A 288,358-nucleotide genomic window follows, 5' to 3' on the forward strand; every position below is an offset into this window, starting at 1 on the left:
CTATGGTGGATCGGGAAACTATGTTGAAAGGTATGGTGGTAGATGGCAATGGATAACGTTTAAAGAACTAACACATGGTTTACAACAAAAATACATTCCTTTAGTACACAAAAAACCAGCAAGGAAAGTGTGTTTAACAGAAAAAAATCAAGAATTGTATCAGTTGTCAAAAAAAAGGTAAGCCTGAGGGCTGGGAGCATTTCAGAATTCTTCAAAGGACAACAAGAAAAAGATTAAGGAAGGGAAAATACAATATGAGAGCAAACTAACGAGAAACATGAAAACGGACTATAAAAGCTTCAATAGGTATGTAAAAAAGGAAAAGATTAGTAAAAACAATTAAAAGCAGATTCAGGTGAATTTATAATGAGGAATGTGGAAATGGCAGAGAAACTAAATAAATACTTCATGTTTATCTTCATGAAGGAAAGTGCTAAAACCTCCAGAATTAAGGGAGAATCACGGGACTAGTTAAACAAGGAGCTGCAAGATATTAATATTAGGTAAAAAAAAATCTAGAAAAATTAATAATACTTAAAATAAATAAATCCTCTGGGCCTGATTATTCACATCTCAGAGTGTTGAAAGAGGTGGCTGTAGAGATAATAGATGCATTGGTGGTCATCTTTCAAAAGGAAGGATGGTATCCTTTCAAAAGGATGTAAGCAAGGATGTAAATGCATTGGAAGCAGTTCAGTGAAGGTTCACCAGACTAATACCTAGAATAGGTGCATTGTCTTATGAGGAAAGGTTGGACAGGCAAGAGTTGTATCTGCTGGGGTTTAGAAGAGTAAGAGGCAACTTGATTGAAACATATAAGGTCCTGAGGGGTCTTGACAGGGTGGATGTGGAGAGGATGTTTCCTCTTGTGGAAGAATCTAGAACTAGGGATCACTTTTTAAAAATATGGGTTGCCCATTTAAAACAGAGATAGGGCGAAATTTTTTTACTCAGAGGATAGTGAGTCTTTGGAACTCTCTTCCTGAAAAAATGGTGGAAGCAGAGCCTTTGAATGTTTTTAAGGCAGAGATGGATAGATTCTTGGTAAGCAAGGGATGATAGGTTATTGGGGGAAGTGGGATGTAGATTTCAGGTAACTATCAGATCATCCATGATCTTTTTAATGGCGGAGCAGGCTCGAGGGGCTGAACGGCCTACTACTGTTCCTTGTTGGTATGTTCGTATGCAAAATTCCATAGCCTCTTGAATGGTTCCTGCAGATTGGAAGGTGGCAAATGTAACCCCACAGTTTAAGGAAGGAGGAGAGAGAAAATGGGGAACTACATACCAGTTAGCCTGACATCAGTAGTAGGGAAAATGTAGAATCTATAATAAAAGATGTGATAACAAGATGCTTAGAAAACAATGATAGGATTGGACAGAGTCAACATGGATTTAAGGAAGGGAAATGATGTTTAACAAACTTGTTGGAGCTCTTTGAGAATGTAACTAATAGAATAGATAAGGGGGACCTGATGGATGCGGTATATTTAGATTTTCAGAAAGCTTTTGTTAAGGTCCAGAACAAGGTCCAGAATTAGGGATGGGCAATAAATGCTGGCCTAGCCAACAATGCCCACATCCCATGAATAAATAAAAAAAAATTAAAAAGCGTAACCACCTCTGAAGTAACTTAGTAAGAACTGGCACAGCAACGAATGGCTAAATGACCTCCTTCTGTGCTGTATCCATTCTATGATTCTAAGACACTTGGTTCTATCAGAACATCTGAAATGGGCAATAAGTGCCAGCCTTGCCAGTAATGCCCACATGAGAATTTAAAAAACATACCGCCGTGAGAAAAAGCATTTCCAGCAAATGAAATATTTATTAACATCTCTCTTGTAATGTGGAAAATTAATGAACAGCAAGATCTCACAAATAGCAGTGTGATGATAACCAGATAATCTCTGTGCTAGTGATTTCATTATTTGCAAATAAATATTGGCCAGGACACTGGGGAAAACTCTGCTGCTCTTCTTAGAAATACAGGCCAGGAGATCTTTTACCTGAGAAGGTGAATGAGGTTAGTTGGTTAAACATTTTACCCAACAAACTGGACTGCCAACAGTGCAGCATTCCCTCAGCACTGCACTCGACACCAGCCTAGATTTTCTGCTCAAGTCTTTGGAGTGGGACTCAAATCTACAACCTCAATGTTCCTCTGCTAATGAAGAGGAGAAAATCAGCTAAGAATCCCAGTCGTATGCACATATGGACATCAGATCTGATGTGCCCGCAGGTAAATATCCTGCCGCTACTTATTGTCCAAACTGTTCAGATGGCCATTGAGCTGAGAGACAGGAATGCTACAGAGACAATGGGTAAATTTACCAATTACATGTCTGCCCACAGACAGGGCAAAAGCCTTAAGTGTTACTATTGCAATCCATCTTTGAGAATGAATGACCTTAAAGTCACATCCAGCCTGAACCAGGAAAGAAGGGTAGATAATAAATGAAACATCAATCCTCCTTTTCACGAAAGAGTTAGATATCGCTCTTGGGGTGAAAGGGATCAAAGGATACGGGGAGAAAGCAGGAGCAGGCTATTAGTTGGATGATCAGCCATGATCATAATGAATAACGGAGCAGGCTCGAAGGGCCAAATGTTCTACTCCTGCTCCTAGTTTCTATATCATAGGAATCAGTTCCTACCCCAAGTACTTTGCAAAATCTAATGCAACATCCTGGGGGTTCCATTGACCAGAAACTGAACTGGACCAGACAAATAAGTACTGTGCAGAGAAAAACGGTTCCAAACTCAGTTCCGAAGAAGTCATATCGGAATCGAAATGTTAACTCTGTTTCTTTCTCCACAGATCCTGCCAGAACTGCTGAGTTTTTCCAGCATTTTCTGTTTTTATTTCAGCTCTCCGGCATCTGCAATATTTGGCTTTTGTCTAAATATTGTGGCTACAAGAGCAGGTCAGAAGCTGGGAATTCTGCAGAGAGTAACTCACCTCGTGACTACCCAAAGCCTGTCCACCACCTACAAGGCAAATGTCAGGAGTGTGATGGAATAATCTCCACTTGCCTGGATGAGTGCAGCAACAACACTCAAGAAGCTCGGCACCATCCAGGAGCCCACTTGATTGGCACCCCTTGCACAAACATTCACTCCCTCCACCACTGGACATGGCAGCACCAGATGCACAGTAGTAGCAGTGTGTGCCATCAGCAAATTGCCAAGCCTCCTTCGACAGAACCTTCCAAACCTGTGACCTCTACCAACTAGGAGGACCAGCACACAGACATATGGGAACACTCCCACTTGCAAGTACCCCTCCAGGCCACACACCATCCTGACTTGGAAATATATCACCATTCCTTTACTGTCGCTGGGTCAAAATCCTGGAACTCCCTCCTTAACAGCACTGTGGGTGTACCTACACCACAAGGACTGCAGCGGTTCAAGAAGGTAGCTCACCACCACCTTCTCAAGGACAACTAGGGATGGGCAATAAATGCTGGCCAAGCCAGCAAAGCCCACATCCCGTGAATGAATTTTTAACAATTGACAAAGTGAAGTGTTGCAATGTCTCCCCCAATCTTTATTCTTTCATGGGAACCACACTTTCAGTCAACTACATTATTGTGGGCCTGGAGTCACATGTAGGTCAGACCAGGTAAGGGGGTGTGTGCTTTGGGGAGGGGGGGGGCGCGCGTAGCTCTGGAGAATTTGGTGGCACTTTGATGCCTCTGTGTTGTTTGAGTAGGCAGATCAACCAGAAGCCCAAACCCAATCATAACAATGTGGCTGTGCCTGAACTGACTCATTTGCAGAGGAATGGTCACTTTCTACAGGTTTCCCGAATGTGTGGCCACTTCCCTCACCCACCTTACCCCCTACCCCGAATGCTTGTGCATTACATTCAATGGCAGGGCTGCCCTTGCACCTGTGCCTCCCCCACCCGCCACCAATAGCCTCAACGGCAAGGCTGCACTTGCTCCCTATCACCCTCAAAAGTCACCTCCGAGGCAGGGCAGCGCTTAACCCCGACCTCCCGGCACCCCTACAGCCTGAAAAGCAGCTGGCGACCCTGGCAAGCTCTGCAGAACGTTGCTGTGCGCTCACTATCAGCTCATCCAAAGTGCAGGCCGCCAAGTGCACGTCGCCTCTGTGCTGTGGACACCACGCATGATTGTCAGTAAATATTGATTCCCACTTTAAGGGAAATGAAACACATTGGTGGTGCTTTCCTGTTGACGTGGATGGGCGATCCAGCAGGGGATGCAAGAGCCTGGCAGGATGGCCTGATAATGATATGCCGATGTATTACAATGAGATTCCCCATGACCAGAAACGTGGCCCGCCATCCCTGGGTTGAGCAGACAATCGTGACCTGCCTTCCCACTGTCGTGAAATTGTTCACGCCATATTGTCATGCCACCTATCACGCCCACTGCCAGCAGGCACAGAAAATTCCACCCATAGTCTTTGATCCCATCCAGTTTTGGCACCATTACAATGGGTGAACTTCAATTAAAGAGACTGGGCTCTATGATGTCATTTTGAGACATAAATTCAATTTCTTTCCACACTTGAGCTAATTTTACTGGATTTAATCTATATGGGTGTTGCCTTATTGAATCTGAATTCCCCACATCAACATCATGTTTGGCTAAATCTGTTTTCCCCAATTTATTTCCACAAATTGCTTTGCAGTAGCTCTTTTAAATCACTCCAGCATTTTTCTGGAAGGTAACCTAACATCACATTTAATGCTTAAATACTTCCTCATTGTCCAATTTAAACAGGAAGGTCAATTTCAGAATCCTGACTTTCTACCCCTGTTTCTTACTTGCAACTTTCAGTACCTCCTCCTGTTTATCCTCTCTGTCAAAGTATTTTTTGAGTAGAATGACATAGCACACTCACTGACTCTTCCTTCTATCACTACATAGTTTACTCACTCTTTTCGAAGAGGTAAGGTCGACTAAATCTTGTCTTCAATACTAACAATTTGTCCCCAGCCACAAAACTACGAGCCTTTGCCATTTTGTGTACATTTGCCTTCACCACTTGTTGAGACATTTTTAAATATTTTCTAGCTAGCTCACATGCCTTACTTAATCTTTCTTTGAATTTTGTCATATAACCCAGGAGAATATTTTCAGAGCTTTGACTCACTAAGTTCTCCTGAATCAGTTTGAGTGGTCCCCTTACTTCATGATCATAAATTAATTTGAAAGGGCTGAACCCTGTTGACTCATTAGGGACGTCCCTAATGGCAAACAACTGGAATGGAATTCCTTGATCCCAATCATGTGGATAGTCTTGACTATATGCTCTAATCACAGCCTTTAAAGTCTGATGCCTCCTTTCTAAGGCACCTTGTGATTTGGGGTGTTGGGCTGATGATCTAAATTGCTTTATGCCTAAACTGTCCATTACTTCCTTAAACATCTATGACATAAAGTTCGATCCCTGATCCGACTGTATTTCTTTTGGTAATCCATACGTTTTAAAGAATTTGGTTAACTCCTCTACAATCGCCTTTGCTGTAATTTTCCTTAAAGATATTGTTTCTGGAAATCTTGTGGACACACACGATTGTCAGTAAATATTGATTCCCACTTTAAGGGTGGAATTTTGCGTGCCCGCTGGCAATGGGTGTGTTTGGCGACATGAGTGGACAATATGCTGAGAAGGCCAAAATTCGTTTCATTACATTGTGAAACCAGTTTGCAATCGTCCGCTCTGCCTGTCAATGTTGGGCCATGTTTCCCACCGTCGGACAGTGGGAACTAAATGGTAATACCATTTATATGTCATTTTATTTCATTTTAAGCCTATCCTGCTGGAATCATCCCCCCATGTTGGATCACCGGCCCACGTCGGTGGGAAAACACACTGGTGCAGAGCATGCCTTGACAAGCATGGCATGCAGGAGTTGGAACTTACTGTCAGGGCCTTGCTCACATCGCGGATATCTGAGGGGCAGAAGATGCCAGAGCCCAACAGCTCACAGGAGGTGGAAAGTCACTGTTGAGGGTCTGCTCACATCAGAGGGGGTGGAGAGGAAGATCCAGGATTGACTGGGAGAGGAAGGTATGTTGGGGTAGGGAGGGTGAGGTTGGGAGGTGGGGAACGAAGGTGTTGGGGGGGGTGAGGTGCGGAGGGAGAGGATGAAGGTGTTGGGGGGGAGGTTGGGAGCGGGGGAAGGACAGGGTATCAAGGGAGAAGACGGCAATTGGGGAGGTAGGTGTAAGGGAGTAGGAGGGCATAAGGGAAGGAATCCAGGGGGAGTCCGGGAAGGAGGGGAAGAAGGAGTCTGGGTGTGGGGGGAAGGGGTGGAAAGAGTAAGGGTAAGGGTTGCAGAAGAAGGGTGGAGGAAGGAGTCAGGAAGAGGGAAGGATTAAGGGGTGTTGGAGGGAAGTTCGGTGGTGGAAGGAGTTCCAATGGGGGGAGGAGTCTGGAGGAGGGGAAGTCCAGGTGAATGTGCAAGAGAGGGCTCTGTTGAGTCTGTGACTGTCTCCTGGGGAATGAACTAAGGGTGGTAAAAGGGAATGGTGAGAATGACCGAGGGCAGAGTGGGGCAGTAGGGTTGGTGGGTTATGGTGTGACAGTATCGATAGAAGGGACGGCTAGGGTGGCTGGTGGGGACTCAGAGGCAGATATGGGCCCTGGGTATGGGAGGGAGGAGGTCAGGGAGGTTAATGTGGATGCAGGTGGGATTTTTGGGAAGGAAGGGATCACGCATGTTCACCTGGACATCTACGAAAGAAGGGGTTGTGGCTGGTAGGTCACAGTGGGGAGATGGAAGGTGGTGCTGTGGGGGTTCGACAGTGATGGGAGAAAGGAAATGGGTGAATCAGGGAGGGGAGAGAATAGGGGAGCGCAAGGTTAACTAGCACTGCCATGCTTGTTAAATCAAAAGTGAAATGAGTGTTGTGGTAGGCAAGAACAGGTGTGACCAGTGGGTGGGTGGAGATGCAGCTCAGCTCAGATGGTCAACTGAAAGTGAACCCCAGAAGGCAGCAGTGAAAATGCTTAGGACGTTGAGATGAGTTTGAAAAGTGAAGCCTCCATGTATGTGGGAGAGGCTTGCACGAGGCTATGGAAGACCCTGCCCCACACACACACACACACACACACACACACACACCTCTCCAGAATCACTCGTAGACCGGCTATGTGTAGCTGAACTGTGTGGGGCGCGGGGGAGCAGGGGAATGCAGCGGGAGGACTTACGAAACCTGTCAATGAAGCTGAAAGACATCATTACACATTATTCAGTGAAACTGAATCTGTTTTCAGATTGTAGAGTGACAAAATGTATTCACCTGCGCAACCAACTGTGATCATAATTTCTTAACCTTTGAATTAGACTTCGAGGTGCTGCCCTGACATCCAGAGCAGGGGTGGAGACAGCCTGTACGTTGGGTGGCCCTGTTGCCTCTGATGACTTTGGCCTGCGTCCTCTGGAGACCTGGGTCCTTTGGCTGCCCTCCTGTAGGCCAGCTGCTCCCTCTGTAGTGACAGAGGATGAGGTTGAGGGGGTCTCAGACAAAGGGGTCTTGGGGACAGAGGACAGCTTCTGAGATTGCTGAGTGGGTGACCTGGGGGTGTCTAACTCCTTCTGAGTCTGCCTGAGGGCCCCGGCCTGACTCTTTGAGGGGAAGGAGCACCTGAGGGGTCATCGAGATGCTCCATTTCCCTCTTGCGTTGCCGCTGCAGGAACTCACACATGGCCACTGCGATGGAGTGCAGGTCTGTGTGCATCTCTGTGTTCTGCTGGACCAGGATCTTCATTCTCCTCATGAGACCTCCATATGCGCACATGTGGGCACCAATAGGGAGCAGGCGGACACACTCTTTTGACTTGCGGGCCACTCTGTTGAAGAGCTCTGTGTGATATTCCCCGCTTTCGCTGACTCTCCAGATGAGTTGGAAGACTGAATCCAGAGGCTCATCATTTGATTTAGGCAATCGCAGATGCCTGATCCCCAGAAGTCCTCCAAGTCCCAGGGAGCTCAGCCGAATCTGCCTCCTCCTGCAGCAGACATGTGTCCATGTGGTGACCACCAGATTGTGAACCTGAGCCTGCTCTAGACCTAGGCCCTACTGAGGTGTGTGCAGGATGTGGGTGAGCACTGTGAAGCGTCTTCCAGACTGCTTATTTCCAGCTCTTCAATAGAGGGGGTGACCTCTGGCTAGAGGTGAGGATGTGGCTGGAGCTGAGGGACTGGCTGTAAATTTCATAACCTACCCCTTGTTCCTTGTGGTTGCTTTTTTCACATTATCATACAGCTTTTATGATCCCTTTAATTGTATCAGTTTTAAATATTAATTTCTGCACACTTAAATTGTGTAAATATTCTTTTATTTAGCTAATCATGGAGATTTGCACGTTTTCATTTTCATTTATTTATTCATATGTTGGCCTTTTCTCTTTTAATTATTTACAAATATGCAGTAAAATAATTATGGGCAGTGAGAGGAGCCTTTAAACACTAACCATAGTTTCATAGTGCGCTACAGGGTTTGTTTTAGGCAGTTGCTCCCAAACAGTGTAATTTTGCTGTCTGGAATGGCATCATTTTATCTGCGAGTTGAGGAGATTCTTGTTTTTAATACATATTGCATATTCTTCCTATATCTGCCTGAATTGACTCATGGCTGTAAAAACTGTATTTTACTCAATCTTGGAATGAAGAATTTTCAATCCTAGAGCAGGTTTTAATCTTGATTGAGGTTAAAGGGTAAAGAGACCCTAGGTAGAGTTATAGTTTTGTAATCTCTCATTTTAAAAAAAAGTATGTAAAAATCATTTGTTCCTTTTCTGACTTCTGTGCAGCCCTGTCACATTGGGTCTGATGAAGTTCTGGACATTACCAGGAAGCTGTCTGCTGACTCCCAGAGGTGACATAGATATCATAATTTCAGACTTGGCCTAGAGCTGATCTGGGAGTTGGGCAGCACTGGGAAGCACCTGGTGAACCTTGTTTCAGTGAAACTGCTCTGGGACATGTGAAGCTGATTGCTGGTGGTGCTGGGGAAATTGACAGAGGGGGGACCTGACCCTGATGTATCTTGAGGCCAGAAATCAGGTTTTTTTAAATGAAGGTAATAATCTTAATGTATGACATTTGTCAGTTGATGTGTGTATTACAAATTAGGATGTAAAAATCTTCATTTGTCTCGAATTCCAAATTTTCTTACCATCCCATTCACAACTGCAGATAGTCACAAGAGCATTAAAAAAAAAGTTTGTAGTTGTAGTATACATAAATGATTTGGAGGTAAATGTAACTGGGCTAATTATAAGTTTGCAAATGACTCTAAGGTTGGAGGAGTTGCAGATAGTGAAGAGGATTGTCAAAGGATACAACGGGATATAGATCGGTTGGAGACTTAGGCAGATGGAGTTTAATCCGGACAAATGCGAGGTAATTCATTTTGGAAGGTCTAATACAGGCAGGAATTATACAGTAAATGGCAGAACCCTTAAGTGTATCGACGGGCAGAGGGATCTGGGTGTACAGGTCCACAGGTCACTGAAAGTGGCAATGCAGGTGGATAAGGTAGTCAGGAAGGCATATGGCATGCTTGCCTTCATTGGCAGGGATATTGAGTATAAAAGCTGGGAAGTTATGCTGCAGCTAGATAGAACATTGGTTAGGATAGTGGTGTTTAAGAGGCAGCTTAACAAATATATGAATAGGATGGGAATAGAAGGATACGGACCCCAGAAGTGCAAAATGTTTTAGTTGATGGGCAATATGATCGGCACAGGCTTGGAGGGCCGAAAGGCCTGTTCCTGTGCTGTACTTTTCTTTGTTCCTTGTTCTTTGACTGGCTGGCTGACGGTGTTGGTCGCTTGGCAGAGGTCCCTGTGAACTAAAGTAGAGATAATTAGTCCATGTCAGCAGAGTCAAAAGCAGGAGAGAGAGCACTCACAGTTGCATTGAGAGAGGTGCTGGATCCTCATGAGGGTGTTTGCTGCCGACCTCACCATTACCACAGGCAGGGTCCACATCCTCACCAGTCAGCGTGATGGCATGCTGCTCTAAGTGAGTGAGGGGCCTAATGTGGGCCACTCCACCCCCAGTCTGGGTACTTACCCTGCTGTTGTGAGCCAGCTTCTCCTGAATGAAAACAGATGGAGAGAGTGTGAGCAGGACACATGGCAATGCGTGGAATGTTTGTGTGGCAAGTGGAACCATGGACGGGATGAGGACACGAGCTCCAGAGGATATGAGTCTGATGGAGATGTGAGGGTGTGTGTGAGAGTCAGTGGTGTTGTCCCTTGAGGTGTGAGATCCCTGTGGGTGTGTGATGGGTTTGTGAGTGTGTGAGTTGAGAGTGATGAGAAGAGTGACTTACCCTGGCGGAACAGATGAGACCATTCATCCTGTTGCAGCACTAGGTGGCTGTCCTCTTTCGCAGCACATTTGGTGCTGACCACCACTGCCTCCGCCTCCCAAGCTGGATTGGTGACCTTGCTTGCTGGTCTTCGCCCAGAGCTGGGGTAGAGGACATCATGGCGGGCCTCGACTTCATCAAAAGGTGCTTGAGGGATGCGTCATTGAACTGGGATGGAGAGGTAGCTGCAGTCTTCTTGCTTTTTGGGGCTAGTCATGGGCTAGAAGCACTGAGAGCTGTGCATGCGGCTACACTTTAAATATAGTGCCCAGAGTAATGAAACAGCGAGTTGATGGCGTAGCAGGCAAATGAGAGCTTGCTCGCCATCAAAACGGCATGTTTCCTGGGAATGCTTAATTAATGAAGTGGGATTGGGGCATTACAGTGTGAAAAGCCGCCATTGCAGCTAGCAAGTAAAACACCCTTTTTCCTACCCGCTACAGCACTTAGTGCAAATCTGGAACAATATCGCCCAGGTCTTAGGGAGGCATCCTACACAATCAATCAGGACCTTGTTAAAAGGTTCTGCAAATGCTGGAATTGGAACTAAAGGTCCTGGTTTAAGGTCCAGTTCCAGTTCTGAAGAAGAGTCATATGGACTGGAAACGTTAACTCTGTTTCTCTCTCAACAGACGCTGCCAGTCCTGCTGAGTTTTTCCAGCAAATTTGTTTTTGTTTCAGATTTCTAGCATCTGCAGTATTTTGCTTTTATCCTGGTTTAATTACTGCTTGAGGTTTTCCAATCACCTGACATGTGTGACATTTTTGACAGAATTTGACTATATCTTTATGTAGTCCAGGCCAATAGAACTGTTTTTGTATCTTAGCTTGACTTTTCCTAATTCCCAAACGTCCAGCCATTGGAATTTCATGAGGCACTCTCAAATTTTCATTCCAGTACCCAGGTGGTATCACTACTTGGCACACTATTGCCCACTTTTCATCTGCCAGAACATGAGGTGGTCTCCATTTCCACATTAAGACATTGTTCTTAATGTAATAATGTATTCTGCTTCTGTTTCAGAATAAACTGTATTGTATAATTGTTTCAAGTCTAGATCCTGCTGCTGTAACTCCACTAACTTCAATGAACTAAACACCTCAACCTCATCTATTCTCCTGAGTAATTTTCCCAAAAATAGATCCAGCCAACTGAATTTCAGTTTTCCCCCCTGAATTTCAGATTCTTCCTCTTCCTGTTTAAACTTGTGCATCTGTGACCTCGTCACCACACAATCTGGAAACAATCTAGGAAGTTGTTTCTATAAAACCTCCGTTGATTGTGTCTCAACAGGCTGCTCTACTACAATAGGCATAGTCAATATCTGTGATCCAGCTATATCATTCCCTAGAATAAATTGAACCCCTGCAATGGGCAATTTCTCTACTACCTTAACATTTTGACATCCTTTCCTGCTCTTCCCTATGAGCATGGATATACTCTTCCTTTGCTTATAAAATCTTTAAACATCTCTGTAACCTGCCCTTCAGGGCTCCCTTGGGTAGGTTGTGAACACATTCCCACTTCTCTAGCCACTGCTGATTCTTCCTGCTCCACCTGTACAAAAACCACTGTTTTTTCTTGTCTCTGGATCTCAAAGCCCACAGTACTCTTACTTACAGAACTCTTCTGAGTTCTTACCACAGCAATCAGTCTCCCATTTAATGTCCAATAATTTGACCTCATATGTCTAGCCTTATTACAATGGTAACATATCAGTTTCCTTCTTTCAACTCTACTTTCCACCCTTCCATCTTTAACAGATTGGCATCCTTAAACTTGGCCCATATTACTAACATTTTAACTATCACCAGGTTTTCTAAATCTCCAATTTCCCCTGCTGATTTCCATGTGATCCTTTTCCTACACTTAACTGTTTGTGTGAAATTTCATATATATTGGATAAAACACCAGCTTCCCTGATCTTTTTGCTTTGCCTTTCATCTAAGTATGCCTTGATGGAATGCTATTTCTAAATTCCTCTCTTACATTTTCAAAAGTTTTATCTAATTTTAATGCCCTGAACCATTGATCCCAGATAATTTATTTTTCTCTTGCAAAATGTACAAAGTCTGCTTATGTCTCTTTCTTACTGTCCTAAACTTCAACTGATAAGCTTCAGGGGCAAGCTCATAAGCATTTAATGTTGCCTAATTTACTATCTCGTAATCTGCAGACTGTTCCTCTGCTAAGCTAGCAGGCGCATTCATTGCTGTACCTGAAAAAAACACTCTGCAACATTATAGTCCAAGCATCTCTTGGCCAATTCAATTTCATAGCTATCTTTTCAAATGAAGTGTAATAGTTTTCAACTCCATCCTCTGTAAATTTGAGCACTAACTGAGGGTTTTTTTATTAAATCAAATTCCTCAAAGGAATCAAAGTCACCATCTGAATCACTATCTCTCCTTTCTTCCATTATTCTAAGTTTCACTTTAGACAATTCATACTGTCTGGCTTCTTTCTCTCCCTATTTCTTTCCTCCTCTCTTTCCTCAATTACTAATTTCTCTCTCTGAAGCTGAAGTTTAAGCTTTTGCATTTCTATCTCTTGTAATCTTTTCTTTTCCTGGTCCTTTCTTTCCCACTGAAGCTTTATTATTTCTGTTTCTTTTAGTCCGTCCTTTACTTCTTTCAGGTTTTGTCATTTCTCATTTTTTCTTCTTTCTTTCGAACTCGGGTTTTTCTTTTTATTTCTCTTTCTTTTTTTCTTTCTTCCAATTCAAGCTTTTGCCTTTCTCTAACTATTTCTATTTCAAGCTGCTTCAATTGCAACTGAAGCCTTATAACCTCCAGCTGTGGCACACTAGTTTCAGGTATCCCTTATGCAACTTTAAATGCTGGGTAAGTACTTAGCCCATATCAGCCTTACAAAATTCTGTTTTTACTCTACCTACACTTCATCTGCTAACTCTCTCAACTGAGATTCAGTCAGAGATTTCAAATACTCCAGAGTCACATTTTCCACTCCCAGAAAAGTCATAGCAATTGCCAAAGCCATTTTGCAGTCCAACCATTTTAAAATCCTTCAACACAAAATTCCTGAGTCTAGCGTTCTGCTCGTACTCATATCCCTTGGATTCACAAACTCCAACCCAATCAAGGAATTCTAATAATCCTGTAAAGAGCCCCCAAATTTGTTATGACCACAGCAAGTATTAATTGCTGTGCAAACAAATCCCAGAGGGAAACTTACGGGTCATATCCTTTTTTTGTATTCTGAAAATGAGAAGAAAATGTACTGATCTCAGCAAAAAGCAGTCTAGTGATACCTTTGGGATTTTAAAATTAAAAGTCAAAGTTTTATTATCAAGGATAAAAGGAAATTTAAGCACACAAGATTGCAGTTACAGTTAAAATTAGTCTTATAAAACGTTCCCCCAAAAGACTCTCTACTTGGTCAGACCCACAAATGAACACCTCCAGGCAACACTCCATTATACATGTTTAACTATAAAAATTCAGTAATATTACCCAAGGCAAACCGCTGCAGCTTTAATAAAGGAATGCTACATGACCTCTTAAACTCTCTCCCACTCTGCTGTGGAAATCAAAGACTTTAGAGCAAGACTGCTGTTTGCAGCCCAAGACTTCTCGCTTGACTGGATGACTGATTCAAACTGTATCTTTTCCAAGCCTAGAGCTACAGCCAACAGTTCACCAGCTACCAGCTCCAGCTCCAAGTAACAGCTACCCCTAAGTTCTCTACAGTAACTCAAACATACCCTTTTCCCCTTTCATCTCAGGTTCCATTGTTCTCTTTGAAACTCAAATCCTTCCAAATATAAAATCTTTCATGTTTCTATTTGTCTCTGCTTTCGGATCAATAAAATGTAGCATACTCTTTTCTGTTTACATATGGAACTCATGCAAGATGCAAACATGTTTCTTTCTACCTCTGACTTCCCTTTGATATTTAAACAAACTCTCAACTTATCTAAAAATGTAAATGTTAGATCCACCCTGTTCACTTGTACCCCCAAACCTAACACCTTTATCTGTTCATGTTTTAAACCTCCCAGGCAACCTGTCTTCTAGTAAACTTCCCCCAGCTTAATTAAATCACTTACACACAGACACACACACAGACACACACACGCTCTGTTATGGCACAGTGTATGGTAAATGCTGAGCTGCTCAATTCCCAGCGGGAAACTTGAAACAGCTGCCACAACTGTTTTGCAATTTGAATTTTATTTAGAGATGCATGCCTTGAGTTTAGTAGTAATGAGTCCACCGAAACTTAGAGCTTTTCTTACAAAACTAAATTAAACATTTATTAATAAAAGAAAATGTTTTATGCACATACATAGGTCTACAAATTACTACTATAATAACTCCTAAATCCCCTTATTAATCTGGCTCCCAGTTACACCTCCATTAAAGCAACAGTAAAAACAAAGACATTTCACCAGATCCAGGCAAAGCAGCACAATACCCTGGACGGTGATATTCAAAGTGAGTTTTCTTAGCTGTAGACAGCAACTGGATACACAGCGGCTGGAGGTTTTTCACACTTGTGTTAAATCTTAGAATGCCTTCCCCCTTACACATAACCTCATCTCCTTTATACATGTTTCTCCCTTTTTAATGTAAATTCCATTGTTCCAATATGTATTGGCAACTTTACTTTTCTCATAATATAAATCTTTCATAATACTTATGTTATCAGAAACCTTTGGGAAAAATAAACACACTGTTTGGCTTAGCTTCTTATGGCTAGGTGTAACATCTTAGCATCTCTTTGAAATTAAAACTAACCTAATTTATCTAAAAATGCAAATGTTCCTCACACCTCACATTCTATATCTTCAGCCATGTTTACGTATTTAGCATTTCAAACCTAGTTTCTCTTTCGATAGCTCAAAAGCTCCAGACCAGCTGTCTCTAATTCAATTAAATCCCCCATGATTAAACTACTGTTACAATAAATCACAATAATATTAGGAAAATTATTATATTTTCATCACACACACACATGGCCTTTTTTTTTACAGTGTCATGAAGCTAATAATGTATATAATATTTTGGAAAATATTTTTCCTTTAAAATAGAGGTTTAGTCTGTGCGTATGTCTTAAGTGGATTAAAGTCAGCGAGTCTGGGTGCTTTGATGTGTACTAGTTTTGATATGTAAGAGAGATAGTGTGCATTTGCATTTTTTGAATAGAGTATTCAAGAAATGGGGTGAAAAATGATACCTATATAGCAGATACCAAGCCATATGTTTATATTACTAATAAAATTGGTACTATGAAAGGGATTTCATTATTGAAAAGTGGAGTTCAAAGAGGCTGGTGATACAATGAGAATTTACATTCAATCAGTAGTGATAGGTATAACTTCAGCATTTTTTGGGTGTGCAGAGTAGAGGCAATGTGAGATCAAAAAGCAGCTGTAAGCCTCCAAATGGCTTCACAGCAACCAAAGTGAAAAGGACCTCATTTTGAATTTGTAAGGTGAAAATGCTTTGCCTGGTGTTTTGGTTAAGTCTATGGGTTGCTATTGCCTTAATGGAGAATTGTTTGGGAATTTGTTAAAAGTTATGATAGAAGTAATTTGTAGCCATGTATATATATATATGTATATATATATATATATATATATATTAACCTGTGTAAATGAATAAAATGTTTCATTTAGTTTAATGTAAAACCTCGAGAACTGATGGTCTGATTCCTGAATTTAGAGTTGCATCACAAACATAACACTTAAAATTATAGGCTATGGCAGTTGTTTAAAGATTCCCTCTGGGGTTTTTAACTAACTCAGCTGTATCATTGGCATCGGTCATAACAACTGGGTACTCGTTTGGGATAAATTAAAAATCTAATTCCTCAATTGGTTGGAATTGGTGAACCTTAAGCTTACGAGTATGTGAAGCACTTTGAATTCAGGATTTGGTGACGTATTTTAGAAGTAGTGAGACGACAAGATGGCTTTGGCAATTGCTAAGACTTGTCTGGGAGTAGAAGAGATAACTCTGATTGGGTTGGAGAGAATACCCAAAAGTAAGCCAGCAGGGTTAGCAGATAAAGTTAAAATTGGGCTTACCTGAGAGGGCTAGGAAATCAGACATAGCTAAAATTATAGCACAGCATCAAGAGTTGGAAGTGAAACCTGGCACTAGTGAGTCACCAGCTGGAGGTAGAGAGACTTCAGTTGCAAATGAAAAAACTTGAATTAGAAGCAAAGGACAGAGAAATGGTTTTTAAAAGGGAGTTATAAATTGTGAAGATGGAGAAGGAGACAAGAGAAGGGAGAGAGAAAGAGAATTCCAACTGAAAATATTGGCAGTTAGAATAGAGACGTCAGTAGGTAGGAAGGATTTGTCTCCAGAGTAGGACCTAGTGGAGATATGTTTAAATTATGTACAAGCTCCTTCAAAGCTTGAGGAAAAAGATATTAAAGCATTCTTTATTTCATTTAAGAAGCTAGCTAAACAGATGAAATGGCCACAGGAAAACTGGACATTATTATTATAGTCTAAGTTGTTAGGTAGGGCACACGAGGTATATGCTTTGCTTTCAGAGAAATGTCAGTGAATTATGATATGGTGAAAAAAGCTATTCTGAGTGCATATGAATTGGTTCCTGAAGCATATGGGCAGAAATTTAGATATATGAGAAAAATGCCCAGGCAAACTTATATTGAGTTTGAAAGAGTAAAACAATGTAATTTTGATCAGTGGATACGGGTGTTAAAAATAGTGACAACTATGCAGCTCTTAGGAAAATAATTTTTTTGTAAGAATTTAAAGATTCAATCCCTTCGGTAGTGAGAACTCATGTGGAGGAACAGAAAGTTGATTGTGTAAGCCAAGCAGCAGAGATAGCTGATGATTATGGGCAGAATTTAGCCCTTGGCTGTCGGGCGGGCCCCACCGGCTCAGCGGCGGGGGGGCAGCCGAACCTCGCCACCATTTTGAGTGGATGGGCCGATTAAGGCCTGCCCAGCGGCCTGCCCGACAGGAAGCGCTATGCGCTTCCTGTTCCGGGGTGGGGGAGGGAATCCCCAGCTGTCAAAGTGCACTCTTTCGCGAAAGAGCATACTGCTCCCCGAGGCAAAGTCTTGTCTCAGGGAGTTTAGTGAAAGGTAAGTAAAGTTAAAAAATAGAGACATTTTAAAATTATTAACATGTCCCCCTCATGTGACAATGTCACATGAGGTGGGACATGTTGATAACAAACTCATAAAATTTATTACGTTTTTACAAAACAGTAATGAAGCTTCATCCCGCAAGTGGATGAAGTTTCATTAATAATCTACAGGCCACTGGGTTCCTGGCCTGCCCGCCAGCCTTAAGGTTGGCCAGGCAACTATGCAGCTCTTAGGAAAATAATTTAACTATCTTAATGAGCCTGTCAATGGCCTTAATTGGCCATTGACAGGTCGGCCGGCGGACAGCTGATTTTGCTGTCTGCCCACCCGCCTTCCTTAAGATTTAAATGGCCCGGGATGACATCGGGGATTCCTCCCGATGTCATCCCGCATCAATTTCCCCTCGGCGAGTGGACCCCGCCCCCAAATTGCCAAGGGGAAAATCCTGGCCTATGAGTTAGTTCATAGAGCTAAACCTTTTTTCTGTCACCCTGCAAATTGGAAAAGGATAAAAAAGTGGGAAGGTGAAAGGAAGGTAGTCAGGGAAAAGAAGGAGTAGCTGTAAGTTCCTAGGAAGTTTTTTCTTGGAATAAAATGGAAGGTGCTGAAGGTAGAAGTGACGTTCAAAAATTGAGATGTTTTCATTGTAATAAAATGGGGCACACGAAGTCAGTGTGGTGGAGGTTGCAGGAAAAAAACTGTAGGCATTATTAGGTTATAGAAAAGCTTTGGAAGTAAAAGTACTGTGTTCTGAGGTTCAGGAACAGGAGAAACCAGTGGTTTGTGTACAGGTGAAACAGGGAGAATCAGTGACTGGTAAAGAAGTGGGAATATGTTCACAGTTTACTCAAGAGAATTCTGGGAGCAGGTTGCAGAAGTGTTAAAAAAATTGGTATTTGAAGGAAAGGTTTTTCCATGTGTACAGGCTGGAGTAGGCAAAGATGTTAAAATTTTAAGAGACACATGGGCTAGTCAATCCTTAATGTTGTGGGATAGTGATATTTGTTGTTCAGAGGGAGTGCTGCAGGAGAAGGCAATAATAAATGGGGTTCATGGAGATGCTAAATCTATTCCATTGTTGAAGGTAAATTTAAAGAGCAAATGGAAAATGGGTGAAGTTGTAGTTGGAGTGATGGAAAAATTGCCCATTTCAGGGGTTCAATTTATTCTGGGTAATGATATAGCTGGATTGCAAATGTGGGTGATGCCTATGGTAGTTGAACAACATGTAGAAGGTGTTTTTCAACAGAGGTGTTGCAGAAGGAACATCCTGGATTGTTTCCTGATTGCATTATAAGGAGATCAAAGGCTCATAGAGAAGAACAAATTAAACAAGGTAAGCAGGCAATTCAAAGGCAAGAAGAAGCTGTCGAAATCCAATTAGCTGGCACAGTTTTTGATAACATTGTTCAGGAGGAAGGAATGCAGGACAGTTCCATTGAAGTGTTTAACTCAAATATGTTAGTGGAGTTACAGAAAAATGATTTGCATTTAAAACAGTAATATCAGAAAGCTTATTCAGAAACTGAAGCAAAATGTATTCTGGTATGATATTATTTACGGCAAGATATTCTGATGAGAAAGTGGTGGTCAGATCATGTCTCAGCAAATGAAAGCTGGAAGGAGATGCATCAGATTGTTATCCCACTAGGCTATAGAAATTAGATTCTGAGGATTGCTCATGATATTCCAATGAGGGGTCATTTAGGAATTCGGAAAACACAGGAAAAGATACAGAGGTATTTTTTTTTTTGGCCAGGATTGCATAGGAGGGATGCAGTCAAATTTAGTAGAAGCTGTTATACATGCCAAGTAACAGGAAAACCACAAGCAATAATTAAACTGGCGCCTTTAATTCTAATACCAGCATTTGAAGAATCTTTTACCAGGGTCATGATTGATCGTATAGGACACCTCCCTAAGACTAAAAGTGGAAATCAGTACTTACTCACAATGATGAATGTGACTACCAGGCTTCCTGAAGTAATACCTTTGAGAAACATTATAACTAAAAATATTGTGGAGGAGTTAATTAAATATTTTACAAGATATAGTTTGCCTAAGGAAATACAATCAGGCCAGGAATCAAATTTCATGACACAGCTGTTTAATGAAGTAATGAACAGATTGGGGATAAAACAGTTTCAGTCAACAGCTTATCATCCAGAGTCACAAGGAGCTTTGGAATGATGGCAGCAAACTTTAAAAAATATGATGACAGCATACTGTCAGGATTATGGTTTAAGCCCTTTTGAACTAATTTATGGTCATGAGGTAAGGGGACCACTGTAACCGAGAAATTTGTGGCGAAATTGGTGGAAAATTCAGAAACCGCTCTCCTCGATTACATATCAAATCTCAGGGAAAGATTGGACAGAGCATGTGAGCTGGCTGGGGACCATTCAAAGATATCACAGCAAGTAATGAAGGTGAAGGCAGATACGAAGGTTAAAATTCACAGTTATGTTTCTGGAGAGAAAGTATTAGTTTTGTTACCAGTACTAGGGGATTCATGAAATGCAAGATTTAGTGGGCTTTACAGGATTGAAAAGAAAATGAGTGAAGTAAATTATTTAATAAACACTCCAGATAGAATAAAGGAGAGGATATAAATATGCTCAAAAAGTACTTCAACAGGGAAGAGGAACAAAAAAAAATATTAGTGATGGTGGATGATGAGAAAGAATTGAAGTGCGGGACACTAATTGGATAATGAGGTGGTGCTTGAAAATTTAAATGAAATATTGAGTTACCTTCCAAGCAAGTGTCAAAGTGATTTGGAAAAGCTATTGCAGTCACACAAACCTATTTGTGGAACGAAGTTGAGAAAGACACATTTAGTTTTACATGATGTATGTATAGAAATATGTTATTCAATAAGGCAACAACCTTACAGATAAAATCTGGCAAGTACAAAAAGATATTGATTTCATGCTTCAAAATGATATCATTGAGTCTATTTGCGGTCACTGCAATTCACCTATTGTACTGATACCGAAAACGGATGGAACACAAAGACTGTGTGTGGACTATCGAAAGGTAAATGTAGTGACAAAAGCAGATTCATATCCACACCACGGTTGGAGGATTGTATTGAGAAAATGGGACAATCGAAATTTATCACAAAGATTGACTTGCAAAAAGGATATTGGCAAGTACCATTGTTGGAAAGAGCAAAGGAGATATCAGCTTTTGTTATTCCAAGTGGACTATATCAGTTTAAAGTCATGCCATTTGGTATAAAGAATGCAACTGCAACATTTCAAAGACTGACAAACAAAGTAATTGTGGGTCTAAGCAATTGTGCTGTTTATATTGATGATCTAATCGGTTTCAGTCAGACATGGGAGGAACATTTACAGCATCTGGAAGAATTACTTACTCGGCTACAATAAGCTAATTTGGAGATGAACTTGGCTAAAAGTGAATTTGCAAAAGCACAAGTTATGTATCTAGGCCATACCATTGGACATGGTAAGGTGGCTCTGAAAGATGCGAAAGTCAAGGCTATCGTGGATTTCCCAGCGCCTACAATAAAACGAGAAGTTTTGAGATTTCTGGGCATGAGTGGGTTTTATTGGAAAATTTGTACCAAATTCTAGCCAAGTGGTTGCTCCACTGACTGAACGTTTAAAAAAGAACAAGAAGTTTCAATGGACACTGGAGTGTTGGAAGTCATTCGATAGTTTGAAAACTGTATTAACTATGACACCAGTGTTGGCAGTACCCAATTATGCCAAGCAGTTCAAGTTGGCCGTTGACGCAGGTGATATAGGCATTGAGGCTGTATTGTTACAAGAAGATGGCACGAATTGAAAAACCAATCGGGTATTTTTCACGGAAACTGAATGTGCAACAGAAACGATATTCAACGATCGGAAAAGACACTTTGAGTTTGTTTTTAGCAATGCAGCATTTTAAAATTTATGTTGCAAACAATTAATTGGAAACAATCGTTTATACAGACCAGACCATAATCCTTTGAAGTTTTTGGACAAATTTCGAGACAAAAGTGCAAAACCTTTCAGATGGATTCTATTATTACATCCATTTAATCCACTTATTATACATATTGCTAGAAGAGAAAAGCTGTTTGCAGATGCGTTATCAAGACTTTGAAGCTTAAAGGAAAATGGGACATTTTAAAAAAAACCTGGGGGAGAATTTTCCCCATGCCATGCGGAAGCAGGTGTGGGCGGGCGCAGACCCAATTGCCACCCACGATCGGGTATGCGCCGCCATTTTATGCAGGTGGGCCAATTAAGGCCTGCCCAGCGCAGATCATGACTCCCGAGGATAGCAGGAGTGGGAGGGAGGCGGCAGGCATTCACGACCGCCAAGTTCAATGGTGACCCAGCGGCCTGTTTAAATGAAGGCCTGGCAGCATCTGCAAGGCTGCTCACAATGGCTGGGAGAAGAGCACATCAGGGGGGCAATGTGCCTGATGCCAGTCCGGAGGGTAGGCCAGCGGGGCAGATTAGTCCAGAGGGTAGGCCAGCGGAGCAGATCAGTCCGGAGGGTAGGCCAGTGGGGCAAGCCTGGCTGGAGGGTAGGCCAGTGGGGCAGGCCTGGCTGGAGGGTAGGCCAGCGGGTCAGTGTGCCCCTCGCTTCTCTGACAAGTGCCTAGCTGCCCTCCTGGAGGAGGTGGCAGCGCGGTGGGAGGTTCTTCTTCCGAGGGACGGGAGGCAGAGGCCCCCCCGACCTGACCAAACATGCGTGGAAGGAGGTGGCCGAGAGTGTTAGCTCCCATGATGTGGTGCAGCGCACATGGCTCCAGTGCCGCAAAAGTTCAATGATCTCCTGCGCTCGGGAAGGGTGAGTACCATGTTGCCTCAGGTCACTTAATGCAGCCGTCACCCTTTCCCACCGCCACCCCCACCCAGGCAACTCTGAGTACAGTAACGTCATTGAATCCCTCACGGCATGGATCCCTCGCTGGGTGTGACAGCAGAGATTGCCCATGTCTAGTTCACCCTGAGAGGGTTGAGCTAGGATGTGTTCTGCATCCGCAGCATGTGTGACACTGACACCCAGAGTATAGGATGGGTTTGAAAGTCAAGGGTCTGCACCTAGGCAGAGTGCTGGAACTGGGAAGCCTGTCGAAGTCAGGATGCTAAAATGCTGGGAGGGCAGCTTCCAGGTGGCGGGGTAGCAATCCATCTGCTGGCTTTTGCGCTCTATGTGCTTGTGCCTCCTTTCTTAGCAAAGTAACAGCTTGTGGTGCCACAAGGCACCACAAGAAGGAGGCAGCATTTGGGCAAGGGCAGAGGGGGCGCAGGGGGGGCAGCCCTGGCTTGTTTGGGTGAGTGTGCGGTGCTGCGGGGTGACAAAGAACTGGAGTCCTGCAATGTCCCACTCTGGCTGGGTTGGCAGGGATGTGATGGGAATTCAGGTGCAGGCTGGACTAATCAATGCTCCTCCCTCCTTTTCAGGACAAGACTGCACACAATTCCACGGAATTGATGCGGATTGGTGGAGGCTTAACGCCTTACGAGCAACAGGCCATGGACCTTGTGAAGCATCATGCCCCCAGGTCCACCAGTGGCAGTGAGGCTGGGGTGCCACGGGGAGGTGTGTTTGGTGAGCAGTCAGGTCACCAAATGTGTCACAGAAGCCATGGCACTGCTGAATGATCCGTGATTGAAATTTGCAACATGGGTTGACCACTGATTATGGAAGGATGAGCGCATTATGATCTGGGGGAGTGACATGTACATTGACATTGTCTGCACTGTAACTAATCATATGTCTTTTATTCTTCCTTTCTGCATCACCAGAGCAAGGCCGGGAGGAGGAGACAGAGGGCCCACTTCTCATTCCTGAGGCCCCAGAGCAATTCCACTCACTAGCGGATCATCATCTCAGCCAGGCAGGCACCAGCGCAGATACTAGCACATCGGTGGGAATTAAATCTTCGGCTAGTGTCCCGGGGCACGGCGGTGAGGGCACTTCACGTTGAGGTGTGGGCAGAGACAGAGAATGCCCAGGGCGCAGGCAGTCAGAGGACTGTTCGGGACGAGGTACTTGCTCGGTTGGTGGCTGATGATGTGCCTCTGGAGTCGTCCGTGTGGCAGTGAACACTGGAAGTGCAGCAGGGTATGCGGGACAATCTGGCAGAGATACATTGGTCTATGCATGGCATGATGCCCCTGCTGGAGGAGTCCTCGTGGGGCGCCATGCTTCGTCCATGGAGAGAGAGTGGCGACTCTCTTTGGAAAGGCACCTCTAGGAGATCAATCGGGGCCTCCTGGGGTTGTGCTTGGACCTGCAAGCTCTCACAGCGGCATTGACCTCACTGGTCTGTGCTAGTGTTGGAGATGTTTTGGGCACCAGATATCCCAATTCGGTGCCCATCCATCTACAGTGAGCATGGAGGTCCGAAGCAACCTCACATGGGTGGACCAGCTGCCTGTCGTCTCTGTGGGCTCCTCTCAGGGCACTCCTGATGAGGGCAGCAGCTCCTCTGCCCCTCTGCCAGTGACCGTGGCATCTGATGAGGCTGTGGTGACTGGGGCTGCAGTGACTGTGGAACTGGCCACTCCCTCCCAGCCTCCTGGGTGTCCCTGCCTCCCTGGAGTATGCCCAGATCAGCGTCTACCCCCTCAGCATTCTCCTGTGCGTGCTCATCCTCGGACTCACTGCTGGACTCATCTTGTGCATCCAGAGCAACTGTGCCCACATCTTCCTCGTCCACTGCGTCACCCCTTTCCAACGCCAGATTGTGAAGAACGCAGCATGCAATCACTATCAGCAACACAAGATCTGGGGGGTACTGGAGTGTGCCCCCAAGCGGTCCAGGCATTGGAAGCACATCTTGAGAAAACCGATGGTTCTCTCCACCACAGCCCCTGTGGAAGCGTGGCTCAAATTTTACAGCGGCTCAGCCTCTGTTCTTGGATAGTAGAGAGTCGTCATGAACCACCTTTTGAGGGGATAGCCCTTGTCACCCAGCAGCCATCCATCCAGCTCAGCCAGAGCACTGAAGAGCCCCGGCACCTGTGAGTGTCTGAGTATGTAAACGTTGTGGGAGCTGCGTGGGTACCTTGCACAGACTTGCAGAATCTGCATCCTGTGGTCACACACTATCTGCACGTTCATGGAGTGGAAGCCATTCCTGTTGACCAAGGCACCGGGCTCACCTGCTGGTGCCTTGATGGCCACATGTGTACAGTCTATTGCACCCTGGACGCGGGGGAAGCCAGCAATGGCTGCGAAACCTCTGGCTCGCTGTGTCTGGCTGGCCTCGTCCCAGCGGTAGTGGATGAAAGTCAACGCACACCTGAACAGAGCTTCTGTCACCTACTTGATGCAATTGTGGACAGCTGATTGGGAGACTCCGCAGAGATCACCCACCGACCCCTGGAAACAGCCGGAGGCATAGAAGTTGAGGGCGGCTGTGACCTTTAGAGCCACTGGCATGGGGTGTCCACCCACACAGTTTGTGGAGATCTCAGGGCCTATCATCTGACAGATGGAGGTGACTGTCTCCCTTGAGAGATGGAGCCTCCTACGGCACAGCATCCCAGGCATATTGAGGTAGCTACTTCGCTGCCTGTATACCCTGGCAGCAGGATAGTGGCATCTTCTGTGGCTCCTTCCTCCTTGGGCTACCTCTCGGCCCTGCACCTCTCCTCCCAAATGGAGGCTGAATGTGGACCTGGCCTTCTCCCTCCTCTGGCCCTCCCTTCCTCCTCAGAGGTGGTGCCTCCAGTGGAGAGCACAACTCTCATTCCCAGGCAAAGGGAAGGCTTCCTAAAAGTTGCGGGCCCCAAAAATGATCTTTACTGTAGAGTCCTGACCATGGCTTTTACTCCTGTCCAAGCAGCTGGTATGAGTTTTGAAGTATTTCTGCTCACACAGGCAAGTATAAATAGCTTTCACACTTAAATATCTGAAAGATCACATCGTGACCCCACTCACCCCTCATATCTTGCCCGTGGATGAAGTTTATACAATTGTCTCCTACCCGCCTGCCCGTTGCGCCCATGTGATGTCCTGAAGGTCACACGGGCTGTGAAAAGCCATATTCAATTGTTTCAAGGGCCTTAACTGGTTTGTTAATTATTGGCGGGCACGCCTCCGAACTCGTAGCATGCCTGTCTTTTGAAATATCGCGATGGTGCGTCGGCTTGTGGGGCCTGTCCCCACACACCAACGGGAAGATTCTGTCCCTGGGCACTGAACTGGAGTGATTTCTGTTGATACCAAGGAGCTGTGTATATATATATTGTTACGTTAATGCGTGCATCTGGTAATGTAATAGTGTAATAAGTATAGGAGATAGCGTGTGATGGGTTATTAAAATGAAGCTGTCTTTTAGAATTATGATGGTTCATGTTCTGATAAGGAGGGGGATGTCATGAAGCTATTAATGTATATGATATTTTGGAAAATATTTTTCTTTTAAAATGGAGGTTTAGTCTGTGGGTGTGTCTTAATTGAATTAAAGCCAGCTAGTCCGGGTGCTTTGATGTGTACTAGTTTTGATCAATAAGAGAGATAGTGTGCATTTGCATTTTTTGAATAGAGCACTCAAGAAATGGGGTGAAAATTATACCTATCTAGCAGCTACCAAGCCATATGTTTATATTACTATGAAATTGGTACTATGAAAGGGATTTCATTGTTAAAAGCTGGAGTTCAAGGAGGTTGTTGAGACAATGAAAATTAACATTCAATCAGTCGTGATAAGTATAATTTCAGCAGTTTTTGGGTGTGCAGAGCAGAGGCAATGTGAGATCAAAAGGCAACTGGAAGCCTCCAACTGGCTGCGCAGCAACCAAAGTGAAAGGAGTCTCAGTTTGAATTCGTAAGGTGAAAATGCTTTGCCTGGTGTCTGGTTAAGTTTATGGGTTGCTGTTGCCTTAATGGAGATTACTTTGGGATATTGTTAAAAGTTATGATTGTAGTAATTTGTAGCCATGTGTATATCTATTTTAACCTGTGTAAATTAATAAAAAAATTTCATTTAGTTTAATGTAAAACTTCAAGAACTAGTGATCTGATTCCTGAATTTAGAGTCGCACCTCAAACTTAACACTTAAAATTTGGTTGTGACAGTTGTTCAAAGTTTCCCTCTGGGAGTTTTAAATAACTCAGCTGGACTAACTGCATCGGTCATAACGACAGAATAACACAATATTCCCCAAAAATGTTTTATAAAACATTCATTCTCACAATTGGGAAAGATGATGCTAAGTACTCCTTTAGTACTTCAGTTATGCCTCCTGCCTTCATCCGCAAATCCCCTTCAAGTCACTAATTGGCCACAGTGATTCTGTTACCACCTTTTACTATTTACATGACGACAGAAAACTTTTGTATTCCCATTTATGTTAGCTGATAGTTCTCATACTCTCTTTCCTTTCCTTAGTTGTTTTCTCACTCCTCTTCTGAACCTTCTATATTCAGGCTGGTTCTCAATCATATTACCTACATGATATCTGTCATATGCACCTGTTTTCTGCTTCACCTCACTCTCTATATCTTTCGTTATCCATGCATCTCTGGATTTTTTGCCCTACCTTTTGCCCCTCATAGGAATGGACCTTGACTGTATCCAAATTAAACCTATTAGGGAATATTGAACAGACTGAGACATTTTTCTCTAGAAAAGAGAAGGTTGAGTGGTGATATGATCAAAGTTTTTAAGATAATGGAAGTGTTTGATACGGTAGATGTTTCCACTTGTGCGGGAGATCAGGATTAGGGGCCAAATGATAAGATAGTTACTAATGAAGCTAATAGGGAATTCAGGAGAGCGGAGAGAATGTGGAACTCACGACCTCAAGGAGTAATGACGTGAACAGCATAGATGCATTTCAGAGTAAGTTGGATAAAGACATGCTGAAGAATGGAACAGAAGTGCATGTTGATGAGGCTAGATGAATCCATCATGTTAACCATGTGCTTCCTCTACAACCAGCACACAACAAATCACCTAGGCTTCTTCAACAAACCTGCAACCTCTATCCCCAAGAAGGACAAGGGCAGGAGTTAGATGGGAACACCACCACCTGCAAGTTCCCCTCCAAGTCACTCACCATCCTGACTTGGAAACATATCGCTGTTCCTTCACTGTCGCTGGGTCAGAATCCTGGAACTCCCTCCCTAACAGCACTGTGAGTGTGCCTACACCACATGGACTGCAGCAGTTCAAGAAGGCAGCTCACCACTTCAAGGGCAATTAGGGATGGGCAATAAATGTTGGCCCAGCCAGCGGCAATGCTCACATTTTAAGAACGAATAAATAAAAGTAGGTTTGTGTGCAACATAAACCCTGGCATAGGCCTTTTGGGCAGAATGACCTATTTCAGTGGTGTAAATACTAGAAGTACAATAAATACTGCACGTAATACAATATAATAAATAGGATAGGTGGCTGAAGGACAAAAGGGTTGAGGGGACATAGGAACAAGGCAGGAAAATTTGTTTAGGGCTATATGCAGACATGAATGCTAAATGCCAACACAGATCAGTTGGCTCGACTGATCTGTTTCCAAGCTATAACCTCATTGTATTTCTTTGTTTCTGACAGACTCTGGCCCCATCTTCCAAATAATCTGAAAATGGATGATTTTTCCTGTGAAACACTGACGTGTCTGGAAATGCTGTTGGTCCACTTGGAATGGAGATGGCTGGGATTCATTAGATGGGACAAACTCCATCCTGTGTTGAGTGATGAAATCCTCTTTAAAATATTGGCAATAAGCTAAACTTGCTTCCTGAACCCAATTTAGCAATTGTGTGTAAAATGTGATGCAAGATCAATGCTGCTCAATCCAACACATAAACAGTCAGTGATTAACTCAGTAACAAAGAATTGTTCGCCTGTTATTTTCACACTATAATTATTGGAGTTTTCCCAGAGGGGAAATTTTAGCATAAGGATGTGAGTCTAAGTGGGTTGTAATGGTCAGTTTGGATCAACAATAATTTGCATTTATATAGTGCCTTTAATAAAACTCCCAAGGAGCTTCACAGGAGTATCAAACAAAATTTAACACAAGTCACGTAAGAAGATATAAGGACAGATGATCAAAAGCTTGGCGGAAAAGTAGTTTACTTGAACATAAAATGTTTCATGAGGGATGTCAGAATTCTTATAAAGGTGTTCAATGGCAGCTTAAAAAAAATTCTCCAGACATGGGTGTGATTGGTTGGTCTGGCATTTATTGTCCATCTTGCCTTTGAGAAGGTGATGGTGTCACATTGGAATTTGAACTCACTGCATTGTGTAATGGCAAGGTGTGGACTTGAATGGAAATTTCTTGTTCTCAGTCCCAGAATCCTGATAAGGTCTCTCAACTGGGACATTTTAATCAGAATGCTGCAATTTTTTATTCATTCTCAAAATCTAGGTGTGGCTGGAAATGGTTTTAATTGCTGGAGTCTAGTCACTTCAGAAGACGCTACAGAGACAAATATTTTTGTGGGACTGAAGTCACATGTAGACCAGAAGGACATCAAATGTTCTTCCATAAAGGGCATATTGGACCATTTGGTTTTTACAACAATCCAAAAGCTTTTTTTAACAGGTACCAGAGATGTATTTACAGTTTTTTAAAAATTGTCAAACTGGCATGGTGAGTTTTAAACTCAAATGGATTTTAATTTAATGCGAATGCATTTTGAGTGAATTAAAATTGTGCCCCATGCTCTGCATTATTTGTCCAGGCTTCAGGATTGCTCCCACCAACATAACCCATACACTACTGTCCCCAAATGGCATTCCCTGTGAAAGGGAGCAGTGCTATACAAGATTCACAAGTTGCAAAATCAGCTGATTTGTCAATTTTGCAGAAAACTACATTCAGAATTAATCACCGCTCCCCCCCCCACACCCCATCCCATCCCCCATCCCCCAACCGAGTTCAACAAACAAGTTGCAGGATGACAGGAACAACATTAATTGTGTCATAAAACAAAAACAGAATTACCTGGAAAAACTCAGCAGGTCTGGCAGCATCGGCGGAGAAGAAAAGATTTGACGTTTCGAGTCCTCAAGACCCTTCGAAAGAACTAGGTGAAAGCACCTAGTTCTGTCGAAGGGTCATGAGGACTCGAAACGTCAACTCTTTTCTTCTCCGCCGATGCTGCCAGACCTGCTGAGTTTTTCCAGGTAATTCTGTTTTTGTTTTGGATTTCCAGCATCTGCAGTTTTTTGTTTTTGTTTTTGTTTTAATTAATTGTGTCATTTCTGGTCACAACCCGACTTTGTTGGTATGGTGTGCAATGTTTTCTCATGACTTACAGCAATCTGTGGGATTTTCCCCAGCGTGCTTGAATCAATTCTCATACGGATTCTGCATTTCTTCTTTAAATTTCTTAATGCCTTGCAACACCTTTCCCCTTTTACAGAACGTACATTGCTCTTTGCCAGGACATAAGCTGAGCAGCCTTTTCTGTACTTCACGTCACCAAACATCGTAGAACCCTATGAGTTGTCCTCCTGCTTGTGTCTGGCATGTTAGGTGGTGAAGAAAATCATTTTATCAACTTACAGACAGGAAGGGAACATCAATCACCCTTTGAGAAGGTATGTAGATTTTAATTAGCTATTCAATTAAATTATTTACAGGAATTTTCTGTATTATTTGCACAATATATGGTATTGAGTTCCTGTGAATATTTATCATGGATGGTTTTCTGATATTAATCATTCTAAGATTAGAGTTGGTCGGCAGATCATTAAAAATAAACAGACTGAAATAAATTTTGGGAAGAGAAACAAGAGAAGAGAGAGGATTTTATTTGCTCATTAGTTGTCTGACACTGCACAAAGACCCTGAGAATAAATTTTTCTTTAAAATGTCTGATTTATGATGGGAATATTAAAAGGATAAACTTACATTTATATGTTTTTTGACATTATCAGGTCCTCCCAGTCAGCCTTCCAGGAAGGGTATCACATTGTGAGAAAGCAAATATTACAGATGCTTGAAACCTAAAATAAAAACAGAAAATGCTGTTGATACTCAGTTGGTCAAGAAGCATCTGTGGAAAGAGAAACACAGATAACGGCTGAGATTTTTCCGGCCCCAACTTTTGGCTGCTTTCTAAATTTTCCTGTCCCACCCACAACAGTGCCTGCTGCTGGTGTGGTTGGAAAATCCTGACCAACGTTTCTGGTCTGTGACCTTTAGTCACTGTTTGGGGAACAACAGCTATTTGTGCACAGTGCACAAATGACCAGTTCAATTAAGATTAAATCAGTCAGATTGCTGGAATGCGTAACATACTAACTTTTGTTCAAAAGGAGGTGTAAGGACAAGCTCAAAAACTACACGGCAGTTTAATTTAACCTTGGTGCTGGGAAAGCTTCCCAAATCCATAATTCGGAACAAAATTAACAGTCACTTGGACAAATGTGGGTTGCTTAAGGAAAACCAACACCGGGTATGTGAAGGGCAAATAATGTTTAACTGACTTGCTTCAGTTTTTTGATAAGGTAACAGAGAGAGTTGATGAGGGTAAAGTAGTTGATCTGAAATTTGGACTTGGACTTGACTTGGACTTCCAAAAGGCATTTGTTAAAGTGCCACATAATAGGTTTGTCAGGAAAGTTAGAGCCCACAGGATTAAAGGGACAGTGGCAGCATGGATATGAAACTGGCTCCATGACAGTGACAGTGACAGAGAGTAGTTATGAATTCTAATTTTTCAAACTGGAAGAAGGTATATAGTGGAATAAAAACAAAGTGCTAGTAAAACTCAGCAGTTCTGGCAGCATCTGTGAAGAGTGAATCAGCCTTTCTTGCTTTTGTAACTGCTTTAGCCCAGAACTGCATGAGCTTGTCCCCCAAGGCGTTCTGCAGTGTCCTCCACTGAAAATCAGCTGCCTTTCACCAGCCATGTTGTGTTGGAACACAAAAACAGGCAAAAGGCACACGGATAGCAGGCACTAAGTGATTACACAAAGTTGATTACGTTGGACTGCATTATGGCAAAAATTTCATTTATAAATTTGGTTTGGATTGTTTAGTTTGTGGAAGTTTTTATTTTGCTTTGTGACCAAACGGCTGCTTGACAGACGCTGAGGGACAGACGGAAGGTAAAGAGCGGGACTGTTCGGGTTGTGGTTACTGTTATGATCCGGTTAGCGACCACTAACATTTAAAGAGAAATCTGAACACCTCATTTTAAGCAACAGAACTATGCCATAAGATATCATGTTTATGAAGAAAAATAAACTTTGCTGTATGTAAAAGATTTAAACAAAACAAGCGCTATTAACTTAACCACATGGTTTCTAACCACTTGTGCTGTGCACTCAGTTTTACTTCTTACTTCCTCCAAAAGTTCTCTTAAACTTTATATCTTAGAGTTATTTACTTCTGTCAGGACTACCTAAATGTTTGCCAAACTCCCTTGGAACTATTTTAATTCTCCTCAGTTCCAGCTATTCTCAGAAGTAAGACTTTCATTTGCTACTTATTGACTGTGGACCCCTCAGTTCCTTGTCTTGGCTGACTTTGCAATACTTCCAAGCTAATCTGCTGGGTTCTTTCTTTTGCTACAGGCTCTGTGAGGACCACTGTAGATTTTTCCACTAGCTTCAAACTAGGCATCTTCCAGCCTTTTTCCCCCTGTGAAATTCAAATTGAGATTAAGCCTCACCTGCATTCTTCGAATAGACCTTTAGGTTAAGTATCCCTCATGGGTGGCCTTCCGAATTCTGGGTCTGGTATTGAAATGTGCCCGATAAAGTGCAATTTTGGACCAATTGAGGTCAGAGGCAGGTTTGAGGCCTACACGAAGTGAGCATCCCGCCCAATCAGTGTTGGAAGGCGGGATGTTCAGCATCCGAGGTCGTTGGCCGTGACCCAGAACTAAGGTCACAGCCAGTAATTTAAAGTGCCCTCTGGCACCGCGCAGTGTCAGGGGACCCAGCAAATGTCGGGACTCATCAGAGTTGGCAGCTCTTTGGAACTTCAGAGATTTGCAGGCTTTTAAGGTGAGTGTGCATTTTTGTGATATCTGATGTGTCTAAACTTTGCCAATGAGCAGAGGTGGCATTCTTTTTGCGCTTGAACACACTTTCCACATCTTTGCGTAAAGTAGTGGTCTAGTTGTTGCATGTCTCGCTCCAGAGATGTCAGAGACATTAGAGCAAGGGAAGAGGCATGGGGAGACAGGCCAAATCAGCCCCTCAATTTAACAATGATGCCCTGAGAACCCTCCTCCGTGCAGTCTCGAATCAACGTGAGCAGCTCACAGCATCCAGTAGGAAGAGGAGAATCCTGACCAAAACACGTGCTGCATGGGAGGAGCTAGCTGCTGATGTCAGCAGCGTTGGGCTAATGAAGCGAACCCGGTCTCAATGCCGGAAGAAGCTCAATGACTTCATGAGGATGGCCAGGGTGAGTAAGTCCTCAGCATGTGTTATTTTGTGCCAGTATGCTGCAGGGCGCAGTCATAAATGCAGGAGGAATGTGAAGTTGGCTGGAGCTCCAAAGCAGCACGATGCAGCAAAGGAATTGCTGTCAGAGCAGGTGTAAGAATGCACTTATAGCTGAGGTCCAGTTGGAGGGCTGGGGTTTGGCAGGCTGTGCAGATGAGGGATGTGCACAGCATCTAGGCTGCCAAGCACTCTACTAGTAATGCATTGGCAGCATGCCATCAACATGCAATATCATACATTTTTCAGAAGAAGCGTGCCCACAATGTCCGAGAGTGAGGCCAGGCTGGCGGGGGTGCTGATACCATTTGAGGAGGAGGTTTTGATGCTTTCTGAATCAGAGTCATCCAGGTCCACTGGCAGAAGCTAGATTGGAGGAAGCCTGGGTCAGGTGAGATGGTAAATGGCAGAAACTGATAGGAAAGAGGAGAGGGTGGGTATGAGGTGGGTGGAGGTTTGGCATGATGTAATGAAACTCATAAATTTAGTTCTGGTGCCAAAACCCAGGAAAACTTCATAATTGGAAATTTCAGATGTTGGAACAAGTATGTATTGTGTCTGCATTGTCTCATCTCTCATGTTGGACATGAGTAACGTTATAATGGGACCACACCAGGAGTACTGTGCACAGTTTTGGTCCCATTACTTGATGAAGGTTGTAGTTACACTGGAGGCGGTTCAGAGGAGGTTCACTAGATTGATTCCAGAGATGTGGGGCTTGAATTATGAGGAGAGATTGAGCAGTTTAGGCCTATACTCGCTAGAGTTTAGAAGGATGAGAGGAGATCTAATTGAGGTATATAAGGTGCTAAAGGGGGTAGACAAAGTAGACATGGAGTGGATGTTTCCCCTTGTGGGGCATTCTTGAACGAGAGGGAGTGTTTTTAGACTAAGGGGTGATAGATTTAAATCAGAGACAAGGAGGAATTACTTTTCTCAAAGGATCGTGAGTCTGTGGAATTCACTACCTCAGAGTGCAGTGGATGCCGGGACGCTGAATAAATTTAAGGAGGAGATAGACAGATTTTTAATTAGTAATGGGTTGAAACGTTATGGGGAGAGGGCGGGAAATTGGAGTTGAGGCTGAAATGAGATCAGCCGTGATCGTAATGAATGGCGGGGCAGGCTCGAGGGGTTGAATTGCCTACTCCTGCTCCTAGTTCTTATGTTCTTATGTGCTTATGTACAGAGCTTAGTGACTTAGCGCAGATGTGGAAAGATTTGTGATGACCACTAATCTGCTTACTTCTGTCTCACTGCCACAGGTAAAGCCTCTTCCATGGACCCTTGTCTGGATGCCAGACTGCCACTCCCCTGAGAGGAGGAGCAAGAACCCTTGGAGGATGCAATATCACATCCGCATTCTGTCCCAAGCACCAGCGCAGATACTGGCATCTTGGCAGTGGTTTGTGCTCCAAAATGGGGGCATGCACAGACCAGCGAGGGGACTTCACAGTTGCACATTCAGCTGCCAGAGAGTGTGGTTGAGCAAGGCTTGGGCAGTCAGAGGAGTGTCTGGGGTGATCCAGAGACTGATTCTGATTTGGATGATGAGCTTCTGGAGTCGTCCATGATCGTAATGAATGGCGGGGCAGGCTCAAGGGGCTGAATTGCCTACTCCTGCTCCTAGTACTTATGTTCTTATGTGCTTATGTACAGAGCTTAGTGACTTAGCGCAGATGTGGAAAGTTTTGTGATGACCACTAATCGCTCGATGCTGGATGTCCAGTGTGAGGTCTGTGAAGATTTGGCGGATATACCAGAGTGTTCTCACTTGGACTGCAGAGGTGTTCACCCATGCCATGTTCACTGTGATCAATCGCTCTTTGGAGTTCCAGGCTTCCTCCACAGACAGACTGACGGCTGTCCTGGAGCAGCAAACCGAGCATACTGCAGATGCAAACATTGGTATGCGCGTCTACCTGCGCATCATTGCCCTGGCTCTGATCTCAGGGGCCCAGAGCCAGGGCAACAGGGAGACTGGGAACATGGGCACAGACCCAGCTCCTAGGACCTTCTGGGAGGTAGGGAGAGCCAAACAGTCCTAGTGGTGGAAGTTGAACACCAGCAGCAGCCGAAGATCCTCCTGCTTCTCAGTAGGAGTCTTCTAACATGGCGAGCTGCTCAAGGTCACAGCTACACAGAGGATGCCCAGGGCAGGTGAGGTGGCAGATCAGCAGCCTCTCTCCTGTGCAGCTGCAAGTGAGGGAGGAGCACTGTGCTGGAGCACTCGTAAATGTGTGAAAGAAGCTCCACAGCCATCACCAATTAGGTCACATAGATGAGCGGCTTATGTTACAATCCCAGCTGATGTTACCACTGAACAAGTCAGATCCCAGGGTGGAACCTGGCTTGATAGATCCTAACTTTTATTTTTTGTTTAGATACGTGGAGAGAGTAGATACTGAACAGAGTCACAGGAATCAGCTGATGAACTTTTAACAAAAGAATAAAACAGTTATTCAACAAGAAAAGATGAACTGTATTACAAGACTCTTCACCCACAACTATACCTTTACAGATATGTACAGATTTGTAAGGATAACACAAGTTACAAAAGCTATCTTATACTCTAATGTTCACAATAAATACATAGTCTATGTAAACCATTAGGCGACCTGTGGTCAGATGCACAACACTCTGAAACCAAGTGACAGATGCCACCTCAATCAGATGCTATGAACCTCTCCTCAACTCCCCCAGACGCTTGTTGCACAGTGAGCCAAACAGTCTCACTGCACTCCGTCTTTCACACGAGGGTTTCCCATTTCCATTCTCCAAGAACTCGCCTTGGAATCTTCTCCCAAACTGACGCTTTCTCTCAGATGCCTTCTGCAAGGGTTCACCTCCAGGGTTTCAAACTCTCCTTCTGATGTTCCTCTTCCCTGGGTCATCACGTGCATTCAAGCTTCCTTGCATAAACTCTCTCTCACTGACTCAGCCATCAACAGTGCACCACTGCTTCACATGCCCATAGTAAAGAGTTATAAACCTTCAGCTGTCTCTTTGGACCTTTTGGCTTCTCACTCTTAACTTCACTTAACAGGACCTTTTCCAGCTTCCTGTCCTTTTCCCTTGACTAGACTGTCCTCTTGGGACCTTTCCTGTTGCACTCCCCGCAGCTTGGGGACTTTCTGTTTCTGGAACCTGCTTCTGCAGTTCCTTCTCCTGCCCAGCTTTCCTGGCAGCTGGCTTCAACATCAGTTTGGGACTTGCTATCTGACCCTCTGCAGTCGAGTCTCCCTCTGGCGGCTGCTTCCAACTGAACTCAAACTACTTATTCTCGTTTTTTCTCTGTATGTTTCTGTGCGTGTGTGTTTGCCCTCCCTCGTTGGACCCCTGTTGCTAGGCAACAGCAGTTTTTCTGCTCTTGTGATTGCTTCAACTACTCTTAAGGAGTCATAAAACTCATTAGAAGTGCAACTATACAAACAAAGCCTTAGAACTACAGATAACTCAGTCTCTGCCTGTATACTCAAGGGGCTGCCTAAGTTCTTTTATGCCTCTGCTGAGGATATATGATGGCCTCATCACCCTCTGGGACTGGGCAGCTCTGGCCTCTTCATGCACCACCAGTGCATCCTGGACCTCCCGATCTGCTCTTCTTACTCCCACTCTCCTCTTCCTCTCACTGGAGGTTGGGTCTCCGAATGAGACCACAATGCCCTTTGTTTTGGCTACTTTAAAGCCTGGTATGATGGACAAGGACTAAATGGAGCATTCAGCAGGAGGAAAAAGGCCTCTAATTAATATGTTTCAAATGGAAACTCTGCTTCTTGAATGAAGAACTTCCAACAGTAACAGAATCCTGAACTACTAAGATGAAACTCAGGGCTCAGCTGAACCTTTTAAACCCGCCCTAACAAAGGGGGGACCCTTGCATGGTGTCAGACAGATTCTGCTAGTGTATTATTGTAGACAGCACATATTATTCCAGTCAATTGGGTCGTTAACAAGCTTCAATACCAACTTTAATAAAATTTGAATAATGTGAGTGTTATTTTTAATTCTGCCTGCCTGTCGTATCATTTGAAACTGGAGTAATGACATCAGGAACACAGCCCGACATCAACGCGCTCAATAATAACACATTGTTATGGGCAAGGAAACACTCCCATTTTGGAGTGTATTATTCAGTCCATTGCATCTGCTACATGCTTTCCTGATCTCTGCACTTATACATTTCCCTCTTACAACATTACTGTCAGGAATATTCTAGACAATTTCCAAAGGAATCTTGCATTCTTTTCAATTCCTTAGTTCAGACTGTTTTCACTGCCTGTGTATCCTTAATCAAATACCTTCCTTCTGCTGCAGTAAATACATCTCCTATCTTGCTCCTTGTTCTATCCCAATTTCCCTATCATTCAAAAGATACCATAGCCTGGAATATTTAGTTTCCAATCATGTCCAATTTGTATTCTCTGTAATGACAACCTCATTACACCCGTTAAGCTGAATTTGCACAACCCAGGACGCTCATTGTGTAGGAGTGTGATGAACATGTGTCACAGTATTTTCAGCTAATGTCTAGTTGCCCTGAGGGAGGTAGGAGAGTCTGGAGTCACATGGAGACCAAGCAGGGTATGGGTAGCAGCTTCCTTCCCTGAAGGACATGAGTGAATCAGTTGGATTTTGATGACAATCCAGCAACATTCATTTCCAGCCTAACAATTACCAGGTTCATTGAATTCTGTTTCACAACTTGCCACAGTGAGATTTAAATTTACAACTGAATCAATCTGTATGTGTGAATTTGTGCATGTGTTTCTTTGAATAAATTAAAAGAAATTTTAATATCTGAGCATTTTCCTGTTGTGGTTGACAGTTTCCTGTCCCCTCAACGTATTTGACGTTCATGTCACACAAGTGCCAGGAAAAGACCATCTCCCTTTGACATGCTTCCCCCATCATCAGTATCCTGGGGGCTACCATTGACCAGAAACTTAACTGGACCCACATAAAATACTGTGGCTACAAGAGCAGGTTAGAGGTTAGGAATTCTCTGGTGAGTAACTCACCTCCTGACTCCCCAAAGCCTGTCCACCAGATGAGTGTGGCTCGAACAGCAACACTCAAGAAGCTTGATACCATCCAGGGCAAAGCAGCCCACTTGATCCACTGTCACATCTCAGGTTGAAAGGGCAAATCAAAGTCACAGGTTTAACTTTAACAAAGATTTAACAAAGCTTCCATGGAGACTTCTTGCTGCTCTTACATGTGCTATTTGATTTTGCAACCCTACCTCTCTCCCTGGTCAGGTGGTACAGTGTGTTACTTTCAGTTTCTCATCCAAGTACCAGAGTACCTAATACTCAAGCCCACACACAATCAGTTATCATGACATCCCTCCCTTATCAGACCAAAATCATGCCCATGATTTTTCTGCTGGGTTTATGTAGCTTAGACTCCATCCCTTGTGAAACATATGGAAATGAATTTTGCAAACAAACTTAACAAATCATTATTTTCCTAACTTGCAGTGGGTAACATTTCCCAGCCATCGGTGTGGGTGGGAGGGGGGTGCGAGTGTGGGAGCGGGCGTTGGTGGGTGACCCTCCGGTCAGCGCTCCTGGACTAGCATCTGGTATGACTTTTGTCAGTGCATTTGGATCATAGTATCGCAGAGTTTGAGCACTTGTCAAGGTGTCTTTCAAAGCTTTGAAAGCAGCTCTCCATTCTTCATCAAACCTGAACCATTCATTCCTTCTAGTCAACTTCCTCAGTGGATCAGCCAGGGTGGGGAAGTTTGGGATATACCTCGCACAATAGTTCACAAGTTCCAGAAAACGTCTCACTTTGCTAGCATTTTGTGGTTCACATGTTTCTGCTATTGCTTCTATCTCGTCTTTCGCTGGATTGATTCTGCTGCTCATGAGTTTGTGCCAATGAATGTTCACTCTATCATTTCCAGCAAGCACTTGCCTGCATTTACTGTAAGTCCTGCTGACTGCAATCTAGATAATACTAATCTCAGCCTCTCGTTATGTTCTGCTGCATAGGCTCCATGAATAATTATGTCATCTGATATATTGGCAGTTCCTGGGATCACTTGTATCACCGAATGGATTTCATGTTGGTAAATATTTGGTGTTACATTAATGCCAAATAGCTATCTCTGGTATCAGTAATGTCCACTTTGAGTGACAAAAGTCATCACCTTCCTTGAATCAGGATGAAGCTTCAGGTGGTGGTATTCCCACTTTTATGAAAAACCTTTCTTGTTGACAATTCTTGAAAGGCTTCATCCACAGTGGGACTTGGGTGACGCTCTCTTAGTACTGCTTCTTTCATTTGTGACAGATCAACACACAGTCTGATGTCACCATTTGGTCTTGGCATGACCAAAACAGGACTCACCCATGGTGTTGGTTGTTCAACTGGCTCTATTATGTGTTGATCGATTGGTTCCTTGATCTTTGCATCAACTTTCTTTTTCAGACCAGAAGGTGTTCTGCGTGCAGACTAAGCTACAGGCCTCACCTTATCGTCAATGGTTAATTTCACTTGGCAGTTGCGTAACATCCCAATTCATTGTAACACGTCCAAACCCCTCTCTACGTTTCACATAGGACATCACAGAATTCACTTTCAATCTGATGTGTAGCACCTCCAAGGCTTGGGCAGTTTTTCTGCTCAGATGATGCTCACTATCCTCCTCAATCACTACAAATTCTGCCTCTACATTCAGATCTCCAGCTCTCACATCCACAGTGAAGTATACAAAAGTTTGAAATGAGGTTTTAGATTTGTAAGGATAGAGCTTTTTGACACATTTCTGGGATGTCCACTTGATTCTCTTTATCTTCAGTTCCTCCCACAGTACCCTATTGATTACTGTCACTGCCCGAATCTACAATAAATATTACTAAAACACCACCAATAATCACTGGAGCTTTCTCGTGGTTGCTCCCGTTGACAGAAAACAAGTATCCACGATTGCTATTCATGTCCTCACTCTCTGCGTTTTCTTCAACTCGTCTCAGTTGTGCTACTTTCATCTCTCTTTCCTTTATGCCAGTCTTCACTCTCTGTTCAGCTTTGCTTCTTCATTTCTTGGGAAAATGGTCTTTCCGCATATCTTTTTCTTGGCAGGTATTTCATCATGTATTCGGGGTCTAGATGGGGTTCTTTGGGGTTTGTCTATTCTCTCAAAGAAAGCTATTTCAGACTGTAGTTTGTTAAAACCATTATTATTTGTTTACTGCTTTACGTTCTTAGGAACTCTGCACAAAGTTGGAACTTCTCCTCCCTTCTAATGTCTGTTACTCAGTCATGTGTTATTATACCATTAATACATCAGTATCAGGTGATTCTGATGTTAACCCTTTACTCCACTCAAGTCTTTATCTCAACTATGTACATCTTCCTATTGTTAATGGATGGCCTTTTGGTAATGCTGTGTTATTTAAAAATCTCAGAGGGAAACTTTAAACAACTGTCATAACCTCTATTTTTAAGTGGTATGTTTGAAATGCAACTCTAAATTCAGGAAGCAGACCACCAGTTCTCAAAAGGTTTTATAATAAACTAAATGAAACATTTTATTTATTTACACAAGTTAAATATATACACACGGCTACAAATTACTCCTATCACAAATTTTAACAAATTCCCAAACTAATCTCCATTAAGGCAACAGCAACCTATAGGCCTAACCAGACACTAGGCAAAGTATTTTCACCTTACGAATTAAAAATGAGATTCCTTTCACTTTGGTTCCTGTGGAGACAGTTGCAGGCTTACAGCTACTTTGATCTTACATTGCCTTTGCCCTGCACACACGAAAACTGCTGAAGTTATACCTTGCCCATTTCATTAAATGTAAATTCTCATTATATCAACAGCCTTTTTGAACTCCACCTCTTTCAACAATAAAACCCCTTTCATAGTACCAAGTTTATTAGTAATATAAGCATATTGCTTGGTCTTTGCTAGCTAGGTGCCAGATTTCATTCCACTTCTTGAATGCTCTATTTGAAAAATGCAAATGCACTCTACCTCTCTCAAAACTAGTACACATCAAAGCACCCAGACTAGCTGGCTTTAACACAATTAAGACACTCCCACAGACTAAACCTCTATTATAAAAGAAAAATATTTTCCAATAATATTACTTACATTAATAGCTTCATGACACTATATATCCCCCAAAAGTCTCAGACCTCACAGGCCTCTGAGATGCCTTGGCCAATCTCTCTGATCTTGTTGTGATAGCTTTGAGGTTGAGCATAATTTGCACTCTCTTCATTCGATGAGTGTCTTTCTCCCGGGTGGCTTTGTCTCATTTCTTGTTCTTTATCTCTATCAGGATCTGAATAGTAAGACCAAGTTTCTATTGTTTTTTTTTCAAGGATATTAAGGCACCACAGTTTCTCCTTTTAGTGCCTTGATCCATCTTGTTTCTTGTAAGATCTTGATCGTTGCGCTCTTTCGATTATTATGCCTTCGTTTTGTTGGTCTTGTACCTATCTCTCTCTCCAGGTTGCCGTTTTGATGGTAAAGTTGAAGGTGACAGTGTTTCTCTTTGCTCTTGGCTATTCACTAAACATGTAAGGCAATTCAAAACTAGTTATTCTATAGAACGAATAATATCCGTCCACCAGACTGATTGCTGAGCTCTTGCTCAACATTTTGCTATCCCCAAGTGACACTTACGAATTATTTGAAGAATATCAAGCCATGAACAAATGCTGTTTCGCTCTCTGAGCTCAGTTTGCCTCGTGAATTATACTGCCTTGATTAGAGTTAAATCTTCCCTTGTTTCCAATAGATCTGATAGAGCTTCATCTAGGAACCCAACTACTAAGCGATTGTGAATCAATACATCCCTCAATATTCCATAGTCACAGTTTCCTGCCAGCCTGTCTAGATCATTGATGAATGAATACATGCTTTTGGTTGGTCTTTGCCTTCGCTTGTTAAATTTTGCCCTTTCTAAGATTAAATTTTTGGAAAACAGAAATATGAATCAAATGCTTGAAAGACGTCCTTGTGAGGACTTGAGGTCTTATTGGCTCCCTACCTTGTTATTATGTCATTGGAAATAGCTCCAATTGCATAGAGTAATGTACTGACCTGATCCTTTGGTTCATTTTTGTGAAAACCAGAAGTGGTTCTATATCTGGAAACGCTCTTTCTCTAGTTGTCCAAGTGTGAGTCTGTTGAGAGCAGTCAGTGATCCGGAATGGTTCTGGGAGTGATGTACCATGCTTGTATGGCTTGTTGCTGCTTCACTGGTGTTTGCTGAGTTTTCAATCCATTCCTTTCATTGTTCTTCCAAGGTCTGTTAGCTTGTTAGGTCTGTAGTAATTTCTTGGAGTTTTTCCTCAGTCTTTTACTCTCTGTTTGCTGCCATCATGTTTAGGATGTAGGTTCTTTGCAGTTTGTCTATTCTCACAAAGAAAGCTGATTAAGACCATAGTTTGTTAAAATCATTATTATTTATTTAGAGCTCTATGTACATCTTAGGAACTCTGCACGAGGTTCGGGCCTTACATCAACATCAGCTTCTTCTGATGTTAACCCTTTACTCTTCAGCAGGCATCTCATCCAAAATGCCCCAAGTTGCCACATCTGAAACACTCTCCCTCAGACTTTTGCTGTTTACATTTACACGCACCTGGGTTCCATTGTACCACTCAGTTAACGTCAACTTTTGTTGTGCTAGTGGCAGAGATGGGAACAAGTTTCATGCTCTGAACTTGTCCATCCACTACTCCCAATGCAGCTGCTATTTTTAAAGTGTCATCCAACATTAAGTCACCTCCTCTTTCCAGCAGCTTACGCCTCAATTTATCCGACTTGCAATCTTGGACCACCTGATCCATTTTCTGGTTATTCAGTTCTGTTGTAACATAATTAAATCCATCAGCCCCAAATGGATCACAAACTGGGTGACTGCTTCCCTCTCTTTCTGTCTCATTCAATGGAAACCCTGCCTTTAGAATGTGACATTTTGCCTCACCACACTGTGCTCCTTTAAAGCTTTCACTGCATGTTCATAATCTGCCTTTTCTCATGTGTCAGGCAAAGTCTTGAAAGTCTCCCTCACCAAAGCACCCACATTGAAAAACAATAAGGCCCATCATTGGACTTTCTGTGCCACTGTCACCCTGTTCAAAAACAGACCTCGACTGTCAGCATCAGCTTCGAACCCCTCCAGCCGTGATTTTCATTTTACGCTGATGGTACTGGCATCACTCGTCAGGTCAAAGGGTTCAATTCCTTGAACGACAGACAATCAGCTCCAGTTTTCTTTTGCACATTGCCAATGTCACATCTCAAGCTGAATGGACAACTCGAAGTCATAGATTTAACAATGCTTTAATGGAGACTTCTTCTTGCTGTTCTTACATGTAGTATCTAACCCAGATCAGGTGGTACAGATTATACCTTTCAGTTTCTCATCCATGTAATCTTTGGAATTAATTATCTTGCGAATCTTTGGAATTCTCTACCCAGGAGGGCCATGGAAACTGAATCACTGAGTACGTTTAAGGTAGAGATTGATAGATTTCTGATTAACAATAACGTAAAGGGTTATGGGGATAGTGTGGGTAAAAGGTATTGAAGTGTTCAATCAGCCATGATTGTATTGAATGGTGGAGCAGGCTTGATGGGCTGAAAGGCCTTCTCCTGTTCCTATGTTCTCATGTACCGTTTAGTATCTAATACACAAGCCTACACACACAAACACGTGCACACACACACAGTAGCCGAATAATGGGCTACCTTAGACCATAAGACCATAAGACATAGGAGCAGAAATTAGGTCATTCAGCCCATCGAGTCTGCTTCACCATTCAATCATGGCTGACAGGTTTCTCAACCCCATTCTCCCGCCTTCTCCCTGTAACCTTTGATCCCCTTACCAATCAAGAACCTATGTATCTCGGTCTTAAATACAATCAATGACCTGGCCTTAACAGCCTTCTGTGGCAATGAATTCCATAGATTCACCACTCTCTGGCTAAAGAAGTTTCTCCTCATTTCTGTTCTAAAAGGTCTTCTCTGAGGCTGTGCCCTCGGGTCCTAGTCTCTCCTACTAATGGAAACATCTTCCCCACATCCACTCTATCCAGGCCTTTCAGTATTCTGTACGTTTCAATCAGATCCCCCCTCATCCTTCTAAATTCCATCGAGTATAGACCCAGAGTCCTCAAACATTCCTCATATGTGAAGCCTTTCATTCCTGGGATCATTCTCACGAACCTCCTCTGGACCCTCTCCAGAGCCAGCACATCCTCCCTGAGATACTGGACCCAAAATTGCTCACAATATTCTAAATGTGGTCTGACCAGAGCCTTATAAAGCCTCAGCAGCACATCCCTACTTTTATATTCTAGTCCTCTTGAAATAAATGCCAACATTGCATTTGCCTTCCTAAATACCGACTCAACCTGCAAGTTACCCTTAAGAGAATCCTGGACTAGGACTCCCAAGTCCCTTTGCACTCCAGATTTCTGAATTCTCTCCCCATTTAGAAAATAGCCTATGCCTCTATTCTTCTTACCAAAGTGCATGACCTCACACTTCCCCATGTTGTATTCCATCTGCCACTTCTTTGTCCATTCTCCTAACCTGTCTAAATCCTTCTGCAGCCTCCCCACCTCCTCAATACTACCTGTCCCTCCACTTATCTTTGTATCATCTGCAAACTTAGCCAAAATGCCCTCAGTTCCTTCATCTAGATCATTAATACATAAAGTGAAAAGTTGTGGTCCCAACACTGACCCTTGCGGAACTCCACTAGTCACCGGCCACCATCCTGAGAAGGACTCCCTTATCCCCACTCTCTGCCTCCTGCCAGACAGCCAATCTTCTATCCATGCTAGTACCTTGCCTCTAACACCATGGGCTCATATCTTACTGAGCAGCCTCCTGTGCGGCACCTTGTCAAAGGCCTTCTGGAAGTCCAAGTAGATAACATCCATTGGCTCTCCTTTGTCTAACCTGCTCATTACCTCCTCAAAGATTTCTAACAGATTTGTCAGGCATGACCTCCCCTTGATGAAACCATGCTGACTTTGCCCTATTTTATCATGCACCTCCAAGTATTCTGAAATCTCATCCTTAATAATGGACTTGAAAATCTTACCAATGACCGAGGTCAGGCTAATCGGCCTGTAATTTCCCGTCTTTTGTCTCACTCCCTTCTTAAACAAATAGGTTACATTAACGATTTTCCAGTCCTCTGGGACCTCCCTGACTCCAGTGATTCCTGAAAGATCACCACTAACGCCTCCACTATCTCTTCAGATATCTCCTTCAGAACTCTGGGGTGTAATCCATCTGGTCCAGATGATTTATCCACCTTCAGATCTTTCAGTTTTCCTAGCACCTTCTCCTTGGTAATGGCCACCATACTCACCTCTGCCCCCTGACTTTCTTGAACTTTAGGGATGTTGCTCGTGTCTTCCACCATGAAGACTGACACAAAGTACCTATTCAGTTCCTCCGCCATTTCTTTGTTCCCCACTACTACTTCTCCAGCGTCATTTTCCAGCGGCCCAATGTCCACTTTTGCCTCTCTCTTACCTTTTACATATCTAAAAAAACTCATGCAATCTTCTTTTATATTAATGGCTAGTATACCTTCATATTTAATCTTCTCCCTCCTTATTTCTTTTTTAGTTGTCCGCTGTTGGTCTTTGTAGGCTTCCCAATCCCCTGGTTTCCCACTGTTCTTTGCCGCATTGTATGCTTTCTCTTTAGCTTTTACGCTCTCCCTGACTTCCCTTGTCAGCCATGGTTGCCTCATCCTCCCTTTAGTATGCTCCTTCTTCCAAGGGATGAATTTTTGCTGTGTCTACCAAATTACTTCCAGAAACTCCTGCCATTGCTGTTTCACTGTCTTTCCTGCTAGGCTCATCTCCCAGTAAATTCTGGCCAGCTCCTCCCTCATGCCTCTGTAGTTGCCTTTATTCAGCTTTTTCCTCTCAAATTCCAGGGTAAATTCTATCATATTATGGTCACTTCCTCCTAAGGGTTCCTTCACTTTAAGCTCCCTTATCAAATCTGCCTCATTACACATCCCTAAATCTAGAATTGCCTGTTCCTTAGTGGATTCCACCACAATCTGCTCCAAAAAGCCATCTCGTAGACATTCCACAAATTCCTTTTCTTGGGACCCACTACCAACCTGATTTTCCCAGTCTACCTGCATATTGAAATCTCCCATGATCATTGTAACCTTGCCTTTCTTACAGACCTTTTCTATCTCCTGGTGTATCATGTGCCCCGCATCTTGACTACTGTTCGGAGGCCTGTACATAACTCCCATTATGGTTTTTTTACCTTTGCGGTTTCTCTACCCAGACAGGTTCTACATCATCTGACCCTGTGGCGTTTCTTGCTATTGATTTAATTTCATTTCTTACTAAAAAAACAACCCCACCCCCTCTGCCAACCTGCCTATCTTTTCGATAGGATGTATATCCTTGGATATTTAGCTCCCAGTCCTGATCCCCTTGCAGCCATGTCTCCGTGATGCCCACCACATCATACCTGCCAATTTCAATCTGCACCACAAGCTCATTTACCTTATTTTGTATACTGCGTGCATTCAGATACAACACCTTCAGTCCTGTATTTCCCGTCCCCCTTCTCATTGTCATCCATTTATCTGATGTGCTTGAAGTTAGATTCCTAGCCTTTTCCAAACTCTGTCCTATTTTGTGTTCTGGAGACTTTAATAGCCTCTCCTGGGCTTTCCTTTCTTTTCAACTTTTTCATAATTTTCCATGAAGTTGAATCCACACCACCACACGCTAACCTGTTGCTTTGTTTCCCATTAGTCATACTTCTTGGAGTTTTACCCTTCCCTTCCTCCCCCCACTTTCTAGTCTAAAGTCCTGTTGACCACTCTATTTGCCCTTTTGGCTGGAACATTGGTCTCAGGTTGGTTCAAGTGGAGACCGTCCCAATGGTACAGATCCCTCCTGTTCCAATACTGATGCCAGTGCCCCACGAAATGGAACCCCTCTTTCCCGCACCACTCCTTTAGCTACGTGTTTACTTCCCTTACTCTCGCGTCCCTATGCCAATTTGCACGTGGCTCGGGTAGTAATCCAGAGATTATAAGACTTGAAGACCAGTTCTTTAATTTAGTTCCTAGTTTCTGATAATCTCCAAACAGGTCCTCTTTCCTAGTCCTACCTATGTTATTTGTCGCAACGTGGACTACAACAACTGAATCCTCCCCCTCCCTCTCCAATATCCTTGCAAGCCGGTCAGAGATGTCCAGGCAGGCAACATACCATGCGGGACTCTCAATCCTGTTTACAAAGGATGCTATTAATTCCCCTAATTATAGAATCCCCTACAACTACCACTTGTCTTTTTGCTCCCCCCTTTTGAATGGCTTCCTGTGCCACGGTGCCGTGGTCAGCTGGCTCATCCTCCCTACAGCCCTGTTCCTCATCCAAACAGGGAGCAAGTACCTCATACCTGTTGGACAAGGTCAAGAGCTGAGGCTGCTCTGTTTCTGAACACAGGATCCCTCTACCTGCCTAACATGCAGTCACACCCTGCTGACCCTGAACACTGACCGAATTTGAGGTACTTAATCTACCGGGTGTGACTGCCTCCTGAAACAAAGCGTCCAGGTAACTCTCCCCCTGCTTGATGTGCTGCAGCGTCCGGAGCTCGGACTCCAGCTCATCAAGTCTGAGCCGGAGTTCCTCCAGCAACCAACACTTGCTGCAGATGTGGTCTCTGCGGCTCGCAATGGGATCTGCCAGCTCCCACATCATACAGCTACAGCACATCACCTGCCCAGCCAACTCTATTTATTTAATTAATTTATTAATTAGCTTGGCAGTGTTTTTGTTTTCAAATTTGGTGCAGATTTCCTACCAACCAATCAGGTCACAGCTTTCATGTGACATCACTTTTTCAGTTTTGGCTTCAGTTACTCTGTTCCCCGAAGTCCCCGCTCCGGTGCTCCTCCCTCCGAGTCTGCTCCCTGGAGACAAGGCGGTGAATCCCCGAGATAAGCTAGATTTATACTCACCGCTCCAGTGCTCCTCCCTCCAAGTCTGCTCCCTGGAGACAAGGCCGCGAATCCCCAAGGTAAGCTAGATTTATACTCACCGCTCCGGTGCTCCTCCCTCCTTCAAAGAGGAGTTGTTTGGGCACAGTCAAGGTATGTTCCCTCAAAAGGGAAGGGTTGGACAAACAAATCCAGAACTCCCTGGTTGACAAAAGAGAAAGATATTTAGTTAAAGAAGAAGTGTGCTTACGACTGGTGCTGGGTTGCAATACAATTGAGAACCAAGTTGTATACAGAAGGTTCAGAAGGGATGTGAAAAAGCAAATACCAGAAGCAAAGAGGGATTATGAAAAAAAATGAGCAACTAACACAAAAGGAATCCCAAAGTATTCTATAAGCACATCAATAGTAAAAGGCAGAATAGGGCCAATTATGGAAGAATAAGGGCAATAGGGCAATGACACATAAAGGCAAGAGGCATGGCTAAGGTGTTAAATTAATACTTTGCACCTGTCTTTACCTACGAGGCAGATGCTTCCCAAGCCATGGTGACAGAGGAGGAAATTCAGTCACTAGAAGCGTTTAAAGTTGATAAGGAGGAGATATTGGATAAACTGTCTGTGCTTAAAGCTACTAAGGCACTTGGACTGGATGAGATGCATCCAAGAGTATTGAAGGAAGTGAGAGTGGAAATTGCAGAAGCATTGGCTATAATCTTTCAATGTTCCCTGGGTTCAGGGGAGGTGCCAGAGGACTGAAGAATTGCAAACATTACGCTCTTGTTCAAAAAAGTTTGTAAAGATCTGCCCTGCAATTACAGAGCAGTCAGTTAAACTTTGGTTGTGGGGAAACTTCTAGAAACATTTATTTGGGATAGAATTATTATTCGCATGGAAAAATGTGGATCAATTCAGAAGAGTCAGCATGGATTTGTTAAAGGAAAATTGTGTTAAACTAACTTGCTGGAGTTTTTTGAAGAGGTAACAGAGATGGGTGATGTAGGCAAGGTTGTTGATGTGGCGCATATGGACTTCCAAAAGGCGTTTGATACAGTGCCATCCAAGAGATGTAAGGAAGGTTGTAGGTCATGGAAAAAAAGGGACAGTATATATGTGGATACAAAAGTGGCTGAGGGATAGGAAACAGAGAGTAATGGTTAGTGGGTATTTTTTCGGGCTGGAAGAAGGTTTGTAGTGGAGTTCCCCATGGGTCAGTATTGCGATCCTTGCTTTTCCTGATATATATAAATGATCTAGATCTTGGTGTGCAGGGCACAATTTCAATTTCAAAGTTTGCGGATGACACAAATCTTGGAAGAATTGTAAACTGTGAGAAGGACAGTGTAGAACTTCAAAAAGATAGAGGAGAATGTGAGAGGAGGACCCTGGGGCAGGCAATCAGTAGCACCTAGAGGAGAGTGTGAGAGGAGGACCCTGGGGCAGGCAGTCAGCAGCACCTAGAGGAGAGTGTGAGAGGAGTATGTAGCATCTAGTCTGTACTCAAGTAGGAGTAAGAGCAAAATAAAAGCAAGGAACCATATTCTATTTAGTTAATATATGTCTGGGGAGCTCAGTCCCGTGATTTGCACATCCTGCACTATATGGGAAATCCTAGACACTCCTGGCAATCTGGGTGACCATGTGTGCAGGAGGTACCTTCGACTGGAGTAACCCGAGATCCGGGTTTTGGAACTTGAGCAGCAGCTGGGGGCACTATGGTGCAGTCACAAGTCTGAGAGGTTTGTGAACAGCACGTTTCAGGGTGTGGTCACCCCGCAGCTTAAGGAAGTGCAAGCTGAGAGGGAATGGGTGACCACCAGACAGAAGAAGGGGACCAGCTAGGTAGTGAGGGAATCCCCGGAGTGCATCGCACTTGAAAACCATTTTTCAGTCTTTGAAAATGCTGAGAGTGATGGTTCCTCTGTGGCGGCCAAACACAGTCAAGGCCATGGCACTATGCGTGGTCCAGCTGCTCGGTGGGGGAGGAAATGTGGAAGGGCAATAGTGGGAGGGGATTTGTTAGTGAGGGGAATGGACAGGCGCTTATGCAGCCGCAGATGTGACTCCGGGATGGTATGTTGCCTCGCGGGTGCCAGAGTCAAGGACGTTGTGGAACATATTCTGAAGGGGGAGGATGAACAGCCAGAGGTCATGGTCCATGTTGGGGCCAATGACATAGGAAGAAAGAGAAATGAGGTCCTGCAAGCAGACTTTAGGGAATTAGGTGGGAAATTGAAAAGCAGGACTTCAAAGGTGGTAATTTCCGGATTACTCCCGGTGCCCGCAATAGTGATTATAGGAATAGAAGGATAGAGCAGATGAATGCTTGGCTGGAGAGATGGTGCAGGAGGGAGGGCTTTAGATTCCTGGGGCATTGGGACTGTTTCTGGGGGAGGTGGGACCTGTACAGGTTGGACGGGTTACATCAGAACAGGAACGGGACCAACGTCCTCGCGGGGAGGTTTGCTAATGCTGTTGGGGCGGATTTAAACTAAATTGGCAGGGGGATGGGATCCTGAAAAGTAGTTCAGAGGGGACAGAAGATGAGATGGAATTGAAGTTAAAATGCTAGTGAGTGAATGTGGAAAGCTGAGGAAACATAGGCTAGATAAGAAAGGAGTGAGCTTAGTGAGGCTAAATGGAATATATTTTAATGCAAGGAGCCTGAGGAATAAGACAGATGAGCTGAGGGCACAGATAGGCATGTGGGAATATGGTATCATATCTATGGTCGAGACTTGGCTTAAAGAAGGGCAGGATTGGCAGCTCAACATTCCTGGTTAAAGGGTATACAGATGAGATAGAGAGGGGGATAGAAGAGGAGGCAGAGTTGCAAAATTGATCAAGGAATCAATTTTAGCAGTGAGGAGGGATGATATCCTGGAAGGATCAAAAAATGAAGCCATAGGGATAGAAGTAAAAAACACAAAAGGGGCAAACATGCTTTTGGGTGTGTACTGTATGCCCCCAAACAGTCAGGGAGAGATAGAGGATCAAATATGTGATCAAATTTCAGAAAAGTGTAAGAATAATACAGCAGCAATAATAGGGGATTTTAACTGGGATAGTTTTAGTGTACAAGGTAGGCAGAGAGCAAACTTCTTAAGTTGCATCCAGGAGAACTTTTTTAGCCAGTATGTAGAAAGCCCAACAAGGGAGGGGGCAGTTCTGGACTAAATATTCAGAAATGAGCCCAGGCGGATGGAAGGTATATCAGTAGGAGAGCACATCGGAGTTAGATTTAGGATAGTTATGGAAAAGGATAAGGTTGGGCCGGGAATAAAAGTTCTCAAATGGGGAAAGGCTAATTTTACTAAGATGAGAAGCAATTTGACCCAAGTGAACTGGGAGCAGCTACTTGCAGATAAAAACAAAAAACTGCGGATGCTGGAAATCCAAAACAAAAACAGAAATACCTGGAAAAACTCAGCAGGTCTGGCAGCATCGGCGGAGAAGAACAAAGTTGACGTTTCGAATCCTCATGATCCTTCAACAGAACTAAGTAAAAAAAAATGTTTTTTGTGTTTTTCTTTACTTAGTTCTGTTGAAGGGTCATGAGGACTTGAAACGTCAACTTTGTTCTTCTCTGCCAATCCTGCTAGACCTGCTGAGTTTTTCCAGGTATTTCTGTTTTTGTACTTGCAGATCAAACTGTTTCAGAGCAGTGGGAGGCATTCAAGGGGGAAATAGCAAGAGTACAGGGCAAATATGTTCCCGTAAAGACAAAGTGGGGGTGGGGGGAGGGGGCAAGTCTGGAGAACCCTGGATGTCAAGGCACATAACGGTTAGGATTAAGAGAAAAAGAGAAGCTTATGGCAGATACCAAGGGCTCAATATGGCAGAGTCCTTAGAGCAGTATAAAAAATGCAGAGGGGAACTTAAAAAGGAGATTAGGAAAATGAAGAAAATGCATGAGAAAACATTGGTGGGTAGAATACAGGAAAACCCAAAGGGGTTTTTAAATTATATAAAGAGCAAGAGAATAACATGGGAAAGAATAGGGCCAGTTAGGGACCATAGAAGTAATCTGTGTGTGGACCCGGAAGATGTAGATGCAGTCCTCAATGAATACTTTGCGTTGGTCTTCACAATGGAAAAGGACAACGCAGGTATAAATATCAGGGTGGAGGACTGTGAAATATTAGTGGAAATGAACATAGAGAGAGGAGGTACTAGAAGGTTTAGTGGCCTTCAAAGTGGATAAATCCACAGACCTGGATGAGATGTATCCCAGGCTCTTGAGGGAGGCAAAGGTCCTGGCTGTATTTTTCAAATCCTCTCTGGTCACAGGTGAGGTGCCAGAGGACTGGAGGATTGCTAAAGTTGTCCCATTATTAAAAAGAGGGAGAAGGGATAGACCAGGAAATTACAGGCCAGTCAGTCTCACCTTGGTGGCGGGGAAATTACTAGAAAAAATTCCAAGGGACAGAATATATCTATACATGGAGAGACACAGATTAATCAGGGATAGACAGCCTGGATTTGTTAAGGGAAGTTTATGTTTGATAAATTTGATCAAATTTTTTGAGGAGGTAAACAGGCCTGTTGATGACGGTAAAGCATTTGATGTGGTCTACATGGACTTTAGCAAGGCTTTTGATAAGGTTCCTCATGGCAGACTGGTCAAGAAATTAAGAGCCCATGGGATCCAAGGCAAAGGGGCACATTGGATCCAAAATTGTCTGAGAGGCAGGAAGCAGAGGGTGATGGTAGAGGGATGTTTCTGTGACTGGAAGTCTGTTTCCAGTGAGGCTTCACAGGGCTCAGTGCTGCAGGCCCTTACTGTTCGTGGTGTACATAAGTGATTTGGACTTAAATGTAGGGGGTATGATCAAGAAATTCGCAGATGACACCAAAATTGGTAGGGAGGTAAATAGTGAGGAAGATAGCCATAAACTGCAGGAGGATATCAATGGACTGGTCAGGTGGGCAGAGCAGTGGCAAATGGAATTCAACCTGGAAAAGTGTGAGGTAATGCACTTGGGGGAGGCTAACAAGGCAAGGGATTACACTATGAATGGTAGGACCCTGGAAAGTACTGAAGATCAGAGGGACCTTGGTGTGCATATCAACAGATCCCTGAAGTAGCAGGGCATGTAGATAAGGTGGTTAAGAAGGCATATAGGATACTTGCCTTCATTAGCCAAGGCATAGAACACAAGAGCAGGGAGGTTATGCTGGAGCTGTTAAAAGTGCTAGTTAGGTCACAATTAGAGTACTGTGTGCAGTTCTGCTCACCACATTATAGGAACAATGTGACTGCATTGGAGAGGAGATTTACCAGGATGCTGCCTAGGCTGGAGGGTCTGAGCTATGAGGAAAGATTGGATAGACTGGGGTTGTTTTCCTTGGAGCAATGAAGGTTGAGAGGGGACCTGATAGAGATGTATAAGATAATGAGGGGCAAAGATAGGGTGGATAGGAAGGCACTTTTTCCATTAGTAGAGGGGTCAATAACCATGGGGCATAGATTTAAGGTAAGAGGTAGAAGGATAAGAGGGGAGTTGAGGAGAAATGTTTTCACCCAGAGGGTGGTGGGAGTCTGGAACTCACTGCCTGAAAGGGTGGTTGAGTCAGAAACTCTTGTAACATTTAAGAAATATTTAGATATTCACTTGCGTTGCCATAGCCTCAAGGGCTATGGGCCAAGCACGGGAAAATGGGATTAGTGTAGTCAGATCATTGTTGACTGGTGCAGACGCGATGGGCCGAATAGCCTCCTTCTGTGCTGTAGATGTCTATGTGTCCATGAGACATTGACACATTGGTGGAGTGGGCAGATAGGTGGCAGATGAAGTTCACTGTGGAGAAGGGTAAGGTGATGCACTTGGTTACAAAGAGTATGGAGAGACAGTATAAGACAAAGGGTACTATTCTAAAGGGCATGCAGGAGCAGAGAGACCTGGGTGTATATGTATATAAGTCATTAAAGGTGGCAGGACAGGTAGAGAGAGCTTTTACTAAAGCATACAGTATTCTAGTTTTCATTAATAGGGGCATACAGTACAAGAGCAAGGAGGTTATGATGAACTTATATGAGACACTGGTTAGACCTCAGCTGTAGTATTGTGTACAGTTTCTGGGCGTCACTCACAGGAAGGATGTGATGTATTGGAGAGAATGCAGAAGAGGTTTACGAGAATGGTGCCAAGGATGAGACACTTCAGTTATGAGGAAAGATTTGAGAAGTTGTTACTGTTTTTCTTGGAGAGGAGAAGGCTAAGGGGAGACTTGATAGAAGTTTTATAAATCATGAGGGGTCTGGACAGAGTAGATAGGGAGAAACTGTTCCCATTCGTAAACAGATTGAGAACCAGAGGGCACAGTTTTAAAGTGTTTTGCAAAAGAAGCAAATGTGAGGTGAGAAAAACTTTTTCACACAGCGAGTAGTTAGGATTTGGAATGCACTGCCTGGAAGTGTGGTGGAGGCAGGTTCAATTGAAGCATTCAAGAGGGCATTGAATGATTATTTAAATAGAAACAATGTGCAGGGTTACGGAGAAAAGGAAGGAGATTGGCACTAAGTTAAAATGCTCAAGGAGCCAGTGCAGACATGATGGACTGAATGGCCTCCTTCTGCACTGTAACAATTCTGTGATTCTGTGATTAGGGAGCATCAGTCTTCATTTTTATGATGTTATAGAAAAATAAAAAAAATTACTTTTCGGAATAGAAAGCTATCTTATGTTGAAGCATAACTACAGAACAAGGGGATGGAGTTAAAAATTGGAAATAGATAAGTTCATAAGTACTTCTTCACATTAAGCATAATCAATACCTGAAATCTGTTCTGAGTATAGCAGTGGAGCCAAAAACTTTGGAGTTATTAAGGGGCATTTAGATACTGTGGTGGGATTAGAGGGAAAATTGCAAGTGTCCAGGGAAGAAATAGTTAGATGGGCTGAATGATCTCCTCTGCTGTACTTATATCTTTATCAAGTTCCAACTTCAGTTCCAACTTCAACCCCATCAGCAAGAATTTATTAGCATGACAGTTAATACACAGAGCATTCCCTCACTGTCCAGTGTGCTTAAAGGATTGGTAAAGGATTCATTCTTTACCCCCAAAAGAGTTAGCAGCCAACCACCAGTTATCCCTGGGAGGCTGTTTGATACCAAGGTTTCCCACTGTGAAAACTCCTGGTGTAAGCATAGTACGGCGGCACTAGCACCCTTATCAGTAGGGTTGCCACACAACCATGCCAAAAGTGACAATCGTGGCATCAACCTCTCAGACTGATTTGATGCCTGTTCTGCCAATCTGCACCACGCGGATCCAGTTAACTCTTTCTCCTAAACACTCCCACCTGTACAGGCATTCAGCTGCGCAAGGAATCCTCCCACCTCCATCCACCATGAGCGACACTGAAAGGCCCAGCCATTCATCTTGCAGGTACTTGTGACTTGCTTTGGAAATAGTGCGATGTGTTCTTGGGGAAATATTGGCGACTTTGAGATGTTGCTGCATCCTGACAAGGAAGGTAGAGAGGTAGTAAAAACAGAAAATGCTGGAAAACTCAGGTCTGGCAGCATCTGTGGAGAGAGAAACTCTCCACAGCTGCTACCAGACCTGTTAAGTTTTGCCTGCATTTTCTGTTTTTATTTCAGATTTCCAGCATCCGCAGTGTTTTGCTTTTAGCTTAAGGTAGAGAGGTATTCTGCCCTGTAACTGGAAAGTCTGTGAGAGTCATTGGAGCTATAGCTGGAGCCCCACTGGCCTGAAACATGACAGGGACACAGGCTGAAGAGTGGGAAAGCTGTATGCAGAGGCGTTTACATTTAGAGTTCAAGTTATCTGTAACTTAACACCAGTCTGTTATTCTTGAGAACATGGACATCAGATAAGGATACATGTTATGAACTCAAGGAACTGCTTGAAAATGGGTGGTGCAAACTAGGGTAAAGATTGTCAAGATCATGTGAAATAATGTAATTAGAAAGATATTAAAAATATATATAATACCCTGAATTTTTCAGTCGGCGTGCAGGGGTGGGCCTGACACTCCGGCGCTTAATATGATGCGCGATGATGTCAGGCATGTGTCCCGACTTCATCGCACTGTCTCACAATGTTTTGTTCAGCGGGCGCGTGCCAGAGTCGGCTGCGCAGCCACTGATATTTAAACGGCCTATTAAGGCCTATTAAGGAAGTAATTGATGTCAACTTCACACTGCCCATCCAACCTTACCATTGGCGGGCAGGTGAAAAGGCCAAATGGCCTTTACATTTTTAGGAAACCTCATCCACAAACGGGATGAGATTTCCTAAAGCTTTTATTAATTCAATTTTAAAAATTTCTGAAATAGAAAAACACCGTCACATGAGGGGACATGTTTAATTAAATTTTGAGTCCATTTATTCATTTATTTCAAAAGCGCTTCTATCTCCCTGAGTCAGCTCCGTGCCTCATGGAGGTTGAAGCACTCTTTCTGCACAGGAGCGAAGGCCCTGAATCTCCCTCTTCCCCCCACCTGTGCAGGCAGTGCTGAGTGCTACCGCTCGCATCTTAGGCTGGGTGGGTCTTAATTGGCTCACCCGTTTAAAATGGCGGCGCGGAGCTGATCATGGGTGGCTGTCAGCATCGCGGGCACCCTCGCCTGCTCCTGCCAAGCCCGCCCACCGACTGAAAAATTCAGGCCAATGAGAAGAAAAGTGTGGCCAGCACTGATCCCTTGGGTACACTGTTTCCTGCTCCAACCAAAGATTGCACATATACCCTAACCTTTCTTTTCTGTCCATGAATCAACTTTTTACCATGTAGTTTTCCTTATATTCAATATGCTTGAATTTCGCAATGAGCCTCCCCTGCAACTCCATGGCTGAAGTTTTCCACTCCCATTGGCGGCGGGCATCATGGCGGGCAGTGGGGGGGGCCCGGACCTGGCAGGAGGGACAGAAACCAGTTTCATGTTGGCGTGAAATCACAGCAGGTTCATGAGATGGTGTCCACCATGGCGGATTGTGAATCCCACTTGAGGCCTACATGTACCTGACTTGTACCCGGCTAATGGGATGTAAAGTAACTGGAATCCCGCCCCCCCACCAATGCCCGATTTACATTAGACTGGCGGGAAAACATGCCGGCCCAGAATACATCTGGACAAGCATGATGTGTAGAAGTTGGGACTTATCTTTAGGGCCTTGCTCAAATCGCAGACGTCCGGGGAGAAGACCCTGGAGGAACACGTGCATCGTATGCATGGATCCTCATGCACGTGGCTCTGCCGCGAAGCAGCCCTCAGAAGATGGAAGGTCTCCATGCAGCAGCCTTGACTTCCCTTAGGCTTTGGAACTTCATGGGCTTTGCCATGGACTCATATGAATGATCAGCAATTGAGGGGGGGGTGGTGGGTGGAGAGGTAGATCTAGGTATCTAGGTGTGAGTGGGAGATGAAGGTGTACCGGTGTGGGTGGGACGGGATGGAGGGGGTCGACAGTGTCGGGGACTGAAGGCGCAAAGGTGTCCAGGGGTTTGAGGTGGGAGGGGGCAGAAAGGAGTCTTGGGGGAGGAGGGTGTAATGGAGAAGAATGGTGCAAGTGGGGTGGTAGGTGTAACAGAAGAGGAAGGTGTAAGGGAGGGAGTTCGGAGGAAGGAATGTGTCCAGGGGGAGCAGGGAGTCAAAAGGGATAAGGTATCTGGGGGAGGAGGGATTTCAGAGGGGGGAAGGAGTACATGGGGACGAGGGAGTATGTGCAAGGAGGGAGTGAGGGTGGAGGAGGGATTAGGGGTGAAGGAAGGAGGGAGGGGGATGAATGTGCAAGGGAGGGGTCTGTGGAGTCAATAACCGCCTTCTAGGAAGCGAACTTAGAGTGGGTGTGCTAGAATAGAATGGTAAATATGAGAGGGGGCAGGAGGAGCCGGTAGGGTGGGAGGGTGAGGATGCATCAAATACCAGTAGAAGTGGTGGCGAGGGTGGTTGGTGGGGACATGGAAGCAAACACAGACCCAGGGGGTGGGAAGGAGAAGGTCAATGTGGACAGGGGTGGGATTTTCAGGAAGGTAGGGAATGTGCATGTTCACCTGGACATCCTGGAATGTCATGATTTCAGGCTGCAGGGTAATGGTGGGGAGTGGAAGGTGATGCCAGGAGTGTGGACTGTGATGGGGGAAAGGACATGTAGGACTGGGGGAGGGGAAAGGATGGGGGAGCTAATCAAAAACTTAACGATTACCACGCTGCGCAAATCGAGAGTGAGCGGAGCCTCGTGTTGGGCAGGTACAGGTGCTGCATGGGAGTGCGATCAGTGGGTGGGTGGAGATGCAGGTCAGCTCAAATGGACAACTGAAAGAGAACCTCAGCAGGCAGCATTGAAAATGCTTGGGACAGTGAGATGAGTGTGACTGATGAAGGCTCTAAGTGTGTGGAAGAATTCTTGCATGAGGCTCTGAAAGGACCTGCCACACAAACACTTGTCCCTCCAGAATCACTCGTGCAGTTGAACTCTGGGGGGGATGAGTGGGAGGATTTGTGAAGCCTGTCAATGAAGCTGAAAGACACCATTATTCAGTAAAAGTGAATCTGTTATCAGATTATAAAGCGGCAAAATGTGTTCACCCATGCAACCACTTGTGATCAGAATTCTGTAACTTTTCTAGGACTAACACCATTTCTTCTAGGTGCTGCCCTGACATCCACAGCAGGGGTAGAGACAGCCTGTACATTGGTTGACCCTGTTGCCTCTGATGACTGATGCATGCGTCCTCTGGAGAGCGGAGACTTTGACGGTCTTGTCTTGCTTTGGCTGTCCTCCTGTGGGCCAGCTGCTCCCTCTGTGATGTCAGAGGACAACGTTGAGCGGATCACAGGCAAAGGGGACTCAGAGGGAAAGGACAGCCTCTGAGATTCCTAAGTGGGTGATCCCGGGGTGTCCAGCTGCTGCTCCTCCTCCCTTCAGGTGTCCAAGGGGCCCGGCCTGACTCTTTGAGGGGAAGGAGCACCTGGAGGGACATCGAGGACTCCCCCTCGTGTCGCCAATGCAGAAACTCACCCATGGCTACTGCGATGGAGTGCAGGTCTACATGCATCCCTGTGTTCTTCTGGACCAGGGTCTCCATGGTGCCCACCATCCTTCTAATGGAGACCTCCATGCACGCACACATGGGCACCACTAGATCAGAGAGCAGGTGGACACACGCCTCCGACTCACGTGTCACTCTGTTGAGGGCTTCCAAAATCTCTGCGTGATGTTCCCCTGCCTACTGATGACTCTCCACATAGGTGTTTGCCGCCGACCTCACCGTCCACGTACTCACCAGTCAGCATGATGGCACGCTGCTCAAAGTGAGTAAGGGGCCTAATGTGGGCAACTCCACCACACGCCCCCCACCCCACCCCCCCTCGCCCACCCCCCACCCCCCTCCTCCCGAACTGGGACCTCACCCTGCTGTTGTGAGCCAGCTTCTCCTGCATGGAAACAGGTGGAGAGAGTGTGAGCAGGATACATGGCACTGCGTGGAATGTTTGTGTGGTGAGCGGAAGCATGGCTGGGATGGGGACGTGACCTCCAGAGAATATGAGCCTGATGGAGGTGTGAGGGTGTGCGTGAAAGTTAGTGGTGTTGTCCCTTGAGGTGTGAGATTCCTGAGGATGTGTGATGGGTTTGGGAGTGTGCGAGTTGAGAGTAAGGGGGTAGTTGACTAACCCTGGCGGAAGAGATGAAATCATTCATCCTCTTCCTGAACTGAAAGGCTGACCTCCTCTGTGCTCTGTTGGCGCTGACCACTGCTGCCACCGCCTCCCAGGTCAGATTGGTGACTCTGGTGGTCCTCCTATGGCTAGTGCAGGAGTACAGGAGTTTGTGCCAGCCTTCCAGTGTCTAGAGGTGCCCCAGAGAGAGGGCTGCCGTCACCTTTGCTTTTGGGGCTATCTGTCGCCCGGAGCAGTCCTGGTCTGTAGACATGAAGTCGGCTGCACCCTGAAGTGCTTTAAATATGGTGCCCGGACAGAGGAAGCGCTAAGGTCACGGTGTGGCAGGCAAATCCAAACCCGTCCGCCAGCAATCCATTCCTGTGAATGCATTATTAATGAGGCTGGGAAGGGGATGATGTGGTGTGAAAATCCGCCATTGTGGCCAGCGGATAAAACATTGTTTTTCATGCCCACTACTGCACTTAGTGCAAACCTGAGATGATTCCGCCCCATAGAATACATTTTCGTTATCTAGCCAATCAGTCATTAACTCAAAAAACTCTATTTAATTTGTCAAGTAGGACAAGTTCAAATTATTATCCTTGATCAGCACATTCTTTTCCTATTGCTCAAAAACAATATTTAGAATGATGGATCTGACAAGTTTGCAATTACCCTGAATGACATATACTCTGTGATTTTCTTTAAACAATTCATATGTAGCTTAGCTTTATTCTCAATTCCTGATCTATTTTTTGTTTCTTTCAGAAATGGATGATGAGACAAGCATCACCTTTGATCCGTCGGATTTCTATGAAATGTTTGAAGACTACAGCAACGACAGTTATCCTTTGTATGATAGTGACATGACTCCCTGTAACCTTCTGATTAGTGGCAATTGGATCAACATGGCAATAGCTGTTGTCTATAGCCTGGTTTGTTTCCTCGCTGTGATAGGGAACATAGTCGTAATGGTTGTCATACTTTACAATCGACGCACAATATCATCCACAGATATCTACTTGCTTCTTCTGGCAGTAGCCGATCTGCTCTTTGCCGTGACTCTGCCTTTTTGGGCAGTGGATGCCATATCTGGCTGGGTGTTTGGTGATGCCATGTGTAAGATCATCAGCATGTTACAGGAAGTTAACTTTTACAGTGGGATCCTTTTATTGACTTGTATCAGCATCAATCGCTATCTATCCATTGTGTACTCTACACAAGCCCACAAACAAAATAAACCATTTACAATCAAGGTGGTTTGTATTACTGTTTGGGTGTTGGCCACTGCTTTGTCTTTACCCACTCTGTACAAGGGCGAATATACTCCACCCAAATCCAAAAGAACAATGTGCTATGAGACACTCGATGCTGAATCAGCTGAAACATGGAGAGTAACCACCAGGTTTTTGCGGCACATTATTGGGTTCCTCATTCCATTGGCTATTATGATCTTCTGCTACACCATGGTGATTCAGAAACTGTGTCAAACAAAGGGATTCCAGAAACAGAAAGCCATGAAGGTGATCATAGCGGTGGTGCTAGCTTTTCTCATTTGTTTGCTCCCACGTAATATTACCGTGTTCATCGACACACTGATGAGGGCTAGCCTCATTGCTGAGACTTGCAACATGCGGAATCATATCGACAGGGCACTATTTGGAACTCAAATCTTGGGATTCCTGCACTGCTGCATTAACCCAATCTTATACGCATTCATTGGGTTGAAATTCAGGAAGAACCTGCTCAAACTTTTGGCTACAAAAGGAATAATTAAGCAAGGTGGATGGCCATCTTTTAAGAGATCTGTATCTTCTTCCTCTGAATCTGGATTGATTTCAAGCACCATATAGAATCTTTGTAAAAAGATGGTACTTTGACCAATCAGTAAGAGGCTAAATAAAAATGAATGGAGTGAGCTGTGTAAGAGCCAAACCATTGAGGAACAGTGCTGTGTAATATTTAGATATGAACAGAATAAATTAGCTTTTCCCTGATGGTTCATTGTGTTGGTATCCAATATATAATGATCAGACATAAGACAGGAATTTTCCAATGTATGGGCTCTGCACTCAATGACACACCAATCTCCATTGCATTATCTGTTTAATCTTCTGATTATTTATCTTTAAATTGTGCATTATTCAATCACAGAGTGTCCATAAGGATCACTTGCTTAACAGCTTCTACCCTGAAACATAGAATCTTATAGTGTAAAAGGAGGCCATTTGGCCCATTGTGCCTGTGCTTCATCTTTGAAGGAACTGTCGAATTAGTGTCAGTTTCTGGTCTTTCATAATTGCCCTGAAGATATTTCCTCGTCAACAATTAACCAATTTACTTTTGAAATTTACTATTGAAAATGCTTCCACCACACTTTCAGGTAGTTTTTTTTTCCAGATCATAATAATAATGGCTTAAAAGGACTTCTTCTCATCTCCCTTCTGGCTCTTTTGCCAATTAACTTAAATCTGTCTCATATGGTTACTGACCCTCACAGGGTAGAAACAGTTTTTCTCTCTATCAAAACACCTCATGATTTTGAACAGCTCTATTAAATCTCCCTTTAAACATCTCTGCTCAAAGGATAACAGCACCAGCTTCCTTAGCCTCTCAAAACAACTGAAATTTCTCATCCCTGGGGCCATTCAAGCAAATCTCCTCTGCACCCTCTCCAAGGCCTTGACATCTTTCCTAAAGTGCGGAGTCCATAACTGGACACAATTCTCCAGCTGGGGCCTAATCAATGTTTTATAGAAAATATTTTGTACTTTATGCATCCATTAATAAAGCCAAGCTTTTCGTTTGCTTTTTTAACAAACCTCTGAACTCGTCTGCCCCATCTTCAAAGATATATATACGCAGGTCCAAGTCTCTGTTCCTGTAGCTACTTTTAAATTGTACTATTTAATTTATATTGCCACTCCTCATTCTTCCTTCCAAAATGCATCACCTGCCATTTCTCTGCATTAAATTTTACCCAATGTGTTTGTCCATTTCACCAGTCTGCACTACCCTCGTTAACCTTCACCATTAGTTAATGAAAGAACTCAATAAATTAGTCAGACATAATCAGCTTTTAGCAAACCCCTACTAGCTGTCATTTATTAACCCATATTTTTCCAATTGATATTTAATTTTGTTTAGGGTTATGGTCTCTGGAAGTTTCCGCATCACTGATGCGAGTCTGGCTAGCCAGTAATTACCAGATCGCCCCTCTTCTTGTTTTTTTAAATGGGTTCAGCCTTCAGTTCCACTTCACTACTCCTATACCTAAAGAAGATTGGAAATTTTTTTGGCCAAAGTCAGTACTAGCTCCACCCTTAGTTCCCTCAACCACCTAGCAATTCATCCCATGAGACTGGGTAATATTTTACCTCTGGTAGCTAGCAACCTTTTAAATACCTCCTCTTTATCTATTTTTATCCTATCCAATTTCCCTACCACTTCATCCTTTACTGTGACATTGCTTGGTCTGTTTATGGGGAATGAAGTGGGACAAATGGAACATGTTGCATTTAGGAAATAGTGATCACAACACCATCCTTTTGTGTTGTGAAGACTGACACAAAGTACTTATTTAGTACCTTGGCCGTGCCCTCTGTCCTCATAAAAATATTTACTTTTTAGTCCTTAATGAGCTACGTGCTACTTTTGACTATCCTTTTACTCTTATAGAGTCATAGAATTGTAGAGGTCTACAGCACAGAAAATGGCCCTTCGGCCCATCGAGTATGCGCCAGTCAAACAAGTACCTAACTATTCTAATCTATGTTTTAAACACACTTTAGTGTTGCCATTGTTACCTCCTAATTTATTCTCATGCATTCTCTCTGCCTCTCTTTTTTCAACTTTTAGTTCTCTACACTTTCTGCTTGATTCTCTATAAGTTTGATATTTAGCCAACAGCAAAGTAATGTGAATACTGGATATTGAAATTGAAACTGAAAATTCTGGAAATGCTCAGCAGGTCAGGCAATTGTGTTCTGAAGAAATGTCATTGACCTGAAATGTTAATTCTGTTACTCTCTCACAAATGCTGCCAGACTTCTGAGTATTTCCTGTTTTTATTCTCATAAGCCTTTTCAATTTAATCTATATGTATTTAATTATTCAGGGCACTCCACTTTGTATTCCTTTCTGTTCCGTCTCATAGGAATGTGTCTAGTTTGTACCAAAACGATCTTTTCTTTGAAGCCCTCCCATTGTTCATTTACTGTTTTACCTGTCATTTTTTGTTTTAAATCAACCCAAGCCAAATCTTTATTCACCTTACTACATTTAATCTTCTTCCAGTTGAGTATCTTTCTCTTTGATTACTCCTTGCCCCTTCCCATAACTATTTTATATCTAATGATATTGTGATCACTATTTCCTAAATGCAACATGCTCCACTTGTCCCACTTCATTCCCCATATACAGATCAATGTTGGAACATACTGGTCAAGAAAGATCTCCTGCAAACATTTCAGGAATTCCTCCCCCACTTTTCCCATTACACTGTTGTTCCCTTGTCTATTTTTGGATAATTGATGTGTCCCTTTATCAATACTCTGATGGCCTCATTCTGTGACATAAATCTTTCCATATTTCTCTGATTTTACACTCTGAAATTTCTTTGCAGTTTTGTTCCTTTATTTTGTTCCCAATATTGGCGCCTATATCATGGGAGAAGTGAGAAATGTGGGGGTGTGCAGGATAGATCTTGAAGATCTGCGAGATAGTTGCTGTGCACCAGAGAAGCTGTGATGGAGAAAAGGGTGTTGGAGGTGCCCTTAAGCAGATTTTAGAATTTTATGTGTAAGCAATTGATTTGAAGGAAACTGAAAGCCATAACACAAGTTGCTGAGTTAGAACCACACTTAAAGAAAAAGGGTTTTCTTAGAGGTCAAGTTTGAGAAATAGTTAGAAAAAATTTTTTATGCAAAAGCATCATTTATATTTACTTCCATTTTATGTTAGTTTTGTAGCCAAAGCTTATTTAGCAAATATAGCTGAGAATACAGCATAAGGCAAGCTTGTAAGGTGGTCACAAGCTGTGTGTTTTCTGGGTAAGCACACAAATTGTTGACATTTAGAGCTCAAGCTATCTGTAACTAACACCAGCCTGTGAGAACATGGATGGAACTTTGGCAACTTTTAGATAATGGGTGTGTGAACTGCGACAAGGTTATCAAGATCATGTGAAATATGTAATTCAAAAGATATAAAATACTCAATGTGAAGTGAAAAGAGACATTTGGAAGGTTGAGCTGTAACGTGTGTAACTTCTGTGGCAAAAAATCCTTTGTGATCTTGATCCTTGGCCGTGAGTATGTAATGTTTAACTTAATAAACTGTATGTCAACTCTGTGCATAAGAACTCATTTTTGGCACATAGACAATGCAATATTATAAAATACATTTAGCTGCGTAAGTGTTGCTTTAAGAGGGTGAAGAGTGTGGAGGTGCCCAGTGTGAACAAAAATAAAAGAGGAGTGTGTTAACTTGTCATCTGGGCTCAAGTTGTTGAACTTCTTTTGGCACCTTTCTGAGTGTTCATAGTGGACCACTTCCCTCGTTGAAGCATGATTGACATACTTGGCTGCTTGGGTGGATTGCAGACTGGAAAGTCTACAATTTCTGCCAGAAAAGGCTTGGTGCTTTTTAACAGAGAAGTTTTACACCTTTTGCCTGACTGCAGCTTCTGCTGCCCGCTGGCATGGTGTATGGCTTGGAGGGGAACTTCCAGGAGGTGGTGTTCCCACGTACCTGCTGCCCTTGTCCTTCTAGATGGTAGTGGTCGTGGGATTGGAAGGAGCTGTGTGAGGAGCCTTCTTGAGGTCCTGCAATGCATCTTGTAGATTATACACACTGCTGCTACTGTGCAACAGTGGTGGAAGGAGTGAATGCTGATGGAAAGGGTGCCAATGAAGTGGGCTGCTTTGTCCTGGATGGTGTCAAGTTACTTGGGTGTTGTTGGAGCTGCATTCATCCAGGCAAGCGGGCAGTATTCCATTACAATCTTCACTTGTGCCTTGTAGATGGTGGACAGGCTTTGGAGAGTCAGGAGGTGAGTTACTCGCCACAGGGCTCCTAGACTTGTTGCACGATTCCTAGCCTCTGACCTGCTCTTGTAGCCACAGTACTTATATGGTTAGTCCAGCTCTCTTTCTGGTCAATGGTAACCCCCAGGATGTTGATAGTGGGGTGTTTAGTGATGGCAATGCCATTGAATGAACACAATATTGTTAAAAAATAAACAAGATATTGGTGACACATGCATCCAAGTAATTTTAGAGGAAATGAAAGAGAGCAGCAGTTTTTGATTTAGTTGCTTATTTCTCAGGGTGTTGTTGAAGAATGCAGTGCAAAGAAACAGCACTGAAATTTTCTGGAGGCTCAGTTGCTTACACTTCTAGGAATCCTCCAGCGGTTAACTCACCTACTGACTCCTCAAAGTCTGTTCACAACCTATAAGGCACAAGTCAAGAGTCTGATGGAATACTCCCCACTTGCCTGGATGAGTGCAGCTCCAACAACATTCAAGAAGCTTCACACCATCCAGGACAAAGCAGCCAGCTTCATTGGCACCCCATCCACAAACATTCTCTCCCTCCACCACCGATGCACAGTAGCAGAAGTGTGTACCATCTAGAAAGTGCACTGCAGGAATTCATCAAGGCTCCTTAGACAGCACCTTCCAAACCCATGACCACTACCACCTTGAAGGACAAGGATAGCAGGTACATGGGAACACCACCACCTGGAAGTTCCCCTCCAAGTCACTCACCATCCTGACTTGGAACTGTAGCTGGGTCAAAATCCTGGAACTCCCTCACTAAGAGCACTGTGGGTGTACCTACACCACATGGAATGCAGTGGTTCAAGAAGGCAGCTCACCACCACCTTCTCAAGGGCAATTAGGGATAGACAATAAATGTTGGCCTAGCCAACGAAGCCTACATCCCTTGAATGAATTTAAAAAGAACACAAATTTTACACCAATGCACATACCAATAGGTGTAAATGAGCATACATAGGAAACTTCAGTGTGTCTTCCTCTGAAGGTGCAAAACTGTGCAAATCGTATTGAGGAAATTGTTGGGCAGACCGAAACCTACTATGAATGAGTAATCTCTTTTATTGATTGATGCTGACACACTTGCACCCTATTCTTTGAAATACTCGTTACTGTTTGGTTTTTTATCTTTGTGATCCATGACCTCAATTCCTTGGTATGTTCCCTTATCTCATATGAACATAAGAACATAAGGAATAGGAACAGGAGTAGACCATTCGGCCCCTCGAGCTTGCTCTGCCATTCAATAAAATCATGGCTAATCTTCTTGTGTTTCAATTTACACATTCCCATCTAACCACGATAACCTTTGATACCATTGCCTAACAAGAATCTATCTATCCCTGCCTTAAAAACATTCAATGACCCTGCCTCCACCACCTTCTGAGGCAGAGAATTCTAAAGTCGCACAACCCTTTGAGAGAAAAATTTTCTCCTCATCTCTGTCCTAAAAGGGCAACCCCGAATTTTAAAACAGTGCCCCTTAGTTCTGAACACAACCACAAGAGGAAATATCCTTTCAGCATCCACCTTGTCAAGACTGTTCAGGATCTTGTATACTTCAATCAAATCATCCCTCACTCTTCTAAACTCCATTGGAAACAAGCCCAGTCTGTCCAACCTTTCCTCATAAGTAAACCCACTCATTCCAGGTATCAATCTGGTAAACCTCCTTTGAACTGCCTCCAATGCATTTACATCCTTCCTTAAATAAGGAGACAAAAACTGCACACAGTATTCAAGCTGCGGTCTCACCAATACGCTGTAAGTCTGAAGCATAACATCCTTACTTTTATGTTTAATCCCTCTCGTAATAAAGGATAATATTCCATTAGCCTTCTTAATTACTTGCTGTACCTGCATACTAACTTTTTGTGACTCATGTACTAGAACACCAAGATCCCACTGCACCTCAGAATAATGCAGCCATTCTCCATTTAGGTTACATTGCATTTTTGTGCCAAAGTGAACAACTTTACATTTTCCCACTTTAAGCTCCATTTTCCAGATCTTTGCCCACTCACTCAACCTATCTATATCCATCTGCAACCTCCTCATGTCTTCTTCACAACATACTTTCCTACCTATTTTGTGTCATCTCCAAATTTAGCTACCATGTCTTCAATCCCCTCATTTAATTCATTGATGTAAATTGTAAAAAGATGAGGTCCCTGTACAAACCCCTGTGGGACTCCACACATCACATCCTGCCAATCAGAAAAAGACCCATTCTCTCTGCTTTCTGTCAGCCAGCCAATCTTCTAGCCATGGTAATATGTTACCCACTACACCATGCGCTTTTATTTTCAGAATAATCTTTGATGTGGCACTGTATCAAATGCCTCCTGGAAATCCAAGTACAGTACATCCGCAGGCTCCCCTTTATCCACTGTGTATGTTACTTCTTCAAAAAACTCCAATAAATTGGTTAAACACAGGTTAGAATCTTCAGGTTGGTGAGCAGGGGCAGGCCTGGCTTGCCAATGCGTAAAATGACGTATGGTGATGTCGGGCGTGCGTCCCCTTGTCACCACGCATCATTCAGATCTTCAGTTCGGCAGGCGCACAGCAGAATCACCTGAGTGACCGTCGAACTGTCAAAGGCCTATTAAGGCCATTTAAGTACTAATTAAAGTTATTAACTGAGCTGCCCGTCCAACCTTAAAGTTGGCGGGCAGGTGAAGAGCCCAGGTGGCCTTCGCATTTATCATGAAACCTCATGCATGGGCGGAATGAGGTTTCATGAAGATTTTAAAACATTAATAAAAATTTTCAGTAAAATTCATAGACCTGTCCCAGCTCACGTGGCACTGTCACATGAGGGGACATGTCTTAAAAAAATTTTTTCCTTTATTAAATTTTAAAAAGTGAACACAGAGCTGCCTCAGGGGGGTTTCTCTTTCGTGCGCATGCCCCGACTCAGCCTACTTGCCCCACCTGCAAAGGGAGCGCTCAGCACTTCCAGGTGCGCGTCACGCTGGGTGGGCCTTAATTTGCCCACCCACATAAAATGGCTGTGCGCCCGCCTGCACCCTCTCCCGCTCAGCCCCTCCCCCAATGGGGAGAAAATTCTCCCCATAACGTTCTTTCACAAAACTATGTTGACTCTTCCCTATTGCCTTGAGCTCTTCTAAACGCCCAGCTATAACCTTCCTAATGATGGATTCTAATAACTTCCCCATGACAGATGTCAAGCTAACTGGCCTATAATTTCCTGTTTCTGCCTCCCTCCCTTCTTGAATAGAGGGGTTATGTTTGCTACTTTCCAATCTGATGGAATCTTTCCAGAATCTTGCAAAGTTTGGAAAATTAACACCAGCCCATCAACGACCTCATTACAAACCTCTTTTAAGCCCCTAGGATGTAGTCCATCAGGACCCGGAGAGTTGCCAGTCTGCAGCTCCATTAATTTGCTCAGTACCATTTCCCTAGTGATTTCAATTTCATCAAGTTCCTTTCTCCCGCTCACCTCTTGATTTGCAGCTATTACTGGAATATTTTTTGTATCTTCTATAGTGAACACAGAAGCAAAATATTTGTACATTTCTTCCACCATTTTTTTATTAACTACTATTAACTCCCCACTTTCACTCTCTAGGGGACCAATGCTCATTTTACTATTCCCCTGATCAATTCCTCTGAATAGCCCTTGGCCTTTAGGTGTCCTACTTTTTCCTTGGTCTCCAGCTCCTTTGTATGTTCAATGGGCCCACCTCATTATTTCCTCCCAACTGTTGCCTCAGTTCACTCAGGAGATGTGAAATTGCCACCACCTCAAATAATTCTGCAATTTCCCTGGCCATTAAATGGTAGTCTGAGGTTACTGTGCTTCCTAAAGCCATGAAAGCAGCAGCACAATATAAAGTTTGTAACATTTAAGTCAAGTGGTGATTGTCTGCCATTAACTTGGATTTCAGTTACTCTATATTTCTAGACATTAAAGCTATCAAGGGACAAGGGAATGGTGCAGGAAAATAGCATTGAGGGAGAAGGTCAGCCATAATCTGGTTGAATGGTGGAGCAAGCTCAAGGGGTCGAATGGCCTACTCCTGCTCCTTTGTACCTATAAAGACAGTTTATTCACTCCCCTACCCTGCCCCTTTGAATTAAAGCAGCACTTAGGATATATCTGATACCACTTTTGAATGCCAGTTTGTACAACTATTGGAAGCTTAGAATTGACCTAATTGGATTCACAGGAGGAATATATGGGCATGATTCCACTCCTCATTGCAATCTAATAGTCAGCAAGGGATTATTTGAGCAAACATAGTATTCAATACTGAAACTGGACCCAACCATAGGTGGTACAGAGCAGTCCCAAAACTGAGTGCATGATAAACAAGAAGGCAAAATTTTGTTGTAAGTGGAATTCTTTGGTAAGCAATGCTGAGTGAATGCTGTCGAAGTGAAATTCATTTAAAATTTTAACTTTAGTGGAAAATTTTATATTTAAGTTAGAACTTAACACTGAAAAAAAATTAATCAGCAAGTACTGGGAACAGAAACTGCCAGTGGCAACTGACTGTCAATCAGCTAAAACTTCAGATCTTGAGCCCTCTTCTCCATTTTTACCCCTTTTAAATACATTTATTTATTTATTTCCCCAACAACACCCCCCTCCCCCGACCCCGTCCCTCCCGACCCCCCACCACCCCACAGTGCCATCTGCCATCTGTCACATGATCTTGTGGCCAGAATTTTCCCGCTGGCGTGTGGGGACGGGCCCCGCACGTCTGCATGTAAAATGACGCGTGGTGATGTCGGGTGAGCTTCCCAATGTCACTGAGCGCCATCGCGATGTTGTTGGGCGGGTGGGCATTGATCTCTGATGCACGCCCGCCATTAATTAACTTAAAGCGTTTGAAGCGCCAATTGACGGCGATTTTTCGGCACCCGCGCAATCCTCGGGCCAGTGCACAGGCGGATAGGACACATTTGTCTAAACCTCATCCACGGCTGGGATGAGACAGGCTGGATAAGAGGGCTCAGTGAGGTCGCGAGGGTGGTCTGTTACTGATAGTTGCCTGTGTGATCTGCAATGCTTCAGAACGCATATCAGCTACTTGGTCTGGACTCACGACCTTCAGGTCAGCACTCTGCAGTGAGGAATCTTTTTTGGGCCTGCAGGTTTCAGGAAGCCTTCCCTTAGCCTGGGAATGGGAGCTGAACTCTCCCAATGGAGGCACCTCCTCTGAGGAGGAAGAGAGGGCTAGAAGGAGGAGGAGGCCAGGAGTGCACATTCAGCCTCCAGGGGAGCCACCTTTGGGAGGACAGGCACTGGCACAAGGGGTGCAGGGCCAAGAGGTATCCAAGGAGGAATGGGCTGCAGAAGACACCACTATCCTGCTACGAGGGTTTACAGGCGGTGAAGCAGCTACCTCAATATGTCTGAGGTGCAGTGCCGAAGGAGGCTCCATCTCTCAAGGGAGACAGTCAACTATGTCTGTCAGATGATTGGGCCTGAGATCTCCGCCAACTGTGTGGCTGGACAACCCATGCCTGTGGCTTTAAAGGCCACAGCTGCCCTCAACCTCTATGCCACTGGCTCCTTCCTGGGATTGGTGGGTGATCTCTGCAGTGCCTCGCAATCAGTTGTCCACACTTGTGTCAACCAGGTGACAGATGCTCTGTTCAGGCGTGCGTTGACCTTCATCCACTACCGTTGGGACCAGGCAAGCCAGACACAGCGAGCCAGAGGCTTTGCAATGATTGCTGGCTTCCCTCGCATCCAGGGTGCTATAGACTGCACACATGTGGCCATCAAGGTGCCAACAGGTGAGCCCGGTGCCTTCATCAACAGGAAGAGCTTCCACTCCATGAACATGCAGATAGTGTGCGATCACAAGATGCAGATTCTGCAAGTCTGTGCAAGGTACCCAGGCAGCTCCCATGACACCTACATCCTCAGACACTCCCAGGTGCTGGGGCTCTTCAGTGCTCCAGCTCAGCTGGATGATTGGCTGCTGGGTGACAAGGGCTATCCCCAGAAGGTGTCTCATGACACGTCTCCGCCATCCAAGAACAGAAGCTGAACAGCGGTACAATAGGAGCGACAGCACCACAAGGGCTATGGTGGAGAGAACCATTGGTCTTCTCAAGATGTGCTTCCGATGCTTGGACCTCTCAGGGGGTGCACTCCAGTACCCCCAGATCGTGTGTCGCTGATAGTGGTTGCATGCTGCGCTCTCCACAGTCTTGAGCTGGAAAAGGGGGACGCTGTGGACGATGCAGTTGTAAATGCAGTGGCTGCGGCTGCACATGATGAGTCCAGCAGTGAGCCTGAGGATAAGCATGCACAGGGAAATTCTGAGGGGGTAGACGCTGGCCCGGGCATACTCCAGGGAGGCAGGGAACCTGGGAGGCTTTAATCCAAAGAACCTTCAGCTAGCACACCACATATGGACCTCCAGGACAAGCCTGGGCTGCAGGCCCCATACTCGATACCTACATGCAAAATCTGTCTGGATAGGAATATTAACTAAGGGCCTTGTTAATAAAGCTGAATGTCCCACAAATCACTCATTACATTATTGGAAAGCATCCACCTGCAGAAGAAAAGAGGCACCCTCAGCCATAGTGACATGTATGAATTTAATATTACAACCAAAGGAATTTCAGAAAACAAAATTACAAAGGTGTTTAAAATCACACCAACTCATAAAGACCTCATTGTGAGCCTACACAAAAGCACCTGTGATAAACCCATGGTGCGCCTAAGGTGCCTTATGTTTATGTTTTTGGGTGCAATGTCTTGGTGCTGCCCCCTCGCTGGGAGTGGTATCTGAGAAAGCCTGCTCACTCTGCTGTCCCGTTGGCCTCGATGACCTTGGCGGACGTCCTCTGGCCCATGGAGCCTGTGCTGGCCCCGCCTGGGAGGGAGCTGCCAGCTCCACAGTGGCATCTCACCAGTCGTCGCAGCCTCACCGGATGCAATGGTCACTGGCAGAGGGGCGGAGGATCTGCTGCTCTCACCCAGAGCGCCCTGAGAGGAGCCCGCAGAGACGACAGGCAGCTGCTGCGCCGATGTGACATCGCTTCAGACCTCCCTGCTCACCATGGATGGATGGACACCAAGCTGGGAAACTTGGTGCTCAGACCATCTCCCACACTGACACTGACCAGCTGAGGTCAATGCCGATGTGAGGGCTTACTCATCCGAGTGCTTCCCCAGGAAGCCCTGATTGGTCGCCTGGAGGAGCCTCTCCATGAGAGTCACCACTCTCCGTGGAGGAGGCATGGTGCTCGGACATGAGGCTCATTGCTTCGGCAATGGTCCGCATAGACTCCTCCACCACAGACACCAAGCCAAGCATAGCTTCATGTATCTCCACCAGATGCTCCCGTGTACCCGGCCGCATTTCCTGCTGCTGCTGCGTCACAGACGACTCCAGAGGCACATCATCAGGCACCGACTCAGCATGTACCTGGTCCCCTGCAGTCCTCCGACTGCTGGCGCCATGGGCACTCTGTCTCTGCCACCTCCTCCAGCGACTGTGAAGTGCCCTCACCGCTGTGCCCCGGGACACTAGCTGGTGTTCTAATTTCCACCAAGGTGCTAGTATCTGTGCTGGTGCCTGCCTGGTAGAGATGGTGTGATGCTGGTGAGTGCGTGACTTCAGGGCCCTCAGGTGTGAGAGGGGGGCCTCTGCTGCTCCTTTTCCCTACCCTGCTCCGCCGATGCTGAAAGGAAGAACAAGGACATTGGATCAGTTAACGTGGAGACAATGTCAATGTGCATCCCTGGATCATTATGCGCTCAGCCTTCCATAAGCAATGGTCAAGCCATGTTGCAAACTTCAATCACTGAACATTCAGCACTGCCATGGCTGTTGGGAGAACAATGGTGACCTCACTGCTGGGCAAACATACCTGCCCGTGGCACCCCAGACTCACCGACACAGTGGACCTGGGCGCATGGCGCCTCTCCAAATCTAGGGCCTCCTGCTCGAAGTAGCTGAGAATCGCCAACTGTGCCTGCCCTCTGCCAGTCCTCACCCGCTCGGCTGCATTATCTGCATTCTCCTCCTGAAAAGGAGTGAAGAGCTTTGATTAGTGCTAATTGTACCTGAACTCTCTTCACAGATGGCCTACCCCAACAGAGTGGGACATTGCAGGGCTCCAGTGCCTCCTCACCCCGCTGCTGCTGAACACTCACACAAAGATGCTTGGTCTGTCCCGCTTTCCCTCCCCCATCTTCCCAACCCCTTAGCCAAATCTGCCTACATCAGCTTAGGCACCACATGGTCTAACCTTCCACAAGCACGTGCAGCGCGGAGGAGAGCAGGTCGATCGGTGCCACTTCACCTTGAAGCTCCCCTCCCTGCATGTCACCACCCTGACTTTGACATGTTCTGGAGTTCCAGCACTGACCACCACTGCCACCGCCTCCCAGGCCAGATTGGTGATTCTGGTGGACCTCCTGTGGCCAGTGTGAGAGTACAGGAGTTCATGCCAGCCTTCCACTGTGTCCAGAGGTGCCCCAGAGAGAGGGTTGCTGTCACCTTTGCTTTTGGGGCTATCCGTCGCCTGGAGCAGTCCTGGTCTGTAGACATGAAGTTGGCTGCACCCTGATGTTCTTTAAATATGGTGCCTGGACAGAGGAAGTGCTAAGGTCACGGTGTGGCAGGAAAATCCAAACCCGTCCGCCAGCAATCCATTCCTGTGAATGCATTATTAATGAGGCTGGGAAGGGGATGATGTGGTGTGAAAATCCGCCAGTGCGGCCAGCGGGTAAAACATTGTTTTTCATGCCCACTACTGCACTTAGTGCAAACCTGAGATGATTCCGCCCCATAGAATACATTTTTGTTATCTAGCCAATCAGTCATTAACTCAAAAAACTCTATTTAATTTGTCAAATAGGACAAGTTCAAATTATTATCCTTGATCAGCACATTCTTTTCCTATTGCTCAAAAACAATATTTAGAATGATGGATCTGACAAGTTTGCAATCACCTTCAATGACATATACTCTGTGATTTTCTTTAAAACAATTCAAACAGTTTGGCTTTATTCTCAATTCCTGATCTATTTTTTGTTTTTTTCAGAAATGGATAAGACCAGCATCACCTTTAATGCGTCGGAATTCTATGAAATGTTTGAAGACTACAGCAATGAGAGTTATCCTTTGTTTGATATTGACGTGATTCCCTGTAGCCTTGTGATTAGTGGCAATTGGATCAACCCGGCAACTGCAATTGTCTATACCCTGGTTTGTATCCTCGCTGTGATAGGGAACATAGTCGTAATGGTTGTCATACTTTACAATCGACGCACAATATCATCCACAGGTATCTACCTGTTTCTTCTGGCAGTGGCCGATTTGCTCTTTGCCGTGACCCTGCCTTTTTGGGCAGTGGATGCCATGTCTGGTTGGGTGTTTGGTGATGCCATGTGTAAGATCATCAGCATGTTACAGGAAGTTAACTTGTACAGCGGGAGTCTGTTATTGGCTTGTATCAGTATCGATCGCTATCTATCCATTGTCTACTCTACACAGACTTGCAGCTGGAAGAGACCATTTTTTACTAAGCTGGCCTGTGCTGCTGTTTGGGTGCTGGCCATTTTTCTGTCCTTACCAGTCCACAAGGGCAAATATATACCACCCGGTTCCAGCATAACAATGTGTTATGAGCTATTAGACGGTGAATCGACCAAAACATTGGGACTAATCACCAGGTTTTGGTGGCAGTTTATTGGATTTCTCATTCCACTGGCTGTCATGATCTCCTGCTACAGTGTGACGATCTGGAAACTGTGTCAAATGAAGGAAATCCGGAAACAGAAAGCCATGAAGATCATCATAGCTGTGGTGCTGGCTTTTCTCATTTGTTGGCTGCCGTACAATATTACTCTGTTCATTGACACACTGATGAGGAGCAAACTCATTGGTGAGACTTGTGACATGCGCAATCATATCGATAGGGCTCTATCTGGAACCCAAATTTTGGGATTTCTGCACTGCTGCCTTAATCCAATCTTATATGTATTCATTGGGGTTAAATTCAAGAGTAATGTGATCAATCTCTTGGCTACAAAAGGAAAACTAAGTGAAGAGTCCAAGTTCAGGAGATCTGTATCCTCTTCCTCTGAACCTGGACTGACTTCAACTAACAGTAAGATGCTAAATAATTGATAAAGGGGGGTGGGTGGATGTGGTATACTTGGATTTTCAGAAAGCTTTTAATAAAGACCCTCACAGGAGGTTGTTTAGCAAAATTAAAGCACATAGGATAGGAGGTAATACACTCGCATGGATTAAGGATTGGCTAACAGACATAAAACAGAAAGTGTGATTTTTCAGTCACCCCACTGCCATGATCATCTGGTCCCGCTGAATGTCAATAGACTTTTGGTTGGGCCGCTGCATCCCCCATGGCTGGTCCCACCCTGATGGGGCTGGAAAATCCCAGCCAGAGAGTAGGAATAAACGGGTAATTCTTGTGTTGGCAGGCTATGACTAGTGAGATACCACAAGGGTCAATACTTGAGCGTCAGTTGTTCATAATATGGATCAATGATTTGGATGTGGGCACCAAATCTAGCATTTCCAAGTTCACGGATGACATAAATCTAGGTGGGAATATGTGTTGTGAGGAAGATGCAAAGTGGCTTCAAGAGGCTTTGGGAAGACTTAATAAGTGGACAATAACATGGCAGATGGAATATAATGTGGAAAAATGTGAGGTTATCTACTTTAGTAGGAGGAACAGATGTGCAGAGTATCTCTTAAATGGTTAGGGATTAGAAAGTGTAGATGTACAAAGGGACCTGGGTGTCCTTGTCCGTAAGTCAGTGAAAGCTAACATGCAGGTGCAGCAATCAATTAGGAAGGCTAATGGAATGTTAGCCTTTATCACATGAAGATTTGAGTGCAAGAGTAGTGAAGTCTTGGTTCAATTGTATAGGATCTTGGTTAGACCACACCTGGAGTACTGTGTGCAGTTTTAGTTCCCTTACCTTAGGAAAGATATTATTGCCATAGAGACAGTGCAACAAAGGTTCACCAGACTTGTTTCCTAGATGGTGGGACTGACCTATGAACAGATTGGGGAAACTGAGCCTGTATTCTCTAGGGTTTTGACAAATGAGAGGTGATCTCATTGAAACCTACAAAATACTTAAAGAAATAGACAGGGTAGATGCAGGTACGATGTTTCCCCTGTTTGGGGAGTCTAGAACCAGGGGACACAATTTCAAAATAAGGGGGAAGCCACTTACAACTGAGATCAGCAGAAGTTTTTACTCAGAGGATTGTGAATCTTTGGAATTCTCTACTCAGGTTGCGGGAGCTCAATCATTGAGTATGTTTAAAGCAGAGATTGACAGGTTTCTAAATACCATTGACATAAAGGGATATGGGGATAGTGTGGGGGGCGGGGGGTGGTTTGGGGGCGGGGGGGGGTGTTGGTGGGGGGAAGGCATTGAAGTGGATGATCAGCCATGACCGCATTGAATGGCAGAGCAGGCTCGATGGGTTGAATGGCCTACTTCTGCTCCTATGTTCCGATGTTCCTATATAAAAAAAGAAACTAATGGCCTGAGCAATTTAAAAATTAAATCATTGAATAACAGTTCTGTGTTGTATTCAGGTATGAACAGAATAACTTAGCTTTTCCTGGGTGGCTCATTGTGTTGGTATCCAATGCACAATGGTCAGAAATAAGCCACGAGTTTTTCCAATGTAGGGGCTCTACACCCCAATGATACACCAATCTCCACTATATTATCTGCTTAACCTTCTGCTTACTTACCTATGATGTGTGTTTTATTCAGCTTCAGACTGTCCACAAGGAACACTTGCTTCATACTTTTTACCCTGATCGTAGAATCATACAGCACAGATGTAGGTCATTCAGCCTATCGTGCCTGTGCCAGCTCTTTGAAAGAGCTATTCAGTTTGACCCACCCCTTGCATTTTAACCTTTTTTATGCACATTTTTCCTCTTTGTTTCAATTCATCTTTGAAATTTACTATTGAATCAGCTGACCTTCAGGCAAAGCGTGCCAGAGCATAGCTAACTATGTAAAAACATTCTTCTCATATCCTCTTTGATTCTTTTGCCAATTAACTTAAGCCTGTCTCCTCTGTTTACTGATCCTCCTGAGATAGAAATAGTTTCTGCTCTCCAAACCTCTCAAAATTTTGAAAATCTCTATTAAATATATCTTTAAACTTCTCTGCTCAAAGGAGAACAATGCCAGCTTACATGTTTCTAGATTTCTAACCTCTGGCACCATTCTAATAAATCTCCTCTTCAGCCTCTCCAAGGCCTTGACACCCTTCCTAAAGTATGCTCCTTAAAATTGGACACAATTCTGTAATGTGTAAAATAATGTATTGAATTAGATACAATTATGAAACTGTGGGCCATTTCTTTATTCATATCTGTCACAAGTAGGATGGGTTAAGAAAATGAAGCCTTCTTTTTAAGCTATGATGGTTCATTTTCTCATAAGGAGGAGGGTATTGCAGAAGCATAATAATTCTCGTAATATTATTGTGATTCATTATAAAAGTAAGTTAATAGTGGGGTTTGGATAGTTTCTGTGTGTGTGTGTGTGTGTGTGTGTGTGTGTGGAATTTAATTGAATTGGAGACAGCTGGCCTGGAGGCTTTGATTCATCAAAAGAAGCGAGGTTTGAAATGCTAAATATTTAAACATGGCTGAAGCCTTAGAATGTAAGGTGAGGGGAATTTGCATTTTTTAGATAAATCGGGGCAGTTTGAATTTCAAAGAGATGGTAGGATGTTACACCAAGCCAGAGAAGCTAGGCCAAGCAGTGAGTTTATTTTTCCCAAAGTTTACTGACGATATTAGCACCATGAAAATAATATTATGAAAAAGGTAAAGTTACAAATAATTATGGGAACAATGGAATTTACAATAAAAGGGAGAAACATATATAAAGGAGAATAAGGCTATGTGTTAGGGAAGGCATTGTAAGATCTATCAGAAGTGCGAAAAGCCTCCAGTATTTGTGCATTAAGCCTGCTGTCTACAGAAACTGAAGCTGGGAAAAGCCATTTTGAATTCTACTGTCCAGGGTTGTGTTAACTTGCCGGCATCTGTTTAAAATCTATGTCTTTTACCGTTGCCTTAACGGGGGTATAACTGGAAGCCAGATTAATTAGGGGTTTTAGGAGTTATTATAGTAGCAATTTGTAGACCTATGCATGTGCTTACAATCTTTTCTTTAGTTAATAAATGTTTAATTTAGTTTTCTAAAATATCTCTGAAGTCTTGGTGGACTTATTACTTCTGAATTCAGGGCATGAATCTCAAAATAAATACAAATTGCAAAACCAATGTGATAATGGGATTAAGTTTCCTTCGTGGATTTGATCTGCCTGGCATGCATCATTTGCCGCGTCATAACACATCATTTTTCGAACTGATCTTACTCCACCTTTATCTTGGTGACAGTGTGTTCCCAGTACTCCAAGTTATTCTCAATTATTCAGACTGAAACCCTCCAGCAACAGTACTGTCACAATGAGTGCTACCTCTAATTGTGTTTTCTCTTGATTTAATTTTACTTAAACAGGGCTGACCCTGAATTGAGTTTTTTTTTTAAACTTTTTGGTCAAACTAAAGCCCTTCAGTTTGTATTACTCACTTCTCACAGATACTATTCATCACCTTTCTTATCTTGAAGTCAATCTGAATTATGACATCTGCTTTATTTCCAAAATAGGACAGTGCTCTATTCTGGAGCCATAACAGGGTAACTGAATATGATTTAGTTCTGATGGTTGTTTGTAGCATTATGGGTCTTGTCTATTCATATGTCTGGAGACCATCATTGTACCATTTGGTGACATAATTACAATGCCAGCTTGAAGCTGTTAAACTATCAGCCTTTAAAAAATATTGGTATTAACAGCATATACTCCTGTATAAAGGCTTTGTTTGCTTTGTCTTAATTCTGATCAGAATTAGCAATTGTACAGCTGTCCCAACAATGGTGAGTACACCATTGGTGATTACTGAGCCCAAATATCAGGGAGTTACAGCTTCTAATTCCAGCTGGTCTTGGTGCTTCTAGCCAGGGTAATATTTACAATTCCCATTTTCTCCTTATTCTCTTTTTCATGTTTAAGGTGAAATATATTTTCCATAAGCAGCCTAGTTTATGAACCAAAAGCATTAGGGTCAATTTTAACCCTTCACCTGGGGTTAACGGTTTGATAAAGCCTCAAACGGGGTTGGTAGCCTTATCCATTTCCAAAGCGCCCTCCTGTTTTCGATGATTGGTCCCTTTTAATATGGAAATCAGGGAATGCTTAAATAGGATTCTAATTGGGATTTTAGGAATGAACTTGTTGGAACCTGCGCAGCTGAAATGTAAAAAGTTGGAAGTGAGGTGGAGTTGTACTCTGTCACAATAGCATCAGTGACACTACAATGGCCCCAATGTCCCTTGGCATGAAGAAACGTCGCTAAAGATGGTGCTCTGGTTGTCAGCTGATTATGTGCACTGGACGGTGTGCATAAGATGTCAGGCGAGAATAACTTTGGGTTTGTGAGTTGTCCATGTTCATGACTGACAGTCAAATGTTTGTCAACGCTTACACACTCAAGTATTCAGAGTGTGCCACTGAAGGATGGTGCAACTTTACCCCATGGCGAATTAACCCGTTGAGGAGATGGGGGGAGTAAAGGAAAGTTAAAAGAACATTAAATGACAAACACCAATCAGAGTCGGTTCCAGCTATGTTTGGATGGCAAACAGAGTCTAACTGAGGAAAACTTCATTTTGAACAAATACTGGTAACTATTCAAAAACTGCTGATAAGTTTCAAAAACTGACCAACTGAGTATTTTTGTGATACATATTTATACTAATGGACTGTCTTTATCAAATAAAATAAACGTTATGAAAATTGTGTTTTCTCAGCTACAGTCTTTATCATTAAGCATACACTTTGGGACTGCTGTGATAAGCCGCAAGTTAGGAGTTAAGAGATCTTCGGGTTAATACCCAGGTGGTTAAATACAACAACTTGCATTTACATAACTTAGACACTTTCCTATGCCTAGTGATGCATGAGGCAGATAAAGCATTTGCTTATGTATGTTTTCATAGCTAGTTTCTCCTGGGTCATTCTGTTTGCCTGTATATGCTATAGCAGCCTAGTTTAGGAAACAAAAGCATTAGAGTCAATTTTAACCCTTCACCTGGGGTTAACAGGATGATAAAGCCTCAAACAGGGTTGGTAGCCTTATCCATTTCCAAAGCACCCTACTGTTTTCGATGATTAGTCCCTTTTAATATGGAAATCAGGGAATGCATAAATAGGATCCTAATTGGGATTTTAGGAATGAACTTGTTGGAACCTGTGCAGCTGAAATGTAAAAAATTGGAAGTGAGGTGGAGTTGTACTCTGTCATAATAGCATTAGTGACACTACAATGGCCTCAATGTCCCTAGGCGTGGATACCACTCTATATCAAGCATGGCTGACCAGGAGACTCTTACACTCTTACCACCTGCCATAGGCATATTGGAAGGATTTACAGATTGATAATCCAACTGTTTGGCCATGGGCGCACTTTTCGAGGCTATCAAGTACTGACGTGGAACTTGAAACCAGAGCTTCTGACTCAGAGGCAGGGTTAGCACCCACTGAGCCACAAGATCTCCCCTGCATTTAGGTAGCACTTTCAATGTATGAAGTGTCCTATGGTAATTCACAGAAGTATAAAAAGAAAACTGGATCCAGAGTCAGAGAAGAACATGTGAGGAGGGGTGAATTTAAAACCTACTCAAAAAGGGTACATTGTAAGGAAGGTCTTAAAGATGGAGATGGTGAGGGTCGGGTGGGGGTGTGGGTGTGGGGGGTTGGTGGAGAGATAGATAATTCAGCAGGAAATTCCTGAGCTTATCGCATAAACTGCTTAATTATGGTGTGAAGGGAGGGGGTATGCCCATGAGGCCAGAACTGGAGAAGTGCAGAGACCTTGGAGGATTCTTTGGCTGGAGAACATTACAGAAGAAGGAAGGATGAGGCCATGTAATTTCAAGGATAAAAATTTTAAATTTGAGGCCTTGGGGGAGCAGAAGCCAGTGTAGGTCAATGAGAACAGGGTGATTGGTGATTAGGAATTGATGTGGGATACATATGCAGCCAGCAAAGTTTTCAATGAGCTTGGCCGGGATTTTCCAGCCCTGCCATGGCGGGACCTGCCAAGGGAGATTTGGCAGCCCAGCCAAAAGTCCACTGACTTTTGGCGGGACCAGGTGATCCTGGTAGTGCGTGGTGCCCGAAAATCTCATCCCTTATGTTTGCAACGTACATCTGGGAATCTGTAGCAAAATTGAGAGAGCTATGTCGCAGATTTGACAAATAACAGCCTGACATAGTCACAATCACTGAATCATACCTTACAACTAATGTCCCAAACTCCTCCATCATTACCCCAGAGGGGGTGGCACAGTGGTATATAGTCGGGATGGAGTGCCACTGCGAGCATTCAACTGACTCCAGACCCCATGAAGTCTGATGGCATCAGATCAAACATGGACAAGGAAACTTAATGCCAATTACTATCTATCACCCTCCTTCAGCTGATGAGTCATTGCTCCTCCATGTTGAACGCCAATTGGAAGAAGCACTGAGAATAGTAAGGGCACAGAATGCACCTGGGGTGGGCGACTTCAATGTCCATCACCAAGAGTGGCTCGGTAGCACTATTACTGACTGAGTTGCTTGAATCCTGAAGGACGTATCTGCGAGATGGGAACTGCAGCAAGTGGCGAGAGAATCAATGAAAGGGTAAAACCTACTTTGTCTCATCCTCACCAATCTACCTGTTGCAGATATATCTGTCCATGACAGTATTGATAAAGGCAAAATGCTGCGGGTGCTGGAAATCTGAAACAAAAACAAAAAGTCAGTATGTACTGACCTCTACTTTGCAGAGGCTGAGCGCCAACTCGCAGACACTTCCTCCTACCTCCCCCTGGGCCATGACCCCACAACTGAATATCAAGCCATTGTTTCCAGGACTGTCACTGACCTCATCTCCTCTGGAGGTCTTCCCTCCACAGCTTCCAACCTCATAATCTCCCAACCTTGGACAGCCCGCTTCTAACGCCTCCCCAAAATCCACAATCACGACTGTCCCGGCAAACCGATCGTGTCAGCCTGTTCCTGCCCCATGGAACTCATTTCTTGCTATCTTTACTCCGTTCTTTCTCCCCTTGTCCAGTCTCTTCCCACCTACATCTGCGATTCCTATGATGCATCATATCAACAATTTCCAGTTCCCTGGCGCCAACCACCTCCTCTTCACCATGAACGTCCAATACCTCTACACCTCCATCCCTCAACAGGATGGTTTGAGGGCTCTCCACTTCTTCCTTGAACAGAGACCTGAGCAACCCCCATCCACCATCACTCTCCTCTGTCTGGCTGAATTTGTTATCTCACTGAATCGTTTCTCCTTAAACTTGTCTCACTTCCTCCAAATAAAAGGTGTGGCTATGGGTACCCGCATGGGCCCTAGTTATGCCTGTCTCTTTATGGGGTATGTGGAACATTCCTTGTTCCAGTCCCACACAGGCCCCCTCCCACAACTCTTTCTCCAATATATCAAATGACTGTTTCGGTGCTGCTTCATGCTCTTGTCTGGACCTGGAAAGATGTATTAATTTGCTTCCAATTTCCACCCTTCCATCAATTTCCCACGGTCCATCACTGACACTTTCCTTCCCTTCCTTGACCTCTCTGTCTCAATTTCTGGTGATAGACTGCCCACCAATATTCACCACAAGCCCACCGACTCCCACAGCTACCTCGACGACAACTCCTTCTTGTAAGGACTCCATCCCATTCTCTCAGTTCCTTCGCCCCCGTCACATCTGTTCCGATGATTCCTCTGTCCAAAGGAATGCTTCTGACATGTCTTCCTTCTTCCTTAACCGAGGTTTCCCACCCACGGTAGTGGACAGGGCCCTCAACCACATCTGACCCATCTCCTGTGCCTCTGCCCTCAACCTTCCTCTCCCTCCCAGAACCATGATAGAGTCCCCCTTGTCCTCACTTTTCACCCCACAAGCCTCCGCATTCAAAGCATCATCCTCTGCTGTTTCCGCCAACTCCAGCATGATGTCACCACTAAACACATCTTCCCTTCACCACCTCGTCGGCATTCCATAGGGACTGTTCCCTCTGGGACACCCTGGTCCACTCCTCCATCACCCCCAATGCCTCAACCCCCTCCCACGGCACCTTCCCATGCAATCGCAGAAGGTGCAATCCCTGCCCCTTTACTTCCCCCCTCCACACCTTCCAAGGGCCCAAACACTCCTTTCAGGTGAAGCAGCATTTCACTTGCACCTCCTTCCATTTGGCCTACTGCATTCGCTGCTCCCAATGTGGTTTCCTCTACATTGGAGAGACCAAACGCAGACTGGGTGACTGCTTTGTGGAACACCTTCGGTCTGAACACAAGCATGATCCTGTCGCTTGCCATTTCAACACCCCACCCTGCTCTTGTGCCCACATGTCCGTCCTTGGCCTGTTGCAATGTTCCAGTGAAACTCAACGCAAACTGGAGGAACAGCACCTCATCTTCCGACTAGGCACTTTACAGTCTTCTGGACTTAACACTGAGTTCAACAACATCAGATCATGAACTCTCTCCTCCATCCCCGCCCCTTTTTGATCCCCTTTTTTTCAAATTATTTTTTAATTTTTATATAAATATTTTTTCCCACCTATTTTTATTATTATTGTTGCTTTTTAAATTTATTTCCATTTTTATTCATTGTTTAATCCCCACCTTTTAACCTATTAAGATCTTTTTTTCTACACCTTCCCCTCTCCCCACCCCACCCCCACCAGGGCCATCTGTGACTTGTTCATCCTGCTTTCTACTCCCCATCAGGGGGAAGTTCAGGAGCGGGTGCATGCGAGTGCGACTCCAATTGGCGCCCCCAATTAGGGGGCGCGCCACCATTTTACGTGGGCGGGCCAATTAAGGCCCGTCCAGCATGACGTCCGCCAGGAAGCGCTATGCACTCCCTGTGTGGGCAGGGGGGATTTCCTAAGCTGAGAGTGCGCTCTTTCACACACTCATTTCCCTACGGCTAAGTGCTGCTTCAGGGAGATCGTCGCCAAATTCAAAAATGGTAAGTATAGAAAAATAAAATTTCCCTGACATGTCCCCTCTTGTGACACTGTCACATGAGTCTGGACATGTCCATCACTTTTAATTAAACTTTTATTAAATTTTTAAAAACTTACATGAAACCTCACCCCGCCCGTGGATAAGGTTTCATGCTTTTTCTGAAGCCTGCCAGGGATCCCTGCCTGCCCACCAACCTTAAGATTGGACGAGCAGGTCCTTTAATGAGTTCAATTATTTTTTAAATGGCCTCGATTGGCCGTCGACAGGTCGGTGGGTGCACAGCTGATTTGGCTGCGCCCCCGCTGACCTGAAAATTGAAATGATGCAGGGTGATGTCGGGAGTTCTGCCCAACTTCATCCCGCGTCATTTTACGCGTTGTCGAGCAGGCCCTGCCCCCCCGCTCGCCGACCTCAATATCCTGCCCTTAATATCACCATTAGCACATCCTTTAGCCAGTATCACCAACACCACCCCTTCGACCTTTTGTTTATGACATCTTTCGCAATCTCTCCTTTGCCTCCGCTTATCACTGGCCTTCTATCCAGCTTTACCTGTCCCACCCCCTTAAACAGTATATATTTCACCATATTTTTACTTCTCTTTAGTTCTAAAGAAGAGTCATACGGACTCGTAAAGTTAACTCTGTCTTTCCCTCCACAGATGCTGTCAGACCTGCTGAGTTTTTCCAGCACTTTTTGTTTTCATGACAGTATTGATATTGGCAGTAATTACTAATGAATGGAAATGTAACTGGATCAGCCACAAAATGGCTACAAGAGCAGGTCAGAGCCTGGGAATTCTACAGCGAGTAACTCACCTCCTGACAAAGCCTGTCTACAAGACACAAATCAGGAGTGTGATGGAATACTCTTCATGTGCCTGGATGAGTGCAGCTCCAACAAAACTCAATGATCTTGTCATCTTCCAGGACAAAGCAGCCCGCTTGATCCACCTTAAATATTCACTTCCTCAACAACTGATGCACAAGGCAATAGCGTGTACCATCTAGAAGGTGCACTGCAGAAACTCACCAAGGCTCTCCTTAGACAGCACTTTCCAAACCTGTGACCTCTGCCACCTAGAAGGACAAGGGTGGTAGACACATCGGAACACCACCACCTCCAAGTCACTCACCATCCTGACCTGAAACTATGTCGCCGTTCCTTCACTGTCACTGGAACTCCTTTCCTAACAGTACTGTGGGTGTATCTACACCACATGAGCTGTAGTGGTTCAAGATGCTCATCATTGATTTCTCAAGGGAAATTAGGCAGGGGCAACAAATATTGGCCTTGCTCGCAATCCAAGAATGAATTGAAAAAGATTATACATTGTACTCTGGGTTTAAGACAACATAGTACAACCCATTAACTATCACACCCACACACCCAAGTTCCCAAATAATTGGTCACTGACCCTTCGTAATGCATTTAATTAAACTGAAAAATAACAGAAAAATAATTATTTCTTATTATTGAGCTTAATTTTCCACATTGGCTTGAGCAATAATGATGTAACATCACATCTAAAACATAATTGCCAAATCTGAAACAGGAAGCAAGTGCTGTGTCAGTGGTTGTGTTATAAATGGGTATTCTTAAGAATGTGTGTTTACAATTAATTTGAAGTAATGTGTTTAGCGTGCATATTAAAACAATACAAATAACATGAATTTAAGAACAACATTCTAAGCCTGTGTGAAATGTGCCTCCTCTAGTTTGTCAGCATACTTCCCCGCCACATCCATCTTATCAGTGTATGTCCCTCTCCATCTCTGATGTTTCAGTGTGTTAATCCCTCCACCTCAGCAGCTGTAGCATTTCTTTTCCTACAACTCCAATCGTACAGCTTCATTTATTCAGTTTATCTATTAAACTGAATCTATAAAGATTAATATATATTTTTTATTTTTATATTTTTTCTTTTCCCTCCTATTTCTCTTATTTTAAAATTTATTTCCATCCATTGTTTTATCTCCACCTTTTAGCCTATTTCGATCCCTTCCCCCCACCCCACCCCCACTAGGGCCATCTGTCACTTGCTTATCCTGCTTTCTACCCTTAAGGTCACCATTAGCACATTCCTTAGCTAATATCACCATTGTCAACACCTCTTTGTCCTTTTATCTACGACATCTTTGGCAATCTCTTCTTTGCCTCCACCTATCACTGGCCCTCTATCCAGCTCTACCTGTTCCACCCCCCTCAACCAGCTTATATTTCACCTCATTTCTATTTAACCTTAGTTCTGATGAGTCGTATGGACTCGGAAACGTTAACCATGTTTCTCTCCACAGATGCTGTTGGACCTGCTGAGTTTTTCCAGCTATTTTTGTTTTTGTTTCAGATTTCCAGCATCCGCAGTATTTTGCTTTTATCTTATGGCAATCTGCGAGTTTAGTTCAGGCCACTTTGATCGCTTCTTATAAGGATTCTGCATTTTTTTTTAAGTTACTCAATGTATTACACCACACTTATCAGTTTGCAGAACAGCCCCTTGTTTTGTTAGTGGACTGGTTAGTCCTCTCACTCTGCTGAAATATTAACCTGTGTTCATGTCACCAAACATTGTACAAGCCTCTGAGTTGTCCTCCTGCTTGTGTCAGGCATGTTAGATGGTCAAGAAAATCATTTTATCAACTAACAGACAGGAAACATCGATCACCCTTTGAGAAGGTATGTAATTTAATTGAATTGATTTTGTAAAACATTTTTTTTGCTCAGCAAAGTGAGGTATATTGGCATTGAATATCAGATAACTTTCTGAAGCATATGAGGATAGATGTCAACTCCCTGAGCTGGTAAACTGCATCCACAAGATGGGGAGAAATCAGTGGATGGATGGGTTCCAGCAGGTCAAAATTGCAGGTGGGGCTGGCCGCCTACACCAGGGTACGTTGTGGAGAGGCTGGGGCAGGCAGGCAGAGAATTAGAGCCATTTTGAGTGTTACAAATAGGTACTTGAGCAGTAGAAGGCAGTACAACAGTTGGAATTTCATTGAGAGAAGTGTGAGGTGATGCATTTTGTTATAAAGGATAAGGAAAGGCAATATAGACTGATTGGCACTGTTCTAAAGAGTGTGCAGGTACAGAGGAACCTGGGGGCGCATGTGTATCGATCTTTGAAACTGGGGGGACATATTGAGAGAGTGGTTAGCAAAGCGTATGGGGCCTTGGGCTTCTTAAATAGATGCATTGAGTACACAATCAGGGGATTAATACTGAACCCTCGTAAAAATCTGGTTAGGCCCCAACTGGAGTACTACGCCAGTTCTGGTCACCACACTTTAGGAAGGATGTGAGGGCCCTTGATAGGGTTCAGAGGAGAAAGATTCCAGAGGTGGGGGATTTTAGTTACAAGATTAGCTTGAGGAAGCTAGATTTTATCTCTTTGGAGCAAATGAGGTTGGGGAAGATTTGATAAAGGTATAAAAGATTCAAAGTCATTGCCATTGCTGAATTCCCCCCACACCCACCCCAGCATCAACATCCTGGGGGGGTTACCATTGACCAGAAACTTAACAGGGCTAACCACATAAATACTGTGGCTACAAGAACAAGTCAGGGGCTAGGAACCCTGTGGTGAGTAATTCATCTCATGACTCTCCAATCCAGTCCACCATATACAAGGCACAAGTCAGGAGTGTGATGGAGTATTCCTCACTTGCCTGGATGAGTGCAGCTCCAACAACACCCAAGAAGTTTGATACCATCAACGACAAAGCAACCAATTTACTTGGTGCCCTGTTCACCATATTAAATATTCACTCCCTTTGCCACATAGTGGCTGCTGTATGTACTGTTAGAACCATAGAACACTACAGCACAGAAAACAGGCCATTCGGCCCTTCTAGTCTGTGCCAAAATATTATTCCACTAGTCCCACTGACCTGCACCCAGTCCATAACCCTCCAGACCTCTCCCATCCATGTATCTATCCAATTTATTCTTAAAACTTAAGAGTGAGCCCACATTCACCACGTCAGATGGTAGCTCGTTCCACACTCTCACCACTCTCTGAGTGAAGAAGTTCCCCCTAATGCTCCCCCTAAACCTTTCCCCTTTCACCCTAAAGCCATGTCCTCTTGTGTTTATCTCTCCTAATCTAAGTGGAAAGAGCCTACTCGCATTTACTCTGTCTATACCCCTCAAAATTTTGGAAACTTCTATCAAATCTCCCCTCATTCTTTTACGCTCCAAGGAATAAAGTCCTAACCTATTTAATCTTTCCCTGTAACTCAACTCCTTAAGACCCGGCAACATCCTAGTAAATCTTCTCTGCACTCTCTCAATCTTACTGATATCCTTCCTGTAGTTAGGTGACCAGAACTACACACAATACTCCAAAGTTGGCCTCACCAATGTCTTATATAACCTCACCATAACATCCCAACTCCTATACTCAATACTTTGATTTATGAAGGCCAGTATGCCAAAAGCTTTCTTTACAACCTTGTCTACCTGTGACGCCACTTTCAGGGAATTATGTATCTGAACTCCCAGATCCCTTTGTTCCTCCGCACTCCTCAGTGCCCTACCATTTACTGTGTATGTCCTACCTTGGTTTGACCTTCCAAAATGTAACACCTCACACTTTTCCGCATTAAATTCCATCTGCCATTTTCTGGCCCATTTTTCCAGTTGGTCCAGATCTCTCTGCAAGCTTTGAAAGACTTCCTCACTGTCCACAATGCCTCCAATCTTAGTGTCATCAGCAAACTTGCTGATCCAATTCACCACATTATCATCCAAGTCATTGATATAGACAACAAACAACAATGGTCTCAGCACAGACCCCTGAGGCACACCACTAGTCACAGACCTCCAATCTGAGAAGCAATCATCCACTACCACTCTCTGTCTTCTCCCACACAGCCAATTTCAAATCCAGTTTACAACCTCTCCATGGATACCAAGTGTTTGAACCTTCTGAACTAACCTCCCATGTGGGACCTTGTCAAAGGCCTTACTAAAGTCTTTCCTTCATCTACATTCTTGGTAACCTCCTCGAAAACTCTACAAGGTTCGTTAAACACGACCTACCACGCACAAAGCCATGCTGACTATCCTTAATCAGCCCTTGGCTGTCCAAATAATTATATATCTGAACTCTCAGAACACCTTCCAATAATTTACCTACTACTGTCGTCAGGCTCGCTGGCCTGTAATTACCTGCTTTACTTTTGGAGCCTTTTAAAACAACGGAACGACATGAGCTACCCTCCAATCCTCCGGCACCTCACCCATGGCTAAAGACATTTTAAATATTTCTGCCAGGGCCCCTGCAATTTCTACGCTAGTCTTCCTCAAGATCCGAGGGAATATCATGTCAGGCCCGGGGGATTTATCTACCTTTATTCGCTGTAAGGCAGCAAACACTTCCTCCTCTTTAATCTCTATATGTTCCATGACACTTTTGCTTATTTGTCTTCCTTCCTTAAGCACTATGCCAGTTTCCTGAGTAAATACTGATGCAAAAAAACTGTTTAAGATCTCCCCCATCTCGTGAGGCTCCACACATAGACGACCACTCTGATCTTCAAGGGGACCAACTGTGTCCTTTACTATCCTTTTACTCTTAATATACTTGTAGAAATCCTTCGGGTTTACCTTCACATTATCTGCCAAAGCAACCTCATGTCCTCTTTTTGTCTTCCTGATTTCCTTTTTTAGTATTTTCTTACATTTTCTATACTCTACAAGTTCCTCATTTGCTCCTTGTTGCCTATAACTGCTATACACCTCTCTCTTCTTCTTAACCAAATTGCTAATATCCCTTGAAAACCAAGGTTCCCTATGCCTGTTAACTTTGCCTTTAATCCTGACAGGAACATACAAACTCTGCACTCTCAAAATTTCACCTTTGAATGCCTTCCACTTACTGAACACATCCTTGCCAGAAAACAACTTATCCCAATCCATTCTTCCTAGATCTTTTCTCATTTCCACAAAATTGGCCTTTCTCCAATTTAGAATCTCAACTCGAGGACCAGACCTATCCTTATCCATAATTAGCTTAAAACTAATGACGTTGTGGTCACTGGACCCAAAATGTTCGCCTACACATACTTCTGTCACCTAACCTGTCTGGTTCCCTAATAGAAGATCAAGTATTGCATCCTCTCTCATTGGTACCTCTATATATTGATTTAGAAAACTTTCCTGAACACATTTGACAAACTCCAAGCCATCCAGCCCTTTTACAGTATGGGAGTCCCAGTCAATAGGTGAAAAGTTAAAATCTCCTACTATCACAACTTTCTGTTTCTCACGTCGGTCTGCTATCTCTCTACAGATTTGCTCCTCCAATTCTCTCTGACTATTGGGCGGTCTACAATACACCCCTATTAGTGTGGTCACACCTTTCCCATTCCTCAGCTTCACCCAAATGGCCTCTGTAGACGAGCCCTCCTGGCTGTCCTGCTTATGCACAGCTGTAATATTTTCGCTGACTAGTAATGCCACCCCTCCCCCTTTCATCCCACCCCCTCTTATCACGTCTGAAACAACGGAACCCCGGAACATTGAGCTGCCAGTCCTGCCCCTCCTGCAACCATGTCTCACTAATAGCAATAATGTCGTAATCCCACGTGCCAATCCACGCCCTAAGCTCATCTGCCTTTCCAGCAATACTCCTTGCATTGAAATAGATGCACCTGAGAACATTTCTATCATGTACAGACCTTTGATTTCTGTCTATACATGCATTCCTCTCTTGACCTTTATCCTCCTCCACCTCACTATCTGCTCTAACACTCTGGTTCCCCTCCCTGCAAATCTAGTTTAAATGCCCTGCAGCAGCACTAGCAAACCTACCCGCAAGGATGTTAGTCCCCCTCCAGTTCAGGTGTAAACCGTCCCATCGGAACAGGTCCCACCTTCCCTGGAACAGAGTCCAATTGTCCAGAAACATGAAGCCCTCCCTCCTGCACCATCTCCTTAGCCACATATTTAGCTGTATTATCCTCCTATTTCTAGCCTCACTAGCACGTGGCACGGGTAGCATTCCTGAGATTGTAACCCTGGAGGTCCTGTCCTTCAACTTTGCACCTAACTCCCTAAACTCTCTTTGCAGGAGCTCTTGCTCCTTCCTATCCACGTCATTAGTCCCTACATGGACCACAACATCTGGCTGCTCACCCTCCCTCCTGAGAATACTGAGAACTCGATCCAAGATATCGTAGACCCTGGCATCAGGGAGGCAACAGACCATCCGGGATTCTCGATCTCTCCCACAGAACCTCTTATCTGTCCACCTAACTATTGAATCCCCTATCACTACTGCTCTCCTCTTTTCCCTCCCTCCTTTTTGAGCTGAGGGTCCAGCCTCGGTGCCAGAGATGCGACCTCTACAACTTGTCCCTGGTAGGTCGTCCCCACCAACAGTATCCAAAACGGTATACCTATTATTGATGGGAACGGCCACAGGGGTACTCTGCTGTTTCTGTCTATTCCCCTTCCCTCTCCTGACATTCACCCAGCTGCCTGCCTCCTGACTTTTAGGGGTGACTGTCTCCCTGAAACTCCTGTCTATTACTGCCTCTGCCTCCCGAATGATCCAAAGTTCATCCAGCTCCAGCTCCAGTTCCCTAACTCGGCTTCTCAGGAGCTGCAGCTGGATGCACTTCTTGCAGGTGTAGACATCAGGGACAATTGTGCTGTCCATGACTTCCCACATGCTGCATTCGGAGCACTTGACTGCCCCAACTGCTGCCTCCATTACCTACTCTTAATTTACTTAAAGGACTTTACCCGGCCCTACCCCACTGGGACCAAGCTTGTCCTCAGCCTCTACTCGCCTAAGCCTCTCGAGCCAAAGCCTCAAAGCTCCACTCCTTCACTGGGCCACTCACACACTGGCCATTCACACGCTGGCCGCTCCTCTTCAGCTTCCCCTCCTTTTATTTTCGCGCTCCGCACTCTTTTTCATTTGACCTGCCTTCAAGATCCCCGCTCTTTTTCAAATGACCTCCCCCACGCTCTCCGCGCTCTTTTTCAAATGACCTCCCCCATGCTCTCTGCGCTCTTTTTCAAATGACCTGCCTTCAAGATCCGCGCTCTTTTTCAAATGATCTCCCCACGCTCTCTGCGCTCTTTTTCAAATGACCTCCCCCACGCTCTCCGCTCTCTTTTTCAAATGACCTCCCCTACGCTCTCCGCGCTCTTTTTCAAATGACCTCCCCCATGCTCTCCGCGTTCTTTTTCAAATGACCTCCCCCATGCTCTCCGCGCTCTTTTTCAAATGACCTCCCCCACGCTCTCTGCGCTCTTTTTCAAATGACCTGCCTTCAAGATCCGCGCTCTTTTTCAAAAAAAAGGAAGAAAGTAAGAATTTATGGTAAGGGAGAATTTATTGAAAGAGAATGAATTACTTAAAATCTCTTAGCAGCCAGTGTTACCAAGCGCATTAATATTGAAAGATTACCAGATGAACCTTGCACAGCCTTAGGGCCTGCAAGCAACAGAAAGACCTTGGGAACCGGACTGGAGTCAGAGGATGGCAATAACATAGATTAAGTGTGCTCTTCAACAGATAGGGGAAGGACAGATGGTCCCAGCTTAGATAGGAGGGAAGGTCTCTGCCTTGGTGAAAAATAGGGACATACGATGCGTGTACCTGTTACCAGAGATGTCTGTTTAATGTAAACCTATATGTTGACGAGATCGGAATCTGGAAACTGTTCTTGTACGTGACCAATAATGTATAAATATGCTGAACACTTGTAATTTAGCAGAGTGCTGTCTCAAGCTGCATTGAGATGGTTCTCTCCTTGCAATTGCTTGAATAAACAGTCGTGACCTGTACCTGAGACTCCTGTGGTCCGTTTGTCCAAGTGACCACAACAGTACCATCTAGAAGATGGACTGCAGCAACTCACTAAGCCTCCTTCGATAGCACATTCCAAACCCAAGGCCTCCACCACTTAGAAGAACAAGGGCAGTAGATGCTTGGGGCACCACCAACAGCAAGTTCCTCTCCAAGACATACACCATCCTGACTTGGAACTATAATGCCTTAGTAAAGTAAGTTGGGAAGAAGACATAAGGAGTCTGCAAAGGGACATAAGTTAAGTGAATGGGCAAAAATTTGGCAGATGGAGTATAAAATGGGAAAATGTGAACTTGTCCACTTTGGCAGAAAGAATACAAAAGCAGCATATTATTTAAATGGAGAGTGTTTGCAGGGATCTGGGTGTCCTGGTACATGAATCAGGAAAAGTTAGTATGCAGGTACAGCAAGTTATTAGGAAGGCAAATGAAATATTGTTGTTTATTGCAAGGCAAATGGAATATAAAAGCAGGGATATTTTGCTACAGTTTTGCAGGGTGTTGTTGAGACTGTGGCTGGGATTTTCCGGCCATGTTGTGGTGGGACTCTCCATGGGAGAGTCGGCGGCCCAGCCAAAAGTCTACTGACTTTTGGCAAGACTGGGCGATCCTGGCGGTGAGCAGGGCTGGAAAATCCCACCCAACATCTGGGGTACTATGTACAGTTTTGGTCTCCATATTTAAGAAAGGATATAAATGCGTTAGAAGCAGTTCAGGAGAGGTTCACTCGATTGGGATGGGGGTGGCTATCTTACGAGGAAAGGTTAGACGGCTGGGCCTGTATCCACTGGAGTTTAGAAGATTGAGGGGCAATCTTATTGAAACATATAAGATGCTGAGGTGACTTGACAGGATGGATGCTGAAAGATGTTTCCCCGTGTGGGAGAGACTAGAACTTGAGGATTCAGTTTAAAAATAAGGGATGTCCCATTTAAGATGAAGATGAGAAGAACTTTTCTTCGGCTTTTTTCGAGGTGGTGTAGGATGTATGTGTTCTGTTATCTTCTCTGTGGAAGGCAAACATATTGGTGGAGTGGGATAGCAGCTGCACACTACAGCTGGCTCTGGGGCTCTGACTCTTATGATGGCCTAATGTAAAGGCACTGAAGGGCAATCAAGAAAAAACTGATTCAAGAGAGAAACTGTCAGGACTCGAACAATCACACCATTTGAAATAGAAGACAACAAACTGACATTCTCTGAGTAATTTTCTTCTGTGTTGAACACTGGGGAAAGGTGAAAGCATCAGCTTGAGAAAATTAAGCACTTTCAGCTCCCATAAAGAACTTTGCAGCTGTATCATTCACTTCTGCTATGATGGCAAGAGAAATATTCAATACCTGAGGCATGAGTGAATCAGGTAGACAAAAAGAAGAATGAAGAACATTCTGAAGATACTGCAGGATACAAGGAAAGGAAGGCTTCCCTACTATTCTTAGGGTAGAAATTTCAATTTCTGTAAGTAGTGGTATCATTTCCACACTTGCTTCAGCGTGAGGCTGCTCCATTGTAGACAATGGGATCGCGGGGTTCACATGAGACAGTTGGATTGAACCATCATCAACAATGGAATAAATCTTTGGACCTGGGTCTATATGAAGTTCCTGCGTAGTACTCTTCAGCTGTAGAAGCTCTGCAGTTTGGGCCACTGCTTCTTTACTGAAAGAAGAGTTGAGTGCATTCATGACATGCTGGTGAGATCCAAGTGGGAGCTGCAGCTTACATTCATACAATGGGCATAGATAAGGTGGATAGGAAGAAACTTTTCCCCTTAGCGGAGGTGACAATAACCAGGGGGCATAGATTTAAAGTAAGAGGCAGGAGGTTTAGGATGGGATTTGAGGAGGGATTTTATCACCCAGAGGATGGTTGGAATCTGGAACACACTGCCTGAGGGGGTGGTAGAGGTAGGAACCCTCACAACATTTACGAAGTATTTAGATGAGCACTTGAAACACCATAGCATTGAGGCCTATTCGCCAAGTGCTGGAAAATGGGATTAGAATAGATGGGTGCTTCTAACACAGACACAATGGGCTGAAGGGCCTGTTTCTGTGCTGTATAACTCTATGACTCTATAAATTAATAAGCTCTGAACTTCCACTATTGACTTGATCCAACTTGGGGCTAAGCATCTCATTATCCCTGGAAAGCTTTCTGCTGGGTGCATGCAATTGTTGATGCATGGTGGGGTCAGAGGAATAAGTAAACAAATTCACCTTTTTATTATCTTCTTCAGCAAAAGGATGATTCTCCTCAAAAAAGACAACAAAGATTTCAAAGGCATTGGCAGTGGAGTCAAAGTGTAGTAAGATCTAGAATCTACCTCTTCGTCCAAAAGATCATCTGCTTTTCAATAGCTTCATTCACTTGAAGACTGGAAAGAGCCAACCCAGGTCTAGAAGCTCCTCTAGTGAATGGTCACTGTCATTGGTAGTGCATCCTCTTTCCACCTCTTCCAGCTTGACTGCAAAGAGAAGTGAGATATCTGCAATCTCCTCATGTGGTCCAGTGGATGGTGTTTCTGCAGTAAAAACTGGTTCACTGCACAATGAGTCAACTTCAATTTCTGCTACAGCTTTGAGCTTTCCCAGTACCTGAGACAATCTTGGAAATTCATCCCTGAGTATTGCTCCACTGTCCTCTATTGTTACCTCATTGACGTTTTGGTAGAAGACCAAGTCCTAAACACGCTGACTGCTAAGCAGAGAAATTTGCTCGTTTTGAAAGATATAAAGAGTTTCTTTAATTTCTTTATCTCTATGTCTAAGGGTTGTAGTGATCTGACCCTTCACTTTGAGGTCTGTGTCTCCTGGCTGCTGTCGCTTTATTTTTAATGGCTGGATCCCAACATCATTAAGCCAGTCCCATTTATCTGATAAAAACAAAAAAACTGCGGATGCTGGAAATCCAAAACAAAAACAGAATTACCTGGAAAAACTCAGCAGGTCTGGCAGCATCGGCGGAGAAGAAAAGAGTTGACGTTTCGAGTCCTCATGACCCTTCGACAGAACTTGCAAGTTCTGTCGAAGGGTCATGAGGACTCGAAACGTCAACTCTTTTCTTCTCCCCCATTTATCTGATATGACTGTGACCCAAGACCAATGTCCAGTTTAAATTCAGTTCTGTAATCTTGACTTCCAGCTCTACAGACCAGAACTACTTATTGAGATCTTTTATTTCCTGCAGGAAATCTCCATCCTGAATGTCCTTGATTTCAATTTGCTGTACTTTAGAATGGTGAGAAGCTTGCTCCCGCTCTCCTCCCTTCAACTGTGCTTTAGATATGCAGAATCATTTAAAATATCCAGTTTTGCACGGACAAGGCAATAGGCTTGCTCTGCTGGTCATTCTCTACAGTGCTGCTGCCTTTTGGCACCGCATCAGGAACATTTTAACACAGGTTGAAGGGCTCTTCCTGCCCCCTTCAGTGGTTTTGGTGAGCATTTTTGCTGGGTTTTTGATGGGCAGGGCCTACATACTGGAACGACCCCTCCTAAGCCTTGATATCTCCCTAAAGGATGTCCCAATTCTGCTGTCCTAGCGCCACTTGCTTTGCAAACTGTTTGGCCTTCTCTAACGTTAAATCCTCTTTGGTTTGCAAAAAGTCTGAAAGCATTCCAACTTTGATGTCAATGAGAATTAACTCATGCCTTAAAGCTTCTTAGCTGCAACAGCTGGCCAGTCAATACAAATCATTAATAAATACATCAATGGATTCACTGGGCCTTTGGCTCCTTTGGTTGAATATCATCTGTTCAATGACCTGCATCGCCTTAGGGCTGAAGTAACTATTGAAGGCCCTCATAACCTCTTCATTGGATGCTGAGGTCACCTTGACTCCCTGTCTTGCCAGAGCATCATCAGCTATGTCCCTAATCATGTACAGAAGTGTACTGACCTGGTGTTTTTCTGCCTTTTCTTATAAGCCCAATGTTGTTTGGTATCTTTGAAACTGTCACTTCCAGAGCTTCTATAATTGTGCTTGCTGTGGACCCTTGGTGTGTTGGAAGGGCTGAGGAAGGGATAGTGGCTGTTCAATGGCTGCCGACATTGTGTGTGGTTAACTGCCCCCTGCCAAAGTATGTTTTATTTTTATCCTTCTTCGTTGTGAAGTTGAGCTTTTCCAAGGTGGTCATCTGTGGTCTCAGTTTCTTAAACCGCAGCCTCCAGCGCTGCCACCATGTTTTAACATCCCATGAAAGAATAAAAGAAAAGGTGAGAGAGGTAGAGAGGTTCCGGCGGTTTAGTGAGGAGATTTCAAAACCTAGAGCTCAGGCATCTAAAGGTGTAGCTGCCAATGTAGAGTGAATGAATTGGGGATGCACAGCAGGCCAGAATTGGAGGAGTGCAGATACCTCAGATGGTCATAGGTCTGGAGAAGATTACAGGAATAGGGAAGGTTAAGGCCCTGGAGGGATTCAAACACAAGGAAAAGATTGTTAAAATTGAAGAATTGCTAGACTGGGAGCAGGGACAGGTTGATGGGTGAATGGAATTTGTTTTTTAAATTCATTCACAAGAGATTTGTTCTCATTTACTGATCTACTTTTCTTTTGTTTCTGAAAATGTTTTCAATAAAGATAAACACTGACAATATTGAAGGTCTTTTTGAAAATTACAGCCACATTGATGGCTACACCATTGGTCCAGATGTATCCCCGTGTAGTCAATTAACTAATAATCATTCGATCAACAGTGTTATTGTTATTGTCTATAGCCTGGTTTGTTTCCTTGCTATGGCAGGGAACATAGTTGTAATAATTGTCTTACTTTACCATTACTGCACAAAATCATCCACAGATATCTGCCTGCTTCATCTGGCTGTGGCTGATCTGCTCTTTGCTGTGACCCTGCCTTTTTGGACAGTGGATGCCATATCTGGCTGGGTGTTTGGTGATGCCATGTGTAAAATTATCAGCATGTTACAGGAAGTTAACTTTTACAGTGGGATTCTGTTGCTGGCTTGTATCAGTATCAATCGCTATCTGTCCATTGTCTACTCTATACAGGTCCACAAGCAGAAGAGCCCATTTCTAATCAAGCTGGTCTGTGCTGCTGTTTGGGTGGTGGCTATTGTTCTGTCTTTACCAATTCTGTACAAGGGCAAATACAACCCAGATGGTTTCACTAGAACAATGTGTTATGAGGTACTCAATGCTGAATTGGCTGAAACATGGAGAGTAACCACCAGGTTTTTGCGACACTTTATTGGGTTCCTCATCCCACTGGCTGTCATGATCTTCTGTTACTGTGTGACGATCTGGAAACTGTGTCAAATGAAGGGATTCCAGAAACAGAAAGCCATGAAGGTCATCATAGCGGTGGTGCTGGCTTTTCTCATTTGTTGACTCCCATACAATATTACCGTGTTCATCGACGCACTGATGAGGGGCAGACTCATTGATGAGACTTGCAACATCTGGAATGTTATCGACAGGGCTCTATTTGGAGCCCAAACCTTGGGTTTCCTGCATAGTTGCATTAACCCAATTTTATATGCATTCATTGGGGTCAAATTCAGGAGGAACTTGGTCAAACCTTTGGCTACAAAAGCAGCCTTTAAACAAAGTGAAGAGTCACAGCTTAAGAGATCTGCAACCACCTCTGGATTTGGACTAACTTCAATCATTATATAGACTCCTTCTGATAGAGATGCTTCAACAAATCAATAAGATAGCTTCAATGGAAAATAAAGTTGGATGGAGAATAATAACTGGCTGAACCGAATGCAAGGTTTCTGGTGGGGGATTAAATCCTTGAAGAGCATTCCAGTTAGATATAGACAACAAGCTCTGTTTAGATTAGGAAAACAGACTCTTGTACAAATCTAATATTTCCACAAAATCCACCAGCTTTATAAAATGTTCTAGTTTTGAATCCTTTTATGATATTGTTTGTACCAATGGGTTATCTTGAGCAAACTAAACAATCTTACGAAAGTGTCATTGTCTCAATTACAGGCTGTAACCTTCACAATTACTGCATGTTCCGGGACTGCTACGATAAGTTACAGGTTGGGAGACATCATAGAATCATACAGCAGAGAAGGAGGCCTTTTGGCTATTGTGCCTGTGCTGGTTCTTTGAAAGAGCTATCCAATTAATTCCACTCTCCCCTACCTTTTACCCCAGAACTCCAAATTGTCTTTTTCAGGTATGAATTTGCAATTCCTTTTGGAAATTACTATTAAATCTATTTCTGCCACCCTTTCAGGCAGCATATTTCAAACACAACTCACTGCATAAAAAAATTCTCATTGTCCACACTGGTTCTTTTGCCAATCACCTCAAATCTTTGTCCTCTGATTACTGACTCTCTTGCCACTGGAAACAGTTTCTCCTTATTTACTCTATTGAAACCCTTCATGATTTTGAACACTTATGTTAAATCTCCTCTTAGCCTTCTCTGCTCCAAGGAGAATAATCTCAGCTTCTCCAATTTCTCCACATAACTGAAGTCCGTCATTTCTGGAAACATTCCAAAAAATGTCTCTATACCTCCTCTGAAGCTTTCATGCCCTTCCAAAAGTGTGATGTCCAGAATTGGAAACAATACTCCAGCTGGGGCCTAACCAGTGTTTTATAAATGTTTAATATAATTTCCTTGCTTTTGTATTTTGTGCCCTGGTTTTAAGTCAAGGATCCTACATGCTGTTTTAACAGCCTTCACAAGTTGTATCACAGAATCACAGTGCAGAAGAGGCCCTTCGGCCCATCGAGTATGCACCGACACATGAGAAACACCTGACATACCTACCTAATCCCATTTACCAGCACTTGGCCCATTGCCTTGAATGTTATGACATGCCAATTTTCATCCAGGTACTTTTTAAAGGATGTGAGGCAACCCGCCTCCACCATCCTCCCAGGAAGTACATTCCAAACCGTCACCACCCTCTGGGTAAAAAAGCTTTTCCTCACAGCCCCCTAAACCTCCTGCCCCTCACCTTGAACTTATGACCCCTTGTGACTGACCCTTCAACTAAGAGGGACAGCTGCTCCCTATCCACCCTGTCCATGCCCCTCATAATCTTGTACACCTCGATCAGGTCGTCCCTCAGTCTTTTCTGCTCCAACGAAAACAACACAAGTCTATCCAACTCTCTTCATAACTTAAATGTTTCATCCCAAGCAACATCCTGATGAATCTCCTCTGCACCCCCTCCAGTGCAATCGCATCTTTCCTATAATGTGGTGACCAGAACTCCAGCTCTGGCCTCACCAAGGTTCTACACAACTCCAACATGACCTCCCTATTTTTGTAATCTATGTCTTGATTGATAAAGGCAAGTGTCCCATATGCCTTTTTCACCACCCCACTAACATGTCCCTCTGCCTTCAGAGATCTATGGACATACACGCCAATGTCCCTTTGTTCCTCAGAACTCCCTGGTGCCATGCTGTTCATTGAATACTTCCTTGCCAAATTACTCATTCCAAAGTGTATTACCTTACACTTTTCAGGATTAAATTCCATCAGCCACTTATCTGCCCATTTGACCATCCCGTCTATATCTTCCTGTAGCCCAAGACACTCAACCTCACTGTTAACCATCTTTGTGTCGTAAATGACAAATAATAGGGGAACCAGCACAGATCCTTGTGGTACGCCACTGGATACTGGCTTCCAGTCACTAAAGCATCCTTCTGTCATCACCCTCTGTCTCCTACAACTAAGCCAATTTTGAATCCACCTTATCAAATTACCCTGTATCCCATGTGCATTTGCCTTCTTTATAAGTCTCCCATGTGGGACCTTGTCAAAGGCTTTGCTGAAATCCATATAAACTACATCAACTGCACTACCCTCATCTACACACCTGGTCACCTCTGCTTTAAAAGATCTGTGGCCTATTGTATACCCTATTGTTCCCAAACTCTAAACAATTAAATTCTGCCTTTGAATGCTCATGTACACCATTCTTTTCACAGTGCTGTAACAGTATCTTTGACCAATACAACCTTGCCCACTCCTTCTCTGTCTTTCCTGAATATCAAAAAGGCAGGAAGGACAATAAGATAAAAACAGAAAATGCTGGAAAAACTCATCAGGTTTGACAGCATCTGAGGTGAGAAAAACAGAGTTAATGATTCGAGTCCGCACAACTCTTCAGGCTTCTTTTGGTCAACAGCCAGTTGGTTAAATAATAAGTTCAATTAATTTATTCGGGCAAAAGGAAAAACTGGTTAAAGCAAGGGAAAGAATTAGCAAGCGAGAAATGGGATGAATGTTTCCCCTTGCGGGGGAATCTAGAACTGGGGACACAGTTTAAAAATTAGGTATCTCCCATTTAAGACAGGAATGAGGAAACTATTTTTCTCTTACAGTCTCATTAGTCTGTGGAATCCTCTTCCCCATGTCTGGGGAAGTGGATTCCACAGACTAATGAGCTTTTATTTTGCTTTTATTTTGCTTTCCAGCAGTGGAGGCTGGGTCATGGAATATAATCAAAATTGAATTAGATAGATTTTTGATTGACAAGGGAGTCAAGGGTTATGGGGGTGGACAGGAAGGTGCAGAGGCCATGATCAGATGAGCCATAATCTTATAGAATAGCAGAGCAAGCTTGAGGGGCTGAATGGCCTACATTTGCCCCTAATATTTGAATTCTTGTAAATGTGAAAGAGCTATGAAAGACATTAAATCCAAAGTAGAGATTGAAGCAGAAACCTTGAAAAGGAGTTTCTGACCCTCATTAAGGGCAGAATTTAATGAGGCCACCCATAATGGGAAATGTGGCAGGCAGGGTGGCTTAATCTGATGGGAGCCGAAATCTCAGCTTCCCGATGGCAAGTTGAGTTTAAGGGATGAAGTTGGCAGCGTTTCAGAGTTTCATCTGGCTGTAGCTGATCTGCTCTGCGTTATCATCTTGCCTTTTTGGGCAGTGGATGCCATATCTGGCTGGGTGTTTGGTGATGCCATGTGTAAGATTATCAGCATGTTACATGAAGTTAACTTTTACAGTGGGATTCTGTTACTGGCTTGTATCAGTATCGATCGCTATCTGTCCATTGTCCACTTTACACAGACCCACAAGCAGAAGAGACCATTTCTAATCTCTTTTCCATACACTATCATCACATGAATACTCATTAAATTCCCAACTTTTCCAAATTAAGGACTGCCTTCAAGATTAAATTAGTGGTGAATGGGAAACTTGTACCACAGCACAAAAGCAAAATACTGCAGATGCTGTAAATCTAAAATAGAGACAGAAAATGCTTGAAATACTCAGCAGGTCAGACAGCATCCATGGAGGGGAACAGAATTACCATTTCAGGTCAAGATGATCTTTCATCGGAACTCATGCCACTTAATTTACGACTGTTTAAAGATGGTTTGCACCAGGTGAGGTGGTCCATTTGGATCAGACATAGGCGATTGTTTTTGTTGAACTCTATGACAAAGGGGAATTTTTGCGGACCTGGACTGTTGGTAGCATCAAGGGCGGAGCGGGGTGGGTGGGTGGTTCTTGCAGGTAGAGTTGGGGAACGGAAGGGTGCAACAGTGGGGCTTGCAGGCACAGAAGGTTGGATCAGGACATGAAGAGGTGCTACAGAAAGGCACTGGAGTATTGGGCGAGTCGGGGAGGTAAACAGTCTCAACAGAGCAATTGCTTGGCCTAGAGGGCATGTTCCGTCCTGTCAGATGTTGGGTTCTGGGTGTCTAAGGAAGGCAGCTCTACTACTGCGCAGAGTTCCACATTCAGAGAGGGGAGTTGAAACTTCGCCAGGAAGATCAAGGCACCTTTCCAAGATGCGAAGGCTAGGGAAAGACATGCCAGGAATGCCAGAGGCAACTTGATTTTGACTCATTTTGTGCAAGTGTGAGGCACCGAACTGACCAGCATCCCATCGTCTACAAACCATTGCCACCTTGGGATGGTCACCCACCTCCACCAACCTTTCCTCGGAACAAGCTTTAAACTTGAGCCCTATGCCATCTAGAAGGCAAGAAGAGTGGATCATTGTCACACAATTGCGAGTGAAGACTGCTCCTAAGGGCAACTGTTGCACACTTGGATATGAGTCAGTAAAGCTACCATGACCAAGACATTAGATTCTGGTCCATTGTGGCAGAGTTATGAGTGCCCATACAGTGTTTCATTTGTGTTAGTAGCAAGTACCTTCAGCAAATCTCCTTGCCACTGCATATAAGGGAGGACCTTGTCCCCTGGAGTTTTTTTTATTCTTTCATGGGTCAAGGGCGTTGCTGGCTAGGCCAGCATTTATTGCTCATCCATAATTGCCCTTGAGAAGGTGCTGGTGGCCTTCTTGAGCCACTGCAGTCCATGTGGTGTAGATACACCCAAAGTGCTGTTAGGGAGGGAGTTCCAGGAATTTGACTGAGCGACAGTGAAGAACGGCGATATATTTCCAAGTCAGGATGGTGAGTGACTTGGAGAGGAACTTGCAGGTGTTGGTGTTCCCATCTATCTGCTGCCCTTGTCCTTCTAGGTGGTAGAGGTCATGGGTTTGGAAGGTGACGTGGAAGGAGCCTTGGTGAGTTGCTGCAGTGCATCTTGTAGATAGTACACACTGCTGTCACTGTGCATGGGTGGTAGAGGGAGTGCATACTGGATGTGGTGGATGGGGTGCCATTCAAGTGGGCTGCTTTGGCCTGGATGATGTTGAGCTTCTTGAATGTTGTTGGAGCTGCACTCATTCAGGCAAGTTGAGATTACAAATCTTGCCACACACATGAACACCCCATAAAGACTGAGCGCAAACTCACAGCTTGACAAGAGCAGCTCAGTTCTACAGTCAAAAGAATTAGCATTTACATAGTGTGAAGCAGAGAATACAGATAACCAAGAGCAACTTGTTGTTAACAACCTGCGTGCTAACCGCCGCGTGAAAACCCAAGACCCTTTAGACAATACTTATTCGAGACTTGAAGAGGCACTGAGCTCTGAAATCAATGTCTTCACTCATGCCTGACTCCAAAAGAGAAAAAAAACATTCAGAACTCTAATCTTGAATAGTTTTTCCACAGCAAAAACAGGTTTTGAATGTAACCAGGTCACCAAAAAATTATCCTCGTGGCAAAGGGCAATATCATTGCTGATGTCCTACCTTGAGTTTAAACCTTAGAAATGCATCAGGGAAGTGACAATGCACCTGCTAGCTATGTGCTTGTCTTACCAGTATGAATGAGAGAATGAACGTATATCTCTTTACTTCTTTGTTTTCTTTTGCAAGACCACATGAAAATAAAATGAAACAGAATTCATTGTTTTCCCAGAGGGAGAAAGGTCTGTAATATCAATGAGACATGAAAAGAAATCAAACCTGCATGTGTTAAAACTTAATTCTTTTTCCTGCTGAACCACAAAAGGGCTGCTACAGCTCACGTGACTCACAAGATGCTGGCCTGCTGTTCTGAAAGGTTCCAACAGAGACTACAAAAGAACCGGACAGGTTTCTGGTTAGAATCAGCAAACTTTATTTCCTGATAAAGCTACATGCTTGTACCAAGACCAAAGCTAGAATGCTCCACCCTTAAAATTACCCACTCTTACGGCTGATTTGTCTGTACAGTCACATGATCCCTATAACAGTATGAAAGGCTTAACTAACAATTACGACAAGTTCCACTCCCATCCCTTGTACAATCTCACACCGCATTGTAAGGCCACATTATAATCACAAAACTAGGTGAATAACAGACAAACTGACTTTCCCAGCTGGGACAATAACAAAGACAGAGACATCAGGCAAGATTTCCCGGTCCCGTATGCCACAGGACTGGAAATTCCCTGCCAGAGTCAATGGACCTTTTGCTGGTCCGTTAAATTTTCTGTCCCACCTGTGGCGATTCCTGCGGTGAGTGGAACTGAAAAACCTCCTGATAACGCAATGCCTCTTTGTGTTTTGACAGTACATTGAGCACTCCGCAAGCAATGCGCTGGGAGTGCACCAAGCTCTTGAAAGGTCATTAGCTGCCTATAAATTTGTGACCAAGGGTGGGAGGTCTTACTGCAGGAGGTTCTATTTGGATGAAAGGATTATATTACAGTAAAGAATATGACCAGAAGAACATAGCAAAGCACATTAATGATTAATGATATCTCACTTGTGTTCCTGATCAGAGAGGAGTTGAGGACGAAATTTTTCAGATTAAGGTCCTCAAGGTAATTGTGCAAACGAAGGGCAACACATTTACAGTTTATTTTGAAAGTTTATTGCCTTTCACTGTACTCGTGGCTTCAGCCATTTCATGATGTCACATGGTGTGAATCAAATTAGCTGAAGACTGGTATCAATAATGCTGGGGACCTCAGGAGGAGGCCAAGATGGATCATCCACTCAGCACTTTTGTCTGAAGACTGTTGCAAATGCTTCAGCCTTGTCTTTTGCACTGATGTGCTGGTCTCCTCCATCATTGAGGATGGGGATATTTGTGGAGACTCCTCTTCCTGTTGGTTGTTTAATTGTCCACCACCATTCACGACTGGATGTGGTAGCACTGCAGATCCAGTGGTTGTGGGATTCCTTAGCTCTGTCTATCACATACTGCTTTTGCTGTTTGGTATGCAAGTGTTGTAGTGTGTTGTAGCTGTGTTATAGCTTCACTAGGTTGACACCTCATTTTTAGGTATGTCTGGTGCTGCTCCTGGCATATTCTCCTGCAGCCTTCATTGAACTAGGGTTGAACCCCTGGTTTAATGGTTATGGTAGAATGGGGGATATGCCGGGCTATGCGAATACAGATTGTGGTTGTATGCAATTCTGCTCTTCCAGGTGGCCCACAATGCCTCATGGATGCCCAGTTCTGAGTTGCTAAATCTGTTCAGCCAGTTGAAGCAGCAGAGGGAGCAGAGCAGAGCGAACCCTGGGGGTGAACAGTGCCAGCAGAGCTTCTCAATAAAAGTCTGCGGGTCGAGGCTCAGATCGAGCCAGTTGGAGCAGCAGCTAACCCCAACAGGAACCCTGCCAGAATTCGACAAGGCTGACAAAAGTGAAGTCAAGGCAAAGCAGAGATCTGATTGGTAGATAGTAGGCAAGTTGTATTTCTCCAGTTTAAAGCTACATTAAGGAAAGGTAACAGTTCTAGCATTTTTTAAAAAAAGAAACTTAAATAATTTTCTACTGGCTTACATTTAGGGTAAGAATATTTTAACTGAAGGTATGGCAGGGGAGCTCAGTCCAGTGTGTTGTACGGCCTGCAGTGTGTGGGAAGTCCTAGACACTCTTGGCAGTCTGGATGACCACACCTGCAGGAAGTGCCACTGGTTTGACCAGATTGAGCGCTGGGTTTCGGAACTTGAGCTTTGGCTGGAGGCACAGCAGTGTATCCACGAGGCTGAGAGTTATGTGGATAGCATATTTTCAGATGTGGTCACCTTGCAGCTTAAGGAAGTGCAGTCAGAGAAGGAACGGGTGACCACTAGTCAGAAGAAGGGAGGCAGGCAGGTGTCAGGAAAGCCCCAGAGTGCATCTCACTCAAGAACTGTTTTCCAATGTTGGAAAACGGTGAGAGTGACGGTTCCTCTGGGGATGCAGCCAGAGGCCGGCTGCACAAGGTGGGAGGAGAAAGAGAGGAAGAGCAGTAGTGGTAGGAGACTCAATAGTGAGGGGTACAGACAGGCATTTCTGAGGCCGCAGATGTGACTCCAGAATGGTGTGTTGCCTCCCTGGGGCCAGGGTCAAGGAGGTCACTGAACAGCTGCAGGGATTTCTGAAGGGGGAGGGCGAACAGTCAGAGACTGTGGTTCATATTGGTACCAACAACACAGGCAGAAAGAGAGATGAGGTCCTGCAATAACAATTTCGGGAGCTAAGTAGCAGATTGAACAGCAGGGCCTCAAAGATTGTAATCTCTAGATTACTCCCTGTGCCACATGCTAGTGAGTATAGGAATAGGCGGATAAAGCGGATGAATGTGTGGCTGAAGAGTTGGTTTAGGAGGGAGAGCTTTAGATTCCTGGATCACCGGGTCAGTTTCTGGGGAAGGTGGGACCTGTACAAGTCTGACGGGTTGCACTTGAACCAGAACGGGTCCAACATCCTTGAGTGGGGTGCGATTTGCTAGTGCTATTGGTGGGGGTTTAAACTAATTTGGCAGTGGGATAGGATGCGGAGTGGAGGTATAATAGGGGGTGATGCACAGACAAGTATAGAAGAGAAACCAAGTCAGTCTGGAAGACAGCGTATATAGTCAAGTTAAGGCATAAGGGAGCATGGCAAGGCTGGATGGCATTTATTTTAATGCAAGGAGTCTTGCGACTAAGGCTGGTGAGTTGAGGGTGTTGATTAACACATGAGGATACAATATCATTGCTATCACTGATATCACTGACTGGAGTGCTGTGTTTGGCTGCGGTAGAGTGCTTCAGTTGGAGTTTGTTGACTGAGGGAGTTTATGGGTTAAATTAAGGGTTAAATTCGATAAAAAGTCTAGTCTTTTTTTAATTTAGCAATTAACTAAAAGTTGCTGTTAGGGTTGGAAGAAGGTGAGATTTAGTCCAGCCTTAAAACGGGTCTCATTCAGGCTCAGCTTGCGGCTGCGGTTAATTAGATAACTGGCTTAATCAAGTTTTCAGAGGCTAGGTTCAGAGAGTATAAAAGTAGGCTATCTTATGGTGCTGACTTTGTCTGCACTAGAGTGCTTCAGTTGGAGTTTGGTGACTGAGGGAGTTGAGGGAGGAGGTGCTCCTTTCCTTTCCTAGCTTTCCTCAGAAAGAAAAGCAGCAGCCTTGGTAAGTAGGACCTGGTGAGTAAATTAGAAAAGTGTAATATTTTTAAACAAGTAGCTATCCATGGATTTAACTGAGAAGTGCCAGGAATAAGGGAAATTTAGGGCCAATATAATGAAGTATTAAAAAATAACCCAAAGTAGAATAAAGTTAACTTAAGGGAAATAGAGTTAAGGCATGGCAGGGCAGCTCAGTCGAGTGGAATGCGTGTCCTGTAATATGTGTGAAGTCATAGATGCTACCAGTGTCCTAGATGACCACATGTGCAGGAAGTGCTGTCAGCTGCAGAAACTTGAGCTCCGGGTTTCAGAGCTCGAGCGGCAGCTGGAGTCACTGTGGCACATCCGTGGGGCTGAGAGTCATGTGGATAGCACGTTCAGAGAGGTGGTCATACCGCAGCTTAAGGACCTGGAGACAGAGAGAGAATGGGTGACCACCAGTCCAAGAGAAGTAGGTAGACAGTGCAGGAGTCCCCTGGGGTCCAGCTCACAAATTGGTTTTCCATTTTGGAAGCCGGCGAGGGTGCTGGTTCCTCAGAGGTGTGGTCGGAGCCAAGTTTGTGGCACCACAAACTGCTTGGCTGTAAAGGAGGGGAGGAAAGAGAAAGGAAGAGCAATAGTGATAGAGGATTCACTGGTTAGGGGAACAGACAGGCGTTTCTGTGGCCATAGATGTGACTCCAGGATGGTATGTTGCATCTCTTGTGCCAGGGTCAAGGATGTCACAAAGCGGCTGCAGGATGTTCTTCTGGCGGAGGGTGATCAGTGAGAGGCCACGGTCCACGTTGGTACCAATGACTTAGATAAGAAGGGGGATTTGGTCCTCCATTCCGAATTTTAGAAAATTAGCAAGCAGATCCTCTAACATATTAATCTCCAGATTACTCCCAGTGCCATGTGCAAGTGAGTATAGAAATAGGAAGATAAGGCAGATGAATGCGTGGCTGGAAAGATGGTGCAGGAAGGAGATCTTTAGATTCCTAAGACAATGGGACTGGCTCTGGGGGACATGGTACCTGTACAAGCCAGATGGGTTGCATCTGACCAGAGCTGGGACTGAGTTCCTTGCAGGGTATTTTGCTAATCCTGTTGAGGAGGGTTTAAACTAACTCTGCAGGGGTGTGGGAACCAGGAGAGAATATTAGAAAGTAATACCAGGGTGCATGGAATGCTGGGAGAGGCAGATAGCAGGAAAATGGAGAGTAGTAAGTTAATAGATGGAATCAGAGTAAGGGAGCAAGTAATAAAGTTTAAATTAGGGTTACACTTCAAGTATGTGAATGCACGGAATATAGTTAATAAAATTGGGGAATTACAGGCACAAATTGCCTTGTGGGATTATGATGTTGTGGCAATAAGGAAGGGCAGATCTGGGTGTTAAATATTCCTGGTTACAAGGCGTTCAGAAAAGATAGGATAGGGAAACTAGGAGGAGGGGTGGAGTTTTAGGTGAAGGAGAGTATTGCAGTACAGGAGAGAGAGGGTATTCAAGAACAGAATCAAGTTGGCTAGAGCTAAGGAATAAGAAGGGTGCAATTACATTGCTGGGTGTAATATGCAGACCACCAGCTGGTGGGAAGGATATGGAGGAACAAATCTGCAAGGAAATTACATAGAGGTGTAAACATCATAGAGTAGTTATAATGGGGGACTTTAATTATCTGTTTTGAGTTGGGAAGTGGTAGTGTAAGGGGCAGTGAGGGACAAGCGTTCCTAGAGTGCGTTAAGGAGAATTTCCTACAGTAGTACATGTCCAGTCCTACAAGAAAGGAGGCACTGCTAGATTTGGTTCTTGGGAATGAGGTGGTCAAAGTAGATCAAGTGACAGTGGGGGAACATTTAGGGAACAGTGATCATTATATCATAAGGTTTAGGACGACAGCGGAAAATGGCATTGGTCAATCCAAAGTAAGAATAATGAACTGGCAGAGAGTCAACTTCAATAGGGCAAGAACAGAGCTGGGCCGGATAGACTGGAACCAAAGGTTGGCGAGAAAAACAGTAGCTGAACAATAGGCTACCTTCAAAAATGAAATGGTTTGGACATAGTCAAGGTACGTTCCCTCAAAATGGAAGGGTAAGACAAACAAATCCAGAGCTCCCTGAATGACAAAGGAAATAGAGATTAAGTTAAAGAAGAAAAGTTGTGCTTACGACAGGTGTTGGGTACCAAATACAATTGAGAAGCAAACTGAATACAGAAGGTTCAGAATGGATGTGAAAAAGCAAATATGAGAAGCAAAAAGGGATTATGAAAAATGCTGGCAGCTAACATAAAAGGAAATCCCAAAGTATTCTATAAGCACATCAATAGTGAAAGTGTGGTAAGAGGAATAGGAGGGCCGATTAGGGACCAAAGATTTACACATAGAGGCAAGAGGCGTGGCTGAGGTGTTAAATGAAACTTTGCATCTGTCTTTACCAATGAGGCAGATGCTGCCCAGGCCATGGTGACAGAAGAGGAAATTCAGTCACTAGAAGGGTTTAAAATTGATAAAGAGGCAGTATTGGATAAGTTGTTGATATTTAAAGTTAATAAGGTATTGGGACTGGATGAGATTCATCCAAGAATACTGAAGGAAGTGAAAGTGGAAATTGCAGAGGGACTGGCAATAATCTTTCAATGTTCCCTGGATTCTGGAGAGGTGACGTAGGACTGGAGAATCGCAAACAGTACAGAGACCACCCGTAGAGATGTCACAAGACCCAAGATGAAGGACGGAGAGTCTGCACGAGATGGGTTCCCTTGTTCCCTTGTTCACCCTTGTTCATAAAAGGTTGTAAAGATCTGATGCAATTGTAGACCAGTCAGTTTAACTTTGGTGGTGGGGAAACTTCTAGAAACAATTATTTGGGATGGAATTAATAGTCACATGGAAAAATGTGGATTGATTCGGAAGAGTTAGCATGGATTTGTTAAAGGAAAATTGTGTCTAACTAACTTGCTGGAGTTTTGAGAAAAGGTAACAGAGATGGTTGATGAGGGCAAGGCTGTTGATGTGCTGCAAATGGACTTCCAAAAGGCGTTCGATACAGTGCCACACAACAGACTTGTGAGGAAAGTTATAGGTCATGGAATAAAAGGGACAGTAGCAACATGGATTCAAAATTGGCTGAGGAATAGGAAACAGAGAGTAATGGTTCATGGGTATTTTTCAGGCTGGAAGAAGGTTTGTAGTGCAGTTCTCCAGGGGTCGGTATTGGGACTTTTGCTCTTCTTGATATGTATATAAGTGATCCAGATCTTGGTGTGCAGGGGACAATTTCAAAGTTTGCAGACAACACAAACCTTGGGGGAATTGTAAGCTGTGAGGAGGACAGTGTTGAACTTCAAAAGGATATTTACACATTGGTGGAGTGGGCAGATAGGTGGCAGATGAAGTTCAATGCAGAGAAGTGTGAGGTGATACACTTTGGTGTAAAGAACATGGAGAGACAGTAAAAATGAAAGAATATTATTCTAAAGGGTGTACAGGAGCAGAGAGACCTGGGTGTATATATACATAAGTCATTAAAGGTGGCAGGACAGGTAGCGAGAACTGTTTCTAAAGCATACAGTATTCTAGGCTTCATTAATAGGAACATAGAGTACAAGAGGAGGAAGGTTAAAATGAATTTATATAAGAAACTGATTGGGCCTCGACTGGAGTATTGTGTACAGTTCTGCGCACAACACTAAAGGAAAGATGGGAACACATTGGAGAAAGTGCAGGAGAGGATCACGAGAATGGTTTCCGGGATGAAGCACTTCAGTTATGAGGAAAGATTGGAGAAGTTGGGACAGTTTTCCTTGGAGAGGAGAAGGCTAAAAGGAGACTTGATAGAAGTTTTCAAAATCATGAGGGGTCTGGACAGGGTAGATTGGGAGAAACTGTTCCCGCTCGTAAACAGATCAAGAACCAGAGGGCACAGTTTTAAAATGTTTTGCAAAATAAGCAAATGCGAGGTAAGAAAAGACTTTTTCACACAGCGAGTAGTTAGGGTTTGGAATGTACTGCCTGGAAGTGTGGTGGAGGCAGGTTTAATTGAGGCATTCAAGAGGGCATTGGATGATTATCTAAATAGAAACAATGTTCAGGGTTACAGGGAAAAGGCAGGAGATTGGCACTAAGTTAAAATGCTCAGAGCTGGTCCAGGCACAATGGGTCAAATGGCCTCCTTCTACACCATAACAATTCTATGATTCTGTGAACATGGAGACATGATGAGGGAGGCGCAGGACTGACAGCTCAATATTCTGGGGTATAGAATCTTCAGGCAAGAAATGGGGGAAGGGGATGGGTGTAAAAGAGGAGGTGATGTCACAATATTGATCCAGGGGCCAATTACTGCAATAAGGAGGGATGATATGTTAGAAGGTTCCTCAAATGAGGCTATATGGGTAAAACTTAAAAATGGAGAGGGGGCAATCACATTGCTGAGAGTGTACTATAGACCCCCAAACAGTCAGGCAGAGATAGAAGGGCAGATATATAGGCAAATATCAGAAACTTAAAAATAATAGGGTAATAATAATTGGGGATTTCAACTTCCCCAATATTAACTGGGATAGACAAAGTGTGAAAGGCTTAGAGAGGGCAGAATTCTTAAAATGTATCCAGGAGAGCTTTTTAAGCCAGCATGTGGAAAGTCCTACAAGACAGGAGGCGGTACCGGACCTAATTTTGGAGAATAAAGCTGGGGAACATTTCGTTGATAGTGACCATAACTCAGGGAGATTTATGGTAGTTATGGAAAAGGACAAAGATGGATCAGAAATAAAAGTTTTGAATAGGGAAAAAGCCGATTTTTATATGATAAGACAGGATCTGGCCAAAGTGGACTGGGAACAGCTACTGGTAGGAAAATCTACATCAGACCAGTGGGAGTAATTCAAAAATGAAATAGTGAGAGTGTAGGGCCGACATGTTCTCATAAAGGTGAAGGATGGGACCAACAAGTCCAGAGAACCCTGGATGTTGAGGAATGTACAGGATTGGATAAGGTAAAAAAGAGAAGCTTATGGTAGATACTGAGGGCTCAAAACAATGGAAGCCCTGGAGGAGTATAGAAAGTAAAGGGGGTTACTTAAAAAAGAAATTAGGAAAGCGAAGAGGGGGCATGAAAAAACACTGGTGGGTGAAATAAAGGAAAATCCAAAGGCACTTTAAAAGTATATTAGGGGCAAGAGTATAAGCAGGGAAAGAATAGTGCCCATTAGGGACCAAAGTGGCAATTTGTGTGAGGAGCCGGAAGACGTAGGTGAGGTTTTAAATGAATATTTTGCATCTGTATTCACTATAGAGAAGGACAATGTAGGCATAGAAGTCAGGGAGGGGGACTGTGAAATACTTGAACAAATTAGCATTGAGAGGGAGGAGGTATTAGTGGTTTTAGCGGGCTTAAAAGTTGATAAATCCCCAGGCCCAGATGAGATACATCCCAGGCTGCTGTGGAAGGCAAGGGAGGAGATTGCAGGGGCCCTGACATTAATTTTCAAATCCTCTCTGGCCACGGGAGAAGTGCCAGAGGACTGAAGGACAGCTACTATGGTTCCATTATTCAAGAAGCGGGGTAGGGATAAACCAGGGAACTGGCCAGTGAGTCTATCATCAGCGGTAGGGAAACTTTTGGAAAAAATTCTGAGGGACAGAATTAACCTCCACTTGGAGAGGCAAGGATTAATCAAGGATAGTCAGCATGGCTTGCTCAGGGGGAAATCGTGCCTAACAAATTTGATTGAATTTTTCGAGGAGGTGACTAGGTGTGTAGATGAGAGTAGTGCAGTTGATGTAGTCCACATAGATTTCAGTGAGACTCTTGACAAGGTCTCGCATGGAAGATTGGTCAAGAAGGCAAGAGCCCATTGGATCGAGGGCAATTTGGCAAATTGGATCCAAAATTGGTTTAGTGGCAGGAGGCAGAGGGTGATGGTTGAAGGTTGTTTTTGTGCCTGGAAACCTGTGGGTCCAGTGGCGTACCACAGGGATCAGTTCTCTGTCCCTTGCTATTTATAGTGTACATTAATGGTCTAGACATGAATGTAGGAGGCATGATCAGTGAGTTTGCAGATGAGACAAAAATTGGTGGTGTGGTAAATAGTGAGGAGGAAAGCCTTACATTACAGAACAATATAGGTTGTCTGGTCAGATGGGCAGAACTGCGGTCAATGAAATTTAATCTTGAAAAGTGTGAGATGATGCATTTTTGGAGGACTAACAAGGCAAGGGAGTACACAATGGATGGTAGGACCCTAGGAAGTACAAAGGATCAGAGGGACCTTGGTGTGCATGTCCATAGATTCTTGAAGGCAGCAGGACAGATAGATAAGGTGGTTAAGATGGCATATGGGATGCTTGCTTTTATTAGTCGAGGCATTGAATACAATAGCAGGGAGGTTATGATGGAGCTGTATAAAACGTTAGTTAGGCCATATCTGGAGTATTATGCGCAGTTCTGGTTGCTACACTATAGGAAGGATGTGAATGCACTAGAGGGTGCAGAAGAGATGCCACCAGGATGTTGCCTGGGCTGGAGCATTTCAGCTATGAAAAGAGACTAGATAGGCAGAAGTTGTTTTCCTTAAAGCAGAGAAGGCTAAGGGGAAACCTGATTGAGGTGTACAAAATTGAGGTGCATAGGTAGGGTAGATAAGGAAGAAACTTTTCTCCATATTAGAGGAGTCAATAACCAGAGGGTGTAGATTTAAGGTAAGGGGGTTTAGAGGAGATTTGAGGAAAAATTATTTCACCCAGAGGATGAGGGAGCTGGAACTGTATCTGGAACCCATTGCCTGAGGGGGTGGTAGAGGCGAGAACCTCACAACATTTAAGAAGTATTTAGATGAACACTTGAAACACCATAGCATACATGGCTATGGGCCGAGTGCTGGAAAATGGAATTAGAGTAGATAGAGGCTTGAAGACTGGCATGGACACGATGGGCCGAAGGGCCTCTTTCCGTGCTGTAAAACTCTGTGACCCTATGACTATATGTTCAAGATCTATTTAGCACAGTGGTAGTGCCACACAACACAATGGAATGTATCCTCAATATGAAGTTGGGACTTTATCTCCATAAGAACAGTGTGGTGTCACTCTTACCAATACTGTCATGGACAGATTCATCTGCGACAGGTAGATTGGTGAGGATGAGGTCAAGTATGTTTTTCCCTCTTATTTGTTCCCTCAACATCTGCTGCAGATCCAGTCTAGCAGCTATGTCCTTTAGGACTCAACCAGCTCAGTCAGTAGTTGTGCTACCGAGCCACTCTGGGTGATGGATGTTGAAGTCCCCCACCCAGAGTATATTCTATGCCCTTGCCCTCCTCAGTGCTTCTTCCAATTGGTGTTCAACATGGAGGAGTATTGATATATTAGCTGAGGGAGCATGGTAGGTGGCAGTTAGCAGGACGACGTATCCAGGGATGGTGTTGGTGGTGTCTGGGACAATGTAAGGTATGGTTTCTTGTGTATGACTATGTCATGATGCTGCTTGACTAGTCTGTGGGACAGTTCTCCCAATTTTTGCACAAGCCCCCAGATGTTAGTAAGGAGGAGTTTGCAAGGTCAACAGGATTGGGTTTGATGTTAGCATTTCCAATGCGTAGGTCGATACTGGGTGGTCCGTCCGGTTTCATTCCTTTTAGATGTCATAGCGATTTGATACAACTGAGTGACTTGCTAGGCCATTTCAGAGGACAGTTAAGAGTTAACCACATTGATGTGGGTCTGGAATCACATGTAGACCAGACCAGGTAAAGGTGACAGATTTCCTTCCCTAAAGGATATTAGTGAACCAGGTGGACTTTTAACAACAATCGACAATGGTTTCATGGTCACCATTAGAGTAGCTTTTAATGAATTGAATTTCAATTCCATCAGCTGTCGTGGTAGGATTTAAATCTGTGTCCCCAGAGCAGTAATTTGGGCCTCTGGGTTACTAGTCCAGTGACATTACCACTATGCCACCGCACTTAAATTGATGATCGCTGGTTCTCAACCCTTCCGCCAATGAAAGCAGCTTCTCCATGTTGACTCTGTCCAGAACCCCCTTGATCTTGAACACTTCTACGAAATCTCCTCTCAACCCTCTATTCTCTAAGGAGAACTCCCCCAACTTCACCATCCTATCCTCATAACTTAATTCTCTCATCCCTGGAACCTTTCTCGTAAATCTTGTTTGCACCCTCACCAATGCTTTCATATATTTCCAAAGTGTGATGCCCAGAAGTGCCCAATGCTTCAGCTGATGCTGAATTAATGTTTTATAAAGATTCACCATAACCTCTTTGCTTTTGTTCTCTATGCCTCTATATATAAAGTCCAGGATCCCGTATGCTTTATTATACGCATCCTCAACTTGCCCTGCCACCTTTGATGATTTCTGAATATACATCCCCAGGTCTCTCTGCTCCTGAACCCCCTTGAAAATTGTAACTTCTATCTTATATTGCCTCTTTTCATCTTCCTCTTAAACTGTATCAGTTCATATTTCTCTGGATTTAATTTCATCTGCCATTTGTCTGCCCATTCCACCAGCCTGTTTATGTCTTTTTGAAGTCCAACACTATCGTCCTGATGTCAGCCCGTGCTCGTGCGGTATTTTCGTCAGTGGGCACGCTCAAATGTCAGATGCGCACCCACCAAAATTAAGAGGGCAATTAAGCCCATTAATGGCTCAATTGTCTGCAATTTTTCGTTGTCCATCCAACCTTATGGTTGGCAGATGGGCAGATCGGCTAGGCGGCCTTTATATTTTTCATAAAGCCTCATCCACAGACAGGATGAGGTTTCCGTGAGGAAATAAAATATAAATAAATTTCTGATGACAGCATTTTCAGTAGTTAAATTTTCAGATGATTTATTATGATATATTGACACTTTCTTTCAGCTTCTGAAACCTTTATTTTTGATTTTTCAGTTCTCTGCCTTAAGGGAGTTTTCTCTCAATACTGGTCTGCGCCCGCCCTCCTCCTGCCCCCACCTCAGCAGCACTGAGCTTCTCAGCATGTGCTTCATGCTGGATGGCCGTTAATTGGCCAGCCAGCGTGAAATCGCGGTCGAGGGCCAATTGTGAAAGGCAGTCTATTCCATGGCTGATCCTAGGCCCGCCGATTGCGCCCGCCCACTGACCTAAAAATTTAGGCTTCAGACATTAATATACATCAAGAAAAGCAGTGGTCCTAGTATTCATCCCTGGGGTACCCCACTATGCATCTTCCTCCAGTTCAAGAAACAACTGTTTCCTGTCACTCATCCAATTTTGTATCCAGATTGCCACTGTCCCTTTTATTTGATGAGCTTCAACTTTGCTGACAAGCCTCCTATGTGATACTATATCAAATGCCTTTTGGAATGAATCTATGTACACCACATTATCCGTATTACCCTCAACAACCTTCTCTCTTACTTGATCAAAAAACTCAATCAAGTTAGTTAAACATGATTTAGCTGTAACAAATCTGTGCTGCCTTTACTTAATTAATCCACATTTGTCCAGGTGACTGTTAACTTTGTCCTGAATTATTGTTTCTAAAGGTTTTTCCACCACCGAGGTTAAGCGCACTGGCTTGTAGTTGCTGGGCTTATCCTTGCAACCTTTTTTTGAACAAGGGTTAGTATGTTATGCATGCTAGGAATCTAGCAATCTAACTGATTTAATTTTACTTGTCTAATCAGTAAGACATTGATGTAATGAGAACTTAATTATCAAAGGAGCAGCAGACAGAAGTTCCCTCAATCAATCTTTGTCCTATATTTAAGCAGTAGAGACTTTGACCTGGATTTTCCCTCTCACAAGGGGAAGGGCAGGGAGAACCTCCATCAACCACCCTGATCCCACTGTGACCCTGACCTGAACATATCAGTGCACCCACACTAGCTGGCTTTAATCCACTTGAGACATAATCGCAGACTAAACCTTTGTTTTAAAAGAAAAATATTTTCCAAAATATTCTGTACATTAATAGCTTTATGACACCAGCGACAGTGAAGGAACAGTGATATATTTCCAAGTCATGATGGTGAGTGGCTTGGAGGGTGGTGGTGTTCCCCATGCATTTTATGTGGGCCAGCCAATTAAGGTCCGCCCAGCGTGACATCCGGCAGGAAGCGCTATGCGCTTCCTGTGCGGGTGGGGGGGATTCCCTAAAAGCGAGAGTGCACTCTTTCCATGTGCACAAAAAAGTGCACATCTCCCTGAGGCTAAGTGCAGCCTCAGGGAGATTGCCTAAACTTTAAGAAATATTAAAAATAGAAAACAAAATTCTCTTACATGTCCTCCTCATGTGACAATGTCACATGACTGGGACATGTTTTTAATTTACACAATAACTTTATTAAAATTTTTAAAACCCTGCATGAAACCTCAGCCCGCTGTTGGATGAGGTTTCATGTTTTCTCTATTTGCCGTTGGGGCTCCTGGTCGACCCACCAACCTTAAGGTTGGATGAGCAGGTCCTTTAATTGTTTAAATGATCTTGTCAATGGCCTCAATTGGCCATTGACAAGTCAGCGGGCCCACAGCTGATTTTGCTGCGCCCCTGCCTTCCTGAAAATTAAATGGGGCAGGATGATGTCAGGGGTTCCGCCCGACATCATTCCGCATCATTTTACGCGTCAGCAAGCAGGCCCCACCCCCTCCTCGCCGACGGCAAAATTCTGTCCCTGGTGTTTGGTTAAGTCTATAGGTTGCTGTTGCCTTAATGGGGATTAGCTTGGGAATTTGTTAAAAGTTATGATAGTCATAATTTGTAGCCATGTGTACCTGTATTTTAACCTGTGTAAATTAATAAAATGTTTCATTTAGTTTAATTTAAAACCTCAAGGACTAGTGGTCTGATTCCTGAGTTTAGAGTCACATCTCAAACATAACACTTTAAATTATTGGTTATGACATTTGTTTAACATTTCCCGTGGGGATTTCTTAAAGTAAGTTAACAGAGTTGGCGGATAACTTACAATTGGGGTTACCTGCAACATCTAGGAAATCTGATGAAGTTAAAAGTATAGCACAGCATCCACAGTTGGAAGTGTAATCTGACACTGGTGAGTCACAGCTGGCGGTAGTGGCACTTCAGATGGAAATGAAAAAGCTTAAAGTAGAAGCAAAGGACAGAGAAATGGCTTTCAAAACGGCAATTAGAAATTGCGAAGATGGAGAAGGAGGAAAGAGAAAGAGGGAGAGAAAGAGAATTCCAATTGAAAATGTTGGCAATTAGAAAAGAGATGTCAGTAGGTGAGGAAGGATTTATCTCTAGAGTAGAACCCAGTGGGGATATGTTTACATTTGTACAAACTCTTCCACAGTTTGAGGAAACAGATATTGAAGCATACTTTATTTCTTTTGAGAAGCTAGCTAAACAGATGAAGTGGCCACAGGAAAGCTGGACATTATTATTGCAATCTAAGTTATTAGGTAGGGGGCTTGAGTTATATGCTTTGCCTTCAGGAGAAATGTTAGTGAATTATGATGCGTTGAAAAAAGCTATTTTGAGTCCATATGCATTAGTTCCTGAAGCATACAAGCAGAAGTTTAGGAATATGAGAAAACAGCCTGATCACCTGAACCTGACTCCCTTTCGATCGACTGAGGGCAACGGAGGCCATCGCTCATCCCTTCGGAACGACGTTCGCCTATCTCTTCAGACTGACCCATGTTCAACTGCTGTTGCATTCTATCCTTAACATTACCATCAGCACATCCTTTAGCTAATATCAATACCGTCAACACCCCTTTGTCCTTTTGTTTATGACATCTTTGGCAATCTCTCCTTTGTCTCCACCTATCACTGGCTCTCTATCCAGCTCCACCTGTCCCACCCCCCTTAAACAGCTTATATTTCACCACATTTCTTATTCCTCTTTAGTTCTGATGAAGAGTCAGACAGACTTGAAACATTAACTCTGTTTTCCTTTCCACAGATGCTGTCAGACCTGCTGAGTTTTTCCAGCAATTTTTGTTTTTGTTGGGCAAATTTACATTGAGTTTGAAAGAGTGAAACAAAATAATTTTGACCGGTGGATATGGGTGATTAAAATTGAGACAACCTATGCAGCTCTTAGAGAAGTCATTCTTTTCGAAGAATTTAAAGATTCAATCCCTTCGGTAGTGAGAATTCATGTGGAGGAACAGAGGGTTGATTCTGTAAGACAAGCAGCAGGGATAGCTGATGATATGAGTTAGTTCGTAGAGCTAAACCTTTTTTCCGTCACTCTTTCAAATTGGAAAAGGATAAAAAGTGGGAAGGTGAAAGGAAGGCAGGTAGTTAGGGTAGAGATGGAGTAGCTGGAAGTTCCCAGGAAGTTTTTTTCTCAGAACAAAAAGGAAGGCGTTGAAGGTAGAAGTGACATTCAAAAATTGAGGCACACAAAGTCAGTGTGTTGGAGCTTGCAGGAAAAATCTGTAGGAATTAATGGGGTACAGAAAAGCTCTGGAAGTAAAAGTACTATGGGTTCTGAGGTTCAGACACAAGAGAAACGAATGGTTGTGTACAGGTGAAACAGGGAGAATCAGTGAAAGGTAAAGAAGTGGGAATGTGTTCACAGTTTACTTAAGAGAATTCTGAGGAGCAGGTCGCAGAAACGTTTAAAAACATTTTATGTGAAGGGAAAGTCTTTCCATGTGTACAGGCTGGAGTCGGTAAAGTTGTTAAAATATGAGGACACACAGGGGCCAGTCAATCCTTAATGTTGTGGGATAGTGATGTTTGTTGTTCAGGGGGAGTGCTGCAGGAGAAGATAATAAAAAGTGGGGTTCATGGGATGCTAAATCTATTCTGTTGTGGAAGATGAATTTAAAGAGCAAATGAGAGAATGGTGAAGTTGTGGTTGGAGTGGTGGGAAAATTGCCCATTGCAGGGGTTCAGTTTATTCTGGGTAATGATATAGCTGGATAGCAAATGTGGGTGATGACTATGGCAGTTGAACATAAGAACTAGGAGCAGGAGTAGGCAATTCAGCCCCTCGAGCCTGCCCCGCCATTCAATACAATCATGGCTGATCTCATTTTGGCCTCATCTCCAATTTCCCATCCTTTCCCCATAACCTTTCACCCCATTACTAATTAAAAATCTGTCTATCTCCTCCTTAAATTTATTCAGCGTCTCGGCATCCACTGCACTCTGAGGTAGTGAATTCCACAGATTCACGACCCTTTGAGAAAAGTAATTCCTCCGAATCTCTGATTTAAATTTACCACCCTTTAGCCTAAAACTGTGGCCTCTTGTTCTAGAATGCCCCACAAGGGGAAACATCCGCTCCACGTCTACTTTGCCTATCCCCTTTAGCATCTTATATACTGCAATTAGATCTCCTCTCATCCATCTAAACTCTAGTGAGTATAGGCCTAAACTGCTCAATATCTCCTCACAAGAGAAGACCCGCATCTCTAGAATCAATCTAGTGAATCTCCTCTGAACCGCCTCCAGTGCAAGTACATCCTACCTCAAGTAAGGGAACCAAAACTGTGCACAGTACTCCAGGTGCGGTCTCACCAATGCCTTGTACAGCTGCAACAACACTTTCCTATTTTTATACACTATTCTCTATTCCTTTAGCAATAAATGCCAAAATTCCATTTGCCTTCCTTATTACCTGCTGTACCTGTATACTAGCTTTCAGCAATTCATGCACGAGGACACCCAGATCCCTCTGCACTGAAGTATTCTGAAGTTTCTCTACATTTAAATAATAAGTCGCCTCTTTATTCTTCCGACCAAAATGGATAACCTCACACTTATCCACATTAAACTCCATCTGCCAAATTTTGGCCCATTCACCTAATCACTAAGTTGAGCAAACCTTAGAAATGTTTTCAACAGAAGTGCTACAGAAGGAACATCCTAGATTGTTTCCTGATTGTGTTATAACAAGATCAAAAGCCATAGGGAAGAACAAAATAAACAAGATAAGCAGGCAGTTCAAAGGGATGAAGAAGGTGTTGAAACCTAATTATGGCACTGTATTTGATAACATTGTTTAGAGGGAAGGAATTCATTTGAAATGTTTAACTCAAAGAGGTTAGTGGAGTTACAGAAAAATGATTTGCATTTAAAACAGATATATCAGAATGTTTATTCAGAACATGAAACAAAATGTATTCTGGTATGTTATTAACTTTGAGGGAATATACTAATGAGAAAATGGCAGTCAGATTATGTCTCAGCAAATGAAAGCTGGAGGGAGGTGCATCAGATTGTTATCCCATTAGGTTATAGAAATGGGATTCTGAGGATTGCTTATGAAATTCCAATGAGGGGGTCATTTAGGAATTAGGGGCAGAACCTTTAGGTTGGCAAGCAGGGGGTGGGGCCCGCTTGCCGACACATAAAATGTCGAGGGATGACATCGGATGGAACTCCTGATGTCACCTCGCGTCATTGCAATTTTCAGGTTGGCGGGGGTGCACCCGAATCAGCTGTGTGCCTGCCGACCTGTCAAGGGCCTATTGAGGCCATTGACAAAGTCAGTAACCTCCTTAATGGACCTGCCCGTCCAACCTTAGGGTTGGCGGGCAGGCCGGGAGCCCTGGTGGGCTTCAGAAAAAGCATGAAACCTCATCCACGGGTGGGATGAGGTTTCATGAAGGTTTTAAAAAGTTTAATAAATGTTTGATTTAAAGTGATGGACATATCCCAATTCATGTGACAGTGTCATACGAGTGGACATGTCAGGGAAATTTTGTTTTTGAACTTTTACCATTTTTAAATTTGGAGCCGATCTCCCTGAGGCAGCATTTAGCCTCAGGGAGATCAGTGTGCTACTTTGTGTACATGCGTGAAAGTGCGCACTATCGGCTAAGGGACTCCCCACCCCAACCCCCACAGGAAGCGCATAACACGTTCTGGCGGACGTTACGCTGGGAGGGCTTTAATTGGCCCACCCACGTCAAATGGCAGCCCACCCCCGATTGGGGACACCGATCGGAGGCACGCCTGCCCGCACCCGCTCCTGCACTCCCCCCCCGCCAACAGGGGAAAATTCTTCCCTAGGAAAACACAGGAAAAGATACAGAGGTTTTTGGCCAGGATTGCATAGGGATCTAGTCAAATTCTGTAAAACCTGTCATCCTCTCATATATGTCAAATAACAGGAAAAGTACAAGCTGTGATTAAGCCTGCTCCTTTCATCACAATACGAGCATTTGAAGAACCTTTTACCAGGGTCATTTTTGATTGTGTAGAGACCCTCCCTAATACTAAAAGTAGAAATCAGTATTTATTAACAATAATGGATGTGTCTACTAGGTTTCTTGAAGCGATACCTTTAAGAAATATTACAACTAAGAATATTGTGAAGGAGTTAATTAAATGTTTGACAAGATATGGTTTACCTACGGAAATACAATCAGATCAGGGGTCAAATTTCATGTCACAGCTGTTTAAGGAAGTAATGAACAGTTTGGGGATAAAACAGTTTAAGTCAACAGCTTATCATCCAGAGTCACAAGGAGCTTTGGAAAGATGGCATCAAAATTTTAAAAATATGATAAGGATTATGAATGGGATTGGGATGGGGAATTCCACATTTGTTATTTGCTATTAGAGCAGCTCCTAATGCATCAACTGGTTTTAGCCCTTTTGAACTAGTTTATGGTCATGAGTTAAGGGGTCCACTGAAATTGATTCCTGAGAGATTGGTGGGTCAAAATTCAGAAAATACTCTCCTAGATTACATAACAAATTTTGAGGAAAGATTGAACAGAGCATGTGAGTTGGCTCGGAAACATTTATAGATATCACAGCAAGTGATGAAAGTAAAAACAGATAAGAAGGCTAAAATGCGCAGTTTTGTTTCTGGAGAGAAAGCATTAGTTTTGTTACCAGTACTAGGGGATTCATGAAATGCAAGACTTAATGGGCCTTACAGGATTGAAAAGAAATTGAGTGAAGTAAATTATTTAATAAATACTCCAGATAAAAGAAAGAAACAGAGGGTATGTCATGTAATCATTCTGAAAAAGGGAAGAGGAACAAAAAGAGGTGTTAGTGATGGTAGATGATGAGAAAGAGGTAGAAGTGCAGGATTCTGAAATTGATTTTCCACTAATCAAATTGAATAATGAGGGGCTGCCTGAAAATTTAAATGAAATATTGAGTTACCTTCCAAGCAAGTGTCAAAGTGATTTGGAAAAGCTATTGCAGTCACACAAGCCTATTTGTGGAAATAAGTAGGGAAAGACACATTTAGCTTTACATTATGTATGTACAATAAGGCAACAACCGTATGGATTAAATCCAGCAAGGTTATCACAGGTACAAAAAGAAAATGATTTCATGCTTCAAAATGATATCATTGAGTCTATTTGCGGTGACTGCAATTCACCTATTGTACTAATACCGAAACTGGATGGAACACAAAGACTGTGTGTGGACTATCAAAAAGTGAATGCAGTGACAAAAACAGATTCATATCCCATACCACGGTTGGAAGATTGCATTGAGAAAGTAGGACAATCGAAATTTATCACAAAAATTGATTTGCTAAAAGGACACTGGCAAGTACCATTATCAGAGAGAGCAAAGGAGATATCAGCTTTCATAACAGCAAATGGACTATTTGGCATGAAGAATGCACCTGCGGATTTCAAAGGTGACAAACAAAGTAATTGTGGGTCTAAGCAATTGTGCTGTTTATATTGATGATCTAATCGGTTTCAGTCAGACATGGGAGGAACATTTACAGCATCTGGAAGAATTATTTACTCAACTACAATAACCTAGTTTGGTGATGAACTTGGCTAAAAGTGAATTTGCAAAAGCACAAGTTATGTATCTAGGCCATACCATTGGACATGGTAAGGTGGCTCTAAGAGATGTTAAAGTCAAGGCTATCGTGGATTTCCCAGTGCCTACAATAAAACGAGAAGTTTTGAAATTTCTGGGCATGAGTGGGTTTAACCGGAGATTTGTACCAAATTTTAGCCAAGTGGTTGCTCCACTGACTGAACGATTAAAAAAGAACAAGGAGTTTCAATGAACACTAGAGTGTCAGAAGTCATTCGATAGTTTGAAAACTGTATTAACTACGACCCAATTATGCCAAGCAATTCAAGTTGGCCATTAATGCAAGTGATGTAGGCATCGGGGCTGCACTGTTACAAGAAGATAATGCTGCAATTGAAAAACCGATAGGGTATTTTTCATGGAAACTGAATATACAACAGAGAAGGTATTCAATGATCGGAAAAGAGACTTTGGGCAGAGTTTTATGGCTGACGTTGTGCGAGCATCCCGGCGTCAGCACGCGGCATCGCGATATTTAGGCAGTGGGTGTGTTATGAAGCGCGACGCATGCCCGACATTAATTAAATGCCTTGTTAAGGCCCTGAACTTGGCAATTGAAGCCGATTTTGAGGAACCTGTGTGAGCTTCGCCTTGGCGCATTGGCCCTAAGGGCAGGCGGGTAACTGATTTTTTAACAAACCTCATCCACAGCCGGAATTGTGGGCTCAGAGGGGTTGTTAATGTTTTTTCTTAAGTATTTAATGCAGAAGTTATTTTAAACTTGCCTGTGTGATTATTAGCAGTTCAGATTGATTTCCAATAGCTTTATCTGTACTTTGAAGCTTCAGCTCAGCAGTCTGCAGACAGTTTTCTTTATCAGGCCTGCAGCTTTCTGGAGGCCTCCATTTATCCTGGGTATGGGTTCTGACATCTCCACTGGAGGCAGGTCCAAGGTGAACTTATGAATTTTGTTTTTAAAAAAATTCCCAGCCTAGCATCCAAATGTCCAGATAATGCCATATCCTTCCATTTTGTAAAACAAAAATTCAGCCTTGAGAAATATGATTCTAACACAGGTCCAACTATCTCGATTATGTCACCCGATCAGCAACTTGTTCTACATCTCTAACCTTCTCTGGGAAAAGAAGAACAGCTTGACGTCCAATCTGCCCTTACACTACTTGTAAGCGTAGACCCTTGGCCTTCTGATATCTAGTCAATTAAAATAAATTGTTCATGTAAAAACAATCTAGTCCCTTCATTATTTTATAGGCATCAATCAAATCACCCAAATTTATATGTACATCAAACCTCTGCCCAGACAGGGCGACCAAGGATGGTTCAGCTTGAAAGGGGAGTCAGGAAGTGGCACTGTTCAGACAGTGCTGAGGAGCGCTACAACAGGAGTCACGGCACCAATAGGGCTGTGGTGGAGAGACCCATCGTTCTTCTCAAGATGCGCTTCCATTGCCTGGACCGCTCAGGGGGCGCAATCCAGTACACCACCAGATCACGTCTCTGTGATAGTGGTAGCATGCTGCGCTCTGCACAGTCTTGCGCTGGAAAGGGGGGATGCAGTTGACGATGAAGACCTTGACTCAGTGGATGAGGCTGCACAGGATGAATCCAGCAGTGGCTCAGAGAATGAGGAAGCACAGGGCAATGATGAGGGGCAGCATGCCTAACCTCTACTACACCAAGGAGGCAGGGACATCCGGGACACTTTAATCCAATCAAGCTTCAGCTAGCTCCACACACATGGATCAGCAGGGCCAGCATTGCCTGGCACTTCCACACGTGGCAGTTAGGTGCTACATCTTCCACCTCATCAGCTGCAACTAAGGGCTTAGTACAGAAACATCAATGTCTACTCAAACACTCATGATATGTCTGTGAAACATACAAATGCAGCACAAAGGAAACACCCTCAGCCATGGTCAGAAAAGTGGACTTTATTCCCACCAAAATAAAGCACAAACATCGCTCTGACATACATAATGATACATTCCCTAATCCAGGGCCAACACAAAATCATCAGTGACAAACCTATGGAGTGCCTAATGGGCCTTATGCTTACATTTGCGGGTGCTACGTCTAGGTGCTGCCCCATCGCTCGGAGAGGCTTGTGAGACAGCCTGCTGACTCTGCTGTCCTGTTGGCCTCAATGACCTTGGCGGCTGTCCTCTGGCCTGTGGAACCTGTGATGGCCCCGCCTGGGAGGGTGTGGCCAGTTGCAAAACTGGCACCTCTCCAGTTGTCGCAGCCTCAACGGATGCCATGGTCATTGGCAGAGGGGCAGAGGAGCTGCTGCCCTCATCTGGAGCGCCCTGAGAGGAGTTCGCAGCGACGACAGGCAGCTGCTGCGTTGATGTGAGGTCACATTGGACCTCCCTGCTCACCGCAGATGGATGGGCACTGAGCGGCGACACTTGGTGTCCAGAACATCTCCCACATTGGGAATGACCACCTGTGGCCATTAGCACTGTGAGAGCTTGCAGGTCAGAGCGTAATCCAATCAGATGATTCTCAATCTGCTGGAAGCCCCTCTCCATGAGTCGTCAATCTCAAATTGGAGGAAGCCTGAAGCTCTGTCCTGAGGTTCATGCCATCACTGACACTCTGCCTGTACTCCTCCACTACAGAGACCAACTGAAGCACGCCTTCATGCAACCGTGCCAAATTATCCCACGCATCCTGCCACTTGTCCTGCAGCTGCTGCAGGGCTGACATCTCTAGAGGCACATCATTATCACTGCTGGACTCAACATGTGCCTGGTCCCCTGCAGTCCTCTGCCTGCTGGCACCATTGGCACTCTCTGTCCGTGCCATCACCTCCAGCGATTGTGAAATGCCCTCTCCACCGTACGCTGGGACACTAGCTGACATCATAATCCCCACCGAAGTGTTTGTTGTTGCGCTTGTGCCTGGCTCGCTGAAAAGATGTGATGCAAGTTGCTAGTGTTGGCCCTCAGGTGTGGAGGGGATGCTCTGGATGTGTTGGTGGCAGCCATGTGGTGGTGATGCTGAAATTAACAACAAGGACAGTGCATCAGTTAGCATTCAGTCACTAACACCTTTCACCCTTTTCCCCCCCAGCCTCCTAAGTCACTCACCTTTCAAGAACCTAAGGAGACGAACATTGGTGGGGTGGTAAATAGTCAAGAGGAGGCCCAAACATTACATGCGCATACACACTGGCTGGTTAGATGGCCTAAGGAATGCCACATGGAATGTTATGTGGATAAGTGTGCGGTTGAGCACTTGGGCAAGGCAAGTAAGGTATGGGAATACATGAGTAATGGTAGGATGGTAGGACCGTGGGAAGTCACGACAATTACAGGGACCTTGCTGGGTAGACCTGTATGCAGGAACATAAGGCGTTTAACAAGGTCAAAACCAGACTTGCCTTTATTAGCTGAGAAAAAGAATGTAGGAAAAGGAGGGACATGTTGCAAGTGCAGAAAATGCTGTCGAGGCCACATCCACATTTCTACATTCACTTGTGACCTGCACTTCATGGGAGGGATGGCACTGGAGTAGGGAGAGTGAAGAGTTACCTGACCTGGATGAATGCTGGCCTGAAGAATTGGAGTGATGATGAAACATTGCAAACACTTGTGACATTTGCCGTGGAGCACAGGAGATTGACAGGTCATATTATTGACCTTCATACCGTTATGAGGGGCATAGAATGGGTGGGCAGAAGGCAACATTTCCCCTTGGCGCAGGGATGACTAACGTGGTGACATTTATTTAAGTTGAGAGCCATGAGGTTCACAGGTGAGGTGCTGAGGATCTTTTGGACAGAGTAATGTGGAACGCATTGGCTGAAAGGGTCGTGGAGGTCCAAACCCTCCTAAGATGCAATAAGTCTTTGGCTGTGCAGCAGTGATGCCATGGCATGTTAGGCCATGGGGATAGTGGTAACAACTGGGATATGGCGACTTTGGAAGATGCTAGAAATGCGCATCCACAAGGGGCCAAGGAATCTTTGTGTATGACCCACATGTCTGACTGTATCAGTCTGTGAATGAGCAGTGTTGCTGCATTAACGACTGCAGCAACCATCAGTGCTTTGGATGGTGGGGAGACAGTGGATGGGACTGTGAACCTCAAATACCTGGCCGCTGCACCCCAGCCTCACCGAGACCTGCCGACCTGGCTGCCTGCCTCCTCCCCAGCTCCATGGGCTGCTCCTCACAGGTGGTGAGGCGCTGGAGCAGGACATGCCCACCACCAGTCCGCTGACGCTCCTGGATATTGCTCTCAGTTGTTGCCTGCAGAACATAGAAGAGCATTTATTGGGGCTGATCGCTCATGTACTCTGCATGTGCACGCAGCACCCCAACCACAGTGGACCATCTGAGGCCTCCAACAGCTCCTCTCCACTCTACTGGTGATCAGTACCCAGAAGATAGTACGGATGGTCCCAACCCCCTCCCCAACAGCCACCTTGGATACATCAGGCATCCATCACTTTGAATAACACACGGCTCTTAGCACCCATGGCAAGGAGGTACAACTAGGTCCAGTGCAGAGGCCAGTAGATGGCTTTTGGCCACGACACCTTGAGGCTCCCCTTCCACCATCTCATCACCATCAATAAGACATGTGTTGGAGTTCTGAATATGTGTCTAGCTGCCTCCCCTGCAGGTTGCCCTCAGACTATTCAAATGCGACAAACACCAACATATGCTGCGGGGAGAACCCATCTTCTCCTCAACCATTAAGGCTGATGTAAGCATGTTCACTATCTGCTGCCCACCCAGCATGTGCTAAATTCCCAATGCAATAATGACACTAAGATGTTGGGGGGGGAGGGATGCTTCAAAGGCTAAGGCTACCTGCTGGGTCTAATAACCAGGGCTGACATGGTACTCACCCTTCCAGAGTGCAACTAATAATTGAAGAACTTGTGGCACTGGGTCCCTGTGCGCCACACAGCATCTAGAGAGCTAACAGCCTCCGCCACCTCCTGCCACGCCTGCCTGATCATGTGGGGGGCTCTCCTCCTCCCATCATCTGGAAACAAGACCTCCTGATGGTTGGACACGCCTTCCAGGAGGACAGCATGGCAGGCATCGGAGAACCAAGGGGCACAGTGGCTCCCCGCTGGCCTACCCTGCAGCCTTCCCCCCTCCTCCTCCTCCTCTGCCCTCACCTCACGTGGTGCCCGGTCACTGGCCATGGTCAACAGCCTAAAGGAGGCTGCCTGGCTGTTCTTTATACAGGCTGCTGGTTCCCCATTGGAACTGGCGGTCGGAACATGCCCGCCACCGATTTAATTTCCCCAATGAACATGGGAGTCTGAAACGGCTGGGTGGGCCTTACTTGGCCCATCCACCCAAAATGGCAGCGCGGCCCGTTTCGGCGATGGGGATTGGCTCCCCGCCCACTGCCGTTTCAGTCGGGCCCGCCCAACCGCCAAATGCAAAATTCAGCCGTTTGAGTTTGGTGTTAGCGTTGCAGCATTTTGAAATTTATGTTGCAAACAACTCATCAGAAACAATCATTTATACGGATCACAATCCTTTGAAGCTCTTGGGCAAATTTTGTGACAAAAGTGCAATGCTTTTCAAATGGGGTCTATTGTTACAACCATTTAATCTATGCATTATACATAGTACTGGAAGAGAAAATCTGTTCACAGATGCAAGAGTTTCAAACTTAAAGGAAATTTGGACATTTAAAAAAAGTCCTGAACATTGAGCTGCAGTGATTTCTGTTGACACCAAAGACTTGTGTATATACAAATATATATATATATATACACACACACGCATATATATATGTATGTTAATGCATGCATCAGGTAATGTAATAGTATAATAAGTATAAGTGATAGTGTGAGGTGTCTTATTGAAATCAAGCTGTCTTTTAGAATTATGACGGTTCATTTTTCAATAAGGAGGGGGATGTCATGAAGCTATTCATGAATATAGAATATTTTGGAAAATATTTTTCTTCTTTAAAACAGAGGTTTAGTCTGTGATTATGTCTTAATTGGATTAAAGCCAGCTAGTCTGGGTGCATTGATACATACTAGCTTTGATATGTAAGCATTTGCATTTTTTGAATGCAGCATTTAAGAAGTAGGGGGAAAATTGATGCCTTTCTAGCAACAACCAAGCAATATGTTTATATTACTAATAAAACTGGTATTATGAAAGGGGTTTCATTGTTAAAAGGTGAAGTTCAAAAAGGTTGTTGATACAATTAGAATTAACATTTAATGGGGCTGACTGGTATAACTTCAGTAGCTTTCGGGTGTGCAGGCAGAGGCAAGCCTCCAGCTAGCTCCAAAGTGAAAAGCGCATTTTTTGAATTTGTAAAGTGAAAATGCTTTGCCTGATGTTTGGTTAAATCTATAGGTAGCTGTTGCCTTAATGGAGATTAGTTTGGAAAGTTGTTAAAATTTATGTTAGTCATGATTTATACCTATATTTTAACCTGTGTAAATTAATAAAATGTTTCAGTTTTATTTAAAACCTCAAGAACTAGTGGTCGGATTCCTGAGTTTAGAGTCGCATCTCAAACATAACACTTAATATTTTAGGTTATGATAGTCGCTTAAAGTTTCCCTCAGGAATTTTTAAAATAACTCCATTTTGCCAATTGCATCAGTCATAACACTGGGTCAAAATCCTGCAACTCCCTCCCTAACAGCACTGTGCATGTACCTACACCACATGGACTGCAGTGATTCAAAAAGGCAGCTCACCACCACCTTCTCAAGGGCAATTAGGAATGGGCAGTAAATTATGGCCTAGATGGTGATGCCCACGTCCCATGAATGAATTAAAAAAATGCATAGAGGACTACCTCAAGATTGTTCCCTAGTTTAAAGAGCCTCAAATAAAGAAGCAGTTGCCTCTTTGCTGCTCAGGCAGGGTTGGGATTTGCTCCTGGTCTGTTTAGGCTTGATATAACATGTCTGACCAGTACCACTTCCTGACTCCTCTTTCAAGCTGAACCATCACTGGTCACCCTGTCTGGCCAGAGGTTTGATGTACATATAAATTTGGGTGACTTGATTAATGTTATAAAATAATGAAGGAACTAGATTGTTTTTACATGAACAATTTATTTTAATTGACTAGATTTCAGAAGGCCAAGGGTCTACGCTTACAAGTAGTGTAAGGGCAGATTGGACGTCAAGCTGTTCTTCTTTTCCCAGAGAAGGTTAGAGATATGGAACAAGTTGCTGATCGGGTGACACATTCAAGACAGTTGGACCTGTGTTAGAATCATATTTCTCAAGGCTGAATTTTTGTTTTACAAAGTGAAGGATATGGCATTATCTGGACATTTCGATGCTAGGCTGGGATTTTTTTTTAAAAAACGAACGTCATAAGTTCACCTTGGAACTGCCAACATGCAGGCCTCTTCCAAGCAATCACCTGACCTTTATGGTACTTGAGGAAGATCTTGATGTTTGTTGTGAACAACAATCACTTTAATTGGTGGGGGAAAAACTGAAAAGGCAAAGGTTGGTGACTTGCTGAAAATCACATGGGAGAGAGAAAAAACTGAAGTTGTGAACTTGCTTGTTGGGGAACAAGCTGAGGAAGGAAGGCTACTCTAACTGGCTCTCTCTCTCTCTACCCTGCCTAAAATTGTGTGTGGCTATCAACCTGTAGCCGGAAACCCTCATCTGAGTGTAACTGGTCTGCATTTGGACCTGCAAAGCTGAGACCAGTTGGTGAAACTTTCAGATATCCACCAGGACCAGTGGCCCGTCTTCACATAAGGGAACTCCAGGTGTACAGTGTCGAGACCCTGCAAATTTTATCCTTTATTTTATAATGCCCATCCTCTAAAGCCTACCTCTGCAGAGAGACTCAATCCATTTGTCCTTTGTTTGTCTGTGTGTATCTGTGTGTGCATGGGCTGGGGGGAACTCTTCAGGAAGAGATAAATATTTACACTTACCGATTACAATTGCGTGTTAACCAGTACTTGCAACTTGCTAAAAATAAATTTTGTTTTATAATAAACAATCATGCTGAGATTATTGAAAGAAGCCTGGCTGAAAACCCTCTTTTTCTGGACACCAGTAGGGGAAATATTGCCTATTTTGGTGAGAAAATTAAACTTTTAAATTAATGGTACAGCCTGCACAGTAATGGGGCTTGATCATGCATGCACTCCTCCCATCCCGATTATAATACCTGTTGGTGTCTTGGGCAGAGATTAGCTTGTACAAGACGTAGATATACTGTGGCATAAATCAGGGTCAGTGTGATCTTCAGGAATAGTCTTGATCACCTAAAAGGACCAGAGAGGAATTATCCAAATATCTTTCCCAAATTGGTTTAGGTTTTTATTGTTCCTTTGTCTCTTTCAAACACAAAGGTTAGCACACAGGTGCAGCAAGTAATTAAGAAGACAAATGGAATTTTGGCCTGTATTGCTAGGGGGTTGGAGTTTAAAAATAGGGAAGTCTTGTTACAACTGTACAGGGTGTTGGTGAGGCTGCACTTGGAGTACTGTGTACAGTTTTGGTCCCCGTATTTAAGAAAGGATATACTGGCATTGGAGGCAGTTCAAAAGAAATTCACTAGGCTGATTCCTTGGATTCCTGGGGTTGACTTATCAAGAACGGCTAAACAGGTTAGGCCTTTATTCATTAGCATTTAGAAGAATGAGGGGTGATCTTATTGAAACTTACAAGATTCTGAGGGGGCTTGACAGGGTAGATATTGAGAAGATGTTTCCACTAGTGGGGGAATCTCGAATTAGGGGACATAGTTACAGAATAAGGGGACACTCATTTAAAATGGAGATGCGAAGGAATTTCTTCTCTCAGAGAGTCGTGAATGTCTGGTATTCTCTACCCCAGAGAGTTGTGGAGGTTGGATCACATAAAGTATTTAAAGAGTAGATTGATAGATTTTTGAAATGTCGGGAAGTTGAGGGCTATGAGGAGCTGGCACGAAAGAGGAGTTGAGACCTGGGGCAGATCAGCCATGATCTTATTGAATGGCCAAGTGTACTACCCCTGCTCCTATTTCTTATGTTATGTTCTTTTGGGAGATTACGTAGCCTCAGGTGGGTGGGGAGTATCTGTATCATGCCTCATTAAAAAAAATCAAGTCTTTTTCTGAATTTGTATTTCTCTATAACAGGCAGCATCCTAGAGAATCTGCTTCCGATCCAACTACTGACCTTAAAGATATCCTTCACGCACATCGAGCACCAAGATGTACAACTCCAGTTGTGATATTTCTAATCACATCCTGACTTCCCAGCTATGACATGTAACATGTTCTGAGAGAGCTACCAGAATCTATGCGAGTTTTCTAAGGAGTTGAGCCACAGCTCAACTTGAAATTATGCAATGTAACACTCTTCCTGCTAACTGAACACTCAGTTCCTTTTGACAGCATATGCTGGACATCCTTCTCACTTTTCAGAGGTACAAAGCTGAATTCATGCCACTAATCGCAGAATCATTATAGAAACCACAAAGTTTCCCTCCTGTTATAATGTCTTCTGCGCTGGTCAAGAAAATGATTTAATCAGCTTAAAGGCAGCCATGAAAATTTGAATATTTTTTGCAAAGGTATGTAGATTTTATTCTGCAGTTCAACTTAACTGATTATTTCAGTGGTTCTTGTACAATGTATGAAGGAGGGTTTCTGTGAATATTGGCAAACATTGGCATTTAGTTATCTGCTGCCCTCTCGTATTCTGCTCAGAACATCATGAAATTTATTGACTGAATCCACAAAAATAATGATAAGAGAACCAAAGCAAAATGACCGATGTGCAGGTAGTAGAGAAGTTGGTGAATAGAATGGGAAGGTTCTTGGGCTTTCAATACAAAAATGTGCCTCTCATTCAGGCAGTAATGAGAAATTTCTTTATCAGAAATAGAAATAGAGCAATGCACAATATTTTCATGTTTTATTATTCTTTTCAACATAAATAACAACTCTAGAATTTTGTTCCTAAGTTAGGTAAATCTGTTTTTAACAGATTTTTGTCAGGTTTTATCATTAAATACAATAACTGGTGAATCATATATTACCCACAGGCAGCAAGAGCTGGACAATATTCAAACTTGGGCTGATAGGTGGCAAGTAACATTCATGTTGCACAATTGTCATTAATCATTTTTTTTTAGTCCAGGCTGCCTACATTGTAGCCTTCCTTTATTTTCACAGAATCACACTGTGCAGAAGAGGCCCTTCGGCCCATCGAGTCTGCATCAACACATGAGAAACACCTGACCTACCTACATAATCCCATTTACCAGCACTTAGCCCATAGCCTTGAATGTTATGATGTGCCAAGTGTTCATCCAGGTACTTTTTAAAGGGTGTGAGGCAATCCGCCTCCATCACCCTCCCAGGCAGTGCATTCCAGACTGTCACCACCCTCTGGGTAAAAAAGGTTTTCCTCACATCCCCCCTAAATCTCCTGCCCCTCACCTTGAACTTGTGTCCCCCCATGGCTGACCCTTCAACTATGGGTAACAGCTGCTCCCTATCCACACTGTCCATGCCCCTCATAATCTTGTACACCTCCATCAGGTCATTCCTCAGTCTTCTTTGCTTCAACGAAAACAACACAAGTCTATCCAACCTCTCTTCATAACTTAAATGTTTCATCCCAAGCAACATCTTGGTGAATCTCCTCTGCACCCTCTCCAGTGCTTGCTATAATGTGGCGACCAGAACTGCACACAGTACTCCAGCTGTGGCCTCACCAAGGTTCTATACAACTCCAACATGACTTCCCTAATTTTGTAATCTATGCCTTGATTGATAAAGGCAAGAGTCCCATATGCCACCTTCACCACCCCACTAACATGCCCCTCCGCCTTCGGAGATCTATGGGCACACATGCCAAGGTCCCTTTCTTTCTCAGAACTTCCTAGTGCCATGCTGTTCATTGAATACTGCCTTGTCAAATTACTCCTTCCAAAATGTATCACCTCACACTTCTCAGGGTTAAATTCCATCTGCCACTTATCTTCCCATTTGACCATCCCGTCTATATCTTCCTGTAGCTCAAAACACTCAACCTCACTGTTATCCACCCGGCCAATCTTTGTGTCATCCCCAAATTTATTAATCCTACCCCCCACCCCTCCTAGTCATCTATGTTGTTTACATAAATGACGAATAATAGGGGACCCAGCACAGATCCCTGTGGTATGCCACTGGACTTCCAGTCACTAAAGCAGCCTTCTGTGATCGCCCTCTGTCTCCTACAACTCGTTCAATTTTGAATCCACCTTATCAAATTACCCTGTATCCCATGTGCACTTGCCTTCTTTATAAGTGTCCCACTTGGGATCTTATGTTGCCGGAGGTCACCGGTAATGGTTATTGGCTTAGTACAAGAGGAGAAGAGTCAATTCTCTCTTAACTCTAAACTCACTTTATTCACGTCGTTAGATCCTCTACATATAGCTTATATGTCTGGTTAAATATAGACATGCAGTTTACAGCAGGTTATATAGTTTTATAACCAAAACTAGGATCTAAACACACACCCACTAGGTTTCTCTGACAGTCCTTGAGTGGTCACAGAATATAAAAGCTAATACCTGAAAAGGAGAGCAGATGCTGGCCAGACATTCTGTTCTCTCTCTCTCTCTTGCGTCTCTATGTTGCTGACGTAGGTTCTTCTGCTTCTGCGATGGTTGGTCTCCAGAGTCTCGCTGCTCCACTCCCGAAATCCTTCCAGTATAATACTGAATCTTATCTTTTCAAGCTGTGCTTTCTCTCTCCCATTGGTTTAGGCCTGCTTGCCTGATCTGTGGCATCTTCTCATTGGCTCTGTTCCAAGACTTGCAGTATCACCTCATTCCTACTTTTCTAAATAAGGACTCATCACATTTCCTTTGTCTTCAAGACCCTCAACTATTTCAAAACTGGTTCCAGCCAGTTCAGACCAGTGACTGGAATCAGGTTTCAAAAGTTGCTCAGGCCAGTAACTGGATTCAGGTTACTTCAGGTCAAAAGTTGCTTTTGCCTGTGTCAGCAGTTCAGCTGCAGCCCCTGGCCAACACTTGTCAAAGGCTTTGCTGAAATCCTTATATATACTACATCAACTGCATGACCCTCATCTACACACCTGGTCACCTCCTCAAAAAATTCAATCAAATTTGTTAGGCATGACCTCCCTCTGACAAAGTCATGCTGACTATCCCTGATTAAATCTTGCCTCTCCAAGTGGAGATAGATTCTCTCCTTCAGAACTTTCTCCAATAGTTTCCCTGCCACTGACGTGAGACTCATTGGTCTGTAGTTCCCTGGCTTATCTCTACAACCCTTCTTAAATAGCGGAACCACATTAGCTGTTCTCCAGTCCTCTGGCACCTCCCCCCTGACCAGAAAGGAATTAAAAATTTGGGTCAGAGCCCCTGCGATCTTCCTCAGCAGTCTGGGACACAAATCATCCAGACCTGGAGATTTGTCCACTTTTAATACTGCCAACATCTCCAATACCTTGTCACTCCCTATATCAATTTGCTCAAGAACCTCGCAGTCTCTCTCCCCGAATTCTATATCTTCATCCTCATTCTCTTGGGTGAAGACGGATGTGAAGTATTCGTTCAACACCTTAGCAATGTCCTCTGGCTCCACCTATATATTGCCCCCTTGGTCCCTAATGGGCCATATTCTTTCCTTGGTTATCTTCTTCCCATTAATATACTTATAGAATATCTTGGGATTTTCCCTACTTTTATCAGCCAGAGCTTTCTCATATCCCGTCTTTGCAATCTTAATTGCTTTCTTAAGCTCCACCCTGCGCTTTCTCCACTCCATTAATGCCTCCGCTGATTTGCTCCACTTGTACCTGCTAAAAGCCTCTCTTTTCCTTCTCATCGTATCCTGAACATCTTTGATCATCCATGGTTCTCTGGGCTTGTTACTCCTTCTGGGCTTGTTACTCCTTCCTATCACCCTAGAGGGAACATGTTGAGCCTGTACTCTCCCCATTTCCTTTTTGAATGCCCCCCACTCCTCTTCTGTAGATTTCCCCACAAGTAACTGTTCCTAGTCAACCTTGGCCAGATCCTGCCTTATTTTACTAAAATCCACTCCCTCCCAATCCAAACATTTTTTTGCAACTTATCTATTTCGTTGTCCATAACAAACTTAAATTGTACCACGTTGTGGTCGCTATCACTAAAATGCTCCCCCACCACCACCTCAGCCACCTGTCCGGCTTCATTCCCCAGAATTAGGTCCAGCACTGCATCATCCCTTGTTGGAGCCTCTACATATTGACCTAAAAGGTTCTCCTCTACACATTTCAAGAAATCCATTCCATCCAAGCCCTTAACACGATGTCTATCCCAGTTAATGTTGGGAAAGTTGAAATCACCTAATATTGTTTTTTTTTACACACCTTTGCAAATTGTGTACATATTTGCTCCTCAATTTCCTGCTGACTATCTGGGGGTCTATAATAAACACCTAACAATGTGGCTGTCCCTTTTTTATTCCTAAGCTCTACCCACAAAGCTTCGTTCGATGCCCCCTCCAAGATATCAACTCTCCTTACTGCAGTAACTGACTCCTTAACTAATAATGCAATGCCTCCTCCTCTTTTGCCCCCTCCCCTGTCTCACCTGAAGATTATATATCCTGGAATGTTGAGCTGCCAGTCTTGCCTCTCCCTCAACCACATCTCTGTGATGACTACTATATCACAATTCTAAGTGTCAATCTTTACCCTTAACTCATCCGTTTTACCTGTAATACTCCTGGCATTTAAGTAGAGGCCATCCAGCCTTGTCTTGCTCCCTTGAAACCTAACGCACCTATACTCCCTCTGACTTGATTGTTTTACTGTATTATGATGTGTCCCTATTCTGCTAATATTCTGTGTCCCCTCCCCCTGCCGAATTAGTTTAAACTCCTCCCAACAGTACTAGCAAACCTGCCTGCAAGACGTTAGTCCCGCTCTGGTTCAGATGTAGACCATCCCGCTTGTACAGGTTCCTGTTCCTGTTGTTCTATTACCTGTGGCACCTCCTCTCCCTCTACTTCCTCTTCCTCGGGTTCTGGCTCCTCAGCTTCTCACCTGATCGATGATCACAAAAGTTGTTCCTCCACAATGGCCAGGTTGTGCAGCATGCTGCACACAAATCTCGATATCTGTTCAGCTGAGTATTGCAGGGCTTCTCCAGAGCGATCCAGGCTACAAAAGTGCTGTTTAAGGATGTCAATAGTATGTTTTATAATGTTCCTTGTAATAATGTCTCTCATTGTTGGCCTCCCGTGCACATGTGTGACTAGGTTTGAGACTAGAATCTTGAGCCATGTCTAACACTGTCACCCAGTAGCCAGCCTTTGATTTACCACCACGGATCAAATGCAATGGCACAGGGGACCACCACAGAATATAGGAATTGTGATTACTGCCAGGATAATGGGCACTCATCTGTACGAAGCATTACCCGTGGTCACATAACTGTTGCTGGTGAAATCCCTTTCGTTTCATAAAGATTACCAAGTTCAGATGAGCTACACAGAAGGCAACTTGCATGCAGTCAATGGCACCCTGCATTATGGGGAAGGCTGCAGTCCATGCAAACCCTTGAACTGGCTCCGTCTGCTTGTCTCTGGAAAAAGGGAATGAAATGGAACTGTCTCTCTTGATATAGAGGATCTCAGTGAAGCAGCGTACTGCAAATTGCAAAATGGTGCTCATATCTCCAGCAAAAGCCTGGAAGGAGCCGGTGATACAGAGACTGATTTCGAGTTGGATGATGTGCCTTTGGAGTTGTCCGTAAGGTTGCAGATGCTGGATGGTTAGCGCGAAGTCCATGAAGATTTGGCAGGTATCCCTGAGGGGTTGTGTGCCCTGGCCTGGAGTGTGGAGGTATCTATCCAGGCCATGATTGCTGCGATCACCCACTCTTTGGAGCACCAAGCTCCCCCCATAGGTAGACCGGCAACTGTCCTGAAGGGACAAACTGAGCACTTTGCAGGTGCAATCATTGGGATGTACTCCTATCTGCACACCATCGTCCTGACTCTGAGCTTAGGGGCACTGACCCAGGGCAACATGAAAACTTGGAGCTTGGTTGCCCACCTAGCTCCTGGAACCTCACTGGTTGGCAGGGAGGACCAACTGGTCCTAGTGGCAGGGGATGAGCAGCAGCTGTCTCCATCTGGAAGTTCTTTTCGCAACACTTCTGATGGGGGTAGCATCTCCTCTGTTCAATGACCATAGACACAGGCCTTAACCATTGCTGTGGTGACTCTGAACTCACACGTGTTTCAGCAATAGTCTCCTGGAGTGGCCTGATGCTCAAGCCCATGGCTGCACAGAGGTGCCCACTGAAGTCATCCAGGAAAAGGATGGCAGATCAGATGCCTCTTTCTAGTGCAGCCGCAAGCAAGGAGGGGTGGGTCACTGTGCTGAAGCACTAGTAAACATGTTTGTAAATATCTAGTTTGGTCACAAGTAGGGGCACATGGGTGACATTTTTCTTTAATGACATTGTTATGCCTTGAAGGCTTGTGAATAAACACAAAACTCTAATTCTTTCATGCTAATGTTCTTATTGATAGCTCTGGCTGTATGACTTGTGTCTAAAAGTTGAGGTAGGAATTCAGAGGTAGAGGGAGGGCAGGAGAAATTGTGTAAATGTGTGGGTAGATGGAGAAGGTTTGGTTGAAAAGGTTTCAGGACTCTCTCTTTGCAGCTGGGAGATTAAGGGAAAATATTTCACTAAACCCCTTATGTAGCTATGGCTAGAGGCACTATGGAAATCTTTGGCATATTAAGGCATCCCTGGTGTCTCGGCCAGGGCCATTTGCAGCAGCATTGCCATCAAGCCCTCACCTCATCCTTGCCCATCGTCCTCAGAGGATTGGTCTCCTTCTAGCCTGTGTTCATCCTCCAGGGCATCTCCTTTTCATATGGTGATGTTGTGGAGGACACAGCTGACCATGACCATCAGGGACACATGTGAGGGGCAGTATTGTAATGCAGCTCCAGATCTGTTCAGGCATCGGAATTGCCTCTTGAGGACTCTGATGGTCTGCTCCACTATAACACTAGTGCTGGCATGGCTCTCGTTCTTCCTCTCTTCCTCAGATCTTGGCACCCTCACAGGCATCATGAGCCATCTTTTGAGTGGATAGCCCTCAACGCCTAGAAGCCATCCCGCTAATGCATTTGGGCCAGTGAAAGGGTCTGGAATTTGAGAATTCCTAAGAATATATGCGTTGTGACTGCTGCCCGGATACCTGGCACACACCTGCATGGCCCGCTGTTTAAGGTTGTACACAAGATGCACATTGATTGAGTGGAATATCTTTCTGTTTATAAATGTGCAGGGCTGTCCTGTAGGAGCCTTAATGGCTATGTGTGTGCTGTCAATTGCTCATTGTACCCTGGGGAAACCAGCAATGGCAACAAATCTTCAAGCTCTCTTGTTCTGGCTTTGGGCATCCTGGGTGAAGGCGATGTAATTGCCGGCCCCCTGGAGCATTGCATCGGTGAACACCTTGATGCAATGGTGTGCAGCAGGCTGTCCCACTCAGGTCTCCACAGGTTGCCTGGAATGAGTCTGCAGGACAGCTACCCTGATCAGATCATTTCACGCTGTATATCATGCAAACTCATGAACGGGCCCAAGGCTGTCACTTTCAGCTCTGAAAAGTGCTTAGTCTACCTCAGATTACCCTGGAAGAGTAAGGTATCTCAAATTTGAGTAACAGGTGAAGCTAGCTGTTTCACACTGCTACTATACAGTAGCAACACAAGTGGTATTAGACACTAAGAGGATGCTGCCGTCAAGCCTAAAAGATGTTCTGCTTATCTTCACAAATGAGTGATGTGGTATATGTGGTCTGCACTAGAGTGTTGCTTTAGGCTGCAGTAGAGTGCTTAAGTTAAAGTTTGGTGACTGAGGGAGTTCAGTGAGGAGGGAACGAGGTGATCCTTTGAGTACTGTGAGTACGGCTGGGTAAGTATTCACTAATTTTATCGCTTATAGTTTTTAAGGTCTAATTTTGTGGTTCATCGTTTGTAAGAGCTATATTCTGTAACAACGAGGAGCAGGGAAGAAGGGCCCTAAAGTACTTGATATTATTTGATATTAAGTATCTTCCAAAAGGTTTAATTTAATTTAAAGGGGTAAATCATGGCAGAAGAGTTCAAATCTGTGGTGTGCTCTCCTGCTCTATGTGGGAAGCTGGGAACATTTCCAGTGCCCAGGGCCAGAATGTGTGCAGGAAGTGTCTCCAGCTACAGCTCCTGGAAGCCCCGGTTTCAGAGCTGGAGTGGTGGCTAGGGATGCTGTGGAGCATCCGACAGGCAGACAGTATCGTGGATAACACGTATAAAGAGGTGGTCACATTGCAGGCTGAGGGTCCACAGGCAGGAAGGGAATGGGTGACCACCAGGCAGACAAAGAGGACTAGGCAGACAGTGCAGGAATCTCCTGTGGCGATTCCCATGCAAAACAGATATACCACTTTGGATACTGTTCGGGGAATAGCCTCTCAGAGGAAAGCAGCAACAGCCAAATTTATTGCACCACGATTGGCTCTGCTGCACAGGGGGAGGAGTAAAAAGTGTGGGAATGCAATAGTTATAGGGGATTCAATTGTAAGGGGAATAGATAGGCGTTTCTGTGGCCACAAACAAAACTTCAGGATGGTATGTTGCCTCCCTGGTGAGAGGGTCAAGGATCTCTCAGAGCAGCTACAGGGCATTCTGAAGGGGGAGGATGAATAGCGAGTGGTCGTGATACACATTGGTATAAACGACAAAGGTAAAAAAAGGGATGAGGTCCTAAAAGCAGAATATAGGGAGTTAGGAAGTAAGATGAAAAGTAGGACCTCAAAGGTGGTGATCTCAGGATTACTACGAGTGCCACGTACCAGTTAAAGTAGAAATAGCAGGATATATCGGATGAATACGGGCTGAAGAGATCGTGTGAAGGGGAGGGTTTTGGATTCCTGGGGCATTGGGACCGGTTCTGGGGGAGGTGGGACCAGTACAAACTGGACGGGTTACATCTGGGTAGGACCGGGACTGATGTCCTAGGGGGAAGTTTTGCTAAAATGGTTGGGGAGGGTTTAACCTAAAACAGCAGGGGGATAGGAACCTATGCAAGGAGTCAGAGGAGGGGGAATCAAAGACAAGAACAAAGCACAGAAAACGGAATAAGAAACGTGATAGTCAGAGAAATCAAGGGCAAGAATCAAAGAGGGCCTCAGTGAAAAATAGTGGGAAAAGTAATGTTAAAAAGACAAGCCTTAAGGCTTTGTGCCTTAACGCATGGAGCATTCACAACTAAGTGGATGAATGAACCGCGCAAATAGATGTAAACAGGTACGATATAGTCGGGATTACAGAGACATGGCTGCAGGGTGACTAGGGATGGGAACTGAACATCCAGGAGTATTCAGTATTTAGGAAGGACAGACAAAAAGAAAAAGGTGGTGGAGTTGCATTGCTGGTTAAAGAGGAAATTAACGCAATAGTGAAGAAAGATATTGGCTCTGACGATATGGAATCTGTATGGGTAGAGCTGAGAAACACTAAGGGGCAAAAGACGTTAGTGGGAGTTGTATATAGACCCCCAAACTGTAGTGATGATGTTGGAAATAGCATTAAATAGGAAATTAGAGATGCTTGCAATAAAGGAACATCTGTAATTATGGGCGACTTTAATCTGCATATAGATTGGGCAAACCAAATTATTAACAATACCGTAGGGGAGGAATTCCTGGAGTGTACACGGGATGTTTTTCTGGACCAAGATGTTGAGGAACCAACTAGAGAACAGGCCATCCTATACTGGGTATTGTGTAATGAGAAAACAATAATTGGCAATCTAGCTGTACAAGGCCCCTTGGGGCTATGATAGAATTCTTCATCAAGATGGAGAGTGACATAGTTGATTCTGAGACTAGGGTCCTGAATCTTAATAAAGTAAATGACGATGGTGTGACATGGATTGGGAAGTGTTACTTAAAGGGATGACGGTGGATAAGCAATGGCAAACATTCAAAGAGCGCATGGGTGAACGGCAACAATTGTTTGTTCCTGTTTGGCAGTTAAAACAGGGAAGGTGGCCAAACTGTGGCTTACGAGGGAAATTAGAGATAGTATTAGATCCAAAGAAGAGGCATACAAATTGGCTAAAAAAAAACAGACCTGAGGATTGGGAGCGGTTTAGAATTCAGTAAAGGAGGACCAAGGGATTGATTAAGAAGAGGAAAACAGAGTACAAGAGTAAGCTTGCAGGGAACATAAAAACTGACTGTAAAAGTTTCTATAGGTATGTGAAGAGAAAAAGATTGGCGAAGACAAATGTAGGTCACTTACAATCAGAAACAGGGGAATTTATAATGGAGAACAAAGAAATGGCTGAGCAATTAAATACATACTTTGGTTTTGTCTTCACAAAGGAGGACACAAATAAAACACCAGAAGTGTTGGGGAACACAGGGTTTAGTGAGAGGGAGGAACTGAAAGAAATCAGTATTAGTAGGGAAATGGCGTTGGGGAATTTAATTGGATTGAAGGCCGATAAATCCACAAGGCCTGGTAATCAACATCCTGGAGTACTTAAGGAAGTGACCCTCGAAATAGTGGATGCATTGGTGGTCATCTTCCAAGATTTTATAGGCCCTGGAACAGTTCCTACAGATTGGAGGATAGCTAATGTAACCCCATTATTTAAAAAGGGAGGTAGAGAGAAAACAGGGAATTATAGACCAGTGAGCCTGATGTCAGTAGTGGGGAAAATTATAGAGTCCATTATAAAAGATTTAATAGCTCAGCACATGGAAAACAGTGGCAGAATCAGACAAAGTCAGCATGGATTTATGAAAGGGAGACCATGCTTGACAAATCTACTAGAATTTTTTGAGAATGTAACCAGTAGAGTTGATGAGGGGGAGCCAGTGGATGTGGTTTATTTGGACTTTCAGAAGGCTTTCAACAAAGTCCCACATAAGAGATTGGAGTGTAAAATTAAAGTGCATGGTATTGGGGGTAGTGTATTGAGATGGAAAGAAAACTGGTTGGCAGACAGGAAACAAAGAGTAGGAATAAATGGGTCTTTTTCTGAATGGCAGGCAGTGACTAGTGGGTACCTCAAGGATCGGTGCTGGGTCCCCAGCTATTCATAACATATATTAATGATTTATGTGAGGGAACTAAATGTAATGCCTCCAAGTTTGCAGATGACACAAAGCTGGGTGGGAGGGCGAGCTTTGAGGAGGATGCAGAGATGCTTCAGTGTGATTTGGACAAGCTGAGTGAGTGGACAAATGCATGGCAGATGCAGCATAATATGGATAAATGTGAGGTTATCCATTTTGGTAGCAAAAACAGGAAGACAGATTATTATCTGAATGGCTATAAATTGAGAGAGAGATAGGCACGCAGGTGCAGCATGCGGTAAAGAAGGCAAATGGTATGTTGGCCTTCATAGCCAGAGGATTCGAGTACAGGAACGGGGATGTCTTGCTGCAATTGTACAAGGCCTTGGTGAGACCACACCTGGAATATTATGTGCAGTTTTGGTCTCCTTATCTGTGAAAGGATGTTCTTGCTATAGAGGGAGTGCAGCGAAGGTTTACCCGACTGATTCCTGAGATGGTGGGACTGACATATGAGGAGAGATTGAGTCGGTTAGGATTATATTCACTGGAGTTCAGAAGAATGAGGGGGGAATCTCATAGAAACCTATGCAGTTCTAACAGGACTGGACAGGATAGATGCAGGAAGGATGTTCCCGATGGTGGGGGAGTCCAGAACCAGGGGCCACAGTCTGAGGATATAGGGTAGACCATTTAGGACTGAGATGAGGAGAAATTTCTTTATCCAGAGAGTGGTGAGCCTATGGAATTCGCTGCCACAGAAAGTAGTTGAGGCCAAAACATTGTATGCTTTCAAGAAGGAGTTAGATATCATTGTTGGGGGCGAAAGGAATCAAAGGATATGGGGAGAAAGCAGGAGCAGGCTATTGAGTTGGATGATCAGCCATGATCATAATGAATGGTGGAGCAGGCTCAAAGGGCCAAATGGCCTATTCCTGCTCCTGTTTTCAATGTTTCTATGTCTATGTTTCTATGAATTTCCATGCCAGTGTGCTGCTAGTATGTAGGCCGTATGTCCCAAAGACTGGCGGATCATATCAAACAGCATGTCTCAGCCGCTGTTCACAATAGGCAAAGTACAGATGGTACCCAACCAGCTCCTGCTTGCAAAACTCAAAACACAGTGTCCAACATTATATGTGATTGGACAACATTTGCTAAATAATCTTTAATGGGCTAAGAATTACGCTGACAACCAGTTTAAGATTGTCATTCGGGCTCGCTGTGTGGGGCATTTGCGTGTACTGGAAGCTACATATATTAATATGCAGGGCCTTTTTCTTTGCAGGCAGAAAGAACATAACATGTACATACATTGCAACTGTTTCAGCTAAACAAAATAAGGGACAGCCATTCGCTGATTCATTCATCAGGGCAATGCCTTGACCAATCAGGGTCAAGTTGCCTGGTTTAAATTTCAAACAATGCTTGGCGGTTAACTGTGAGTCACTATCAGTTGTGCATTCTCCATGGCAACACCGCTTGCCAACCAATCAGCACTCTTTTCACATATAGTATAAATTGCTGTTTTCCCCTTATATTTATATTCTTGGGAGTGTCCTGATGACTGCAAGACATGTCTCTTCTTTCAGCAATACTCAGTTCTGTACTACCAAATGACAATTTGCCTCGTTACCTTTGGGGAAGCATATGGTCGCCTGAGCCTCCAATGAGGATTTCTAGGCTTCTGCTGAACTTCTGTTGCAGCTCTGTGCCATTCCTGAGGACCCACAGCATCCTCAGCCTCCCTGTGATCTCTTATTTCTCTCACCCTCTCCTCCTCTTTCTCCTAATCCTCCTCTCCTCCCCACTGGAGGTTGTGTCTCCAACAGAGACCACGATCCCCATCCGCCTTTGAGACTTTTCAACCCTTTCCCCTGGGTTATATTCAATGAATATTCAATGAACAATCAAAAGAGCTATCTGAACGAGAGGAGAGTCCTTCTGATGAGAAAATATCCAAAATGCAACTTTGTCCACTGAAATGAGCAGTCTCTGCAGTCAATGGATTTGAACTGCAAAACTGAGATTCTGCTCACAGGTGCAGTTTAAAAACCCATCCAGACAAGCTTGCCTTTAAAAAAACAGATTCCCCACCTGTCGTAAGTCTCATCCTGAAGGCGGATTATTGCCTTCTGGTTGCGTTATTCCAGTGAGGTAAGTGGTTAATAGGCTCAACTGGGTTTTAAATTGCCATTTAAGTAATGTGGGCAAGTTCTTATTGAAATGACTGTAATCTTAAGACCATAAGACCATAAGACATAGGAGCAGAAATTAGGCCATTCAGCCCATCGAGTCTGCTCTGCCATTCAATCATGGCTGATAAGTTTCTCAACCCCATTCTCCCGCCTTCTCCCCGTAACATTTGATCCCCTTACCAATCAAGAACCTATCTATCTCGGTCTTAAATACACTCAATGACCTGGTCTCCACAGCCTTCTGTGGCAATGAATTCCATACCTTCACCACTGTCTGGCTAAAGAAGTTTCTCCTCATCTCTGTTCTAAAAGGTCTTCCCTTTACTCTGAGGTTGTGCCCTCGGGTCCTAGTCTCTCCTACTAATGGAAACGTCTCCCCACGTCCACTCTATCCAGGCTTTTCAGTATTCTGTAAGTTTCAATCAAATTCCCCCCTCATCCTTCTAAACTCCATCGAGTACAGACCCAGAGTCCTCAAACATTCCTCATATGTTAAGCCCTTCATTCCGGGGATCGTTCTCGTGAACCTCCTCTGGGCCCTCTCCAAGGCCAGAACATCCTTCCTGAGATATGGGGCCCAAAATTGCTCACAATATTCTAAATGTGGTCAGACCAGAGCCTTATGAAGCCTCAGCAGCACATTCCTGCTTTTATATTCTAGTCCTCTTGAAATAAATGCCAACATTGCATTTGCCTTCCTAACCACCGACTCAACCTGCAAGTTAACCTTAAGAGAATCCTGAACTAGGACTCCCAAATCCCTTTGCACTCCAGATTTCTGAATTCTCTCCCCATTTAGAAAATAGTCTATGCCTCTATTTTTCCTACCAAAGTGCATGACCTCACACTTCCCCATGTTGTATTACATCAGCCACTTCTTTGCCCATTCTCCTAATCTGTCTAAATCCTTCTGCAGCCTCCCCGCCTCCTCAATACAACCTGCCCCTCCACCTATCTTTGTATCATCTGCAAACTTAGCCAGGATGCCCTCAGTTCCTTCATCTAGATCATTAATGTATAAAGTGAAAAGTTGTGGTCCCAACACTGACCCCTGCGGAACTCCACTTGTCAGTGACCGCCATCCTGAGAAAGACCCCCTTAACCCCACTTTCTGCCTCCTCCCAGACAGCCAATCTTCTATCCATGCTAGTACCTTGCCCCTAACACCATGGGCTCTTATCTTTCTGAGCAGCTTCCTGTGTGGCACCTTGTCAAAGGCCTTCTGGAAGTCCAAGTAGATAACATCCATTGGCTGTCCTTTGTCTAACCTACTTGTTACCCCCTCAAAGAATTCTAGCAGGTTTGTCAGGCATGACCTCCCCTTGATGAAACCATGCTGACTTTGCCCTATTTTACCATGCAGTTCCAAGTATTCTGAAATCTCATCCTTAATAATGGACTCTAAAATCTTACCAACAATCGAGGTCAGGCTAATTGGCATGTAATTTCCCATCTTTTGCCTCACTCCCTTCTTAAACGGGGGGTTACATTAGCGAATTAGCTGTCCTCTGGGACCCTCCCTAACTCCAGTGATTCCTGAAAGATCACCAATAATGCCTCCACTATCTCTTCAGCTATCTCCTTCAGAGCTCCGGGGTGTAATCCATCTGGTCCAGGTGATTTATCCTCCTTCAGACCTTTCAGTTTTCCTAGCCCCTTCTCCTTGGTAATGGCCACCATACTCACCTTCTCACCCCACAACTGTTGGTCTCTCCCCGCTGTTCAGCAACACCCCCACTATCTGACCCACCCCCCCCCGACTTTCCCCTTCCCCTGTCATTCCTACGCCTCCCCCGACTGCCTGACCTCATGCCACCTGACTGTCCATGTCCCCAACTCTCCAATCCCATCTGACTGTCAGACCTCCTCCCACCTGAATGTTGTCCCCCCGACTATTCCACATCCTGAAAGCCAGAAAACCTCCAACTGTCCAGCCCCCACCCACTATCTGCCCCCCCAACTGTCCGCCTTCCCAATTGTCCGAACCCCCATGAATGTCAGAACACCCCTGACTGCCCGACTTCCCACAAATGTCTGATCCCCCGCTCCTGACTGCCCGACAAACACCCCCCACCAACTGTCTGACAACTCCAATGATTGTCCAAGCCCCCTAGACGGTACAACGCCCCTGGACTGTCTGACCCTTCTCCTGACTGTCAAACTCCACCTCTGACTGTCCAAGAACCCCCACCAAAACCCCGGCTGTCTGACCCCCCAATTCTGATCACTTACCTGACAAACCTACCTTTCCTTGGCTTGAAAGTGGCTGGACCTTTAAACTTACCTGATTTACGGCAGCTAGTGCTGTAAAAAAGGGGGCATGGCCTCCTTCCGTCTGATTCTGCAGTGCTCAACTGAAGGCCTCAAGAGCACGCTGAGCTGCACAGTTCTCACCCAGCCTGAGTCACAAGGTTGAGCGAGAAGGGAATGAGAAGGTTTCCAGGTAAGAAAGTAGGAGTGGGATGGCAATCCAACTCTGATTGCCAGTCCGTGTAAGTTCAGGCCCATTATGTCACAGGCAGGGTGAGCAACTGTCCCGGATTTTACGGGATCGTCCTTTACTTGAGCCTACTGTCCTGTGTCCCGAGTTGTATGTTGCCGGGGCTTTGTTTTTCCCATAATTTAGACCTTTAAATTGCGTGTATGTGCAGTAGGCTCCTACGTGTTTACACTGTTCCTGGCTACCTGATCTGACTGGTTCACCACCACCCCCATTCCCTCACCTACCCCCTCACACTCACAGGTTCGCAAGGGCAGCCCCTGCCTGTACGTATGGTCCCCCATGCCAAAGCATTCCCTAATTGTTTTCCCCAACAGGAGGTCATCCTGGCCATGGTCGAGCAGACTGTCTGATTTGTCTGATGTGGATTCTCCCTAAATGCAAGTACATTTTGCTGCCTAGTGCAGGCAAATTGTATTAACATTAACTTTAAGTGATGGGAGTTGTATACTCTAATAAAGTACAATGGCACAGGTTTCTGTTCAACCCTATATTTCTCACTACATTTGAATAAAATTGTATAAATAAGGGTGCACTCTGGTTATAGAGGACATGGGGAGATGTTAGGATTGGTGACTGTTACCTGGTCAAAGAGGCAGGTTTGTCTGCATCTTAAAAAAATGTGAGAAAAATAGAGATTTTACAGAGGGAATTCCAGAGATTAAAACCTTGACATCTTAAGGCACAGTCGTCAATGGTGATTTGAAGGAGTTGGAGATGCACAAGAGGCCAAAATCTGGAGGAAAGCAGAGTTCCTGAAGAATCAAGTGATTACAGTTTCACAAAAAAAATAGTTTCAGGTAGTCCTGTGCAAATAAATCTTCAATATTCATTGTACATACATGGTATAACAATACTAATCTGATATTACACCTTAAAATTATTCTCACTCCTTGTTCTATTCTTTCTTTCAGAAAATGGCCGCCCAAAAATTCAAACTTAATGATGTCGACTTTGGGGATGTTTTTGAAAATTATACATACTCTACTGACTACACTAATCTCCCAGACATGTCACCCTGTACACCCATGGTAAACAGGTCAATCAACACGGTAATTGCAATTGTCTATGCCCTGGTTTGTTTCCTCGCTATGGCAGGGAACATGGTCGTAATGGTTGTCATACTTTCCAATCGACGCACAATATCATCCACAGATATCTTCCTGCTTCATCTGGCAGTGGCTGATCTGCTCTTTGCTGTGACCCTACCCTTTTGGGCAGTGGATGCCATATCTGGCTGGGTGTTTGGTGATGCCATGTGTAAGATCATCAGCATGTTAAAGGAAGTTAACTTTTACAGTGGGATTCTGTTACTGGCTTGTATCAGTATCGATCGCTATCTGTCCATTGTCTACTCTATACGGACTCACAACCAGAAGAGACCATTTCTAATTAAGCTGCACTGTGCTGCTGTTTGGGTGGTGGCTATTGTTCTGTCTTTACCTATTCTGTACAAGGGTGAATATCCTGTACCTGGTCTCAACAGACTGGTGTGTTATGAGTTACTCGATGGTGAATCGGCTGAAACATGGAGAGTAACCACCAGGTTTTTGCGACACTTTATTGGGTTCCTCATTCCACTGGCTGTCATGACCTTCTGCTACAGTGTGACGATCTGGAAACTGTGTCAGACAAAGGGATTCCAGAAACAGAAAGCCATGAAAGTCATCATAGCGGTTGTGCTGGCTTTTCTGATATGTTGGCTACCGCACAATATTACTGTGTTTGTTGACACACTATTGAGGAGCAAACTCATCGTTGATACATGTGACAAACGCTATCATATTGATGAAGCTATGTTTGCAACCCAAACCTTGGGTTTCCTGCACAGCTGCATTAACCCAATCTTATACGCATTCATTGGGGTGAAATTCAGGAAGAACCTGCTCAAACTCTTGGCTAATAAAGGATGCATTAAACAAAGTGCCAAGTCACAGTACAGGGGATCACTATCCTCCACATCTGTATCCGGACTCATTGAAACTACAATATAGACTCCTTGTAATGGAAATGATCAGGCCAATTAGAAAGTTGGAAGATGAAAAATATGAAGAGATAAATGGAATGAAATTCCTAAAAAATTAAATCAAGTAACATTGTTTGGCATGTTTCAGTTCTGAACAAAGTAAATAAGCTCTTTTCTGGGTGGTTCTTCTTCTTGCGTGTGGATACACATGAGGCAGACAAAACATGTGCTTATGTCTGTTTCTGTAGCTTATTTCCTAGAATAGGTCGCTAGCCTGAAGTTATGGCTTGAGGGGCACCACTCTGCATCAAGCATGGCTGATCAGGAAACTCTCCCACTCTTACCACCTACCACTGTGTGTTGGGAGGATTTGCAGGTCAATAATCGATCTGTTTGACCATGTTTTAAATGCACCTTCTATGGCTATCAAGTCCTGGACCCAGAGCTTCTGGATCAGAGGCAGGGATGCTACCCATTGCACCACAAGACTTCCCTCCTAGATGCTTCACTGCTCTGAAGAATAGTAATACGGACTCAAAACTTTAGCTCTGTTTTCCTCCACACAGATGCTGTTAGACCTGCTGATTTTTTTTCCAGCATTTTTCTTTTTATGCTTCACTTTGTTGGTATTCAATGTATGATTGTCAGTAATAAAGCTTGGGTTTTTGCAATGTGTTTGGATCGCATAAAACCTTTATTCCAATAATACATCTGTCCCCATTGCATTATCGACCTCATAATGTTGCTGGTTGCTAATACTCTGAGCTCAGGCTATGCTTTGTTTCTTAATTGATATCAGTCACATGGGTCATTTGCTTCACAGTTTTTACCCTGAATATAATGGAATTGAATTAGACCCAGATATGGAACTTTGCAGCATTTATTCAAGCACACCATTTTCAGAGTTGACCCTATTCCACCTATACTTTGGTGTAGGCATGTTGCCAATACTCCAGGGTATTCTCGTTATTCAGATTGAAACCCTTTAGCAACAAAGTTCTTGCAGAATGCCTCTTCTAAATGATCCTCAACCGCAGTGACAAGAGTAATGTTACAATTAGCCCCAGCATTCCTCTACCAGGGAAAGGAGAAGAACAGCCATGGATTCAGTTTGTAATTACCATTCAGTGACACCACCCCACCCCCCAAACCATCCCTTCTGGGAGTATGCGTGTGTTGTTTTTGGATAAAGACAAGTATAAACTCTGTTGTGACATATTCTTTCCCTGTACAACCAGAGATATTCAGAGTGGTCACTGGGTGAGGTACTGGGATCTATGGAACTGTACTTTAGCGGTAAAAAACAAAGAACAGCAATTGGTTTCAGGAAGTTTCATTTATATACGGATGACAGGCTTTTTGGATGAGGAAATCTCGACTTTGAACAAATTCTAGTAGCTATTCAGAATCTATTCAGAAAATTAATGGATTAAAAAATTGATTTCAATGTTGGCAAATGTGGAGTAATCCACTTTGGACCTGAAAAAGATAGAACAGTGCACTTTCTAAATGGTGTAATGCTAGACACAGTGGAGGCCCAGAGAGACTTGGGGTTCCAGGTTCAGGTCATTAAAATGCTATGAACGCATATAGAAACTAATAGAAAATAGAAAACCAATCCCCAACTATTAAAATCAAGGCTTAGAAGACAGACCTGCAGGGCTGAGCCCTGCCTGCTTCCAAGCCAGGACATATCAAGGAAAATTGCTGACACACTAAGAAAGTCACAGGGAACTGTATCTGTAGTCATAAGAGTTGTAAGTCTCTGTGCAAACACAACAGAGGGAACAGATACCTCTCAGGATTTTGTATTCAAGGGGAAGATGGCCCCTGGTGTTTCTCCCACAAAAGGAGACTATCATTGTCCGAAATACAGGGTGCTTACAGACACTGCTAGTGGGGAGAATTGAAGATTTCCCACAAATCTCAGTGTACTAGTCAAAGGACTCACTGAAGAACGTACCGAGGTGCTGCTATGAAATAAATCACTTAAAGAGTGATTGTTACAGGTTGGTTGGTAATGGTGGGTGAGATCCTAAATGTGCCTAGGCAAGGGATTGACCTTTTATTGGGGAACGAGCTAGCAGGTTGGAGGGTATTACTCCAAAAATTCAAGGACAATCCAGAGAGACTGATAAGACCAAAAAATACAGTAGAATTTTGCCGAGGTGCAGAAAGCTGGGAAAGGTTCAGAGCCCTGCAGAGGGCGATTGAACCCATGAGGGTTGAAGTGGCTCAGGAGAAGCCACTTGAATCAAAAGAGGTTGAGACCAGGCCAGCTGAGTTAAAAAGGGTCAGGATGGAACCCAAAGAAGTTAAAAGGACCAAAACCAGGCCGGTAGGATTAAAAGAGTTTGAGAAAGGACCCATGGAATTTAAAAAAGATGAAGAGGGTGACCCAGAAAAACGGATTGGCTGACACCATCTTTTTAGAGTTCAACAGGCCAGAGAACTTTACAAGCAGGCAAAGAGAAAGTGAGGGAGATGCAACACTTAGTTGAAGAGCCTGAGGGAAGTCAAATTGTTAAAACAGGAAAGATAAAGTTTGATGATTTGCTTGAAGTGTGGCTCGCAGAAGCTTTATTTCCGAGTTTAGAGGGGGACCAGGAGAGTTCCCAAACAGACAAACAGATAGTGAGAGAGATGCCTCAATGAGTTGAAGAGCCACAGGGCAGGGCAGCAGAAGCCAGCCAGCCACTTGTGAACAGTGATGTCCCAAAAGACATGGGGCAGACTGAGGACCAACACATCCCCACAGTAACTGAACTGGGGAAATCATTGCTTGTAACAGCCCACAAGGAAGTTCAAGTGTTAGTGACATCTCCCAGGGCTCCTAAACAAATATACCCCACCCCATCAACCTAGAAATCTGAATCATGAGTGAGCTGGCACCTGAATTAACAAGATCCTGGGTTTTGGATACAGCCAAGCAAGCATTAATAGCTTTGCAACACCTTTCCCCAAGCAGGCAAGTTAATTTGTATATTATAAGACTCCATGTCAAGGGCAACTAAAAGTGAAACTTGACCTATCTCTAGGAACCAGCATGGATTCTAAACTTTCTTCAAATGATAACAGCTTTAAGAATTCTATGACTGATGTTGTCACCGATTCTGGAAATTCATTGTTCTGTTGTGAAAGCCATCCACCAGATAAGAAATATTAAGAGAGAAAGAATGCAATATGAAACTGTATTAATCAGCCAACTATGCATTTATCAAAAATTCCAGAGCGTATCTATTTCTTTTATACTTAGCTTCACAAAGAAACCTTGTAAAAAAAATGAAAATGGAATTTCATTTTTTCTTCATTGGGAGGGGCACAGTGTAGTTATGTGTTATAGATTTTGTAAAAAACTGCAGTCTCTTCTAAAAATGGATATGGTGGACCTTAAAATAGCTGCCAGGGGACACCTGACTTTACAACTGCAATGATGTCAAGCTTCCGGAAGGCTCTGGGGTGGATTAGAAGCATACACACCCAGACATGAAAAGACTTTTGAAACTTGAGTCCTTAAACAGACGACAACTTTCACAGCATCACAGAATTGTTACGGTGTAGAAGGAGACCTTTCAGCCCATTGCATCTCCACCGGCTCTCTGAGCATTTTAACTTAGTTCCAGTCTCCTGCCTTTTCCTCGTACCTCTGCACACTGTTTCTATAACACAACTGGAAATGTGAACTGCCCCTTCCTATCTCAACAACTATGGAAAAATTGGGACGTTCAAGTTAATGGCTGGCACATTTAAAAATTAATGACCTTGGCTAAAAAGACAATGGCTAGGGTAAGACCCAGACATGGGCTAACCAGTTTCCTTCTTTGAACGTGATTTGGCATTTTATACAGTTTGGCTTCCTGCCAAAAGTACCGAAAAGACAGAGCAAGCTGCTTAGAGACAGAACCATCTTGAAACATTTTCAGAGAAACAGAAACTGCTCCTCAACATGGAGAACAGAGAAAGGCATCCAGAAAACAGCCAAGGGTTCTGTTGTAAGGAACTGGGCAGTTTGAAAGTGCCGGGCCTACAGAACCAGAAGAAAGGAACCTTCTCTCTTGCCTGTATCCTGTTCCCTCTACCAAGCATACCTGTGAAAGTATCTCTAGCCATTCAACTGTGGAAGCCATCGCAGCTGCTAATATGATCCTACAACCTCAAAAACTTCACTTCAAACAAGGCAACATTTTGCCTTCAAAAATACCAGGCCTGCATCGAGCAATAGAGACTGAGCTGATTCAATTTTCATAAGTATCATTTTTATCTTCAACTGTAACTAATCTTTGTGTGTGTATGTGTTAGTGGCTATCTTTTCTTAAGTAACTTCCAGAGCAATAGTGTGAAATAAACTAACCTTTTCTTTTTAAGTGAAAAAGGCTTGCTGCTAGGTTATTTTAAATTGACTCACTGATTCCAAGAGTAAAATATACACATTCACATATAAATGGGTTCATGAGTGATTTTGGGAAAACACATTTTAAAGTGTCCGTGACATGGACTTAAAAGTGTTGACAGTAGGTCGAAACAGAGACTGGTTAAACCATGGGAAGGAATAAGATATCAGGAGACTGGGTGAGCATGAAAGAGTAGTGAAAATCCAGACTGGAGAGTGAAGTAGAACACTAGCAAGGGAGAAACCTAAGCAGATTCATGGGATTATTGATTTTATGGGTCCATTCAGAAATGAATATTTCAAAAGAGGAAATTTGCATTCACAGAGGGAACCATTGTATTCATAGAGGTATTGGGAGTATCCACAGTAACGTCATGAAAGGTTACTCTCTGTCAGCTGCAGGGATACAAATTTTTTCCACAATTTTGCCATTTAAAATAAACAATAAATGCATTAATACCCTGCTAAAATGGAAGGTAAAATAATTTAATATTTGCAAAGTAGGTGTTCTAGTATTCTATATTCTAGTAGCATAGAATCACAGAATTTTAACGGCGCAGAAGGAGGCCATTCGGCCCATCGTGTCTGCACCAGCTCTCCAAATGAGCATTATGACCTGGTGCCATTGCCCTGCCTTTTTCCTGCACCCGTGGATATTGTTTCTATTCAAATAATCATCTAAGGCCCTCTTGAATGCCTCAATTGAACCTGCCTTCACCACACTTCCAGGCATTGCATGCCAGACCTGAACCACTCGTTGATATGAAAGAGTTTTTTCTTACGTCACATTTGCTTCTTTTGCAAATCACTTTAAAGCTGTGCCCTCTCATTTTTGATTCTTTTACAAGTGGGAACAGCTTCTCCCTATCTGCTCTGTCCAGCCCCGTCATGATTTTGAACATCTCTATCAAATCTCCTCTCAGCCTTCTCCTCCCCATGGAGAACAGTCCCAAGCTCTCCAATCTATCCTCATAGCTGAGCTTCTCAACCCCGGAACCATTCTTGTAAAATTCTTCTGCACTCCCTCCAGGGTGTTCACATCCTTCCTATAAAGTGGCGCCAAGAACTGTACACAATATTCCAGCTGAAGTCTAATGAGTGTCTAATAGAAATTCAGCATAACCACCCTGCTCTTGTACTCTCTGCCCCTACGCATCACAATTTCATCATCAGTGGGGACCAGCAGTGGGAAGCTTTCAAATCTGAGATGGACCAGGTACAAATTAGAGCTCGAAGCAGTGCTACGCTATTCAGTTTCGCACCCAATTTATAACTTTCAGGCGAAAATAAATCAAGAAATATATTTTCATGAATAAATAGAGATTAAGCTAAATTAAAAGTTGAAAGGGAGACATTATAATGTTGAATATAGGAAGATTCTTTTGGTTTTTCTTAGTCCGTCAGGATCGAGGATGACTTGCTTCCACTTCAGTTCAATGGGCTCTGTGATGGCTGATAAATCCAATGCATGATCTGCAGACTCTGCCACATGCAGGCAGGTGGTACTTGGAGGTTTGGATAGACGTGTTGTTTTGTGATTACTGCACTCTCTCTGATGCTTCAACCTAGCCTCTGCGTTGTTCCCAATGAAGTCTCTCAATCTGTTTGGTGCCTTCCTGAACTGAATCTCTCCATTTTGGTCAGTTGGAAGATGGTGACTAGGCTAGTAATCCAGAGACCTAGACTCATGGGATATGGGCTCAAATCTCACCGAAGCAGCTGGGGAAATTTGAATTCAACTAATAAATCTGGAATTAAAAGCCAGTCTTAGTTATAGTGACCATGGGCAGAATATTCCCCCCCCCACCGTTGGGGGGGGGGGACATTCAGGAGCGGGCGTGTGCGGGCGCGCCTCCAATCAGTGCCCCCAATCGGGGGAGGGGTGGAGGTGCTGCCATTTTACGTGGGCGGGCCAGTTAAGACCCACCCAGAGTGACGTCTGCCAGGAAGCGCTGTGCGGGTGGGGGGGGTGGAATCCCTTAGTCGAGAGTGCGCTCTTTTGGCACATGCGCGCAAAAGTGCACACTCATCTCCCTGAGACTAAGTGCTGCCTCAGGGAGATTGGCGCCAAATTTAAAATTTTTTTTAGAGAAATAAAATTTCCCTGACATGTCCCCTCATGTGACACATGAGATGGGACATGTCCATCACTTTTAATCAATCTTTTATTAAATTTTTAAAAACCTATGTGAAACCTCATCCTGCCCGTGGATGAGGATTCATGCTTTTTCTGAAGCCCGCCAGGGCACCTGGCTGGCCCACCAACCTTAAGGTTGGATGGGAAGGTCCACGAACTAGTTGAATTAGTTTTTAAATGGCCTCAATAGGCCATTGACAGGTCAGCGGGTGCACAGCTGATTCGGCTGCGCCCACGCCGACCTGAAAATTGAAATGATGCAGGGTGATGTCGGGAATTCCGTCCGACTTCATCCCGCGTCATTTAACTCGTCGGCGAGCGGGCCCTGCCCCCTGCTGTCCGACCTCAATATCCTGGCCCACGAAATCATTGTCATAAAAACGCATCTGGTCACTAATAATGTCCTTTAGGGAAGGAACTCTGCCATTCTTACCTGGTCCATGGGGGAGTGTGCACTGACAGCTCTCTGAAGGCACAGAGCTACCTCAGGGAGCTGAAGGATTTTAAAATGAAAAATAAACTTCTTGCATATGATATAAACATGTCCCCAGATGTAACTCGGTCACATGAAGAGGGACATGTAAAAAAGGATGTTAGAATTTTTTATTTTTTTAAGTAATGGTTAGAAACTGTGGATGAGGTTTTGTTAAAAATGCAAAGGCCACCTGGCCTATTCGCCCACCTGCCAACCGAACAGTTGAGCGGGCAGCAAAAAATGCAACTTAATTAATTAATTAAAGGCCTTAATAGGCATCTTAATTGTTAGCAGGTGTGCTGCCGCCTCTTGCGTGTGCCCACCAACCAAAGGATTGTGAGAGCGCGTGATGACGTCAGGAAGGTCACCATGCACTATTTCACTCCTGTTCGGGTGAGGCATGCACCCACCCACAGGAAGAAAATTTCTGCCCTTGGAGTCAAGTAGACGGCAAGTTTAAATCATCAAAAGAAGCTAGGTGCTTGACATGCTAATGAGTAAACATGGATGCTGGCTTAGCATGAAAGGAATGAAGGCAATTTGCATTTTTAGATAAATGAAAGGATATTTGGATTTCAAAGGGATCTTAGTCTGTTTTCAACTAGCAAGATAAGCAAAGCTAAGGAATGTGTTTATTTTTTCCCAAAGGTTACTGACAATATACAGTGGCAACATGAAAATTTTTATATTATGAGTAAGATTGTTTCAACAAACAATAAAATTTACATATTAAAAAGAGAGAAACATATATAAAGAAGAATGAAAGGGTCAGAAGGTCATGTAAGATGTAACAGGCATGTGTGAAATAGCCTTAATGAAGCCATCAGCATTTGTGCATAAGTCTGCTATATAACGAAGCTGAAGTTGGGGAAAGCTATTTGGAATTCCATTGTCCAGGGTATTGTGTTAACTTGCTGAGTTTGCTTTAAATATAAAATCTATTTTGGACCGTTGCCTTAAAGGGACTATAACTAGGGGTCAGGTTAATTAGGAATTTTAGGAGGTATTATAATAGTAAGTAATTGTAGTTTTATATATGTGTTTGAAATCTTTTATGTTTTGTTAATAAATATTTTAATTTAATTTTTAAAATCTCTAAAAATCTTGGTGGACTCATTACTTAAGAATTCAGTGCACACATCTTGTAATAAACACAAATTGCAAAACTGTTGTGATAGCGTGACCAAGTTTCCCTCGTGGATTTGGTCTACCTGGCCATATCATAACACATGTCAAGTGGACAATGCAGTTTACAGGGTTTGACAGAACTTCTTGCTCTAATATGGAGCAGCAGTGCTCCCTTAATAGCAGTCTGCCTCTTCCCTTCTCACATTCCTCTGATGGTTAAATGCTCAATGAAACCAGCCCTAATGGGACCCCAATGCCTAATGTAGTCCCACGTAAAAGTTCACCAAGAGTTACTAGTTCCAACTGTAACATTTTGATAAAGTATAGGTTTTCTCAGCCGAGCCTTCATTTCCATGTTGAAATTCTAATAAGTATGATGTTGCCCCTTGAAAGGGCCCCGGAGTCCACTTGTGGACTCCTTCCACACTGCCTTAATTACGGTTTTCCTCTTGTTTCATTTTTAAACTGCGTCATTGATTCAGGGTCTCAATATGGTGGTGCTGCACTTCTACTTCCAGACCAACTTCAACCCTCCCCCGTCACCGTTCATGTTCCTTTGATCATTCTGGAACCCCAGGATGTGCAGATAGATCTCCCTGTGGTCATTCTCCAGCCTCCGCCAGCAATCCTGGAGCCCATAGTGATTGTTGTGGATATTCCTGCCCTCCACCCTGAACCCATCACTGTAGATGTCCCCATGGCCCTTGTGGAACTCATACCTCACCCCTCCCCATCTTGAGGCCATCTGCATGGTCACATACAGAGGTGCCCACTCTCCCACCATCCCATGAGAGCTTCGAATACCTCCCCTTTATTATGTTTTCCCCATTTACAGGCTGCAGATACCTCCCCTGACCATGACTATCCACCTTCAGCCCAGAATAGAGACAGCCGCCACCAGAACCACCATGTGTGAGGCTGACCATGCTCTGCACACCATACTGTGCATGACCCCAATAAGGTGACAGACCTTACCCCTCCCTAGACTGGGACAATGATGTGCATGCCATGCACAGCCCCGTAGCATGGCCCGAAATGCCCCACGGCTAATCTCTCACCATGACAACATGGTCCACAGAACCCTAGGACTCACTCCAAACATTTGCATCAGTCCCAGGACTATGGCTTTCTGACAATCATCTTCCTGTTACCTTCAGGACTCACCCCCTTCCCCCCTGTGTTGAGTATGAATGCATCCCTTCCTTCCTGTGCCATACTAATCTTACCTGTCCCCTCGAGTCTGCGTGTATCCTTTCTATGTCAGGCTCCAGAGCCCCCACCCCAATCATCCTCTGCCTGCCAGCCTTCTCCCTTCATTGTTTCTAATACACCCACCGACCTGCAGTCATCCTCTGCCTGCCATCCTCCCCTCCCTCTCCTGTTGTCTTCATCCTCATGTCTCTGCCTATTCTCTCCTCCAACCTGTGCCGTCCCCATACTGGTCTGTACTGGTAGAATGCAGCCCTGCCTGTGTCCTGCAGCCCTGCCTGTGAGCCCCACTATTGTCACCTGAGAGAGCATCTTTGGTAGCAATGACAAGTTGGAACAGGGGAGAGAGAGGGCAGCAGCGCTGTTGCAGGTAGGCTTTCAATGTTGTACACATCTCGAATTCATGAGTGAAGTGAAGACGTGCAGGTGCACGCCACATATATCCTGTCACCAACCAGGCCGAATTAATTTCCCACTGGCGTGGCACAACTGTAGTAAGGGCTTGCAGCTCAAGGAACTTCGGATCCAAGTTAAGGACCTGGAGTCCGAGATGCAGACATTGCACCACATCAGGGAGGGAGAAGTTACCTGGAAACTTTGCTCCAGTAGGTGGTCACATCCCTCAGATTAGGTAATTCAAATTTGGTCTGTGATCAGGGACAGGTGGGTGTGACTGCAGGTGAAGCAGGTATGGGTGCCCAGGGGGTAGCGTTCGAGGATCCTCAGCCCCTGCAACTGTCCAACAGTTACAAGTTTCTTGCAAGCTGTGTGGATGAGAGTGGGGACTGCAGGGAGGATGAGCAAACTGATCACGGCACGGTGGTACAGAGAGCCATTCAATTAGGGGGAAGAAATAGGAATGCAGTAGTGGTAGGGGACAGTATAATCAGGGGGATAGATGCTGTTCTCTGCAGCCAAGAGTGTGAGTCCTGAAGGCTGTGATGCCTGCCCGGTGACAGGGTTAAGGAACTTGGAGTGGGAGGGGAGGGATCCAGTTGTTGTTGTCCATGTCAGTACCAATGGCATTGATAGGATTAGAAAGGAGGTTCTGCTGAAATAAGTCGAACAGTTAGGAGCTAAATTAAAAAGTGGAACATCCAAGGTGATAATCTAAGCATTACTACCTGAGCCACGGCCAAACCATCATAGGGTAAATAAAGTCAAGGAGTTAAATTCATGGCTCAGAGATTGGTGTGGGAGGAATGGGTTTCAGCTTTTGGGGCACTGGCACCAGTACTAGGGTAGAACGGAACTGTTCCAGTGGGACCATAAGACCATAAGACATAGGAGCAGAAATTAGGCTATTTGGCCAATCGAGTCTGCTCCGCCATTCAATCATGGCTGATAGGTTTCTCAACCCCATTCTCCCGCCATCTCCCCATAACCTTTGATCTCCTTACCAATCAAGAACCTATCTATCTCAGTCTTAAATACACTCAATGACCTGGCCTCCATAGCCTTCTGTGGCAATGAATTCCATAGATTCACCACTCTCTGGCTAAAGAAGTTCCTCCTCCTCTCTGTTCTAAAAGGTCTTCCCTTTACTCTGAGGCTGTGTCCTTGGGTCCTAGTCTCTCCTACTAATGGAAACACCTTCCCCACGTCCACTCTATCCAGGCCTTTCAGTATTCTGTAAGTTTCAATCAGAATGCCCCTCATCCTTCTAAACTCCATCGATTATTGAACCAGAGTGCTCAAACATTCCTCATATGTTAAGCCTTTCATTCCTGGGGTTGTTCTTGTGAACCTCCTCTAGACCCTCTCCGGGGGACGGGTTTCACTTATACCGTGCTGAGGCCAGTGTCCTGGTGAATCGAATAACCAGGGCTGCAGGGAGAGCTTTAATCTAATTGTGGGGGCGGGAGGATTCTGGAGAGGGGATACATAGACTAACAAAGGGAAAGGATATGGCAGCATTACAGGGCAGCTATTTAGGTAATGATACCGAGAGTGTGACAGGAAGGGACAGAGTGTACAAACATTAAAAATAAGCAGCAAATACGGTCAAAGCAGGAAAAAACTGGTAAAAGGCTAAATTAATGGCTCTACTTAAACGCACGTAGTATTTGGAACAAAATAAATTAATTAACGGCACAAATAGAGATGAATGGTTTTGATCTTATAGCTATTATGGAGGTGTAGTGACACGGAGATCAAAGCCAGGAACTAAATATTCAAGGGTATGTGACTTTTTGAAAAGACAGGCAGGAAGGAAAGGGTGATGGGGTAGCTTTGTCAGTATGAGATGGAATAAGTACAATAGCAAGAAAGGATCTTGGATCAGAAGATGTAAAATCCACATAAATGGAGGTAAGAAATAACAAGGGGAAGAAGACACTGATGGGAGTAGTCTATAGGCCCCCTGACAGTAGCTATACTGTAAGACAGGGGATATATCAGGAGATAATGAAAGCATGTAAAAAAGGCAGTACATTAATCATGGGTGACTTTAATCTTTATGTAAACTGGGAAAATCAAATTGGCAGAGGTAGCCATGAGCAAGAATTCATAGTGTGTTGGGGCAGTTTCCTAGGACAACATGTTGTGGATCCAATCTGGGATGAGGCTATTTTGCATCTGATAATGTGTAAAGAAGCAGGTTTAGTAAATGATCTCAGAGTAAAAGATGCCCTAGGAAACAGTGACCAGAACATGGTAGAATTTAGCATTCATTTTGAGAGTGAGCAACTTGGGTCAGAAACAACTGTGCTAAATTTAAATAAAGATAATTACAAAGGAATGAGGGCAGAGTTGGCTGGAGTGGACAGGGAAAGTATTTTAGCTGAAAAGATGGTTGATGAAAAATGGCAGGCGTTTAAGAAAATATTTCATGACTCAAGACAAAGATATATGATATGGAGAGAAAGCAGGAATATGGCATTGAGATAGAGGATCAACCATGATCATATTGAATGGCAGAGCAGGCTTGAAGGGCCAAATAGCCTACTCCTGCTCCTAGTTTCTATGTTTCTATAGCCCAGTGAGAAAGAAGGATTCTTGGAAGGGGATAAACCAACCATGGTTAACCACAGAAGTTAAGATAGTGTCAAATTGAAAGAAAAAACATACAAGATGGCAAAGATTAGTGGTAAGCCAGAGAATTGGGAAAATTTTAAAAACCAACAAAAGATGAGTTAAAAAAAAAAATAAAGCGGGAGAAAATGAGCTTTGAGGGTAAACAAGCAAGTAATATAAACGTGGACAGTAAGAGTTTCTTTAAATATATAAAAAGGATGAAAGAGGCCAAAGTGAACTTAGGTACCTTAGAGAATGAGGCTGGGGAAATAACAATGGGGAACCAGGTAATGGCTGATGAGTTGAATAAATATTTTGCATCAGTCTTCACGGTAGAGGACATTAAAAGTATTCCAAAAGTACTAAATAATCAAGGGGCAAAGGGGTAGAGGAAATATATACAATAATTATCACTAGAGAAAAAGTACTACAGAAACTAATGGGACTAAAGGCCAATTAATCCCCTGGACCTGATAGGTTGCATCCTAGGATATTAAAGGAAGTAACTACAGAGATGGTGGATACACTATTAGTAATCTTCCAAGAATCCTTAGATTCTGGAAAAGTCCCAGAGGATTGGAGAATGGCCAGTGTAACACCCTTATTCAAAAAGGGAGGGAGACAAAAAACAGGTAATTATAGACCTTTGGTCTGTCTGCAAGCATGACCCAGACTTCCATGTCGCTTGCCATTTCAACACACGACCCTGCTCTCATGCCCACATGTCCGTCCTTGGCCTGCTGCAATGTTCCAGTGAAGCTCAACGCAAACTGGAGGAACAGCACCTCATCTTCCGACTAGGCACTTAACAGCCTTCCGGACTGAATATTGAGTTCAACAACTTTAGATCATGAACTCTCGCCTCCATCCCCACCCCCTTTCCTATCCCCTTTTTCCAATAATTTATAATTAAAAAAAAATATATTTTTCTTTTCCCACCTATTTCCATTATTTTTAAATGTATTTCCATCCATTGTTTTATCTCTACCCTTTAGCCTATTTCGATCCCTTCCCCCCACCCACCCCTACTAGGGCTATCTGTCCCTTGCTCATCCTGCTTTCTACCCTTAATGTCCCCATTAGCACATTTCTTAGCTAATATCACCACCATCAACACCTCTTTGTCCTTTTGTCTATGACATCTTTTGGAAATCTCCTATCACTGGCCCTCTATCCAGCTCTACCTGTCCCACCCACCCCCCTTAAACCAGCTTATATTTCACCCCTTTTCTATTTTCCTTAGTTCTGGTGAAGAGTCATACAGACTCGAAATGTTAACTGTATTCCTCTCCGCAGATGCTGTCAGACCTGCTGAGTTCTTCCAGGTACTTTTGTTTTTGTAACTATAGGCCAGTTATACAATTATGTTTATATTACTAATACAATTGGTATTATGAATGGGGTTTCATTGTTAAAAGATGAAGTTCAAAGAGGTTCAATGGGGCCGGTAGGTATAACTTCAGTAGTTTTTCACAATATATATTAATGGTTTAGATGAGGGAATTAAATGTAATATCTCCAAATTTGCAGATGACACAAAGCTGGGTGGGAGGGTGAGCTGTGAGGAGGATGCAGAGATGCTTCAGTGTAATTTCGAAGAGCTGAGTGAGTGGGCAAATGCATGGCAGTTGCTGTATAATGTGGATAAATGTGAGGTTATCCATTTTGGTAGCAAAAACAGGAAGGCAGATTATTATCTGAATTACAAATTGAGAGAGAGGAATGTGCAACGAGACCTGGGTGTCTTTGTACACCAGTCACAAGATAAGCATGCAGGTGCAGCAGGCAGTAAAAAAGGCAAATGGTATGTTGGCCTTCATAGCCAGAGGATTCGAGTACAGGAACAGGGATGTCTGGTTGCAATTGTACAGGACCTTGGTGTGACCACACCTGGAATATTGTGTGCAGTTCTGGTCTCCTTATCTGAGGAAGGATGTTCTTGCTATAGAGGGAGTGCAGCGAAGGTTTACCCAACTGATTCCTGGGATGGTGGGACTGTGACATATGAGGAGAGATTGAGTCGGTTAGGATTATATTCGCTGGAGTTCAGAAGAATGAGGGGGGATCTCATAGAAACCTATAAAATTCTACCAGGTCTAGACAGGGTAGATACAGGAAGGCTGTTCCTGATGGTGGGGGAGTCCAGAACCAGGAGTCACAATCTGACGATATGGGGTAGACTACTTAGGACTGGGATGAGAGTGGTGAGCCTGGGGAATTCGTTATCACAGAAAGTAGTTGAGACCAAAACATTGTATGTTTTCAAGAAGGAGTTAGATATAAATCTTGTGGCGAAAGGGATCAAAGGGTATGGGAAGGCTATTGAGTTGGGTGATCAGCCATGATCATAATGAATGGCGGAGCAGTCTTGAAGGGGCAAATAGCCTACTCCTGCTCCTAGTTTCTATGTTTCTATGAATCTCCTCTGTACCCCGTCCAGTGCAATCACATCCTGCCTATAATGTGTCAACCAGAACTGCACACAGTACTCCAGCTGTGGTCTCACCAAGGTTCTATACAACTCCAACATGACCTCCCTACTTTTGTATCTATGCCTCGATTGATAAAGGCAAGTGTCCCATAAGCCTTTTTCACCACCCCACAGACATGCCCCTCTGCCTTCAGAGATCTATGGACACACACGCCAAGGTCCCTTTGTTCCTCAGAACTTCCTAGTGTCATGCCATTCATTGAATACTTCCTTGTCAAATTACTTCTTCCAAAGTGTATCACCTCACACTTTTCGGGGTTAAATTCCATCTGCCACTTATCTTCCCATTTGACCATCCCATCTATATCTTCCGGTAGCCCAAGACACTCAACCTCATTGTTAACCACCCGACCAATCTTTGTGTCATCTGCGAACTTAATAATCCTCCCCCTCACATAGTCAAAAATGACAAATAATAGGGGACCCAGCACAGATCCCTGTGGCACACCACTGGACACTGGCTTCCAGTCACTAAAGCAGCCTTCTGTCCTCTCCCTCTGTCTCCTACAACTAAGCCAATTTTGAATCCACCTCATCAAATTACCCTGTATTCCATGTGCATTTGCTTCTTTATAAGTCTCCCACGTGGGACCTTGTCAAAGGCTTTGTTGAAATCCATATAAACTACATCAACTGCACTACCCTCATCTACACACCTGGTCACCTCCTCAAAAAACTTCTATCAAATTTGTTAGGCATGACCTGCCTCTGACAAAGCCATGCTGACTATTCCTCATCAAACCTTGCCTCTTTAAGTGGAGATAGATTCTCTCCTTCAGAATTTTCTCCAATAGTTTCCCTACCATTGACGTGAGACACACTGGCCTATAGTTCCCTGGCTTCTCTCTGCAACCCCTCTTAAAAAGCGGAACTACATTAGCTGTTCTCCAGTCCTCGTCTCTGCCAATATATTGGCCCCAATCCCATGTGCTTTAAGTTTGCACACTAACCTCTTGTTTGGGACTTTATCAAAAGCTTTCTGCAAATCCAAATACACCACATCCACTGGTTCTCCCTTATCTATTCTGCTAGTTATGTCCTCAAAAAACTCTAGTAGGTTTGTCAAACATGATTTCTCTTTCATAAATCCATGTTGAATTTCTCTAATCCCGTTAATATTTTTTAAATGTCCTGTTATCACATCCTTTATAATAGACTCTAGCATTTTTCCTGCTACTGATGTTAGGCTAACTGGTCTGTAATTCCCTGTTTTCTCCCTCCCTCCTTTTTTAAATAGTGGGGTTACAATTGCCACCCTCCAATCTGCTGGGACTGCTCCAGAATCTACAGAATTTGGAAGATGACAACCAATGCATCCATTATTTCAATGGCCACCTCCTTTAGTACCCTGTGATGTAGATTATCAGGCCCTGGGGATCTATCAGCTTTCAGTCCCCTTAATTTCTCCAGCACCATTGTTTTAGTAAAACTAATTTCCTTCAATTCCTCCTTCTCACTAGGCTCTTGGTTCCCTAATATCTCAGGGAAGTTATTTGTGTCTTCCTCTGTGAAGACAGAACTAAAGTAGTTGCTTAATTGCTCTGCCATTTCCTTGTTCTCTGTCATAAATTCTCCTGTTTTGGATTGTACAGGATCTACATTTGTCTTTTTACATACTTGATCTTCCTCTACATATGATCTTCCTCCAACAAAACCATGCTGTCTGTCCCTGGTCAATCCATGTCTTTCTAAGTGACAGTTTATCCTGTTTCTCAGTATTGATTCCAATAATTTTCCAACCACTGAAATCAGACTGACTGGGTTATAGTTTACTGGCCTATCCCACACCATTTTAGCTACAACATTTACAGACTTCCAATCCTCTGGTAGCTCACCACTATCTAGTGAGGATTGAAAATTGATCCTCAGACCATCTGGCTTCCTTTAACAACCTGGGATACAATCCATCCAATCCAGCCTTGGTGATGTATCCACCTTCAAGGATCCACCTCCAGTATATCCTCTTTCACCATGCTTATTGTACCTAATATTTTACACTCCTCCTCTTTAACTAGAATGTCTGCATCATCCCTCTCCTAATTGAAGACAGAGACAAAGTACTCTTTGAGAACCCTGCCCACATCTTCAGCATCAATGCACAAGTTACCATGTATATCTCTGATAATCCCTACCCTTTCTTTAGTAATTGTCTTGCTCTTAATGTACTGATAAAACATCCTTGAGTTTTCTTTGATTTTACCTGCTTTTACGTGTCCTCTTTTTGCTTTTCTAATTTCCTTTTTTACTTCATCTCTATGCTTTCCAAGCTTTCTACAGTATTAAGCTTTTTTGTGACAATCATAAACTTTCTTTTTCTGCTTTATCTTGGCCTGTAAGCTTCTGACAACCAGGGGGCTCTAGGTTTGGCAGTACCATGCTTTTTCTTGGTGGGGATATGTCTACACTTGGCCCACAGAATCTCGCTTTGGAATGCTGCCCACTGATTTGAAACCATTTTCCCTTCTCATAGCTGTATCCAGTCTACTCTCACCAGTTCACCTTTCAGCTTTGTAAAACTTACCTTCCCCCAATTTGGAACTTTTACTTCTGCTCTATCTTTGTCCTTTTCCATAATGATGTTAAATCTAACTGTATTACGGCCACTATCTCCAAAATGGTCCCTCACTGCTACTTCATCCACTTGCCCATTTTCATTTCCTAAGACTAAATCTAGAATTGCACCCTCTCTCATTGGGCTTGTTACATGTTAACTAAAAAAGTTCTTTTGATGCAGTTCAAAAATGTTGTGTCCTCTGTGCCCTTCATGCTGTCTGTATCTCTATTGATATTATGGTAGTTGAAGTCCCAAAATATTACTGTCCTATTGTTTTTGCGATCAGAAATTTCCCTACATATTTGCTCTTCTACCTCCCATTATTTGGGGGTCTATAGTACATTCCTAGCAATGTGGCTTCCCCTTTTTTATTTCTGAGCTCAACCCATAAGACCCCATTTGATGCTTTCTTTAGTATATTGTCCCTCCTCACAGCTGTAATTGATTCTTTAACCAATAATGCTACACTCCCACCTTTGTTATCCCCCTCTCTATCCTGCCTGAAAACTCTATATCCAGGGATGCTGAGCTGCCATTTTTGCTCCTCCGTAAGCCAAGTTGCATAATAGCGATGATATCATGCTGCCCTGTGTCTACCTGTGCTTTCAGCTCATCAGCTTTATTTGCTATATCCATTGCAATTACATATACGCATTTTAACACTGCCAATTTCCACTTTTTAATCTGTGTTTCTTCTGTCTTTCAGAGTCACTCACTAATTCTCCATCTCCCGTTCCCTGATATGATTTTGCCCTCAGGTTCCCAGCCCCCTGCCTATCTAGTTTAAACCCCATCCCAACAGCACTAGCAAATCTCCCTGCAAAGGTATTCATCCCAGTCCAACTTTTACAGGTCCCACCTTTCCCAGAAGTGGTCCCAATGCCTCAGAAATCTGATGCCCTCCCTCCTACACCAGTTTTCTAACTACATGTTCAATCACTCAATTCTCTTATTTCTATTATTTCAATACTCACTTACACATGGGACTAAGAGCAGATTACAGCTTTAGAGGTCCTGCTGTTCAATCTCCTTCCTAGCTCCCTGAAATCTGTTTTCAAGGCCCCATCCCCTTTCCTACCTAAGTCATTGGTACCAGTGTGGACTACAGCCTCTGGCTGATCACCTTCCCCCAGAAGAATGTCCTGCAGCCGCTCTGTGACATCCTTGACCCTGGCACCAGGGAGGCAACATATCATCTTGCGGTCACGTCTAGAGAAATGCCTATTTGTTCCCCATCACATGTTAATGAATGCAAATAGGGTTCCCAACATGGATCAATGGAAAAGTCGACCCACCATTAGGACGCCATGAAAGTGCTGAGGGGAAAGTCCAACTTGTTTTCCCACGCGGAAATTGACCTTTGGCCTCACTCTGAATTTATTGCTCCCGCCCACCACGACTCTCAGTGCTGGTGGGACTGGAAAATCCCGCCCTCTGAGTGAACTGTAAGACACCACCACGAGGATTATTTCCATTGTAGCAGAGAAGGCTAAGGGCAAACAAAAGAATGAATTTGCATGGTTACGATGCCAATTTAATAGAAATTCTACTATTAATATATTAGTGTGTTATTAATGGCTTTGAAAAAGTGACTCGAGATGTCTATTGCTTCTGGTTGCAGATTCAGTGACAATGGGTCATCCATTTAAAATTAACACTAAGAGAGGTGAGGAGAGGTGGTCAGAGAAATTTATCATGCAGAGGATTGGTGGAGCAAGGAATGCTTTGTGGTTGAGGCAAAAACCTATTGCATTTTTTAAGAGAAAAACATTTGAAGCAGAGAGAGATACAAGACAATGGGACAGAGCAGGGCGTTGGGTTAATTTTTATAAATGAAAATATTACATCAATATGCTGGAGGTTGCTTTTGCAGCTCTTTCACCTATGGTTGAATGTTCAATTTCAAAATTAATACCAGGGCATGATGATCCTTCACATCATCTCTCACAGTACTGGGCTGCTGGGTGCCTGACATAAAGAATACTTATTTTAAATGATAGGAATGGTAGATATGTGAGGTTAAATATCCTGGAAGTTCTGGAAAAGACAGTGGAGTGAAATGCAACTTTGACAGTGACACAAAATGCTAGTAATGTCTAAGCCTCCCATTATACATCACACATGATTTTCATTTTCATGATCTCAATAGGAGGTAGTGTATACTATTAGTATTCCAAAGTCCACTCCCTTGTCCTTGCTCTGAAACTGGGCAATGAGTGAGAAGACAGATTTATTCTTCTTGGAGACTTCAGTGCCAGAGTTGGAAGAAATTCCAATCTCTTCATCGGGCTCCCTACCTTACTGTATTGGCTGAAACATGGATAATGCACAGGAGGCACTTCAAGGCACTGGAGTCATACCATCAATGTTGCCTGCGGAAGATCTTATATATTTAGTAACATTCGCATCACACAAGTGCCAGGCAATGACCATCTCCAACAAGAGAGAATCCAACCATCTACCCTTGACATTCAATGGCACTACCATCACTTAATGCCCCAATATAAACATCCTGGGGGATACCATTGACCAGGAACTGAACTGGACTAGCCATATAAATACTATGGCTACAAGAGCAGGTCAGAGGCTGGGAATCCTGCGGCGAGTAACTCACTGTTTGACTCCCCAAAGTCTGTCTACCATCTACAAGGCACAAGTCAGGGGTTTGATGGGATATTCTCCAATGCTTCCACAGGGGCTGTGGTGGAGAGAATCATCGGTCTTCTCAAGATGCACTTCCGATGCCTGGACTGCTCATTACAATATCCCCCAGGTCGTGTGTCGCTGATAGTGGTTGCATTCTGCGCTCTCCACAATTTGGGGCTGGAAAGGGGGCACACAGTGGATGAGGAAGGCGTGGACACAGTTGCTCCGGATGCACATGATGAGTGCAGCAGTAAGTCCGAGGATGAGCATGCACAGGAGAATGCTGAGGGGGTAGACACTGACCCGGGCATACTCCAGGGAGGCAGGGACACCCGGGAGGCTTTAATCCAAAGAGCCTTCAGCTAGCCCACTACAGATGGACCTTCAACACATGCCAGGGCTGCAGGCTCCCCTCCACACTCGATACCTAAGCGCTAAATCAGCCTGGATAATAACATTAACTAAGGGCCTTGTCAATAAAGCTCAATGTCAAACAACTCACTCATAACATCACGGCTTCCCATATACATGCAGAAGTAAGGAATCACCCTGAGTCATGGCGACATGTCAAAATTTATTGAGTAAACAAAAGTAAATTCATAAAGCAAAATGAAAACAGTGTTGGACATCACACCAAGTCTTCAACTAATTACTATGGGCCAACATAAAAGCACCGTTGAGAAACCCATGGTGTGCCTAAGGTGCCTTAAGTTATCCTAAATGGTGTTATGTCTAGGTGCTGACCCCTCGCTGACACAGGCATCTGAGACAGCCTGCTTACTGTGCATTACCTATTGGCCTCGTTGACCTTGGCAGATGTCCTCTGGCCCAAGGAGCATTTGTTGGCCCTGCCTGGGAGGGAGCGGCTGGCTTCCCCCCAGTCGCTGCAGCCTCATGGGATGCCACAGTTACTGGCAGAGGGGCAGAGGAGCTGCTGCCCTCATCCGAAGCGCCCTGAGAGGAGCCCGTAGAGATGACAGGCAGCTGTTACACCAACGTGAGATCGCTTCGGACCTCCCTGCTCATGGTAGTTGGATGGGCACCGGGCTGGGATACTTGGTGCCCAGGCCTTCTCCCAAACTGGCACTGACCAGCTGTGGCCAATGCTGCTGTGAGGTCTTGCAGGTCCGAGAGCAACCCCAGAAGGCCCTGATTGTTCTCCTGGAGGTGCCTCTCCACGAGAGTCGCCACTCTTTCCATGGACAAAACATGGCGCTCAGCCATGAGGCTTATTGCATCGGTGATGCTCTGCGTGGACTCTTCCAGCACGGGCATCATGTCACGTATAGCCTCATGTATCTCCACCAGATTGCTCCGCATACTCCAGAGGCATATCGTCAACCACCGACCGAGCAAGTACCTGGTCCCCAGCAGTCGTCTGACTGCCAGTGCCCTGGGCACTCTCTGTTTCTGCCCGCACCTCAAGCAAGTGCAAAGTGCCCTCACCACCGTACCCGGGACACTAGCTGAAAATTTAATTCCCATCGAGGTGCTAGTATGTGCGCTGGTGCCTGCCTGGCTCAGGCGGTGTGACGTTGAAGAGTGCATTTGCTCGGGGGCTTCAGGGGTGAGAAGTGGGCCCTCTGTCTCCTCCTTCCAACCCTGCTCCAGTGATGCTGAAAGGAAGAAAAAGGACATATGATTAGTTACAGTGCAGACAATGTCAACTTGCATGCCACTCCCCCAGATCATTATGCACTCGTCCTTCCATAATCAAGAGTAAACCTATGTTGCTAACTTCAATCACGGAGCATTCAGCAGTGCCATGGCTCCTGTGACACATATGGTGACCTGACTGCTCACCAAACACACTTCCCCGTGTCACCCCAGCCTCACTGCCACTGGTGGACCTGGGGGCATGGTGCCTCACAAGGTCTATGGCCTGCTGCTCAAAAGCTGTAAGGATGGCCAACTGGGCCTGCCCTCCGCCAGTGCGCATTCATTCTGACGCATTGTGTGCAGTCATTTCCTGAAAAGGAGGGAGGAGCATTGATTAGTCCAGCCTGCACCTGAATTCCCATCACAGCCAGAGTGGGACGTTGCAGGATTCCAGTTCTTTGTCACCCCGCAGAGCCGCACACTCACCCAAACAAGCCTGGGCTGATGCCCCCCTCCCCAAATTGCCCGAATGCTGCCTCCTTCATATGTGGCACCTCAAGGTGCCACATTGCTAACTAAGGAGGCACAAGCACGTGTAGATGGATTAGTGCCCTGTCAACTGGAAGCTGCCCTGCCAGCATTTTAGCATCCTGACTTCAACATACTTCCCAGTTCCAGCACTCTGCCTAGGTGCAGACCCTTAATTTTCAAACCCATCCTATACTCTGTGTGTCAGTGTCACACATGCTGCAGATGCAGAACACATCTTAGCTCAACCCTCTCAGGGTGAACTAGGCATGGGCAATCTCTGCTGTCACACCCAGCGAGGGATCCATGCCGTGAGGGATTCAATGACGTTACTGTACTCAGAGTTGGTGGGGGTGTGGGGGGTGGGTGGTGGGGTTTGGGGGAAAGGGCGACAGCTGCATTAAGTGACCTGAGGCAACATGGTACTCACCCTTCCCGAGCGCAGGAGATCATTGAACCTTTTGCAGCACTGGAGCCAGATGCGCTGCACCACATCATGGGAGCTAACACTCTCGGCCACCTCCTTCCACGCATGTTTGGTCAGGTCGGGGGGGCCTCTGCCTCCCGTCCCTCGGAAGAAGAATTTCTCACCGCGCTGCCACCTCCTCCAGGAGGGCAGCTAGGCACTCGTCAGAGAAACGAGGGGCACACTGCCCCGCAGGCCTACCCTCCAGTCAGGCCTGCCCCACTGGCCTACCCTCCGGACTGATCTGCCCCGCAGGCCTACCCTCCAGCCAGGCCTGCCCTGATGGCTTACCCTCCGGACTTGCCTCACCTATGTTGCCTCTTTGCAGAGCCCTTCACCCAGCCATTGTGAGCAGCCTTTCCAAGGCTGTCAGGCCTTCCTTTATACAGGCCACCTGTCCACTCTCGCTATGCAAGGGAGTCATGAAACACACTGGGCGGCCCTTAATTGGCCCGTCCGCGTAAAATGGCGGCTTTGACTCGAATGTGGGCAGCGATCGAGTTTGTGCCCACCAGCGCTTGCTATTGACCAGCTAGCCCAACATGAGGAAAATTCTCCCCCATGAGTTCTATGCAGCAGTGACAAGGCAAGTGGGTGCAAGCAGCTTCGAGTCTCCACCAGGTGCTCGTCTTTCTCCATGAGCAGGAGGGTGCAAGAGTGGCTCTCAAGGGTTGTCTTCTGCATCTGGAGGCTCCTATAAGGATGCTCTAAGTGTGGACAGCAGTTCCTCCGCCCCTCTGGCAGTGACATTTCAAACAACACTGTGGGTGTACCTATACCAAATGGACTGCAGTGGCTCAAGAAGGTGTCTTACCACCATTTTATCAAAGGCAATTATGGGTGGGCAACAAATGCTGGCCTTGCTGATGATGTTCACATCTCGTGATAGAATAATGACCTCAGCGCTTCCATTGACAGTGACAATATAGGATCCTGCAGGCTGCCAAAGTCATCCCAAGCCATGGGGCAGCCCAATCAGCAACCTGCCTCTAACCCAGCTGAAGCATAGGGGTAGGACCTTGTATCAACAAATGGAAGCAAGTTAAGGGGCTCACTTGTGCTTAGATCTTGTATGTGTTAGGGTTTTATAATGTGTTCCAATCAATAAATATTAGAGTCATTGCTGTTGATCATCCTTTTAACCTTGCTGCCTTATTAGATGTAATCTACAGCTTTGCTCCCTCAATGGATTGATAGTGTTGGAGTAGGCTCCGTCTGGTCAGCTCCTCAGCTTTGTCAGTGTGTGCTATGAATCTGGACACTAGGTGATGGAATATAAGATGAATGAGGTGACAGCAGGTCCACAAAAAGGTAAGTCTTTACTTAGCAGATTGTGAAGGGCATCAGGGTGACAGGAATCATGTACATATGAGATTGTCCCCAGCATCCCTTGCATCTCACATTTCTACTTGCCTCTGGTGCAAGGGGTTCTTCATCCAGTGCCACCTGCTCATCAGCCTCCTTCACATCATCTTCATTGGATGAGGAGTGGCAATCAATTATGTCCTCATTATTCAAGGCCTCCCACTACTGCAATGTTAGGTCATGCAGAGCATAAGGAAACTACCATGAAACCAGATCTTCGCTGAAGCATACAGAAGGGCGCAGCCTGATCAGTCAGTCTAGGCACTTAAATCTCACCTTCAATAGCCCAATAGCTTGTTCAATGATCACTTGGGTGAGCCTGTGGCAGGTAATGTGTCTGTCCTCTGCTGCAGTGCATGGGTTCCTTACAGATGTGAGTAGTCATGACTTCATGGTGACATTGAGAAAAATGTTGTCACACAGTGAGTGGTTAGGGTCTGGAATGCACTGCCTGAGTGCAGTGGAGGTAGTTCAATTGAGGTTTTCAAAAGAGAATTGGATCATTATTTGAAAAACTTGGAGGGTTACAGGGAAAGGGCAACTTGGTGAGTGGCCCCTTTAGAGGGCTAGCACAGACATGACAGGCTGAAAGGCCTCCTTCTGTGCAGTAACCATTCTATGATTTGATATATAGCTCTTACCTCAAAGAATCCAACCCTGAAGGCCTCCTGGGCCTGGAACAGCTCTGGCACCTGGACTGCCGAATTATGTAGGCATCATGGCTGCTCCCGTGCGTGAAGCTGAAGGATCCATTTTTGATGGTCATAGACCAGTTGTACATTGATGGAATGGAAGCCCTTCCTGTTTATGAAGGTCACTAGCTAATCCATGGGAGTCTTAATGGCCACATGCGTGCAGTCAATAACACCCAGCACTAGGGGGAATCCAGTAATGGCTCTGAAGCCAATGGATGTCTCCACATGACTGTTTTGATTGGTCCGGTAGAGCACATAGTTGCCAGTGCTCTTGAACAAGGAACTGGTCAGCTCTTTGATGCACCAATGGGCTGCAGCCTGTGAGATCTCATGCACTTCTCCAGTGGATTCCTGGAAAATTGAGAGCCAAAGTTCAGGGCCAGTGGCATTGGTTTTCCACCAAGCCTCATCAGTTTCAGTTTGTCCTGGGGCATGACACATGAGTCAGTGACCTTCTCCCTGGAGAGTGTGAGACTGTACTGAGACTGTTGCTTGAACATCTGGAGAGAGTTGAGCTATTTACAGTATTGAGCAGGTGGCTTTTGCATGCCTCTCTGTGCCCTTCTCTGAAGTGCCAAGCAGGGGGCTGGCTCTCTTACTGCTCCTGGCATTCCTGCTGTGCTCCCACCATGGCCTGGACCTCTCTCCATCTGTGCTGTTCCTTCTCCTCAGTGCTGGCCATGAAGACTGAGTGGATCAGGCTCATGGCAGGCCCTAGCCCTGTGCGTTCTTTGCAGCCCACCTAGCCCAAGAACTTTCCTTGGCTAATCCTTTGGAAGCCAGTGCCACTCTCCTCTGTGACCCATGCAGCATGTCCTCTCCATTTGTGCTCTCATCTTCACATGCCCTTTCAGTTGGCGCTGCCACCTTCACACATCCACCACCCCCCCCCCATTAGTTCTGTCACCTTCATATGTTTTCCCTGTTAATGCTGCCACATTCACCTTTCTTCTGTTGTCACCTGGCAATAGTCTCTGTTCCCCACCTTCCCTTCCATCACATGGTTGGCTTTCAGTGTTTCTGATGGCAGAGGCAGTACTGAACTTTTGCATCCTTGCCACCTCCTTTAGCCAGGTGGGGCTCTGAAGCCCTGTGATTCCTGTATCCTGTTCATAAAATTCTAAAAGCACTGTAAGAATTGAGTTAATTGCCATTTTAACTACCTTAATTGATGTCTCACCATGTCATGGTAAGAGGTCTGCCTCCTTGGTTCCCATTGCATGTAAAACTCAGATGCAATGTCAGGACATCAGACTCCAGGATGACTATGTCCCGACTGTATTTTATGCTCCCCCCTCCCCCGGGGAAAAGTCAAGTGATTAGCACTATGTCAAACTGCTCAGAGAGCCAGTGCAGACACGATGGGCCGAATGGCCTTCTTCCACACTGTAACAATACTGTGATTCTGTGAAGCCACATCTACCTTTACTATACTAGCTGCCGTAAAGCAGGTAAGTTTAAAGCTCTCAGCCACTTTGAGAAGCCATGGGGAAGGTAAGTGTGTAAGGGTGAAGGGATAGGGTGGCCAGGGGTGTGAGGTGGAGATGGCAGGAGGTTAAGGGGCGGGTAGGATGGATCGGAAGGGGTAGGATGGATCAGGGTAGGTTGGTTTGTGGGGGTTAGGATGAGTTGGGGGGTTTAGGATGGGTTAGCGGGGTAGAATTGATCAGTGAGGGGAGGCATCAGGTAGTCAGTCATATGGGTGGGGGTGTAATGGGGGTTGGGGTGTAGTCCAGGTGGTGGGGTTAGTCAGGAGGGTCGGGAGGGTAGTCACCTATGGGGGTTAATCGGGGGTAGTCGGGAGGGTAGTTGTGGGGTGTGGGTAGTTGGGTGCTAGTCAAGGGGTGGTGGGGTTGTCAGGGTGGTTGTGTGGTAGTTGACGTTGAGAATTGGCAAAGCTAAAAATTGGAACAAAATTTATTTTCCTGATTCAAAATAGCCATTGAATAGGGTCTGTGCACCTTGGTCCAATTATTCCCTCACTCTATAGCCACAGTTCGTCTGAAGACCACACTTTGCCTTGAATTCCCATATCATGGGATATTAACTAGTACATAATGAAAATTCTGTCTGAATGTATTAATTTATTATATATCAGTATATTTTGTCCCAGAGCAATGGGAACTGAACAAATTATATAAAAATACCTAGTGCCTTAGAAGCTATTAGGCTCAGTTTCTAAATGCAAGCAAAACCTGATTTTAAGTAACTTGATTCTCATGGCAGGGTTGTCCCAGTGTTTATGGAGTAAAGGGTTAATTGATGAGTCCATACCAGACAGTGAAATTTCCTCAGCAGCTTTTGACCAATTCAGTGTTTCTTTTTCGGTTTATGTGATATCATGGATACATTTTGTTTTACAACTGCTGGTCCGGGTTCATAGAATAGAAGGATATATTAATAAAGTTAGATGAAGAGGGGTATGAAGCATAAGTAGCTACAAAAACCAGTGGTCTGAATGGTCTGTTCCCATGCTATAAATTCTATAAATAATCTTCATATTTACAACCAGCAAAATCATGACACGCTTGGCTTTTTTATTTTGTCACGGGAGGTGGGTATCACTGGCAAGGCCAGTGTTTGTTGCCCATCCCTAAATTGTCCTTGAGCTGAGTGGCTTGCCATGCCATTTCAGGGAGCAATTTAGAGTCAACCACATTTGCTGTGGGTCTGGAGTCATATCCAGGCCAGACCAGGGAAAGATGGTAGATTTCCTTCACTAAAGGGCAACATTGAACAATATTGATTTTTATGACAATCAACATTCCAGATTTGTAAATTGAATTTAAATTCCACCAGTTGCTATGGTGGGATTTGAACCCACATCCCTAAAGCTTTGAGCCAAACTATCTGGGTTAGCAATAAAAACAAAAAACTGCGGATGTTGGAAATCTAAAACAAAAACAGAATTACCTGGAAAAACTCAGCAGGTCTGGCAGCATCGGCGGAGAAGAAGAAAGTTGACGTTTCGAGTCCTCATGACCCTTCGACAAAACAGTTCTGTTGAAGGGTCATGAGGACTCGAAACGTCAACCTTTTTCTTCTCCGCCTATGCTGCCAGACCTGCTGAGTTTTTCCAGGTAACTCTGTTTTTATCTGGGTTAGTAGGCTAGTAACGTTTCCACTACACCATCACCTCCCCAGTCAAAAGGTTAATTAAGAACTTTTTCAGATTATTACTGTCATCAGTTTCAGCCAGCGGGTTATACTTTAAAGGTGACCAATTAACTCAGCAAATTCCCAGAATTAATTGTAATAAGACAGTTGGTCTTGTAACAGATTGTCCTCAGTGACTTGAAATCTTGTAACAATGCTGCATGTCTAGACCTTGTTTATAATAGGCTTGTGGTTCGAATGTGACAAATACAGGAAACCTCTCCTGTTATAGAATCATAGAAAAGTTACAGCACAGAAGGAGGCCATTCAGCCCATCTTGTCCATGCCAGCGTGAGGACACCCAGGTGCCCTTTCTAATCCCACCTTCCTGCACCCGGCCCATAGCCCTGCAGCTTACAGCACTGAAGGTGCAGATCCAGGTACTTTTTAAAAGAGTTTAGAGTTTCTGCCTCTACCACCAACTTGGGCATCGAATTCCAGACACCCACTACCCTCTGTGTAAAAAAGTTCTTCCTCATGTCCCCCCTACACCTTCTGCCACTTATCTTGAATCGATGTCCCCTGATTCTAGAGTTCTCCACCAAGGGATTTTATCCTGTCCACTCTATTCCTGTCATAACTTTGTACACCTCAATCAAGTCATCTCCCCAAATACAGTAAACAGCAGGAGAGATGAATGGAACACTACCTTGAGTTGTACTCTAGGGAGAACACTGTCAATGTGGAACATCTCAACACCATAGAGAACCTGCCTGTTTTGGAAGAGCTGGATATTGAACCCACAGTGAAAGAGCTTAGCAAAGGTATTGACTTGCTTGCCATGGGCAAAGCTCCAGGTACTGATGCTATACCGTGGAACTCATAAAGAACAGGAAACCAGTACTCATGCAGCATCTGCAGGAACTTCTCTGCCTCTGCTGGATGGAGGGGCACTGCCCAGGATAGACGTGATCCAAAGATTGTGACCTGTACATGAACAAGTGCAACCGAAGTGAGTGAAACAATTATCTCCCTGCTGAGCATCATGGAAAAAGTATTTGTCCAGGTTGCCCTTGTCAGACTGCAGATCCGAGCTGAACACATATATCCCAAATCCCTGTGTGGTTTCAGAGCTGGAAGATATACAGTTGACATGAGCTTCTCAGTCTGGCAGAGAAATGCCATGAACAAAGGAGACCACTATCTATTGCCTTCACTGATCTCACCAAGGCATTCAACCATGTGAGCAGAGGTGGTATATATTAGCTGCTGGAAAAAATGGCTGCTACCAAAGCTGCTTAATGTGATCTCTTCTTTCCATGACAACATGATGGGTAAGGTCAGCTATGACGGGGCAACATCAGAATCTTTTGAGATCTGAAATGGGGCAAACAGGGTTGCATTCTGGCACTGACACCCTTTAGCATATTCTACTCTTTACTGCTGCCATAAGCATTCAGGTCATCTGCAGAGGGTGTCTACTTACATGCCAGAACTGATGGAAAGCTTATCAGCTTTGCTTGCCTGATATCCTAGTCAAAAGTGTCCCAAGTCCTCATCAAAGGTTTGCTCTACACTGACAAAGCCACATTAACATTCCACACTGAGGAAGACCCTCAGCAGCAGACTCTCTCATTCATGTAAATAGTTGGTTTGACCATCAACATCAGGAAGACAAATATCAGGTCCAGATTGTTAAAATATTGCCATATATCAGCATTGATAATGTAACGTGGGAGGTTGTTGCTAGCTTCACATATCTAGGCTCCACAATCACCAGCAATCTGTCACTTGATGCTGAAATCAACACATGCATGTCCAAAGCTGCAGCTGTTATATCTAAGCTGAGTAAGAGAGAGTGGAACAACTGCAAACTGATGGAGAACACCAAACTGCAAGTCTACTAAGGCTGTGTCCTCAGTGCACTCCTCTACAGTGGTGAGATCTGGACAACATATGCTGGGCAGGAGAAAAGGCTGAAAAATTTCCACCTTCGCAGTCTTACTCGTACCCTCTAAATCTCTTGGCAGGACAAGGTCACCCACTCAGAGGTTCTGCAGTGTGCTAATTTCATCAGCAAACACTTATTGCTAAGCAAACTCTGCGCTAGCTTGGTCACATTCGTCTGATGGATGACAATAGTACATTCCAAAGACCTATTGAATGTTGAATTAGCCACTGGGTCATGATATCATGGACATCCATACCTCTGCTACAAGGGCACCTTCAAGAGAGATATGAAGATGGCAAACATTGACGCTGACAACTGGGAGACAGTCACTGATAGTTGTGTCTTCTGGAGCTGACTGGAAAGTCATTGAAAAAGGCAAGCAGGAACAAATAGCTCAAGTGGCCGAGATGAGGGCCAGGAGAAGAAAAGAGGCCAGTGAATCATGCACCTTTGGAGCCCACTGCCTTCTTCTGCAACAAATGCGGCAAAGACTGCCATTCCAGAGTGGTAATCCTGAGCACAGATACTTAAAACAGAGTTGACCACCATGCCGCAAACCTTTGTCTTATGAGACTGAAGGCTGCCTGTTTATATGTTCCTATGTCAATGCTTTCCCACAACACTAGAGGGAGAGACAGCCTTATTCCCAAAGCTATTTCATAAACCTTTTTATACTAACAAAGGAGTGTAATTGGGAACAGGTCCTTCTCTTTCTGGAGTCCAGTTTGTGGTACAGACAATGGGAGAAAATAATCAACATTTTACTTCAAAACCTTGAATCATATCTCTCAACTGAGGCACTTTAATCAGAACACCCTGACTATGAAAACAATGGTACCACACATGACTTCAGTTGCCATGAAAGTTCTGTAGGAAACAGCACTCAGCAAATTACCAATCCCAATTCTACCCTTCTAACACATTCCACGATGAAAGGTACAATTTTAATTGTGACATTTCTGTTCGCAAACTGACTTTCTGCATATGACGCATAGTATTTTGGTACAACTACTACAATCTACAAGATTAAACTAAGAATACTTGCGTCACTTCTTGTAGACATTGTGCACGATGCCTTTAAATGATGCCTTTAAATGACTAAATGTATTGCAACACTCTTTCCACCACTTTACAAAATAACCAGACCTTCTATTTGACAGGATACACATTTGACAGTGCTCTCACTCTGCTGAAATATAAAGCTGTGTTCATGCCACTAAACATTATAGCAGCCATTGAGTTGTCATCTTTGTGCATGCCACGCTATCTGGTCAAGGAAACCATTGTACAAACTTGGAGAGTGGCACAAAAAGCATCTTTTGAAAAGGTATGTAGGTATTATTTTTCAGCTGTTTAATTTACTTCTTTGGAGACCTTAGCATTCTATTTACATACAAGTGGACATCTCACCATGCTGCTCACGTAGGCAATATAAAGATTCGTGTATTGTGCCATCTGCCAATCATGGCTCAGTTGGTAACACTCTTGCCCCTGAGTCAAAAGGTCCGAGAGACTTGAGCACAAAAATCTAGGCTGACACACCAACACAGTACTGAGGAAGTGCTGCACTGTCAGACTGCATTGTTAAACCATGGACCCTGCTGCCCTTTCAGGTGGATGCAAAAGATCCCATGGCACTACATCAAAGAGATAAGGTGGCATTTTCCCTGGTGTCCTGGCCAAAATTTATCCCTCAATCAACTACCCAAAATAGATTATCTGGTCATTCTCACAATGGTGTTTGCGGGAGCTTACGGTGTGCAAATTGGCTACTGCCAATTTTCCTACACTACAACAGTGACGACACTTGATTAAACATAAAGCGCTTTAAGAAACCCTGAGGTTGTGAAAGGCGCTATAGGAATGAAAGTCTTGTTTTATTTTTCTTTCCTTCATGTAGATTTGATAGAGGTGTTCAAATTCATGAGGAGGCTGATAGAATAGATAGGGAGATACTGTTCCCACTCATAAAAGGAGCAAGAATGAGATTTAAAGTGATTTGAAAAAGAAGCAAATGAGATGTGAGAAAAAATTTTTCCACACAGCACATGGTTTGAGTCTGGAATGCACTGCCTGGAAGTGTGGTGGAGGTAGGTTTAACTGTGTCATTCAAGAGGGCATTAGATGATTATTTGAATAGAAACAATGTGCAAGGATACGGGGAAAAGACAGGAGAATGACACTAAGTCATAATGCTCATTTGGAGAGCTGGTGCAGACAGGATGGGCTGAATGACCTCCTTCTGCACTGTAACAATTCTATGATTCTGTGATGTAAAATTCCATATGTTATTCTGCTTTTAAAGTTTAGCTGTAAGTAACTAATACACATCCCTTTATGAAAAACTGAACTGGACTAGCCATATAAATAAATACTATGGCTACAAGACCAGGTCAGGGGCTAGGAATAGTGTGACAAGTAACCCACCTCCTGATTCCCCAAAGCCATCTACAAGACACAAGTCAGGAGTGTGATGGAATGCTCCCCACTTGCCTAGATGAGTACAGCTCCCACAACACTCAAGAAGCTTGACACCATCCAGGACAAAGCAGCCTGCTTGATTGGCACCACATCCACAAACATTCACTCCCTCCATCACTAACGCACAGTGGCAGCAGTGTGCACCATTTACAAGATGCATTGCAGGAATTCACCAGCAAGAATGAGATTTAAAGTGATTTGAAAAAGAAGCAAATGACAGCATCTTCCAAATCCATGACCACTGTCATATAGAAGGACAAGGGCAGCAGAAAGGTGGGAATATCACTACCTGGAGGTTCCCCTCCAAGTCACTCACCATCCTGACTTGGAAATATATCGCCGTTCCTTCATTGTCACTGGGTCAAAATCCTGGAACTCCCTCCCTAACAGCACTGAGGGTGTACCTACACCACATGGACTGCCGTGGTTCAAGGAGGCAGCTCACCTCCACTTTCTCAAGGGCAACTAGGGATGGGCAATAAATGCTGGCCTAGCCAGCGAAGTCCACATCCCATGAATGAATAAAACAAAAGTCTAATTAAAATCCAATGGGAATTTTTGAAGATATTGAAGCAGGACTTTAATCTGGCCTTCAGTTGGATTTTAGTAAATCTTTCATTTATGCATGCCAGGTACTGTAAATTGTACAGCTGGGTCTTTGTGCTATGAAACATTTAAAGAGAGGCTTGATTCATACATGAAGCAAAAGGGAACAGGGTGGAAAGAACTTGTGCATAAATATTATCATAGGCCACTGGGCCAAATGGCTTTTTTCTGTGTTGTAGATTCAACATGTGTAGTAAGATTCTGTCTATTGTGAATGTGTTTGTGCTGCTGTACTAGAGCTGTAATACCAGCAGAACTTCAAACAGCCATGTGGGCACATCTGCAGTCTGTTTACTGATATTTGGTGAGAGACAATAACGTTATGTCAACAGGAAGTAAATGGATCAGGGAAACAATTGTGAATATGAAGATAGTGGTGCAGGATTAGAAGGAAGATGCTGATTTGCTTTTGTGGCTTCTGGGTGGCATTCAGCAGTTGTACAATCCAGGAGAAGGGAAAATTCTTATTCTTAGGTATAGAAACAAGAGACGCCTAGGTAGACGTCTTCAGCATTTGTCAGGGGGCTTGTGGTTGTTTCCCTATGCCTTGTCTTACACAAGGGTTGAGGGGACGGGTGAAGCATGTGGATTACACAATACTGTACGCTGCTTGTATTACTAAGCATAAAGAACAAATGGCATTCTGCAAAAAGTACTGAAGCAAAGATATTTTTTCTGAATTTAAAAAGCCAAAAATAAAGACCCTTCAGTTCTTTAACACAGGTACAGGGTAGCACTGAAATGGCAGCTTCAGAACCCCTCGTGCTCTTCTGGGAATTTTTTGTCCCTGAACTGCATCGTGCATGGGAGTAGGAAATTTAAATACACAGGTTCCTACACTATTTGCAGTACAAATTCCCGTGCTCTCTTCAAGAACATTGAGATTCAAATAGGTTATAAGACATACTGGAAGTTCTGTTGCAATGTTTATCAGGTTCAAAATAAACATACAGGATTAACGTCCATTTTTTCCTGGCATGGTGCTAGCTTTTTAAGCTGGGTGCCAAATCCCACCTGCAATCCAATCCTTGTAGGCACCTAAATACTGACTTTTGGGTGACACAGAAAGTATCAGAGTGTGTTGGCCAGTCATTCAATCCAACCTCCTTTAAATTTGGCAATCAAGTTGTGGGGTGTCAAATAGACGTTCTGATGCAGCTCGCTGGGCAGATGAATCAAGATTGCACTGGGCTGCTCACCGGCAAGGTGAGTTACATGGGATTGGGAGGTTGTGATCATGAAGGGTGAGGTGCCCAGGGTGGCAGATTATTTGTGTGAATGCCAGTGGAAAATGCCTGCCCTTCCAGAGCCCATAAAAATTTTCAAGACATACCTTTGGCAGGCCTCTTTGATTCTGTCACCAGTGAAACTGGTCAGAGCTCATGGTGAATGCTCCAGCTAGTTCAGACCAAAACACCACTTAGAGGTCTATTTATGCCATATGATCCCATTTTCCATTTTAAAAGGGGCCTGTGGCTGAAACAGGAAGATGCTTTTGACACCTTTTAAAATGGGACCAGCAATATCTGTGCTAAAAGAGCAGTATGGCTACTGTCTCCATTTTGAGGCTGTTTCTACCACATTAAAGCAATGAAAACTTACCCCAATGTATATATGATGTCATATCCAGTTTCCAAGTAATGTCTTCCAGCAGCTGATGTGTTCAGCTTCAGAATTTCCTTACTATCTTAATAGATATCTGCCTGCATTTTAGTCCAAGTGCCTGTTCAGGAAAACTTAATACTCTACATATGAAACATAAGAGGCCTTAAGAAAGGAGTACTCATTTAGCCATTTGGTCTATGCCAGAGCCTTCTCTCTCTGCAACTATTTCCCATTTTTGTCATTAATACACCTTACACCTCTGACAGAATTTTTACCCTCACATGGCAGCAGGCGAGAGGGGGTGAAAATCCGTGCTGCTGGGGCAATGCTGTAGGCAGACCTGAGGCTTCTCCCCTACCTGGTCACAGGTATGGTGACAAGGCCTGAGGCTGCTATAGCCATTTTTTAATTTAAAAGTTTTAAAAGCTGTTGAGTGGATGTCTCCAACTTAAGGGTGCCTCACTCTCTTATTTGGAACAGCAAGCTACAGCTTCTCCAGAATGGTACTGGAGGCAGATTCAATGGTAACTTTAAAAGGGAATTGCATACATATTTGGTTAATTTCATACATATCAGGGTTATGGGGAAAGAGGCAAGTAGAGTGGAACTACTAGTTCTTTCAGGCACAAGTACAGTGAGCTAAATGACCTCCATTTGTTCTGTATTCCATGGTTCTAATGAAGAGGCCATAACGAGGAGGAAGTGGGGCTAGAGCAGGTAGGGTGATATGGCTGGTTAGGGCCACCTAGAAGTGATTGGAGATGGTGTTGTCTGTGATCAGGGGTAAGAAAGTGGAGAGGCCACATGAGATGGCAATTTTGAGAAGTGTCCATGAATATAGACATGAGTCAAGTCAATTAAAATGCCAGGACCATATTTCTTTACAATCCATTTGATGTGCAGCTCTTTAGCCAACAGTATCTTATTGAATGGTTATCCTTGACTGCCTGTAGTCAGTTAATCAAATCTCATTGGAGGAATCTGCGGAAATATATCACTTTCTGGCAAGTAGAGACCGTGTTTCAAGGGTAACATTGGGCTGTAACTTCCAAGCTCCAGGGCAGTGTAACTGGGGGGTAACCCAAAGATCCACTAGGAAACACCCCCAGAGGTTCCCAGGTAAAGATTGCATGGCAATTGCCCAGGAAGTGAAAACTCCTGATGGACAATTGCCCTGCACTGGGAACGATCAGAAAATGCAATTTAAATTGCAAACTTTGGATGGTTCTGATTGTCTTACATCAATAGTTACCCCCAAAAAAGTTAGGAGAATTAAAACCACTTCTATCTTAGAACCATAGAACCATAGAACACTACAGCACAGAAAGCAGGCCATTCGGCCCTTCTAATTGGTGCCAAAATATTATTCCACTAGTCCCACTGACCTGCACCCAGTCCATAACCCTCCAGACCTCTCCCATCCATGTATCTATCTAATTTATTCTTAAAACTTAAGAGTGAGCCCACATTCACCACGTCAGATGGTAGCTCGTTCCACACTCTCACCACTCTCTGAGTGAAGAAGTTCCCCCTAATGTTCCACCTAAACCTTTCCCCTTTCACCCTAAAGCCATGTCCTCTTGTGTTTATCTCTCCTAACCTAAGTGGAAAGAGCCTACTCGCATTTACTCTGTCTATACCCCTCATAATTTTGTAAACTTCTATCATTTCTCCCCTCATTCTTCTATGCTCCAAGGAATAAAGTCCTAACCTGTTTAATCTTTCTCTGTAACTCAACTCCTTAAGACCCGGCAACATCCTAGTAAATCTTCTCTGCACTCTCTCAATCTTACTGATATCCTTCCTGTAGTTAGGTGACTAGAACTGCACACAATACTCCAAAGTTGGCCTCACCAATGTCTTATATAATCTCACCATAACATCCCAACTCCTATACTCAATACTTCGATTTATGAAGGCCAGTATGCCAAAAGCTTTCTTTACAACCTTGTCTACCTGTGACGCCACTTTCAGGGAACTATGTATCTGAACTCCCAGATCCCTTTGTTCCTCCGCTCTCCTCAGTGCCCTATCATTTACTGTGTATGTCCTACCTTGGTTTGACCTTCCAAAATGTAACACCTCACACTTTTCCGCATTAAATTCCATCTGCCATTTTCTGGCCCATTTTTCCAGTTGGTCCAGATCTCTCTGCAAGCTTTGAAAGCCTTCGTCGCTGTCCACAATGCCTCCAATCTTAGCGTCACCAGCAAACTTGCTGATCCAATTCACCACATTATCATCCAAATCATTGATATAGACAACAAACAACAATGATCCCTGCACAGATCCCTGAGGCACACCACTAATCACAGACCTCCAATCTGAGAAGCAATCATCCACTACCACTCTCTGTCTTCTCCCACACTGCCAATTTTGAATCCAGTTTACAACCTCTCCAGGGGTATCCACTTCTGGGTAACTATTGTATAGGCCCACACCAACCTCAATGGGACTCATCCCATCACCCCCCCAAACCTCCAGGGGACTCCTCCCATCTCCCCCGAATCCCCAGAGGTCTACCCTCACCCCCAACTATCCCCTCCCCATGGCCAAGGCTCCCCCTCTCCCCCACAAACTCTCCATTGACTCTCCCCCAACCCTTAAACACCCGCAGGGGACTGCCTCCACCCCTGATCACCCCACCCCCACGGGGTTCCCCCACTATTGCCCTCACCCCAACCCCCAACTAACCCTCACCTGGGCAGACATGACCCAACTCCCTCATCACCGACAACTCCCACTGCAGCGACTGTCCGACCTACCCCCCACCAACTGTCTGACCTTCTCACCCCACAACTGTTGGCCTCTCCTCCCTGTTCAGCAACACCCCCACTGTCTGACCCACCCCCCCCCGACTTTCCCCTTCCCCTGTCATTCCTACGCCTCCCCCGACTGCCTGACCTGTCCATGTCCCCAAATGTCCAATCCCATCTGACTGTCAGACCTCGTCCCACCTCACTGTTGCCCCCCCGACTATTCCACATCCTGAAAGCCAGAAAACCTCCAACTATCCAGCCCCCAACCACTATCTGCCCCCCCAACTGTCCGCCTTCCCAATTTTCCGAACCCCCATGACTGTCAGAACACCCCTGACTGCCCGACTTCCCACAAATGTCTGACCCCCGCTCCTGACTGCCCGACAAACACCCCTCACCAACTGTCTGACAACTCCAATGATTGTCCAAGCCCCCTAGACGGTACAACGCCCCTGGACTGTCTGACCCTTCTCCTGACTGTCGAACTCCACCTCTGACTGTCCAAGAACCCCCACCAAAACCCCGGCTGTCTGACCCCCCAATTCTGATCACTTACCTGACAAACCTACCTTTCCTTGGCTTGAAAGTGGCTGGACCTTTAAACTTACCTGATTTACGGCAGCTAGTGCTGTAAAAAAGGGGGCATGGCCTCCTTCCGTCTGATTCTGCAGTGCTCAACTGAAGGCCTCAAGAGCACACTGAGCTGCACAGTTCTCACCCAGCCTGAGTCACAAGGTTGGGCGAGAAGGGAATGAGAAGGTTTCCAGGTAAGAAAGTAGGAGTGGGATGGCAATCCAACTCTGATTGCCAGTCCGTGTAAGTTCAGGCCCATTATGTCACAGGCAGGTTGAGCAACTGTCCCGGATTTTACGGGATCGTCCTTTACTTGAGCCTACTGTCCTGTGTCCCGAGTTGTATGTTGCCGGGACTTTGTTTTTCCCATAACCTAGACCTTTAAATTGCGTGTATGTGCAGTAGGCTCCTACGTGTTTACACTGTTCCTGGCTGCCTGATCTGACTGGTTCACCACCACCCCCATTCCCTCACCTACCCCCTCACACTCACAGGTTCGCAAGGGCAGCCCCTGCTTGTACGTATGGTCCCCCATGCCAAAGCATTCCCTAATTGTTTTCCCCAACAGGAGGTCATCCTGGCCATGGTCGAGCAGACTGTCTGATTTGTCTGATGTGGATTCTCCCTAAATGCAAGTACATTTTGCTGCCTAGTGCAGGCAAATTGTATTAACATTAACTTTAAGTGATGGGAGTTGTATACTCTAATAAAGTACAATGGCACAGGTTTCTGTTCAACCCTATATTTCTCACTGCATTTGAATAAATATTGTATAAATAAGGGTGCATTCTGGTTTATAGAGGACATGGGGAGACATTAGGATTGGTGACTGTTACCTGGTCAAAGAGGTAGGTTTGTCTGCATCTTAAAAAAATGTGAGAAAAATAGAGATTTTACAGAGGGAATTCCAGAGCTTAGAGCCTTGACATCTTAAGGCACAGTCGTCAATGGTGGTTTGAAGGAGTTGGAGATGCACAAGAGGCCAAAATCTGGAGGAAAGCAGAGTTCTTGAAGAATCAAGTGATTACAGTTTCACAAAAAAAATAGTTTCAGATAGTCCAGTGCAAATAAATCTTCAATATTCATTGTACATACATGGTATAACAATACTAATCTGATATTACACCTTAAAATTATTCTCACTCCTTGTTCTATTCTTTCTTTCAGAAAATGGCCGCCCAAAAATTCAAACTTAATGATGTCGACTTTGGGGATGTTTTTGAAAATTATACATACTCTGCTGACTACAGTATTCTCCCAGACATGTCACCCTGTACACCCATGGTAAACAGGTCAATCAACACGGCAATTGCAATTGTCTATGCCCTGGTTTGTTTCCTCGCTATGGCAGGGAACATGGTCGTAATGGTTGTCATACTTTACAATCGACGCACAATATCATCCACAGATATCTTCCTGCTTCATCTGGCAGTGGCCGATCTGCTCTTTGCCGTGACCCTACCTTTTTGGGCAGTGGATGCCATATCTGGCTGGGTGTTTGGTGATGCCATGTGTAAGATCATCAGCATGTTACAGGAAGTTAACTTTTACAGTGGGATTCTGTTGTTGACTTGTATCAGTATCGATCGCTATCTGTCTATTGTCTACTTCTCACAGACCCACAAACAGAAGAGACCATTTCTAATCAAGCTGGTCTGTGTTGCTGTTTGGGTGGTGGCTTTTGTTCTGTCTTTACCAATTCTGTACAACGGCAAATACACATATTCTGGCCATATCGTGTGTTATGAGATACTTGAAGGTGAATTGGCTGAAACATGGAGAATAACCACCAGGTTTTTGCGGCACTTTATTGGGTTCCTCATTCCACTGACTGTTATGATCTTCTGCTACAGTGTGATGATCCAGAAGCTGTGTCAAATGAAGGGATTCAGGAAACAAAAAGCCATGAAGGTCATTACAGCTGTGGTGCTTGCTTTCCTCATTTGTTGGCTGCCATACAATATTACTGTGTTCATTGACACACTGATGAGGAGCAAACTCATTGATGAAACTTGTGACATGCGCAATCATATCGACAAGGCTCTGTCTGCAACTCAGAGTTTGGGGTTCCTGCACAGCTGCATTAATCCAATCCTATACACATTCATTGGGGTGAAATTCAGGAGGAATGCGGTCAAATTCTTTGTTAAGAAAGGAATCATTAAGCAAACCATCATGTCAAAGCATAGGAGGTCTGTAGGTTCCGTCACTGAATCTGGACTTATTTCAACTAGCAACTACGGTGCTTCTGATGGAAATATCAGGACAGTCAGTGAGTCAGCAGACAAAAAACATGAAGGAATTAATAGACAAAGTTGCTGTGAACTAAAACATTGAGTAACAGTGCTGTAGAGGTTTCAGTTTTGAGCATAGTAGCTAGGATACACCACATGTTCAGCAGATCATATTAAGGGTTGTAGGGTTAAATGATGAGGATAGGCTGCAAGAACTTGGCTTGTACTCTGTTAAGCTAAAAGGCTGAGGGCGATCTAATTAAGGTGTTTAAATGGTAAAGGGATTCAGTAGGATGAAGACAGAGAAGATATTTGATAGGGGAATCCAGAACAAAGGAATGTAATCTTAAAATTACAGCCAGGATATTTAGGAATGAACTGAAGAACCACATTTTCACACAACAGATAGTGGAACTCTCTCCCCTGAAAAGGCTGCAGATCAATTGTATCGGGGGATACAGAGGAAAGACAGATAAATGGACCTGAGGCCTAGATTAGTGATAATCTAACAATAATGGAAGAAGCTTGAAAAGCCGAATGGCCAATTCCTGTTCCTATGCTATATACAGTATTTGTTATTTTACCATTCTGTGAAGTTTGAATGATAATATTTGTATAAAAAAAATCATATATCACTGTTAGATTATTTGAGTATTCATTTTTATTTAATAAATTCACTTTGTGTTTATACTTTAAAAAAGGTCCACTGTGTGTCTCTTTTCACTTTTCAAGACTGAATGAAAATATTACAGCAGTATAAAAGCATTTCTAAAGTAGACTTTACAATTCATTAATGCATAAATTTTCCTGAAATCCTTCCCTCGACTTCCAGAGACAGACTTTTTAATTTTCATTTACGGGATCTGGGCGTCGCTGGCTAGACCAGTATTTATTGCCTGTCCCTAGTTCACAAAATCACAGAATCACACAGAGCAGAAAAGGCCCTTCGGCCCATTGAGTCTGCATCGACATGTGGGAAACACCTGACCTATCTACCTAATCCCATTTACCAGCACTTGGCACATCATAACATTCAAGTCTATGGGCCAAGTGCTCATCCAGGAACTTTTTAAAGGATGTGAGGCAACCTTGAGGTGGTGAGCTGCCTCCTTGAACTGCTGCAGTCCGAGTGATGTAGGTACACCCACAGTGCTGTTAGGGAGGGAAATCCAGGATTTTGACCCAGTAACATTGAAAGCAATGTATTTCCAAGTCAGGGTGGTGAGTGGCTTTGAGGTGAATTTCCAGGTGATGATGTTCCCATGTATTTGCTGTCCTCGTCCTTCTAGGTGGTAACGGTCATGGGTTTGGAAGTTGCTTTCTAAGGAGCCTTGGTGGGTAGCTGCTGTGCATCTTGTAGATGGTACACACTGCTGCCACTGTTCGTTGGTGGTGGAGGGAGTGAATGTTTGTGGATAGGGTGCCAATCAAGCAGACTGTTTCATCCTGGATGGTGTCAAGCTTCTTGAGTGTTGTTGGAGCTGCACTCATCCAGGCAATTGGAGAGTATTCCATCACACTCCTGGCTTATGCCTTGTAGATGGTGTACAGACTTCAGGGAGTCAGGAGTGAGTTACTCGCCGCAGGATTCCTAGCCTCTGACTAGCTCTTGTAGCCACGGTATTTATATGGCTGGTCCAGTTCAGTTTCTGGCCAATGGTAACCCCCCAGGATTTTGATAGTGGGGTATTCAGCAATGGTAATGCCATTGAATGTCAAGGGGTGATGGTTAGATTTTTTCTTGTTGGAGATGGTAATTGCCTGGCATTTGTGTAGCATGATTGTTACTTACCACTTGTCAGCCCAAATCTGGTTATTGTCCGGGTCTTGTTGTATTGGAACATGGACTGCTTCAACATTTGAGGAGTCATGAATGGTGCTAAACATTGTGCAATAATCAGTGAACATCCCCACTTCTGACCTTATGATGGAAAGGAGGTCATCAATGAAGCAGCTGAAGATGGCTGGGCCTAGGACACTACCCTGAGGAACTCCTGCAGCGATGTCCTGGGACAGAGATGAATGACCTTCAACAACTATAACCATCTTCCTTCCTTTGTGCTAGGTATGACTCCAATTAGCGAAGAGTTTTCCCCCTGATTCCTGCTGACTCCAGGGGCTCCATGATGCCACACTTGGCCAAATGCTGCTTTGATTTCAAGGGCAGTCACTCTCACTTCACATCTGGAGTTCAGCTCTTTTGTCCATGTTTGAACGAAGGCTGTAATGAGGGCATAAACTGAGTGACCCTGGTGGGACCCAAACTGAGCATTAGAGAGCAGGTTATTGCTAAGCCAGTTCGGCTTGATAGCACAGTTGATGACTCCTTCCATTACTTTTCTGATAATGGAGAGTAGAATGATGGAGCAGTAATTGGCTGGGCTGGATTTGTCCTGCTTTTTGTGTACAGAACATACCCTGGCAATTTTCCACATTGCTGGGTAGATGTCAGTGTGTGGCTGTACTGGAACAGCTTGGCTAGGGGCACGGCAAGTTCTGGTACTATTGCCGGAATATTGTCAGGGCCCAAAGCCTTTGCAGCAGCCAGTGCCTTCAGCCGTTTCTTGATAACGTATGGAATAAATCAAATTAGCTGCAGCCTGGCATCTGTGTTGCTGGGGATCTCTAGAGGAGTCTGAGATGGATCATCCACTCAGCACTTCTGGTTGAAGATTGTTGCAAATGCTTCAGCCTTCTATTTTGCGCTGATGTGCTGGGCTCCTCCATCATTAAGGATGGGGATATTTGTGGAGCCTACTCCTCCAGTGAGTTGTTTAATTGTCCACCACCATTCACAGCTGGATTTGGCAGGACTGCAGAGCTTAGATCCGATCCATTAGTTGTGGAATTGCTTATCTCTATCTATCACTTGCTGCTTATGCTGTTTGGTGCACAAGTAATCCTGTGTTGTAGCTTCACCAGGTTGATTCCTCATTTTTATATGCATAGTGCTGGTCCTGGCATGCCCTCCTGCACTCTTTATTGAACCAGGGTTGATCCCCTGGCTTGGTGGCAATGGTAGAGTGGGGCATATGCCGAGCCATGAGGTTATGGATTGTGGCTGAGTACAATTCTTTTGCTGCTGATGGCCTACAGCACCTCATGGATGTCCTGTCTTGAATTGCTAGATCTTTTCAAAGTCTATCCCATTTAGCAAGATGGTAGTGCCACACAACACGATGGAGGGTATCCTCAGTGTGAAGACAGGACTCTGTCTCCACAAGGACTGTGCGATGGTCATTCCTACTGATACTGGGATGGGCAGATGCATTTGTGGCAGGCAGGTTGGTTAGAATGAGGTTAAGTGTGTTTTTCTCTCTTGTTGGTTCCCTCGCTACCTGCCGCAGACACAGTCTAGCAGCTATGCTCTTTAGAACTTGGTCAGCGGAGGTGCTACTGAGCCACTCATGGTGATGGACATTGAAGTCTCCCGACCAGAGTAAGTTTCTGCACTCTTGCCAGCCTCAGTGCTTCTTCCAAGTGATGTTCAACATGGAGGAGTGCAAATTCATCAGCTGAGGAGGGGTGCTATGTGGTAATCAGCAGGAGGTTTCCTTGCCCATGTTTGACCTGATGCCATGAGACATGTTGAGGACTCCCAGGGCAACTCCTTCTCACCTTATACCACTGTGCTGCCTCCTCTGCTGAGTCTGCCCTGCCGGTGGAACAGTTCATACCTGGGAATGGTGATGTCTGGGACATTGTCTGTAAGGTATGTTTCCGTGAATATGATTATGTCAGGCTCTTGCTTGACTAGTCTGTAAGACAGCTCTCCCAATTTTGGCACAAGCCCCCAGCTATTAGAAAGGACGTCTCTACAAGGTTGGCTGTTGTAGTTTCCGGTGCCTAGGTCGATGGCAGGTTGTTTGTCCGATTTCATTACTTTTTATAGACTTATTAGCAGTTTGATTCAACTGCATGTCTTATAGGCCATTTCAGGGAGCATTTAAGAGTCAACCTGATTACTGTGGGTCTGGAGTCATATGTAAGCCAGACTACAGCAGCTTTCCTTAGTGAACCAATTGGGTTTTTACAGCAATCAACAATGGTTTCATGGTTATCATTAGACTTTTAATTCTGGATTTGTATTGAATTCAAATTCCACCATCTGCAGTGCTGGGACTCGAACCCAGATCCCTAGAGCATTACCCTGGGTCTCAAGATTACTAGTCCAGTGACAATACCACTACACCACTGCCTTCCCCAAGAAGGGATTATTTTGGGTAAAGGAGAAAAACAGGTGCGAACTGGGTGCTGTGTGAATAAGATTTATACACCTGCAATTTTGAGGCTGATTGATGATAACCATGATTTAATTGTGCCTGAAGGTATTAAACCCAAGACCTGCATGCTTAGCACTCAAGTACTGATAAGGAGCAATTTTCCTGAAGCGATATGTAGCTTCCACATATGCACTTTTACTGAAATTGTGGAATGCGCTGAGTAACAGACAACAGCTCATATCTTCATGGTTCAGGGACCAAAGGAGGTAGCTCGCAGGTTATCAGAGGCAGCACGAGAGGTCCTGATGGAACAAGTACAGCAGAACAGCACTGAAGAAGGGTTATACAGACTCGAAACGTTAACTCTGCTTCTCTTTCCGGATGCTGTCAGACCTGCTGAGCTTTTCCAGCATTTTCTGTTTTTATTTCAGGGAAACAGGAATGTTTTGTACCTACTAAGGGGATGAAGGCCACAATGGCAAAAAATGTTGCCCCAGAATATTGTTCCTGTGCTTCAAAAATTTAATGATTTGACAAGACCAGCCAAGGTAAGATCTCATCTCACAAAGATGATTCTCAATAACTGCACTAGCACCAGCATCACAATGTGACACTACACCTACTATCAAACTGTACACTGATATTATATTCCTCATGCTATTGCATCCTTCACATGTAATACTCGCACCTGAGTCTTGTCTCACAGCTATAGCTGTTCAACCAAGTCAGACATCACACACACACATACACAAAACAATATACTGTCATGACAATGTGACGCCTCATCAGCTGGTCAGATATATATTGAACTTCTTTGAAATGACTTTGGCCAGCAAAGACAGTGACATTAAAATGGCTGCATATGTCACCTGACCTACAAATTGGCCAAGTCTGGAAACTTCTGAACGTGGACTTGCCAGAAGACATAGCTATTGGCAGTTTCCCGAAAGGGCTTCATACCCGTCATTTCTGAACTATGTACAAAACATAAGGACAGTGGACCTCTAGACTTTCTGACCTCAGAAACCACCAAGACCAACAGGGACTAACAAAACTCATTATACAAGGGGAGTGCGAAGGATCCCTATCTGTTTCGATTGCATCTTGATAGCCTCAACAATAGGAGATCAATGCTCTTTCATTAATATGGATCACCCTCAATTGTGTACCAAGAGCAGCTTTCATATGGCCAAAACTCCCTTGTGAAAAGCTATGATTCTAAGCTTGTCTGTGGATTACTGTAACAGAAGATGAAGTCTGCAGAATGGATCAGAAACACCATCTCTTCCCTTACTATCTCAAGTTCAGAGGCCTATCTCTGCTACATTTTGGAATATATCACAGAAATATAGAATTTCAATTGACAGGAACTCTGCCTGTTTATATCATACTGGGGTCAACAGATAGAGAAGTTCTGAAGGAGACTTCAAAATCCCAAAGCAGCATTTCCAGGAAAAACGGCAGGACCACTGTTTAAAGAACTGCCTCAACTACAAACAACGGTGAAGGACTCATAGCCAGTCAATTCTTTTTTTAAAAAACAAAAACAGAATTACCTGGAAAAACTCAGCAGGTCTGGCAGCATCGGCGGAGAAGAAAAGAGTTGACGTTTCGAGTCCTCATGACCCTTCGACAGAACTAGGTGAATCCCAGGAAGGGGTGAAATATAAGCTGGTTTAAGGTGGGGGGGGTGCGGGGTTGGGTGGGGGGAGAGAAGTGGAGGGGGGTGGTGTCGTTGTAGGGACAAATAAGCAATGATAGAAGCAGATCATCAAAAGATGTCACAGACAACAGAACAAAAGAACACATAGGTGTTGAAGTTGGTGATATTATCTAAACGAATGTGCTAATTAAGAATGGATGGTAGGGCATTCAAGGTATAACTCTAGTGGGGGTGGGGGGAGCATAAAAGATTTAAAAATATTTAAAAATAATGGAAATAGGTGGGAAAAAGAAAAATCTATATAATTTATTGGAAAAAAACAAAAGGACAGGGGAAGAAACAAAAAGGGGGTGGGGATGGAGGAGGGAGGTCAAGACCTAAAGTTGTTGAATTCAATATTCAGTCCGGAAGGCTGTAAAGTGCCTAGTCGGAAGATGAGGTGTTGTTCCTCCAGTTTGCGTTGGGCTTCACTGGAACAATGCAGCAAGCTAAGGACAGACATGTGGGCAAGAGAGCAGGGTGGAGTGTTGAAATGGCAAGCGACAGGGAGGTTTGGGTCATTCTTGCGGACAGACCGCAGGTGTTCTGCAAAGCGGTCACCCAGTTTACGTTTGGTCTCTCCAATGTAGAGGAGACTGCATTGGGAGCAACGAATGCAGTAGACTAAGTTGGGGGAAATGCAAGTGAAATGTTGCTTCACTTGAAAGGAGTGTTTGGGCCCTTGGACGGTGAGGAGAGAGGAAGTGAAGGGGCAGGTGTTACATCTTTTGCGTGGGCATGGGGTGGTGCCATAGGTGGGGGTTGAGGAGTAGGGGGTGATGGAGGAGTGGACCAGGTGGAGATATTTCTCCTCATCTCAGTCCTAAATGGTCTACCTCATATTCTCAGACTGTGACCCCTGGTTCTGGACTCCCCCACCATAGGGAACATCCTTCCTGCACCTACCCTGTCTAGTCCTGTTAGAATTTTATAGGTTTCCATGACCCACTCACTCTTCTGAACTCCAGTGAATATAATCCTGATCAACTCAATCTCTCCTCATATGTCAATCCCACCATCCCAGGAATCAGTCAGGTAAAATTTCGCTGCACTCCCTCTATAGCAAGTATATCCTTCCTCAGATAAGGAGACAAAAACTCCATGAGAACACTCCTTTTATGATGTCAGCTGTGGCTCAATTGGTAGCACACTTGCCCCTGAGTCAGAAGGCTTTAGGTTTGTCCCACTCCAGGCCCCTGTGCACAAAAGTTCTAGGCGGACACATCAGTGCAGTACTGAGGGAGTGCTGCATTGTTTGAAGTGCTATCTTTTGGTTTAGACATTAAACCAAGGCCCCAACAGGTGGATGTAATTATCTCACAAGACTATTTTGAAGAAGAGCAGAGGATTCAACTCCAGTGTCCTGGTCAATATTTATCCTTCAATCAACATCACACAAGATTATCTGGTCATTATTACGTTTGTGGGCCTTGCTATGTGTAGCTTGGCTGTAGGGTTCCCAGATTACAACAGTGACTACACTTCAAAAGTACTTCTTTGGCTGTAAAACATTTTGGAATGCTCTGAGGTTGTGAAGGCACTACAGAAATGCAAGTCTTTCTCTCTTTTTGAGGGGGTTGGCAGCGACCGGGATAAGAATAATAGTTGCGCTGGCTGGGCAGAGGAGGCTTACTGGCTCGCGATACATGACTTGAGAAAAAACATTTTCACACAATGTGTGGTTCAAGTATGGAATGCTCTGCCTGGAAGTGTGGTGGAGGCAGGTTCAATTGAGGTGTTCAAGTTGGCATTAGATGATTATTTGAATAGAAACAGTGTGCAGGGGAAAGGTAGGGCAATGGCACTAGATTATAATGCTCAATTGGAGAGTTGGTGCAGACAAGATGGGTCTCCTTTTGTGCTGTTAAAATTCTGCGATTCTGTGAAAAAATTCTGTGATCCATTACAACTTGCTTACATATCCATAACTATTCCTGATCTCTAATTCCCCAAATCCCTATCCTCACACACAAGCTCCATATGGTTTCATCACACACTCCTTCCGATAGTGACCACATACACTGCAGCCTAACACATGTAGTTTTATCATTGCAGACCCCGGGGGCAATATCCAGCTTAATCACATCTCCCCACTAACTTTGGAGGAACTGAAAGACGAGGAAGAGCCATCTTCTCATTACCCCTCCCATAACCCCCATGGAGAAAGAGAAATTCCCCCTCCGACCCCGCCTTGATCTCCTACGTGCTTCACCTCCAACCTCTGATCCACCTGATCTCCCCTCCTCTGGCCCCCTGACCACCCCCCGTCCTATCTCTACACCCCAACCTCCAAACCCCACCCAGCTCTGACCACCTCCACCTCCAACCTGCCCCTACCTCCTACACGCCCACCTCCCCCACCTCTCCAAGGCCCCCCACCACCCCCATCTTTGACTGCCCCCTGACCTCTGACCACCCCCCCTGACCTCCAACCCTTCCTCAACCTCAAATCCTATCCACTTACCTTCTCCCTGGCTGTCAAGGACCTTTAAATTTCAATGGGCCTTTATCTGGTGTTACCCCACCTCTGTAACTAGAGTCATGTAGACTGAAGAGAAATGTCCATTCCTTATTCCCTGGGCCCCTAGAGGTACATTTCATTGTGAACAAATGACACATCCTTGTAGATACAGAGAAATTGCACAATGTTACATTCTCTTATCAATAATACAACCTATTGTAAACTTCACATTAACACATTTTAACCCAAGTCCCATGGATACTAAAGCCATTAAGAACAAATGCTAATAACACTTCCTATCATAATGCCAAAAAGGAAAGGTTTTCTTCCAATACAGATGTTCTGCCCTACAGATATGGTTAATCAATTAAACCAATACATGGTTTTGTTTAAAGACAAGACGTCATCCTAAATTCAAGCTACCTTTTAGCCATTTCTTCAAAGCTGACAAAGAGGCTTTTAATTGCACATAGTACAATTAAGACAACATACAGCTACTTGAACCCAGATCTTAAGACACCTTTAACATAATAAAATCCATCAACACCAGGTCCTTGCAAAAAGCTGCCTTAAATGTAAAGCATTCCACTAGCAAAATTTCAACAGAATTTTTAAGAAAAGTTTAAAATAAAATCCATAGATGTTACTTCAGACCAACATAGAATCCTAAAAATTAGGCATGAGACTTGGAATTCAGCCGTGACAGTGATCTGGCTAAACATGAGGACCAAAGTATTTTCAGATAATAAGTCTTAACAAAATCCTAACACTTGTCAATTTTATTGGCTAAATGTGAAAACATCAAAAAGCACTTCCATAATGAAAAATATCGACCTGAAACATTGGGCAGGATTTCCGGGTTGTTGGGTGAGTGCGGTAGGCAGGTCCGGGAGCAGCCAGGAAATGGGCCGCCAATTAATGACCAGCCAGTGTGAAATGACTCAGCACTGCGGGATGGAGCTGGAGGAGAGCGAGTGCTGAAGTCTGTGCGGGCACGGGGGAGCATGCAATGAAAGCTCCCTGAAGGCAGAGAGCTGCCTCAGGGAGCTGAAGAATTTAAAACCAAATAATAAGTATGCAAAAATGCAGAAAAAAATGTCCACACATCAGACTCACTCACCTAAACATGCAGAAATATCTCCACCAGAGAGTGATGAGCCTGTGGAATTCGTTACCAAAGAAAGTAGTTGAGACCAAAACATTTATGCTTTCAAGAAGGAGTTAGATATAGCTCTTGAGGTGAAAGGGATCAAAGGGTATAGGGAGAAAGCGGGAGCAGGCTATTGAGTTGGATGATCCAGTTGGATGAGGTTTCCTCAAAAATCCAAAGGCCACCTGGCCGATTCGCCTACCTGCCAACTATAACATTGGGCGGGCAGCAAAAAATCACTGCTAACTGAAACTTTAATGGCCTTAATAGGCTTCTTAATTGTTGGCAGACACGCTGCTGACTCTCTTGCTCACCTGCCGACCAAAATATTGTGCGAGCGTGCAATGGCGTCAGGAACCAATGTCATCGCATGTTATTTTGAGCCTGATCAGGATGAGCATGCATCTGCCTACGGGACTTAAAATTTTGCCCATTAATTTTGTGTCTATTTCCATGGATGCTGTGTGCCTTCTGAGTATTTGCCGCATTTTCTATTTTTATTAGATTTTCAACGTCCATCGTAATTTGGTTTTGTATAAGAATGTAAGAAATAAGAGCCACACGTCCCTTTGAGCCAGTTCCACCATTCAATAAGATCATGGTTGATCTCTTATCTCAACTCCACTTTTTCACCCATTCCCATATCCCTGATTCTCTGAGTGCCCAAAAATCTATCAATCTCTTCCTTGAGTATAGTCAATAACTGAGCATCCACAACCCTCTGAGCAAATAAAGTTTTCCACATCTCACTCCCAACCTTTATCCTGAGATTATAACCCCTAGTTCTAGGCTATCCAGCCAAAGGAAACAGTCTCTCAGCATAAATCCTTTCAAACTCTATAAGAATTTTCTATGTTTCAATGAATATTATATGTTTCAACTCATGTTACACAAGGCCCAGATAAAAAGATTTCAACTGGATTGGGAATATCCAGTTTCTGTTGCACATGGGGGTGAGGTTAACATTCATTGCGGTGCAAAAAAAAAGGGTGAGAGTGAATCAACAACCCGTTTTACACCTCATCCAATTTCTTTTTCCATTGACTTAAATGTTGTATGGGAGGAAGGTTTTGTGTCACTGAGAAAGAATAAAGTGTGTACCCAGGTAAGGGGCAATGCTGGTGAGGAGCACTGAAGCTGATCTTGGACACTAGGGTTGAATTCAGTGCTACACCTAGAGCATGATGGGCCTAACCTTCTTCAGAGTGTCACTCAGCATCAGATTGCCGCTCCGGGCCAAAGTTCTAACCTTAATTTTCTTTCAATTCTATCTCACCCAACATTCGGACTCAGGCCGGGTGAGGTCCAGGCAGTATAGCATGCCCCCGGGGCTTAGTATTGAAGTGCAGCAGAGTTAAAAGGAAGGAGATCATGCCCCCCTTTTTATGGTGATAGCTGCTGTAAACAAGGTAAGTTAAAGGCCCATTGAAATTTAAAGGTCCTTGACAGCCAGGGAGAAGGTAAGTGGATAGGATTTGAGGTTGAGGAAGGGTTGGAGGTCAGGGGGGGTGGTCAGAGGTCAGGGGGCAGTCAAAGATGGGGGTGGTGGGGGGCCTTGGAGAGGTGGGGGAGGTGGGCGTGTAGGAGGTAGGGGCAGGTTGGAGGTGGAGGTGGTCAGAGCTGGGTGGGGTTTGGAGGTTGGGGTGTAGAGATAGGACGGGGGGTGGTCAGGGGGCCAGAGGAGGGGAGATCAGGTGGATCAGAGGTTGGAGGTGAAGCACGTAGGAGATCAAGGCGGGGTCGGAGGGGGAATTCAGTGGGGTGGGGGGGGGGTGGGAGTTCAGGGATCATGGTGGTCAGAGGGGGAAGGGGTGGGTTTGGAGATCAGGTCGGGTAACAGTAGGGGTGAGAGTCAGGCCTGGTGGGGGTGGTTGGATGAGTCCCTGTGAGGCTGGGGAATCCCGCGGGTTGGGGATTTCCTATCGGGGTTGTAGTGCCTTGGGGATGAGGCAGTCCCTTGGAGGATTGGTCGGGGGGCCCTTGGGTCTGTACAATAGTTACCCAGAAGTTAGAAGTGTATTTAATCCTTCTAATTTTTTCTGTGTACCTATGGATGTAACCCAGTTGGAACCATCCGAAATTTGCAATTTAAATTGTATTTTCGGATGGTTCCTAATGCAGGGCAGTTGCCCAGGGGAAGTTTGCACTTCTGGGCAATTGCTGTGCAAACCTTACCTGGGAACCTCCAAAGGGGATTTCTCCACTTTATCTTTGGGGTTCCCTCCCAATACGATGGTGGGGAGCTCGGAGGTTACCACCCAATAAATCAGCACCTGATCAAAATGCTAGTTACTGGCTGATCTGTGGCCTAACTCCATAAACGTACCCCATATTGCCCCATATCCCTTAATATGTTTTGTTAACAAAAATCTACCAGTTTTAGATTTAAAATTAACAATTGATCTATCATTTGCAGAGATGAGTTCCATACTCCTACCACCATACTAAAGCAAAATACTGCAGATGATGGAAACTAAAATAAAAAAACAGAAAATGCTAAAAATATTCAGCAGGTCTGGCAGCATCTGTGGAGAGAAACAGAGTTAACATTTCAAGTTATTGACCTTTCATCAGAACTTCTGGAGAGAAAGGAAAAGAGTTAACGATTAGGCTGATGACCTGTTCTCATACAAATTGCCTGATGATAAGCTGAAATGCAAATCCATTTCTTATATAGTGGTGTCCTGTTTTCATTTCCTGAGGACAAATGTTGCAATTTTCTGAAAAATATTTTACAACAGCAGAGTATCGGATGGGGTTTCATAGCAACAGAGGAATTTAGATAAGGTAGACAAGGAAAATCTGTACCCATTAGTTGATAGCATTAGGACCAGGGGATACAGATTTAAGGTTTGGCCGAGAGATACACGGAAGATATGAGGAAAAACTTTTTAATGCATTGAGTACCAATGAATGCCTGGGCCACACAGCTCAGGAACTCATGATAACCTGGGTCCAAATGTGGTCAGGAGAGCTGAACTTAAGAGGTGAGGTGGGAGTGACTGCCCCTGACATCAAGGCATCATTTGACTGAATGTGGCATCAAGGAGTTCGAGCAAAACTGAAGACAATGGGAATCAGAGAGAAAACTCTCCACTGGTTGGAGTCACACCTTGCACAGAAGAAGATTCATAACTCCTTGGATACTGAAGCAGTCCGTGTCCATATGCAGCAAAACCTGGACGATATTCAGGCCTGGGCTGACAAGTGGCAAGTAACATTCATGCCACAAAAGTGTCAGGCAATGACCATTTCAAATGGAGAGAATCTAACCATCTCCTCTTGACATTCAATAGCATTACTATCACTGAATTCCCCCACTATCAACATCCTGGGGGTTTCCATTGACCAGAAGCTGAACTGGACCAGCATATAAATACAATGGCAGGTCAGGAGCTGGAAATACTGTGGCAAGTAACTCAACTCCAGACCCCCCAAAGCCATAGGCAAGATGTAAGTCAGGGGTGCAATGGAATATTCTCCACTTGCCTGGATGAGTGCACCTCCATCAGCACTCATGAAGCTTGGCACCATCCACGGCAAAGCAGTTCACTTGATCGGTACCCCATCCACAAATGTTCACTCCCTCTACCACCAACACAAAGTGGCAGCAGTGTGTACCATCTACGAGGTGCACTGGAACAACTCACCAAGGCTCCTTAAAGATCACCTTCCAAACCTGCGACCTCTACCATCTAGAAAGACAAGGGCAGAAGATGCAAGGGAACACCACACCTGCAAGTTCCCTTCCAAGCCACACACCATCCTGACCAGCTACTATATTGCCATTCATTCAATGTCATTGGATCAAAATCCTGGAACCCCCTTCCTAACAGTACTGCGGATGTACCTATAGTGCATGGACTACAACGGTTAAAGAAGGCAGCTCACTACCTTTTCAAGGGCAATTACAGATGGGCAATAAATGCTGGGCTAGCCAATGATGCCCAAATTCAGTGAAAGAGTAAATTTTAAAAAAATGACCTTGAATTCCTTGTCTATGAGGATGTTGAAAGTGGAGATGATCAATGGTTTCAAAAGGAAATTGAATGGAAAGAAATAAACTTGCAGTGCTGCGTGGATAAAGCCAAGGAATGGAGAAGACTGGATTATTCTACAGAGAGCCAGCATATAGGCTGAGTCCTGTGCTACACTGATTCTATGGCCTGGATTTTCACCTTTGGGTCGGGAATCTGGATTTGGGAGAGTTCCCAAAGTTGTGCACCTGCCTCCTACCTGTCAGTGCTGGCTGACATTATTTTCATCCATAGGAAGTGGTTATGACCTGGAGTGGGGCCTGCTGCTGGAGATGAAGACGGGCCGATGCTGAAGTGGCCAAGCTAAAGGCTTGTCTCTGTTCATTGAGAGATTGGCCCTGTTGTGGAGATGAGTGTGGGGACAACCTCACTCTTACTCCCTATCCCCCCAACTCCCTCACCCCAGATATCCCCTCACCCCCACATACCTTCAGACTCCCCCTAACCTCTCCTCACCACCCCACCCCTACCCCTCCAAACAATTTGCCTAATATCCAATATAAACAGAACTCAAAAGCCCTATAATAACATTGGGGAGTCTTTGAAAAGCTCATAAATCTGTCAAGATAAATGAACATAACTGGAATATTCACTTAAAATTATTCTCTTAAAAGCTCATTGATTGGTCAAAACGAACAAGCTCACATTCCCCTTGACATCTGTGTCAAAAGCCCCTGCTAAGAAGATTCCATTAGTGATTTGGAAATGAAGAAAGCATTTATAATTGGATTCTGCTGAAAAACTGTGTCAATAACCCTCCTGAAGCAGAATTCATTAGAGCCTTTGAACACAGTTGGAAGCTCAGGCAGTTGTCAAAGCTTTGAAACTTTCAAACAGATGGCTGAGCTGAACTTCAAAGAAAAAATGAAAACAATGGGGGCATTTTACACAATGAGATCTGGATTTCACTATCGTAAAATGTAGAGTAGCACTGTATTCAGTGGATAATATACCCTAATGCAACTGAAGATTTTTCCACTTTCACAATGCTTTTCTTTCCCTTGTCAGTTTGCCCATTGTCAGAAGTCACAACCTGGTAACCACACTATTTAATGGTCAAGTACCTTTACAAAACACTGCGCAATGATCACTTACTATATTAAAAACAAGATATAATTAAGATGCAGGTTTTCATTATGACATGTGAAGTGAGCAACACCTTTTATACTTACTTTTCAAACAATGGTTTATGCATGGATCATGATACCTCTGTGCTGGTGTGATTCATGTCACCTACCAAAATGGGCCTGACTCCATCAAAATTGAGCAAGTCTAAATGCTCACTTCTGCAATGGTGCCAGCAACATCGGGAGAGCCTCATGTGGACTCCCGAACTGCTTGCTTGCTGCATGCTAATGAAAGTTGCCAATGCTGGGAAAGGGGACAAGAATCCTGGATTTGGGTCTTGCCTGCCATTTTTAAAGCCCACCTGGCACACTTCAGCCCCGAATTGGGATGGGAAAATCCAGCCTATGATTATGACTCCATGACTAGATCCCTCTGCTATTTTTGTTCATCATCTATAAATTGACAACCCTATTCTTCTAGTTGTCCCATCTTGCTTACAATAATTCTCTTTTACTATATTTTGAAAATACTTTTATAGTCCTTTTAGAAGATTTTTGATTTTGTTCCCCTCATATTCTCTTTAGCTTTCTTGTTTAGCCTCTTTTTATTATCTTCCCACATTCTGCTTTTGTTTTTTTCATTAGTAGTCTTGCTATCTTTATAAGCCACCTTTTACAATTTTAATTGGTTTCTAACTTCTTTGCTTACCTATTGCCTCGTAACAACTCTAGCAATATCCGAGTAGTGAACTTAAAGTTTAAAATGCAAACATACTGTGGGGAACCCGTTTTTTGAAAAAAATTGAAGGACATTGAATTTTGGACATTCATCCTCCTGAATTACTTTTTTAAAAGTTTGCAATATTAATTCTGGGCTGTGAATGTGCCATTTTTAAAGAAACCACAGGTCAACAGATAGATGTCCAGCGGGGAACACCTGGAGAGGAAAAGATACTTTGTATATCTCAGTTAACAAAGAACTGCTGTTGCCAGGCTAAAGATTCTTGCTAATTGGTTGAAAACACCTGGCCTGAGAGAAGTACTCTCTGAACATATGATTCTTTGACTCAGTCAGAGGATGTTTGTTGTTGCAAGGCTACAAGGAAAAGACTCTCTCTTTTCCTTGCTCTGCTCCATCTTTGTGTTAAACTTTCCTCAGAAATGTCTCAGCAGGATAACTCATCTGTTCTTTTGAGAATTCGCAAAGTTGTGAAAAGTAAGAGTCATCAAGGACAGCTTCACCAACAAATCAGTCTGAAAAAACTTCCAGATCTATTGTAATCGTAATTCTGTTTGACAAACAGATCACTTCGAATTTTATCCTTTTAAAAGAAACATCCCCACCCTCCAGCCTCTGAAGGGCACTGTGTTTGTTTTGTATTTGTTTGAGTGTATAGGGGTTCGAATATCTGCCTTTTTTGAAAAGTGGAAAATAGTTACACTCCTAAACTACAACTTGTTTGTTAACCAGTTTCTTAGCTTGTTTTTAAAAAGGAGTTTGTTTTATAATAAATCAATTATTTCTTTGTGTTCACTGAAAGAAGCCTGGTTACAGATTTCTTTTATGTTTGGAACAAGTGCTAAAGGTAAACAATTGGCCAGTTTTGTGGGTGAATTAAACACTTAAACTATTGTTATGACCTGTGTAGAAGTGGTGCTAGAATTAACTGCGCGCTCCTCCCATCAGAGTCTTTGGCATGCGATTTGAAGCGTGGACAATGAGTGAATAGATGCAGATTAATAATAATTGTTCAAGGAGTTAAAAAAAAGACATCAGGTTTCTGATTCTTTGATAACTGACATGACTTTGGAAGTTGCTATGACTTTTTTAAAGATGGAAGATTTATCCCTGACTGGTTTGCTAAAAGTACCCAAGGCTAAGCTAAGGTAATTGGGCAGATAAATTGAAGTTAGAGTTAACTGAAGAGGCAAGGAAATTAGACATAGTTGAGGTAATAGCACAACATTTGAAATTGAAAGGGGTACAAGAGAAACCACCTTCTCCAAGGGGTGAGTTAATTGAATTAGCTAGGATTTGGTCGCATATGAAGCAGCTTGAACACAAAAAAGAAATAGATAAACTTAAACTTGAACAGGAAAGAGCAGAAAGAGAAAGAGCATTTAAGCAGCTAGAACTGGAATTTCAGGCAAGAAAGAAGGAACGCGAAAGAGAATAGCAGCTAAAAAGGCTGAAATTTAAAACTAAATGCTGGTGAACATTTTGAGGATGGAAGAACTTATCCCAACCCAGAGTCCAGAGGGGAGATGTTTAAATTTGTATATGCCCTTACAAAGTTTGAGGAAAGGGATGTAGAGGCATTCTTCATTTCATTTGAGAAGGTAGCTAAGCAAATGAAGTGGCCAAGAGGGAATGGCACATTGCTCCTGCAAAGTAGGTTAGTGGGTAGAGCTCATGAGGTTTATGCATCACTTATGGAAGAGGTGTCGATGGATTATGATGCAGTAAAGAAGGTTATTCTTAGTGCACATGAGTTGGTCCCTGAGGCATACAGGCAAAAGTTTTGAAACATAAGGAAACAGCCTGGGCATACCCACGTTGAATTTTAAAGGATAAAGCAAACTAACTTTGATCATTGGATATGGGCACTAAAGGTAGGGGCCATGTATGAGACCCTTAGGGAAATAACTCTCCTGAAGGAGTTTAAAAATTTACTCCCTCCAGTAGTAAGAACTCATGTAGAGAACCAGAAGGTTTCAACAGCTAGACAGGCAGCGGAGATGGCTGATGATTACGAGCTTACCCATATATCCAAACCTTTTTTCCATCATTTTTGTATCATCAACAAATTTGGATACAGTACACTCTGCCCTCGCCTCCAAGTCATTAATATAGATAGTAAATAATTGAGGCCCTAGGACTGATCCTGGTGGCACTCCACTAGTTATGTCTTTCCAACCTGAAAAAGGCCCATTAATCCTGACTTTCTGTCTTCTGTGTGTTAACCAATCCTCAATCCATGCTAATATAAAAGTAAAATACTGCGGATGCTGGAAATCTGAAACAAAAACAAAAATTGCTGGGAAAACTCAGCAGGTCCAACAGCATCTGTGGAGAGAAAGACAGAGTTAAGATTTCAAGTCCATATACTCTTCTTCAGAAGAAAAAGACTCTTATGAAGAAGAGTCATATGGACTCGAAATGTTAACTCTGTCTTTCACTCAATCCATGTTAATACATTACCCCAAATATTGTGAGCTCATATCTTGTGCAATAACCTTTTATTTGGCACCTTACTAAATGCCTTCTGGAAATCCAAATGTACTACATCTACCATTCCCCTTTATCAAGAGTGCTTGTTATATCCTCAAAGAACTCTAGTAAATTTGTCAAACATGATTTCCCTTTTACAAAATCATGTTGACTCTGCTATATTGCATTAATATTTTCTAAATGTCCTGTATTTCTTCCTTAATAATAGATTCTACAGCATCTTCCCAACGACAGTTGTTAGGCTGACTGTCCTTTAGCTTCCTGCTTTTTGTCTCCCTCCCTTCTTGAACAGGGCATCACATTAGCATTTCTCCAATCTGCTGGGAATTAGCATTTCTCCGATCCTGGAATCCAGTGACTTCTGAAATATTTCGATCGATGCCTCCACTATCGCTGCAGCCACTTCCTTTAAAAGTCTTGGATGCAGGCCATCAGGTTTTGGTGACTCATCTGCCTTTAGTCCCATTATAGAACCCCCAACCAGAGGAAATATCATCCCTGCATCCAGACTGTCCATCGCTGTCAGAATTTTATATGTTTCAGTGAAATCTCCTTTCATTCTTCTAAGCTCCAGTGAATACAGGCCTAGCTGGCCTAATCACTCCTCATACGACAATCCTGCCATCCCAGGAATCCATCTGGTGAACCTTCGCTGCACTCCCTCTATGACAAGTATATCCTTTCTTAGGTAAGGAGACCGAAACTGCACACAATAGTCCAGGTGTGGTGTCACCAAGGCCCTGAACAGCTGCAGCAAGACATCCTTGCTCCTGTTCTCAAGACTTCTCACAATGAAGACCAACATACCATTTGCCTTCTTAACTGCTTGCTGCACCTGCACGCTTGCTTTCAATGATTGGTGGACAAGAACACCCAGGTTCCTTTGTAAATCAATATTTCCCAATTTATCACCATTTAAATAACACTCTGTGTCATGAAAATATAACAATTATCATAATATTATTGTAATACATTGTAAAGGTAGGTTCCTAGTGGGGTTTGGATTAGTGCCTATGTGTGAGGTTGTGTGCATGGGGGTTTTAATTAAATAGCATACAGGTAGTCTGGTGCTTTTGAGGTATCAAAAGAAAAGCTAGGTTTGAAATGTTAAATACATAAATGTGGCTGAAGTTTTAGAATGTGAGGTGTGAAGAACATTTGCATTTTTAGATAAACCAGAGTACTGAAGTGAATGAATGGAAGAGAATGCAGCTGAGATGTTTAGCTCAAGGCAGTTGGTAGAATTGCAGAAAAAGGATACGCGAATAAGACAGTTATATCAAACAGCTTACTCAGAAACAGAGGCAGAATGTATTCCAGAATGTTATTACCTTAAGGGCAATGTTTTAATGAGAAATTGGTGGCCTTATCATGTTTCCACAAATGAAAGCTGTAAGAAAGTGCATCAGATTGTTATACCATTTGGATATTGGAATGAGATTCTGAGGCTAGCTCATGAAATTCCAATGTCGGGACATTTAGGAATTAGAAAGACACAGCAAAAATACAAAAAACATTTTTAATGGCCTGGGTTGCATAGAGATGTAGTCAAATTCTGTAGAACATGGCACACATGTCAGATGATATGGAAACCACAATCAGTGATTAAGCCAGCATCTTTAATTCCAAATCCAGCATTTGAAGAACCTTTTAGTAGGACCCCTCCCAAAGATTAAAATTGGAAATCAGTACTTACTGGCAATAATAGATGTGTCTGCCAGGTTTCCTGAAGCGGTACCTTTGAGAAATATTACAACAAAGAGAATTGAGGAAGAGTTGACTAAAGTTTTTACAAGTATGATTTACCTAAAGAAATACAACAGACTAGAGTTCAAATTTCATGTCACAGCTATTTAAGAAAGTAATGAACAGTCTGGGGATAAAACAGTTGAAGTCAACAGCTTACCGTTCTGAGTCACAAGGAGCTTTGGAAAGATGACATCAAACTTTAAAAACTATGATGAGGGTATATAGTCAGGACTATCCACAGGATTGGGAAAGGGAAATTCCATTCTTGTCATTTGTTATTCGGGATGCTCCTAATACATTGATTGGTTTTAGTCTTTTGAACTAGTTTATGGTCATGAAGCATGAAATTGATTCATGAGAAATTGGTGGGTCAAAATTCAGAAACTACTCTCCTGGATTATATATCAAATTTTGGAGAGAGATTGAACAGAGCATGTGAGTTAGCTAGGGAAAATTTACAGATATCACAGCAAATGATGAAACTGAAGGCAGACAGGAAAGCTGCAGCTAGTAGTTTAGTTGTGGGGGAGAAAGTGCTAGTTCTGCTGCCAGTACTGGGTGATTCATTAAAGGCAAGGTTTAGTGGGCCTTACAGGAATGAAAAGAAGCCGAGTTAAGTAAATTATTTAATAAATGCTCCAGATAGAAGAAAGAAGCAGAGGGTGTGTCATGTAAATATGCTCAAAAAGTACTTTGACTGGGAAGAGGACCATTAGTGGTGGTGGATAATGAGAAAGAGGTAGAAATGCAGGATTTTGAAATTGATTTTCCTCTAATCAAATTTCATAATGAGGAACCACTTGAAAATTTAAATGCAATATTGAGTTCCCTTCCAGACAAATGTCAAAGTGATTTGGGGAAGCTATTGTGGTCACCAAAGATAAGCTGGGAAGGACAAATTTAGCTATACATGATGTATGTGTAGAAGTTTCATCTTCGATAAGGCAACATCCTTATAGATTAAATCCAGCAAAGTTATCACAAGTACAGAAAAAAATTGAATTCATGCTTCAAAATGATATCATTGAGTCTAGTTTCAGTAACTGGAGTTCGCTTATTGTGCTGGTACCAAAACCGGAAGGAGCACTAAGACTGTGTGTGGCCTATCGAAAGGTGAATGCAGTGCCAAAAGTGGATTCATATCCTATACCTGGGTCGAAAGATTGCATTGATAAAGTTGGACAACAAAATTTGCCACAAAGGTTGACTTTCTAAGAGGATTTTCGCAAGTACGGTTATTGGAAAGAGCAAAGAAGATATCGACTTTTGTGATGCCAGATGGATTATATCAGTTTAAAGACATTTGACTTGGTATGAAAATGCACCTGTAATATTTCAAAGACTGTGTTGTGGTCACTTTGACGAACGGACCACAGGAGGCTCAGGTACAGGTTTCGGTCGTTTATTTGAGCAATTGCAAGGAGGGCACCATCTCAATGCAGCTTGAGACAGCACGCTGCTAAATTACAAGTGTTCAACATATTTATACATTATTGGTCACGTACAAGAACAGTCTCCAGGTTCCGATCTCGTCAACATATAGGTTTACATTAAACAGACGTCTCTGGTAACAGGTACATGCATTGTATGTCCCTATTTTTCACCCAGGTAGAGACCTTCCCTCTAATCTAAGCTGGGACCATCTGTCCTTCCCCTATCTGTTGAAAACTTAATCTATGTTATTGCCACCCTCTGACTCCAGTCTAACTCCCAGGACCTTGCTGGTGATTGCAAACCCTGAGGGTGTACAAAGTTTGAGAGTGTATAAGGTTCATCTGGTTTAACTGTTTAATTGTTGATTTACTGATTTGCGCTGGCCTGCCTATGGATTCTAATTTAAGTAATTCATTCCCTTATAATGAATTCTCCCTTACCATAAATTCTCATTTACTTTCATTCCCCAACAACTGACAAACAAAGAAATTGCAGGTTTGGCAATTGTGCTGTGTATTTTGATGACTTGATAGTTTTCAGTCAGGCGTGGAAGGAGCATTTACAACATTTGGAAGAATTGTCTTATCTATTGCAAGAAGGTAATTTGGTAATGAACTTGGCTAAGAGTGAATTTACAAAAATGTAAGTTACATATCTAGGCCATATCATTGAACATGGTAATGTGGCTCTGACAGATATGAAAGTCAAGGCAATCATAGATTTCCGCGTCCCTACAACAAAATGAGAAGTTTTGAAATTTCTGGGCAAGCGTGGGTTTTATCAGAAATTTGTACCAAATATTAGTAGCTCTATTGACTGAACTATTAAAAAGGAACAAGAAGTTTCAATGGATACAGGGATGTCAGAAGGCATATGACAGTTTGAAAACTGTATTGACGATGACACCAGTTTTGAAAGTACTCAATTATGCCAAGCAATTTAAGTTGGCCACTGACGTAAGTGATATAGGCATTGGGGCCGTTCTGAAACAAGAAGATGACACTGGAAATGAGAAAACGATAAGGTATTTTTCACAGAAGTTGAACATACAGCAGAGAAGATATTCAATGATCGAAAAGGAAAGTTTGGGGTTGGTGTTAGCATTGCAACATTTTGGAATTTATGTTGCCAAAAATTCGTCAGAAACAATTGTTTAAAGTTTCTGGACAAATTTTGAGACAGATATGCAAGGCTTTTCAGATGGAGTTTCTTACTGCAGCCATTTAATCTACAGATTATACGTGTGGCAGGATGAGAAAATCTGATTGCCGGTGCATTGTCAAAGGTTTGACGTTTAAAGGGAAAATTGGACATTTCAACCTGGATACTGGACTGAAATGATTTTTGTTGATACCAAGGATTTGTATTTATATTGCTATGTTAATGCATGCATCTGGTAATGTAATAATGTAATAATATAATGAGGATATGAGGTAATGTAAGTTGGCTTAAGAAAATTAAGCCGTCTTTTTAAATTATGATGGTTCATTTTTTAATAAGGAGGGGAATGTCAGAAATATATAATAATTTTCATAATGTGATTAGCATTTATTGTAAAGTAGAGTAATAGTGGGGTCTGTGTCTATGTGTGTTTGTGTATGTGTGTGTGTGTGTGTGTGTGTGTGTGCATGCGTGTGTATGTGGGAGGGGAATTAATGGAATTAAATGTAGCTGGTCTGGAAGGCTTTAATGTAGCAAAAGCTAAGCTAAATTTAAAACATTAAGTAGGTAAATATGGGAGAAGTTTTAGAATGTAAAGGGAATATTTGCATTATTAAGTAAACCAAGCCAGCTTGAATTCAAAACAGGGAGTGAAATGTTACACCAAGCCAGGACAAGCTAAGAAACAGTGGGCAGAAAGTTGTGTTGAGCAGGCGGCTGTGTGCCCACCCGCTCAAGAGTAAAATGACAGGCGATGACGTTGGGCGAGCATCCTGACGTCATTGCGCACTTGCTTAATATTTCGGTCGCCAGGTGCATGCGGGAGGTGGCAGCATGCCTGCCGACAATTAACAGGCCGAGTCACATGAGGAGACATGTTTTTAACAGTGGTAAATTTTTTATTTCTGATTTTTAAAAAATCTTCAGCTCCATGAGGCAGCTCTGTGCCCCAGGGAGCTTTCATTGCGTGCACTCGTGCGTATGCGCGAACTTCCATGCTCGCCCTCCTCCCTCCCCCACCCTGGATGTGCAAAGTACTGCAGCGCATGATTCACGCTGGCTGGTCGTTAATTGGCTTCGTGACCACTCCTGGGCCCACCTGCTGCACCCTCCCGACAAGGTAAAAATCCTGGCCACTGGGCAGAATTTTTCTGTCGGCGAGCTGGGGGCGGGGCCCACTTGCCAACATGAAAGTGACACGGGATGACATCGGGGAGAACCCCCGATGTCATCCCGCCCCATTTAAATATTCAGGAAGGCGGGCGGACAGCGAAATCAGCTGTCTGCCCACCGACCAGTCAATGGCCAACTGAGGCCATTGACAGGGTAGTTAAACCAATTAAAGGACCTGCCCGTCCAACCTTAAGGTTGGCGGGCAGGCCAGGAGCCCCAGCGGGCTTCTGAAAAAAACATGAAACCTCATCCACCGGTGGGATGAGGTTTCATGTCTGTTTTAAAAAAGTTTAATAATGTTTCTGTGCTTTTTATTAACATGTCCCATCTCGTGTGACATTGTCACATGTTAATAATTTTTTTATTTTCCTATTTTTGAAGTTTATAAACCTGTCACTGATCTCCCTGAGACAGCATTTAGTCTCAAGGAGATGTGCGCTCTTTCGCGTACATGCGCGAAAGAGCACACTTTGACAGTTGGGGAATCCCTACCCCCCTGCACATGAAGCACATGGCGCTTCCTATTGGGTGGCCCGCTGGACGGGCCTTAATTGGCCCGCCCACTTAGAATGACAGCAGGGCCTGTTACGGCAGTGGCGATTAGCTGCCTGCCCACCACCAAGCCGGTGGGGCCCACCTGCCCATCAAGGGCAAAATTCTGCCCAGTGTGTTTATTTTTCCCAAAGATTACTTGTAAAATTGGTGCTATGATAGATTATATTATCAGAGAGATAAAAGTCCAATGACATAGTGAAACAATGGGAATTTTCAAAGAGATAAAAACAAAAAACTGGGAATGCTGGAAATCCAAAACAAAAACAGAATTACCTGGAAAAACTCAGCAGGTCTGGCAGCATTGGCGGAGAAGAAAAGAATTGAAGGTTCGAGTCCTCATGGAATTTTTATTCAAAGGGGAAAATATGTATAAAGAAGAAAAGGCTGCGTGTAAGGGCAGACATTCTAAGAACTAACACAAGTGTGAAAAGCCTCCAGCATCTAAGGCTGAAGCTGCTGTCTGCAAGGAACTGAAGATAAGAGAAGCTCACTTTGAATTCAACTGTTCAGGGCATTGTGTTTTACTTTGCCTGGGTCTTTTAAACTCTGCGTCTCACTGTTCCTTAACGGTGGTGTAACTGGGGTTTAGTTTAATTAGGGGATTTAGAAGTTATCATGGTAGTAATTTGTAGATCCATGTATGTGCTCAAAATCATTTCTTCTATTAATAAAGGTTTAATTTAGTTCTGTGAGAAACCTGTAAGACATATTGGCCTTCTTTTACTGAATTCAAAGCCTGCATCTCGAAATAAGTACAAATTGCAAATGGTTGTGGCAGCTGCTTCAAGTTTCCCTCTGGGATTCGGGCAGCTTGGCATTTACCATCCACATGCCATAACACCCCCTGCTACTCCGCAAAAGACCCATTTATTCCTACTCTCTGTTTCCTGTCTGCTAACCAATTCTCAACCCATGGCAATATATTACCCCCAATTCTGTGTGCTTTTATTTTACACACCAACCTCTTGTGTGGCACTTTATCAAAAGTTTTCTGAAAATCCAAATGCACCACATTCACTGGTTCTCCCTTATCATTTCTGTTCGTTACATCCTCAAAAAACTCCAGTAGGTTTGCCAAACATGATTTACCCTTCTTAAATCTATGTTGACCTTGTCTAATCCTGTTGATATTTTCTAAGTGTCCTGCTATCACATCCATTAACAATAGACCTAACATTTTCCCTACAACCGATTGTTAGGCTAACCGGTCTGCAATTTGCTATTTTCTCCCTCCCTACTTTTTGAAATAGTGGGGTTACATTTGCCACCCTCCAATCTGCTAGGACTGTTCCAGAATCTACAAAATCTTGGAAGATGACAGCCACACATCCACTATTTCCATGGCCGCCTCCTTTAGTACCCTGGAATGTAGATTATTGAGCCCTGGGGATTTACTAGCTTTCAGTCCCATTAATATCTCCAGCATTACTTGTACTTTTTAGGTCAATATGTAGAGGGTCCAACAAGGGACGGCGCAGTGCTGAACCTAATTCTGGGGAATGAAGCCGGACAGGTAGCTGAGGTGGTGGTGGGGGAGCATTTTAGTGATAGCGACCACAACATGGTACAATTTAAGCTTGTTACGAACAAAGAAATAGACAAGATGCAAAAAAATGTTTTGGATTGGGGAAGAGCGGATTTCACTAAAATAAGGCAGGATCTGGCCAATGTAGACTGGGAACAGCTACTTGTGGGGAAATCTACAGAAAAGCAGTGGGGGGGCATTCAAAAAGGAAATGGGGAGGGTACAGGCTCAACATGTTCCCTCTAGGGTGATAGGAAGGAGTAACAAACCCAATGACCAGAGATATTCAGGATACAATGAGAAGGGAAAAAGAGGCTTTTAGCAGATACAAGTGGAGCAAATCAGCAGAGGCATTAGTGGAGTACAGAAAGTGCAGGGTGGAGCTTAAGAAAGCAATTAGGAGAGCAAAGAGGGGATATGAGAAAGCTCTGGTTGGCAAAAGTAGGGAAAATCCCAAGATATTCTATAAGTATATCAAAGGGAAGAGGATAACCAGGGAAAGAGTAGGGCCCATTAGGGACCAAGGGGGCAATCTATGGGTGGAGCCAGAGGACATCGGTAGAGTGTTGAACAAATACTTCACATCCATCTTCACCCAAGAGAATGTGGATGAAGGTATGGAACTCGGGGAGAGGGGTTGCAAGGTTCTTGAGCAAATTGATATAGGAAGTGACAAGGTATTGGAGGTGTTGGCAGGCTTAAAAGTGGACAAATCTCCAGGTCTGGATGATTTGTGTCCCAGGCTACTGAGGGAGACAAGGGAGGAGATCGCAGGGGCTCTGACCCAAATTTTTAATTCCTCTCTGGCCACGGGGGTGGTGCCAGAGGACCGGAGAACAGCTAATATGGTTCCGCTATTTAAGAAGGGATGTAAAGATAAGCCAGGGAACTACAGACCAGTAAGTCTCACGTCAGTGGTAGGGAAACAATTGGAGAAAATTCTGAAGGAGAGAATATATCTCCATTTGGAGAGGCAAGATTTGATCAGGGAAAATCAGTGAGGCTTTGTCAGAGGGAGGTCATGCCTAACAAATTTGATTGAATTTTTTGAGGAGGTGACCAGGTGTATAGATGAGGGCAGTGCAGTTGATGTAGTTTATATGGATTTCAGCAAAGCCTTTGTCAAGTCCCACATGGGAGACTTATAAAGAAGGCAAATGCACATGGGATACAGGGTAACTTGATAAGGTGGATTCAAAATTGGCTTAGTTGTAGGATACAGAGGGTGATGACAGAAAGCTGCTTTAGTGACTGGAAGCCCGTGTCCAGTAGCATCCCACAGGGATCTGTGCTGGGTCCCCTATTATTCGTCATTTATATGAACGACATAGATGACTATGTGGGGGGTAGAATTAGTAAGTTTGTGGATGACACAAAGATTAGCCGGGAGGTTAACAGTGTCTTGGGCTACATGAAGATATAGATGGGATGGTCAAATGGACGAATAAGTGGCAGATGGAATTTAACCCTAAAAGTGTGAGGTGATACACTTTGGAAGGAGTAATTTGACAAGGAAGTATTCAATGAACGGCATGACACTAGGAAGTTCTGAGCAACAAAGGGACCTTGGCGTGTGTGTCCATAGATCTCTGAAGGTGGAGGGGCATGTTAGTGGGGTGGTAAAAAAGTCGTATGGGACACTTGCCTTTATCAATCGAGGCATAGATTACAAAAGTAGGGAGGTCATGTTGGAGTTGTATAGAACTTTGATGAGGCCACAGGGAGTACTGTGTGCAGTTCTGATCGCCACATTATAGGAAGGATATGATTGCACTGGAGGGGGTGCAGAGGAGATTCACCAGGATGTTTCTTGGGATGAAATATTTAAGTTATGAAGAGAGGTTGGATAGACTTGGGTTGTTTTCATTGGAGCAGAGAAGACTGAGGGGCGACCTGATCAAGGTGTACAAGATTGAGGGGCATGGACAGGGTGGATAGGGAGCAGCTGTTCCCCTTAGTTGAAGGGTCAGTCACAAGGGGGCATAAGTTCAAGGTGAGAGGCAGGAGGTTTAGGGGGATGTGAGGAAAAACTTTTTTACCCAGAGGGTGGTGACGGTCTGGAATGCGCTGCCTGGGAGGGTGGTAGAGGCGGGTTGCCTCACATCCTTTAAAAAGTACCTGCATGGGCACGTCATAACATTCAAGGCTTTGGGCCAAGTGCTGGTAAATGGGATTAGGTAGATGGGTCAGGTGTTTCTCATATGTCAGTGCAGACTCGATGGGCTGAAGGGCCTCTTCTGCACTGTGTGATTCTGTGATTACTGTTTTTGGTAATACTAATTTCCTTCAATTCCTCCTCACTAGATATTTGGTTCCCCATTATTTCTGGGAAGTTATTTTGTGTCTTCCTCCATGAAGACAGAACTAAAGTAGTTGCTTAATTGCTCCATCAATTCCTTGTTCTCTATTATAAATTCTCCCATTTCAGACTTTAAGGGAACTACATTTGTCTTCACTAATCTTTTTCTTTTAAAATACTAAAGATTGGTGGAAGGTCAGAAGATTGGACAAAATATAAGGAACAGCAAAGGATGATATAAAAAATTAATAAGGAGGGGGAAAGGGTACAAGAGAAGGCTAGCCAGAAATATAAAAACAGATAGTAAGAGTTTCTATAAATATTTAAAAACGAAACGAGTTCACAAAGTAAGCATTGGTCCTACAGAAAGTGAGTCTGGAGAACTGACAATGGAAAACAAGGAAATGGCAGATGAATTGAACAGATATTTTGCATCAGTCTTCTATAGAGGATACAAGTAACAAAACAGAAGCAGCTATAAATCAGGAAATGGAAGGGAGGGAGGAACTTAGGAAAATTACAATCACCAGAGAAGTAAGTGGTACTGGAGCTGCAGTCTGACAAGTGCCTGGGCCCTGATGGACTTCATCCTAAGGTCTTAAAAGAAGTGGTTAGTGAGATAGTTGATGCATTGGTTTTAACTTTCATAAAATACCTAGATTCGGGGAAGATCTCATCAGATTGAAGATACAAATGTAACTCCATTATTCAAAAAGGGAGGGGGACAGAACGCAGGAAACTGCAGGTCAGTTAGCTTAATATCTGTCATCGGGAAAATGTTGGAAGCTATTATTAAAGAAGCCATAGCAGGGCACTTGGATAAGTTCTGGGTAATCAGGCAGAGTCAACATGGTTTTGTGAAAGAGAAATCATGTTTAACCAACTTATTGGAGTTCTTTGAGGAAGTAACAGGTGCTGTGGATAAAGGGGAAACAGTGGATGCACTATACTTTGATTTCCAGAAGGCATTTGATAAAGTGCCACTTCAAAGGTTTTTGTGGAAAATAAAAGCTCATGGTGTGGGGGGTAACATATTGGCATGGACAGAAGAGAGACTGGCTAACAGGAAGCAGAGAGTAGGCATAAATGGGTCTTTTTCAGGCTGGCAAGATGGAATGAGTGGTATGCCACAGGGGTCAGTTCTGGGGCCTCAAGTTTTTACAATTTATATCAATGACTTGGATGAAGGGATGGATGGGATGGTCGCCAAATTTGCTGATGACACAAAGATAGATAGGAAAGTAAATTGTGAAGAGGACAAAAGGATATAGATAGGCTAAGTGAGTGGGCAAAGATCGGGCAAATGGAGTATAATGTGGGAAAATGTGAAATTGTCCATTTTTGCAGGAAGAATAAAAGAGAAGCATATTATCTAAATGGTGAGAGATTGCAGTGCTCTGAAATGCAGAGGGATCTGGGTGTCTTACTGTATGATTCGCAAAAGGCTAGTATGTAGGTATAGCAAGTAATTAGGAAAGCTAATAGAATGTTATCATTTATTGCGAAAGGAATTGAATACGACAGTTATGCTTCGGTTATACAGAGCACTCATGAGACCACATCTGGTGTACTGTGTACAGAATTGGTCACCTTATTTAAGGAAAGATGTAAATGTGTTGGAAGCAGTTCAGAGAAGGTTTATCAGACTAATACCTGAACCTTAGGCGGGTTGTCTTATGAGGAAAGGTTGGACAGACTAGGCTTGCATCCGTTGGAGTTTAGAAGAGTAAGAAGCAAATTGATTGAAACATATAACATCCCGAGGGATCTTGACAGAGTGTTTGTGGGAGAATCTAGAACTCAGGGTCAGTGTTTAAAAATAAGGGGTCGTCCATTTAAAACGGAGATGAGGTGAATTTTTTTTCTCTCAAAGGGTCATGAATCTTTGGAACTCTCTTCCTGGAAAGGTGTTGGAAGCAGAGTGTTTGAATATTTTTAAGGCAGAGGTGGATAGATTCTAGTTAAGCAAGGGGATGATAAGTTATCGGGGGTAGGCGGGATGCAGATTTGAGGTCACTATCAGATCAGCCATGATCTTATTAAATGGTGGAGCAGGATCGAGGGGCTGAATGGCCTATTCATGGTTCTTGCTCGTATGTTTGTACGTATGTTCATATTGGCAGGGAAAATGTGCTCATATCTTTGAATCAGGTGCACTCGGAGTGTGACCTAATGTCTGGAATGGTAACAGTAGGAGTTGTTCATAGTTTGCCTGTAGATCAAATTGACTTATTCCTTGAAAATGATTTGGCCAGAGCGAAAGTAGTAGCTTCCCAGTAGTTACAGAAAGACCAAGTGAAGTAAGGATACACAGTAGTTACAGGCAATGGTTCCAGGAAATTTTCCTTGTGTAGTGACCCGAGCAACGGCTAAACAAGTTCTATCACCAGAGGTAAAATTGGCACCACAAACAGATATTTGGCTATCTGAAACCTTCTTTGCGAATTTGGACAATCCGAAGGAAATGTTCAGTAGGTCATCTCTGATTGAGGCTCAGCAAGCTGATCCAGAGTTAAGTAAAGTGGCAAAATCAGCTCAAACCAAAGCTGAAGCAGGAGGAGTTCCAGAATGCGACTATATTAAAAGACAGATTCTGATGTGGAAGTGGAGACCTCCTCACAGACATGAGGACAAAAAGTGGAAGGTGGTTCATCAAGTGGTGGTACTGCCTAAATATCGTCAGGAAATATTAAGGATAGATCTTGAGATTCTTATGGCAGGACATGTGGGGTTCCAAAAGAGCCAAGCACACATAAGTCTATATTTTTACTGGCCAGGTCTTCACAAGGATTTGGTGCAGTTTTGTAAAACGTGCCATATATGGCAGATTGTGGGAAAACCACAACATGGAATCAAACCGGCACCTTTAGTTCCCATACCAGTTTTAGGGGAATCATTTAGTAGGGTGCTAGTAGACTGTATGGGACTGTTACCGAAAATTAAATCCTTACTATTATGGATATGACAACTTGATTTCCAGAGGCCTTTGAGAACGAATACAGATAATGTTGTGGTAGAAAAGTTAACCCAATTTTTACCGGACCATAACCATAAGACGATAAGACATAGGAGCAGAAGTCGGCTTTTTGGCCCATTGAGTCTGCTCCGCCATTCAATGAGATCATGGCTGATCTGATAATCCTCAATTCCACTTTCCTGCCTTTTCCTCATAACCCTTGGTTACCTTACTGATTGAAAATCTGTCTATCACAGCCTTGAATATACTTAACAACCCAGCCTCTACAGTCCTCTGCAGCAAAAAATTCCACAGGTTCACTAGTCTCTGAGAGAAGAAATTCCTTCCCATTCCTGTCTTAAATGGGCAACTCCTTACTCAGAGATTAAGTCCCCTGGTCCTAGACTCTCCCACAGTGGGAAACAACTTCTCAGCATCTACCCTGTCAAGTCCCCTAAGAATCTTATGGGCAAATTTTGCCCTCATCGGGCGGGCTCGGTGGGGGCAGTCAGGAAGCCAACCGCCACCCACGATCAGAGTCGGAGCACAATTTCACACTGGAGGGCCAATTAAGGCCCGCCCAGCGTAAAATGTGAGCTGCAATGCTCAGCGCTACCTATTGGGGTTAGGGGGTGGGGGGGGGAGAAGGGCGAGTGCAGACTTCGAGCATGCGCACGGGTGCATGCTGGAACAGCTCACTGAGGCACAGAGCTGCCTCAGGAAGATGGACAGTTGTCAAAATAAAAAACAAACATGTTAAGAATGCTATAAAACATGCACCCTCAAGTGACTCTGTCACGAGCAGGGTCATGTTATTAATTAAATTATAAAATTTTTATTTTTATTTGCTGCTGGAAACCTCATCCCGCCTGTGGATCAGGTTTCCAAAAAATTGCAAAGACCACTTGGCCTTTTCATCTGCCCGCCAACCTAAGTTTAGATGGGTAGCGAAAAATTTATTTTAATTACCTTTATTTTTTATTCATTCACGGGATGTGAGCTTCACTGGCTGGGCCGGCATTTACTGTCCATCCCTAATTGCCCTTGAGAAGGTGATGGTGAGCTGCCTCCTTGAACCGCTGTAATCCATGTAGTGTAGGTCCACCCACAGTGCTGTTAGGAAGGGAGATCCAGGGTTTTGACCCAGCGAAAGTGAAGGAACGGTGATATATTTCCAAGTCAGGATGGTGAGTAACTTGGAGGGGAACTTCCAGGCGGTGGTGTTCCCATCTATCTGCTGCCCTTGTCCTTCTAGATGGTAGTGGTCATGGGTTTGGTGCTACTGTGTGTCGGTGGTGGAGGGAGTGAATGTTTGTGGATGAGGTGCCAATCAAGTGGGCTGCTTTATCCTTGATGGTGTCAAGCTTCTTGAGTGTTGTGGGAGCTGCATTCATCCAGGCCAGTGAAGAGAGTATTCCCTTACTCTCCTGACCTGTGCCTTGTAGGTGGACAGGCTGTGGGGAGTCAGCAGGTGGGTTATTTGTTGCACGATTCCTAACTTCTGACCTGGTCTTGTAGCCACAGGATTTACATGGCTAGTCCAGTTCTGTTTCTGGTCAATGGTAACCCCCAGGATGTTGATAGTGGGGATTCAGAGATGATAATGCCATTGAATATCAAGGGGCGATGGTTGGATTTCTCTTGTTGGAGATGGTCATTGCCTGACACTTGTGAGGTGCGAATGTTACTTGCTACTTGTCGGCTCAAACCTGGATATGTCCAGGTCTTGCTGCATTTGGACAAGAACTGCTTCAGTATCTGAGGAGTCGTGAATGGTGCTGAACATTGTGCAATCATCAGCGAGCACCCACATTTCTGACCTTATGATGGAAGTAAGGTCATTGATGAAGCAGCTGAAGATGGTTTGGCTAAAGGCACTACCCTGGCAAACTCCTGCGGTGATATCTTGGAGCTGAGATAACTGACCTCCAACAACCACAACCATCTTCCTTTGTGCTAGGTATGACTCCAACCAACGGAGAATTTTCCCCCGATTCCCATTGACTCCAGTTTTGCTAGGGCTCCTTGATGCCACACTCGGTCAAATGCTGCCTTGATGTCAAGGGCAGTCATTCTCACCTCACCTCAGGAGTTCAGCTCTTTTGTCCATGTTTGAACCAAGGCTGTAATGAGGTCAGGAGCTGAGTGGCCTGGTGGAACCCAAACTGGGTGTCAATGAACAGGTTATTGCAGGTTATTGATAGCGCAGTTTATGACCCCTTCCATTAGTTTACTGATGATGGAGAGTAGACTGATGGGGCGGTAATTGGCTGGGTTGTATTTTTCCTGCTTTTTGTGCACAAGACATACCTTGACAATATTCCAAATAGCCGGGTAGATGCCAGTGTTGTAGCTGTCCTGGAACAGCTTGGCTTGGGGCATGGCAAGTTCTGTATCACAGGACTACAGTACTATTGCCGGAATATTGTCAGGGCCCATAGATTTGGTAGTATCCAGTGCCTTCAGCCGTTTCTTGATATCACATGGAGTGAATCGAATTGGCTGAAGACTGGCATCTGTGATGCTGGGGACCTCCGGAGGAGGCCGAGATTAATCATCCACTCGGTACTTCTGACTGAAGTTTGTAGAAAATACTTCAGCCTTAATGTTTGCATGAGGATAGGGATATTTGTGGAGCCTCCTCCTTCAGTGAGTTGTTTAATTATTCACTACCATTCATGACTGGATGTGGCAAGACTGCAGAGCTTAGATCTGATCCATTGGTTGTGGGATCGCTTATCTCTGTATATCACTTGCTGCTTATGCTGTTTGGTGCGCAGGTAGTCCTGTGTTATAGCTTCAACAGATTGACACTTCATTTTTAGATGTGCCTGGTGCTGCTCCTAGCATGCCCTCCTGCATTCTTCATTGAACTAGCGTTAATCCCCTAGTTTGATAGCAATGGTAAAGTCAGGGATATGCTGGGTCATGAGGTTACAGATTGTGTTTGAGTACAATTCTGCTGCTGCTGATGGCCCACAGCACCTCATGGATGCCCAGTCTTGAGTTGCTAGATCTGTTTGAAATTTATCCCATTTAGCATGGTGGTAGTGCCACATAACATGATGGAGGGTATCCTCAATGTGAAGGTAGGACTTTGTCTCCACAACGACTGTGCAGTGGGTCACTCCAATATGTCATGGACAGATGCATCTGCGGCAGGCAGCTTGGTGAGCATGAGGTCAAATATGTTTTTCCCTCTTGTTGCTGGCTCCTTTCACATTCTTTCCCTCATCACCTGCCGCAGACCCAATCTAGCAGCTATGTCATTTAGGACTTGGAGGGCTCAGCCAGTAGTGGTGCTATCAAGCCACCCTTGGTGACGAACATTGGAACCCTCCACCCAGGAAGCGTTCCACATGCTTGCCACCTTCAGCACTTCCACCAAGAGGTGTTCAACATGGAGGAGCTCTGATTCATCAGCTGAGGGAGGGCGGTATGTGGTAAATTTTAATGGCCTTAATAGGCCTTTTAATTGTCTGCGGTCGTGCTGATGACTCCGGTGTGCGCCATCAACCGAAATATCATGCAAGTGCGCGATGATCTCAGGGCACTTGCCCAACGTCATGGCACATCATTTTACACTCAGTCAGGTAGGGCATGCGCCTGCCCGATGAGCTAAAAATTCAGCCTGATATGTTTCAATAAGGTTCCCTCTCATTCTTCTAAAGTCCAATGAGTGCAGGCCCAACCTACTCAACCTTTCCTCATAAGGAAATCCCTCCGTACCCGGGATCAACCTGGTGAACCTTCTCTGGACTGCCTTCAATGCCAGTATATCTTTCCTTAGATAAGAGGGCCAAAACTGCCCACGGTATTCTAGCTGTTGCCTTATACAATTTTAGCAAGATTTCTCTACTTTTAATCTCCATTCCCTTGAAGTAAAGGTCAACTTTCCATTTGCCTTCCCTATTACCTGTTGAACTTGTATGTTAGCTTTTTGTGATTCTTCACAAAGTCCCCCAAATCTCTCTGTGCTGCAGCTTTCTGCAGTCTTTCTCCAATTCATAATATTTAGCTCCTCCACTCTTCCCGCCAAAGTGCATAACCTCACACTACATTCCATGTGCCAAGTTTTTGCCCACTCACTTAACCTGTCTACATCCCTTTGTAGACTCTTTGTGTCATCGTAACCACTTGCCTTCCCACCTATTTTTGTGTCATCCACAAACTTTGCAATAGTGACTGATTACTGATGGAGATCCAGTAAGATCAAGGTCTTCTTGAACTTCCAGATCCTCTCACACTCTTTGTGAATTCTCGGCTCCTCTTACGCTCTTTCTGAACTACCGGCTCCACTCAGGCTCTTTTTGAACTCCTAGTTCCTCTCGTGCTCTTTCTGAAGTCCTGGCAGATCTCATGCTGTTTTTCAACTCCTGGCTCCTCACATGCTCTTTTTGAATTCCCGGCTGCTCTCACACTCTTTTTTAACTGTTGGCTCCTTTTGCACTCTTTCTAAACTCCCAGCTCCCCTCGAATTCTTTTTACACTCCCAGCTCCTCTCTCACTCTTTGAATTCCCTGCTCCTCTCATGTTGTTTTTGAACTCCTGGCTCCTCTTGCGCTGTTTTTAAACTCTTGGCTTCTCTCGGTCCCTTTGAACTCCCTGCTCCTCTCACATTGTTTTTGAACTCCCAGCTCCCCTCGAATTCTTTTTACACTCCCAGCTCCTCTCTCACTCTTTGAATTCCCTGCTCCTCTCATGTTGTTTTTGAACTCCTGGCTCCTCTTGCGTTGTTTTTAAACTCCTGGCTTCTCTCGGTCCCTTTGAATTCCCTGCTCCTCTCATGTTGTTTTTGAACTCCTGGCTCCTCTTGCGTTGTTTTTAAACTCCTGGCTTCTCTCGGTCCCTTTGAACTCCCTGCTCCTCTCACATTGTTTTTGAACTCCTGGCTCCTCTTGCGTTGTTTTTAAACTCCTGGCTTCTCTCGGTCCCTTTGAATTCCCTGCTCCTCTCATGTTGTTTTTGAACTCCTGGCTCCTCTTGCGTTGTTTTTAAACTCCTGGCTTCTCTCGGTCCCTTTGAACTCCCTGCTCCTCTCTCATTGTTTTTGAACTCCCAGCTCCTCTCATACTCTTTCTGAAATCCTGGCTCCTCTCGCACTCTTTCTAAACTCTCGGCCCCTCTCACACTCGTTGAACTCCCTGCTCCTCTCCCGCTGTTTTTCAACTCCTGGCTCCTCACATGCTCTTTTTGAATTCCCGGCTGCTCTCACACTCTTTTTTAACCGCTGGCTCCTTTTCCACTCTTTCTCAACTCCTGGCTCCTCTTGCGCTCTTTTGGAGCTCCCAGCTCTTCTCGTACTCCTTTTGGACTCCCGGCTCCTCTCACGGTTTTCTTGAACTCCCAGCTTCTCTCGCACGTTTTGTGAGCTCTGAGCTCTTCTCGCGCTCTCTCTGAACTCTTAGCTCCTCTTGTGCTCTTTTTGGACTCCTGGCTCCTCTCATACTCTTTTTGAACTCCTGGCTTCTCTTGCACTCTTTCCAAACTCCCGGCTCCTCTTGTGCTCTTTTTGAAGTCTCGGCTCCTCTTGCGCTCTTTGAACACCCTGCTCCTCTCTCACACTGTTTTTGAACTCCTCGCTCCTCTCGCACTCTTTTTGAACTCCCGGCTCTCCTCTCGTACTCTTTCTGAACTCCCAGCTCCTCTCAAACTCTTTTTTGAACTCCCAACTCCTCTTGCACTTTTGCTGATCTCCCGGCTTTTCTTGCACTCTTTTCGAACTCCCGGCTGCTCTCGCACTCTTTTTCAACTCCTGGCTCCTCTCACGCTTTTTCTGAACTCCCAGCTCCTTTCACACTCTTTCTCAACTCCCAGCTCCCCTCACGTTCTTTTTACACTCCCAGCTCCTCTCTCACTCTTTGAATTCCCTGCTCCTCTCACGTTGTTTTTGAACTCCTGGCTCCTCTTGCGCTGTTTTTAAACTCCTGGCTTCTCTCGCACCCTTTGAACTCCCTGCTCCTCTCCCGCTGTTTTTGAACTCCTGGCTTCTCTCATGTTGTTTTTAAACTCCTGGCTCTTCTGGCACTTTTTCTAAACTTTCGGCTCCTCTCATGCTCTTTTTGAACTCCTGGCTCCTCTCACACTCTTCTTTGAGTTATAGGAATGGACAGGTGATAAAAAAAGGTGAAAATATCCAACTGGAAGAAAGCCAGTTTTAGTGTTTAAGAAGGATCTAGTACAGATGGGCTGGAAACTAAGATTGGCCAGGAAAACAGTAAATGCACAGGCCTTCAAGGAAAAAATATTTCAGGTACAAACCACGCAGTTTCCCGAAAGATGGCCCATCAAAAGCTAGAGTTCCCTAGATAACAATGTACAAAGTGCTTAAAAGAAAATCAAAAAAGGAGGTTTATGACAAATGTTAGGTACAAAATACAGTCAAAAACCAGGCAGAATACAGTGCAGAGGGAAATTGAAAAAGAATGTAAGGGCAAAAAGAGTATGAAAAGAGTTAGCTGACAACATGAAAGGGAACTCCTGAAAGAGAAACCAAAAATCCTGTTTAAACATAAAAAGTAAAATGATAGTTAAACAAATGATGGGGTCAGTTGATGGCAACAAAGGAAATCTTCTCGTGGATGCAGCTGGCACAATTGAGGCACTGAATGAATACCTTGCATCTGCTTTCACAAAGAGAAAGTTGAAGTTAATGCCACAGTAGAGGAAGGGGGAGTGTCATGTTGTTAAAATGATATAAAGGCACCAATCGCTTATAAGGGATTGGGTAAATGTGCTGTGGATTCATTTATTAAGACTAGGCACATGAGAACATTTATACAAAGGTAGAAAGCTTGAAGACATCAAAGCTCTGTTGTGTTCTGCTCACAGGCAATAGTGAAACTAAAACTGGATTGCGTGACACACTTCCCTTCTAGTGATTTCATGCTGCAATCCCTCAACGTCATATTAAAACATCTCACTTTCTTTTTGAAGATACTTTACTCCTTCTGAGGTTTTGTAATTATTTAAATATGTGTTCATCTTTAGTTACCATTACATAAGCTGATGAATCTATGAATCTCTAAGGCATAGAGGTAATTTGCTGGTATGCTCAGATCTTGTAAAGGCAACCCTGGTTGGAGGTTTCTTCAATTGCTCACAGTGATCTGTTGGGTTGTCAGTCTTGGATGTTGTTCCAGTTGCATTTGGGATCTTGTCCTAGATGCAATCAGACTTTAGTGGTTGAGGAGCTGGAATGAATTTGAATTGTCCTTAGTTACATCTTACCATTGCACCTTTGAGTGTAATGACTTCAAAGGATCTTGGTTCTAAACAAATCCTTGTCACCTCGGCTGGTTTCCATGTACCTTCTATGGGATCTGGGTTGCGAATTTATTGTCCCAACTGCAAACTTGGCAGTTCTGTCCCCACCTTTTTATCATGCACTTTGGTCATCTTCTCTTACAGTTTTAAAAGTTTCTCTCTAGTTTCTGAGAGAGTAGAATTGGTAACAGTAGATAGGTTGGTACGCACCGGTCTGCCAAACATGAGCTCTGCCAATGATGGAACAATTGCACTTAAAGTTGTCGCTTTGAGATGTAACATTGCAATGTGTAGATCTTGCTTGGTCTGTCTACACTTGAGAATTAGGGATGTCATTGTGCAAATCTTTTGTTCAGCTAGGCAGTTAGATCTGGTGTGATGAAAAGAAGAAGTAGTGTGATTGATACTCCACTTCTCACACATATCCTGAATGGCTTACCAATTGTTATGAAAAGTGTAGAATTTTTAAATTGAATATATTTGTGTTTTAGGAAAGGTAACATGTTTTCAGTTTCATTTAGGTTTTGGTGCCTGGGAGTCTGGATAGACTCCTGACTAAAAGGTCAGGTCTTTTGGGTTTGTTTGCATATATACATTTTTAATGAGGTTTTACAACTCCTGAAGCTAAAGGGATGTGTCAAAAGGGGTTAAAAGTCTAGTGATTCTGGAAAAAAAACATAAAATAGAAAAAACTTTACTGTTGCCTTGCGGTCCAGGGGCTTGGACACACAAAAATAGACAAGTTGAGCGGGAGAGTTCAGTATGCATCATAGAGAGAGGACATGAATTTTAACCTCTCTGATAAGAAAGCCTACAAGGCTACTGGGGACGGTAGTTAACTGAATAATCAGTTATAGAACTCAATAAAGTGATCAGTTTAGCCGAGGTGCTACTGGATGACTAAGCTTAGGCAACTCATCTATTTGCTCTACAGTTGAAGAAACAATGAGCTTAGAGTGTATTTTTTGGGTATCTCAGGGAGAGATACAAGTTGGTTGAGAAGCATCAAGTGAATGCTCAGGAATTAACCGGAAGAAAACCGCTTGCAACTATACCAATCCCAAACGAGAAGCCTTTGTGTCGAGTTAGTGGTAGCGTTTCACTGTAAAGATACTACTGGGGTGAAAGAATAGTGTGAATTTGAATCAGCTTCTTGTGTTTGCATTGAGATCTTTCCAATTTTTTGTCTGGTGTAATATAGTTCATTTTTTCTTGTTTTAATAAATATATTATTCTTTGTATTAAAAGTTCATCAGCAGACTCCTGTAAATTTGTTCAGTTCCTCCACAGTTTTCTAAAAAAAATGTTAGCATCTATCAAGCCAGGTTTCACTCTGGGATCTGATCTGTCCAGTATTAACATCAGCTGAGATTGTAACACAATTAGTTGCAGACTATTATCCGTAATGTTCTCCCGATGTGCATCAAATAAACTGAAAATAGCACTTAGAGTGTGTGACAGTTGTGTTTGATGTATTGTGCAATTGGCGAATAATGGGGTACTTGGTAAAGTAGTTGATGATGATGAATACAGTGCCATGGACATGAAAGAGGTTGGATGCGATTATGAACCAAAAATGGGTAGGAACTTCATGTGGAATCAGTGGTTCCTTGTGCTAACTTGCCATGTGCTTTTGACATACCTTACACTTCTTGATGATGACATCAGTGTCATTGTTCATACCTGGCCAATAGACTCTGTTAGAATTATATCCCTCAAGGCTGAAGTTTTCTTTTACAAAATGGAAGGATTTGGCATGATCTAGACATTTGGATGCTAATCTGGGATTTTTTTTTAAAGAAGATCATAAGTTCGCCTTGGAACTGTCAACAATCAGGCCTCTTCCAAGAAATAACCTGACCTATATGGTACCTGGGAAGTAGTTGTTTGTTTGTGTAGAACTGTGAAGAACTTTAATTAATGTAAAGCTGGGAGACAAAAAGGCAACAACATGGGAGAGAGGAAAAAAAACTTAAGTTGTGAACCTGCTTGTTTTGAAAACAGTCTTGTTGGAGAACAAGCTGAGGAAGGAAGGCTACCTTGACTGGCTCCTTCTCTTTACCTTGCCCAAAATTGTATGTGGTTATCAACCTGTAGCCTGAGAACCCTCATCTGAGTGTAACTAGTCTGCATTTGGACCTGTAAAGCTGAGACCAGTGGTGCGAACTTCCAGGCATCCATTGGGATCAGTGGCCCGTTTTCACAGGAGAAAACTCCAGGTCAACAGCTTCAAGAGCCTGTGGAGTTTATCCTTTATTTTATAACACCCATCCTCCAGAGCTCATCTCTGCAGAGAGACTCTGTCTGTTTGTCCTTTGTTTGTCTGTGTGTGTGTCTACTTGCGTGCTGGGGGAGTTTTTAGGAAGTGATAGACGGTTACATTTCCTGTGTATTTGCAACTTGTTAAAAGAAGTTTGGAGTTTTTGAAAGAAGCCTGGTCAGAGTCTCTTTTCTTAGGGTACTAGACGTTTTGTACACAATTAGACAATCTGGTGGGAAAATTAAACATTTAAATTAATGGCATGGCCTGCGTAGTAATGGGGCTTGATAGTTCACTGTACACCTGTGATCCTCTGTACTCCTGTAGCCTGCTCCCACAAGTGATTTCTTGCCTTTATCATTTCTCATCTCTACCCTAAACCGCTACTACATCTTAGTTTCCTGAACTTAGGTCATCCTCTCTATTGTGCTTATACCATTATTAATTAACAGAGCCGGCCCTCCATCTTTTCCCAGCTTCTTGTTCTTCCTAACTGTCATGTACCCTTCAATATTCAGGTCCCAATCTATGTCATCCTGTAGCCATGTCTCTGTAACGGCTGCATGCTTATTTATTTCTGTTCACGCTATCAGTTCTTCTGTTTTGCTTTGAATGCTACATGCATTCAGATACAGAGCCTTTAGTTTTGTCCTTCCATTATTTTTGTAATCTCAAGCCTTATCTGCTGGTTTACTCTTGGATTTGCACTCTCTGTCCCTTCCTGTCATGGTCTGTTTATCCTTTCCCACATTAATACCATTCTCTCTTGCCTCGTCTCTACTCTTTGATTTACCACATCTTCCCAAGTTTGATCCCTTGCCCCCACTAGTTAGTTTAAAACCCTCTCTTCTTCCCTAGTTATACGGCTCTCTAGAACACTGGCCCCATCATGGTTCAGGTGTAGACTGTCCCCAGCACTGATGCCAATGCCCCACAAACCAGAGCCCACTTGTCCACACCAGTCTTTGAGCCATGCATTCATCTCTCTAACTTTATTTACCCTATGCCAATTTGCAAGTGGTTCAAGTAATAATCCATAGCTTATTACCTTTGATGCTTTTTAATTTAGCTTCCAGGTCCTCGTACTCTCTATGCAGAACCTCTTTCCTAATCTTACCTATGTTGTTGATACCTACATGGACCACAACCACTGGATCCTTTCTCCCCCACTGAACGCTGGAACCAGGGACTCAGCACAGTCATGTGGACATGTGGATTCATGCTTTTGACTGCAAAGAGCAGTATCTAGCCCTGACTATGCTGTCTCCTATCACTACCACATTCTTTTTCACTCCGCCCACTTGAATGGTATCCTTCACCATGGTGCAATGGTCAATTCACTCATTCACCTTGCAGTCCTTCTCCTCATCCACACAGGTAGCAAGAACCTCATAACCTGTTGAACAAAGTCAGGGGCTGAGGCTCCTCCATCACTAAATGTTGGTTCCCTTTACTTGCCTGAATTGCAGTCACATCCTCCAGTCCCTGACCATTGACCAACTCTAAAGTTCTGCCTAAACTCTGGGGAGTGACTGCCTCTTGGAGCAAAGTATCCAGGTAACTCTCCCACTCCCTGGTGCCCCGCAATATCGACAGCTCAGACTCCAGCTCAGCAATTCAGAGCCGAAGTTGCCTAAGCTGCAGGCAGTTTCTGTAGATTTGGTGTCTGGGGTTGCAGTGCATTCCACAGATACAAGCTGCAGTCATGGCACACCAACAGCCCTGCCATTTCTGTCCAACCTTATTTATTTAATTAGTCAAATAGTTAATAATTTACACACTTGAGCTAATAGAAAGTTGCACTAACCTAGCTTGGAGACAGGGAAGGAAACCGATGAACCACTGGAGTCTGAAAAAAGTAGAAAAAGGAGTACCTCTTTCTCTTTCTTCCCCAAATTCCAACCTGAACCAAATTCCCAACTTCTCACTTAATCTACATCTCAGTCAGGCATAGTCTCATGTACTGCGTGCCCTTTTCTTCGCTACAATCATCAATCCTCCTTGTTCCTTCCGCAAGAATAACAATCATGTTAGCCAGACACGATCTGCCCTTAACATATCCATGCTGACTATCCTTGATTAATCCATGCCTTTCTAAGTGACATTTTACCCTCTTTTTCAAAATTGATTCCAATAATTTGCCCACTATTAAGGTTAGACGACTGGCCTGTAATTATTTGGTCTATCTCTTGCTCCCTTTTTAAACTAAAGTACAACGTTAGCAGTCCATCAATCCCCCGGCACCACACATGTATCTAGTGAGGTTTGGAAAATGATGGTCAGACATCCACTATTTCCTCCCTGGCTTCTTTTAACAGCCTGAGGTAAATTCCAACTGGCCCTGATGATTTACCCACTTTCAAGGATGCTAATCCCATTTATACTTCCTCTCTCCCTATGTTTATAACATCCAATACTTGGCACACCTCCTTCTTAACTACAATGTCTGCATCGCCCTCCCCCCACCTTTCTGTGAAGATAGACGCAAAGTATTCATTAAGAACTATACCAATCTAATTCCTGTGCTATCTTTGTCTTTTTCCATAATTATGTTTAAACTAACTAAATTATATGAACATACAAACATGGAGCAGGAGTAGGCCACTCAGTCCCTCGAGCCTGCTCCGCAATTCATTCAGATTATTGCTGATCTGATTGTAACTTCTGGTCTACCCCCGATAATCTTTCACCCCCTTGTTAATCAAGAATTTATCTAGCTCTGCCTTAAAAATATCTAAAGACTCTGCTTCCACTGCCTTTTGAGGAAGAGAGTTCTAAAGACTCATGACTCTCCAAGAGAAAAAAAATTCTCCTTAATGAACGACATAAATGAGCGACCTCTTATTTTTAAACAGCGACACCCTAGTTCTAGATTCTCCCACAAGAGGAAAAATTCTCTCCACATCCACTCTGTCAAGACCCCTCAGGATCTTAAAGGTATTGATCAAGCCACCTGTTAGTCTTCTAAACTTCAGTGCATGAAAGCTTAACCTGTCCAACCTTTCTTCACAAGACAACCTGCCCATTCCTGCTATTGGTCCAGCAGACCTTCTCTGAACGGCTTCTAACGCACTTAATTCTTTCCTTAAATAAGAACACCAATACTGTGCACAGTACTCCAAATGTGGTTTCACTGGCATGACAAACCGAGCAGAGGCGATGGCACAGTGGTATATAGTTGGGATGGAGGGAGTTGCCCTGGGAGTACTTAGCATCGACTCCAGACCCCATGAAGTTTCATGGCATCAGGTCAAACATGGGCAAGGAAGCCTCCTGCTGATTACCATGTACCACTCTCACCCAGCTGATGAATCAGTGCTCCTCCATATTGAACACCACTTGAAGGCAGCACTGAGGGAGGCAAGGGCGCAGAATGTACTCTGGTTGGGGGACTTCCATGTCCATCACCAAGAGTGGCTCGGTAGCACCACTACCGAACGAGCTGGCCAAGTCCTAAATGACAAAGCTGCTAGACTGGGTCTGTGGCCGGTGATGAGGGAACCAACAAGAGGGAAAAACATTCTTGACTTCATCCTCACCAATCTGCCTGCCACAGATGTGTCTGTCCATGACAGTATTGGTAGGAGTGACCACCACACAGTCATTGTGCAGGTGAAGTCCCATCTTCAAATTGAGGAAACCCTCCATTGTGTTGTGTGTCACTACCACTGTGCTAAATGGGATAGATTTCGAACAGATCTAGCAACTCAAGACTAGGCATCCATGAGGCCCTGTGGGCCATCAGCAGCAACAAAATTGTACTCGAACACAATCTGTAACCTCATGAACCAACATGAATCCCTGACTCTATCATTACCATCAAGCCAGGGGATCAACGTTGGTTCAATGAAGAGTGCAGGAGGGCATGCCAGCAGCAGCACCAGGCATACCTAAAAGGCAGCATATAGATGGGAATACCACCAACTGGAAGTTCCCCTCCAAGTCACTCACCATCCTGACTTGGAAATATATCACCGTTCCTTCACTTTCACTGGGTCAAAATCCTGGAACTCCCTTCCTAACAGCACTTTAGGTGTACCTACACCACATGGACAGCAGTGGCTCAAGAAGGCAGCTCACTACCACCTTCTCAAGAGATGGGCAATGAATGCTGGACAAAAACAGAATTACCTGGAAAAACTCAGCAGGTCTGGCAGCATCGGCGGAGAAGAAAAGAGTTGACGTTTCGAGTCCTCATGACCCTTCGACAGAACTTGAGTTCGAGTCCAGGAAAGAGCTGAAATATAAGCTGGTTTAAGGTGTGTGTGTGGGGGGCGGAGAGATAGAGAGACAGAGAGGTGGAGGGGGTTGGTGTGGTTGTAGCGACAAACAAGCAGTGATAGAAGCAGATCATCAAAAGATGTCAACAACAATAGTACAATAGAACACATAGGTGTTAAAGTTAAAGTTGGTGATATTATCTAAACGAATGTGCTAATTAAGAATGGATGGTAGGGCACTCAAGGTATAGCTCTAGTGGGTTTTTTTTTATATAATGGAAATAGGTGGGAAAAGGAAAATCTTTATAATTTATTGGGAAAAAAAAAGAAGGGGGAAACAGAAAGGGGGTGGGGATGGGGGAGGGGACTCACGACCTAAAGTTGTTGAATTCAATATTCATTTCCTTTTCCCACCTATTTCCATTATATAAAAAAAAAACCCACTAGAGCTATACCTTGAGTGCCCTACCATCCATTCTTAATTAGCACATTCGTTTAGATAATATCACCAACTTTAACTTTAACACCTATGTGTTCTATTGTACTATTGTTGTTGACATCTTTTGATGATCTGCTTCTATCACTGCTTGTTTGTCGCTACAACCACACCAACCCCCTCCACCTCTCTGTCTCTCTATCTCTCCGCCCCCCACACACACACCTTAAACCAGCTTATATTTCAGCTCTTTCCTGGACTCGAACTCAAGTTCTGTCGAAGGGTCATGAGGACTCGAAACGTCAACTCTTTTCTTCTCCGCCGATGCTGCCAGACCTGCTGAGTTTTTCCAGGTAATTCTGTTTTTGTAATGAATGCTGGTCCAGCCAGCAAAGACCATATCCCATGAATGAATTTTTAAAAACTGTGCCCTGCCCAACAGAAGCATAACCTCCCTAGTTTTGTAATCAATTCCCCTCACACTAAACGATAACATTCTATTATGATCACTGCCACCAAATGTTCTCCCACTGCCAGTCTTTCTGCCCAGCTTCATTTCCTAAAATTAAGGATTGATTGTACTTTTATTCCAGGACTATGGAACCTGCACGTGGAATTAGTGAACCCTTGTATGCTAAGTTTCACAGTAGTAGGTTTTGCCATGGCCTTCCATATCTGTGGATGCACGTCTCAGAATTTGCAGGGATAGAGTTGGCACTTGCTCCTACATCAATCTGTAGCTGTAAACTTAGGCAGATAATTCGAATCTTGGCAAACACTTCGGACGGTAAGATGGCATCTATGTTTTCCATGAGATTTATAGTGTGAAACATGTGTTTACTTCTCTTCATCTGTCGTGCATATCACCATCATTTTCTGGTTTGTCAATCACCTCATGTGACAGGATAATCGATGGTCATTCGTATTGTTTGAAGGTGCCCATAAAGTACAATCTGCTTGGATCAGTTCATCACTCTTAAAGCTGCGTCAGCTTTTGCTCCAGTGCACTGCCACTGTCAATGACCTCTGTCATATGCCTTACAGAAGTACTGGAAAGCAGGGCATTTTCTTGGTGCATGCAGAAGGCCACACCTTCCACATGTCTTGCTAGCTTTAGGTGTGCTAGTGCATGCATCAACAATTGGGGTTGTGCTTAGGACCTGTAAGCTTTGTCAGTCTGTGAGGTCCACTTTGTACTTTTGTACATCCATGAGTAATTCTTCAATGCTATAGATTTGGGCTTGTTTAGCAGATCTTTCTGGAATTTTTCCATGGGAGTGGATCACCAACTCAACAATTCTGTCTGCTAGTTCTGTGTCTGAAAAATCACAGTATATAACCATTTCTTTGAAACTGCTGATGAAGTGACCTATGGATTTTGTAGACTGTTGTCAAAATGACAAATTCTAGTCCATGAATGTGGAAGTTTAACCTGATTCTTAGCCAGTCTTTCAATATAGTCCATATCTTTTGGGGATCCTTTAGCTCTTCTTTTGTTAACCCTGACATGTTCAGCCTGTGTAGACCTTAATTCCCAATTGCTAGGCAAAGTTTTATGGCTTACTTGTCTGGTTCAATGTTAGAAAATAGAGATAGCTTAAGTAAGTTATATTTGTATTTGTGGGTGTTAGGAATGAATTTTAGCTTTAAATTTTAAGTTTGATTTGTATTTCTGTATCTGTGTGTTAAGAAAGGTCAAATGGAGTTTTAGTTTCACTTTAAAAGGCTGCTTGCATTTCTAATAAGATGTTTAAGATCCCTATAAAGTGAAAGTAAACACACAAGAGTAGGAAGAACAGTGCTGTTGCCTAGCAGCAGGGAGCCAGAAAGGTCGGTTCCACCGACAGACACACACTCAGAAGAGGAAAGACAGCAGTTTGTTTTGGAAGCTATTTGAGTTCAGTTGGTTCAAAAGCGGCTGTGAAGCAGAAGCAGCCTAAAAAGGGACAGATAGCAAATCCCAAGCCAAGAAAAATCCCAAAAGCCCAGGGGAGTGGAAAAAGAGAAAGTCAAAGAAGACCTTCTAGTTAAAGGAAGGACAGGAACCTGGGAAAATGTCCTGCTAAGTGAAGCTAAGATGGAGGGTCAGAGAGAAAGGTTCCAAGCTTCAGATTTAAAGAGAGAAAAGGTTGCAAGAAGCGAGAAGGTTCAAAGAGACAACTGAAGGTCTATAATTCTTTGCTATGTGCATGTGAAGCAGTGGTGTACTGTTAAGCCTGAATTGGTGAGAAAGAGTGCATGGAAGACAACTTGAGTGAATGTAGTGACCCAGGGAAGAGGAACATCAAAAGGAGAGTCTGAAACCCTGAAGGTGAACCTTTGTGGAAGGTGTCTAAGCGAAAAAGTCAGTTTGGGAGAAGATTCCAAGGCAAGGTCCTGAAGAGTGGAAATTGGAATCCCTTGTGTGAAGGATGGAATTCAGTGAGACTGGTTGGCTCTCAGGGTGACAAGTGTCTGGGGGAGTTGAGGAGAGATCCATAGCATCTGTTTTAGGTGGCATCTGTCACTTGGTTTCAGAGTGTGGTGTGTCTGACCACAGGGTGCCATAGGTTTACAAGGGCTGTGTACTTACTGTCAACATTAGAATATAAGATAGCTTTTATAACTTGTGTTAGCCTTAAAAATCTGTATACATTTGTAAAGGTATAGTTGTGGGTGAAGGAGTATTGTAATATAGTTCATCTTTTCTTATTGAATAAATGTTTTATTCTTTTGTTAAAAGTTCATCAGCTGACTCCTATGCCTCTGTTCCCTAGCCACTCTCTACGTATCTAAACAAACAAAAATAAAAGTTAGGATCTATCAAGCTGGGTTCCACTCTGGGATCAGGCTTGTCCAGGGATAACCTCAGTGAGAATCATAACATTCAGACACACCTGAATCAAGAATCCATAGCTCTATACACTGTTTAAAAATTTTGAATTTGGATAGTAGGTCAACTTCATCCCAATTTAAGCTGGGGAACTTTGTGAACATTTTGACAATATTCCTTTGGCTATCCTTCTCTTATAGTAGCTGAGATGAGTGCCATTGTAGCTGCTTTCGTGAGCTTTACCGAAGCTCTGCCCATTATAATCACAACCGATTTTTACGACAGCTTTTCTGTTGTTTTTCTGTGTTTGACTCTCCCTTGCTCGCTATCAGTCCAGCCCAGAGCCTGGTCAGTCACCTTCCCGACTTAGCTAACACTGTTCTGGTTCTCTCGACGCACTGTCGCACTCACTCAGCTGACTGCAATCTCACCACGAGAGATCTGTCTGCTTACCAGCTCTTTACTTGTGCACTATCTCAGCCCTGTGTCTTCAAAGCTTATCTATGCAGTCAGCACACCGTGTTTTCAACACTCTCTGATGCTTCGACATTGTTATGGTCTGACCGAGACGCTGAGGGTCGTCTCATGAAATGTAGCATGATCTAAGACTATTCACCATATCGCATCGGTACTGAATCTTGCTGCCATGCTGTTTGGCCACTGCTGAACACCACGTTGCGTTGCTAAAATATATAAAGGCGCCAATCACTCATAAGGGATTAGGTAAACACGTTGTGAGTTCATTTATTAAAACAAGGCACATGACAGCATTTATACAAAGGTAGAAATCTTAAACATGTCAGAGCTGTGCTGTGTCTGCTCATAGGCAAAAGTGAAACTAAAATTAAATTGCATGACACACTTCCCTTCTAGAGATGTCATGATGCAATCCCTTGAAGGCATATTACAACTGGGAGTAGAGATCTTGGATAGGATAAAAATAGATAGATAGCTGGAGGATATTACCAAGATAGGAAGAGGCAAGGTCAAAGAGGGTTTTGAAAACAACGATGAGAATTTTAAAGTTAAGATATTGCTTATCTGGGAGCTAATATAGGTCAGTGTGCACATTTCTGATGGATGAATAGGATTTGGTGCCATTAGGGACAGGGGCTGCAGAGCTTTGGATGATTTCGAGCTTATGAATGGTAAAATTTTCAAGGCCAGCCAGGTGTGTTTTGGAATAGTCAAGTCCAGAGGTAACAATAAAAAGACGGAGGGAGGGAAGGAGGAAGGAAGGAAGGAAGGAAGGAAGGAAGTAAACAGCAAGATCCCACAAAGAGCAATGTCATAATGACCATATAATCTGTTTCAGACATACTGATTGAGGGATAAATATTGTCCAGGCCACCAGAGAAAACTCCCCTGCATTTCTTCGAAATAGTGGCATGGGATTGTTTCCATCCACCTGAGGAGGTGCACAAGGCCTCTGTTTAATGTCTCCTCTGATACATGGCACCTCCTACTCTGCAACATTCCTTCAGTCCCTTTATCCCTATGCAGTTTAACTTTGCTAACAAGTCCACTATGTAGTAACATTTGTAATCCTCCAGTTCTCGATAGTTGAAAAAAAAGACATGGGACTATGATGTAGTTCATATGTGGGATAAGAACTCATTTGGGTTTTGTTAGAAAGAATGACCTGTTCCCATGTACCAATTTCTGTGGAATCTTTTGCAAGAATGCAGTACAGAAATTCTGAATATCTCAAATTATTCAACATTTAAATTATTGAGTATAGATTGTGACCAAAGCAGTTTCAAACAAAATTAAAATTTCAAGTCGCTGTTTTTTAGCAGCTGTTTCCCTTATTACCCAATCGAAGTTTCCTTTCATTACAACATTGACTACACTCCAAAAATAATTGGCAGCAGGCATTTTGACATGACCTGAGGTTATGAAAGATCAAAACTAAATGCAAGTTCATTTTTTTTTTAGGTTTCAGTGTGGCGCTTTTTTATTTGGCACAAATGTAAAAGCAAAATACTGCTGATGTTGGAAAACTGAAATAAAAGAAGAAAACGCTGGAAATACTCAGCAGGATGGACACCATCTGTGGAGAGAGGAACAAGAGTTTATGTTTCAGGTCGTTGACTTTTCACATCAGAGATTTTCAGATGCCATGCTGGAGGCACTGGCATAGTAGGTGGACAGGAGGAGAGAGTTTCTCTTCCTCCATGTGGCCAGGAGGCCCTTCAGAAATGTACTGAGAAGGCAATTGGGAGCAGGTTGTGGTATTGCTAACCCCAAGGGCCTGGATGCAATGCTGAAAGAAGTTTAATAACCATACATGAATGGTCAAAGTCAATGAATGAATTTTAGGAACATAGCAATATAAGAATAGGAGTATGCTAGTTAGCCATCACAAGCCTATCCCACCATTCAACAAGATCATGGCTGATCCACATACCCTTTGCTCCATATCCTTTGACATCTTTAATTAACAAAAATCTATCAATCACAGTTTTAAAATTAACATTTGATCTAACATGAATTGTCAGTTACAGAAGAGATTCCAAACATCTTAAATATATTTTTCCCTATTTCACTTCTGAAACTTCTGCTCTATCTTTTCTTGAAAACATCAATGAAACCACCACTTAATTTTCTAAATGCCAGGAAATATAACCCTAGTTTGTGTGAGCTCTCTGCATAATTTAGCCCTTGGAATCCAGGCATCATTCTGGTAAATCTACATTACACTCCATCTAAGGTCAATAAATTTCCCTGAGGTATGGTGCCCAGAACTGTTCACAGTATTTCTGGTATGGTTTGACCAGCCCTTCATATAGCCAAAGCATGACTTCGACCCCCTTATAATCTATTCCTCTATATCGGTGCCTATCGTCGAAAGACCTCATTTCAAATGGATCATGGACCACCAATCTTAACTATAATGCTATATAATGTTCATAATAGGAAAGTTCTGTGGGTATAGGGTGTTTTAACAATACTTTCAATGCAACACGTAATTACCAACAGTAACAAATTGAGGACAGTTTCACTGACATAGACAGTGATGAGACAGGTGAAAGAAACTAGATATAAAGGCTTACGGTGACTTCATTAGGGCCATTAACAGTGAGAGAGAAAGAGGAGCAGCGTGGCCTTTAACGGTGAGAGTGCAAGAGGAGCAGCGGGGCCATAAACAGCAAGACAGTGCGAGAAGAATGAGAGGCCATTAAAGAGCACGGAAAGAGAGGCAAGAGACGATTTAAGATTGCAGAAAGCAGCAGATTGGTAAGTAGGATTGGTGAGTATTTCTAGTCTTAAAAGTAAAAGTGAGGTCTTTAGTTTGTATTTAGGTCTCCAGTCTTTTGTTTTCTTTTTTTCTCCTTTCTTTAAAATAGCTTGTTAAGCGTAAGTTTGATACTGGTGTGTAAAATGAATTTCAATAAAGTGTAAAGAGTGGGGGATTCTTCAAGTGTAAGGAGAAGGGATACTAGAGTAATTAATTAAGTAACTAAATAAAATATAATAGCGATGGCAAGATGGGTGAAGTGTTGCTGCTGCAGCATGTGGAAGGTGCTAGACACCAAGGTGATCCAGAGCGAACACATCTGTCATGAAGCTATTAATATATATATTATTGGAAAATGTTTTTCTTTTAAAATAGAGGTTTAGTCCGTGGGTCTAACTGAATTAAAGCCAGCTACTCTGGGTACTTTGATGTGTACTAGTTTTGATATGTAAGGAAGATAGTGTGCCTTTGCATTTTTTGAATAGAGCACTCAAGAAGTGGGGTGAAAACTGGCACCTATCTAGCAGATACCAAGCCATATGTTTATATTCCTAATAAAATTGGTACTATGAAAGGGGTTTTTTTGTTAGAAGAGGCTGGTGGTACAATGAGAATTTACATAATGAACAGTGGTACGTATAACTTCAGTAGTTTTGTATGTGAAGAGCAGAGACAATGTGAAATCAAAAGGCAGCTGTAAGCCTCCGACTGTCTCCACAGGAACCAAAGTGAAAAGAACCTCATTTTCAATTTGTAAGGTAAAAATGCTTTCCCTAGTGTTTGGTTAAATCTATGGATTGCTGTTGCCTTAATGGAGATTAGTTTGGGAATTTGTTACAAGTTATGATAGTAGTATTTTGAAGCCATGTGTATACATATTTTAACCTGCGTAAATTAATAAAATGTTTCATTTTATAATTCAAATTTGGTCTGTGATCAGGGACAGGAGGGTGTGACTGTGGGTGAAGCAGGTTTGGGGACACACGGGATAGCGTTTGAGGATCCTTGGCTCCTGCAACTGTACAACCTCATGAGGTTCTTGAAAGCTGTGTGGCTGAGAGCAGGGACTGCAGGGAGGTTGAGCGAACTGACCATGACACGGTGGTACAGGGAGCCATTCAAGTTGGGGGAGGAAGTAGGAATATAATAATGGTAGGGGACAGTATAATTAAGGGGTAGATACTGTTCTCTGCAGTCATGAGCATGAGTCCTGAAGATTGTGTTGCCTGCCCGGAGCCAGAGTTAAGGACATCTCCTCAGGGTTGGAGAGGAACTTGGAGTGGGAGGGGAGGGATCCAGTTGTCGTCGTCTACATTGGTACCAACGACATTGGTAGGATTAGAAAGGAGGTTCTGCTGAAAGAATTTTAATAGTTAGGAGCTTAATTATAAAGCAGAACCTCCAAGGAAATAACCTTGGGATTACTACCTGAGTCACGGGCAAACTGGCATAGGATAAATAAAGTCAAGGTGTTAAATGTGTGACTCAAATATTGGTGTGGCAGGAATGGGTTTCAGTTCATGAGGCACTGACACCAGTACTGGGGTAGAAGGGAGCTGTTCTGGTGGGACGGGCTTCACTTGAACCGTGCTAGGACTAGTGCTCTGGCAAATCAAATAACTAGGACTGCAGACAGGGCTTTAAACTAAATAGGGTGGGGGTGGGTTCTGGAGAGAGGACAAGTAGGCTATCAAAGCAAAAGGATATGGGAGCATTACAGGGCAGCTATTTAGGTTTTAATACCCAGAGTGTGACAGGAAGGGGCAGAAGTACAAACATTAAAAAAAGCAGCAAATAGGGTCAAAGGGGGTAACAATGGTAAAAAGGCAAAATTAATGACTCTTTACTTAAATGCATGTAGTGTTTGGAACAAAATAAATGAATTAACGGCACAAATTGAGGTTAATGGGTATGATCTTATAGCCATTATGGTGATGTGGTTACAAGGAGATCAAAGCTGGGAACTAAATATTCAGGGCTATGTGACCTTTGAAAGGATAGGCAGGAAGGAAAGGGTGGTGGGGTAGCATTGTTAGTACGAGATGGAATAAGTATGATAGCAAGAAATGATCTTGGATCTGAAGATGCAGGATCCATATGGGTGGAGGTAAGAAATAACAAGGGGAAGAAGACACTGGTGGGAGTAGTCTAAAGACCCCCAAACAGTAGCTATACTGTAGGACAGGGAATAAATCAAGAGATAATGAGGGCATGCAGTAAAGGCAGTACATTAATCATGGGTGACTTTAATCTTCATGTAGATTGGGAAAATCAAATTGGCAGAGGTAGCCATGAGCAAGAATTCATAAAGTGCATTCAGGACAGTTTCCTAGAACAATATGTTGTGGATCCAACTAGGGATCAGGCTATTTTGGATTTGTTAGTGTGCAATGAGGCAGGTTTATTAAATTATCCTAGAGCAAAAGATCCCTTTGGAAACAGGGAACATAACATGACAGAATTTAGCATTCAGTTTGAGAGTGAGAAACTTGGGTCGGAAACAACTGTGCTAAACTTAAATAAGGGTAATTACAAAGGAATGAGAACAGAGTTGGCTGGAGTGGACTGGGAAAGGAGTTTAGCAGAAAAGATGGTTGATGATCAATGGCAGATGTTTAAGAAAATAGTTCAGAGTCACAACAAAGGTATAGCCCAGTTAAAAAAAAGCATTCTAGGAAGGGGTTAAACCAACCATGGTTAACCAAGGAAGCTAAAGATAGTATCAAATTGAAAGAAAAAAACATACAATGTGGCAAAGATTAGTGGTAAGCCAGAGGATTGGGAAAAACCAACAAAAGATGACCAAAAAAAATGAAGGAAAAAATAAACTTTGAGGGTAAACTGGCAAGTAGTATAAAAACTAACAGTAAGAGCCTCTTTAAATATATAAAAAGGAAGAAAGAGGCCAAAGTGAACATAGGCCCCTTAGAGAATGAGGCTGGGGAAATAATTATGGGGAACGAGGAAAAGGCAGAGAAGTTGCATAAATACTTTGCTTCATTCTTTACGGTAGAAGACACAAATAGCATTCAAAAAACACTAAATAATCATGGGGCAAAAGGGGGGAGGAAATAAATATAATAACTATCATTAGAGAAAAAATACAAGGGAAATTAACAGGGCTAAAGGATGATAAGTCCCCTGGACTTGATGGGTTGCATCCTAGGATATTAAAGGGAGTAGCTACAGAGATAGTGGATGCACTGGTAGTAATCTTCCAAGAATCCTTAGATTCTGGAAAAGTCCTAGAAGATTGGAAAACTGCCAATGTAATGCCCTTATTCAAAAAGGGAAGGAGACAAAAAACAGGTAATGATAGGCCAGTTAGCTTAACGTCCATCATTGGGAAAATGTTAGAGGTTATTATAAAGGATGTAACAGCAGAGCATTTAGAAATACATAATATAATCAAGCAGAGTCAGCATGGCTTCATGAATGGGAAATCATGCCTGACAATTTTATTAGAATTCTTTGAGGAGGTAACAAGCAGGATAGATAAAGTGGAACCAGTAGATGTAATATATTTGGATTTCCAAAAGGCATTCGATAAGGTATGGCACATAAGTTAAGAGATCATGGTGCTGGGGGCAGTATATTAGCATGGATAGAAGATTGGCTAACTAATAGAAGACAGAAAGTTAGGATACGGGGGGCATTTTCAGGATGGCAACCAGTAACTAGTGGAGTGCCACAGGGATCAATGCTGGGGCCACAGTTATTTACAATATATATTAATGACTTAGATGAGGGAAATGAATATGCTAACACCAAGTTTGCAGATGACACAAAAATAGGTGGGAAGCAAGTGTGAGAAAGACGCAAAGAGTCTATTGGGCAATATAGATAGATTAAGTAAGTGGGCAGAAGCTTGTCAAATGGAATATAATGTGGGAAAATGTGAGGCTATGCACTTTGGCAGAAAGAATAGAGGAGCTGAATATTATTTCAATGGAGAAAGACTGCAGAAAGCTACAGCACAGAGGGATTTGGGAGTCCTCGAGTATGAATCTAAAAATGCTCGCATACAAGTTCAGCAGGTAATAGGGGGAAGGCAAATGGTCTTTATTTCAGAGGGGATGGAATATAAAATTAGGAATGTCTTGCTAAAAGTATACAAGACACTAGTTGGACCACACCTAGAATACTGTGAACAGTTTTGGTCGCCTTACCTAAGGAAAGATTTACTGGCATTGTAGACAGTCCACAGAAGGTTCACTAGATTGATCCCAGGTATGGAGGAATTTTCTTATGAGGAGAGGTTGAGCAGGTTCGGCCTGTACTCATTGGAGTTTCGAAGAATGAGAGGTGATCTTATTGAAACATATAAGATCCTTAGGGGTCTTGAAGGGTAGATGCTGAGAGGTTGTTTCCCCTCATGGGAGAGTTTAGGACCTGAGGTAATAATCTCAGAATACGGGGTCGCCCATTTAAGACGGAGATGAGGAGGAATTTCTTCTCTCAGATGGTAGTGAATCTGTGGAATTCTTTACTGCAGAGGGTTGTAGAGGCTGGGTCGTTAAGTATATTCAAGGCTGAGATAGACAGATTTTTAATCAGTAAGGGAATCAAGGGTTATGGGGAAAAGGCAGGAAAGTGTTGAAGATTATCAGATCAGCCTTTGAATGGCGGAGCAGACTCGATGGGCCAAATGGCCTACTACTGCTCCTACATGTTATGGTCTTCACAAACAAGTCAACTGAACTGCTTTTAATGTAGTTAATGTTTGTCAGATAATTGTATATATACCAGTAGGAATGTGAAGCAGATCAACATCACAGTGAAGCTATAGCGAACTGTAGCAGTTCAAGAAGGCAGCTCATCATCACCTTCCCAAGGGCAATTAGGGATGGACAATAAGTGCTAGCCTAGCCAGTGATGCCCACATCCCATGAACGAATGAAAAAACACAAAAAGACCAGGAGTTGTGTGAAGTGGGACAGGATTATTGAGAAACAGGCTGGGAGGAGTGTGAAGAAGATTGGGATCACTGTAAAGAAGACAACGGCCAGAATGTTCTTGCTGATGTGCAGGGGTGGGCCCCACATGCCGAGGCGTAAAATGGTGCGTGGTGACGTCAGGCAAGCGTCCCGATGTCACCGTGTGCCATCGCGATATTTAGGTGGGTGGGCACGCGATTTTCTCGGATGCGCGCCAGCCATTAATTAATCAGCTAGTTATGGCTCTTGAGGCAGCAACTGTCTACAATTTTTCAGCGCCTATGCGATCTTCAAGATGCCGCACAGGCACCATAGGCAGGCGAGTAGGAGATATTTGTATAAACCTCATCCACGGGCGGGATAAGAGGTGTGAGTGGGGTCGCGTGTAGTATCTGTTAGATATTTAATTGTGAAAGTTACTGCTACTTGCCTGTGTGAGCAGGAATACTTCAAAACTCATAACAGCTGCTCGGACAGGAGTAACAGCCTTCAGGTCAGGACTCTACAATAAAGATCACTTTTGTGGCCTGCAGGTTTCAGGGAATGGGAGTTGTGCTATCCACTGGAGGCACTTGGTCTGAGAAGGAAAGGAAGGCCAGAAGGGGGAATGAGGCTAGGAGTCCACATTCAGCCTCCTGGGGAGCCACCTTTGGGAGAAGAGGTGCAGGCACAAGAGGCGCAGGGCCAACAGGAATTCCAAGGCAGAAGCGGCTGCAGAAGACACCATTATCCTGCTGCCAGGGTATACAGGCAGTGAAGCAACTACCTCAACATATCTGAGGTGCAGTGCCGAAGGAGGATCCATCTCTCTAGGGAGCCAGTCACCTCCATCTGTCAGATGATAGGCCCTGAGGTGTGTGTGGGTGGACATCCCATGCTAATGGTGCTGAATGTCACGGCTGCCCTCAACCTCTATGCCTCCGGCTCTTTCCAGGGGTCAGTGGGTGATCTTTGCTGAGTCTCCCAGTCAGCTGTCTCCACATTTGTGTCAAGCAGGTGACAGACAGTCTATTCAGGTGTGCATTGACCTTCATCCACTACCGTTGGGACGAGGCCAGCCAGACAGAGCGAGCCAGAGGCTTTGCAGCAATTGCTAGCTTCCCCTGCGTCCAGGGTGCAATCGACTGCGCACATGTGGCCATCAAGGCACCAGCGGATGAGCCCGGTGCCTTCGTCAACAGGAAATGATTCCACTCCATGAACGTATAGATAGTGTGTGATCACAAGATGCAGATTCTGCAAGTCTGTACAAGGTACCCAGGCAGCTCCCACAACACTTACATACTCAGACACACAGGCTCTTCAGTGCTCCAGCACGACTGGATGGATTGTGTGTCGCTGATAGTGGTTGCATGCTGCGCTCTCCACAATCTGGTGCTGGAACGGGGCGACGCAGATGCAGACGCAGTTGCTCCAGCTGCACATGATGAGTCCAGCAGTGAGTCCGAGGATGATCACACACAGGAGAATGCGTGAGGGGGATATACACTGACTCGGGCATACTCCAGGGAGGCAGAGACACCCGGGAAGCCTTAATCCCAAGAACCTTCAGCTAGCCCATCACAGATGGATCTCCAAAACACATAAGAGCTGCAGGCTCCATGCTCGTTACTTCAGTGCAAAATCTGCCTGGGTAGGAACATTAGCTAAGGCCCTTGTCAATAAAGCTCAATGTCAAACAATTCACTCGTAACATCATGGGTTCCTGTCCACCTGCAGAAGTAAGGAATCACCCTGAGCCATGCTTACGTATTAAAATTTAATGACAACAAAATGAAGTTCAGAAACAAAAAAAAAATGTGTTGCACATCACACTAAGTCTTAATAAACTAATAGTGCGGCAACATAAAAGCACCAGTGAGAAAGCTGTGGTGTGCCTAAGGGGCCTTAAATTTATGCTTACAGGTGCTACTTCTAGGTGTTGTCCCCTTGCTGGCATTGGCATCTGAGACAGCCTGCTCACTGTGTTGTCCTGTTGGCCTTGATGACCTATGCGGCCGTCCTCTGGCCCGTGGAGCCTTTGATGGCCCTGCCTGGGAGGGAGCGGCCAGTTCTGCAGCTGGCATCATCCCAGTCGCTGCAGCCTCATTGAAAGCCACAGTCACTGGCAGAGGGGCAGAGGAGCTGCTGCCCTCATCCAGAGCACCCTGAGAGGAGCCCACAGAGAGGACAGGCAGCTGCTGCGCCGATGTGAGGTTGCTTCAGACCTCCCTGCTCACCGTGGATGGATCAGCACCAAGCTGGGATACTGGGTGCCCAAACCATCTCCCACACTGGCACTGACCAGCTGAGGCCAATGCCACTGTGTGGGCCTGCAGGTCCGAGAGCAACCCCAGGAGGCCCTGATTGGTCTTCTAGAGGAGCCACTCCACGAGTGTCACTACTCTCTCCATGGAGGAAGCATGGCGCTTGGCCATGAGGCTCATTACGTCGGTGATATTCCGCATGGACTCCTCCAGCATGGTTACCATGCCATTCATTGCCTCATATATCTCCGCCAGATCCTCCCACATACACTGTTGCACTTCCAGCGTTTGCTGCCTCACGAACGACTCCAGAGGCACATCATTTGCCACCGACCGAGCATGTGCCTGGTTCCCAGCAGTTCTCCAGCTGCCAGTGCCATGGGCACTCTTTGTCTCCGCCCGCATCTCATACGAGTGTGAAGTGCCCCCATTGCTGTGCACCAGGACACTAGCCGAAGATCTAATTTCCACTGAGGTGCTAGTATCTGCGCTGATGCCTGCCTGGCAGAGGAGGTGTGATGCTGGTGAGTCGATATGTTCAGGGCCCTTGGGTGTGAGAGGTGGCCCCTCTGCCCCCTCTTCCCAGCCCTGCTCCAGTGATGCTGAAAGGAAGAGCAAGGACATTTGATTAGTTGAAGTGGAGACAATACCAACGTGCATGCCTGTCCCCCGGATCATAATGCGCTCATCCTTCCATAATCAGTGGTCAACCCATGTTACAAACTTCAATCACTGAGCATTCAGCAGTCCCATGGCTGCTGGGACACACATGGTGACCTCAATGTTCTGCAAACATACCTCCCCGTGGAAGCCCAGCCTCACTGCCACCGGTGGACCTGGGGACATGGCGCCTCTCCCGATCCATGGCCTGCTGTTGAAGTGAAGTAAAGATGACCTGTCATCTGCCAGTCCACATTCATTCAGTGGAACTGAGTGCAGTCTTCTCCAGAAAAGGAGAGAAGAGCATTGATTAGTCCAGCCTGTACCTGGATTCCCATCGTATCCCTATCAACCCAACCAGAATGAGACATTGCCGGGTTCTAGTTCTTCATTACCTTGCAGCTGCCGCACACTCACACAAAGAAGCCAGGCTGACCCCACCTTGCCCAAATGCTGCCTCCATCACATTTGGCAGCACAAGTTCTAACCTTGCAAAGCAAGGAGGCACAAGCATGTGGAATGCAAAGGCCAGCAGATGGATTGGTGTCCCACCACCTGGAAGCTCCCCTCCCAACGTGTTAGCACCCTGGCTTTGACATACTTCGCAGTTCCAGCACTATGCCTAGGTGCAGATTCTTGAATTTGCTCCCAAATCTATATTCTGGATGTCAGTGTCACACATGCTATGGGTGCAGAACTCATCTCAGCACAGCCCTCTCAGGGTCAACTAGGCATGGGCAATATCTGCTGACCCACCTAGCGATGGAAACATGCCGTGAAGGATTCAATGCTGTAACTGCGCTCACCGTCGTTGGGGGGGGGGGGGGGGGGGGGGGGGGGGGGGGGGGGGGGGGGGGGGGGGGGGAGAGGAGGGGGCGCGTGTTGGGGTAAAGGCTGACGGCTGCATTAAGTGACCTCAAGGAATATTGTACTCACCCTTCCTGAGCGCAGGATATCGTTGGAACTCTTGCAGCACTGGACCCATGTGCGTCGCACCACATCATGGGAGCTGACACTCTTGGCCACTTCCTCTCAGGCACATTTGGTCAGGCCTCTGCCTCCTGTCCCTCAGAAGCAGGACCTCCCGCCATGCTACCACCTCCTCCAGGAGGGCAGCTAGCCACTCATCCGAAAAATGAGGGCACACTGCCCCGCTGCCCTACCCTCCGGCCTGGCCTGCTCTGCTGCCCTACCCTCCTGCCTGGCTTGCTCTGCTGGCCTACCCTCTGGACTTGCCTGCTCACCAGAAGCCCTCTGGTGAGGCTTTCTACCTGCCATTGTGAGCAGCCTTGCAAAGGCTGCCAGCGCTTCATTTAAACAGGCCGCTGGGTCACCATTGGACCCAGCAGTCAGTGCACTCCTGCTGCCACCCGCCCCCTCCCGCTATCTTTGGGAGTCAAGAAAATGGTGGCGGGAACCAGATCACAGGGGCTATCAGGTCTGCATTCGTCCACACCCGCTCAGCCCGCCCGATATGGGGAAAATTCTCCCCCAGGAGGAGTGAAGCAGGTCAGGATCACTGAGAAGGAGAACGGGAGGAGCATGAAACAGTTCGGGATTACTGTGAAGCAGACTGGGAGGAGTGCGAATCTGGTCGGCGTCACTGTGAAGCAGACCGGGAGGAGTGTGAAGCAGGTCAGGATCACTGAGCAGGAGAACGGGAGGAGCATGAAGCAGTTCAGGATTATTGTGAAGCAGACTGGGAAGAACGTGAATCTGGTCGGCGTCACTGTGAAACAGACTGGGAGAAGTGTGAGACAGATCTGGAAGAGTGTGAAGCAGGTCAGGATCACTGTGAACCGGACCGGGAGGAAAGTGAGGTGGGTCAAGATTATTGTGAAGCAGACTAGGAGGAGTGCACAGCCGGTCAGGATCACTGTGAAGCAGACCAGGAGGAGGGTAAGGTAGGTCAGGATCACTGAGGAGACTGGTGGAGTGTGAGGCAGGTTGGGATCGCTGTGAAGCAGACCAGGAGGAGGCAAGGGCAGGTCAGACAAGGAAGCAGACAGGGAAGCAGGCCAACTGTTGACTGGAAATTCCATGGATAACTGTGTGCAGTAACAAGCAGTATATTGGAATCTGGCCAGGATCACTGTGACGCAGACTGGGAGAAGTGTGCAGCTGTTTAGGATCATGGTGAAGCAGATGGGAAGATGTATGAACAGATCAAGATCATTGTGAATCGGACTGGGAAGAGTGTGAGGCGGGTTAATATCATTGTGAAGCAGATCAGGAGGATCAGGTCAGGGTCACTGACAGAAAACAAAATCAAACTGTGACATCACAGGAAGGCTGTGAGTTGATTGGCTGGTGAGTATTGTAGATTTGGTTCCCTTTCACCGAAGTTAGAAAGTTAGTTGAAAGAGCTGGGAAGTTAAAAACTTCAATATTTTTTGATAATAAGGGTCAAGTAAAGCATTTGAATTAACCTCCCTCTATTTAAATGACAACAAAAGATGGGAAGTGAGAAGCTGGTGACTTTATTTTTTAGGTAGTAAGTTTTATTATCTGAAAGATAGAGGAATGACATGGAATGCACATCCTGTTCCATGTAGGACCTGTGGGGTATTTCTTGGGCCCTGGTTAAACCTATGTGTGTGAAGTATTATCAGTTGCAGCAGCTTGAGCTCTGGGTTTTAGAGCTTGAGCAGCTGCTGGTGGCTGCGCCGCATCCGTGAAGTTGAGGGCTTTGTAGATAGCACATTTATAAATGTGATCACTCTGTATCTTTAGAGTATGCAGGGAGCGAGGGAATGGTGACCACAAGCAGTCAAGAAGAAATAGGCAAGTAATGCAGGGGTCCCATGACTGCATCTCACTGTCCAAACAGTATTCAGTTTTGAATACTGATGTCAGGAAGATATAATAAGTTTCACAATATTATTGGAATTTGTTGTAAAGTAGAGTAATAGAGGGGTCTGTGTGTGTGTGGGGCTTAATTGAATTAAAGGCAACTGGTCTGAAGGCTTTGATGTAACAGATGATAAGCTAGGTTTGAAGTGATAAATAGGTAAACATAGGTGTAAAGGGATGTTGGATCCAGTGCCCTTAGGTTTGTTGGGCTAAAGGATCTATGTTGCACGCTTAAATAAGGGTGACCGTGTTGCTACAGAGGAAGAGAACATCAGGAGATCATTGTTAGAACAAACACATGCTGTTTATTTACAAACTAAACTCAGTAGCTATACTTGTGTGCTCACAACATAAAACTCTGTCTTCACTCATCAGTGATTAACTCAAGACTCCCATAGAGAGGTAGCTCGCGCTACTCTGATATTGGGAGTTAAGATCATGTGACCTTACATTACAATACTTGTCTTAAAGATATATTATATAGCAGATTACTATATCCCTCTGCCTTTATTGAAAAATACATTTTACAATTTTTCAACGTATCAAGTTATTTACACAGATCAATTATTTACAAAGTCAGTCTCTCTGGGGGTTTCCTTATGCATGTAAAATGTCTCAGCTCTACAGCCTCTGAAGTTTGCTTTGGAGTCTCCCTTACTGAAGTCATGTGAGTTTCAGGTACTGCAGCAGGTACCTGTAAACTTGTTTCTTCAACTCTTTCAGGTATAGTTAGGACTTCAAATGCATTTGTACTTGGCTAAGTTCTTTCAACAGGAAATGTTGATTCAGTCTCAAGCGCTGGTGGAATCACTTCTGGATATTTGGTTTCTCCTCTTCGTATGCGATCCACATGTCTCCTTATTATTCGATCTCTGACTTTCATGTGGTAGGAAAGAGGTCCCATTACAGCACTTATTTCACCGAACAACCATGCTGCTCCTTCTCTAAACTTTTTCACAAATACCTTCTCTCCTACATTAAGTGCTCTGTCCTGACTGTGACAATCATGTCCCATTTTCTGATTTTCCTGCCTTCTTTCTACCCTCTCCCCTAAGTTTGGCATGATTAGGCCAAGTTTCGACCAGAGACAGCGTTTCATTAACAATTCTACAGGTGTGACACCTGTTATTGAATGAGGAGTGGTTCTATAATGGAAAAGAAAATGTGCCAATTTAGTTGCTACCGAATCTCCAGATAATTTCTTCATACCAGATTTGAACGTCTGAACTGCTCACTCGGTGATTCCGTTTGAAGAAGGGTGCTATGGAGATGTTTTCACATGAACAATACCATTGAGGCTTGTAAATTGGCTAAATTCAGCACTTGTGAATACTGTTCCATTATCTGATACTAGCATTTCAGGTAATCCATTTATAACAAAGCTTTGTTGTAGCTTGTCTATTGTCGCTGAAGATGTGGGTGACTTCACTTTGTATATGTCCATCCATTTTGAATGAGCGTCTATGATAAGCAGAAACATTGTTCGCATAAAAGATCCCACACAGTCGATGTGTACTTATACCCATGGTCTTCCTGGCTGCTCCCAAGGGTGTAACAGAGATGTTGCAGATAATTTTTGCACTTGTTGACACTGCTTACAACTTCGCACTAAGTTTTCTATTTCTCCATCCATTCCCCACCATCACATATAACTACGTGCTATTGCCTTCATTTTGGAAATTCTGGGATGTGCACTGTGAAGTTCAGATAACAATGGCTTTCGTCCTTTTGGAGTAACAATCTCTCAAGCGTCCCACAATAAAATACCAGCTTGGCTGGTTAACTTGTATCTTCTCTGAAAATGCAGTTGAATTTCATCAGACTCTCATGCTTGTGACCAACCATAAAGAACTTGATTCTTCACTTTGGATAAGACTGGGTCTCGGTTCATCCAATCTTTAATTTGTTTAGCACATACCAGTGATGAGTCCAGGAAGCTCAACAACAGAACAAATTCCTGAGGAATTGGAATATCCTCATCTTTTACTTGCAAGTGTAAATGACTGAGTGCATCTGCATTTGCAATTTGATTTCTGGGTCTATGAATAAAAGTATACTCACACGCTGATAAGACCAACGACCATCTTTGCACTCTATAGGGGGTATGGCCTTATTTTCACCTAATAGTCCTAATAATAGCTTGTTGTCCATTATAATAGTAAAATGACGACCATGTACAAATTTATGAAACTTTTTAACACCGAAAATGATTGCCAGGCCTTCTTTTTCAATTTGAGTACTTTTTCTCCGCAGTAATGAGTGTTCTTGATACGTACTCTATAAGTCGTTCTGATCCATCATTCATTCGATGGGAAAGCACTGCTCCCACTCCATAAGGTGGTACTTCGCACATTAATATCAACTCTTTCTTTGGGTCAAAATGTACTCACAATGTAGAAGACTGCAGCAACTTTGTTCACTTTTATGAAAGCTTCTTCTTGTGGTATTTGCCATGACCATCTCTGTTTTTTCTTGAGCAAGTAATACAATGGTGCCAGTTCTGTTGACAAATTAGGTAGAAAATGTCCATAGTAATTGATCAACGCCAAGAATTATTTCAGTTTGGTTGTATTCTTTGGTGCTGGGGCTTCTTTAATGGCTTTCACTTTTTCTTCAACTGGATGTAGGCCTTGTGAATCTACCTTGTGACCTAGGTAAGTTACGTCTTTTGCCTGGAATGTGCACTTTTCCTGTGTCAAACTCACTCCAACCTGCGCAGAACATTTCAGAACTTCTGCCAAGTTCTTCAAATGTTCCTTTTCAGTGAGTCCTGTCATGAGAAAGTCATCCGTATACTACCACATGGGACAATCCCTGTAATAAATTTTTCATGGTTCTTTGGAATATGGCGCAAGCAGAAGATATGCCAAATGGTAAACAGTTGTATTGATACAATCCCTTGTGCGTATTTATGGTGACAACCTTCCAGGTTGCCTTCTCTAATTCCATATCTAACTTCGTGTAAGCAGTGACTAGTGGGGTACTGCATGGATCGTTGCTGGGACCCCAGTTATTCACAATATATATTAATGATTTAGATGAGGGAACTAAATGTAATATCTCCAAATGTGCAGATGACACAAAGCTGGGTGGGATGGTGAGCTTTGAGGAGGATGCAGAGATGCTTCAGTGTGATTTGGATCAGCTGAGTGAGTGGGCAAATGCATGGCAGTTGCTGTATAATGTGGATAAATGTGATGTTATCCACTTTGGTAGCAAAAACAGGAAGGCAGATTATTATCTGAATGGCTATAAACTGAGAGAGGGGAAGGTGCAACGAGACCTGGGTGTCCTCGTACACCAGTCGCTGAAGGTAAGCATGCAGGTGCAGCAGGCAGTAAAGAAGGCAAATGGTATGTTGGCCTTCATAGCCAGAGGATTCAAGTACAGGAGCAGGGATGTCTTGCTGCAACTATACAGGGCCTTGGTGAGACCACACCTGGAATATTGTGTGCAGTTTTGGTTTTGTTATCTGAGGAAGGATGTTCTTGCTGTAGAGGGAGTGCAGCAAAGGTTTACCAGACTGATTCCTGAGATGGCGGGACTGACATATGAGGAGCGATTGCGTCGGTTAGGATTATATTCACTGGAGTTCAGAAGAATGAGGGGGGGATCTCATAGAAACCTATAAAATTCTAACAGGACTAGACATAGTAGATGCAGGAAGGATGTTCCCGATGGTGGGGGAGTCCAGAACCAGGGGTCATAGTCTGAGGAAAGAGGGTAGACCCTTTAGGACTGAGATGAGGAGAAATTTTTTCACCCAGAGAGTGATGAGCCTGTGAAATTTGTTACCACAGAAAGCAGTTGAGGCCAAAACATTGTACGACTTTAAGAAGGAGTTAGATATAGCTCTTGGGGTGAAAGGAATCAAAGGATATGGGGAGAAAGCGTGAGCAGGCTATTGAGTTGGATGATCAGCCATGATCATAATGAATGGTGGAGCAGGCTCGAAGGGCTGAATGGCCTACTCCTGCTCCTACTTTCTTTGTTTCAATGTTTCCATCTGCCAGTCTAGCATATAAATCTTCTATTTTAGGTATGGGGTATCTATCCAATTTTGCCACTTTATTAACTGTTGATTTGTAGTCCCCATACATTATAGTACTTTGGTCGGGTTTGAAAACAGGTACAACTGGAGCTGCCCACTCTGAAAATTGCACTGGTTCTATTACTCCCAAATTTTCTAATCTATCCAGTTCGGCATCTACCTTAACCCGCATTGCATAAGGTACTGGTCTGGCTTTCATGAATCTTGGTGTTGCCTCTGGACCTACATGAATTTTTGCTTGTAACCCCTCGATTTTTCCAAGATATTCCTTGAAAACCGAGGAATATTTTTGTAATAGCTGTGATAACCCAATAGTTCTCAGGTGGAAGATTTCAGTCCATTCCAATTTAATTTCTTTCAGCCAGTTTCATCTAAGGAGACTAGGTCCCTTGCCTGCTACTACCATCAAGGGTAATCTTTCTGTTTGACCTCCATAATGTACTGTGTCTTCACATACACCCTTGACTTGTGTGTCTTCTCCTGTGTATGTTTTTAGTTTTTCATCAGTTTCTTTTAAATTCAGCTTATGTTCTCCATGAACTAACCAATCAGTGTAATATCTGCACCAGTACTTTTTAAATTAATTCATGGGATGTGGGCATTGCTGGCTAGGCCAGCATTTATTGCCCACCCCTAATTGCCCTTGGTCGGAGAGCAAGAGTCAACCACATTGCTGTGGGTCTGGAGTCACATGTAGGCCAGAGCAGGGAAGGACGGCAGATTTCCTTCCCTAAAGGACATTAGTGAACCAGATCTACCTCCATTCTGATATGCTTCTCATTCACGCTCATGATTATATAGATAGGCTTCGTTCTTCCTACCTTTAAATTATATAGCAAATAGATATCAGAATCTATTACTTCAGGCTTTTCAACAATGTTTATCTCATGAAGTTTTTGCTTTTGTCTAGAATACTGCCTGATTCTGTCTTTACAATGTCTCATGAGGTGTCCATTACGATGTCAGAAAAAATATTCAATCTTTTTAAACTGAGATTCAGTCCAAGGTTGTCTGCTTCCACCTCTGTCACTATTATGCCATATTTCTGCTGCTAAGTTATCCCTTTTAATTTGCCTGCTAGTGGTGGATGCTTCCGGCTTCCAAACAAAGCTCTGCACTTTCGCACTCTTTTTGGTTGTGGTTCCACGCCCAACATGGAGGATGACGCCATTTTGCACTCCTTGAATGGCTTGAGTCTCGCACTGCACCTTCCATTGCCAGAGCAATTTCCAATGTCTTCTGAAAACCTAGGGGCAGAATTTTCCCATTGGCAATTTGGGGGCTGGGCCCACTCGCTGAAGGGAAAATGATGCAGGACGATGTTGGGAGGAACCCCCGATGTCAACCCAGTCCATTTAATTATTGAGGAAGGCGGGCGGACAGCAAAATCAGCTGTCCGCCCACCGACCTGTCAATGGCCAATTAAGGCCATTGATAGGATAACTAAGCTTGTTAAATGCTCTGCCCGTCCAACCTTAAGGTTGGCGGGCAGGCCAGGAGCCCCAGAGGACTTCTGATAATACATGAAACCTCATCCACCAGCGGGATGAGGTTTCATGTCCGTTTTTAAAAACTTCAATAATTGGCCTGCCCACTCAAAATGGCGGCGGGCCCCGTTTCGGTGGCAGAATTCGGCTGCCCACCCACCGCCAAGCCGGTGGGGCCTGCCTGCCCAACAAGGTAAAAATTCTGGCCCTAGATTTGTTTCAGCAAGTAATCTCTTCTGAATTGCATTTTCGTTTATCCCGCACACCAAACGATCTCTAAGCATATCATTGATAGATGCACCAAACTCACAATATTCAGTTAATTGCTTCAGACTTGCAACATTATACACAACTGTCTCTCCCGCAGCTCTATTCCTTGAGTTAAATTTAAACTGTTGCATTATCACCAGCGGCTTGGGCTGATAATGATTCTTTACAAGGTTCATTAAATCATCAAAACTTTTCGAGTCTGGGGCACTGGACACCAATAGATTATGAATTAGACTGCATGTCTTACTCCCACACATGGACACCACATGCCTTTTCTCCTCTCCCGCAATGTCATTCACCTGGAAGAAGAATGCAAGGTGTTCAACATAGTGAGACCAGTTGTCCGAGGCTCGATCGATAGGTTCCACTCTTCCAAATTGCGGCATGGTCTGAGAGGATCACTAAGACGCTTAGAAGGAATTTTTTTTTTTACTTACAACTACCATGTGAGGTATGGCCCGATTTCGGCTCTTCTGGATTCCTTAGTTGCTTGGTGCTTTTTACCTAATTTTTAACGTGATTCTTCATGTTTTTACTCTCATTGCCAGTTTGTTGGATCCAGTGCCCTTAGGTCTGTTGAGCTGAAGGATCTGGGTTGCACACTTAAATCGGGGTGACCACGTTAGTACAGAGACAGAGGACATCCGGAGATCGTTGTTAGAATAAACACATGCTGTTTATTTACAAACTAAACTCAGTAGCTATACTAAGATAAAAGCAAAAAACTGCGGATGCTGGAAATCCAAAACTAAAACAAAAATAAAAATACCTGGAAAACTCAGCAGGTCTGACAGCATCTGCGGAGAGGAACACAGTTAACGTTTCGAGACTGTATGACTCTTCAACAAAGATGATCTGATTGTGGTTTCAACTCCACTTTGCTGTCTGCCCCTCGTAATCCTAGGTTCCCTTGACTATCAAACATCCATCTAACTCTGCCTTAAATAAATGCAGTGACCCAGCCTCTACTGCTTTCTAGCGAAGAGAATTCCACATACTGATGACTCTTTGAAAGAAAAAGATTCACAGAATTGTTACAGTGCAGAAGGAGGATATTCAGTCCATTGTGTCTGAACCAGCTCTTCGAATGAGCAACTCATCTAGTTCCATTCTCCCACCTTCTCCCTGTAATCCTGCACATTTTTTTTTCAAATAACAGTATAGTTACCTTTTAAATGCTTCAGTTGAACCTGCCTCCACCACACTCTCAGGCAGAACCTTCTGGACCTTAGCCACTCAATGTCAGACTTTTTCCTTCATCGGGCGGGTTTGGCAGGGGCAGTTGAGAAGCTCTGCGATCAGCTCTGCACTGCGATTTTACGTGGGCGGGCCAATTAAGGCCCACCCAGCCTAAGACTTGGCTGCGGAATGAGCAAGAAGGGGTGGGTGGGGGCCGGTGCTCAATGTGCGCTGGGTCCAATGGCGACCCAGCGGCCGATTCAAATGCGGCTGCAGCAGCCAGTGAAGGGCGTCGACCTCGTGATGGACAGCGTAGCGGGTGGACATGGCAGTTGGGAGGGCAGGTCGTCGGGGCAGTCAGCCCCGCATTCCTCTGATGAATGCCTCGCTGCCCTCCTGGAGGAGGTGGCAGCACGGAGAGAAATCCTTGTTCCCAGGGACGGAAGGAGGAGGACCCCCCACCTGACCAAAAGGGCCTGGGAGGAGGTGGTATCCATGGTCAGCAGCCATGATGTGGTGAGGCGCACTTGGGTGCAGTGCCAGAAGCGCTTCAATGATCTCCTGTGATCAGGAAGGGTGAGTATCATGTTGGCATGGGTTACTTAGCACAGCAGTTAAGAGCTGCCCATCCTCTCTTTGGTCCTCAGAGGTCTTAGAGTGTGAGTGGAAAATGTCAATGAAGCAGCATTTGGGCAAAGGGGGTGAGCCCTGGCTGCTTGGACTGAGTGTCTTGCAGCTCCAGGGTCACGAAACGGTTGAGCCCTGCGAGGTATTCCTCAGGTGGGGTTGGCCAGGCTGCAATGGCAATGCAACTAGAGGGTGGACTAATCAATGCTTCTCTATCCTTTTAGGAGAAGATATCCCATAACAATGCCGAGAGACTGCGGACTGGCAGGGTACCGCCCCACCTACTCATCCTCACTCGATATGAGCAGGAGGCCCTGGAGCTGGAGAGGCGTCATGCACCTTGGTCAAGCGGCCACACTGAGGTTGGGGTGCTACAGGGAGGTAAGAGTGCAGTGCACTGAGGTGAGAACATCTGTAATTGCAACCATTCCAGTGTAGTCTCCATATTGATGTGAGCCTCGAACATGGAATCCCCACTAATAATGGAAAGACGAGGGCACCCTGATCTGGGTGCCAGGCATGCACAGTGACAGTGGAATGACTTCAACTAATGACATGTCCTTGTTCTTCATTTCAGGCTCGCCAGCAGCCCATCAGGGTGAGGAGCCTGAAGGCCCACCACTGATCCCAGAGGACAGCACCCATCACAACACATCTGCATCATACCCTCTCTGCTAAGCAGGCATCAGTGCAGATACCAGCACCTCGGTGGGCATTAGATCAGCGGCTAGTATCTCAGTGCACATTGGTGAGGGCACTTCATACTCGCTTGAGGTGCAGGAGGAGGCAGAGAGTGCCCAGGGCGCCGGAAGTCAGAGGAGTGCTGGCGACCAGGAACATACTCAATCGGTGGCTGATGATGTGCTTCTGGAGTCGTCCCTGAGGCAGCAGATGCTGGAAGTCCGGCAGGGTGTGCTGAAGGATCTGGCGGAGATACATGAGGGAATGCATGCCATCGTCTCCGTTGTAGAGGAGTCCTTGTGAAGCGTGAGCAATGCAATGACCCTCATGACTGAGAACACTGCCTCCTCCATGGAGAGAGTGGTGACACTCATGGAGAGGCTCCTCCAGGAGCTGAATCAGGGGTTCCTTGGCTTGTGCTTGAACCTGCAAGCCCTCACACCGGCAATGGCCTTAGGTGGTCACTGTCAGTGTGGGAGATGGATTGGGCACCCAGTATCCCAGCTAGGTGTCTGTCCATCCATGGTGAGCAGGGAGGTCCAAAGCGACCTCACGCTGGCGCACAATCTGCCTGTCGTCTCTGTGGACTCCTCTCAGGGAACTCCGGATGATGGCAGCAGCTCCTCCTCACCTCTGCCAGTGACCGTGCCATCCAATGAGGCTGCAGCGACTGGGAAGATGCCAGCCGTGACAGCGTGTGCAGGCCCGGCACAGACTTCATTGGCCAAAGGACGCCCACCAAGGTCATCAAGGCCAATAGGACAGCAGAGTGAGCAGGCTGACTCCAATGCCAGTGCCAGTGAGGGGGGAGCACCTAGACGTAGTACCCACAAGCGCAAACTTAAAGCACCTTAATTACAACATGGCCTGATCAAGGGTAATATTTGTTTCCCCTACTTTTACGTTAATTGTTCATTAGTGTGATGGGTAACACCTCTCAATTTTGTTTGTATAATGTATGCCAGGCACCATATCATTAAGTGTGTTTTTGTACAACAAGCCTCTGGGTGCTTCATTTGTTCTCCAGGTGCAGGGTAACCCATAGTGTTATGAGTGAATTGTTTCTCATTAAATTTTATTGAATGGCACAAAGTGCAATTGTTCAATAAGCATATGTTCCTGTCAGGGATCGAGTATGGACACTGCAGTTCTGGCATATGGTGGTGGTTCTTATTTGGTAGGCTAGCTGAAGGAGCGTTGGATCAAAGCATCCCGGAGGTCCCTGCCTCCCTGGAGGTTGCCCAGGTTAGTGTCTATCCCCTCAGCGTTCTCCTGAACATGCTCATCCTCGGACTCACTACTGGACTCATCATCTGTTGCCTGAGCAGCTGCATCAAGATCTTCCTCCACTGTGTCCCACCTTTCCAGTGCCAGATTGTGAAGAGTGCAGCATGCAGCCACTATCAGTGACACGCGATCTGGGGGGTATTGGAGTGCACCCCCTGAATGGTCCAGGCATTGGAAGCGCATCTTGAGAAGACCTATTGCTCTCTCTACCACCGCCCTTGTGGTGCCCTGGCTCCTATTGTAATGCTGCTCGGCTTCTGTTCTTGGATGGCGGAGAGGCATCATGAGCCTTTTGAGGGGATAGCCCTTGTCACCCAGCAGCTATCCATCTAATCAGGCTGGAGATCAGAAGAGCCTCTGCACCTGAGAGTGTCTCAGGATGTAAGTGTCATGGGAGCTGCCTGGGTACCTTGCACAGACTTGCAGAATCTGCATCCTGTGGTCACACACTATCTGCCCATTCAAGAAGTGGAATCCCTTCTTGTTAATGAAGGCACCCGGCTCACCCGCTGGCGCCTTGATGGCCACAAGTGTGCAGTCGATTGCATCCTGGGAGCAGGGGAACCCAGCAATCGTTGCAAAGCCTCTGGCTCGCTCTGCCTGGCTGGCTTTGTCCATGCGGTAGTGAATGAAAGTCAAAGCACGCCTGAACAGAGCGTCTGTCACCAGCTTGACACAACTGCGGACAGCTGATTGGGAGACTCCACACAGATCCCCCGCTGACCCCTGCAGAGAGCCGGAGGCATAGAAGTTGACGGCCGCTGTGACCTTCAGTGCCACTGGCATGGGGTGTTCACCCACACAGTTGGAGCTGATCTCAGGCCCGATCCTCTGACAGATGTCACTGTCTCTCTTGAGAGGCGGAGCCTCCTTCAGCAGTGCACCTCAGACATATTGAGGTAGCTGCATCACCGCCTGTAAACCCGGGCAGCAGGATAGTGGCATCTTCTGTGGCACCTTCCTCCTTGGACTTCCCATTGGCCCTGCGCCCCTTGTGCCTGCACCTCTCCTCCCCCAGGTCGCTCCCCTGGAGGCTGAATAGGGGTACCTGGCCTCCTCCCCTTTCTGGCCCTCTCTTCCTCCTCAGAGGAGGTGCCTCCAGCAGAGACCACAATCCCCGTTTCCAGGGTAAGTGAAAGCTGTCTGATACCTGGAAGGACCCAAGTGGTATAAATCCTCTGGAGTCTTGAACTGAAGACTCTTATTTCTGTCAAAGCAGCTCTGAAGCAAAATGAAGATGTCCTGTTCAAACAAGCAAGCAGCAACAAGATATAAGCTAAAGTATAGATTACTTGCATTAGCAAGCCCACTCACCCCTCTTATCCCGTCTGCGGATGAGGCTTTTGAAAACTTGGCCTACCTGCCTGCCAGTTACACCCACGCGATGGCCTGAAAATCACACAGGATACACAAACCCCGAGACAATTGGTGTCTCGAGGGCGTTAACTGGTCACTTAATTAATGGTGGGTGTGCCTCCGTCTTCAACACACGCCAGCCTAGTAAAATATCACGAGTGTGCGCTATCGTTGGCACGCTCAGCTGACGTTAATGCGCTTTATTTCTCACTCGGATGTGTCGGGCGAGCACCTGCACGTCGACCTAAAAATTCTGCCCAATGAGTGGAAAAGTTTTTCCTCATATCAGTTTGCTTCTCTTACTAATTACTTTAAATCTGTGTCCTCTGGTTCTCAATCCTTTAACAGGTTTTCACAATTTCTCCTCATCTTCATATTAAAAGGGTGACCTCTTATTCTTAAACTGTGTCCCCTAGTTCTAGTGGCCCCCACAAGCGGAAACATCCTCCCGGCATCTACCCTTTCAATTCCCCATATGTTTCAATAAGGTCACCTCTCATTCTTCTAAACTCCAATGGGTATAGGCCCAACCTGTTCCTTTCTTCATAAAATAAGCACCCTCATCCTAGGAATGGGATGAGTGAACCTTCTCTGAACTGCTTCTAATACAATTATACTTTTTTTTCAAATAAGGAGACCAAAACTGTACACAGTATTCCAGATATGGTCTCACCAAGGCCCTGTGCAGCTGCAGTAAAACTTCCCTACTTTTATATTCTATTCCCCTTTCAAAAAAATGCCAAAATTCCATTTGCCTTCCTAATCACTTGCTGTATCTGCCTACTAACATTTTGTGATTCATGCACCAGGACACCTGGATCCCTCTGTGCCACTGAATTCTGCAATCTCTCTCCATTTAAATAGAATACCGCTTTGCTATTCTTCCTGCCAAAGTGGGCTAGTTCACAACTTCCCACGTTATACTTCACCTGCCAAATATTGCCCACTCACTTAACCTGTCTATATGATGGTGTAGTGGTATTGTCACTGAATAGCACTCTAGAGACCCATGGTTATTCTCTGGGGACTTGGGCTCAAATACCACCTTGGCAGATGGTGATATTTGAATTCAATAAAAAATCTGGAATTAAAAGTCTAATGATGACCATGAAACTGTTGTTGATTCTCATAAAAATCCATCTGGTTCACTAATATCCTTTAGAGAAGGAAATCTGCTGCCTTTACCTTGGCTGGCCTACATGTGACTTCAGACCCACAGCAATGTGGTTGACTCTGAAATGGCCTAGCAAGCCACTCAGTTCTCAAGGGCAATTAAGGATGGGTACTAAATGCTGGCCCAGCCAGTGATGCCCACATCCGGTGAACAAATGAAAAAAAATCTCTTATGCAGACTCTCTACCTCCTCTTCACAACTGACTTTCCTACCTACCTTGGTACCATCGGCAAATTCAGCTACCATCCAAGTCAATGATGTACATTGTAAATAGTTAAGGCCCCAGCACTGATCCCTGTGACATTTCACTAGTTACAGCTTGTCAACCTGAAAAAGACACATGTATCCCTGCTTCCTGTTAGCTAACCAATCCTTTATCCATGCTAATATGTGACCCACCTACACCATGTAATCTTATCTTGTGTAGTGACCTTTGATTTGGCACTTTATCAAATGCCTTCTGGAAATCTAAATACACCACATCCACATCTATTACTGGATACAAGTGTTCAGGAAAGATATGAAAGGAAGGAAAGGATGAGAAGTGACAGTATTGATTAAAGAGAGCATTTCAGTGCTGGAGAAAGAGGATGTCCCAGAAGGGTCAAGGATAGAATTCTTTTGGCTAGAGCCAAGGAACAAAAAAAGATGCAATGACATTTCTTGGTGTGGTCCATAGGCCAACAATTAGTGGGAAAGATGTGGAGGAACAAATTTGCAAGGAAATTACAGAGAGATGCAAGAATTATTGACTATTTACAATGGGGAACATTAATTATCTGAATATAGACTGTGATAATAATAATTGTTATATCATGGCAGATGATGTGTGCCAGGCGGACCAAATCCACAAGGGAAACTTGGCCATGCTATCACAATGGGTTTTGCAATTTGTATTTATTATGAGAGGATTTGTGCACTGAATTCAGAAGTAATGAATCCACTAAAGCCTTCAGTGAGAGGTTTTAAGAACTAAATTAAAATATTTATTAACTAAAGAAAAGATTTCAAGCACATACATAAGATTACAATTACTTAATACTATAAAAAAAATTCCTAATTAACCTGACTCCCAACTATACATCCTCTTTAAGGCAATGGTCCAAAATAAATTTTAAATTTAAATAGCAAGCCAGCAAGTTTACATGGTGCCCACTCGATAGTGGAATTCCAAAAGCTTTCCTCTACTTTTGGTTACTGGACACAGCAGACTTCTGCTAAAGTGGCTGGAGGCTTCTCCAGGCTGTCTTACACAGTCCTCTTAGATCTTACATGGCCCACAACTTAGACTTCTATTCTCTTTTTATATGCTTTTTTCTCTTTAATCTGGAAATTCCATTGTTCTATATGAGCCGCAGTGAGGATGAACATCATCCAGACGTCCGGGGCTTCCTCTCAGGATAATCCTTGGGTGTGCAGCCACTCACAGTCTCCTCTGCCTGTGACCCCATCCACTCCAGCTGCTCAGTCCACCGAGGGTGCCTCTGCTCCTGAGCAGGTGACCCTTATCAGGCCAAGGCCCTCCAGGCCTCAGGTCGCCAGAGGACATCTGTCAAGGTCGTCACAGGCATCAGGACATAGTGTCAACAGGCTGCCTTTACCTCTGCTGTGGATGTCGGGGCTGCACCCAGGCGTAGCGGTAGGGTTAAGAAAGTTAAGAAAATTTGATGTCACTTTTGGGTCATGGGTGTCCTATACATGTAAAGAAATTGCACTTTTGTGAATATATTTGATGGTTATGTGAATGTTTTGATAAACTGAAAGTGCTGTGAATTTGTACATTGGAATCCTCTTTTGTCGAGGTTTAGCCATCTTCCCACATGCAGTTGTGAATGTAGGACTCGTTCTCACTACAGGTGGCTGGACATCCCCTGAGATGAAAGGAAATGGCACTGAGGGCTAGGTGAGATGTAGCCATATGCCTTCACTTAACTTTACTCTTCCTGGAACCTGTCAGCAATTAACGTATTACGGTCATATCTCCCAAGTCTTCCTTTATCCATGGCATGATCACACTCATACTGATGCTCAGCAGCCTCCTGAGGTTTCTGGGCCTCCTAATCTTCATCCTCCGATGAGCTCTCATCCTCCTCTAGTTCATCCTCTGGCAGGGGTTCACCTCTTTGCATTGCTAGATTGTGAAGGGCGCAACACACTGCAATGATGCGGGAAACCCTATCGAGAGTGTATTGGAGTGAGCCACCTGAGTGGTCCAAGCATCTGAAGCGCATCTTCAGAAGCCCATGGTCTGCTCTTTAAAGGAGCTTGTGAAGATGTGAGCAGCATTGTACCTCTCCTTGGAATCACTCTGAGGGCAACGCCCGGTGTCATCAGCCAGCATTTCAGTGGGTAACCGTTATCCCCTAGCAGCCATCCCTGCAAATGTAATGGCCCCTTGAAAATCTCAGGCACCTGGGAATGACTCAGGATGAAGGAATCATGGCAACTCCCAAGGTACCGTGCACAAATGTGCAGTATATGCTTCTAATGACCACACACCAGCTGTACATTGATGGAATGGTCGCCCTTGCAGCGTATAAACATTAGGGGCTGCTGCCAAGGAGCCCGTATAGCCACATTGGTGCAGTCTATTGCACCCTGCACTCTTGGGAAGCCTGAGATGGTGGCAAAGCCAATGAATCTCGCAGTTCGGTTATCTTCATCCAGAGAAAACTTGACATAATGATGGGCCTTCCTACATCAATATGTTGCAGACTGAGGGATGCTGCACAGGTCCCCTGTTGGTCCCTGGAAAGACCCAGAGGCAAAGAAATTGAGTGCTGCAGTTACCTTCAAAGCTACTGGCAGGGGATGCCCTTTAACTCCATGTGGCGTCAGGTCTTCGCAAAGAATTTGGCATATGTGATGTACCAGAGCTCGGGACAAGTGCAGATGTGTATGGCAATGCCTCTCACTCATTTGTAACTAGGAGACTGATCCACCATTAACCCTCCATTGGGAGAATTGCAAACTGGTTTTATGCTGGCAGATTTCTGACTTTTTGCCCACTGATGGTTTCTCCACTCCCACCCACCACAAAACCTGCCAGGGGCAGGATGGGAAAATTCTGCCCAATGTCTCAGTATCTACACTGTCAAGCTCCTTTATAATCTTGAATGTTTCAATGAGATCACCTCTCATTCTTCTAAACGCCAGAGAATATAGGCCTAATTTACTCAGTGTCTCATCAGAGGAGAGACATAGAGTACAGAAGTAAGGAAGTTATGCTTAAACTTTATAATCATTGGATGGGCCTCAGCTGGAATAACGTGTTCAATTCTGGGCACCTCACATTCAAAAGGATGTCAAGGTCTTGGAGAGAGTGCAGAGGATATATACTAGAATGATATCAGGGATGATGGACTTCAGTTATGTGTAGAGACCACAAGAGCTGAGGTTGGTCGCTTTAGAGCAGATAAAGGGAGAGATTTGATAGAGGAGGTCAAAACCATGAGCAGTTTTGTTGGAATAAATATATAAGATGATTGACAAAATAAGCAGAAACAGTATGAGAGAAAAAAAATTACACAGCAAGCTGTTATGATCTGGAATGCATTGCCATAAGGAGCAGTGAGAACAGATTCAAGTCATTTTCAACAAGGAATTGGATAAGCACTTGCAAGGAAAAATGGGGAAAGAGCAAGGAATGAGACTAATTGGATAGCTTTAACAAAGAGCTAACACAGCAACGATAGGCCAAATGTCCTCCTGCTGCACTAAATTATTCCACGATTCTATTGTCAGAAAATTTGTATGCATCATGCTCTGTTTTTTGGTTGCTGATGGTGGTCTTAGAATGTCGACCACGGTACATACTTGTGGTATGAGTGAAGCCAGATTCCATGTTACTGAGGGCATAAGTGCACACGCAATGACCATCCGTTGGAAATATGTAGAGTAGGCGGATCATGATGTCATTCAGCTTGCAATTTTGATTTGATGCCAGCACTGCCACTTTGGAGTTTAATGCTCCAGCTCACATCCTCTCTTAATCATGCATAGCCGAGCACACATTCAGCAGCTGATAGGACCACTACCCCCACCCCCCACAAGTGCTAATTAAAGGGATCATTAACTACTTTCTTAAGATAAAAGCAAAAAACTGTGGATGCTGGAAATCCAAAACAAAAACAAAAATAAAAATACCTGGAAAAACTCAACAGGTCTGACAGCATCTGCGGAGAGGAACACAGTTAATGTTTCGAGTCCATATGACTCTTCAACAGAATTAAGAAAAAATAGAAGAGAGGTGAAATATAAGCTGGTTTAAGGGGGGATGGGACAAGTAGAGCTCGATAGAGGGCCAGTGATAGGTGGAGACAAAGAAGAGATTTCCAAAAGATGTCATAGGCAAAAGGACAAAGAGGTGTTGACGGTGATGATATTAGCTAAGAAATGTACTAACAAGTGGTATTAAGGTAGAAAGCAGGATGAGCAAAGTACAGATAGTCCTAGTGGGGGTGGGGTGGGGGGAAGTGATCGAAACAGGCTAAAAGGTGGAGATAAAACAATGGATGGAAATACATTTAAAAATAATGGAAATAGGTGGGAAAAGAAAAATCATATAAATTATTTGAAAAAAGAGGGATCAGAAAGGGAGTGGGGATGGAGGTGAGAGTACATGATCTAAAATTGTTGAACTCAATATTAAGTCTGGAAGGCTATAAAGTGCCTAGTCGGAAGATGAGGTGCTGTTCCTCCAGTTTGCATTGAGCTTCACTGGAACATTGCAGCAGGCCAAGGACGGACATATGGGCAGGGTGCAGTGTTGAAATGGCAAGCGACAGGGAAGTCTGGGTCATGCTTGTGGACAGACCGAAGGTGTTCCGCAAAGCAATCACCCAGTCTGCATTTGGTCTCTCCAATGTAGAGGAAACCGCATTGGGAGCAGTGAATGCAGTAGACTAAATTGAGGGAAGTGCAAGCGAAATGCTGCTTCACTTGAAAGGAGTGTTTGGGCTCTTGGACGGTGAGGAGAGGGGAAGTAAAGGGGCAGGTGTTGCACCTTCTGCGGTTGCATGGGAAGGTGTCGTGGGTGGGGGTTGAGGTATAGGGGTGATGGAGGAGTGGACCAGGGCGTCCCGGAAGGAGCGATCCCTGCAGAATGCCGCCAGGGGGGTGAAGGGAAGATGTGTTTGGTGGTGGCATCATGCTGGAGTTGGCGGAAATGGCAGAGGATGATCCTTTGAATGCAGAGGCTGGTGGGGTGAAAAGTGAGGACAAGGGGGACCCTATCATGGTTCTGGGAGGGAGAGGAAGGTGTGAGGGCAGGGATACGGGAGATGGGCCAGACACGGTTGAGGGCCCTGTCAACCACCGTGGGTGGAAAACCTTGGTTAAGGAAGAAGGAAAACATGTCAGAGGAACTGTTTTGGAAAGTGGCATCATCAGAACAGATGCAACAGAGGCGAAGAAACTGAGAGAATGGGATGGAGTCCTTACAGGAAGCGGGGTGTGAGGAGCTGTAGTCAAGGTAGCTGTGCGAGTCGGTAGGCTTGTAATGAATATTGGTGGACAGTCTATCACCAGAAATTGAGACAGAGAGGTCAAGGAAGAGAAGGCAAGTGTCAGAGATGGACCATGTGAAAATGATGGAGGGGTGGAAATTGGAAGCAAAATTAATAAATTTTTCCAGGTCCAGACGAGAGCATGAAGCAGCACTGAAGTAGTCATTGATGTACCGGAGAAAGAGTTGTAGGAGGTGGCCGGAGGAGGACTGGAACAAGGAATGTTCCACATGCCCCATAAAGAGACAGGGATAACTGGGGCCCATGCGGGTACCCATAGCCACACCTTTTATAACTACTTTCTGTTGGTTGCTGATTGATTTCTACTGGTTGCTATTATACAAATGTTGGTTCTTTTCAAGTTGCAAAGATCCACATGAAGAGATATGGTGTTCACTGAAAGACATGGTCTAGACTTCAAGGCTTCTACACAAATCAGTTGCTCCCAGGCATAGGTGCAGTGGCAGTAAGCATCCCTTTGGAATAAAGCATAATTGGAAGAGTAAACAGAGGCAACTCGGAGTTGCTAGATTAATTATTTTAACTTTCCTAATCAAAACAATTAAAGGCCAACCAGTTAGACAATGACATAACAGTGAGGGATGCCAGGCTGTTTAAATCTCTAACATCCCTAACATTGTGATAGCTGCAGGTAGGGCAGGTCCTGCAGCTGTTAGGACAGATTTTACACAGGAACACGCTTCACATGAAATTAGCACATGTACCAAATATATACAGATTTCATTCAAGTCTCATCTCAACCATTTCTGAGGCTTAGGGAATTTTCAAACATAAAAACTTATCGACTGCATAAACAATAAGCTTCCAAATTCCTTTCTGTTTTATGATCATTTATGTTCATTAATGATTGTATAAGCTGGAAAACTCATCAATCATGTGCTAATTTTTCCACTTTGGCACTCTCTCCAAACGTGTGATTTTCCACCCATCCATTTTAAGAAGCAGAAAATTTGCTCTTTCAGTTTTAAAACAGCAATACAAAGACAGAGAAGCTGGGGGAAGTGGTGCTGTGAATAGCTGGAGGCACAAAGGCACCGCAAATGGGTCAAATGAGGATAGAAACAGCCAAGGCCCTAATGGTACACAAATGGCCAATTCAGTTTGGGTTCCATTGTCCGTAGAGCTCCTCCTAAGTCCCTTAGGTTTCACCGTGGCCAAATCATGTACCGAATCCCCCCCCCCCCCCCACCCCCACCCCCCCCACCCCCACCGCCACTGCACTTCCCGCTCCCACTATCCGCAGGAGCTTGCCCCAGATGTGCCACCAGATCCCAACCCCACCCCGCGCCCCCCTCCCCAAACCCATCACTGCTCAAAGAGCTTTCCACCAAACACCCATCCCTTCCTCATCCCAGGAACACTCCCAGATTCGGAAGCCTCGTTCCCTGATGCTCCCAGATCTTAAGCTCCTTTTCCCGGTTATCCCAGAAGCTGCTCTTCAAACCCTGGTCCTATCCAAACCCCAGTGCTTCCCAAAACCGGGGAGCCGCTCTCAAAATACTGCTGGGCCCCAAAGCACAATCCCAGCTCCACCAGACCCCAACCTCCCTCCCAACAGCTCCCCACATCTCAGGGTCACCCCCCCCCCCCCCCCCCAGTGTTAATAAGTCTGTGTGGCCTGGTAACACTGCTCGGTTAACACCACCGTCCTCAATAAACCCCTTGATTCAGGGCAATGGCAATGCCATTGGAGATCTACTTGTGTGTTTTGCGAAAATCTTTCACATTACCTCGGACAAAACAAAAAGGCAACTGTCAGGGAGCTTGATCCTTCCGTAGACAAAGTTAACAGGGTAATATTCTCAGCCGGCTCCTCAATGCTCACTCCTTCAGTGTCTGACTCCTGCTGAGCGGCATTTCACTTCTCCTTTAAACCTTTCTGGGCAAAAAAGATTTGAAACTTTACCCTTTTTGTCATTGTTTTGATGAATGCTGCGTAAGACCCATGAGCAAATGTACAGACCGGCATGTCATAAAGTGTTTCAACCCTCTGGAAGGCGTAGACATCTTGAGTTTCTTCTTCAGTGCACGATGTACAATGGAGAGAGATGAAGGACTCTTCACGCACTGTTAAGTGCCCCAATTGCTGACAATGGAGAAATAAGCTGGCAGCACAGGGAACCATATTTACATTGGTAAAAGTTGGAACAGTCACCTTTTCAAAGTAAGAATTCCAACTCTTAAGTTTTCCCTTCGTCTAATTCTTCTTTTTAAAAACGTGGGTTTATTGCATTTTACTCAAGGAAACATCATTGGGTAGTTTTCTTTTGTTTCATTCTGTTAGATTAAGTGCGTTGCGTTCAGTATTAAACCTTGCACCTTTGCTGGCTGGTTTCTGGTCCTTGTCAACTCTTTTCCCCTCGCTCCCCAACATGGCAGCCGTTCGGACACTGCTTTTCCCGCCCTTTTCTCTCCTTCGCGCCCTCAGCGGTTTCCAGGCGCCCCACTCCCGCAGGGCCGTACAGCGGCTCGCGCCCTCAGCAGTTTCCAGGCGCTCCACTCGCACTGGGTCGTCCCGCGGCTCGCGCCAAAAAGCAGTTTCCAGGCGCTCCGCTCCCACCGAATCGTCCCGCGGCTCGCGCCCTCAGCAGTTTCCGGGCGCTCCGCTCGCGGGCTGCTCTTTGCCACGTGGCCGGGCGACGGTTTAAATTTGAACCTTACCGCCATTTCCATGGCTGATCCCGACGTCTCAGGAATGATGTCCGTTTCCAATTAACCCTTCCTCACAAATAATGAACAGATAAATTTACAGAGGGAAGGGTAAGGAGCGATATTTGTCAACTGACCTGAGGATATAAGCAAAGAATAAACATGGCTCACGAAAATGTGTTAAGGCAATTATTTCAACCACTTCCTGGTCTGATTTTACAGCGGCGGGGGTTACATTTAGTTCATTTTAGTTCTTGTCCATTCTTCTGGCCCCTCGACCTGCCTCTGCCAGACCTCGGCCTGAGACATTGTAGGTTTTGATTTGTTGTGTCTAGCTCTTTTATATTTTCGTAAAATTGGGAAATATGTAAAGGCATTGGCGAGGTTGCAGAAATGACTAATTAATGGTTCCGTGGATGAAGATAGGTTTGAGAAATTGGGAGTGTTTTCATCGGAGAAGAGGAGATGGGGAGGAGATTTGATAGGGGTATATGCATGTGTGCTTGTCTTTTGGATCTCTGATGTTGGTAATAATCAGACTTTAAGCTTGGAAAGTTGAATATTTGGCATGATGCCTTGTACAAAAGAAGGGCCTGTTTCACCTGGTTAGACATTACCATCAGCCTGTAGAGCAGCTGTGAAAAGTGGCCCTGGAACACTCACACTTAAGAAGTAGCTCCTAGATATTTACAGATAATATGTAGCAGTATACAAAATCATAAGGGCTCTGGACAAAGCAGATAGGGAGATTTTTTTAAAATTCATTCACGGGATGTAGGGTATCGCTGGCTGGGCCAGTGTTTATCGCCCATCCCTAATTGCCCCTTGAGGAGGTGGTGGGTGAGCTGCCTCCTTGAGCCGCTGCAGTCCGCGTGGTGTGGGTCCACCCACCGTGCCGTTAGGGAGGGAGTTCCAGGATTGTGACCCAGCGACAGTGAAGGAACGGCCGATATATTTCCAAGTCAGGATGGTGAGTGACTTGGAGGGGAACTTCCAGGCGGTGGTGTTCCCCATCTATCTGCTGCCCTTGTCCTTCTGGATGGTAGTGGTCGTGGGTTTGGAAGGTGCTGTCGAAGGAGCCTTGGTGAGTTCCTGCAGTGCGTCTTGTAGGTGGTGCACACGCTGCTGCTGCTGTGCGTCGGTGGTGGAGGGAGTGAATGCTTGTGGATGGGGTGCTGATCAAGCGGGGCTGCTTTGTCCTGGACGGTGTCAAGTTTCTTGAGTGTTGTGGGAGCTGCACTCATCCAGGCAAGTGGGGAGTATTCCGTCACACTCCTGACTTGTGCCTTGTAGATGGTGGACAGGCTTTGGGGAGTCAGGAGGTGAGTTACTCGCTGCAGGATTCCCAGCCTCTGACCTGCTCTTGTAGCCACAGTATTTATATGGCTAGTCCAGTCCAGTTTCTGGTCAATGTTGATAATGGGGGATTCGGTGATGGTAATGCCATTGAATTTCAAAGGGCAATGGCTAGATCTCTCTTGTTGGAGATGGTCTTGTCTGGCACTTGTGTGGCCCAAATGTTACTTGCCACTTGTCATCCCAAGCCTGCATATTGTCTAGGTCTTGCTGCGTTTGGACATGGACTGCTTCAGTATCTGAGGAGTTACAAATGGTGCTGAACATTGATGAAGCTGCTGAAGATGGTTCCCACTTGTGAAAGGATTGCAAGCAAGAGGGCACAGATTTTAAATATGTGTCAAAAGAAGCAAAAGTGATATAGGAAAAAACTTTTTCACCCAACGAATGGTTAAGATCTAGAATGGCTGAGAGTGTGGTGGAGGCAGGTTCAATTGAAGCATTCAAAAGGGAATTAGACCATTATCTGAAAAGGAAGAATGTGCAGGTTGATGGGGATAAGATGGGAGAATGGCACCAGGTGAATTGCTAATTCAGAGAGTTGGTGCAGACATGATGGGCCAAATGGCCTTCTTCTGTGCTGTAACAATTCTGTGATCTGATGTAGTTACTGTTGTAGCAAATACAGAAGTTAATGTGTGTAGAAAGATTCCACAAATGACAACATAATGATCAAATAATCTCCTTCAGTAATGTTGATTGATGCATAAAAATGCCTAGGGTTCCCCTCCTCTACTTCAACACTTCCATGATTTTCCTGGATTTCTGATATCCTGAATTGAGTTGAGGCCTTTTGTAAATGTCCTTCTTAGTCCCAGTCTTCAATGATATTGCTAGAACAATATCAAAGGGGTTAATTCTGGACAGTCCCATCTGGCAAAGTCAAATGACATCTTGCAGTAAACTGTTCTAGTGTGACTGCACATGTCAAGTTCTCTCTAAATTTCCAGTAGCTAAGTAAAGAAGCCTTTGATGGCAAAGTGACTTTTTTGGGAGGAAGTTCAGTAGCTCTTAGGATCTTCAAACCATTCTTCAACTGACACCATGGGGTAGTGTTTCTGACTGCGGGCATATACAGCTTGATTATAAATATAGATAGGTACTGCAGCAGAGGAAGCCTGTTCGTTTAACAACTTTTTTTGGCAGATGGAAGAGGTTCACCAAAACTCTCTTCCTCTTTAGGCCACAACTAAAGTATTACATCCAGTTCTGGTCACCACACTTTAGGAAGGATGTGAGGATCCTTGTGAGGGTGCAGAGGAGATTTACCAGAATGGTTCCAGTGATGAGGAATTTTATAGCTGGAACATTCTACTTCATAAACGGTATATAAATGCAGCTGTTATTGTTCTGGTTGCTAGAATTCAGTTCTATCAACATCCATTTTGGTGATTCAGAAATATCTATTTGCACTCTTTTTAATATGTCTTGTTTAATTCCAGGATCATATGCAACATGAATATGTCTAAATTGTGGGAAGCAATGACAGGTAGTGCTGATGTTTATTATAATTTGGAATGTTATAGTCCATATCCACAGGTCAATCCAATTGCTGATGTCATTCCAATGTCAATTATCATTGCTAATTTCCATTCCATTGTTTCCATCCTTGCAGTGGGGAGTGCTGTTGTTGTGATGGTCACACTCTGCAGAATATGTCAGATCTTCAAAATATACCTGCCTTGTACGAACTCAAACTTTTCAACACATTCAATTCAGGACAGACTGCAACCTCTTCAATCTGCAACATCTCAAGGCTCACACAAAGATCACAGGAGAGGTACTAAGTGGACTTTTGCTTGCTACTATCCTCTCATACAGCACACACTCTTGGAGACATCCAGCTGCTTGTTGGCAGCTTTGCCAAAGCCTCAGAACAGTTTGGCCTTACAATAAGTCCAAAAAAGACGGAACATTTGTGCCAACCTGCCCCCAGCCAAAAAATACAAGATCCCATTGTCGAAGTAAGCCCCTCAACTCAGTTCAGATATTCTGCTACCTTGGGAGATACTCTTCCCACATTGGATGATGAAATTGCCCATCGGCTAGCAAAAGCAAGCTCAGCACTCAGCAGGAGCTCACACACAGGTTTTGGAGACAGCATGGAGTTTCTCTCGAAACAAAGATTGAAGTCTACCAGATAGTGGTTTTCACATCACTTTTCTATGGCTCTGAGGCATGGACAACCTACCAGTGTCACAAAAAGCAACTTGATGCATTCCACTTTCCCTGCTTAAGGTCTAGCTGCAACCTCAATTGGCAGGACAAAAAATCCCTAATACCGAGGTTCTTGCAATTTGCCACATACCTGGTATTGAGAGCATGTTCACCAGAGCTCATTTTCGCTGGGTTGACCATGTGGTCTGCAAGGAAGATTCCAGCATACTTAAGGCGGTGTTCTACAGCCAGCTGAGCACGGGAACCCGTACCACAAGGCGTTCCAAACTTAGACACAAAGACATCCTGAAAGCCAATCTCAGAACCTGTAAGTTGGATCCATTACATGCGCTGTGTCTTGTCTGCCTGCTAAATGAAGGCTGATGGCCAATTTGAATTTGTGCCATCACTAACGCTGCCTAGTTCTACCTCCATAACATCACTTACTTCACTCCTGTTGCAGCTCATCTGCTGCTGAAACCCTCGCCTTCGTTACCTCTACACTCAACTATTCTGATGCACTCCTGGCTGATCTGACATATCCCACCCTCTGTAAATATGAGCTCATCCAAATGTCTGCTCTCATGCCTTAACTCATAGAAAGTCCCATTCCACTATCACACCTGTGCTCGCCATTGGCTCCTGATTAAGCAACACATTGGCCGGGATTTTCTGTGCCCACCAGCGTCGGGCATCTTCAGTGGTGTGAGTGGACAATACAGCTCCATCAGTTTCACCACGGCATGAAACCAGTTCGCGATCGTCTGCTCAGCCCACTAATGGTGGTCCGCATTTCCCGCCATCGGATGTTGGGAACCTCAAAGTAATACATCTGTGTATCATTATTAGGCCTCCCCACTGGAATCATCCCCCTCTGACTGGATCTTCCACCCACGTCAGCAGGAAAACACACTGACATGTTTCACAACAACATATAAAACGTGCGCACTTGGTGGGCTGCACTTTGCGGGGAGCTCGGAGGTGAGTACACAGTGATGTTGCACAGTGCTCACCAGGGTCGCCTGTTGAACTTCAAGCCTGAGACACGTTGTGGGGTGAGGGGGGGATGCAATGCAGCCCTGCGGTTGAGGTGACTTGGGGGTGGGGGCAAAGGCAGCCCTGTGGTTCAATGTAGCGCACAAGCATTCGGGGTGGGGTGTAGGGTGGGTGAGGGAAGCGGCCACATATTAGGAACACCTTATATAAAGTATCCATATCTCTGCAACTGAGACACGTCAGGCGCAGATATTGATATGATTGGAATCAGGCTTCTAGACTATCTGCCCACTCAAACAACGCAGAGGCATCAAAGTGCCATCAAATGCTCCAGAGCTTTTCACCCCTCAAGCACACTGCAAAGTAAGCTGACCATGGAGTAGTCACTGCTGGAGGCACTCACACTCCCTTGCAATGTCAGCATCCCAGTTTGGACCAGGCTCCCCCATGGTTCAAGCTAACAATGTAGCCTTGCAGTGCAGGTTCAGAGATTGCCTACGCCTGAGCTGAGAGCAACAGCAAAACTGTTGCCAATCGATTGGGTGGAGTGGGGCGGAGTTGATGGGGTTTTGGGCAGCCATGCAACACACTAATCATCCAGCACTCTCTGCGATGATTTAAGGGGCCTTCACACTTAATCAGGACAGGTTCTTAGTACATCCATCAGGATCATGGAGCCTGGTGAACTAGCTTTACCCCTGATGGCCTACAGAGAGCAAAAATGACAGAGAAGAGAGTGACTGAGGCTCCTGGCTGCGCAAAGGCAGGAGCAGCAACCTCAGCAAGAAGGGGTGGCTGGGGCTCCCACACTCGCCACCGAAGAGCCACAGTGAGCCATAAAAACAAAAAACTGTGGATACTGGAAATCCAAAACAAAAACAGAAATGCCTGTTGCCACAGTGAGCCATTGCTGGTCGGCGCCTAGCGACACCCAGGGTTTATAAATGCGGCTTTCATTCCTGCAGATGGCTGAGAGCCAGTGCCGCTGAAGACTGCACATGTCTAGGGAAGTGGTCGGACATCTGCAGCAGAGTTGGAGGCAGCTTGCTGACTTGGTGGGTGTCCTCTGGAGGGCCGAGACTTGGAAGGCCCTGGCTTGCTTTCGGGGTCCTGCTGTGTGGCAGTAGCACCCTCCTCGGCCTGTGGACCTTGGGCTGTTGAGGTCACAGGAACTGGAGATTCAGATGGGTCAGACACTCCCAGAGTCACCTGAATGGAAGGCCCTGGGGTGTGCACCTGTTCATCCTCCTCCCAGTAGGTGCCTGAGGGCCCCAGGCTGCCTCCTCGAGGAGGAGGGGTAGCTGGAGTGAGATCAAGCTGCCTGGCATCCATCCCTCATACACTGTGTTGGAGGCCAACTATGGCAACAGCGATGGAGTTTGAGCTCACGCAGCAGTGCAGGAGCGAGATCCTGGACCAAGGTCTCCATGGCAGCCGCCATCCTACCAGTGTTGGCCTCAGTTGACTCCTCCATTGTGCCTTGCAATCTTAGGAGAGCAGCGGACATCCCTTCCTGATTAACGAACTTGCCTTTGCAGTTCCAGTAGCTGTGACATGACCGAGTCCAGAGGCTCTTCATCTGACTCGGACTCAGCAAATTTCTGGCCTCCAACAGTCCTCCGAGTGTCAGACACCTGGGAAGTCTCTGCTGCCACCTGCTGTGGATCAGACTGTGTGATATGTTCACCAGATTGTGACCTGGATGCTATTCCAAAGCTAGGTCTCACCAAGGTGTGTGTCTCTGCGGTGGTGGAGGGTGTGGATGAGTGCTGTGGTGGGATTTCAAGGAAGGTGCTTCTAGATTCCTCTTCAGTGGTTTCTTCGGAGCTTGATTGGAGGCCTTGGGTCGTGAACTTCGTCGGCTGTTTCCCAGTTGTGCCTGCAAAAGCAAGGAGATGTAATTACTGCATGACAGTGACCTGTGAAACAGGACACATCAGTCACAGAATGGTTGTCTGATGGATGTTACATTGCTGGATCCTCACTTGGTAGAGCAGCGCCAACCTCACCGTCAGCACAGGAACTGTCCAGATCGTTGCCAGCCAGCTGGATGGCTCTGTTTTCAAAGTCCACGAGCATCTTCATTTCAGGCATTCCACCAGCGGTCAGCAACCTCTCCCTCTTGTGTGCCAGCTTGTCCTCCATGACTTGGAGAGAGTGTAAGCGGGATGCCTGCCAGACCAGCTGATACACATGCCTGGCATGTGTGGTTGGTGAATGGTCCTATGGGTGAGATGAGGACAATGAAGGTGTTGTGAGAGAGTGAATGGTGACGTCCCTTGAACCAGCAGTGAGTGAGGGTCCCTTAGATGTGTGATAGCTTTGTGAGTGTGTGAGTTGAGAGTGATGAGAAGAGTGACTTATCCTGGTGGAACAGAGATCATTCATCTTCTTTTGGCTGTCCTCTTTTGAAGGTGTTGGCACTGAGCACCGCTGCCACTGCCTCCCAAGCCTGGTTGGTGACACTACTGTCGAGGACATCGCAGCCGGACCTCCAGGGTATCCAAAAGGCATTCCAGTGATGCATCGCTAAAACTGGGCTGCAGTCTTCTTGCCTTTCATGGACATCTTCCTTGCAGCATTCGTGGGCTGGAAGCACCAAGCACTCATGAAAGCAAGAACCACTGAGTGATGATTATCCTCCTAGAGGCATCTGCCAGACTGCAGGCATCCTGCCACGAGAGCACTGAGGATTTCAGTGCTGCTCCTGTCTCTTGAAGGCTGCCGTTGGTGAGATGCTTGAAGAGGCTACTCCATCTTAACACTGCACACAAAATGCCATGTTGCAGTTATTATCCCATAACAGAAAGGCCACGTGTTCCCAAGGCTGCCATATCTTCCGAGAATGAGGACATTGTGACGCAAGGTTGTAATTCCTCACTCAGAGATGGATGTGCTGCATTGACTGGGTTAGGATCGCAACCAAGGTGCTAAGGTGGACCCAGCATGGAGGACACTGGTGAAAGAGAGTCATATGAGCTATTTGTCATCATCCTCCTGGAACCTGGTTGGCTATTAGCATGCCTCCCTAGTCTGTTCCATGCTATGGTGTCCCTAGTCATGCGAAGGCATTTATAGTACTGTCTCTCGCTCATCTGGAGGTATGAGAGGCATTTTCTGTACACCTTTAGTCCTGCCAGAAGCCTCTGCTCAATGGCTCTTTCAGCCTCAGCTTCTGGGTGTTGAGGGGGCCCCACTGGCCCTTGTTCATTAGGATGAGCCTCTTCCCTTAGCCCAGCCTGGCGGCGACGGGCCCTTCTTCTCCTCCCTCTTAGATGGCTGATTGCCCGGATGAAAACAACATTGCCTGCTCCAGCCATGAGGCACTTGTGCTCGTGTCTACAGAAACGTTGAACAAAAACATGAATGAACATAAGCTTGCAATGATCACCTTCCATTCACTAACTGGGGAGTTATTGTGGAGCCCATGGGTCACTTTCATCCCAGTCATTACATCCCCACTTAGTCCCTTGTAGCACTATTACAGCCTTCTGGATCACTGGTAGGACACGCACCCCATGGACCACCCGTGGCCCCCAAAATGACACAGGCATGACAGCGCTTTAACACGGGGACTTGGATCTGACTGAGTTCTGCCAGGCAACAGAAGCCTCAGTCAGGGCACTGTCAGACTGTATCCTTTAGATTGCACAGCAACCCCAACTTGCACTCACGTTGTGAGAGTACTGTTGAGGAGGCGGCCTTTGGATTCTTAAGCTACCAACTGCAAGGTTTAGAGTTCTTAGTCCATTAGATATACGCATTTTGGCCCGTAGCCACTTTTCAGTTGGTTCCTTCTGACACTCAGGATTTCCCACGAGAGGGACAAAGGGTCTCTGGAAGCCAATCCTACAATGGCCGCAATCAGGTTTATGCTCTTGCCAGAATGCTCAACGTGAGTTGAGACGCCAGATTCCCTACATTGGCATTTGACTGTTCCTAACATGTCTCAACTGTACCTTCCTCTCCATATGGAAAAGTGGAAATTAGTAGGGTACTCCTTCAATCGGCCCACAAGTGCAGTAGTTAACTCTTCCCACAAGCTCTGACAGCCCTCCCTGTTGTGACATTGTAAGCATGTCAATGCAGACAATGAGATGTACCTTTAAGAAGCTGCATAGTGACAATCCTATGATATCGTGTGTACGGCTGGAGAATAAAAGTTACAGCCTCCATGTTAGATGTCCATTATTGCCTGTGAGCTCTACTGCAGATGTTCACTACTGCCTGTGATCCTGTATTGTTAAGACTCTATGTACGCCTTATAAGTCAGGCATATAGTCAAGTAAAGCCTATATAACTGTTAGGAGCTAGGATAGATCATGGCCTGTGCAGAACTGTATATAGGCGTTGCTAGTAATAAACTTCATGTAATTGTGTTCAACCAGAACCCTCGTCAGGCTCAATTTTTGCTTAGCATAGATAGCATAGAGATAGATCCCCTAAGGTCTACATTGGGATCCTCAACATATATGGTGGCAGCAGACTGTAAGAGATCACAGCACTCCCCTGGTAATTTTTTTCATAGCTTGTTTTTGTACTGCATCATTGGATCAGGTTGAAATATGGTGGTACTGAGCTTTTGCTACCAGACCAGCTTCAATCACACCACCCCCGCCACACCCCCACCACCGTGACCGTCGAAATCCCTCCCATCATTCTGGAGGATCATCATGTACAGGTTTCCCTCCGTCTAATCACTCTCCTTTCTCTCCCTCTAATCCTTTATCCCATTGCTATCATTGTTGATATCCCTGTCCTTCCCCATGAACTGTTTGATGTTGATGTCCTGATGCCCCATGTAGACCTGACCCCTCCCCATCTTGAGGCCCATTGTACTGTGACTTACAGAGAGTCCCTCCATAAGACCATCAAGTGACCCGCTCCCCTACATTAGCTGTTTCCCACCTACAGGCTGTAGATGCACCCCTGACTGTGACTATGCTATCTGGGGCCCTGTATCAAGCCACCAAACCCATGGGCTGACGGGACCTCCCCCTCCCAGGACTGGGACCATGACAGGTGTGTCAGGGACAGCCCTCTAAATTGTGGTGCATATCCAAAGGACTGACTATGCTTTGTTGCCCCGATTAACCCCGGCTCTATTGCCTAGGACTATCCATGCTTTCTGGCCCTGACTAATCCACCAACCCCCTCCCCAGTCATGTGCCTCTATGCTCTGTTCCCCAGTCATCACCCCCCGCCACCACATGTGTCTGTGTGATCTCTTGCCCAATCATTTGCCCCACTCACCCCCTCCAGTCATGTGTCTGTGTGCTCTCTTCCCAAGTTATGCCCCCAGTCCAGCCCCTTCCCTTGCCTCTGTCTTGTTTCAGCTCCCCCATAAGTCAAGCCTTTGCCCTCCAGCCCCTTCCCTTGGCTCTATCTTGTTTCAGCACCACCACCACCCCCCCCAATCAAGCCTTTGCCCTCCAGACCCTTCCAACACCCCTCACCTTCCCACTGGTCTTGCATGTTAAGCCTTGGCTCTGACCACCTCCCTTGAGGTGCTTGCACAGCCTTGGCATGGAGTTGGAGCAGCTGCGAGCACAGCGCAATGAAAGGTAGGCGAATATACCTCGAGGTCACGAATGATGTGCTTGCCACGTGCATGTCACTTATATCTGGTCATGAATCACATCAGTCTAATTACCCACTGGTATGGCCATCTGGAGTGGGGGCATGATTCTGGCGAGCTGCCTTCTTAATGAGTATTTATGATATTCAAATCAATACATATGCGGTTTCCAACATGGCGAGGCAGGCTACCCAACCCACCATAAAATTTGGAAGTGAATAATTGTGAATTTTTTTATGCCAGTGGGAAACTGACTTTGGGTCTTTCTCCACATTTTTCCTGTCCTGTCCACCATGACATGGGCTGCTGACAGGATCGGAAAATCCCTTCCTTTAGGATGACTCTTAGCTCATACTACAGGATAATTCAGAAAAATAAATTTAAGGATTAGGATTGGAACTGTATATGCAATAATTGCAGAAATTTCCAAAAGATAAACAAAGATCAGCATATTGAGCAATTGCGGCAGCCGGCTAACGTTACAGTCAGAAAATGCAGATCTCCTGATCATGTTGGAGACAGAAATGAGGGGTGTGTTACATAAGAATTGCACTGCCTGCTCATGTTTACCTCTAACAGCCAGAGGATGTCAATTCCCACTATCTATAATGCAATTAATTCATTCTGTTCATATGTGTTGCTATTGAGTAGTTCATAATACAAATCGACCGATGTAATGATTTCTGACAAAATTGGAATTTTATTGGCAAGATGTCTCAAAACCCAAATATAAGGACAATGCCACACTGACCTAGCCTTAGATCCTGCAGCAGTCTGCTCTGTCTATCTTGGCAGCCACGGCATGTGTGACCAAAATTACTGTACATTCCTGGTGTTTCTTACGTAAAGGACTTCATTAACACAAGACTACCTTAAATCATTGACCTCACAAGCTACAATTGAAATTCTACAAAAAAAAATCTCTCAACCCTTGAACCCTTCAATTAGATTCCAGTCTGTAACTTACTCTGGGAAAGAGCAGAAGAGTGGGACCAATTGAACAATTCTTTCAAATAGCTGACACAAGCAAGATGGGCTGAATGGCTGTATTCAATGCTGTATGTGCCCTGGGAGTGTTTAATGCGACAGTGTAGAGGGAGCTTTACTCTGTATCTAGTCCATACTGTACATGCTTTGGGAGTGTTGATGTGATAGTGCAGAGGAAGCTTTCCAAAGGAAATCCCTCACAACATCACAATTTTGTGTAATTGTGAGGTTTACCAGAGAGCTATGGAACAAAACAGAGTGATGATACAATAGCTTGTGCAAGGCTTTGCAATACTGACATTGATTTTCAGAACTGTGGTCAGTTATGAGGCAAACTTTGTAGACCTATGGAATGGTTGATGCATAACGGCTTTCGAAACCTATCAGGTGGATGGGCGTGGCCATCCTTGCAAGTTACTGCAGTCAAAGCATATCAGTGTAATTATCCTCTTTTTCTGTTTTCTTCCCCTCTCCTCTTTGCTCCTCTCTGGAAGTTTTTGACTCTTGCTGGGAATGAAACCATAGATACTGTCATCAATGTGAAATCAGTGGTACTGGCAGCTGCTGGAGCATGGGTCCACAATGTACAGGAGACTGCATTGTGAGCAGAGAATGCAGTAGACCAAATTGAAAGAGGTGCAAGTGAATCACTGCTTCACCTGGAAGGAGTGTTCGGGGCCTTGGACGGTGGCAACCTATAGGGTTATGGAACCCTGAACATTGGAAATCTGTTGGAATATGGGTTGTAAAATGCAGCTTTGAGATGCTGGTGGTTTCAGCACCATGGGGACAGGTTGAAGTAAAAAGTGGTGGAGGGGTTGCTCCGGCCCATTTTAGGTGTGGCCTGCATAATCACTATGTTGTTAAGGGATATACGGCAGTTTCCTATGCATGTGTAGAAATATGCAGAGCAGGCACATCATGACAGCTGTCAGCATCTAATGCTGACTGACGCCTGACTTGTTAATTTTGACCTCACCATTCAATTCTCACCATTCTCACCATTCAACTTGATTAAAAAGCAAAATACAGTGGATGCTGGAAATCTAAAATAAAAACAGAAAATTCTGGAAAAACTCAGCAGGTCTGGCTGCATCTGTGGAGAGAGAAACAGAGTTAATGTTTCGAGTCTGAATGACTCTTCAGAGCTGAAGAGACATAGACATGTGATGAGTTTTATACTGTTGAAGAGAGGGAATGGAGCAGGTGAAGCAAAATAGAAGGTCATGGATAGGTGGGAGCCCAGGCGAAATTTCAGAAAGATGTCATGGACACAAGACAAGAGGAGTGGGGATGATAGTGTTAAAGACTAAGGCAGGTGCTAATAGTGGCATAAAGGTCAGATCGCAGAATGTGTTAATAGCAGAACAAGGGTCAATGCTCTCTGAAAGCAAAACATAAGAACAAGTCACAGACTTGTCGTGTGGGGGAAGGGAAAAATTGTTTATATCAAAATGGAGGACGGAGTTCATGGTCTGAAGTTGTTGAACTCAATGTGTAGCCCAGAAGGCTGTAAAGTGCCTAATCGGAAGATGAGACTGTTCCTCTAGTTTGCGTTGGGCTTCAATGGAACATTATATTATCACAGAATCACAGAATCATACAGTGCAGAAGAGGCCCTTCGGCTCATTGAGTCTGCACCGACACATGAGAAACACCTGACCTACCTACCTAATCCCATTTACCAGCACTTGGCCCATAGCCTTGAATGTTCCAAATGCTCATCCAGGTACTTTTTAAAGGATGTGAGGCAACCCGCCTTCACCACTTTCCCAGGCAGCGCATTCCAGACCGTCACCACCCTCTGGGTAAAAAAAGTTTTCCTCACATCTCCCCTAAACCTCCTGCCCCTCACCTTGAACTTGTGTCCCCTTGTGACTGACCCTTCAACTAAGGGGGACAGCTGTTCCCTATCCACCTTGTCCATGCCCCTCATAATCATGTACACCTTGATCAGGTCGCCCCTCAGCCTTCTCTGCTCCAATGAAAACAATCCAAGTCTATCCAACCTCCCTTCAGTAGCCCAAGGACAGAAATGTGTGCCTGAGAGAAAGATGGTGAATTGAAATGGCAAGTAACAGGAAGACCAGGGTCACGCTTACAGACTGAGTGAAGGAGTTCCGCAAAGCAGTCACCCAGTCTGCGTTTAGTGTCCATAATGTACAGGAGACCGCATTGTGAGCAGAGAATGCAGTAGACTAAATTGAAGGAGGTACAAGTGAATCACCGGTTTACCTGGAAGGAGTTGGACGGTGAAGAGGGAGGAGGTAAACGGGCAGGTGTCATACCTCCTATGATTCCATGGGAAGGTGCCGTGGGAAGGGGATAAGGTGTTGGGGGTGATAGAGGAATGGATTAGGATGTACCAGAGGGAATGGTCCCTACAGAATGCTGACAAGTGGGGGTGAGAGGAAGATGTGTCTGGTGGTGACATCATGCTAGAGTTGGCAGAAATGGCAGAGGATGATCCTTTAAATGTGGAGGCTGGTGGGGTGAAAAGTGGGGACAAGGGGAACCCTAATCATGGTTCCGGGAGGGAGGGAAAGGGGTGAGGGCAGAAGTGCGGGAGACGGGTTGGACATGGTTGAGGGCCCTGTCAACCACAATGGAGGGGGAACCTTGGCTCAGGAAAAAGGAAGACTTGTCAGAAGCGCTGTTTTAGAAGGTAGCATCATTGGAATACCTGATGGAGACGGAGAAACTGAGGGAACGGGATGGAGTCCTTTACAGTAAGTAGCTTGTGAGGATGTGTAGTCCAGGCAGCTGTGGGAGTTGGTGGGCTCGTAATGAATATTGGTAGACAGTCTATCACCAGAAATAGAGATAAAAAAGTCAAGGAAGGGAAGGGAAGGATTAGAACCAAAACAAAAATACTTGGAAAAGCTCAGCAGGTCTGACAGCATCTGTGGAGAGGGATACAGGTGACATTTTGAGTCTGTATGGCCCTTCGTCAGAACTAAAAAATATAGAAATGAGATGAAATATAAGCTGGTAGGGGGGGTGGGACAGGAGGAGCTCGATAGGGGGGCCAGTGATAGGTGGAGGACAAGAAGAGATTGCCAAAGATGTCATAGACAAAAGGACAAAGTGGTGTTGACGGTGGTGATATTATCTAAAGGATATGCTAATGGGACATTAAGGGTAGCAAGCAGGACAAGCTAGTGGCAGATGGCCCTAATGGGGTTGGGATGGGGAAAGGGATCGAAATGGGCTAAAAGGTGGAGATGAAACAATAGGTCGAAATACATTTAAAAATAGGTGAAAAAAGACAAATATATTTGTAAAAAATTATAAATTATTGGAAAAAGAGGGATTGGAAAGGGGGTGGGGATGGAGGAGAGAGTTCATGATCTAGAATTGTTGAACTCAATATTAAGTCCGGAAGACTGTAAAGTACCTTGTCGGAAGATGAGGTGCTGTTCCTCCAGTTTGCATTGAGCTTCACTGGAACATTGCAGCATGCCAAGGACGGACATGTGGGTATGAGAGCAGGGTGGTGTGCTGAAATGGCAAGCGACAGGGAAGTCTGGGTCATGCTTGCGGACAGACCGAAGGTGTTCCGCAAAGCGGTCACCCAGTCTGCATTTGGTCTCTCCAATGTAGAGGAGTCCGCATTGGGAGCAGCGAATGCAGTAGA

At 44.3% G+C, this 288,358-nt stretch overlaps 4 protein-coding genes and 1 pseudogene across 12 annotated transcripts; all 5 read left to right on the top strand.

Annotated features, from left to right (window-relative positions):
- Positions 1-28,938: 28,938 nt before the first annotated feature.
- Positions 28,939-61,491, top strand: LOC121285004 (C-X-C chemokine receptor type 2-like). Of its 4 annotated transcripts, XM_041201070.1 has the most exons (4): positions 28,939-29,008; positions 29,854-30,009; positions 55,181-55,258; positions 60,265-61,491. In XM_041201070.1, the coding sequence occupies exon 4, from the start codon at positions 60,267-60,269 to the stop codon at positions 61,347-61,349; it is 1,083 nt and encodes a 360-aa protein (XP_041057004.1). In that variant the 5' UTR covers positions 28,939-29,008; positions 29,854-30,009; positions 55,181-55,258; positions 60,265-60,266; the 3' UTR covers positions 61,350-61,491. The 4 variants fall into 4 exon arrangements, with proteins under 4 accessions (XP_041057004.1, XP_041057003.1, XP_041057006.1 ...); XM_041201069.1 differs by lacking the exon at positions 55,181-55,258; XM_041201071.1 differs by lacking the exons at positions 28,939-29,008; positions 29,854-30,009 and adding an exon at positions 54,215-54,225.
- A 2,524-nt stretch (positions 61,492-64,015) lies between these two features.
- LOC121285003 (C-X-C chemokine receptor type 2-like) lies at positions 64,016-76,356 on the top strand. Of its 2 annotated transcripts, none has more exons than XM_041201068.1 (2): positions 64,016-64,804; positions 74,609-76,356. In XM_041201068.1, the coding sequence occupies exon 2, from the start codon at positions 74,611-74,613 to the stop codon at positions 75,694-75,696; it is 1,086 nt and encodes a 361-aa protein (XP_041057002.1). In that variant the 5' UTR covers positions 64,016-64,804; positions 74,609-74,610; the 3' UTR covers positions 75,697-76,356. The 2 variants fall into 2 exon arrangements, with proteins under 2 accessions (XP_041057002.1, XP_041057001.1); XM_041201067.1 differs by having other exon boundaries at positions 64,458-64,808.
- Positions 76,357-87,239: 10,883 nt separating this feature from the next.
- Positions 87,240-152,375, top strand: LOC121285180 (C-X-C chemokine receptor type 2-like). 5 transcript variants are annotated; one of them, XM_041201436.1, is made up of 4 exons: positions 87,240-87,376; positions 99,493-99,685; positions 134,063-134,499; positions 150,649-152,375. In XM_041201436.1, the coding sequence occupies exon 4, from the start codon at positions 150,652-150,654 to the stop codon at positions 151,726-151,728; it is 1,077 nt and encodes a 358-aa protein (XP_041057370.1). In that variant the 5' UTR covers positions 87,240-87,376; positions 99,493-99,685; positions 134,063-134,499; positions 150,649-150,651; the 3' UTR covers positions 151,729-152,375. The 5 variants fall into 5 exon arrangements, with proteins under 5 accessions (XP_041057370.1, XP_041057373.1, XP_041057372.1 ...); XM_041201439.1 differs by lacking the exon at positions 134,063-134,499; XM_041201438.1 differs by lacking the exon at positions 99,493-99,685.
- On the top strand, positions 98,098-99,168 carry LOC121285070 (annotated as a pseudogene).
- Positions 152,376-175,591: 23,216 nt separating the features above from the next.
- LOC121284629 (C-X-C chemokine receptor type 2-like) lies at positions 175,592-192,403 on the top strand. The gene is made up of 3 exons (XM_041200158.1): positions 175,592-175,649; positions 182,606-182,772; positions 190,637-192,403. Exons 1-3 carry the CDS (start codon positions 175,607-175,609, stop codon positions 191,804-191,806), a joined length of 1,380 nt encoding a protein of 459 aa, XP_041056092.1. The 5' UTR covers positions 175,592-175,606; the 3' UTR covers positions 191,807-192,403.
- Positions 192,404-288,358: the final 95,955 nt, after the last annotated feature.

This window comes from Carcharodon carcharias, chromosome 12 (genome assembly GCF_017639515.1).
Source record: "Carcharodon carcharias isolate sCarCar2 chromosome 12, sCarCar2.pri, whole genome shotgun sequence".
Taxonomy (NCBI): domain Eukaryota; kingdom Metazoa; phylum Chordata; class Chondrichthyes; order Lamniformes; family Lamnidae; genus Carcharodon; species Carcharodon carcharias.

What these genes read in the sequence shown, in the direction of transcription:
- LOC121285004 (XM_041201070.1), top strand. Translation starts at nt 60,267, where the DNA reads ATGGATGATGAGACAAGCATCACCTTTGATCCGTCGGATTTCTATGAA.
- LOC121285003 (XM_041201068.1), top strand. Translation starts at nt 74,611, where the DNA reads ATGGATAAGACCAGCATCACCTTTAATGCGTCGGAATTCTATGAAATG.
- LOC121285180 (XM_041201436.1), top strand. Translation starts at nt 150,652, where the DNA reads ATGGCCGCCCAAAAATTCAAACTTAATGATGTCGACTTTGGGGATGTT.
- LOC121284629 (XM_041200158.1), top strand. Translation starts at nt 175,607, where the DNA reads ATGGAATATAAGATGAATGAGGTGACAGCAGGTCCACAAAAAG. An exon ending in GACAGCAGGTCCACAAAAAG is followed by an intron (nt 175,650 to 182,605) that starts GTAAGTCTTTAC and finishes TCTATTTGACAG; the next exon opens with GATACACATTTGACAGTGCT. An exon ending in AAAAAGCATCTTTTGAAAAG is followed by an intron (nt 182,773 to 190,636) that starts GTATGTAGGTAT and finishes TCTTTCTTTCAG; the next exon opens with AAAATGGCCGCCCAAAAATT.